The 236,543-nt window shown below is 40.0% G+C and overlaps 1 protein-coding gene across 9 annotated transcripts; it reads right to left on the reverse strand.

Annotated features, from left to right (window-relative positions):
- Positions 1-295: 295 nt before the first annotated feature.
- Positions 296-236,240, reverse strand: LOC136885071 (cGMP-dependent protein kinase, isozyme 1). Of its 9 annotated transcripts, none has more exons than XM_067157485.2 (16): positions 233,518-233,712; positions 194,099-194,153; positions 109,703-109,806; positions 104,702-104,892; positions 93,366-93,508; positions 86,958-87,095; positions 85,362-85,531; positions 83,163-83,265; positions 75,340-75,478; positions 64,918-65,015; positions 48,124-48,340; positions 43,555-43,786; positions 26,868-27,031; positions 20,420-20,605; positions 9,467-9,533; positions 296-890 (listed from the first exon to the last, which is right to left on the reverse strand). In XM_067157485.2, the coding sequence occupies exons 3-16, from the start codon at positions 109,799-109,801 to the stop codon at positions 795-797; spliced, it is 2,043 nt and encodes a 680-aa protein (XP_067013586.2). In that variant the 5' UTR covers positions 109,802-109,806; positions 194,099-194,153; positions 233,518-233,712; the 3' UTR covers positions 296-794. The 9 variants fall into 9 exon arrangements, with proteins under 9 accessions (XP_067013586.2, XP_067013579.2, XP_067013583.2 ...); XM_067157478.2 differs by lacking the exon at positions 194,099-194,153 and adding an exon at positions 232,790-232,960 and having other exon boundaries at positions 104,702-104,916; XM_067157482.2 differs by having other exon boundaries at positions 104,702-104,916; positions 233,518-233,711.
- Between the last annotated feature and the right edge of the window lie 303 nt (positions 236,241-236,543).

Raw genomic sequence — 236,543 nt, forward strand, 5'->3', positions numbered from 1 at the left:
TGGAACCAATAGAGGAAGCCATACAGTGGATCACCCAACTGGACATTCTGCTATAAAATATGTTTCTTGTCTGTGTATATTTGTAAATATTATATACTTGTATATTGTATATATGTATCTAACTTGTTGCCATATGCTGAATAATAATAATAATAATGATGATGATGATGATGATGATGATGATGATGATGATGATGATGATGGTAAAAGTGAAAACACTAATTTTCAATAATGAAATCGGCCTTAAAGGGTACCAATTAAAACAAGATGTAAAGCAAAAAATAAATAAAATATGTTAACATCATGCTTTTTATTTTCATCACATTTAGCATGGTAGTGATATTTTTGTGACTGTAATGATCACTATGGCAGAATTTGCCAGACTGAATATGTGATTACCAACACTGTTCTGAAAAATATAACTTTTGATAACAACATCAGTGCCACACAAATAGCTATTTCATTGTCAATTATTCCATTTTTATTTTGAAAAAAAATGAATGCTTACTTTTCCAGTATTTACACATAAATCAGAGGAAAGTCTGTCAGGATGTGGTAGAGAAGAATACATGAAAGAGTTTCTTTAGTCTATTGTAACACATCTGTACACACAGTCCATGTGGTATTTTTACAAACAGAAATGTAAAAAAATTCATATTTACATCATTAGCTCACAGAAACACAAGACTTCTTCATGTGTTTAGAATTGAGAAAATTTCTTATTCACATAACTGTACACCTTCAATCTGATCAACAAGAGAGCCATGACAGAATGGCCACTTCTCCTGCACTTCTTAAAAATCCTTGTCCCAACCAGAAAGCTCATCTGGAGGTACGTCTTTATCTCTGGGATATTTGTCAAAGTTTCTGGTGTCCAGAGGTCCATTGACCTAAAACAATAATGTATAGAAAGAGCCATATTAGAGACAAATACACAAAGAAACCTCCAACAACAAGAATAACAACAACAATAATTATTATTGATTGGTGATTGTTTAAAGTAAATTTAACCTTTTAACTGCCATGTTTTCTTGACCAAGCGAGTCCTACTGGCCGAGTTTATTTCGAGGAATAGGCACTTTCACAACTAATTTTTAACGATACTTTTGCTGGAATATAATTTGAAAGTGGGTTGAAATACATTGAATACAGGCTTAAAATACACTCAGGAATCATTAGTATACGAGGGCTATTTTTTTTTTTAAGGTCCGATTGGTCACGAAATGAAACAGCAGTACAAATTTGACACTTTTCTATTAGTAACACTTACTGATACATCACAGCTATTTTTCAACATAGTCGCCTCGCAGATTGAGACATTTGTCGTAGCGTGGTACCAACTTGTCAATGCCCTCTTGATAGAACGTCGCCGCCTGCGCCTGTAACCATCTTTGTACGCCGGTCTGCAGCGCCTCATCGGTGTCAAAACGCTGTCCTCCTAGCCAGTGTTTCATGTGAGCAAAGAGGTAAAAATCTGATGGAGCCAGGTCCGGACTGTATGCTGGGTGATCGAAATGTCCCACTGGAAACGCTGCAGGAGGTTCATGGTGGCAGCTGCAGTGTGCGGCCGAGCATTGTCATGGAGGAGGACAATGCCTGATGACAACATCCCTCTCCGCTTATTCTGAATTGCCCATCGTAGACGTTGAATAGTCGCACAGTATGCGGCTGCAGTGATGGTGGAACCACGTTCCATGAATTCCACCAACAGAACTCCTTTCCGGTCGCAGAACACAGTAGCCATACACTTTCTGTTGGAGAATGTTCGCTTGAATTTCTTTGGCTTACTCGGGGAGTGCAAATGCATCCACTGTTTGGATTGCTCTTTTGTTTCTTCTGTTTCAAAATGAACCTATGTCTCGTCCCCTGTGACAATTTTGTTCAAAAAATCCGGTCCTTCATCATGGAAGCGCTGGAGAAACGCTAAAGCGGTGCCCATTCGCTGTGTTTTGTGACGGTCAGACAGCATCTTCGGAACCCATCTCGCACAACGTTTGCGGTACTGAAGTATCTCACTCACAATTGTGTAGAGAGTTGACCTGGAAATTTCAGGAAACAAAGCACTCAACACAGAAATTGTGAACCGACGATTTTCTCGAATTGCCTGATCCACACGCTGAACAAGATCATCGGTTGACACACGCTTCCTTCCCTGGCCGCCTGCATCATGGACGTCTGTACGCCCTGCTGTAAAGTTCCTGCACCATTGTCGCACTTTGTTGTCGCTCATGCACGTTTCACCATACACACGACTTATTCGGCGATGAATTTCGGCTGCATTGCACCCCTCAGCCTGAAGAAATCGAATTACACCGTGCACTTCACACTTGGCGGGTGAAGCGGATCGTTGTAGCCATGTTTACGAGCGCGCTGCACGTTTCACTACTGATGGGACTGAGGTGAGGCGCATAACGGTCATTTCAGAGACGTTGCGCAACACATCTGCGCAGCGGTTCATCATATATTCGTGGGCGTTTGACTGTCGCGACCGATCGGACCTTGAAAAAAAATAGCCCTCGTACATTGAATGGTCTCTAGAAGTGTCTGAGTTCATGAAAATTCTTGAAATAATTAGTCCAAAAATCGGAGTGTGAAGGAGACCATCTCCTGTAAAGTAAGCTTTTTTTGTATCCTAGTCATGAGCATTGTCAAGGCAAAAAACTCATAAATCTCTTCCACTGTAGGATCAACCCACGACTGTAGCCTTGATTTAGCTGAAACGGATTTTTTTCAATCATCTGTTTGTAGTAACTGATGGTAGATTCAGCGATAACCTGCACTATTGAGTGAGTTAGAGAGTACAAGAAAAAGTCAATCTCCGATGAATTAGCACGAAGATTTCTGTCGGTGATTCCAGAACTGGTGTCATCAAAATCGCGAACAACTGGGAAAAATGAACCTGATAACCACGAAAATGAAGATGCTTGCATTTTTAGGCCTAATATGCGATGCCTTCGTCCTCTTCACAGAGGGAGGTGACAGTTCTTAACAGGATTCATCACTAGCATTTTCACTTATATTTTCTTGGTGTTCATTATCACCCATAATATACTCACTATCTTCCTCTTCAAAAACATCCTCTCCGGAATCACTATTTAACAGGTAACGTTCAAATACGAAGTTTACAAGAGATGACCGAGTACTGCAAGACGTCATGATGGCTGCGATACAGCGGGAAAGATATTACACTTCAACGAAGAGGAAATAACATCAGATCGAAACTGACTTTCATCCTATTAGGTCGTGTTACGTACGTTTAGTACATGTTGAAGAGATGTTAACACATTCACGCCCGTATCCGAGTTATTGCCTATAGCGCGTGACCATGCTGTGGACCGTATCCGAGTTAGCCTGGATATTTAAAGATAAAAATTTCATTGTTCTGTATTGAAAAGTATCACAGTTAAATTGAAATACAGTAGAGTCTCGCTCATCCGACCTTCGCTTATCCGACATTCCGTGTTATCCGACACTGCTAGACTTAATTTGAACTTTTGGTGGAGACTAAATTCAGGCACACCCGCTGTGGAGGGTGCGACCATGGGACAATCACTGGCCTGACCGCTGGCGGTAGGACAGTTTTTTTTCTTCTCAAGAACAGGTGCAGTGAGTCTTTAGTCATTGTTCATTGTAGTATTGGATGTTCTAGTTTTCATATCCTCTGTGAGTATAGCGAGTAAATGGAAGAAAGTGATTGTTTCTATGGAAGACAAGTTGAGTGCATTAAAGAGACTGGACAAAGGGGAAATTCTTCAAAATGTGGCTTCAGATTATAGTGTTGGATGTGTTACAGTGGGAGACTGGAAAAAACAGAGGGAAGAAATTGAAAAGTGGTGCTCTACCAGAGCAGAGAAAAAATGAAAAATTTGAGTACGTAAAAGTAAGTGAAGCACTATTTCTTTGGTTATCTCAACACCCGGAAAAGGGCCTGCCAATATCTGGCCCCATTCTGCAGGAAAAGGCTGTGTATTTCCAGAAGGAGTTTAATGAAGGGGACCCTAATTTTCCTGCCAGTGCTGGGTGGCTTGATCGGTGGAAAAAACGGTACGGCATTAGGCAGCTTAATATCTGTGGAGAAAAGTTTCTTTTCGTAAGACATGTGGAATGTTTTCGTTCGGTACTGCATGTACTGTACAATTGAATTGATAATGCAATACACAGAGTACCGTAAAACATGTCATTGTTTTAGTACTAGAGTATAGCCTTCCTGTTTGTATCGGTTCATTTTCAAAGTTATTCTGTATTATCCGACATTTTCGGTGATCCGGCGTACTCCAGGTCCCGTTTAGGTCGGATAATCGAGACTCTACTGTAATAAATATATTTCAATTTAGCCCGGATAAGCGCAACCTTGAACTGGAGCCGTGCCTACGCACCTGGGATCTATTTTGGTCACATATATGTGCAAGAGATGAAAGTAATACTCTTATGAATGCTTCTACTCACCAAAAACCACATGGCCACGGCGATTTTCCCTCCCAATGCACTTTCTTTGTTTTGTTTCTGAAGATAGCCTAGCGCTCGCACAACTGGCTGTGTAGTTGGTTTGTGATTGCACAAACGCGTGTATAATCACGTTCTGAAGTGTAACCATGGCGTGTAGGGACAATATAAATGATGCAAGTGATGCGAATTTACAAAGCACAGTTTTTCAGCTGCTTGAAAATTATCTTGGCCCGGGGTATACAGTCTATATGGACAATTATTACAAATAGCGTTGGACTCGCAAAACAATTACGGGAACAGAACACTGCTATATGTGGAACAATATGGTCAAATAGGGGTGTACCAAAAGATCTAAAGGAACACCAGGTGATTCTCAAACGGGGGGAGAAAGTGAACCCGACATACAAGTACAGTCACCTCTTTCCGAAATCTCAGCTCCATCTACGTTATCAGTTCCAAGTCAACGTCCTGCGATTTTGCCGCCAAAAAGGGCACCGGCCAAGGATCCATCATTTAGGTTAGATGGGAAGAGAAAAGAACATATTCTCTTAAAGTTTCCACCATCAAATATAGTCAACTTCCCCTGAAGAAGGTGCAAAGTGTGCTTCAAAAATAAAATTATTAGTGAAACACGCTAATTTTTTGGAAATTGTAGTGTTCCCATTCACCCAGGAAAGTGTGACATTACCTATCACACCCTACACAGATACTAGAAGACTTCATTAAGGTACGTGGAAAATTTTGTTTCCATATCTTGTTCAGTTTAGAACTTACTGTGAAAAGAATTCGTTGTTGTTTGCTCTGCCACTAACAGCTGGAATAGCTGGGCCAGCCCTTTAAATAGCCGCTCAGATGATGAGCGTGAATGTGTTAAGTACAGAACAAAAATGGCCAACCGGACACCAATAGGATCCGAACCCACAACCTCCCGATTTTGCGTCGGTTGCTCTACCAATTGAGCTATGCAATTGACGCAAAATTGGGAGGTTGTGGGTTCGGATCCTATTGGTGTCCAGTTGGCCATTTTTGTTCTGTACTTAACATCTCTTCAATACGTACTAAATGTATGTAACACGACGTAATAGGTTGAAAGTCGGTTTCGATTACAATGTGGTCGTGAAAATTCAATATTCATTGACTTGGCCCTCAACGGGTGACTTAAACGCACTCTACAGTGTGATGGCAGTAGTGCCAGACCTGTAGCTTAGATCCTTCCCAACAGAACAAAGATGGCCTCGGCCACCATAGCTCAATTGGTAGAGCAACCGATGCGAAATCGGGATGTTGTGGGTTCGGATCCCACTGGTGTCCAGTTGGCCATTTTTGTTCTGTACTTAACATCTCTCCAACATGTACTAAATGTATGTAACATGACCTAATAGGTTGAAAGTCGGTTTTGATTACAATGCAGTCATGAAAATTCAATATTCATTAACATCAGATCGCTTCCAAAACACGCATAAAGGAGTGGGATATCTGCAAGAGCAAACTTCCTTGAACATTTCCTGGGAAATTGAATGCATAACACCATATCTCATACATATACGGGGCAGTGATTGAACTAAAACTTTTCATTCAATAAAAAACACTGATTTTAAGATATATGAACTATAACATGCCTATGGATGGTGGGGTATATTCCTGTGGCATTATCTGGACCACTTATAATATGTCTATGTGAAAGGTACTCTTGACTGATTTAGTTATAAATCCAACCTTGCAGATCATGTACAACTCTGGGATGAGTATCACACAGTCATAAATATCTACCAATGGTTGGAAGAGCACATACAAGGCTTCCAAGTTTTTCTATGGCCTTCAAATTTCCCAGACTTGAACTCAATTCAGTATTCATGAGACTACCTTAATTGTCAAGTTCCCTATATAGTTCCTTTAGCAGCTGTGGGATACATTGCAGGCAGCATAGCTCTAGATATCTGTGACAACTGCCAGTACTTTACGAGTTACTCCCAGCCCAATGTAGCTGCTGTCTTGCTGCACACAGTGATTATCCTTGACATTACCTAGTGGTCATAATAATATGATTGACTGTATATGATTAGTAATCATACTTCTCCTTTCCCCTCATCCAGCTCCTGCCAGGTTGGGGCATTTATGGCACTTCTCCACCTTCTTCCTTCCTTGGTACTTCTACTTCCTTATTCCAGACAAAGTTTCTTACACAATGCAATGCCCTGTTGCATGCTTTTGCTAATCTTCATGCCCAGCCGTATATTCTACATGAATTCACTCACTAGGTATTTGAAACTGTCAACAATTCCAAGTCTTTGACCACAAATTTTCACAATGCCTCTCTCTTGTTTTTCTCCTCTTGATGTCACCATGGTCTTGCTTTTCTCTGCACTGATTTTCACACCATACTTTTTAATTTTCTTGTTCAGTGTATCAAATTGCTCTTGAACTTCTTTGCTGTTTGTTTCCCAGACCACAATATCATCTGCAAAGAGTAATAACTTTATCTCCCTATTTCCATATGCTTCCTTTACTATTTCATCCATAACCATCATATTTCTCCGAATCCAAGACGACCCTGAATGCAAGACGCATCCCACTTTTTCCTTCAATTTTTTTTTTATCAGGCTTGAAAAGTGTTTTGTAAAATCATATGAATACCTTTCTTGTACAGTACATATTTTTAGACTATCCTTGTCTTCACGCCAATCCCGAACACTGGCTTTAATTATGCCGTATTATCTTGTGGCTGCACAATTATTCTTTATTTATTATACGCGAACCTTTTCTTGAACCCGATTTTTATGGGGTGAGGAGTAAGGAGGGAGCGCTGCCGGTTCCAGTTATACTGACAACTGGATGGAAATGAAATCTGAATTGAATCGATAATATGATCGATCGATATAAATTTTTCTAAACATTTATTATCTTACGCCAACAACTGTGTCACACATACATTATTTAACATTATATAATATTTCTCGATGCGAATCTTGTTCCTAGCATGAATTATATAGTTTGGCTTTGGTGTGTAAACAACAACAATACTAGTACGTAAAGTGTACGCCAGATGTCACACAGCGATTCATAGTTTGTGTTTCAAAGGTTGCCAATACGGATGTCGAAGATAACTGAGGTCTACCGATTCAGCACTAGGGAGCTCAAGGCTCAAGAAAAGGTTTGCGTATAGTACATGAGTTTCATAACCATTAAATTAAAATGGCATCATAATATCGAAGAGATACCTGTTCCATTTCTCTACAATACAATGATTCGTCAGGAAAATATTCCTGCTGTCTATAAAACTGTTACTTTTACTAAGCGTCAGGTACAACTGGCTGCCGGTAGAACCACGTCTCGCTTGCCAGCTTCGGCCAACTTCAGCGGCTAGCGATGTACATATAATGAAGACGCAGACATTGAAGGTCAACGATTTTACTACACCACGGTATGGCCATTCTGCCCTTGCATTTTTAATGCACATACCTCACAATTTCATCTTCAAATCGTCCTTGTTGCAGGCCACTGAATGCATTTTTTGTACATTACACATTTTTGAATTATCTTTGTCTTCACACTAACGTGGAACATTGGCTTTAGTTATGCCATATTTTCTTGCAGCTGCACAATTATTCTTCATTTCAGCATGTTTAATAACCATTAACTTAAAATTGGCATAATAATATCGGCAAGAACCCGTTGAAAATATGCCGGCAATACCTGGTTCACGTGTCTTTACAATATGACGATCCTGCTATCTGTAAAACTGTTCATTTTACTAAGTGTCAGGTACAGTAGACATGTTATAACTCTGCCAGTGAGAAGCCATGACCTAGAATTTGAAGGCTCGCATGTTTTGATGCCCTTCTGCAGATTTGGGAAACGTTTTTGTAGACGCTAATACAGGGACATTTTTAATCTATTCAAGGGATAGTCACTCGCCCGGTCGCCCGTGCTGCAAGCCTGTCTCCCACCAAGTAGAATGTCATTCTCTCTTCACGATTTCCCCAAAACAACTGGTTGCTGTGACTAGCAATGCAGTCGATAGGCCTAATAAAGATATAGATGTTGAAGATCGAGATTTGTGCGCACGGGGGGGGGTAAAGGGAAACAGCATGGTTCCCGTTGTAGCTGCCAGTGGTGTTCATTACTGTTAGGTCGTGAATGCAAGACGACCCTTAATTTTTGACATTAGATTCTGAGGGAAAACATCATGTTAGGATTCGTAGAAATACTGTAATACTTGGAATATTTGTTCCAAAATGAAATGTGACTTACAGTGACACTTATTAAATCTGGCAAAACATTTCAGAAAAGCTGAGGTAAATAATTTGTTACAATAGGAACATTCATTGAGCCCGCCTGGTGGCCATGATCGTTAAGGCGCTGAAGTCTAAAACGGTCTAACACCGAGGTTAGCCGGTTCGAGTCCCGTTGGTCGAAAAAATTTTCACCATCAGAATGTTGGCGGCAGGGTAGGGGAGGTGGTGGTATACAATTTCTAATCACTAGATTGCGTACCAAAAGCCTGGATTAAATTCCAAACCTCTCCGCAGTGCTCATATGGAGTGAGGGCATATGACGCTGTTGATGGTGATTCGTCCGTCGGATGGGGACGTTAAGCCTTGAGCAGACCCCTTGGTGCTATTCGACAGGAGTAGGCTATGTGCCGGCACCGGGTTTCACCCTCTCCCTACTATCATATATCACGTCATTCATTTCATCTCCCATTAACTCCTCTGATGAGGTTGACGTCAGGAAGGGCATCCGGTCATAAAAAACCGCCACGACAAATTCATCTCACCTCATACCCGACCCCGTAGGGAAACGGGACAAGGGTTGGACAAACAACAAACAAATAGGAACATTCCTTCTTATCACTAGTGATCTGTCATTGAACTGACAGCAGATCTCGTTAGCATATCTTATCAGTGCCACTAAAACTTAATGATTTATGAAGCAGAACTGGTGTGAAGCAGTGAGATTATAAATATTACTTCATATCTTTATCTGAGAGTCAACAGAGACAGATGGTGATAAGCCTCACCTGTGGAATGATAGGAGCCCTCAAGGTACCCCTACGGAGCTCATCCCAGTTGAAGTTATGGAACCACCTGGGAAAAAATAAACAACATTTATCACAAAATGTGGAGTTCAATAATAGCACATACAAGATATCACATGTTGAAAGGGCTACTGGTCTCCCCATAATACTCCTATGGATGTTCTGTCAAATCAGATATTTCATATATTCTTGGATCTGACAATACACTTATACACGCTATTGTATGACATTTATAACCTACAACTGAATGGATGCACGCAAAAATGGACTAACCATCATTTTCTTAAATTGGAGAAAAAGAGGCTTTCTTGCTGACAGAAAAAAATACATTTTGGAGGAAAAAATGAACATATATTTTGTTTTTATCCGAAAGAAGTAGCTTTGTTTTTAACCCTTTCCAGCTCAAACTATTGGGAAGAATGGAAAACATATTTTTTTTTTTACTTGAAGGTATCTACAATTTGTAACATAAAGATGAATGACTAATTTTTAACATCTATCGGACTTCTCTGTGCTGAATAATTGGCAACGTATGGCAACATTGGGCAGTGCTCTTGAAAAGTTGCTCATATCTGTGAGATAGAAATATATTCTTATACCATCATCGATGTAAATGTTCTATCTATCTGTATATCTATATAAAGCAGAATGTCTGTCTGTATGTATGTCCGTCTGTTCCTTAGACAAATTCATACCGTTCCATCAATCTGAACTAAATTTTGTATACTTACCTTTCAGGACCCCTAAAAGAAATTTTAACATCCCTCTCCATTTCCACATTGACATAGGCTAATAAAGGTGAAATATTAAATTTTTCGTATAAGGACGAGAAAAAGCTCATTGTAAGCCTCACGACGCTTAGATCAAAACTCAAAAACCGTTTTGAAGATACTGGCAACACACTACCCCGCTCTAGGTATATGGATGAAGAAACGACCAGCAGTAACCATCGCAACATCAGCTCAAGGATTCTGCAGTAGAATACAGGCCTGGTGTTCAAAATAAGCACGAGCATAAATGTAGGCTAGGACAAGGAGAGATTCTCCTACACATATGACTGTCTCGAAAAAAGCACTGTGGTGATAAGCCATCCCCAGGGGTTGTGGTTGGGAGGGAGGTGACATGAAAATAGTGTTGAAACCATGGGTTTCAAGGTTGCTGAGATGAACAGTGACAATCCGCATGTCACTTAAGTCCAAATTTGGTCCCCATCGGCATGGGGGTTGAGAAGGGATGAAAAAAATCCAAGATGGCCCAGTTTATGGATTTATGTGCGTGCACCCCTCTGAGCAGGAGTGGAAAGGGGATGAAATATAAAAGTAATATAAAAAGGACCAGTATTAAAGTATAATCCATAGTTTTCAGGGTTGCTGAGATGAATAGTGACAGTCCAGATGTTGTTTAAGTCCAAGTTCACCCACATTGGCACGGGGGTTATTAATTTCCCTCTATTCCCTTCTTAAATGCACAGAACTTGATCTGGCACAGGCCAGTATCAGTGCTGTTAACGTGGCCAAATTATGAGCCGATATTTTGTAAATAACTGTTTAATTTTATGTAATATTGTAATTTCCTATATTTTATCTAATTTGCATCTGTGATCTATATTGTGCTACTGGAGTGAGTGAGTGAGTGAGTGAGTGAGTGAGTGAGTGAGTGAGTGAGTGAGTGAGTGAGTGAGTGAGTGAGTGAGTGAGTGAGTGAGTGAGTGAGTGAGTGAGTGAGTGAGTGAGTGAGTGAGTGAGTGAGTGAGTGAGTGAGTGAGTGAGTGAGTGAGTGAGTGAGTGAGTGAGTGAGTGAGTGAGTGAGTGAGTGAGTGAGTGAGTGAGTGAGTGAGTGAGTGAGTGAGTGAGTGAGTGAGTGAGTGAGTGAGTGAGTGAGTGAGTGAGTGAGTGAGTGAGTGAGTGAGTGAGTGAGTGAGTGAGTGAGTGAGTGAGTGAGTGAGTGAGTGAGTGAGTGAGTGAGTGAGTGAGTGAGTGAGTGAGTGAGTGAGTGAGTGAGTGAGTGAGTGAGTGAGTGAGTGAGTGAGTGAGTGAGTGAGTGAGTGAGTGAGTGAGTGAGTGAGTGAGTGAGTGAGTGAGTGAGTGAGTGAGTGAGTGAGTGAGTGAGTGAGTGAGTGAGTGAGTGAGTGAGTGAGTGAGTGAGTGAGTGAGTGAGTGAGTGAGTGAGTGAGTGAGTGAGTGAGTGAGTGAGTGAGTGAGTGAGTGAGTGAGTGAGTGAGTGAGTGAGTGAGTGAGTGAGTGAGTGAGTGAGTGAGTGAGTGAGTGAGTGAGTGAGTGAGTGAGTGAGTGAGTGAGTGAGTGAGTGAGTGAGTGAGTGAGTGAGTGAGTGAGTGAGTGAGTGAGTGAGTGAGTGAGTGAGTGAGTGAGTGAGTGAGTGAGTGAGTGAGTGAGTGAGTGAGTGAGTGAGTGAGTGAGTGAGTGAGTGAGTGAGTGAGTGAGTGAGTGAGTGAGTGAGTGAGTGAGTGAGTGAGTGAGTGAGTGAGTGAGTGAGTGAGTGAGTGAGTGAGTGAGTGAGTGAGTGAGTGAGTGAGTGAGTGAGTGAGTGAGTGAGTGAGTGAGTGAGTGAGTGAGTGAGTGAGTGAGTGAGTGAGTGAGTGAGTGAGTGAGTGAGTGAGTGAGTGAGTGAGTGAGTGAGTGAGTGAGTGAGTGAGTGAGTGAGTGAGTGAGTGAGTGAGTGAGTGAGTGAGTGAGTGAGTGAGTGAGTGAGTGAGTGAGTGAGTGAGTGAGTGAGTGAGTGAGTGAGTGAGTGAGTGAGTGAGTGAGTGAGTGAGTGAGTGAGTGAGTGAGTGAGTGAGTGAGTGAGTGAGTGAGTGAGTGAGTGAGTGAGTGAGTGAGTGAGTGAGTGAGTGAGTGAGTGAGTGAGTGAGTGAGTGAGTGAGTGAGTGAGTGAGTGAGTGAGTGAGTGAGTGAGTGAGTGAGTGAGTGAGTGAGTGAGTGAGTGAGTGAGTGAGTGAGTGAGTGAGTGAGTGAGTGAGTGAGTGAGTGAGTGAGTGAGTGAGTGAGTGAGTGAGTGAGTGAGTGAGTGAGTGAGTGAGTGAGTGAGTGAGTGAGTGAGTGAGTGAGTGAGTGAGTGAGTGAGTGAGTGAGTGAGTGAGTGAGTGAGTGAGTGAGTGAGTGAGTGAGTGAGTGAGTGAGTGAGTGAGTGAGTGAGTGAGTGAGTGAGTGAGTGAGTGAGTGAGTGAGTGAGTGAGTGAGTGAGTGAGTGAGTGAGTGAGTGAGTGAGTGAGTGAGTGAGTGAGTGAGTGAGTGAGTGAGTGAGTGAGTGAGTGAGTGAGTGAGTGAGTGAGTGAGTGAGTGAGTGAGTGAGTGAGTGAGTGAGTGAGTGAGTGAGTGAGTGAGTGAGTGAGTGAGTGAGTGAGTGAGTGAGTGAGTGAGTGAGTGAGTGAGTGAGTGAGTGAGTGAGTGAGTGAGTGAGTGAGTGAGTGAGTGAGTGAGTGAGTGAGTGAGTGAGTGAGTGAGTGAGTGAGTGAGTGAGTGAGTGAGTGAGTGAGTGAGTGAGTGAGTGAGTGAGTGAGTGAGTGAGTGAGTGAGTGAGTGAGTGAGTGAGTGAGTGAGTGAGTGAGTGAGTGAGTGAGTGAGTGAGTGAGTGAGTGAGTGAGTGAGTGAGTGAGTGAGTGAGTGAGTGAGTGAGTGAGTGAGTGAGTGAGTGAGTGAGTGAGTGAGTGAGTGAGTGAGTGAGTGAGTGAGTGAGTGAGTGAGTGAGTGAGTGAGTGAGTGAGTGAGTGAGTGAGTGAGTGAGTGAGTGAGTGAGTGAGTGAGTGAGTGAGTGAGTGAGTGAGTGAGTGAGTGAGTGAGTGAGTGAGTGAGTGAGTGAGTGAGTGAGTGAGTGAGTGAGTGAGTGAGTGAGTGAGTGAGTGAGTGAGTGAGTGAGTGAGTGAGTGAGTGAGTGAGTGAGTGAGTGAGTGAGTGAGTGAGTGAGTGAGTGAGTGAGTGAGTGAGTGAGTGAGTGAGTGAGTGAGTGAGTGAGTGAGTGAGTGAGTGAGTGAGTGAGTGAGTGAGTGAGTGAGTGAGTGAGTGAGTGAGTGAGTGAGTGAGTGAGTGAGTGAGTGAGTGAGTGAGTGAGTGAGTGAGTGAGTGAGTGAGTGAGTGAGTGAGTGAGTGAGTGAGTGAGTGAGTGAGTGAGTGAGTGAGTGAGTGAGTGAGTGAGTGAGTGAGTGAGTGAGTGAGTGAGTGAGTGAGTGAGTGAGTGAGTGAGTGAGTGAGTGAGTGAGTGAGTGAGTGAGTGAGTGAGTGAGTGAGTGAGTGAGTGAGTGAGTGAGTGAGTGAGTGAGTGAGTGAGTGAGTGAGTGAGTGAGTGAGTGAGTGAGTAAATAAATAAATATGGATGAATGTAAGTTCCAGCATAGTGTTTTCAAACAAACATAGTACACATATGGCTTAATATCTGAAAAAATGAATGTGGGGGCAGGACTGCCCTAACACTGTGACACCTTGGATGCCGTTTAAGTCATAGTTCAGGCCCAGTCAGAATGGGGGTTGAAAAGGTGTGAAAAAGGAATATCCAAAATGACCAAGATTATGGATGTATGTGTTATATTCTAGCATAGCTCTCAACTAAAACTGGTGCACACATGGCATACTATAATATCTGGAAAAGAAAAAAAAAATAAGTGGGGTAAGACACCCTTAGCACCCCTGGTGGAGGGGATGATACTAAAAAATAATGGAAAATGACAAATATTACTGTCAAATCCATAGTTTTTGGGATCGCTTAGATCGGGGCCTCTCAGCGTGCATGCGCGTGGTGCATGCACTGTGCACGGTGCAAAAGACGACTTGGCTTGGTTGACCAGAGTGCAGACCCCCCACTCCTCGATTTGGAGCAATAGCGCTTACTCTCTCTTTCCCCACGCCTGTCTTGCTCGCTCCGCCTGTCTCCCTCTGCCCCACTTGCGCCATAGCGCTCCAAATCCGGGCCGATTTGAGCCGAGTATAGGCGAGTTGAGCCGAGCTTAGCCGAGTAGCAGCGATGCACAGTGCACAGAGCTCTTGCGCCTCTATCTGCACGCGTGAGATTTTGGGCGTTTGAGAGGCCCTGGCTTAGATGAATACTGACCCTCCGGATGCCTTTAAGTTGAAGGTCTTACCCCATCACAGCTCTCAACAAACCTCGCAACGGATATGAGTTACTATCTCCAAAAGATACTGTAGGGGTAAGACACTCCCTCCCTCAGGGGTGACATGTAAAATAATCGAAAAACAGCCAATATTAGTGTCGAATCCATATTTTCCAGGCTCACTGAGATGAACAGTGGCACTCCGGATGTTGTTCAAGTCCAAGTTCAGCACCTATTGGCGTGGTGATTCAGAAGGAGCGATAAAGGAAATGTCCAAATTCACTGACATTAATGTTTTTCACACAGTTTTTGGTGTTGATAAACTTAACCATAATAGGTTAAAATTGTTTTTTGATCCTGTATTGACTTGTCTGAATCTATTACAGAACTATTTAAAATAGTTTTACTTGAGTCCACCTTGTCAATACACCTTATGGAAAACTATTTATTTGACCATACATGTTATGGGAAAATCATCCATCCATGAAGGGAATGGATGATTTTGGGATGGATGATTCTCCCAAAACATATATGGTAAAATAAATAGCGTTCTATCATTATAAGGTGTATTGACAAGGTGGATTCAAGTAAAACTATTTTAAATACACTAGACTCCCGTTAATCCGAAAGTCCGGTTAATCCGAACTGAAATATTACATTTTTAAAAAGTTATACTTATTGAAATGAAAGAACATGTTATAGAATGAAGATTTACTTGCATTTTATTAGTCATAATTTACTAGAATATCTTAATGTAAACATAATTACACATCATAAACCATCAATCACTGGTGGTTTATCTTTAAAAAGTCTGTTAGTTTCTTTTGCCGTAGTGATTGGAACCTACTCGAAGATGCAGTGTTAAACCAGCGTCTCATAAACATCACATCAGTGGGCGTAGCAGCGGAGTGTTGCTCGACATAGCGTACGGAAAGTTCTAAGGCAGCCGCGGCATCTGAATATGACGCTAGTTGTTCATTGTGGTCTTCCTCGTCGTCACTCTGTTCCTCATCAACTCCAGATTCTGTCTCCACCATAGCTACAATTTCTTGGTCTGTTTTTAATTTATGACAGCTTCCATCCACTCGCTAATGTCATTTTCATAGCCGTTTTCTCCTCTACGGGTTCTTAGCTACCCTCCTGTAATTTTATACAGTATTTTATTAATGTACTGCTAAAGAATGGGCACTTCAAATTACGGTATGCACTGCACTGTACTGTACTGTATTGTAGAAACTAGATTCCTCAGACGGTTGAGGCGCTGGTCTTTTGACCCTAACTTGGCGGGTTCAATCCTGGCTCAGTCCGGTGGTATTTGAAGGTGCTCAAATACGTCAGCCTCGTGTAAGTAGATTTATTGGCACGTAAAAGAACTCCTGGGGGAGAAAATCCCGGCATCTCGGCGTCTCCTGAAACCGTAAAAGTAGTTATCGGGACGTAAAAAGAATAACATTATTATTAGAAAATATTTTCCGGTTAATCCGAAAATTTCGTAATCCGAACAGACTCCGGTCCCAATTAGTTCGGATTAACGAGACTCTACTGTAGTTCTGTAATAGATACAGTTTTCGGTGTCGCTTGGCTGATTAGTGACAGTCCCAGTTAGAGTTGGAATCATGTACATCATATCTGTGATGCGACGTGTAAATACATCAGATAAAAAATTAGATGTATGGCTTTTCAGGCGTTTGCTCTATTAACCAGCATTTCGTCTTAGGTCTGACACTAGACTCTTCAGAGTGGGATGTGTCAGACCCTACCCACTGATGCTGGGGTGTGTGCAGGTGAACTTATCAGAAGCCCATTATAAGAGGCAGTGCATATGGGAGATAAGACTCCACAATGGAATTAATGCCCGCCTAGCAATTCCAAATGGAAATTCTAAGTTCCCATGGAGGGAAAGACCTAAGACGAAATGCTGGTTAATGGAGCAAACGCCTGAAAAGCCATACATCTAATTTCTGATCTGATTTTGATATGCTCTATTGGTGGAAAAATATCTAATTCCCTCCATGGGAACTTAGAATTTCCATGTGTAAATACATTACGTTATAACTTATTTTTATTATTTGTTTGAGAGAATCAACTACTTCCCAGACAATCTGGGCTGCCACAAGGAAATACTTTAAAGCCAAACAAAATAATCTCAAGCTGAAACGTAAAATTAAACAAGTAACAATATTTCTAAATTTACAAATTTACAAAAGAGTTCATAAACAATCATTCAAAGTCACAATTAAGAAAACTTAAAAAAAAAAAAAAAAAAAAAAAAAACACACTCGAAACAGATAATACAAATCCTAAACGTAAAAGGCGTGAAAGACAAAATTACCAAAAGTGCATGAAGGTCGATCAAATATAAACAGGATTTTTGTTCCTGAACATCAACAGTTGGTAGGACTGGCCCTGCTTCTGCTATGCTTAGGCGGGACCGTTAGGAGTGAGGAGAGTGTGCTGTTAGATATTTCTCGTCATTTTGTTAATAACGCTCACGATGTCGGAGCAACAGGTGCACCCCACCACTGCGCAATGCGTAATTATAAAATTTCTTGCTTTTGATGGAGTTACAGAGGCAGAAATTTTCCATAGATTGACTGCACAGTTCCGTGATCAAACAGTGTCAAGGACGCGTGTGTGTAAAGAGTTGTGGAGGAAAGGGAAGGCAGCATCAGTGAAAGCCAAGACTTGACTGTCGGCTGGCAAGGTTTTGCAACCGTATTTTTTTCAATCGGCGAGGCGTTTCGCTGATTTTTTTTTTTTGCATGAGCTACGCATAATCAATGCTGATTACTACTGTGAGCTGTTGAACAATGCGAGGGTTGCATATTGGCGCAAAAGACGAGACCAACCGATTCGACAATGCGCACCCCATACTGCAGCTCTAACTGTCTCCAAGCTACAGGAAATGCACTGCACTACACTTGATCATCCTCTTTACAGCCCGGACTTATCACCCTCCGATTTCCATTTCTTTGGACCACTTAAAGAAGCTCTAGGAGGGCAACGATTTGAAGATAATGAGAGTGTGGTAGCCCACAGAGATGAGTTATTTATAAGGTTCAACCTATTCAATACTAAAGACTTTTACATATGTAAAGACTTTTAATGTACATATTAGAGATGGGGAATCTGATTCTTTTAGAAGAACCGATTCATTTGAACCGATTCACGAAAATGATTCGTTCATTTGATTCGTTCATTTAATTCGTTCATTCCAATACCGCGTGACGGAGAGCCGAAAGCGAAACCATGGACTCAGATGAACCATTCCGTTATGTTCTTTATAACTGCTACTGCTTTACATGTTTACAGGTTACAAGAAGTGAAATGTTCAAGGTATAATAATAATAATTGATAGCATTTTAACAAGAGTAATATCCTTTTTAGAGGTTACAGTTGAGAAATGCTACACAACTGTCTGACTAATCCTTTCCAAACTTACGTAGCTACCATTCGAAACTATACGAGAATCGAATTTGAAATTTATAGTAGATATGAACATTTTTGTGGCCATGTTTCACACGTTACTTCACAAGAACAAGAACGTGAGCGGGAACCTTGAAGTAAACTTAACCTAACATTTCGCCACGAGCTGAAAGTTGAGTGTAGCTTAAAGTTCCGAGAAGTGTGTGACTTGAAACTACGTGATAATTTCTTATTTAAAAAATATATTTTTTCCTGTAAGGTTAGGTTAGAGTATTTGACTTGTGGACAGGACTTTTAGTTCAGGTTAAATAAAAAATAACAGAGTCGTTCTTCACAAGTAGTCATTGATTCAAAAATGGTGGATACCCGATTTGGCGATATGAATCAGAACGAATGAGGAACCAAGGAATGAGTTGCGGCTGCCATCTCTCGATTCAGATTTCGATTCACAAACAAGTCGATTCATTTCGCTCACTGAATCATGATTCAATCGTTCAGTGCAATGATTCGTTCATTTTGAATCACTCGTTCAGAATCTCCCCATCTCTAGTACATATTTCAATGTGTAACTACACCAGTTTTAATTAATATGTCCTTGCTCATTTGTTTGTGATTTTTTTATGGTTGATGATGACATTTAAATGTCGAAACCGGTCCCACGTTAAATAAATGTTGTGAATAACATCCATACAACACGTAATTAGTACTGAACGGTTGAACCTTATAAATAACTCACCTCTGTGATCTCAGTTCAATACGGAAACAACAATGAAACTCATACCTTTGAGTGTGGTAGACTTCGTGCACAACTGGCTGGTGACACAACCCTGTTCTTTTTAAGATGAGGGCATCAAAAAGTTACCCATACGCTGGGACAAATGCATTTCCAAAGCAGGAAAATATGTGGAAAAATACATTGTAATTGCCTTGTGTTTTTCAATAAATGAATTTAAATAAAAAATAAAATTATATTTGATCCTCCCTTGTAGATGTATGTGTGTACAGTATCTTCCAGAATAGGTCTCAACCAAACGTCATACAAATACGAATTACTATCTTGAAAAGATACATGAGGAGTAAGACATCTTCTAGCAAACATAGGGGAGGGAATGGCGTACAAGAATAATAAAAAATTACCAATATTAGCATCAAATCCATAGTTTCCGCAGTCGCTGAGTTGTATTGTGGCACTCTGGATGCCGTTTAAGTACAAGTTCAGCTACGTAGGCATGGCAAAAAGTGGTGATGAAGAAAATGTCCAAACTTACCGAGATCAGTTTAATTAACGAGAAACAAAATATTCTATAAGACTTGAAATTAAACACATAACATTAACTTCTAAACTACAAAATAGTTCTCAATCAGTCAACGTGACAATAACGAAATCTACAAAAATTCTCTTCACACAGAATTTACAGGTAATAAAATAGCTAAAAGTAAACAGTCAATAAAATGCCCGGGCAGCTCCGGGTAATATAGCTAGTTATTTATAAAATATGACTGTGAGGATAAAAGGGGTAACACGTGAGTAATCTACATCTTATATATTTACAATAGTTCTGAAAATTTCTGCAGCAAGACAAGGGAAATCGTAAAAACCAAAACACAAATACAAATATCAAGCCTAAATGGAGCCTAAATTCAACAACTTAAACAGGACAGAAAGCCATGAAACAGTTCCTGGCATTAGTATAGCAAAAATTGTATTATTTTATACATTCATGGATTAGAAATTAATTGGCATCTTTGCATTACCTCAACAACTGAAAATTGTTATGTTATGTTTCAATTTGAAATGTTTTTAACTACAATATATATATATGTTAATTTTAGCAATCTTCTGAAGATGATTCAATTAGGATCAAAACATGTACAGATGTGACTATTGTGAAATTTAAGTTTTTTAAATCACATTGTAAGCCCCTGTGGCTCAGACGGCAGCGTGCCGGCCTCTCACTGCTAATTCCGTGGTTCAAATCCTTGTCACTCCATGTGAGATTTGTGCTGGACAAAGCAGTGGCGGGACAGGTTTTTCTCCAGGTACTCCGGTTTTCCTTGTCATAATTCATTCCAGCAACACTCTCCAATATCATTTCATTTCATCTATCATTCATTAATCATTGCCACAGCGAAGTGCGAGAGGCTTCGGCAGCCGGCACAATTCCTATCCTCGCCGCTAGATTGGGGCTTCACTAATTCCGTTACTGACCCGGTCGAATGACTGAAAACAGGCTGTAGATTTTCATTTTCAAATTAACATTAACCATAATGTATTGGATAAGGAGGATACTGTTCAATAATAAATCATTGTTATAGTGATTTAAAGAATATTAATTGTTTTATGTTGTTAAACTGCGAGTGATTACACTGTGGGTCATATGAAGTGGAGAAAACAATGCAACAATGCAGGCTCCACGTAAGTGAGAAAGGGACTGATTTTAAATACATACCTGTGATATTTAATATCTTCTATTCCTTTCTTCTGACAACCAAGCCTCTCGGTAGCCCCATTGCGACACAGCTTTTTGATGATGCTCTTGGCCGGGGCGGACACATGTTGAGGGAATGAGACAGAGTCAATACCCTTGAGGATCATGTTGTAAGTCTTCATGTGGTCAGATCCTCTGAATGGGGGCCTGAGAAATGGAGAAACACACTGTCATTCACTTTTCCATCAACAAGTACAGTAGATATTCTACTTTCTTTTTGAGTGTGTCTATCAGAGGCTAAAACAGTGTTCTCCCTAGGACCTTAATTCAATTAATTAATTTATAAGTACTGAAATATTGCATGTATTTTATAAATGCTGAAATAATGCATGTATCTGAGCTTTAGAACACATTACTGTTTGTTGTAACTGCCTTAGGCCTCTTCATATTAATATTATTATTATTATTATTATTATTATTATTATTATTATTATTATTATTATTATTATTATTATTATTCGGCAAGATGGAGCGACATGTTGGTAGCTCTTGAGGAAACCTTCAAGCTACCACAATATCTTATGCGCATAATGAGAGATTACTTCAAAGATCGCACTCTGTTGTATGATACGGAAGATGGAGAAAAGACAAAACGCCTGACGGCTGGTGCAGCACAGGGATCGATCCTTGGTCCAGATCTTTGGAACGTAATGTATGATGGCTTGTTACGTTTGGAGATGCCAGAGGACACGAAGCTTGTGTGCTACGCCAATGATGTGGCCGCCTTGATAGTAGCTCGTAATGTTGAAATGGCTCAAATCAAACTGAACCAGGTGATGCGGCGCATAAAAGAATGGATGATGAACCACAGTCTAACATTAGCCGAACACAAAACGGAGATAGTTCTTCTGACGAGGAAAAGGATCAAAACTCTTGTACCAATGACTGTTGGAGAGTTAGTGATTGAAACATCTGCGAGTACAAAATATCTAGGAGTGACACTTGACTCCAAGCTCACATTCTGGAATCATATTCAGAGAGCGACAGACAAGGCAGTAAAATACATGACTGCACTTAGCAGACTAATGGGAAATATTAAAGGTCCGAAATCCAGCAAACGACGTCTTCTCATGTCGACGGTTCAGTCAGTGCTCTTATATGGCTCTGAAATCTGGGCTGAATCCCTGAGATTCGCTTGTATCGGAGAAGGATAGCTGCCGTACAATATAATAATATAACAACGGAGAGCGGCTTTACGTATTGCATGCGCATACTGCACGGTCTCCGAACCTGCAATCCTCACGGTGGCAGCAATAGCCCCAATAGACCTACTTGCATTGGAGCGACATGAAATCTGGCAAACCCAAGGAGAGCTGGGAAAGAAATGTGCAAAGAAGCGTGCCTTCAGTCAACGGATGAGGCGATGGCAACTCAGATGGGAAAGTGACCCTCGAGGCAAATGGACCAAGCGACTGATACCACGCTTGGATATCTGGGTTGAAAGGGCCCATGGTGAAGTAAATTACTACCTCACGCAGCTTCTAACAGGGCATGGATATTTCCGGAAATTCCTGCATAAAGTGGGCAGAGCGAATGACGCAGCATGCATATACTGTGATGACATTGACGACGTATTTCACACCTTTTTTGTATGCGGCCATTGGACGATTCAGAGAAGATGTGTGGAAACTGAACTAGGAGAATTGACAGCAGATAATATTATTTCGGTGATGCTGCGAAACCAGGAATCCTGGGATCGCGTGGCAGTGTACGTGGAGAATGTCCTTCGTCAGAAGAAGAAGGATTTGGAAGCATACGAACGTTCGTAAAGGAGAAATGAAGAAAGAAGACGTCTGAAAGACAAAGCACGATATCACCCTGAAGTAATGCGAGAGCGGTTCCGGGGTGATGATACACATCGTGGGAAAAGGGTGTGTGGTTTTTAGTGGGTAAGAATCCCACACACTTGTGGAGTGCGGACCCTTCACAAGTGTCTTTTTGAAGATTTTCCACAATCCCTCGTAAAAAAAAATAAAATATCATTATTATTATTATTATTATTATTATTATTATTATTATTATTATTATTATTATTATTATTATTATTCGGCAAGATGGAGCGACATGTTGGTAGCTCTTGAGGAAACCTTCAAGCTACCACAATATCTTATGCGCATAATGAGAGATTACTTCAAAGATCGCACTCTGTCGTATGATACGGAAGATGGAGAAAAGACAAAACGCGTGACGGCTGGTGCAGCGCAGGGATCGATCCTTGGTCCAGATCTTTGGAACGTAATGTATGATGGCTTGTTACGTTTGGAGATGCCAGAGGACACGAAGCTTGTGGGCTACGCCGATGATGTGGCCGCCTTGATAGTAGCTCGTAATGTTGAAATGGCTCAAATCAAACTGAACCAGGTGATGCGGCGCATAAAAGAATGGATGATGAACCACAGTCTAACATTAGCCGAACACAAAACGGAGATAGTTCTTCTGACGAGGAAAAGGATCAAAACTCTTGTACCAATGACTGTTGGAGAGTTAGTAATTGAAACATCTGCGAGCACAAAATATCTAGGAGTGACACTTGACTCCAAGCTCACATTCTGGAATCATATTCAGAGAGCGACAGACAAGGCAGTAAAATACATGACTGCACTTAGCAGACTAATGGGAAATATTAAAGGTCCGAAATCCAGCAAACGACGTCTTCTCATGTCGACGGTTCAGTCAGTGCTCTTATATGGCTCTGAAATCTGGGCTGAATCCCTGAGATTCGCTTGGTATCGGAGAAGGATAGCTGCTGTACAACGGAGAGCGGCTTTACGTATTGCATGCGCATACTGCACGGTCTCCGAACCTGCAATCCTCACGGTGGCAGCAATAGCCCCAATAGACCTACTTGCATTGGAGCGACATGAAATCTGGCGTACCCAAGGAGAGCTGGGAAAGAAATGTGCAAAGAAGCGTGCCTTCAGTCAACGGATGAGGCGATGGCAAGTCAGATGGGAAAGTGACCCTCGGGGTAAATGGACCATGCGACTGATACCACTCTTGGATATCTGGGTTGAAAGGGTTCATGGTGACGTCTACTATTACCTCACGCAGCTTCTAACAGGACATGGATATTTTCAGAAATTCCTGCATAGAGCGGGCAGAGTCAGTAACACAGCATGCATATACTGTGATGATATCCATGATGTATTTCACATCTTCTTTGTGTGCGGCCATTGGATGATACAGAGAATACAGAGATACAGGAATCCTGGGATCACATGGCAGTGTATGTGGAGGATGTCCTTCATCAGAAGAAGAAGGATCTGAAAGCGTACGAACGTTCATAAAGGAGAAATGAAGAAAGAAGGAGTCTGAAAGACAAAGCACGATATCACCCTGAAGTAATGCGAGAGTGGTTCCGGGGTGATGATACACATCGTGGGAAAAGGGTGTGTTGTTTTTAGTGGGTAAGAATCCCACACACTTGTGGAGTGCGGACTCTTCACAAGTGTCTTTTGAAGATGTTCCACAATCCCTTGTAAAAAACAAAAACAAAAAACAAACAGTGAATTTGCCTAATATTGGAAGATGTTAAGCAGATAACTCAATCAATTCTTCTGTGAGGTTGTTCTTGTTGTTCCAATAGGCTTTCATTTTTTCTGAGAAGGCTTGTTTACATTCTTCCGACCATTTTGGTCTGTACTGTTTCTGTTGTGGTTGCTCTGATGTAGCTTCCCAATTGTTTAGTTTGAGTCTAAAGATGTCTCTTTCAGGAATGTCTGTTGAGCTTATGTTTGCATTTTTGAGGTCATTTCGAAGTTTGTTATGCCAGGGTGTTGAGTTCTTAAGTGAGATTACATAATCTATTATCATTGCCATTGATGCTTTCACGGCCCGTACTTATAGACATGATACTGTATAGGCTTTTGGGCTTATGCCGTGTCAAGAAAATAAGGTGAAATTCTTTACGTTTCTCAGAGAACTGTGTTCTGCGTCATCAGAAGAAAATCTTGACTGTCCACGAGAAAGGCTTCTTAAACAATGAACTTTTAAAATGTAGACATTATAATAGAAGTGGAAATGGTATGTTCATTCGTCACCAGATGGCTCTCCGTACGTGGCACAGCACTAGCGCTCGAAGCGGAAGCTGACCGAACCATCAGAATCAATTTAAGAGGGTCACATAACATGTGTACGTAACATATGACATTGACACAAGCCTTGAATGAAATATCTGGCAATGAGGAATGTAGGAATTTGGAAAACACCTGGAAATCGCTGTAACCATTACACTTGAACGTGACTTTCCTGCGAGAGAGTGTTACTTAACAGCAGGTGTAAACGAAACAACTCTCGGGAGACTACACTCGTAAGGAACTGGACTCAGTCAGGTGGTAATGAAAAACAACGGTGTACGGTAATGTTGTGTATTCTCACCAACGGAACCAAATTGCCTCCGCACATTATTCTCAAGCGAAAGACGCTTCCTAAAAATCTACCCGCTGGTGTTATGGTCAGATCTCAGAACTCCGGCTGGATGGACAGTTCACTTGTGGAAGACTGGGTAGAGTGTGTCTGGCAACGTCGCCCTGCTGCATTATTGGGACAAAAGAGCTTGCTTGTTCTCGACAGTTACCGCGGCCACACAACAGACGCTGTGAAGAAACATATCAAGGATGGGAAAACCGACCTAGCAGTCATTCCGGACGGGATGACGCCTATGGTACAACCGCTGGATGTCTGCGTAAACAGTCCATTTAAAGCAGCCTTGAAACAGCACTATACAGAATGGATGGCGGCTGATAATCACACACTGATGCCAACTGGTCGCATTCAGCACCCGGAAGTTCAGCTGCTGTGTTCGTGGATTTTGACAGCATGGAATCATATCCCTGAAGACCTCATACGGAAGAGCTTCAGGAAATGTAGCATTTCTAATGCTATGGATGGCAGCGATGACGACATTTTGTGGGAAGGTGATGGTGATGAAAGTTCCGAAGTTGGTACTGATGACGATGATGATGGTGATGATGATGATGAATGAACTTGATGGATATCATTCTGGAAATGTTTGTTTATGCACTTTTGTTTGTATTTTCTAATCACTGGATGTGTGTTAGTAAAGATTGTAAATAATTTTAACTTTTTTAAAAATTTTGTTCATTCAAAATAAGGGTGCGGGTCTTATTCGGTGGCGGGTGGTGTTCAAGATTATGAGGTATTTTAAGGTGAAGCACCTTTCCAAAAATATAGCTATTTTCATACAAGTAGGTCAATATGTATCTGCGGACATGAAATTAAGAGAAATAAACACTTTTTTCTTTGCACCATCTTGTGAGATTACTACATTTTGCTACCTTTCCCCTCCTATTTCATACTTCACCACCTTTTCCCCACAATTTTGCCTCTGTTTTTAAAAGATCAGACAGCATATTTTCTCTTCTTAAACATATTTTTAAAATTGTGATGAATCAGAAGTCAGTAAATAAATATTAAAATATAATGTATGGAAATCATCAGTAATTCATTTCCAAGCAACAACGGCCAACCTGTAGCTGTGAAATCAAATTAAAATTCAAACAAACAATTATCCAGCAACAGTTTATACCAAGTTCAGTTAATTCTGGCATGTATCAACTGTTGTTCGCCGCATTAGAGCTTTACCATTCCGGCCGGAACATATTTTTTGCAACACAAAATCATACCGAAGGTTAAGGAAGGAGTATGCACTTTCAGAAGACTTAAAGATGCAATTTATTGAAACTGATGGCATCATTCTTTGACATGCCGCCTGCGAAGTAAATATTGTAGTCGATGACAAACATCAAAGATACAGAATAAACCACACATCCAGTACAGCAGACATGTAAAGAACATTGAAATTACCGGGCGAGTTGGGCATGCGGTTAGGTGCGTGCAGCTGTGAGCTTGCATCGAGGAGATAGCGGGTTCGAACCCCACTGTTGGTAGCCCTGAAGATGGTTTTCCGTGGTTTCCCATTTTCACACCAGGCAAATGCTGTGGCTATACTTTAATTAAGGCCACGGCCGCTTCCTTCCCACTCCTAGCCCTTTCCTGTCCCATCGTCACCATAAAACCTATCTGTGTCGGTGCGACGTAAAGCCAATCAAAAAGAAAAAACCATGGAAATTTACAAGTCAAAACCCAAGCAAACTACTCTCATACATGCCATCACTTTTTTTTGCACCTTTTTGTATGTATTTTCAGAACCTGCCCGCCCCCCTTTCTTACCATACTTTCCACCTTAAATACTTTTCCTTAGTCATAAGAATAAGATAATTACATCTATCAATGTATTGATACTTGTTCACTTTCCACAAGTCTCTGACTTGGTGTAAGCAATAATTCATTTTAATTTTATATCAATGGGTTGCTCATCTCCAAAGGGACATCTGAAACATGTCCAAACCAATAATGAGAATAATGAGTATCAATGCAAAAATCTCACCTGCCCGTTAGCAGCTCATGGATAAGAATTCCTAGAGCCCAGCAGTCCACTGCTCTGTCATGGCCTAGGTTGAGTATAATTTCAGGTGCCACATATTCAGGCGTACCAGCAAATGTCCACGTCTTGGCACTTGGTGGCAGTTTCTTGGCAAAGCCAAAGTCAATCTGAGGAGAAACAGAGACAATGTTTACTACTTAAACCTACAAATCATTGGAAAAACGAAATCTTTTATTGCTGAATATACAGGGTGAACAAAATAAAACTAGCCTGGAAAATATTTATAAGACTCACACGGAATTGACCTTAATTAATGAACTACCCATGCAAAGAAAAGCTGGAAACCATGATTTATATGCCTCAATGTCACTATATGTGAGGTAGTGAGAGGATCAGAGGTGTTTAGTGACCAGCTGAATGCAACACAGAATGGTACTCACAATAAAACAGTGTGTGTTCATTCTCGAGTGTTATGCAAAGCAATTCCAAAATAGATGGTCCGTTATTGGGCATTATAAATTTTCCAGTTAACTCATTCCTGGTTGCCAGCATTTCACCCTTTCACTGTTTTAAATCATCATGTTACGCGAAGCACGATTTGTGGAAAACCTTTGCAGAACTGTTTGTACAAGAGTTTAAGGCTGGAAGTGTTTTGGCAAAACCTCCAGCAAAGTCTGCAATGTAAAACTTAGTGGCAAAATGGTGTGAAATGGGCTCTGTAGCAAATAAAAACCATAACTATCTGAAAAGAATTTGAACACCAGAAAACATCACAATCATTTTTCACTGAAGATGGCACAAATGAGTTGATTACACATTTTTCAGCATCAATTATGTAAAAAACACTTTAACCCATTTTTTCACTGGAGATGGCTCAAACGAGTTCAAACATGTTTGACTGTTATTACTCTATCTAATGATGGAGATGTGTATGTACTGAATAGGAGGACACATTAAATTTCCTTTGTTAACCAGAAAACATTGCTCGAGTGAAGGAAAGCCTGGAACGAAGTCCAATGAAATCATCACCATCATCATCATCATTTTCATTTCCCATTTCCAGCTTCCCGGGTCGGGTTGTGAATGAAGGACCTCCATCGCTGCCTGTCTCTCCACCACTCTTCTCCTTTTTTAAGTACATCTTGTGGTTTTCCTCCCCTCTTCTCTATGCACTCCCACACTGAATCTGCCCATCTCTTTTGGAGTCTTTCTCGTTGTCTCTTTCCTGTTAACTTCTCTAAAACAGCTTTTTTTGGCACCCTTTCTTCTCCCATTCTCATCATACGCCCATACAACTTTAGCTTTGTTGTTTCTATCCTGTCTTGAAGTTTCAAGATTCCTGTCCTTTTCCTTATCTCTTCATTTCTAATTCTATCCTTTCTTGTCTTGCCCTCGACACCTCTTAGGAATTTCATCTCCACTGCCTGTATTCTACTCTTCTCTCGTTTTGTTGTAGTGCACGATCCAGCTGCATAGGTTAGCATGGGTTCATAACAGGTTGAATATAATACTTTCTTACATTTCTTCAGGAGATCTTGGTTCCACAAAATACTTCTTACACTCTGGTAGAAGCTTTTTGCTTGTTGTATTCTTTTCCCAATTTCCTTGGTTATCTTTCCATCTTCTGTGATCACACTTCCCAAGTACTTGAAAATTTAAACCACTTCCGGAATTTTACCATTCAGTTTTCTCTTTCCTCTTCCTTCCCCTTGTCATCACTATTCTTTTACTTTTCTTTGTGTTTACTTTCATCCCTTGATTCCATACATCTACTTGTTTTTGCACTTCCGTTTCAACCTCACTCCATATCACTTTATCATCTGCAAACAACATGGCTTTTGTTGCCTGCCTTCCAAATCTTTGTTCAATGTTCTTATGAATTTCATCCATGACTATGATGAATGGTATGGGGGATAGTACACTTCCCTGTCGGAGACCAGTTTCAATAATAATAATAATAATAATAATAATAATAATAATAATAATAATAATAATAATAATAATAATAATAATAATAATAATAATAATAATAATAATAATAATAATAATAATAATAATAATAATAATAATAATAATAATAATAATAATAATAACAATAATAATAATAATAATAATAATAATAATAATAATAGTACCGGGCGGTACACCTCCGCGCCGCTAATTCAAACATTGCGCCAGTTGAAACTCCTCTACTGGAGGAAGCTTGAACTTTAACTTCCACATTAACTTAATGCTAAGATTTCTCAGAAGATGTCATTACTATAAATTTTGAAGAGTTCTGAACTGTGTCTTTTTCGATTTATTTTTGTTTTCTCTGTAGTAAGAAGTGTGAACATTCTCTTCTAGATGGCACTACTTAAGAACTACAATTGTGCACCCTAGTGCGAAGTGAAGGAACTTTTTTTTGAAGAAATTTAGTATGTATAAGTTTGCTCTTTGTTGAATTTCTTTCAGTCATTGTTTGAGTTGGCAATGTTAATCCTTTCGTTCCGCCAGTTTTGAATTTAGCCAATCCCGAATTTCTTTAATTAATTTTTTACCAATCAGGTGTATCTTCTCCAACATGGATATGTTGCTTGACCCTAGCCAATAAAGTGAGGGGGGTGTGGGTTCTCATTCTTGAAAGGTCTCGAATCTTCCACGAGGGTATATAAACTGCTGGTTTGCTGGTCTCCGGGCCACTTCAGTAACATCTTTCCTAGTGTGACTATATAGCAGGGGGCGGGAAGCGCCCTTTTCTTCAGGCGGCAGTTCATCCATCAGGTAATGGCCTTTTAATAACTTCTTTGCTTGCTGGCTCAGCAGTTTAACCCTCGGGGCGGGTTCGAAACTTTCCTCATGTAACCTATATTTAAAATGTAAAAGACACTTGGTATAAATTCTATCTCTTTAACTACAAATTGGGATAGAGAGTGCCTAACCCTCTCGAGCTCCCATTCATTTTGTTTTGAGGTGACTACGTTTTTATAACAGTTTCCCTTCTACTCGTAATGTCATAACATTTTTCAATTGTGTCACCTCCGTAGTATGGGATTAGCCCTTGCATAAGCGGCCTAGTGCCAAGTAGGTTTTAAAGAAGTGTATTAGGAGTGCAGTTACGCCTCCTCTCAAGTTGGTATTTTGGGGGCCATGTAATTGCTCTGTTTCTTTATGGAATAGGCCTCAGTAGGCTGGGTATCATTACCCTTGTTCTTGTGTGCCCGTAGGGCAGCTTGAAAGTGGAGTTTGGAGTGGCCTTTGAATTGGCTTGAACTTTGAGAGCGGGTTGCTCTTTCTTAAATGGTATTTTCTGTGTGCCTCAAGTAGGCTTAACTGGGTAATTGGGAGTAAATGCTCCTTGGTATGATTGGGGTTTTCTGCCCCTTTGTTGAACCTGGTGTATAAGTAAAGTGGGGCTAATTGCTCAAGAATTGTGAATCTGGGGCTCGAAGCCCAAAATCCATTAATAAACTGTAATTGTACTTTCTTAACTTGTTGATATACAAATGAGTTCCTGTTATACTTGTTATTTCTTGATCTTGAAAAGAAAATATAACCTTTGTAAAATTTTAAATTAACTTTAATTTCGTAAGTCGAGACCTGTTCATCCCAGCACCTTCTTTCACCTCTGCACATCCACAATACACCGTAATAATAATAATAATAATAATAATAATAATAATAATAATAATAATAATAATAATAATAATAATAATAATAATAATAATAATAATAATAATAATAATAATAATAATAATATTTTATTGCAGCCAATGGCCAAAAGATATTTACATTAATACACAACATTAGTCATCTCTGCAGAAGGCTATCATCGATTCGCGCCGACAAGGACAAATCATGGCATGATATCGTTCACAGCTTTTACCACAACGTTCACATACACAGTCCGTGTCTGGTTGATGGAATTTCTTTGTTTTCAACTTTAAACCATTTTGTTTTTCCTTCACACTACTAACACAATTTTTGTACATAGCTTTTATCATGTGCACTTCCACTCTGTTAACTTGTTTTTTCCTTAATGTGTCCCAAACCAACTCTCTGGGCACACTGTCATGAGCTTTCTCAATATCAATAAATGTCATCACTATGTCTTTTCCAAACTCTGAAATCTCAACGCCATTTATCTGTGCAAGTGGAGAATTAAGAGACTGTAGCATCGAAACATTATTAAAAAGGACCTGCATCTGTATCCTTACAAATGCATTAAAGCGTCCAGACGAAACCTTCGCATGTTGAGTTCTGCTGGTGTTTTCTGACTGAAGTGGAGTCACAACTTTTGGATCTTCAGTTTTTAATTTCTCCAGATGAGGCCATTTCCAGCATTTTCTGTGATGTTCTTTAACAAGGGTCAATCCCATATCAGTCCTATTGTAAATATTTTCCAGGCCAGCTTTACTTTGCCCACCTGGTATAATGAATATACAGTGTTTTAAATATGATTATTACATAGGTCTACTACCTAACTACATGCTGAATCCCTCTTTTCTGTGCTTTAAAATCAGGAGCAGTTTATGGGGTAGTGCTGTTGTGTCACTGGATGACCAATGAAGGAAAAAGAAAGAGAAATAATTAAGAATAGTGTATCCTTAATCCTGTTTACAATAGCAATAGTAATGGATGACATCATGAGAACAGCAAAAGCAGCATATGGAGGAAGAGAAATGAACGTGATGTTATTTGCAGATGATATTGTGATTTGGGGAGAAGACGACAGGAAGGTTCAAGAACAGTTGAATGTGGTGAATGGGAAGATCAAAGAATGTGGATTGAAAATAAGTGTAGAAAAGAGTAAAACTCTTGTTATGACTAGAGGGGAGAAAGAAGGGAAAGGTCAGATTAGACTTGCAGACAAGCCCCTGGAAGTAGTGGAAACGTTTAAATACCTGGGGAGTGAATTAATGGAGAATGCTCGACTGGATGCTGAGATTAGTAAAAGGATTCAAGCTGGAAGCTGTTTCTATCATAGTGTAAGAAACATGTTATGGGACAAAGATGTGTCAACGGAAGCAAAGGATAGTATGTACAAGATGTATTACGTACCCATAACGACTTACAGAGCAGAAACTTGGACAATGACAAAGAAGGATGAGAGTCGAATACAGGCAGCCGAAATGAAGTTCTTGAGGAGTATGATACAGAAGAGTAGAAGAGACAAAATAAGGAATGAGAAAATCTGGGAAGAAATTGGAGCGGAAAGAATGAATAATAGATTAGAGAAGAGCCGACTAAGATGGTTTGGGCACATAAAGCGAATGAGTGACGAAAGAATGCCAAAAAAAGTGACGGAAATGCAAATCCAAGGAAGGAGAGGCCGTGGACGACCACTATTGAGATGGAAGGATACCATCCTAGGCAGCATTATAGAAAGAAACCTGGACTGGGACACAGTGTTGGAGGAGGAGTGGTGGAAAGACCGAAGAAAGTGGAGAGGAACCATATTTGCCCCTACCCGGCTACAGCTGGATAAAGGGAATGATGATGATGATGATGATGATGATGATGATGATGATGATGATGATGATGATGAGTGTATAAGAGGTTATTTCGTCATGTCCAGTCTTGATCCTTCATCTCAACAGCTGCACTAATCAGCACATGCTCTACTAGTACTTTCCTGAAGCGCTGAGCCAATTCAGGTTCACACTGCCTCCGCTCATCTGACAGAGTACATAAGACTATAGTGCAAGGCTGTAGAAATTTCCTCTGAATTGGGGAGCCAGTGCAAAAGTTTAGGAGCCAGCAAGAATCCCACCAAACTGACACCCATAAATAATTGAGTTGCCTACTTTTCATTGAGCTAGGTATTGTTGTTGTAACCTATGGCTTTATTGGGAAGTAACTCCAATACAAAATTGATATCTCTAGACAACAGTCATCGTTGTCATCCACTACTCATTTCTGAGAATACGTTTTTCTCCTGAGACTCTTCTTAAAATCTGTTGGCTCTGTGAAGATATCGCTGATGACTGATCAAGCCAATCTTCGCATGAAACATGCGGCCACACAGGTCACGGTCGGTGGAGGACGTGGTTGGATCTGACGTAGTTTCCACTTTTCATAGGTTTCAATTTCTTGTCTGTGATGTGCCTGCTCAAACAGTGAGACACTTTCTGCAGTAGCTTTGTGCCAAAGAATACAGTTTTGTGCAGTTGTTGCCTAGGTGTTAGCATTTATGTTGGTGCTATTCATAGTCTTCTTAATCTGGTCTTTATAATGTTTCAATAATAAGAATAATAATGTTATTGGCTTTATGTCCCACTAACTCCTTTTCTGCGGTTTTCTGATATGCCAAGTTGCCTGAATTTAATCCCACAGGAGTTCTTTTACGTGCCAACGTGAGGCTGACGTATTTGAGCACCTTCAAATACCACCAGACCGAGCCAGGATTGAACCTGCCAAGTTGAGGTCAGAAGGCCAGCGCCTCAACCATCTGAACCACTCACCCTGGCTATAACGTTTCAAAGGAGCACCTTGAGGCATTTTTCCATGACCAGTCTCACCGTAGAGAAGTTGTTTAGGCAGTCTGCTATCATTCATACGCTGGATGTAACCAACCCATCTAAGCTGATGTGTGATGATGAAAGTTTCTATATTGTTCATATGTGCCTTGTCAGAATTGCCACACTGCATGTAGACAACAGTAATAAAATAGACCTAGGTACAGTAGAACCCTGCTTAACCGAACTTCGCTTAACCGAAACCCAACTTAACCGAAATGCTCTGGCAAAATTGTATTTTAATATTGTGTTTTTATCCTCTCATTCTTAGCCATCAATATTAGTAATTCTCTTGCTCTATGTGCTGAAAGCTACTAGGCAAACCCTATTTTTATATCATGACTTATGCCAGAATGCACGTGCAGTAAAACAACAGTTTCTTACCCTCTAGTTCGTTCCATGATACATTTTTTCTTGAACGAACAGGATTTATTATTATTATTATTATTATTATTATTATTATTATTATTATTTATTTATTTATTTATTTATTTATTTATTTATTTATTTATTTATTTATTTATTTATTTCTTCATCATCATCATCATCATCATCATCAGTTTTCCACTCCAGTTGCCCGGGTGTGGTTTACGAGCACTCTCCACTTCTGTCTGTCCATGTACAACTCTTCTCTCAAGACGACATCCCAGCTGATTCCTCTTGTTCCTATGTCCTCTTTCACTTGGTCCAGCCACCTCTTCCTAGGTCTTCCTACCGGTCGTTTTCCGGCCACGACTGTGTGTAGCCATTGTTTTGCTGTCCTTCCATCGTCCATTCGTTTGACATGGCCAAACCATTTCAAACGGGCCCTTGTCACTTTTTCATTCAGGGATGGGTACACACCAGCTTGCTCCCTTATTCTTTCATTCCTTACCCTGTCCCTTTTTGTCTTCTGTACCATAGTTCGTAGGAACTTCATTTCTGCGGCTTGTAGTTTGCTGTCCACTTGTTGGGTTGTTGTGCAGGTTTCTAGGCCATATGTTATTATGGGGGTGAAGTATGATTGGAATAGAATCTGCTTTGATCTTAAGGGAACTTGTTCGTTCCAGAGGAGGTTCTGAACTTGATGGTAAAACTGAGCTGATTTTTGAATGCGGTTGTTAATCTCATGCTGTATTCTGTTATCACTTGAAATGATGCACCCAAGATATTTATATTGGTCTACTGTTTCCAGTTGTGTACCTTCCAGCATTATTTTTCCTTTCTTCTTCTGCCTGTTGACAGACATAGTAACAGTTTTTGATTTATTTATTGTTAACCCGTGTGCTTTCAAATGTTCATTCCAGGTGTTCAGCCTCTCTTGGACTTCCTTCTCTGTATTTCCCCAAATTACTACATCATCTGCAAATGCAAATGCATTGATGTCCATATTGTTCTTCTGCTTAATTTCTTTCATGACTTCATTTATTTATTTATTTATTTATTTATTTACAGAGTTTATGCCCACATTGGAGCACTTAAATCAGACTACAACAAATTTGTCTTCCTTTTCTTCTCCCAAAAAGTCTTGAGTCTGGTTGACCTGGCTGCCCTCTCCGCATCCATTATAACATATTGTTTCCTCTGTACAGTGGTCAGAGGAAGCCTGATGCATTTATTATTATTATTATTATTATTATTATTATTATTATTATTATTATTATTATTATTATTATTATTATTATTATTATTCATGAATATTATGCAGACAACTCCAACTTTGAGAATAGCAGTTCTGAGAATCGAGTTGCAGCAGATGATGGATTTAATGCGTTGGAGGTAAGATTGATTTCGAATTTTTATTAAAATACAGTACCACATGCTTTAATTACACTACTGTAATAAAATTACTGTATACAATATTCAGTTCAGAAGTAACAAAAAGATATTTCATTATTTCAGATTGCTTTGTGCTTTGTTGAACAAAGCAATGAATCTACACCAGCTGATGTATTGTTGATTAAACGGTGGTGTGATGTAGCTGCACGACAGTGCTCCACCAAGAAAATTCAGAAGAAAATCACTGATTTTATACGAGTGACATAATGTAAACATTTTAATGTTAATATACAGCATGCACCTTTGCTTAACAGTGTTTATGCATTTTTATTTCGACATTTAATTTTCGAAAATATAGGCTGTGTGTCATCCGAAAAAACGTGTCAACCGAAGTGGCTCTGCCCCCTTTATTTCAGTTAAACGGGGTTGTAGTATTACTTTTTCTTATCTTAACATTTAAATCATTCCGAAATATGTAAGTTAAAAGTTGATCTTAGTCAATACCAGTACACATAATATGTTATTGCAAGTTATACATTTCATATTGGCATTCGTACTGAACTATGTATAAGTTCATGGAAGAATTGTCTCTTATGACTATAGCAACAGAGTAGTAAGCGACAGAGTGAGAAAACGTCAAGCGGACTATTCCCACCATAACATGACTCTCTTTTTTAAAACTTATCTAGCCAGAGAAAGAACCTTCTCTCGAAGTCCCCACTTCTAGTCTGTCCACATAGAGCTGCTCTGTCTTCACAATGTATGTAAATGTACATATTTCAATGTGTAACTACATCAGTTTTAACCCTCGACTGGCGTTGTGAAAACTTTGGTACGTAAATGGCGTTGTGGGGTCGAAAAGGATACCATAGAATGGATGACCTCAAACACCCTTTATTTAAGTTTCAAAAATAAATACATGTCAATTATATTTCCTTATATCTTTTGCATTACCTACAATGAGAAATTAATATCTTTACTGATTATAGATTATGAGATAATGCACAATTGTTTTACCGTCACTGATTTTAAAAGAAAATCGCACTCCCATTATTTAAACTTCAATGAAAACAAGTTTTAAATGTTCATTGCTCCAAAGCAAATTCAAAGGTAAATTCAAATGTTATAGTATACAAAACTCATTAAACTTTTGAATTTCACGGTCATTTACGTCAGTTTCACAACCACTTAAAGGTTGGAAGTTTGACAATAATGTTCTGACTTTGACGTCTCACTTGTCTGTTGGGTTCGGTAGCTCACCACTTCTATCTGTTCCTACCAGAGAAACATTACGGCTGATTATGAACGTCTAGGTTGTCCGTGAAACTTCCCTCTTCATCTTCCTCACCTTCTTCTTGTTTCGAATCTGTGTCGTGCTCGGAACTGTAATCTGGATCATTTTCATCTGAGAGTTCGCTGTCGTCACTTCCTTGGGCATCTTCCTCTAAAACACTGTGACCATAGGATCACATACTGACATGCCAGGGTGAGATGTGGAAGCCATAGTAAGATTTACATGAAGAAAAAGTAACAAAGACGCACTTCGAATGAAATATGAACACTTACAAAATTTTAAGTCGCAACAAACTTCGTAACACAATATTTAAATAAAGTTTCAGAGAAATCCAATATTTACTAAATGCTACAACTCTACAGAGCAGTTGATCTTGCACTAAGTAACAGCTACAGTGAACAGCGATAGCCAGAACGGAATACGGACGGAGCGCCAGGGTTGTACAAAGTCACTGCTATCTTTAAAGACCCCCACAACGCCAGTCGAGGGTTAACTATTATGTCCTTGCTCATTTGTCTGTGATTTGTTTTATGGCTGATGATGACATTTAAATGTCGAACCCAGTCCCATGTTAAATAAATGTTGTGAATAACAACTATACAGCGCGTAATTGGTATTGAATAGGTTGAACCTTATAAATAACTCATCTCTGTCAGCTACGATGATATCACAGTTTCACAATTTAAATTGCTACAATTACAAACTTGATCAACAGTAGCATTTTTTATTTGAAATATTTAAAAAAAAATATATATTTACAAGTTTATCTGAGTGTTTATAAATATTAACTGTCAAAGATGATCAACAAAAGTGTTATTTTATCCTAATGTAGTTTTAAGACAGTAACACAAATGTCAAGTGCACCTAAGTGTTCATTTTATGTAAATGTTATGTATTTTTGTGATAGTTATTTCAATGTTGCAAAACCATGGTATACAAGCATAGCCTAAGGACTAGATAACCATTTTAATTTTAGTAGATATTAACCCTTCAAGCCGGTAATAAAAGCTGGCCAAGTTTTACCCTATAGCGGTAATAAATTTTAGAAAAATATCACTATTTCACATGCTGTCACAAACATTGCTATAACTTCTAAACGAGTGGACACGCAGTTCATATCATGCCTATGTATCTACATACAAAAAGATGGTATTCAAATTTAAAAAAATTATGACTAATTAGCTTCTTGTTCAAATAAAATTTTAATCAACAGGTTTCCATGACAGAAGCTGTATTCAAGTAGGATGTGGTTTGTCAGACTGGTTTGAAACAAAGAGAGGAGTGCAGCAGGGCAGCTCATTGTCACCACTTCTATTTATTATTGTAATGGATGTAGTAATGAAATCTATTAAAAGGAAAGAACATGGAGATATCAAAGCCTTCACATTTGCAGATGATGTTGCGATCTGGAGTGACTCAGAAGAGGAATTGGGAGAGAGAATACAAAGCTGGAATGAGGAGTTTAAGAAATATGGTTTAAACATCAGCAAGACCAAGACGGTGGTGATGAAAGTGTATGGGGAAGGAGCAGAACCAATAGTCATGTTAAATGAAGCTCAACTGGACAGCGTGCCAGTTTTCAAATACTTGGGTAGCGTTATATCAAATGAAAACCTAGCAAAACATGAAGTGAACAATCGAATCAATAAGGCAACACAATTTTACCACCAGGTAAGACACCTGCTCTGGGATGAGCAAACCCATGAAAACAAAAATGACATTGTGCAAGTCCTATTATACACCAATTCTTACATACAGACTCGAAACCACAACACTGACCAATAGAGATAATTCCAAACTTCAGGCAGCTGAAATGAAATTCCTACGCACTATGATCCAGAAAACCAGGAAAGACAAGATTAGGAATGAGAAAATTAGAGAAGAAGTAGGAATAGATGATTCTCTCCTCAATAAGATTCAGATATCAAGACTGAAGTGGTTTGGTCACATGAAGAGGATGCCAGTTAACAGAACTGCAAGGAAGGAATTTGACAGAAAGGTAAAAGGAAGACGACCCGTGGGAAGGCCACGAAGGAAATGGATAGATTTAGTTAAGAGCGATGTACTACTGAGAGGTCATGATTGGGACAAGTTGGTGGAGAAAGAATGGTACAAAGACAGGATGAGATGGAGGAGGCTCATATACCACACCCGGGAAAACTGGAGATGGTTTAGGATGATGATGAGATTTCCATGACCACTTGGGTGAGCACTTTATTACAATATTACTATCATTATGTACATCACAAGTAACTTCCTGTCATCATCATCATCATCATCATCATCATCATCATCATCATCATCATCATCATCATCACTAACACTATCGCTCGGATTATTCTCTTCACTACTTTCACCTAATATGCATTCGAGAGCTGCATTAGATACATACAGACCATGCGAGGACGCCACCACGTTGTTTACAACGATCGACGTTGAAGAGACCAGTAAAAATATGGAGCCACCAATCACATGGCTGGAGACAGAGAAGAGCCTTAAAAGTATGAAGAAAGGGAAAGCTGCAGGAATAGATGAGTTAAGTGTGCACATGTTGAGAGCAGGTGGAACCTCAGCTATCCAAGGGCTATATAGACTCCTAAATGTAGTATAGCAGCAAAATACCATCCCAGAAGACTGGAAGAAAGGTATAATTGTACCTATATTCAAGAAAGGCAGCAGACAGAAATGTACCAACTACCGTTACATCACTCTACTCTCTGATGGACTAAAAATTCTGGAAAAATTATAGAGGATAGATTACGAGAAATTACAGAACCACTTTTAGAAGAGGGACAATATGGCTTTAGGACTGGAAGATCAACAACAGGTCTTATATTTGCTGTCAGGATGCTAATGGAAAAAAAAAATTGGGAAAAAGAGGAGCCTTTATATCTACTGTTCCTTGACATCGAAAAGGCTTATGACAGCATACCAAGGGAGCTTATTTGGGAGTGCCTGAGAAAGCTCAAAGTTCGAGACAGTCTAATTTCAAAAGTTAAGGTGCTTTACGAGAAAACCAGAAGCTGTGTGCAAGTCGGTTCTGGGCTGTCAGACTGGTTTGAGACAAAAAGGGGAGTACAACAAGGTAGTGCTTTGTCGCCCCTATTATTTATCATTGTAATGGATAACATATTAAAGGCGCTAAAAGAAAAGGGGCAACAAGACTGAACAGCATTTGCATTTGATGTAGTAATTTGGGGTAACTCAGAGAAAGATGTGGAAGAGAGACTTCAGGGGTGGAGTCAGGAGTTTGAGAGATATGGATTAAACATCATCAAGGCTAAAACGGTGGTGTTGAAGGTACAGAAGGGTGACAACCAGCCAGAAATCATGCTAAATGGCACTAAGCTGGACAGTGTCACAGAATTTAAGTACTTGGGTAGTATAATGTCCAAGGATAACTTAGCTAAATGTGAAGTAAACAGTCGAATCAGCAAAGCAATACATTTTTACCTCCAAGTAAGACAGCTACTATGGGATAAGCAAGTACCACTCGAAACCAGGATGACACTGTATAAATCATACTACACCCCTATCCTCACATACAGCCTGGAAACCGCTACACTAACAAGAAAGGACAACTCGAAACTCCAAGCAGCAGAAATGAAATGTCGTATGGCTTTGAGTGCCGGGAGATCCCAGGAAGGGTTTGGCTCGCCAGGTGCAGGTCTTTTGATTTGACGCCCGTTAAGTGATCTGCGTGTTGTGATGAGGATGAAATGATGATGAAGACAACACATACATCCAGCCCACGTGCCAGGGAAATTAACCAATGATGGTTAAAATTCCCGACCCTGCCGGGAATTGAACCTAGGACCCCTGTAACCAAAGGCCATCACGCTAGCAGTAGAAATGAAGTTCCTACGCACAATGATCCAGAAGACCAGGAGGGATAAAATCAGGAATGAAAAAGTCAGAGAAGACGTAGGACTAGAAGACTCCTTACTCCAGAAGATCCAAAAGGCAAGACTGAAGTGGTTTGGTCATGTGAAAAGAATGAGTGCCAACAGGTCTGCAAGAAAGGAGTATAAAAGAGAAATAAGGGGAAAGAGACCAGTGGGCAGACCTAGAGAAAAATGGACAGACTTAGTGAAGAAGGATGTAGAGGAGAGAGGTCAGGATTGGGAGCGGATTGTGAACGAAGAATGGTTCATGAACCAAACAAAATGGAAGGGGCTCGTATACCACACCTGGGAAATTGGAGTTGGTCGATGATGATGATGATGATGATGATAATGATGATGAATGATTTCAATGCTCAGATAGGTAAAGAAAGAAGGCACAGGAAAATTGTGGGGGACTACCCAGTACATAACACAACGAACAGAAATGGCGAAAGATTAACCAGTTTCTGCAAACAACTTGAAACTCATGTCTACACACTTCAAGGCACTCCCGAGCAAGAAGAAAACATGGGCATCTCCTAACACATTGCTGGAGGGGGAGTTTCAGATTGACCATGTTGCTATTACGACCAGAAACCGAAGGGAAATCTTGAACGTCAAGGTAAGAAAAAGCTTAAACATAGATTCGGACCACTACCTCTCAGAGATTAAAGTATGATTCCAACCCAAACAAAGAACCAAGAGAAATTGATACAGATACTCTGAAACAAAACAAAGAGACATATTGTGAAACATTGTCGAAGCTGAATATGAACAGCTGGGAAGAGATCAAAAAGTCAATGTTTAAAGCAGCTGAAGGTGTGGGGAATCCAGCGAAGAAACCAAAACACAGGTGGTGGAATGAAAAGTGTGATGAAGCTTTGGACAGAAGACTACAAGCATTGAAGAGGTGGCATTCCAACAAAACCGAGAAGAGATGCGAAACTTTCAGGGAAGAGGGGAAGAAAACAGTTAAGATCATACGATCAGAGAAAAGAAATTATGATAGAAGTAGGTTGGATAAGATAGAAGATGATTTTCGAAAGAACAACACTCGAGCATATTACAAAAACTTCAGAGAGGAACTACAGGGATACCAGCCATCAAGTTTGTGTTTCAAGCGGGAGGATGGTAGTATAGTAACAAACAACAAAGAAAATTGTCAGTTTCTTGCAGATTTCTTCAAAATGTTGCTGAACTGTGCAGAACCTGGGGAAAGATTGGATATGAAAAATCTATCTCAGGATAACCAAGATTCCAGAGTCTAGAAGAGATCAAGGAAATAATAAATGAGCTTAAAAACAACAAAGCACCAGGTGAAGATGGAATTATTGCAGAAATATGGAAGTTCAGAGGAGAAATTGCAGCAAAAGCAATCCATGCCATCATAGGAGAAATCTGGAGAGATGAAAAGATCCCCAGTGATTGGAAGTGCGCTCTTATACACCCACTTCACAAGAAAGGTCTCTGGATGAACATCAATAACTACAGAGGCATCTCTTTACTCCCAATAACATATAAAATACTCTCTAAAGTACTACTGAGAAGAGTTGAAGAACAAGCAGACCATCTCATTGGTGAGTATCAAGCTGGTTTTCGAAAAGGAAGATCATGCGCAGAACAAATATTTAACCTGAAGAGCATTCTCAGAATTAGAGCTTTGAGAAGTCAGAACATCATGGTAATATTTGTTGATTTTAAGAAAGCGTATAATTCAGTTGACAGGCAGACTCTATTTAACGTCCTACAGGAATTCGGAATTGACAGGAAAACAAGAATGTTAATAAAACAAACCCTGACAGAAACTTTCTCAAAAGTCAAATTCTTCGGTAAAATTTCTGAACCATTTGAAATAAAAATGGGAGTCAGACAAGGGGACTGCCTATCACCAATTCTCTTTAACATTGTTCTAGAAAAAATCATTAGAACCTGGGAAAAAGACTTGAAAGTGAAAAGAATACATTTAGGGAGGAAGGGACAGAACCTAGAAATTAAGTGTTTGGCTTTCGCAGATAATCTTGCCCTCTTGGCTCACAACCGAGAAAATGCCCAAATTATGCCGAATACTCCACATGAGATCACTGAGAAAACAGGTCTCAAAGTCTCATATGAGAAGACAGAATACACGGAATATGTACATCAAGGGGAGAGAAATTTAGAAGTGAAGCGTGGGACTGTAAAATGAACTAAGAAATTTAAATATCTAGGGGAATGGATAGAACCTAACAGATTGGATAAAGAGGTGAATAGGGCAAGAATTAGAAAACTAGAATTAGCTTACAGGTTAACTCAGAACAGATACAACAAAGGAGCAATATCTTACCAGGCGAAACTTATACACTACAGCACACTGGTAAAGCCAGAGGGTCTCTACACTTCAGTGAGCCTGACAATGAATAAAAAGGGTGAGCTTCAAGATCTCAAAAAAAGGAGAGGAGAATCTTAAGGAAAATTTTAGGACCACAGAAAAATGCTAATAGGAAGTGGAGGAATAGAAAAAAATGATGATCTCTACAAATACATCGAAAAAATCACTGTCACCATGCAAAAGCAAAGGCTAAAATTCAGTGGGCATCTAGAAAGAATGGATGAGAAATGGCTAACTAAGAAAATATTCAAATACATCACTGGACTGAAAGCTTCGATGAAGTAGGTAGAAGAGGTAAAAAGAGATGCAATTGAAAGTGGACTTACAATGGATATGATTCACAACAGAAAAGAATTTAGAAGCCGAGTGGACAGCATCAAAACATTCCAGGAGAAACCACCAGAATGTAGACCCAAAAAGGTCATATCTGAGAAAGAAAGGAAGAAGAAGAAGAAGAAGAAGAAGAAGAAGAAGAAGAAGAAGAAGAAGAAGAAGAAGAAGAAGAAGAAGCAGCATTAGGTTTAATGCGGTCCATAGGCAGCCATATTCGGAAACAAGAAGAAGAAGAAGATGAAGGAGGAGAAGAAGAAGAAGAAAAAAATATCAGAGCTTTGTAATAAATTAAATTTAAACATTGTATTTTAAAATATATTGGATGGTTCATGAAAAATGGGGCAATATGCGTCCTGTAAATTTTTTGTCAGGACACCGGAACACTTTAGAGAAGTAAGGGATAATCCCGTAAAATAAGGGTCGTCTGGTCACCCTAGACTAACTCCTTGTGCTCATTATCTCCCGAATGCAAGCCAACAGCTACGCGATCCAAATCATGTAGCTAACTTGCTCGGAGACTTGTATGTTTCCTTTATCTTTATACATATATATTTACCATCTTGATGTATCCCCTCCTGTCTAGGAGCAAGTTCTCTGGTTTGAGGTCGCGGTAGATGAATCCTCGTTTGTGAAGGAACTCCAGAGCTTCGACCACACAGGCTGCCATGAACCGAGACGTTGCCTCGTCAAAGAGGCGATACTTCTGAAGCATCGTGAACACATCTCCTCCTAGGCAAGCCTCCATCAGGAAATAGATGTACTTGCTATCTCGATACGTCCGATACAGCCTGTGGAACATGTGAGGATGAAGATTATTCTGTAGGCAAAGTATAAGCATAGAAAATGAACGTTATCAACTTGCTTTATATTGCACCGACATAGACAAGTCTTATGATGACGTTGGGATGGAAAGGACTAGGAATGGGAAGGAAGCGGCCATGGTCTTAATTGAGGTACAGCCCCTGATTTGAAAATGGGAAACTACTGAAAACCATCTTCAGGGCTGCCGACAGTGGGATTTTTTTTTTTTTTTTTTTTTTCACTTACAATGCTCATGACAAACTGAAAAAATGTTATATGTGTTAATCATATGATGCAAAGTTGTGTGTTATACCTTGCTTTGAACAATGCCACAGTAATGTCCACTTTTAGACTTTGATCATCATCATCATCATCATCATCATCATCATCATCATCATCATCATCATCATCATCATCATCATCATCATCGTAAATTTTTGCTTAATCTCAATTTATTGACTTAAAATGTCAATTAAATAATTAGTAGAGATATTTTTTCAGTAATTGCATATTATTGGAGGAAAAAAGCAGCAGAGAGGGAGTATGTATATCTAAAAAAACTATCATTGAAAGAGTTAAAGGGAAAGTAGCTAGCAGTCATGGGTATGGAAGACCTCGGATGACACTTGATGGATATTTGACAAAGTTAAATTAATGATGTACGAGGGGGAATCGAATATAAACGGGATTTTATTTTTTATTTAAATTTACTTATTGAAAAACACAAGGCAATTACAGTTTATTTTTCCACATAGTTTCCTGCTTTGGAAATGCATTTGTCCCAGCGTATGGGCAGCTTTTTGATGTCCTCATCATAAAAAGAACAGGGTCATGTCACCAGCCAGTTGTGCATGAAGTCTTCCACACTCTCGTCATCTTCCAATCGTTGCCCTCCTAGATCTTCTTTAAGTGGTCCGAACAAATGTAAATCACGGGGCAATAAGTCCGGGCTGTAAGGTGGATGATCAAGTGTAGTCCAGTGCATTTCCTGTAGCTTGGAGACAGACAGAGCTGCAGCATGGGGCCGTGCATTGTCGAATCAGTTGGTCTCGTCTTTTGCGGCGATATGCAACCCTCGGCTTGTTCAACAGCTCGCAGTAGTAAGCAGCATTGATTGTGCATCGCTTATGCTAAAAATCAATCAGCAATAATGTCTTTAATCACACAAATGTTTTCATCTGTAATGCTGGTCCGAGGATGGTGATTTTCCACATGTTCTCGTCCTTCCTTGAATTTTTTATCCCAAGCAAACGCACGCGCCCTTGACACTGTTTGATCACCGAACTGTGCAGTCAATCTCTGGCAAATTTCCACCGCTGTAACTCCTTCACGAGCAAGAAATGCTATAATTATGCGTTGCGCAGTGGAGGGGTACACCTGTTGTTCTGACATCGTGAGCGTTACTGACGAAATGGCGGGATATGAAATATCTAACAGCATGCTCTCCCCACTCCTAACGGTCCTGCCTAAGCATTGCAGAAGCGTGGGGCCAGTCCTACCAACTGTTGATGTTCACGAGCAAAAATCCTGTTTGTATTTGATCGACCTTCGTATTTTACAAAATAATTTCTTTTCTACTTACATTTGATTAATTTAGACAGTAGTAGATGTGATTATTAAATGTTAATATATGTAAATAATAGATTAAGTCAGTTTCTAGCAGAATTTGTAATGTTAATATAGATAGATAGAATTAATTATGCATGATAATTATGGAATTAACAAATCGCCATAGAGTAATAATGATAATTATATAAGTTTATCGTATTGACGTGTAAACTAATTAATATACTTATTCAAAGACAGTAGTTGGTATCTGAATGTAGGAGCAGGGCGACCCTCTCAGAATTCAACTGCATAAGGCAGGGTATGAGCATAAATATTGTGAATGTAAATAGAAGAGAAACGTGAGGTTTGATCTGGTGGATGATGGCAATTTATAAAAATAAGGGATTTATCAGGGGGAAGGATAAAGTAATGTGCCTTCTCTGTAGTGAACATAGAGAAGAATACACATGCTGAAATTCTGTAAAGAAACCCTAGCGGTTAGAAGGAAATTTTTGAATAGCAATGAACAACATATGATAAGTGAGGATGAGAATGGCTATAGAATTATTAGGATGATAAGCAAAGAATGATACAATCCTAGTAATCTCAGTAAGTTATTAATTGTAATTAGAAATGTATATAGAAGAAAGTTATAACACCCTGTAATGCGGGTAGAGCAGACCACAGATGGATAGATATTTGAATTATGAATCAGTTAGTCAAGAATCTGTCAGTAGTGGTAATTAGTATAGTGAGTATTAGTATCATTGTATTGTCTTTGTTTTTAGAACTCCATTATGTAATTAATTGTTAAATTGCAGGTAATGGGTCAGAGTCCAACAGATGGAATATTTCTTCCTCAGCTGCTGGTGTTCTGTCTCTGTACTAGATGTATGCATAAGTTTTTGCCAGTTTTTGTGGTAGAGTAAACACGTAATTTTCAAGGGAAATTCAGTTTTTTTGTTTATACAAAATATTGGCCATCAGCTTCTACACTTCACCCATCTTTCAGGTAAGTTATAAATGCCATGCCAAAAAAACTGCTTGTCTTTTGCAGCAAATCATTCGTCGAGGCATTTTCCAACTTCCTTGAAATTGCTGAAGTGCTGCTCTGCGAGCGCGTGCCCCATTGATGCGAAGAGATGATAAGTCAGATGGCGCCAGGTCGAGGAAGTACGGCGGGTTTTGGTTTTGCTGTGCGAGATGGGGCGTTGTCGTGTAACAAAATCACTTTGCCATGTCTTCTGGCCCATTCCGGTCGTCGTCTTTCGATCAATGCATGATTTATATTAATCTTTTGTTGGCGATAGCGTTGTGCATTAACGGTTTCACCTGTAATCGCTTGTCTTCGTACTTTTGTGGTCTACCAGAGCGCACACTGTCTTTCACATTGAAATCACCACGTTTAAATTGTAGAAACCATGTCTCACATGTTCTAATCGACGGAGCGTGTTCATCGTATGTCTCCACCAGCAAACGATGACTTTCCACAGCCTTATGCTTTTGATTAAATACAAACTGCAGATGTTCTTTTTCAAGCACAAATGTCGACATGATCACTGAACGATACAACACAGATGCTAGTGTTTGGCAGACTGAACTTGTGTGTGTTGATAGGTTAATGTCAGATGAACAAACTGACGGATGTGTCAAATTCATATGCTGCGTACCATTCATTGGTGCAGAGTTTCACCTTGTTTTCTTTGACACGGCATAAGACCAAAAGCCCATATATCATGTCTACAAATATGAGCCAACATGACATTCTTTGTTTTATAGTGGTTTTTTTTTTTTTACTCTAAAGGTAAATGGGGAAGAGATAGAGAGTGTGGGGAATTTCATCTTCTCATCATCATCATCATCATCATCATCATCATCATCATCATCATCATCATCATCATCATCATCATCATCATCATCATCATTTCCCTTTATTCAGCTGTAGCCGGGTAGGGGCAAATATGGTTCCTCTCCACTTTCTTCGGTCTTTCCACCACTCCTTCTCGAACACTGTGTCCCAGTCCAGGTTTCTTTCTATAATGCCAAAATCAGTCAAAGTGGAGAGTGCTGTCCAAATATCAAAAGACGGATTTTGCTTGGATGTATTGCTATGATGACTACGTCCCCTATCTGGAAGAGTGCAGATATCGGTTTGGCTACCAAGTACAAATTAGTCAATGCGATTATATTTCCACTGTTCAGGTATGGATGTGAGAGCTGGATGCTGAAACAGGCAGACGAAAGGAAGATCGATGCTTTTGAGCTCTGGTGTTGGTGAAGAATCTTACAAATACCATGGACTGCAAAAATCACCAATAAGGCAATTTTAGAGGGCATCAAGCCCCGTATGTCATTCGTTGATAAGATTATGAAGCTGACACTAGCTTACTTTGGCCACGTTATGCGATCAGATGCATTGAAAAAAGTAATCATGCTAGAAATGATCAGCGGTACAAGAAGACCAGGTCGCCAGAGGACTCGTTGGATAGACATCATTAAAACAGACACAATCCTCATCCTGAAACAACTAAAGGAGGCAGTGTGGAACAGGACAACTTGGAGAGTGCTAATTCATAGAATCGCTGAAGGTCGGATCTGATTGAACCGATGACATCATAATTTTTTTTACAGGTATGTTATATGTGTTATATTTAGTGCTTTCGACAGACTAAAAGGCTTTAAATTTATGTTAACTAACCCGACACTGGAAAAAAATGGCTTCCTTCTTAATAAATCATCATTATTATTACTAAGGTTTTTGGACATGTCATCTGACCTGGAAATGAATGGACAGTCCTTGCACTCCAGCATTGCAGCTTTCTCGCTGTAAGCATGTTGCTGTTGCTGTTGTTCAACGACATGGACCTTCTTCAGGCTCTTGAGAGCAAATGTGAGTTTACCAGAGCGGTAATGGACCAGCTCCACTCGGCCAAATCCTCCCACTCCCAGAGTAGCTATCACATCCAGGTCCTTCATGGCTATGTAGTCATACTCTGCAACAGGCACAAAATGGATGTGACACTGAACAATATATAGTACAAGTCATTAAATTTCCATCTGGCTTCATGGCAAAATGGTTAGCATGTTGGCTCTGGGTCCAAGGGGTCCCGGGTTTGATTCCCGACCAGGTCGGGGATATCTAACAAAGGGTAGAGAAGGGTCCACCTACAGTACCATTAACTTGTATAGTGTCTTATATAATTGGTACTAGTTTCAACCCCATATACACTGTGTCATCTTCAGCCACGATGCAATTGGAAAAATACAAGGTGTCCGGGTTAAAGGTATGATAATATAAAATTTAATAACTTGAGAAGTAGTGGAGATATTTACTTGTGGTTTGTTTCTACAAGTAGGGTAACTAAAAATGTTTGTTTACATACCTAATAAACCTCGATATGTGCACCATTAGTAGTGAAACAGACATCTAATCAGTATTCCACTTCTCTCCAAGTGTTCTGCAGTATTGTAGGCGTAACATTTGTGATAGCTGCACGAATACGATGACACAGGTCTGGTACACATGATTCTTGACAAACCCCCACAGGAAAAAAATCAAGTGGCGTAATGTCGGGGCTTCTAGGAGGCCAAGCAATTGATGGACTACCTCTCCCAATCCAGCGATCTGAGAACTCACGATTCAAGAAATCCTTCACAACTTCCGCATAATGGCATGGTGCACCACCTTGCTGAAAGATCATGTCACAAGGAAGTTGTGGTACAACATACTGCTCCAACATGTCTAGGTAACGTGTTCCATTAAATGTAGGCTCTGAGAAAAAGAATGGGCCAATAATCCTGTCCTTCAACAATCCACACCACACATTCACTTTTGGAGAGTCCCGTTCCAACTCTATCACTACGTGGTGGGGTTCAGATCCCCATATGCGGCAATTGTGCTTGTTTACTGTGCCGGAAATATGGAATGTAGCCTCGTCCAAGAAACAGACCGAATCGAGGAATGCCTCGTTTATCAATTTTTGCCAGAATTGTCTCCGCGAATGCCTTCCTTAGCGGCCTGTCCTGAGGTTTGATTTTCTGATGAAGCTGCAGTTTGTACGCCCTTAGGCGCAACCTTTTGTGGACGACATCGTTTACTGTCAAATGAGGTAACTGTAACTGCCTACTTGCTTGTCGAATTGACTTACGAGGGCTCCGCTCGAAGGACTCACGGATTAAATCAACAGTAGCCTCTGAAACTGCATGCTGGCGTGGTGGCCCGACATCAACAGCTAGGTCCCAGATTCTCGAAGGCGCCTGTCCCATTTCATGATTGTTACATAAGTGGGAATATCATCAGTTGATAACAGTCCATACTCATGCCATAATCTACGTTGTACTAATGTAACGGATTTTATCTCCGCGAGCAAAAGCACACACCTTCTGATGTGGAGTCCACATGGTTACTGGCACGCTTCTTGTGAACAATGCAGTTACACAGATGCGCATGTGGTACCACGGCCACTGCAAGCGAACACAGAAAACATTTTGAGTTACCCTAGTTGTAGAAACAAACCGCCAATAAATATCTCCATTATTTCTCAAGTTATTAAATTTTATATTATTATACCTTTAACCCAGACCTTGTATATGCTCACATACAACACTTAATAAATTAAACAATCTGGTATGTCTCAATTTACAATCCAAATTTTAAAACAATGATGAAGTCTGAACAACACATTCAAAATTGAAATCAAATGACACCTCAAAACTCCTGCTGTTGGTGCCGAACTATGTTGTCGCTCCTACAGCAACCAAAGGTTCCTGAGTTGATCCGGGAGTTGGCATCCCCCATCTGCATAGATGAGCCACTTGGTTTATAAATGATGTTTTGTACAATAGTAATATTGATAAACTTGGGAATCTACTGCAAGTACTCTACGACGTTCTGCCCTTGGTCTGGTTTATTCCAGTGCAGAATATTGTTCTCCTGTGCGGCCTTAGTACTCCAAAAACCCAATATGTTGATATACAGCTGAACAACAGCACGAGCCTTATTTTGGGCACAATCAGATCTACGGCAATCTATTGGCTTCCGCTGCTCATGGGAATAATGCCAGCTGATCTTCACAAATCAAACGCCCTCTTAAGAGAGTACCATAAAATCTGCAAAAACCCCCAACTAATGGTAATGTTGAAGGGGAACATTCATAACTTGAATAGGTATTCCGTTTTGTCAGATGTAGTGATCTATTGTTTAATTTTGTTTTGAAATGAATGTCTGAAAAAAATATACTTGAAATCAATTATTGAGAAAAGAAGGGGAGTTAGAGGATCGAGATTAATATACAGCTGTATGAGATTCACCTCTATGATCTTCATAAATTATGTGCATTTGGTATGGACACCAACACCAGATTGACAGAGTTCGGACGGGTCATGGAACATGCAGGGACTCGCTCTACATGTGGAACTACTTAACGTCACCGGAATGCGACTGTGGTACCCTACGGCAAACCATCACTCACATCGTCGGCAGCTGCAAGCTACGTGCCTATTCGGATAGCTGGGTTGATTTCTTGATTCCATCAAAGGCAGTTTCAGAGTGGATGGAAGGACTGGACATTCTGATTAGAAATTATGTTTTCTTATTATTGTATTATATTCAATTGTATATTTACATATATTTTATGGCCATACGGTAAATAATAAATAAGTTGGCTGTGAGCTTTCATTCAGGAGATGATGGGTTTGAATGCCATATTAGCAGCCTAGAAGTTGGTATTCTATGAGCTCCCATTTTTACACCAGGCAAATAGCTGCCTCTGTGGATCCGTGGTAGAGTGTCGGCCTCCGGATCCCAAGATAGAAGGTTCCAACCCGGAAGAGGTAGTCGGATTTTTGAAGGGCGGAAAAAAGTCCATTCGACACTCCATGTCGTACGATGTCGGCATGTAAAAGATCTCTGGTGATACATTTGGTATTTACCCGACAAAATTAATTAAATCTCAGCCATAGACGCCCAAGAGAGATCCGGTTTACCTGTCTGCCATCTAACGAACCTAGAGTAAAACGGACCGTCGAAATTGACGAGCAGACAGCCAGATGGCGTCTAATCGAAATGTCTGCACACGGTAGCTGAGGCCATACTATTATTATTATTATTACCAGGCAAATGTTGGGGCTGTATCTTATAGTAATTAAGGCCATGGTCACTTCCATTCCAACATCCTTATATTGCTGAAAACTCCCATGTATTATTACGATGTTAAACCACTAGCAAAATGCACTGCCTGATAAGAAAAGTTAGGCACCCAGAAGGAGTGGTTGAAAGTGAATGAAAGAACATATGCTGAACAACCATGTCCCTTTATTGAACTGATTACAATATGGGATGAAAGATACAAGGCCGTTGGCAGTTACAGGTGGAATGTTAGCGCCAGGTCAGTAGGATGTTGTACCCCCCCGGCCACAAATGCATGCCCTTATGCGGTTCGGAATGGTGTCAGACAGCCTTTGGTTCCTCTCCTGAGGTACATCCATAGTTGTCGCAGCTGTCCCTCAAAATCCCACAGGTTGGTGCTGGAATAGAGGCCCCTTCCAACGACATCCCACATTTGCTTTAAAAAGGTGAAAAAATGAGTGTATCCTCCTAATTCAATACATCATTTATTCCATCATTAGACAGAGTAAACAAATTCAAACATGTTTCGGCTCGTTTGAGCCATCTTCAGTGAAATAATTTACATAATACAAGTTTTAAAATGCCTAAAAATAATAATGAAGGAACAAATAAAAAAAACAAGAGAGAGCCTAGACGGCAACAAAATTAGCACAATATACAACATTTACATCATTATGTGGAGCAAAAAACAACTCACTGAGACAAAATTCAGCGACACAAGGCTTAATAAAAAACAATAATCAATATTAAAAACTGTGTTAACCTAAGAAGAAAAGAAATGAATACAAATTATACAGATGGAAATGAACAATAAGTGCACAAAGTGACGTTGCGGACCTCATTGTTTACAAAATATTGGTTTTGTAACAATAACAAAACGGGATGAAATCACTGTTGAAAATTCAGGCAGAAAATCTATCTTTGTAGAAATCCATCACATCAAATTGGCTAGGAGGAGAGCGGGAATGAAAAAGCTTGAGAAACCAAGCCTGATATAACGTGCAGGCGAAAAGCCTGTGACAAGGAAAAACACTGATGAAATTTAAAGCTTTAGAACAGCAGCATTCTCAATATCTTCTCAATCTAGCGGTCCCTTTCTTGATTATTGCTTCATAATGTTGGATGGTTGGTTTGCCTCATTATAAACGGTCGGAACGGCCGCAACATAAAATTGAGAAGCTGTGTTAGGGAGATGACAGATGCATGGTAAACTGTAAGTGACCTAGTGGAAACCGTCAATGAAGTTCCAATCTGTAATGGAAAAAAAAAAAAGAGTTTGTGTGAGAAACTTGGGCTGATAAGTAAAAAGTGTGGAATGGGTGTGTAGGAAGTTTAAACTTACGGTGTTTAGCAGGTGGATGTCCTCTCAAACGGCCTGGCTTTTTCAAAGTAACGGTCTCGTCCATGCGATCAAGTCTATTGTTGGTTCAGTTGTGTTTGTGAGGATGGAAGGAGCGGAGGGGGAACGGGTGGTGCAGGGATGGTGTGGGGAGAGGGGAGTGGTGGTGAGTTGGAGAGATGGAGGCTGGATTTGTTTATATTATGGAAGTTCTGACAAATATATGGAATGAATGCTCAAGTAGAATGTTCTTTTTCTCGTTGACTTCATTTAAATTGTGAGACGTGTTCATAAACTGATCTAAATCGATGTGGATGCTCTTGAGAATGTTGAGCAAGGTGCCTTTTGCTCATAATGCAAGATCTTAAGATCTTTATCTATTGAAGTGTACTCGTGGCTAGATGCTTTATGATGTTCACTCATAGCTGAAAGAGATTATATTTTAGAGCGTTGCGATGTTCGGCGTATCTTATGATAAAATTACGGCCTGTTTAACCAATATAGCTGGAATTACAGGATTGGCATTCTAATTTGTAAACTCCGGAGTTCAAATATATGTTATTAATGTTGTTGTTGTTATTGTTATAGTTGACAGTGTGTGGATTTAAAATGAGTTTGGAGTTGGTGTAGGAGGTTCTATATGCTATTTTAATGTTGTGTTTTTTAAAAATATTAGAGATTGGGTAAATACTACTATTATTGAAAGTGAACGTGGAAAACTTTTTTTTTTAGGAGTGGAATCTTTTTCTAGGGTAGTCTTGGGCCTGCACTTATATCTATTGATGATTCTGCTAACAAAGTTTCTACTGAAACCATTGTGTTCTGCAATACTGTAAATAGTATTATTTTCTTTTTGTAATTCTTGTGAGATAAAGGAACAGTTAATGCTCTGACGACCATGATATTTTAAGCTGCTTTTTTATGTATGTCTGGGTGCACAGAGGTCTGATGGATGGTATTGATGGTTGTGGGTGGGTTTCCTGTATATATTGAAGGATAAAGTGTTGTTACTGTTGCGCATAATGGTTAAATCCAGATAACTAAGGGCATTATTGTTTTCTGACTCTATGGTGAATTTTATCTGTGAGTCAGTGGAGTTGAGAAATTCAAGTACTGTGTTGCTGTTAGTAACGTGGGAGTCTAAAATAACAAATGTGTCATCTACAAAGCGTGTCCAGTGTTGAATGCTATTAATCTTACCAATGATGTGAGAATGCTCTAAATGATCGATGTAGATATCTGCAAGAATTCCTGAAGCTGGTGACCCCATGGGAAGACTTGTCTGTTGGTAAATGACATTATTGAAAGTGAAAAAATTGTTGTTCAAAGTAAACTCCAGAATCCAAATAAATTCATCTATTTCGCCTATACTTAAATTAGTGAATTTGGAAAGATTGTTCTTGATCAATTGTATGGTGCTGTTAACGGGAACATTAGCATACATGTTAGTAATATCAAAAGAATGAAGAGTGTGGTGTTTGGATAAATTAAAGTGTTTAATCTTGTTGCAGAATTCTATGGAGTTCTTTACTGATGTATTGGCTTGAAAACGATAGTGTGACTTGAGGAATTTGTGAATGAACCGAGATACCTCATAGGTCGGACTGTTTCTGAAATTGATAATGGGTCTTATGGGGATGTCTGCTTTATGGATCTTGGGTAGCGCTTTGGCTGTGGGAAGCTTTGGATTCATGATAATCATTTTGGATTTATCAAGGTCATTAAACAGAAATGAAATGTTCTTAATGATGGTTTTTAGGTCTCTTTGTATTTTATTAGTTGGATCTTTTTTAGAGGTTATGAAGTTGTTGCCTGCAAAAAACGTGTGTGCTTTATTAACATAGTCACTTTTGTCCATGATTACGGTAGCGTTCCCTTTATTAGCTTTTGTTATTTAAGTCGTCGTGTTTGATTTTTTTCTTTAGTTTGTTTACTTTAGCTATGTGCTCTGTGTTGGATGGAAGATAGCTTGCGTTTGACTTCATATCGGACCTCTTCTTGTATGATTATTGGTAATTTATTAATGGCCAATTCAGTTTCAGCTACGGTGGAAATTAAATTATCGCGATTAGGATACTCCAATTATGTTTGGGATCCATGCTCAGCACATCGAGATCATCGGCATCAAGATTGATTTTACTTAAGTTTACTACAGGTTGGTGAAAATCATTTGGCTTTATGTTATTTGGGGTGTTATGTTTGCTAAGTGTTGTTTTTGTTTTTGAAAGAGCATTTCATTTTTTGTCAAGTGTGTTTTGTTTCTTTAACAAAGTGAGGTTAAGTTTGTTAGAGACGTGTAATTGAAAGGACGTCCATTCGAGGGGCAAAGGAGAGTGGAAACTTCTAAATGAATTTCATATAGTTTGTGGTTCAGAAGAGATTTCTTTTTGTGGAGAAATTTGATTTCGTCTTTAATCCAGATTTTATCAGTTTTAAAGGTGAGTCGCGCGAGTATTCGCTATGTTCCTGTGAGTTTTCTTGGTAAATGTTAGAAAATTGGGGGTTACGTTATTAATCAAGCATTTTTTCAAAAAACGTAAGTCTTGCCCTAATTTGGCAACCTTTATTTTGAGATTGCAATAAAGGTTAGCTCTCTTGCCTATAAATCTCTTCTGAACCACAAACTATATGAAACTCATTTAGAAGTTTCCACTCTCCTTTGCCCCTCGAATGGACGTCCTTTCAATTACACGTCTCTAACAAACTTCACCTCACTTTGTTAAAGAAACAAAAAACACTTAACAAAAAATGAAATGCTCTTTCAAAAACAAAAACAATACTTAGCAAACATAACACCCCAAATAACATAAAGCCAAATGATTTTCACCAACCTGTAGTAAACTTAAGTAAAATAAATCTTGATGCCGATGATCTCGATGTGCTGAGCATGGATCCCAAACATAATTGGGGTATCCTAATCGCGATAATTTAATTTCCACCGTAGCTGAAACTGAATTGGCCATTAATAAATTACCAATAATCATACAAGAAGAGGTCCGATATGAAGTCAAACGCAAGCTATCTTCCATCCAACACAGAGCACATAGCTAAAGTAAACAAACTAAAGAAAAAAGTCAAACACGACGACTTAAATAACAAAAGCTAATAAAGGGAACGCTACCGTAATCATGGACAAAAGTGACTATGTTAATAAAGCACACACGTTTTTTGCAGGCAACAACTTCATAACCTCTAAAAAAGATCCAACTAATAAAATACAAAGAGACCTAAAAACCATCATTAAGAACATTTCATTTCTGTTTAATGACCTTGATAAATCCAAAATGATTATCATGAATCCAAAGCTTCCCACAGCCAAAGCGCTACCCAAGATCCATAAAGCAGACATCCCCATAAGGCCCATTATCAATTTCAGAAACAGTCCGACCTATGAGGTATCTCGGTTCATTCACAAATTCCTCAAGTCACACTATCGTTTTCAAGCCAATACATCAGTAAAGAACTCCATAGAATTCTGCAACAAGATTAAACACTTTAATTTATCCAAACACCACACTCTTCATTCTTTTGATATTACTAACATGTCGTCCCTGCTCTGGCAAACTAACGAATCTGAAAATTGTCAAAAGGTTAGGAGAGCTGAAAGAAGTTGTGATTACTCATGTCAAATCAATTTTTATATTTAATTATTGGTTTTATGTGTTAGGCATACAGAATGAGCTGCAGATGTGATACTTTATCAGAGGGTAGATAATATATAAATAACAAAATCTAGACCAGAACTTCAGAACTACAGATTCCTTAGTTTGTCAGTTTCGCTAGTTTGCCAGAGCAGGGACGATGTGTGCTAATGTTCCCGTTAACAGCACCGTACAATTGATCAAGAACAATCTTCCCAAATTCAGTAATTTAAGTATAGGCAAAATAGATGAATTCATTTGGATTCTGGAGTTTACTTTGAACAACAATTTTTTTACTTTCAATAATGTCATTTACCAACAGACAGATCTTCCCATGGGGTCACCAGCTTCAGGAATTCTTGCAGATATCTACATCGATCATTTAGAGCATTCTCACATCATAGGTAAGATTAACAGCATTCAACACTGGACACGATTTGTAGTTGACATATTTGTTATTTTAGACTCCCACGTTACTAACAGCAACACAGTACTTGAATTTCTCAACTCCACTGACCCACATTTGAAATTCACCATAGAGTCAGAAAACAATAATGGATTTAACCATTATGCGCAACAGTAACAACACTTTATCCTTCAATATATACAGGAAACCCACCCACACCATCAATACCATCCATCAGACCTCTGTGCACCCAGACATACATAAAAAAGCAGCTTAAAATATCATGGTCGTCAGAGCATTAACTGTTCCTTTATCTCACAAGAATTACAAAAAGAAATTAATACTATTTACAGTATTGCAGAATACAATGGTTTCAGTAGAACCTTCATCAGCAGAATCATCAATAGACATAAGAGCAGGCCCAAGACTACTCTAGAAAAAGATTCCGCTCCTAAAGAAAAGTTTTCCACGTTCAATTTCAATAATAGTAGCATTTACCAAATTTCTAATATTTTTAAAAAACACAACATCAAAATAGCATATAGAACCTCCTACACCAACTCCAAACTCATTTTAAATCCACACACTGTCAACTATAACAATAACAACAACAACATTAATAACATATATTTGAACTCCGGAGTTTACAATTTAGAATGCCAATCCTGTAATTCCAGCTATATTGGTCAAACAGGCCGTAATTTTGTCATAAGATACGCCGAACATCGCAACGCTCTAAAATATAATCTCTTTCAGCTATGAGTGAACATCATAAAGTATCTAGCCATGAATACACTTCAATAGATAAAGATCTTAAGATCTTGCATTATGAGCAAAAAGGCACCTTGCTCAACATTCTCAAGAGCATCCACATCGATTTAGATCAGTTTATGAACACGTCTCACAATTTAAATGAAGTCAACAAGAAAAAGAACATTCTACTTGAGCATTCATTCCATATATTTGTCAGAACTTCCATAATATAAACAAACCCAGCCTCCATCTCTCCAACTCACCACCACCCCCCCTCCCCACACCAGCCATGCACCACCCCTTCCCCCTCCGCTCCTTCCATCCTCGCAAACACAGCTGAACCAACAATAGACTTGATCGCGTGGACGAGACTGTTACTTTGAAAAAGCCAGGCTGTTTGAGAGGACATCCACCTGCTAAACACCGTAAGTTTAAACTTTCTACACACCCATTCCACACTTTTTACTTATCAGCCCAAGTTTCTCACACAAACTCTTTTTTTTTTCCATTACAGATTGGAACTTCATTGACGGTTTCCACTAGGTCACTTACAGTTTACCATGCATCTGTCATCTCCCTAACACAGCTTCTCAATTAAATGTTGCGGCCGTTCCGACCCTTTATAATGAGGCAAACCAACCATCCAACATTATGAAGCAATAATCAAGAAAGGGACCGCTAGTTTGAGAAGATATTGAGAATGCTGCTGTTCTAAAGCTTTAAATTTCATCAGTGTTTTTCCTTGTCACAGGCTTTTTGCCTGCACGTTATATCAGGCTTGGTTTCTCAAACTTTTTTGTTCCCGCTCTCATCCTAGCCAATTTGATGTGATGGATTTCTAGAAAAAAATAGATTTTCTGCCTGAATTTTCAACAGTGATTTCATCCCATTTTGTTATTGTTACAAAACCAATATTTTGTAAACTATGAGGTCCGCAACGTCACTCTGTGCACTTATTGTTTATTTCCATCTGTATAATTTGTATTAATTTCTTTTCTTCTTAGGTTAACACAGTTTTTAATATTGATTATTGTTTTTTATTAAGCCCTGTGTCACTGAATTTTGTCTCAGTGAGTTGTTTTTTGCTCCACATAATGATGTAAATGTTGTATATTGTGCTAATTTTGTTGCCGTCTAGGCTCTCTGTTGTTTTTTTGATTTGTTCCTTCATTATTATTTTTAGGCATTTTAAAACTTGTATTATGTAAATTATTCCACTGAAGATGGCTCGAACGAGCCGAAACATGTTTGAATTTGTTTACTCTGTCTAATAATGGAATAAATAATGTATTAAATTAGGAGGATACACCCATTTTTTCAACTTTGTAAAGTGAAAACCCTCAATACGGAATGATTCTAATATCTTGTAATACCACAGTTGTTCAAAGATGGAGAGGTCCGGGGATCTTGCTGGCCAGGGGAAGACCTTGACATGCTCTAGGCAGTCCATAGACACACGTGCTGTGTGTGGTCATGCAGTATCTTGATGGAACATTGTTCCACGGTGCTGTGCCATAAGGAGTAGGATGTACGGACGCAGAATATCTGACACGTATCGCTGTGCTGTCAAAGTCTGCCGAAACACTATTAGAGGTGACTTGAATGCATATCCTATGGCTCCCCTGGCAGGATCTGCCCTCTGCCCTCAACGCCGCCAAACCCACACGCGATGGTCATCAGAGGTTATGCAGAAGCGGGGACTCGTCACTGAACATGTTGCGACGCCAGTTGTTCGCTGTCTATGCCTCCCGGGCTAGGCACCACTACAAACGCACGCGTTGGTGTTCTGGTGTCAGTGGCAACCGACGCATGGGGCAGTAGGACCCCAATCTGGCGGATGCGAGTAGTCGAGACACTGTGCGGGAACTCATGGATGTTGTGGAATCTCCAGTACATGTTTGCGGAAGGCGAGTGCCGAAGTTACAGGATCCCACAATGCTTGGCGCACCATACGACGATCCTCCCTCGTGGGTGGGGGGTGTTCCTTGGATGACCCGAACCTGAATGATGTGATTGGGTGCCCTCATGTACCCACTGAGTCCAACATCGGGCCACTGTGAGATCTGAATGGCCCACATGCCTGGTAATTCCAAGATACGACCAACCAGCCTCATGCAGTCCCACAATGCGGCCTCTGTCAAATGCTGTCAATTGGTGTACAGGCCGTCTAACGCGTCTGCGAGGCATTGCAGGTGCTTCATACTGTAGGTAGTCCTCTATGCACGTCTTGCTTAACTGTCTGAATCACAGCAGTAACCACTTAACAACAGGACGGTGCCACCAGGAATGCACTCTGGTGGGTGTTCTACATATTACAGATCCTTGTAAATATAATAATTTACTCACATATCAATGGTATACATGTAAACCAAAATGGGATACTATTGGACCACTTCTTCTGGGTGCTGAACTTTTTTTTGTCAGGCAGTGTAATTTAAAAATAAATGATAACGTGCATCTTCACTCCACTCTTTCAGGTTATGCAGGACACTGAAGTGTTTTCTAGCCCAGTTTCTTCAACGAATGTTAAGTGTTAACACTGCTGTTAAGGAGACTTAATACAAAATTTAACAAAATGTCTGTCTCATCAAGAATTGTTAACACTAACAAATTGTTAATACTTGTGTTAAATTAACATGACACCAGCCCTGTGTTAAATCTCTTACTGGCTGTTCAAATTTCAAAATGGTAGCATGTAGAAGACATGAGTCTGAAGCTTGACTGCTTTATAAAGAAAAGCTATAAACTTAAGAAGGCAAAGGACAATCCATACTTAGAAAAAAGGACATTTTAGGTTAGAGTTGTTAAAGGAAGTTTTCTACAAAGATACCTAATTACCAAAGCTATAAGCCTAACAAACAAGATATTAGAAGAAATTGAAAATAGGTTAGAGTTTTCCACGGACTGAAACTTATCAGTGTCTCAAGTGCAGTAGTTGCTCATAGTTCTTAGATACATATTATGCTTCAGACTATTTTCATCTGGAAAGAGAACAGGATACCAGAGGACTGTATGAAAGGTACGTAGGTCGAGTCATAAGTCATGGCAACTATTTCCTTTCTCGCGAACAGGAGACAACACGGAAAATCTAAGATATGCAATTGGAAACATACGGTACGTACTTGCGAATGATGCCACTAGATGGTGTATGTAAAGAACAGTGTGGGTCTAAGCATGCCCCCAATTTCAGTGTGTCAGAGAGAGCGTCACAAAATGGAAGTCAACAAGCAGGAGCAATGATCGTATATTAAAATAATAGTTCTCCGCTGCAGAAATGCACGCCAATGCCATGCAGAGCTGCGGAAAGCATTAGGTGTGCATGCCATGCCCTATAGAACAGTGGCGAGGTGGGTGGAGACATTTTGGTAATCCTGGCATACGATGTTCAAGGTGTTCTTGCATGTCATCCAGTGCGTGAGGGGCACACTGTCAATGCAGTTTATTACAATTCCTTTTTGTTGTACCAGTTGCGCCGAGCAGTGCGAACCAAACGTCCAGATCTTTTGGACAATAGCATAATCCTACACGATAACGCGACAGCTCACACAGCAGCCATCGTTCAGTGTCACTTACAACGGTGGGAATGGGAGGTTCTTCCACACCCACCTTATTCGCCTGATCTGAGCCCATGTGACTATGATCTAATCCCCAAAGTCAAGAAGCCATTACGTGGACAACGGTTTGCTAACAAAGAGGACATCGTAACAGCATTTCGGGGAGAGGTGTCACACATTAGCGATACACATGCAGCGAATGGTATTCAGCGCCTGCCCCACCGCTGGCACCGCACAGTGGAAACTGTGGGTGATTATTTCGAAGGTCTGTAACCAGTGGAGACCTGTCCTTTGTACGTAGTCTTGTGTATTTGCTGCTGTCTATACCATAATAAAACAATGTTTACCAATGGCCTGTGTTCTGTCACTTTCCTACGAGAATCTCTTGAAGTCAGAATTTGTCTTCAGGCACTATGCCCTATATTTCCAAATGCATATCTTAGATTTTCCGTGTTGTCTCCTGTTTCTATTACAGAACTATTTAAATAGATTCAGACAAGTCAATATGGATCAAACAACCATATTAACCTATCATGGTTAAGTTTATCAACTGTCTCCTGTTCGTGAGAAAAGAATAGTAAGTAAAATTCTTTCAAGAATAGAATTACTGTGTCCACCTATTCAATACAATTATATTTTGTAGTGATTAAATCCTACATGAATTATAAACATGTTCCTAACTAGTGTTTTTAATTCATGTAGGATTTAATCACTACGAAATATAATTGTATTGAATAGGTGGACACAGTAATTTTATTCTTGAAAGAATTTTACTTATTGTATTTTCAATACGGAACAAAATGAGATTAGTTACTTGTAAAAAAAAAAAATAGTTGCGATGACTTATGACTCGACCTTCGTAACATTATCCCCCTGTATAAAAAGGGGAACAGGAAGAAACATGGAAATTATAGAGGTATCACTCTACTTTCTCACACACTTAAACTTCTGGAGAAGAATCAGGAATATAGTAGAACCGTTGTTGGAGGAGGAGCAACAACGGTTCATGAAGAACCGAAACACGACAGCTGATATTTGCCATCAGAGTGCTAACAGAGAAGCAATGAGAATATGATAAGAACTTAGTGAAAATTTTTATGGACATCGAGAAGGCCTATGACAGTGTGCCTAGAGAGACAATCTAGGAATGCCTAGGAGGTGCAGGTGTGCAAAACTTCCTGATTGTTAAAGTAAAGAGGCTCTATCAAAAATGCTTTAGCTGTGTCCAAGTAGGGGACGGAAGATCAGATTGGTCTGAAACGAAAAGAGAAGTCCAACAGGGAAGTGCCTGGTCATTATTGTCATGGATCAGATCATAAAGTCTATTAAAGAACACTGCAAAGAGATGATGTTCTAATCTGAGAGAAAATGAAGCGGAAGTACAGGAGAAACTAAATCTTTGGAATGGCAAGTTTAAAGAATATGGAGTAAACATCAGTAAAACACAAACTGTTGAAATGACTATCAACAGGAAAGGCTCAGTTTCAAACATTTTCCTGGACGGAACTCTGTTCAAATTTGTTTCTAACTTCAAATACCTTGAAAGTATCATTTCAAAAGATGTCCGGCTCCATGGCTAAATGGTTAGCGTGCTGGCCTTTGGCCACAGGGGTCCCGGGTTCGATTCCCGGCAGGGTCAGGAATTTTAACCTTAATTGGTTAATTTCTCTGGCACGGGGGCTGGGTGTACGTGTCGTCTTCATCATCATTTCATCCTCATCATGACGCGCAGGTCACATACGGGAGTCAAATCGAAAGACCTGCATCTGGCGAGCCGAACTTGTCCTCGGACACTCCCGGCACTAAAAGCCATACGCCATTTCATTTTATTTCATTTTTTTCATTTCAAAAGGTAACACAATAAACCGAGAAATAATAGGACTTTGAAAGCTTCTCAATTTTACTTTCAAGTGAGAAATCTACTGTGAGATTATAAAATACCCCAGAAAGCAAAATTGACCATGTTTCATACCTACTTCATTCCAATTCTCACATACGGACTCGAGACATGTACCCTACATAACAAGGCTAATAGTAAAATCATCCAATTAACAGAAATATAATTCATCAGAACTGTGAACCAAAAGACTAGGAAAGACAAGATTAGAAAGAAGCAAACATGAAGGAGGCTGGCATCAAAATACCTGTTACCGAGCTTTTATGAACACGCAAGCTACAAAGGTTTGGACATGTTATGAGAATGGATAGAACAAAAACAGCAAAGAATTACTTTGACTGAGAAGTTAACGGGGAGAGGCCGGTAGGGAGGCCAAGAAATCAATGGATAGACACAGTGAAATCGGAGGTCAGCAAGAGGAATGTCAAGTGGGAGGTCATATATTATGCATATTTCCACCTTTTTATACCTAAGCTTACGTGAATGTAGCTGATGATGACTGTGAAGCAGTCGAAACATGTTCTACTAATGATTTTGCGAAATTGCCAAAGGCAAGTAAAGGTATCGATTAGGTGACTAAATAATTCTTTGATTCGTAGATTGTCATATCAATACGAACATGAAGTGGGGAGTTTGTAATATGCTCATGAGTGCAAAACAAGAGTGTTTAGAAATGTGCAAAGAGTTTCCACTGCTACTGCAACATTGGAAAGGCAGTAGGTACATTACTTTCCCCGCAATAAAAGAATGCCCAAAAAATAATTCAAGATGTATATCAATTATCGCATTTTCCCGGTGTAATAGGAACCTTAGATTGCACTCATATAAGAATATCGTCGTTGCCGGGACAAAACCTCCTATGTGTTAATATTTTTGAAGATATACTGACCCGCAGCACTGACATTATGAAGAGCGAGAATGCCTTGGCAATAAGCATACAATATTGCACCTTACGTGACAGGACCTTACCGGCCAAAGTTCTAAGCTAATTTTTTTCACATAGGAGGTTTTGTCCCAGCAGCGACGATATACTGAATCTTGTGACATAACCATCTGTTCTTTTATTTTTCAAGCACACCCACATACTTTCAAATTAAATATATAATAACGTTTGTCTGTTGTTCATTATAACAACAGTTCTGTTGCCTCTTGCTGCACATGTTAATAGAGCAAACACCTGAAAAGCCTTAAATCTGATATGTTTTTGACATGCTCTATTGGTGAAAAATATCTAATTCCCTCCATGGGAATTTAGAATTTTCCATTCGGAATTGCTATGCGGGCAATAATTCCATTGTGGAGATTTATCTCCTGTATGCAGTTGTCAGACTGTGCCTCATATATAGGCTTCTGATAAGCTCACCTGCATACACCCAGCGTCAGTGGGTAGGGTCTGACACATCTCACTCTGACAAGTCTAGTGTCAGACCTAAGACGAAACGCTGGTTAATAGAGCAAACGCCTGAAAAGCCTTACATCTGATATGTTCATGTTTACACCTTCGAAGGCTCTGCTAACCATAACCTATAATAATGTCGACCATGTGAGACATTGACAAAATACACAGCCAAACGCATTCAGAACTTCATGGAAATGTGTCAATTCGTCTTTAACAGTTGTTTCGTAACAAATGTTGGAAATTGTTTGTAAAACAGGGAACTTTTAACTGGTGTTAAATTAATAAGAATTGTTAGTTAACATTTGTTAAGTGAAATTTTTACACAGAGTTGAAGAAACTGGGCATCAGTGTATTATGAGAGTAAGAATGGCAAGCTATTCCTTCTTATATTCCTCAGTGGCATGCAAGAAAACATTAGGTCCTTTACCAAGTAATTTTGTCAACTTGAACATACCTATAGTTGGCACCGCGGCGGAAGTAGGTCGACGAAACGTTGCTTCCCAGTCCTTCACCCGAATCTCTTCCAAATCTCCCAAGTACTCTATGAAGTGCCTAAAGAAAAGATTTTTTTAAAAATGCAGAATGTGAGGATTGAGGATTACACATGATGTGGGAAGACAATGACTTACACCGGGCGTCTCACCTAAAATTTGTCAGGTGCCTTTTCTCTGATGTTTTGGAAGATATTTGCAATTTTGTTTTTGCAGTGTATATGTAGAGCCATCATATAATAATCTTGAAAGGGAATAATTCTGGTTCCACCTTATTCAGTAGGCCCTACTAATCAAAAGAAGAAGAAGTAGTTTCTGAACCATTTTTTATTAAAACAGGTTTAAAACAAGGAGACTGTTTAACACCTTTACTATTTAATTCTGCATTAAAATATATAATGATGGATGGTACAATGTCAACCCAGAGAAGATCAAAATTTGAAGTTCCAAACAAAATTTAAGTTCAAACTTTTTAGGACGGATGTCCTCTAATTTAAGGGATTGCTCCTTATTTCTATAAAGAGTCCCATTGTCCCAGCAAAAAATATACGGGGCGCATATTATCCCATTTTTTTCATTAAACATCCCATGCATTTTAAAATACCGCTTTTAGGCTTTATGTATCACAAATCTCTGTATAAAGTAATTACAGTTTGTTTGGTTGGCACTCAATGTAACAAATCAGTGAGACAGACATATGTAAAACATAAAAAAATGCCAACTTATAACCCTGCATAGTTAACATTGTTTTTTGCAACACTACTTACTAGAACTGGGCCACTTCTATTTTTGATGATGATGATGATGATGATGATGATAATAATAAACATAAGGAGTTCCAGGACAGACTACCAACGAAGAAGACTGGCGCCCTTTTGACAAAGGAGAGGAAGGAGCAACACAGCCTGAGGATGCACAACTACTGGGCAAACATCAAAGCCCACTCCAAAATGTAATAGTTGAATAATAATAATAATAATAATAATAATAATAATAATAATAATAATAATAATAATAATAATAATAATAATAATAATAATAATAATAATAATAATAATAATAATAATAATAATAATAATAATCCCGTTAGAAAAAGAAAAGGCCATGCTTGGTGGAATGAAGAGTATGATACAGCAATACTACGCCAGCATAAAGTCTGGTTGAATGATCAACAACAAAAAAACAGAAAGCTCTAGAGAAGAACTAATCAACGCTAGACGATTAATGGCTAAAGAAATCAGGAGTGTTAAAAGAAATTATCAGAAGGAAACATTCAAATCTATTGATGAAGCTTTCAATCAAAATAAAACAAGAGACTATTATAGGGCATTTAAACAATGCAAAAAAAAATTATACTCCCTCTACTCTCCTGGTGAAAGATAAGAATGGAAAGGTGGCCCATAATGATTATGACAATGCAATAATTTTGGCTGAATACTTAAAAATATTACTTAATAATGATAAACCTGAAAATTATTTTGAATTTGATCTATTTACCAGAAATAAAACACCTTTGGAGAAGGTCATACCACTAGTTTACAATGAAGTAAGTGCAGCTATTGATTCACTGAAAAATTTTAAAGCAACAGGAGAAAATCAACTAGTAGTGGAACTCTGGAAGAATGCGAATATATAGACTATTCAGAATCTACATAAACATCTCATTGACATGTGAAGTACATAAAAATTGCCTAAAGAATGCAATGTTGCAATTATACACCCAATCCATAAAAAAGGTGATATATCAGATCCTAGTAACTATTGGGGAATTTCTTTGCTAGATATCGCCTATAAAATTTTCTCTAAGATCCTCTATTCCAGAATCCTTGACCAGCTTGATAGTGAATTGGGTGAATATCAGGGTGGTTTTCGTCCAGGACAAAGTTGACCAGATCAAATTATCAGTCTCAAATGGATCATAAAACATCAACGCATTAGGAGCAACAATTTAGTGATCACTTTTGTAGATTTTCAAAAGGCTTATGATACTATCCATTGTGAATCGTTACTACATATTCTTACTGAATTTGGTCTACATCGGAAACTTGTTATCCTTACTGCGCTCACTCTGAGAAACGCAAAGTCTAAAGTTATGTTCAGAAATGAATCTCTGAACCATTTCAAATTCATTCTGGTCTTCGACAGGGAGATGGATTATCCCCATTGATGTTTAATTGTGTGCTGGAAAAAATTATGTGTGAATGGAGTAAGGTATGTCCTCCGACTGTTAAGATTAAATTGTCTTGCATTTGCTGATGATCTGGTGCTCTTAAGGGGCCCATAGACGTGCAATATTATTGCGCAATATCGGGGTTTGTGCAATAAAATTGATAGTGTGTATTTAATATTGAAGGGTTGTGCAATATATTGTACGAAATCAAGAAAGTTTGAAATATATTGCGCAAATCGCAAAATACTGTGCTGTGTGTTGGCAATATTGTGCAATATCCTGTCCTCCCGCCAGTTGGTATCAACAAGCGTTGGAGAAGGTATCGTGATGGCAGGCAAAAAGGAGGAGAAAAAGTTTATTTTGGAGTTTATCGAAGTGTACCATGGCCTTCCGGCTCTGTGGAACGTTAAAAGCAAAGCGAGGAGTTCCTCATACATTTCACTATTCATGCGCAGAAAGTTTCGAAAATCATTTGGTTCCCATTTTCACAGTTCATTGAGTAAATTTTCATTAGTGTACTTTTCTCTGTCTAGAAACCACTGTTTGGCCCTTGTGCTTCTTTTCCGTTTCTGCTTCTTTTTGGCACTTACGCCCACGGCGATCAAAACGCAGCAAAGATCGGTGTCACTCAATATAATCACCAAATAAAATACCGGCATGGACTGACTATATATTGCAATGCATGTTGTACGTCTTATGACCGCTTTGCACAATATATTGCACAACTATCAATATTATCCCCACACGATTCTACTTATTGCACAAACTCGATTTTTGTGCAATAATATTGTATGTCTATAGGCAGCTAACAATATATTGTGCAATAATATTGCACGTCTATGGGGCCCTTTAGAAAATAATACAGAAGAAGCAAAATTTCAAGTAGAGAAACTAGGAATATTAGCAGTGAAGGTTGGGTTGAAAACAGCTTTTGAGAAAACGGAAATGATGCCATCCTTTAAAGTTGTCACTCCACATATTATATTGAATAATACTCAGAAAATGGAAGTTGTAAATAAATTTAAATATCTTGGTGAAATTGTCACTTGGAATGCTAATGAAAAAACATCCACAGATAACAGAATTCTAAAATAGAGATGAGCACAACAAATGACATGGCCAAGTTACAAAAAACAGTCTCTTTCAATTCCAGAAGCAACGTATGCAAGTGAAACAGACAAACTGCAGAAAGTGGATAGAAGAATTCTCCACACAGTTATTAATAAAAAACATCAGGTTGATGGCCAGTGGAGACTTTTATCCAATTCAGTAATTTACAAGGAAAGTGAATCAATTATTGACATGGTGAGAAAATGGAGGATTGCATTTTTTGGTCACATATACCATTTGAAGATGAAGATGGCAACCTCATTACTGATAAGAACAAAGCAATAGAGAGGTGGAAACAATACTGTGAAATGCTGTATTGCAAAGGAAATAATTCTGCCGAACAGGAAAATTCTTTGAGGTATGAAGAAGAACCTGATATTTTATTAACTGAAATTGTGAACGCTGTCAATCATTTGAAGAACAACAAAGCCCCAGGTATGGATGGTATTTCGGGAGAAATGCTGAAAGTGATGGGGGAGGAGGGCATGCGTGTTTTACATTTGGTATGTAATATGGTGTGGAAAACTGGTGAATGGCCCAAGGACTGGACAACATCAATACTAATCCCTCTTCACAAAAAGGGGTCTATAAGGGATTGTTCCAATTATCGTACTATCGCATTAATATCCCATGCAAGCAAAGTTCTGCTCTACATAATAAATCTATGCCTAAAACCATTCCTGCAACCTCAGATATCCGCAGAACAAGCAGGCTTTGTTGCAGGTAAAGGAACACGAGAGTCTATCTTGAACATGAGACAGATAATTGAGAAATGTCGCGAGTTTTGTGTCCCTGCCTTTATTTGCTTCCTGGACTACAAAAAGGCCTTTGATTGTGTTATGTGGGACAAGTTGTGGCAGGTGCTAAAGGAATTTGGGGTTCCACTGCACTTAATATCGTTACTGAAAAGCCTGTATAAAAACCACGCAGCAACCGTAAAGGTAGATGGTGATCTCTCAGGCATTTTCAATGTGACGAATGGAGTAAGGCAAGGTTGTATATTATCACCTCAACTCTACAACATCTATGCAGAGTGTGTCATCAAAAGAGCTCTCAATGGCTGGAATGGTGGAATTTCGATTGGTGGCAGAAAAATTAATAACCTACGCTTTGCAGATGACACTACCCTCATCGCTGGTAGTGAAGAGGAACTTCATGACTTGCTTGTAAGGGTGAAGAACACTAGTCTTCAGTATGGTCTAGAGATAAACATAAAAAAGACCAAACTAATGGTAGTTGATCGGCAAGGTGAAATCCAACTTACGGGATACCTAAAAGACCTGGATATAGTTAAGGAATTTGTATACTTGGGGTCTGTCATCAACGACACAGGAAACTGTGATAAAGAGGTAAAAAGACGTATTGTCTTAGGTCGTGCTGCAATGGTTAAACTTACTAAGATCTGGCAGAACCGGGCAATATCAAAAGCCACGAAGATGCGCTTGGTAGAATCACTAGTGTTCTCCGTCTTTTTGTACGGCTGTGAGACCTGGACCGTGAATGCTAAAGACAGAAAGCGCATTGATGCCTTTGAGATGTGGTGTTGGCGGAGAATGCTACGTGTATCCTGGACAGAAAAAAGAACTAATGTTTCCATTCTGGAAGAACTCTGCATCAAGAAACGTCTATCTTCCCGTGTGAGTGAACGTTACCTCCAGTTCCTTGGCCACATTTTGAGACGAGACGGAGAGAACTTGGAAAAGGTAATTTTACAAGGCAAAATTGAAGGCAGTAGACCACGAGGAAGAACAGCAAGCAGATGGATAGATCAGGCGAAGAAGATCACTGGGCTACCACTTCAGGTCATACTAACGAAATGTGAAAACCGCTCTGGATGGAGACATCTTGTCAAGGTTGCAACAAGGAAATGATGGAGTTATGAGGTCACGACGCTCAGTAATGAGCACAACGACTAATGATGATGATGATACCATTTGCCAAATTTTAGACTCCTAAAACAGCTCTTTGATTTCTTTTGGAATAGTAAAACAAAACACACTTGGTTTAAAGAAATACAAATGGATTTGGATGAATTGAAAATTACTACAGAGCAAATTGAAAACAGAAAAGAGAAGAAGATATTAAACAACAAATATACAAAACTATCACTTAAAACATCAAAACGTAAGCAGTATGTTATATCAGCAGAAGAACAGGCTGCAAGATAGTCTAGAATGAAGAAGTTTTGGGAAAAGAAGAAATTATCAAGTTTAAAAAAAATGAACTTATTTTTGATGTACTTATTTTTTGAAGATTTTATTTTATAAGGTTGATTTTGGTGCTCCAATATGGATGTAAAATAAATAAATAATTACTTACAAACTGCACAGTGTAGTTCTTCAGCCAATATACTGTACAATGACAAAATAATTGATACATGATTAAAAGAAATGTTTCAAACATTGGACATTACACTTAAACATCAATCAATGAATATTCAAGATAAACTTAAATATTATAATTAAGTGGTCCGCCTATTCAATACAATATATAATTTATTATATCTAGTACGTGTTTCATCCCCTAAGGGACATCATCAGCTAATAATAAATTAACATTAATATACCAGAAATAAATATTATTAAAATTGGAGACACATTAACATTTTTTTGACAATTTAAAATAAGATCTTCAAAATTTTGTTAAAATTGCAATTGATATATTAATGTTAATTTATTATTAGCTGATGATGTCCCTTAGGGGACGAAACATATACTAGATATAATAAATTATATATTGTATTGAATAGGCGGACCACTTAATTATAATATTTAAGTTTATCTTGAATATTCATTGATTGATTATAGTCAATACGGGATTAGCACTTAAACATCATTCGTTACATTAACAATCATCTACAGAAAATAGTCTTCTAAGACTAACTTGCCCCAATAAATTATTGATTAGATGAATAAACACATAAACAGTGTACATTAATTGCAGTTTCCACTAAAATCTGTTGTGAATTTTTGGATGGACGTCATCTATTATGATCCCATGTTAAGGCTTGCATGCAGCTTTGTTACAGTACACATTAATAGTAAACAGATCTGCATGATAACATAGATTTTGTTTTATGAGTATTGCTAATTTTATCTACATAATGTTTACATTGTTCCATGTTGGCGGTTATCTCTATATTTTAAATTTGGATCAGGAGTTTTACAAGTTATTTTGTTTATTATTATTAGGGCTCGGATGTTTAGGAAAAGTCATATTTTTTCTTTGTCTCTATTTTCTTGCCTGACTGGATTTTGGTGCGAGTCAGGTGATTATCGTCACAATTAAGTGATTTTTATTTGTCATATAAATGCATATTTTGGCTATTTTTTGTCACAAGGTCATATTTTGACCTATTTTTGTAGAAACAGCATATTTCTGTCATATCTCGGCGGTCTGACGACAGCTGTAGCTGTGCAAAATCATCTTCAACTAGTCAAATGTGAACTAGTGTTCACAAAACTGCTTCTCGGTATCACATCTGCAGTTAAAACAAGTGGAATACCGTTTGTATAGAATGAAGGCCATAGACTTCACTGCACCTTTTACATGATTTAAATATGCAACAATAACCTTGTGACATAGAAAGGAGTTCCTGTTCTTACAAGAATGTGTTAAGTGGTAGTCTGAGGTCTTTTGCGCCTGATGATTTAAAGATGAATCCTGTCATACACTTCAATTCCACCCGCAGAGAAGAATGGAAAAGGTATGGCAGTTTGCACTATAGGCCGTGTCGTCCTACCATAATGTATTGAAAGACATCTACTTAATTCATTTCGTGGTGCTCGATTTAACTTTGACGCATTTAATAATACGTATTAATGAAATCTGGGTTTGAACGTTCCAAAATATTTAAAAAATAGATCGATTTCTTGTTTTCTCGTATTTCAAACCACCACTACAGGGTGCAAACATGTTTTGACTTTTAAAATGTTGTGTAATCTGATTAGCTTAGTACCGGTAATTTATAGCTATGTATTCACATATGTCCGATAAGTGAATCAAGGACAATAGACTGTGAATAACTGCTAAACATGTATATTCAGAAAATGTATATGAAAGCAAGAATAAAGAATTAAGTTAAATTAAGTTAAATTTGGCTGAAAGCAGCTTTGCAGAAATTGGATTACATATCCATCCTCTTAAAAGCAAATCTATAATCCTGAAGAAAGGAAAATTAACTGAAGGAAACGTCACTACAGTCGAAGGATCAATAATCCCATCGATAAAAACAAACAATGAACGAATCAAGTTTTTAGGAATTGACTTCAACAATGAAATCTCTCTTGACAGACATAAACTAATAAGCACAATAACCTCTGACTTAAATAATCTGGTAAAAACAAAACTTCTAAAACCTGAGCAAAAAATCAAAATTATTAACAAGTTTGTTTGTCCGGGTTTGATCTATCCTCTACAATGTGCCCCTCTGACATAACTATCAAATGATAAGAAGTTCTGTAAAAGAAATAATGATGCTGCCTGATGATACTCCAAATTCGATGCTGTATAGTGCCAGAAAGATCAGAGGGATGGGAATAATTTGCGCAGAATGGGAAGCAAATATACAGCATTACAATATTTGTAATCGCTTACTCCATGTTCAGGACGTTCACCTACCATACGTAAGGAAGTTACCCGAAGAACAAGATATGGCACTCCACAGACTTGACATAAAAAAGAAAGTCTCCCCTCAAAGACTGACGGAAGGAAACTACGCGAAATTATGAGAAATCGATCCTTTCAGTCGTGGTGTCAGCTACCACATAAAGGAAAAGGAGTAGTGTTATATTCAGACTGCCTGAAAGCAAACTCCTGGATGACTCATAAATCACCTCTGTCCTCCTCTGAATACATGAATGCAGTGAAGATGACATGCAACCTCACTGCAGTCAGGTCGGTTCCCGGTAGGTCATTCAACACAACCCGTTGCCGCCAAAATGGGTGCAACGAGACAGAAACCCTTGGACATGTGCTGGGATTCTGCCGGAGCACTGAACTAATGCGCAACCACCGCCACCACCGTGTAAGATCGTCGATTGCTCAAGGCTTGAGACAGTATGGATGGGAGGTGCACGAGGAGGTTCACTGCGTCTCTACCGATGACTCTAATCGGAGGGCGGACATCGTAGCCATCAACAGAGAGGACATGAAAGCGATGGTCTTAGATCCCACCATTCACTTTGAAAGGGACCTGGATCAGGCTCGGGATGTGGACCTAGAAAAGCAAGCTATTTATATTCCATGCTTGCCTTACCTTTCATCTAAGTATAAAATACCTATCGATCGGTGGATTGTCAAAGGTCTGCTATTTGGAGCAAGAGGCGCCCTCCCTAGTCAGACATCGAACTTCCTACAAAACTTGAAAGTTCCATTCTGCGAGCTAGAAAAATTAGTAATACAGATACTGAGGGACTCTCTGCAAATCATTCACTTCCATCTGTACCTGAGAACGTGATTGACATTTCTCCCCCACTAACCCCGGGAAAAAAGAAGATAAGAGCTTCAACGATTAAATCTTCATTTCTTGTTATTCTTAAAGTCCATTGAAATTGAAACTGTATTCCGGATCCAAATGGTCACCCTCATTGGAGGACAGACAAATTATTTCTTTAATAAATCTCTCTCTCATGTCGATTTATAATTTCCACGTCCATATTTAGATTAATAATTTTCCGGTCATATTTCATCACTTTTGAGGTCATATTTGCTTGCTTATTTGGGCTATTTTTAGGTCTTAAACATCCGAGCCCTAATCATTATTATTATTATTTATTAATTGTTGTATGTTGGGTATTCAGCCCGAAGGCTGGTTTGGTCCTCCACAGCTATGCCAACACCTGTCATAGATGGCCTAGGCATCACTGAAGAGGCGTACTAGGGAGATGAGGTGTTAGGTAGTTTCCTGTTGCTTTCTCCACCGAGCCAGAAGTTGCACACATATCAGTCTGCCAAGCCCACTGAAATGCACACACCAACCGACCCTATGAGTGATATTTTCGTACCATTCATAACAAGGACTGGCTGCATAAGGAATGGCATTACTAGCATCGCTCACACCTCAGTAATTAATTAATTTATTTATTATTTGCTAATTGGTCAACTGGGGACCACGATAAAGTTTCATTGTACATTCTGGTGTTTATTCAGTTTTAGTTTGACCCAGTAGGTTTTCATTAGCTCACTGTTGATTATTTTCACCATGTTGGTCCGTATTAACTTATATTCAAATTTCTGTAAAAATATTTTCACCGCCTTGTCAACACGGTGGATCTCGAAACATGTACATGTACGGTAATTAAATAAAATAAAATGTATAAAGTACTGATAAGGCGGTGAAAATATTTTTACAGAAATTAGCTCACTGTGTCGAACACGCCATTCATCTGACAACTTTGCACCATTCGTCAAATTCTCATCTCGGGAAAGTCCCGAAAGTCACGATGCTTGTCCTGAAAAGGTCTCGTTTGTGTAGGTCATCTGGTCATAGGCCCATTTCTTCGAGGTCCTTCTTGACGTTAACAAATCAGGGAACTTTTAGTTTTTGGCTTTGAGTCAAAATTCTTAAAAATGTATTTTGTCCATTGAGAGCCGTCCATCCATCGTAAGTGACCATAGAAACGAGCCCTGCATTTGTGCATTGTGTCCGTGATATTCTTGTCTGAATTTTTGCTTATGTAGATCCTGTTTTTGTAGCTAGGACCAAGTATGTTGTGGAGAATCTTTCTCTTTTTATGCTCTAATTTAGCAGGTGCAGTTTTTTTTTTCTTTTACAGTTTGCTTTACGTCGCACTGACACAGATAGGTCTTATGGCGACGATAGGATAGGAAAGGCCTAGGAGTGGGAAGGAAGCGGCTGTGGCCTTAATTAAGGTACAGCCCCAGCATTTGACTGGTGTGTAAATTGGGAAACCACGGCACACACATTTCTGAGAGAGGGTAAGGCATTCTGACTCATAGAGGCGACAGTGTTGTAATAATTAATTTATATATCATCATCATCATCATCATCATTATTATTATTATTATTATTATTATTATTATTATTACTATTATTTACGAACCCAGACATACAAATAACTGAATGAGAGGAGAAATAACTTACTCGCGATCCAATACCAGACACTCCACACCGGGTGCCAGAGCTGTGACTGTCGCCTGGCGTCTGTCTGCTTTTATGAGGGCAAGATCACCAAAGTACTCTCCACGACCAAGTACTCCGATCTTCTCTTCTTGGTCTGAACCTGGAGGATAAATTTACTTGATCAAATTGATTGTAGGCTACTGTACCTATCACAATATACTAGCTAAAGAAAGTCTCTTACAAGGCAATCACATGGAAAGAAAAAGTTCACTGGTTCAAATGTTTGAAGTTCTTTCTGTGTCGGTGCCACTGAGAGAATGGAAGAAGGAGCAAACAATGGAATTAAACCAGATATCTGATGTTATGGCTGTTGTCCAGCTATGGAATCCCACAGCAAGATAAGGGTAAATATTTTAGGAAATATAAGTAATGCAAAGAAACTAACAAATGATGAAAGTGTAGAAAGATAGGAATCAGGAGGGAAAAAAAAAAAAAATTACAACCAGGCGAGTTGGGCATGCGCGTAGAGGCGCGCGGCTGTGAGCTTGCGTCCGGGAGATAGTAGGTTCGAATCCCACTATCGGCAGCCCTGAAAATGTTTTTCTGTGGTTTCCCATTTTCACACCAGGCAAATGCTGGGGCTGTACCTTAATTAAGGCCATGGCCGCTTCCTTCCAACTCCTAGGCCTTTCCTGTCCCATCGTTGCCATAAGACCTATCTGTGTCGGCGCGACGTTAAGCCCCTAGCAAAAAAAAAAAAAACACCTTCCTGTTGTTGGTTGTGTCATCAGTCCATAGACTGGTGTGATGCAGTTCTCCATCCTACCCTATCCTCTGCTAAACTTTTCATTTCTACATAACTACTACATCTGCACTAATCTGTTTGTCACATTCGTATCTTGGTCTACCCCTACCATTCTTACCGTCTACACTTCCCTCAAAAACTAACTGTCAAATTTTGCCAAATCGTTCTTCTCTCACCAATTCATTTCAGTATCTCTTCCTTCAAGATTCAATCTACCCATCTCACCTTCAACATTCTTCTGTAACACCACATTTCAAAAGCTTCTATTCTCTTTCTTTCTGTGCTAGTTATCGTCTATGTTTCACTTCCATACAATGCCACGCTCCACACGAAAGTCTTTAAAAACATCTTTCTAATTCCTAATATCAATGTTCAAAATGACCAAATTTATTTTCTTAATAAATGCCTACCTTACCTGTGCTAGTCTGCTTTTTGTGTCCTCCTTACTTCTGTCATCGTTTGTTATTCTACTACCCAAGTAACAATATTCATCTAATCCCTTTAAGACTTCATTTCCTAATCTAATATTTCCTGCATCACCTGAATTATTTATTTATTTATTTATTTATTTATTTATTTATTTATTTATTTATTTATTTATTTATTTATTTATTTATTTATTTATTTATTTATTTATTTATTCATTCATTCATTCAAACTTGTACACCTTCCCCAAGATTGTGTCCATACCATTCTGCAATTTCTCCAGATCATCTGCAGTCTCAGATAAAATAACAATATCATTGGCAAATATCAGAGTATTGATTTCTTCTCCTTGAATTGTGATTCCTTTTCCAAATTCATCTTTGATTTCCTGCTTTGCCTGTTTTATGTAAACACTGAGAAAGAGAGTGGACAAATTACAGCCTTGTCTCACTCCTTTTTGGATTGCTGTTTCTCTTTCATAGCCATTGTTCCTTATCCCTGCAGACTGATTTTTGTACAGATTGCAGATAATTCTTCTTTCTCTGTATCTGATCCCGATCACCTTCAGAATCTCAAATAGCTTCCTATCTTTCTACATATTTGCTACCTGTTTGTTTCTTTCCATTACTTATAGTAGCTCCTTTTCTTCTGCATGCTTTTTCCACTCATCATCATCATCATCATCATCATCATCATCATCATCATCATCATCAACATCATCATCATCATCTCCATTTTCCTGGGTGTGGTGTACAAGTGCTCATCACTTCTTCCTGTCAGAGTATAGTTTCTGTTCCTCTATGTCCTCACACTTGACATTCCTCTTGCTGACTTCTGATTTCAATGTGAATATCCATCAATTCCTTGACCTTTTCCCTCTCACTTCTCTGCTGTTCTCCTTCTGTCCATCCTCATAACATATCCAAAACTCTGTAGCCTGAGTCTTCCTAAAAGCTTGGTAACAGATATTTTGATGCCAGCCTTCTTCCTATTTGCTTCATTTTAAATCTTATTTTCCTTGGTCTTTTGGTTAATTGTTCTAATGAATTTCATTTCTATTATTACAACTGGCTATATATCGCACCAACACAGATAGGTCTTACGGCGATGATGGGGTGGAAAAGCCCTAGAAGTGGGAAGGAAGCGGCTGTGGCCTTAATTAAGGCACAGTCCCAGCATTTGCCTGGTGTGAAAATGGGAAACCACGGGACACCATCTTCAAGGCTGCTGACAGTGGGGATCGAACCAACTATCTCCCGGATTCAAGCTAACAGCTGCGTGCCCCTAACCGCACAGGATTTGATTTCTGTTGACTGGATTTTACTATTAGCCTAGTTAGATAGGGTACATGTTTTGAGTCCATAGGTGAGAACTAGAATGTCTGACTCCTTGGCTGAATTTAAAGATAAAAATTTCATTGTTCCGTATTGAAATTATTGATGTTAAAAATTAAATAACTGGAAATGAGGTTCAACCTATTCAATACTCAAAAGAAAGAAACGTAGCAATCACATTTCTATTTAAATGGGACCGGTTTCGACCTTAGTCTAGGTCATCATCAGCCATAAAAACATGTAAAATGTTTATGAATGTTGGAGGTCAGTTTCACACTCTGTTAGGTACAAAGACACGACACCACATTCTGTCCTGCACAAAGTCACGACACTACCAATCAACATACGAAGATCAAAAAGGCTTGAATTCGCAGACGAACAGATCTGGAGTACGGGTGCTCATTCAGTTGTACTAATTGGCGTCGTATATTTTTATATACGTACTTGGCTTCCCGCAGCCGTGACAGGTTCTGGACCTTCGAAACGTTCTCCACTCTACTTTGGTGTTTGGCCGCAGCGCGTGACCTTGAGTGTGCCGCGCTGGTCACCGGGAGCTAGCGGCTTTCTACTTCAGATCTGTTCGTCTGCGAATTCAAGCCTTTTTGATCTTCGTATGTTGATTGGTAGTGTCGTGACTTTGTGCAGGACAGAATGTGGTGTCGTGTCTTTGTACCTAACAGAGTGTGAAACTGACCTCCAACATTCATAAACATTTTACATGTTTTTATGGCTGATGATGACCTAGACTAAGGTCGAAACCGGTCCCATTTAAATAGAAATGTGATTGCTACGTTTCTTTCTTTTGAGTATTGAATAGGTTGAACCTCATTTCCAGTTATTTAATTTTTAACATCCTTGGCTGAATGGGCAGCGGTGAGGCCTTCGATTCAGAGGGTGCCGGGTTCGATTCCCAGCCGGGTCGTAGATTTTAATTGTGTCTGATTAGTTCTTCTGCTTCGACGAATGGGTGTTTGTGTTTGTCCCAACACTTTCCTCTTCATATTCGAACAACGCACTTCACTACCAACCTTCACAGAAACACGCAATCCCTCTATATAAGGGCGATCAAAAAGTTTCTGTTCAACGACCGTACAGTCCTGAATCGGGATGCCAATCACGCAAAATCACTGTGAGCAATGAATGTGTTCATCCCACCAACATACCAGGTTGAAGATCCCAGTTTGGTAAAACACTGTGTTTGGTGGGCTGAGTGGCTCAGACGGTTGAGGCGCCGTCCTTCCTACCCCAACTCAGCAAGTTTGATCCTGGCTCAGTCCGGTGGTATTTGAAGGTTCTCAAATAAGTCAGCCTAGTGTTGGTAGATTTACTGGCATGTAAAAGAACTCCTGTGGGACAAAATTCCAGCACTCGTCATCTCCAAACCGTAGAAGTACAGTAGAGTCTTGAAGAACAGAGGATTAGATGGCACTACACATGAACTCATAATGGAAATTCTATCAGACACAAAGCCAAGGGTGAGATTCAGAGGAGTACTCTCTGAAGAATTTGATATCAACACTGGTGTCAAACAAGGAGATGGATTATCACCAATGTTGTTCAACATAGCTCTGGATGAAGTCATCAGACAGTGGAGAACAATGAATGAGACAATGGGAATACCAAAGACGCATGTTGGGGACAAAAAGGACAATAGGGCCCAAGTAGATTGTCTAGCCTTTGCGGACGACATAGTTATAGTAAGTGAGACAGAAGAAGATGCAAAGACACAACTCAACAACTTAAGCAATATAGCCGGAAGGGTAGGACTGAGGATCGCCTACAACAAGACAAAGACATTGAATACCACTGAGGATTGGACAACACCGGAAGGCACCGTGCAAAAGGTGGACAAATTCAAGTACCTAGGAGAATTTATAACAGGAAGGAACAGGAGCAATGAAGGAATAACAGAGAGGATAAAGAAGATGCGATCAGCCTTCTGTATGACCAGAGATATATACAATAAAAAGAATATATCTACAGACGCAAAGATCAGACATTACAAGGCAACGGTGAGGAATGCTGTATTATATGCTGCTGAGACAATAGCACTAGGAAGAAATGGTGCGGAACAACTAGAGAAAGAAGAGAGAAAAATATTGAGGAAAATACTAGGCCCTAAGAGAGGAGGTGAGAGATGGATGAGGAGACCCAGGGAAGAACTATACTGGAACATGAGGACAATCTCAGAAGAAATCAGACTGAAAAGAGCACGGTTTGCGGGACATGTAATCAGGATGAATATGGATAGAATGATGAAAAGAGTATGGGAAACAACAGCGAGGACACGAGGAAAGACAGGAACCAAGTGGGTAGTTGAACTCCAGAAAGATTGGTCAGAATTGGGGATCAAGGTGGAAGAAAAGGAAAATTGGAAAAGCAAGTACATACCGACTAATATGCCAGAGATGAACGATAGGGATGGATACAGGAAAAGGATTGAGAGTCACCAGTGGAGTAGACAAGAGAAGAGGATACTGAATATCTCGGAAGAAGAGCGGGAGAGAAGAAGAGAAAGGATGAAGAGGTTCTGGGAGGAGAAGAAGAAAATGCAATCCATGAAGGAGCTGTCCGTGGTCCTACAGAGGCCGTAACGCAAGAAGAAGAAGAAGAAGAAGAAGAAGAAGAGTCTTGATTATCCGACTTAAACGGGACCTGGAGTACGTCGGATCACCGAAAATGTCGGATAATACGGAATAACTTTGAAAATGAACTAAAACAAACAGGAAGGCTGTACTGTATTACGTACTATGTTTACGGGACTCTATTTATTGACTTATTAATTCAATTGTACAGTAGATGCAGTACTCTTTTCTTACTACGCCTGTAGCCAGGTGCAGACGTCTTGGCTTGGGCTGCAAGAGTTTTGATGTTAGCATCTTGAAATTTAGCCCAGTCTCATCACAATTAAAAATCTGATCACCGGATAATCCTTCAGCAAGAATTATTTCTTGAAATTGTCTTTTAAATTTCACAACCTCATCGGATTTAGCTGACAGTTTTTCTCCAGAGATATTAAGCTGCCCAATGCCGTACCGTTTTTTCCACCGATAAAGCCACCCAGCACTGGCAGTAAAATTAGGGTCCCTTTATTAAACTCCTTCTGGATATACACCGCCATTTCTTGCAGAATGGGGCCAGATATTGACAAGCCCTTTTCCTGGTTTTTAGTGAACCAAAGAAATAGTGCTTCACTTACTTTTTCGTACTCACATTTTTCATTGTTTTTTTCTAATTTTCAGTGCACCACTTGTTGCTCTGGTAGAGCACCACTTTTCAATTTATTCCCTCGTATGTTTTCAGCCTCCCACTGTAACACGTCCAACACCATAATCTGAAGCCATTTTTTTGGAGTGTTTCCCCTTTGTCCAGTCTCTTTAACCCACTCTATTTGTCTTCCACAGAAACAATCACTTTCTTACGTTTACTCGCCATACTCACAGAGGATATGAAAACTATATCATCCGCAACCAACCAATACTACATTGAACAATCCTACCGCATGACTGCCAGTGCTTGTCCCACAGTCGCACCCTCCACACCCCGTGTCGCAGAATTGCAACCACCTAAAGATCAAATTAAGACTACCAGTGTCGGATAACACGGAGTGTCGGATAAGCGAAGGTCGGTTGAGTGAGACTCTACTGTAGTTAGTGGGATGTAAAGCAAATAACATTATTAAAACACCATATCCTGCTGTGTGAAGAAATCCTTAACCGCCTGCTGCGCATCCTTGTCTGACACGAAGCGTCAACCCTCAAGGTCTTTCTGAGGCGTGATCATCGCATTGGGAGAGATCAGGACTGTAGAATATGTGCCGGTCCACCCCAATTGCCTCATCCACCGCCCGCTTGTTGTCCATAATGGATGAGGCTGGCCTCCCAGATCGATCGATGTCTTGTGTCAAACTTGGTGCACCATTCCACAACAGTGGTTTTCAACAGACATGCTGCCTCATGCATAGTCTTCATTCTCCAACGGATGTCCATTGATGTTTGTGCTTCGGCAGCCAAGAAGAGAATAACAGCATGTTAGTCCTGCTTGGACACATTTCATAATAAAGTTGCTGTAGTTCATGTGGCCACATTTCACGCACGCACATCAGCACAACAAAACTGCCACATTAATCCCTTTGCCTACATGTCTGTGCTCATATACCCGCATCGGAGTCACGATACGTTGCATGTCCACCCAAACGGAACCTTTCGATTACGTCTTATAGTGTTGGCGTCGGGAAGAGCATCCGGCTGTAAAATAAGGCCAAATCCACATGCGCAACACAGTTTGCACCTGCAACCTCACAGATGTGGGAAAAGCAGCAATAGAAGAAGAAGATATGTTTTCTTTTTGAGGTAGTTTACAACCCTTTCAGACCGTGTATGCACAATTGTGCGGGTTTGTATTTTATTTATGTCTGAGTTTATTTGACGTTTTCTTGGTGCTAGACCAGACTGCAGTGCTTGTGCAGGACACGTAGCATGTACTTCAGTTGTTTTTATTTAGCGTTTGTCCACCAGGGGGCAGGAAGAAGAGTTTAAAAATACAGTTGCTCGGCAAGATGGTGGGAAGCAGTACTGCCTAAATTAAATATTTATATATTTATTTATTGCATTCATATTAATCTAGAAGCTTTACTGAATATCAGAATGTAATCAATGAAGTGTGTAAATTGGTTAGTGAACATAAATTGTGAAAGTACAACTTTGTACGTAATACCATGAGGTTTTGAATGTTGATATGCACAATTGTGTGCGTTAGGTTTCTCTACAGGCAATGCATATGGGAGAGCTGGGTGCTGCCATGAATAAGGACTGTAAAAATAAGAACTTGTACTCTATGTATGAAATGTAATGTATATGATTTTAATTGTTTTAAATCATTCCACAAGGTAAAATAGAACATTTCATCATGTACATTTGTATATTCATATGTACTGAGCTGATTTTTGTTGTTATAAGGAGTGAATTAAGTCCTAACATGCACAATTGTGTGGGTGCTGTTTTTCAGATGATAGTTTTTATTTTGTAAAATAAACTATAAACATATGTATTTAAAACATTTTAGCAAGTTTTTGACGTACAAACCAAAATTCACCCCACCAGTTTTCTTTTAGGTCTGAAAGGGATAAATGTATTTATTCAAAATCAGTTTCAGCGGACTGAAGAGCTGAACAGTTACTGGATATTAGATCCATAAATCATGAGAATCCAGCCCTTCTGGACAGTTGAACAGACAGGACCTGTTTTTTAAGGTGAGAAGAAATTAGTAATTAGACTCACCTGGCTGTTTCTTGGTAATCTCCACAGTTCCACCACTTATAATGTAGAAAGTATTCCCTTCATCTCCTTGCCTTATAATCACTCTGTCTGCATCAAAATACTCCTGCGAAGACATACAATATCAGTATAAATACCAGACTCACTCATTTCAAAACCTGAGGGAAGATTTGGATGCATCCAACACACTACAATTTTCAATTTTTTGAAAAATTTATCACAGTATAAAATACACATTTCTTTCAACATTACATCATTAAGCCTGAAGCAACTTATGCTAGTGATCAAAAATTAGATGTAAGGCTTTTCAGGCGTTTGCTCTATCAATCAGCGTTTCGTCTTAGGTCTGACACTAGACTCATCAGAGTGGGATGTGTCAGACCCTACCCACTGACGCTGCGCTGGGGTGTATGCAGGTGAACTAACTACAAATGCTTTCATTCCCCACCCTGAAGGGGTGGGGCGAACCACCTAGAGAGTAACGCCCTCTCTCTGGCCAGGAGAGGTGACGGGGGTTGGGGAGAAGTGTGAGAATAAGGAGATGGGGAAAGGAAGATAGTCTTTATTAGGGCTTGGCAACGGAGATGGAAATTACGGGGGATGTGTGGAAGGAGTGGAAGGTTATAATAAGGTGCTCTTGTTGGAAGGAAGAGTGAGGAGGTGGAGGGTTGCGCTGATGTTGCATAAGGAAGTCGTGAGGAGTCTGATAATATGAAGTGTTGGAAGTGGTGAACAGACGGGTTGACGATGTTCCACGATTGGAAAGTCAGCTCCCCATCATGTCAATGTAACATTCTGCCCTTACCACCACCACCACCACATCAGCACATACCCATCCTTTCATTCCTTTCACTACTATATCTCTGTCTCATCCTTCCCCAATTATGTCATTGTCCCTCCCCATCTCTGACACCCCTGACAGACCCAGTCTTCTGTACATACCCCCCCCACTACCTTACACCTCAGCGACCTTCCCCTACTTTCCCTTCATACCAGCTCCCATCACACACGACCTCCATAGTTCGCCCCCAGTCAGCCACAATCATCCACAGTGAACTAGTCGCTTTCGAACAGGCGAGAACGGCCCTTTACTGCACATTCCACACACGTTATCACGTTCAAATATTCCACCTAACTTCCCAGCAAGAAATGTCAACATCATGCCAATAAGACGACCTTAACATCCGCTCACCGGATTCCTTATACATAGTTTTTATGCTACTGGATTTAACATTGTGCATCACATTATCAAACTTTCACCGACACAGCACCTTCAAAAAGAAGAATTTTAACACCAAGTTTTACTGAATCATCTCATATGGACGATTTTAATTTTAATGCCAACAATATATTTTAAGTGTTGTTTTCTGAACAATCCTGAACACTCTTCACCATTTTAATTGACGTATTCGGCTACCTGAATTATTTTAATGTGTTGCTTTGTCCTTGTCCTTGTTGCTTTCTCTTAAAGACTCTTGCGGCTGATGATGTCTACAAGTTAGACGAAACATGTCCCATCATATTTTTAAAAATGATTTGTTACTAATTAGATAATAAAGAATCTTGATATTGTAAAGGTGGAACATTTGACTCAACCTTCAAAGTATACTTACGACAATACGGGCTTTACTATGAAGTTCATTTTATGTAATGCACATGCAATTCGTAAAGCTGTTCTCCGTTGTTCAGACGCAATTCTTGTCCGATATTTCGAAGTTTTTAACGATTCAGGCCAAATTTCCGAACCGTATAGAAGTATCGATTTGACAGTCGACATGATAATGATAATAATGATAATGATGATAATAATAATAATAATAATAATAATAATAATAATAATAATAATAATAATAATAATAACAACAACAATGAGCTGGTGCAGGTCTTTTGATTTGACACTGTATCAGCGACCTGTGCACATTTGGGGATGGAGCCCTATCTATGATGGGCTCTAATGCTGAAGATGGTGCATACACACCCAGCCTTGGAGCCATTGGAATTAACCTATGAAGATTAAAATCCTTAAAATCCCTGACCCAGCCAGGAATCAAATCTGGGACCAACTGGACCAATGGCCAGCATGCTAACCATTTAGCCATGGAGCCAGACTGGTACTATTACAACTTTACACCAATCATCAGGTATTTGCTTTTTCCTTTTATTATTATTAAACTTAAAAACCATAGTGTAGGAAGATCTTACCACTCGCAGGAGGTCAGCTATCTTCTTGAGTACTATGTCTTTAAGGTTTTGAAGGAGAGGCACACTCCGCAGGAAGTGGACATTATCTTCGATCTTCTGCAGTCCTGTGCTCATCATGATCCGCTGGAACACCTTCCGGTCCAGCACCCATACTTTGGAGTCAACCAGCACTGGAAACAACAATCATTATAATATGGTCATCACCTCACTGTACAGGGTGTATCATAATTAATAGCACAAATTGAAACAGCTGTAAGTACACGATACTAGAAGCAAAAAAAGTCTTAGTAAACATAGGTTCATAAATGAGCCATTTACGAGATAATTTAGAGTTTGTAGTTACCAGTCAGCACTGACTTGATTGTGTGTAAACGTCATCCTAGTTAGAAAAAGGAACCAAGGCAACATCAAGAAAAGAAATTACCAGAATAATAATAATAATAATAATAATAATAATAATAATAATAATAATAATAATAATACTTTATTAACGGTACTACCATTTAGACACTTTGGTAGATGTGCTATTGTTTTTATGTAAAAACAAATAAATAAATAAATAAATAAATAAATAAATAAATAAATAAATAAATAAATAAATAAATAAATAAATAAATAAATAAATAAATAAATAAATAAATAAATAAATAAATAAATAAATAAATAAATAAATAAAATAAATAATAAATAAATAAAAATAAAAAATAAATAATAAATAAATAAATAAATAAATAAATAAATAAATAAATAAATAAATAAATAATAAATTATCGGAAGCACTGGTAACAACAGGATAGCCAACAAAACCCATGCTGAAAGATTATGTAAAGCCTACACAGTCACCTGGAATATCTACAATAAGAAATCCCTTTCCATCCAAGCCAAGCTGCGTCACTACCATACAGTAGTTCTTCCTGAAGCACTCTACACGATTGAAACATCAACACTGACCATCAATATCAATGGCATCGAGAAAATGGAACGGCAAATACTTAGGAAAATATTTGGACCAAAGTTCCAAGATGGAATATGGATGCGAAAAAGCTCGGAAGAACTCTACTCGCTGACCGAAAGATTCACTTCAATCGCCCGGAAAAGACGTATGCAATTCTACGGACATCTAGCACGAATGGACGACTCGCGACTGACCAAGAAAATCTTCCTCATTATCAGCGGAACCCGACAAAATAAAGTACGGTGGCTTGCTGACACCCAAAAAGATCTCGCAGAAGTCGGCGTTGACCCACTGACAACTACACGGGCTACATTAAGACACAAAATTAACTTGCACAGCTTTGCAGCCAGACAATGTACAAGAAACTTGAAACTCCAGGAGGCATGGACTCAAGAAAGACGACAGACTCACAGTGCGAGGATGAAGAAGTTTTGGGAGGATAAGAGAAACAAGAAGAAGAATGCTAACTAATGGTTCTACTACGTGCTCCTTAGAGGGCCTAACGCATGTATATATATAATAAATAAATAAATAAATAAATAAATAAATAAATAAATAAATAAATAAATAAATAAATAAATAAATGTAGTTTATATGTATCTTCTAAATTTACAAGCCTATGCAAGAGGAGACATACATACCTCGGATGGAAGCTTTTCTCTTGCAGTTGTAGAGGATTGCAAGTTCTCCAAAAGTAACACCAGGACCAAACTGGCCCAGAACAACTCCTCCTTTGATGATTTCAAATTTACCCTCTGCAGAGACATAGAGGTGTGTTCCTGAAATATTTCAATGAACTGTTAGGTACTTGAATGGTTATAGAATCACAAAACATTTTACAGAATGAAAGTAGAAACGAAAAACATTTTTGTGAGCTTATCCCAGTTGTTTTTGGATTCACTGAAGAGACTCAGGTTAATTTTGGTTTTGGCCACATGTTTAAGACTGGGATTCGAACCTCAGCCTTCCAAGGGCCTTGTATTTAGGGACCTGTATTTGTCTTTGTCTTACATTTTTTTCCCTTTTTGTGTATTTATCCATCTTTCTTCTTATCCCAGTCAAGACTGAAGACCTGACAAGATAGTCTCTCAATGAGTGTTGATGTCAGCCCCCCTGATGGAGCTGGGAAGGAGAAACGAGCTCAGAGCGGGTTGATGACAATGTTGAGAAAGCATACAGATCATTACATGTCATAATGAGACTACATAAAGGATGAAACAAAGAATTAAAAGAGTAAAGTTACTTAAGTATGGTTCATCCACTACTGGAATATGCAAACAGTGTTTCAGATCCTCACCAGGAATACCTAATAAAAGAAATACTGTAGATGGTGTGCAGAGGAAAGCAGCAAGATTTGTAACAGGGGATATCAGGAGAAAAAGTAGTGTATCAGAAATGTTAGAGAAATTTGGGTGGGAAGCTTTAAGTAAGAGAAGGGAGAAAACTAGACTTAAGTTATACACTTATGATCGCTCATGGGTTATGTTCTTCTGGTTTATTTGCTTTAGCAAATATTACATATGAGCGCCTAGGAAGACGAAGATATTTAGTATGTGTGAATTTACATGAAGGAACTAGGCAAAATATAATGTTCGCCTGTTTATCAAAAACATGTCCTTTTGGGATGAATTTTAAATAATGAATTATCTCCCTCATCAATAAATAGAAATATACAAAAATAATCATACTACATCAACAAAATGTCAGTACCATGCAGCCATGTACCATGTAAATTTGAGGACGTCAGCGGCAGTGACTAGAACTCGAACAGGGGTATTTATAGGGAGTACAGTTCGGTTATCTACATCTAATAACCGAAAACCATTTGTAGGCATTTCGTTGTAAGGAAGTATGTATGAGTCAAATTCATAGGGAGTAGTAAAGTCTGTATATTCATAACTTCAATATCATTGATGACCTACAGTTTTTAACATTAAATCCTGAAACCAATTCAGACTTCCCTTCTGCAAAATCAAAAGGAGTTCGATTAGTAGGATCTCCTAGTATATAAGGTTCGAGAAGAGTTAATAATAGGAGAATGGCAACTATAATGATGAATCCAAAGATGTCCTTAAAGGTGTTGAGTTTGTTTGGGTTACTTTATTTATATTTGAATTTTTTTGATTATGAATTGTATTGTAAGAGTATTAGGAGGTTGATTTGGATACGAGGTATCTAAGTTTTCTTTATCTTATAATTCTTTATTTCCTTCTTCTGAGCTTTTTTCCATAGAAGTCTCTCTCCGAGTAGAGCCTATACAGGAGAGGAAGCATGGGAGGAAATCCGTGAGAGGCTTCAGTTGGAAAATAATTATACATCGGCAGGGATGACCACAAGTATAAAATTAGATGGAATTTTAGTAGAAGCAATTGGGGTAAATTTTCATTCACTCGGAAGGGCGTGAAGGAGTGGAACAGGTTACCATGGGAAGTGTTTGATCCTTTTCCAAAATCTGTACAGATATTCAAGAAAAGAATAAACAACAACAGAGAAAAGAAATGTTAGATGGCATTCGACCTGTGCAGGTTATTGTAAATAAAGAATTTTTGTGAATAAATGAATTCCATCCCCTTGTCTATGGAAAATGGACAGCCAAAGTAGGGGACTGCCTGTACAGGTGTAGTACAATGGGGACTTTGAGGACCCTGGGACTGCTACGGTATGGTAGGACCTTCAGGAACTCTGAAAACCGGTAGCAAAAGGGGCTCTGATTAAGACACAGCAGGTTGTTATGCATGTTAGGTGGGCTGATGACCTTCGATGTTAGGCCCCTTAAAACAACAAGCATCACATGTTAGGTACAAAAAAAAAAAAAACAATGTAAATTTAAATCTTATAGCAGTTGTATAGATGCATAGATGAACACCTAGAGGACTTCTTAGAGGAAGTGGAGAGACAGATAGAAGATAAGGAAGTACTATTGATGGGAGATCTAAATGCACAAGTTGGAATGGAAAGACAAGGAAAGGAAGATGTTGTAGGGCCCTTTGGATATGGAAATGTAAATCCAGAAGGCGAGTTGTTGGTGGATTTTTGCATGAGGAATCAAATGATTGTTGGAAACACCTGGTTTAGGAAGAAGAACAGTTAGAAGATTACAAGGTATGGCTGGGGAGACAGACGAACAAAGACCATGATTGATTATATAATCATAGAGAAAGAACACCGGAAGAACCTTGTAGATGTAACAGCCATGCCTGAAGAAGCCTTTGGTGGAGATCATAGAGTTGTGATAGGAAAATTGAAAGTTGGAAAGATTGAGAAACCCCAATTAAGAAGAGAGAAAAGAATTAAAGTATGGAAGTTGAAGGAGAAAAGCATACAAGAAGAATTTCAAAGGGAAATAATACCTTTGGTACCCAGGAGAGAGGTGGGGAATGTTGAAGAGGAATGGAAAAGATTTAAGGAAGCACTGGTTGGATGTGCAGAAAAGGTATGTGGTAGAACATCAGGAAATGTGAAGGACAAAGAAACACACTGGTGGAATGATAGGGTAAAGATTAAGGTGAAGAAAAAGAAAATGGCATGGAAAGCATGGAAAACATCTAAGACTGAAGAAAGTAGAAGAAAATATGTGGAGGCAAAGAATTTGGCCAAGAAAGTAGTGGAGGAAGAAAAGAGGAAAAGCTGGGCCTTATTCACACAGAAATTGAGAGATGATATGCAGGGCAGCAAGAAATTACTGTATGGTATCTTAAGAAACAAAAAGAGAGATCAAGTAAACACCAGATTTGTGAAGGATGAAGGTGGCATAATTTTAACAAAGCCAGAAGAAATAAGAAATAGATGGAGAGAGTATTTTCAGAAGCTGCTGAACACAAGAACGGATGACAGTCATTCAATGGACGACCAGGAAAGGCAATTAGTTGACGAAGAAATGGATAAAGAAATTACAATGAATGAAATTGAAATGGCAGTAAGAAAGATGAAGAATGGAAAAACTGCTGGAATAGATGAAATTTCAGTGGAGATGATAAAGGCAGCTGGAGCTGTAGGTCTGCAGTGGACATATCAGGTTCTCAGGAATGTCTGGGAGAATAAGGAGGTCCCTGAGGATTGGCAAAAAGGAATAATCATCCCAATTTTCAAGAAAGGTGATAAGAAAGTTTTGAAGAACTACAGGGGAATTACTCTAATATCCCATGTTGCTAAGATAATGGAAAGGATACTGGAAAGTAGAATAAGGTTGAGGGTTGAGAAGCAGATACAGGAAAATCAGTTTGGTTTCAGAAGTGGAAGATCAACAATAGAGCCCATTTTCATTATGAGACAACTAATGGAAAAGCATTGGGAGTACGGGAATGATATGGTGATGACATTCATTGATATTGAAAAGGCATATGACAGTGTCCCTAGGACGAAAGTTTGGGACAGTCTGGTGCAAAAAGGAATTGGACAGGGATTAATAAAAATGATCATGGCATTGTATAAGGAATGTTGTAGTTGCGTGCAAACACAAGTTGGCAGGACAAGTTAGTTCAAAATAACTAGTGGGCTGAGACAGGGAAGTGTTCTATCACCAATCCTGTTTACAATAGTAATGGATGACATCATGAGAACAGCAAAAGCAGCATATGGAGGAAGAGAAATGAACATGATGTTATTTGCAGATGATATTGTGATTTGGGGAGAAGACGATAGGAAGGTTCAAGAACAGTTGAATGTGGTGACTGGGAAGATTGAAGAATGTGGATTGAAAATAAGTGTAGAAAAGAGTAAAACTCTTGTTATGACTAGAGGGGAGAAAGAAGGGAAAGGTCAGATTAGACTTGCAAACAAGCCCCTGGAAGTAGTGGAAACATTTAAATACTGGGGAGTGAATTAATGGAGAATGCTCGACTGGATGCTGAGATTAGTAAAAGGATTCAAGCTGGATCAGTAGAAGAGGCAATCACTAAGAGAATTGCGCACTGTTTTTCTTTTGAATGACTTGTATTTTACTTCTTCTAAGTTTTACAGTGTCTACCCCCATTCATTTCCTTTTCATATTGCCTCTTCTATTGATCCAATGCATTGTTTTCCATTTCTTAATCGGCTGATGATGACCTGGACTAGGGTCGAAACTGGTACCATTTCTAATTATTATTAAATGAGAATGTAATTCACTACATTTCTTATTCTTTGGTATTGAATAGGTGGAATCTCCTTATCAATTATTTCAATTTTAATTAAGAGATGAATGTGGAAGAACTGGGATTGATGTGGAGAAAGTCTGGCTATTTCAAGATGTGGACATTGTCCTTATCCATTTGTGTTTTCATCTTTTTTTCCTAGTGTCTTCTTTCTGTCCCTCCCTCTTTCCATATGACCTGCCAATTTTTTTTAACCTATTATGTGTTCTTAAAGCTGGAAAAGATTATTGGAAAATGCTTGGATGGAAGGAGAGGAGTAGGTATTGGTGGAAAGAGAATTGAACGCATAAGATTTGTTTATCAGTGGGGAAGTCATCCTCATACCATCCAAAATTCTGCAATGGAGCCATGATATTCTGTAGCAGAGTATGTTCTCCTGTTTGGTATAGTTCCATGCATGCCAAACAGGTAGATGTAGCTCTTAACCCATTCGTGGCATATGACGAGTAAGTGGAAGCGATGCCAGGAATCAGCTAAGGGTCCCGTGGGCGTTATTCTACTGTCCCCATCCACAGAGGGAGGTTATATGTTAACCAAGATGAAAATGAAAAGAACAACTACAATAAAATAAAATTTGGTTTATGTTCTACCAACAGAGATGGGTCTTATGGCGACGAAGGGGTAGGAAAGGGCTAGGAGTGGGAAGGAAGCGACCATGGCCTTAATTGACGGAGATTGAAGGACAGATTAATGATCAAGTATTTGCTTAGTTCACGAAAATGTGCACTATTGTTTTTTCACGTCAACTGTTCTAAAAATCTTCAAGATCATAATTACATATTCAATTACATTGAATCGTATTATAAGTATAAATATGGGCACATTTTCGTGAACTAAGCAAATACTTGATCATTAATCTATCCTTCAATCTCCGTCAGCGTATGAAACTACAGCACTTGACGTTGTAAACACCGCGCCGATCTTCTGGAGCTTGCAAGTTACTTCGGTTGAGCTGCTCGTCTTCGGCTTCTTCATGACTTTAGATCTTCATATTTGGATTCTGTTGTGACTTTGTGCCTGACGGTGTAAGCAGTCTGGCTCATTTAACTGTTCTCTGCTTTTCGTGAACACTGTGAGACAGTGCCAAACATTGCGTGTGCCGTGCTGATTCTCGGAAGATTATGCATTACTTCTTTTAAGTGACTTACATTCCACTTCATCTGAATTTAAACAGTGCCTACCCCCGTCATTTTTATATCGCCTCTTCAACTGATATTGTGTGGACTTAACCGTTAACTTCTTTCTTACTTATGCATTGTTTTTCGAGTTATAATCGGCTGATGATGACCCTGACTGGGGTTGAAACTGGTACAATTTCCACTTTTAATTAAATAAGAATGTAATCTCTACATCTCTTATTTACTTGTATTGAATAGGTTGAACTACCATATTTATTATTTCAATTTAACTGTGATACTTTTCAATACAGAACAATGAAATTTTTATCTTTAAACTAATATTGATCATTTTTTAAATTATTTTTACATGTCTCTCCCTCCCCACTTCACCTCTATGGCTGCTAGGTGTGTGTGTTGCTCCCACAGTATTTCTCTCCAGATAGTATTAAGTCATATGTGTACCGAGTTTGAATGAAATTACAGGCTTGCCTATAGTCGCTGTCATTTTGTATAATTTAGATTTGCTGATATCTGTATGTAAAAATATTGCTCCTTAACTGTATGCAACCCAGCATGTATTGTGAGCTAGGCAAAGAAAGGATGGATGGATTTGCCAAAGCTGTTTATAATAAACTCTTTTAATATATAGATTATGTTAAAGAAATATTCCCAACTCAGGGCTAGAGTAGCGATTGTTGTCGATTTATTGGCGGTTGCTCCTGTAATGATTAGATCAGCCTGTGATAGGTTTCCTATTGGTCTTTAGAGTGTACTTGAAAGTTAACAAGTTGTTATTTACCGATTTCTCCTTCTTGGATCAAGAAGCTGTCTCCATGGAGTTCCTTTATATACATGGCATCCACTACAGCCTGTATCTGGATGTTATCAAGGTTCTTCAGGAAGTCATTGGTCTGTATAGCATTCTGGATCAGTTTACGAGACCTGAAAATGGACATTAATAATATCAGCTGAAAACATTACAAAAAAAAAAAAGCAACTCATCACACTATAATTGTAATATGTGGTGATTTGGAGAACTACAACTATGGGAAATATAATTTTAAAGTTTTTTTATTTAACGTGTCTGAAGGATTTCATTTTATGTAACTCTGGACTCTACTGGAATTATTTTATGTAACGGCAAGAAATATTAATTTAAATATGTGTGTAATAATTTTTCTTTCAGGCAATAGGCAAGATATATTGAACAGTATGAACATTGCAAGATGCAAACAGTGATTTTTTTTGTATGTAAATTTTATGTAATTGATCATTAAAATTAATGTCAGCAAGCATGAGGAAAAGACACTTGGGACGTTTTAACTTGAAAAATTTCTTGAAGAATTATTTGAAAATTAATTTTTGTAATTCTGTATGTCAAAATTGTAAGCTGATGAAAATGTAAAGGTGCTTTAGTTTTGAAACATTCTATACCACATGTGCGGTTATGGGTGTCGCAATAGGAAATCTTGAGAAGTTGCTAACTATCTTAATATGACCATATATGGACATGCAATTTCATTCGCTAGAATAACGAGATTTTCTATTGGTGAAAAGATAGGGAATCTAGTGGAATTTGTTTCCCATTGATGGATTGTGATTTGTCAATTTCCGGCCTTAGGCCACTTCGCGTGTGGGAGGCAATTAGGCGGCATCTATTCCATCTGACCCTCCTCGAGTGCGGTTGTGCTCGAGGGTTTCCCCTCCGGACAACCTACCTCCTTATTGGTAAGTGCCATTTCTATTGCCATTTCAATGTTTTCTGATTTTGTTTGATTTAATTTAATTACTTTGGTATTTTGGTATTTCCTTGCTTAATGTCATTTTTAAAGTTTTAAATTTAACGTGTCCAAGTTTGCCCTAGATTTCCGTTGCCGTAATTTCAGTTCTATCACTTTCTTTCCTTTAAAACTAGACATTGTAATGTAGCATCACCTTCCTATTGTTAAATAAAATTTTCTCTAAGTTACTTAACTATGTCTTGATTCCGTGTCATGGAACTGTATTTTGTTAAAGTCTTTAAAAACCCTTCATTGTGCATAAGTATCAGTTGCTATGTTATGATCTTTTTTCTTGTAATTTTGGTTTTGATTATGTTAATATGATGAGTTTCGAGGTGATGATTGTAAGTCTTTTCTCCCCCATAACACCATACTTTCCCATGGACCTCATAGGGTTCCAGCACTTTCCACTCTCCTCTCTTAGTTGTCACTTTTAGGCCTGTAAGTGTTCCCTTGTATTTGATTTAATTTAGATGTTTTCCATCAAGTTTCCACGTTCTGATGTGTATTCACTGCCACTGCGTCATTTTACTATTTCCTTGTATGTATGTTTAGTCCTCAGCCCGAAGGCTGGTTGGATCCTCAACAGTTCCGCCATCAGCTGTCATAGATGGCCTAGGCATCACTGAAGAGGCGTACTAGGGAAATGAGGAGTGAGGTAGTTTCCCGTTGCTTTCCTCACCGAGCCACAAGTTGCTATTACACATCAGTCTGCCAAGCCCACTGAAATGCATGCACCAACTGACCCTATGAGCAATATTTTCACACCATTCATAGCAGGGACTGGCTGCAGAAGGAATGGCATTACTAGCATTACTCATACCTCAGTCACTTTCATTTTGTCAAAGCTAAGGATAAAGCTGAGACAGGTCAATGAAAGTAACAAAATTGCTCTAGCCCATACCAGAAGACATAGTGCACTGTAAACACTAGGTCCTGCCAGCAAAGGCACACTATTTCCTTATTCATAGTATTAAGTGTCTATATTATTTACGATTTCTTTATTCACATTTTATGTCAATATTATTTTTTGTGTTCAGTATTATTTTTAATGTCAATATAAATATTCATTATTTTCATTATTATAATTTTTATTATTATTTATTCGTGTTTCTGTACTTTCAAACCAATGTCACAATAATAAAATTAATAATAGTAATCAATCAGCAATTTTATAAATAGACTAGCTGCAGAACCTGTCGTAGATGGACAATCGTGTAGCATGTGCAAAGCCCAGTTCCTTTCCGCCAATATTCAAGCAATAAGGAGTTGATACATTAATAAAAACCACCTTTCCAATACATAGCAATCCTTTATATTTAGGATAAAACCATTAACAGATATTAAAATTAGGACATGTTTCGCTCATACTTTGTGAGCATCTTCAGCCAGAATAACCTAATTCAAGGTAGGTCAGGGCTCTGATCCCAGTACATATAATGTAAAAAACATCTAATAATACAACGATAAAACTAATTACAACAAGTTTAGTGACCATCAGACCTCCGTAAACAACTAAGGGACCATTTACTCCTCAACCAACACAAGGGTAAGTGCCTTTATCCAGTATTTCCCCACAGCAGGGCATATTTTAAATCCGAACAACTGACACGTACATATTCTCGTTTCTTCTTACGGGGCTCACCCGTTTCATGTTTTTCAACCATGAGATTTTTTAGTCTCCTGTTCAAAGATCAATGACAGTATATATTGAATAACACTATGATGAAATATAACACGAGGGACCAGCGACATCTGAGACGGATTGTCAATAGTGACAGACGGGCAACCGTGCAACAAATCACGGCTCAATTCAACACAGGCCGTGCCATGGATCCTGCACCCACGAACAGACCAGCATTGGCGGCCGCTCTGCAAATGATTTGGTGTCAGTGCGTCCAGAGGACTACCAGGGACTTGTCGACTCACTTCCACGGCGTCTCACTGCAGTTCGCAGGGCCAGAGGAGGCCCCACACGCTATTAGGTGACTATCCCATGACATTTGCTAAGTTAGTGTATTATACTGTATTGAAAAGGTGGAATCTCTTGTCCATTTATTTTTTATTATTGCACTTCAATACGGAAAAAAAGAAATTTATAGCTTATAACTTAGCTCTTGTTAGTAAGATAAGAGCTAAATTATTTTGGAACTAATTTCGACCTCATGTTGTCACCTTCTGCCAAAAATCTGATAAAAACAGACGAGTCACACATGAAAACATACAACGGATGAGTGTTAAAGTGAAGGTCTGTTATACAACAAAAAGATTAAATTCACAGTCTTGCTTGCTAAACATCACTGAATTACATGTGTTTGCTACCTCTTCCCTAACTTATTATTTTATATTTTGCTGACTTATTTTTAGCCGACCCTATGTTGTAGGGGCTCCGGGTTCGATTCCCAGCCAGGTCAGGGACTTTTACCTACATCTGAGGGGTGGTTCGAGGTCCACCCAGCCTACGTGATTACAATTGAGGAGCTATCTGACGGTGAGATGGTGGCCCCGGTCTAGAAATCCAAGAATAACGGCCGAGAGGATCCTTCGTGCTGACCACGTGATACCCCTTTCAGACCGAGTACACACAATTGTGCGGGTTCGTATTTTAGTTATCCCTGACCGTATTTGATGTTTTTTCGGCGCTACACCAGACTGCAGTGATTGTGCAGGACACGTGGCGTGTATTTCAATTGATTTTAGTATGCGCTTGACCGCCAGGGCGAAGGAAGAAGAGTTTAAAAAGCACAGTTGATCGGCGAGATGGCAGGAAGCAGTAGTGCCGAAAGTAAGTATTTATTTACTGCGTTTATATTAATCTAGAAGCTTTACTGAATACCGGAATATATTCAATGAAGTGTGTACATTGGTTAGTGAACGTAAATTTTGAAGCTACACCATCGTACGTGATACAACGAGGTTTTGAATTTTGATACGCACAATTGTGTGGTCCTGTTTTTCGGATGTTAGTTTTTATTTTGTAAAATAAACTATTAATATGTGTATTGAGGAGCATTTTAGTCAGTTCTTGACGTACAAACAAAAATTCACACCTCCAGTTTTCTTTCAGGTCTGAAAGGGATACCTCGTAATCTGCTGGCCTTTGGGCTGAGCAGCGGTCGCTTGATAGGCCATGGCCCTTTAGGGCTGTTGCACCATGAGGTTTGGTTTGGTTTGACTTATTATTGCTGTACATATTGTGAAACCTGGACACTTTACCGTCGTGACATACAGATACTGGAGAGCATCCGTCAGCAGAAACTTATGAGGGAACAAGTACACGTGTTACACTCGGATTCGGTTGAAATTTGGTAGGAATATTCATGGGAGGCAGTAGGATGCTGAGGTGAAAACTGTATGTGCCCAGCGCAAGTTTAAACGCTAAAATTGAACAAATAAATAGTCGTAAAATTAGAAGTGCCGCGGGAGTATCGGGGCATGGCGGAGAGGTAGGGAGGAGCGAAACAGTGGACTTGAGCCAAACGGGCTGTGTCGAGCTGCGCCAGCTCACGTCTGTTGCTTCGCTCCTTCCTACCTCTCCGCCGGACCCCAATACTCCCGCGGCACTTCTAATTTTACGACTATTTATTTGTTCAATTTTGGCGTTTAAACTTGCGCTGGGCACATACAGTTTTTACCTTAGCATTCTACTGCCTCCCACGAATATTCCTACCAAATTTCAACCAAATCCGAGTGTAACACATGTATGTGTTCCCTCGTTAGATCCATCATGAACATCAAATGGGATGACTACATAAGCAATGTGGCAGTTGTTGACAATCACAGGATATAAACTTCATGGTTTTGATCCATATTGAATTGTGATCACAATAATAATTAAACTTATGTCGTAATGGTCTTCCTTTTCAATACTATATTATACAATGTTTACATTACATTTTTAATCTAGGAACTAGTTTCGACGCCGGCTGGCCATCATCACCCTTACTTAATACAAAACTGTACAAACACATCTAATAACATAAACAAATGTATGAACATACACAAATGACATTAAAAGATATTAAAAGCATCTGAAATGAACTATGTGGGCAACATGTAAAATATAAGATGAAACGTATTTTGAAGATATTGTAACAGAAGCACTAATGAAACATTTTAACATGATGCAAAGCATCTAAGGATTTTAGAGCCTCTGAAAAAAAGATGGTACAACTTCAATAACAAGCAAAGCAAAGCAAAGTCACCTCCGTACAGGCAATGAAGGGCCTTGGAGGAGTGGAAGGTAAAGGCTTCCACCATTGTTAACCTCGGCACGTGGTGGGGTAGAGTGGTTAGTTGTCCGCCCAGCCACCTTTGCCCCCAGGAATTAACCTGGTACTCATTTTTGGTGTAGGCTGTGTGAACCTCAGGGCCATGTGCACCTCCAGAAGTGGAAATCTTGTTTCTTAAATTTTACGATTTCCTGATGGGGATTCGAACCCACGTCCTTCCGGGCGAACCGAGCACGCCTTTACCGCCTAGGCCAGGCAGCCCCTACTTCAATAACAACTTACATAATATCAGCCTATGACTGAACATAATAATTAAGTCAACAGTGTACAGATACATACGAACTGTATCAGAGGAAAATGAGAATATTACAACAGAAAGACCTCCAGCTCAAAAACTGTTTTAACGACCACCACCTCATGTTTTAACTTTTTAATTTGCATCATGTTTTTTAACAAGCACTTTGTATTGTGTGCATTAAGTGGGAGGACTATTTGACCAACTCAGCAGTTCTCGACAAAGCACAGCTAAATAGCACTGAGGCAACAATCATCTCTCATCAACTGAGATGGTTAGGCCAAGTTCACCACATGAGTGATATGAGGCTTCCCCGCCAAATTCTTTATGGTGAACTTTACGACGGCAGTAGACCTCATGGAGCCCCTCTTAAGCGTTTTAAGGACCAGCAGAAACACATAATGAAGACAACTGGTATAAATATACAGACAAGGGAAGAATGTGCTGAGGACCGATCACTGTGGCGGAACACTACATCCACCGCAGTCAACTCGTTCTAAAGAGAACGCCGCAGATGTCAACAGGTCACGCGACAAGCAAGAAAGCTCCGTCAATTACAATCCCGCCCTCCTGCATCCATTCAGTGTGATTTATGTGGGCGTATGTTTTATAACAAGATTGGTCTGTTTAGTCATCGCAAACACATCCAGAAACTGAGTTGATCTGCTCACCTCATGCAGGAAAAAGTTATATATACTCGGATCGGGTTACAGCCTACGAGGATATTGTGTGTCTAATGTTTTTACTTGATTATATATATACATATTTTACTGAGGATGACCCTATGTTGGGTCGAAACATGTCTATATGAAATTTTATCTTAATTGGATGTAATATTAAGTGTTGACTAGGAGGATAATTAACACAATTTTGTACAATTTGTAAGAAATGTGTGAATGTTGCGATGCGAGATCTGAAATTTTTAACATTTTTCACCGATCACTCATGGGTGTGTCAAAGTGCAATTTTTTGCTCCATGAAATGAAGCTGTCAGCATCACCAGCAAGCAACTCTTACAGTTTATAAATATCTAACACGGCTGAATTAATAAGCGCGGGCGAAACCGTGGGCACATGCTAGTAGTTAATATGTTGAAAACAAAAAAATGCAAAAATTACAGTGATCTAGTCCCAGACATGTTCTACCACACGAAGAATAATTTCTAGATATTTTTTTCAATCCCACCTTGACTACATGCCGGCCCGCGGTGTAGAGGTATCATGCCTGACTCTTACCCGGATTCGATTTCCAGCCAGGTCAGGGATGTTTACCCAGTTCTGAGGGCTTGTTTGAGGTCCACTCAGCCTACGTGATTACAATTGAAGAGCTATCAGATGAGATGGCGGTCCCAGTCTAGAAAGCCAAGAATAATGGCCGAGAGGATACGTCGTGCTAGCGCATGACACCTCATAATCTGCAGGCCTTCGGGCTGAGCAGAGGTCGCTTGGTAGGCCATGGCCCTTCGGGGTTGTTGCACCATGGATTTTAGTTTATTTGGTTCATTAACTACATACAAGTTAACATCAATATTACAACAAGATCATATTTTTGAAACAAAAAGGTTTCAGTGGATGCAGCTAACTATTTTTATGAGATTTTAATGTCATTTCACCATATTTTGCCTGTACTGTGAACCAACCAACCCACCCACCCACCCACCCTCACTAATCTGCAGGCGCCCAGGTGGCAGATTCCCTATATGATTTTTACCTAGTCTTTTCTTAAATAATTGCAAAGAATTTGCAAATTAATTGATCATCTCCCTTGGTAAGTTATTCCAACTCCTAACTCCCCTTCCTATAAACAAATATTTGCACCAATTTTCCTTTTTGAATTCCAACTTTGTTTTCATATAGTAATCTTTCCTACTTTTAAAAACACCACTCAAACTTATTCGTCTACTAATGTCATTCCATGCTATCTCTCCACCGACAGGTCAGAACATACCTCTTAGTCAAGCAGCTCGTCTCCTTTCTACCAAGTCTTCCCAGCACAAACTTTGCAACATTTTCGTAATGTTCATTACTTGTAATGCTCCTCTTTTGTCACAAATCACCCAGAACAAATCAAGCTGCTTTTCTTTGGATTTTTTTTCAGTTCTCGAATTAAGTAATCCTGGTGAGGTGGTGGTGGTGGTGATTATTGTTTTAAGAGGAAGTATAACTAGGCAACCATCCTCTATATAACACTAATCAGAAAGAAAAAATGGAAGGGGTCCGACACTTAGAAAATATGAAGTTATCGGCCAAAGAAGGTCAAGGGCCACGAAGGGCGTGAAAATGATAGACTCCCTAGCCCTCGCAAACCTAATAGCGTCGGGGTCGGAAAAGAACAAGAGTTGACCAAGGGAGATCGGATAGGACAGATGAAAGTGAGGAGCCTGGCACAAGTAAGTGGAAGCAATGCCAGGACTCAGCTAGGGGCCCCGCGGTCGCCAAACCACGCTCCCAAGTTCACAGCCCCTGGGGTGTCCTGGTGAGGGTCCCATACACTGGAACCATACTCTAGTTGATGTCTTACCAACTACTTATATGCTCTCTCTTTTACATCCTTACTACAACCCCTAAATACCCTCATAATCAAGTGCAGTTATCTGTACCCTTAATTTACAAATCTGTTTATGTCATTACCCTAATGAAGATCTTTCCTTATATTAAGACCTAGATACTTACAGTGATCCCCATAAGGAAATTTCACCCCATCAACACAGTAATTAAACCTGAGAAGACTTGCCCTATTAGTGAAACTCACAACCTGACTTTTACCCCCATTTATCATCATACCATTGCCTGCTGTCCATCTTGCAACATTATCAAGGTCTTTTTGCAGTTGCTCACAATCTTGTAACTTATTTATTACTCTGTACAGAATAAAATCATCCACAAAAAACCTTACCCCTGATTCCAGTTCTTTACACATTTAATTTTATATAAGAAAACATAAAGGTTCAATAATATTGCCTTGAGGAATTCCCCTCTTAATGGTTACAGGATCAGATAATGCTTCACTTACTCTAATTCTTTGAGTTCTATTATATAGAAATACTAGCTGATGTACCCGTGCTTCGCTATGGGATTCTCAGAATGACTGACTTTGTGGTTTTTCTAACTGAAATCAACATAGGTCATTACAAAAATGTAAGTATGAATGCAGTGATTAAAAGCAATGCTATAATATAAAATACTCGATCAAATGGAAAGCCGCACGTTTTATCACTTTTAACGAACAGTACTGCGGTTAGATTGCGGTGCCAATCTAATAGTCCAAAGTTCCAGAGCTGGGATGACCAGGCCACAGATTGCCATGAACACTCATGCACACGGTTGATTCCAATCAGTGCCTCAGAGTAGGGATTGAATAGCCCGAATGCTATGATGATCCAGTGTGTTACGTACCAGTAGTATCAGAAAATTTATAAACCAGGGGAATGGCATGCTAAAGAAGAAAGTTATCTAACTCCCTAGCTACTTCCCATCAATATTCAGGCAGGCTGTTACACTCTGTACGACTGGGCGAGTTGACTGTATGGTTAGCGGTGTGTAGCTGTGAGCTTGCATCCGAGAGTAGTGGATTCGAACCCCATTGTCGGCAGCGCTGAAGATGGTATTCCGTGGTTTCCCACTTTCACAGCAGTAAAATGCTGGGCCTGTACCTTAATTAAGGGCTAAGGCACTCCTAGCCCTTTCCTATCCCATCGTCGCCATAAAACCTATCTATGTCGGTGCGACGTAAATCAAATAAAAATTACTCTGTACGCAGCAGTAATCCTATCTACCGAAGATGAGGGGCAACAGAAGACACAAAGCACATCACGACAAACAATGGTCAATGTAATGTTATTGTTGATCAATGATATGAGCTATCTATATTGTAGGCCTACATATTTAGTTTTCTTTCGACTCTGTGATTTGTAAAATATTTTATACCATAAACTGTAGTTTCTTATTCCCCGACTTTATATACCGATTTTTATAAAATACTGTTTACCCATTTTCTCGTTACTCGGCGCTGATATGGACTTAGTAACAAAAATCCAAATTCATGAATATCTTTGTGATCATAGCCAGTACGGTAACAATGTATAAGACATGAATAATAGGAAATTTAATACTATATAACCTTAGTTATGTAGCATTCATCGATTACACCTCTAATAAGAAATATTTGAGAATTAAATTTTAGGCCTTCCCCTAAACTACCATTTTTCTCAGCGTGAATACAATTATTGACAGACTAGATTGTAGCAATTTATTCCCCAACTTTGCATACCCATTTTCTTTAAAATACGACCGCTAATAACATAAATAGTTGAGAATTCAATTTTAGGCCTTCCCCTAAACTACCATTTCACTCAGCGTGAGTAAAATGATGTATAGCCTAGATTGTAGAGGCTCATCCCCCGACTTCAAATACCAATTTTCATTAAATTCTCTTCAACAGTTTTCTCGTGATGCGTGTACATACATACATACATACAGACAGACAGACAGACAGAAATTACGGAAAAGTAAAAAGTGCATTTTCTTGATTCTGTGGACATGACCGATACAGAAATACCATTATTTTCAAATTCTGAGCAATGTACAGACAAAACTCTTATTTTATATATATAGATAACTACCCATTCAGTCAGTCTTTTGTCAAATGCCTTGGATAGGTCAATCACGACAGCCCATTTGAACTCCTAAATCTAGAATATTTGCTATAAAATGCCTTGGATAGGTCAATCACAACAGTCCATTTGAACTCCTAAATCCAGAATTTCTGCTATAACTTGCTGGAATCCTACAAGTTGAGCTTCAGTGGAATGACCTTCCTCAACCCAAACTGCCTTCTACTGAACCAGTTATTAATTTTGCAAACATGTCTAATATAATCACAAATAATAATTTCTCAAAGCTTACATGTAACACATGTCAAACTGACTGGCCTTTAATTTTCAGCTTTGTGTTTATCACTCTCTCCTTTATACACAACAGAAGACACTATAACAACTATAACAACTCCTCCATAGTTCCTCCATGCAAACAGTAATCAAATAAGTACTTTAGATATGGTACTATATCTCAACCCATTGTCTTTTAGTATATCCCCAGAAATCTTATCAATTCCAGTTGCTGTTCTAGTTTTCAACTTTTGTATCTTACTATAAATGTTTTTTTTATCATAGGTAAATTTCAATAATTCATTAGCTTTAGCCACCTCTTCTATCTGGACATTTTCCTTGTGAATCAACAATCTTTACATACTGCTGACTGAATACTTCTGCCTTCTGTAGATTCTCGCATACACACTCCCCTTGTTCATTAATGACTCATGGAATCTCCTTCTTGGAACCTGTTTATACCTTAAAGTACCTATATATACTCTTCCATTTTTCACTAAAATTTGTATGACTGCCAATTATGCTTGCCATCATGTTATCCTTAGCTGACTTCTTCGCTAGATTGAATTTCCTAGTAAGTTTCTTCAATTTCTCCTTACTTCCATAAACATTTTTATATCTCTATTTTTTCCAGCCTGCACTTCCTTCTTAGTCTCTTTAATTCTCTGTTAGAATATAGCTGGTCCTTATCACCTTTAAAGGTATTCCTACTTCTGCTCTAATTTTCTAATACCTGTTCTTGTCTTTCTTGGTTTTCTGAATCATATATGGAGAAACTTCATTTCAGCTGCCTAGAGTTTAGAATTATCTCTATTGGTCAGTGTCGTGGTTTCGAGACTATACGTGCTTCTACAATGTCATCTTTGGTTTTGTGGGTATTTGCTGTACAATGCTGTAGTGTTCTGATATAAACAAATTTCATACTGAATTGGTCAAACTTACGTGCTATCCTTGCTGTATCGGGGTGCCTTCATCTGACTGGGACTCTGGTCAGCCAGGGAACTCCTCCCACCAAATACTGCTTGTCTGGCGCCAGCATGAGATTCCCGCGGTGTTGATGGCACCGTTGGAATTCTTCTGGTTGTAGAGACGCCATTGGATGACGAGGAGGTGGAGGAAGCAGCAGATGAGCTCTGTGCAAGGGAAACGATTGGATTCTAGAAAATAAACATATACACTATTGAAAATAAATAAACACTATCTCAGCAATTATTTCAAGGATTTCCTTGAGATTTGTCCCATATATACAATATTATTGAGAATTATGTATGATGTGAAAAACAACTTCGTGAGTTGTGACTGGTCATAAAAGGCATTTATAAATTCTCTTCCCATATTTTTAAACAAGCAAGTAAAGAAAAAACAAGTCATTTTGTTCACTTCTTTTGAAAGCAGAGATTTTCATCTAGAGGATAAACCATGATGAGAACAGATACACTTATGTAGATTTAAGGAAAGTTTAAATTTAAAGAACATACCACATGTTTTAGTGGATTTCTGTATGTAAGTCATTCAGTTTCTTATTCAATCTAATAATGATGATGATGATGTATCAAAGAACAAAAGGACCGAGCTCGATAGCTGCAGTCGCTTAAGTGCGGCCATTATCCAGTATTTGGGAGATAGTAGGTTCAAACCCTAATGTTGGAAGCCCTGAAGATGGTTTTCTGTGGTTTCCCATTTTTACACCAGGCAAATGCTGGGTCTGTACTTTAATTAAGGCCATGGCCTTTTCCTTCCCACTCATAGCCCTTTCCTATCCCATCGTCGCCATAAGACCTATCTGTGTAGGTGAGACGTAAAGCAAATTCTAAAGAATAAAATAGAGAATAGTCTATGAACAATGATTATGAGCTTAAAACAATAGTATGTACTGATCAAGGGGCTGCTTCCAAAGCACAATCCTGAATCGATGATGCTTGTTGTCTAATGGGGTCCAAAATCCAGGTCAACGGCCCCTCAGAATTGTACTTGTCGCTAGGAAAGTAAGAACCATGGTATTTCTGATGTAGCAGTACTAATCATGAGTAACATAGACTTAAAGTTGGTGGTGGTGATTATTGTTTTAAGAGGAAGTACAACTAAGCAACCATCCTCTATATAACACTAATCAGAGGGAAAAAATGGAAGGGATCCGACACCTTGAAAAAGAAGGTATCGGCCGAAGGAAGACAAGGGCCACGAAGGGCGTGAAAATGAAAGAATCCCTAGCCCTCGCAAACCTAATAGCGTCGGGGTCAGAAAAGAACAAGAGTTGACCAAGGGAGGTCGGACAGGGTAGTTGAAAGTGAGGAGCTTGACACAAGTAAGTGGAAGCAATGCCAGGACTCAGCTAAGGGCCCTGTGGTCGCCAACTCACGCACCAAATTCAGAGCCCCTGGGGCCCCTTTTAGTTGCCTCTTATGACAGGCAGGGGCTACCGTGGGTGTTATTCTATCGCCCCCAACCACAGGGGGCATAGACTTAAAGTGTTCCACATATAGTGCTACTACTCACAGGTTATGTAATATGCACAGGTAATGCAGACCCTATGGTGTTCCTCACATAGTGGGTACTAATCACAGGTAACACAGACCCATGGTGTCGCTCATATAGTGGTACTAATCACGGGTACTGCAAGACCGATACTGAATCACCCTCTTTTGCTACTACGGAGGGTTGGCCCAGTTAATACAGGATGCAAATTAGAGCACATGCGACACCCCTGGAATCCGCTATATGTTCTGTCTGGTCAGTGTGATTTAGAAAAGTACCGTGTATAGTCATATCATACCATTGTTGCCTCATGGTCTGCTGAATTGCAGGCCTCTCCAATGCTAATTTCTTATTATCAACACATCTGAAGGTTCAGTCTACCCTATTATTGAAGAAGATCTAAACCTGGTAAAGCAGCATAAGGCACATGGACATGCTTTGAAAGCAAGGCACATTAAAGAACCGTTCACTAATTCCAGAAAATTATATGAAAACTACCTAGCCTGGGATAAATGGCAGCTGGATGTTACCTGGATGAAGTACTGGTTTATCTGAATGACACCAACAAGCTCCGGGCAATTCACTATTGCCCAAAAGGTCAAAAGCGGCACTAAAATTTTGTCAACGAAAACAAACAAAAGTTTGCAAGGGGATTCATGGTAACAGCAGGATATTGTGTCCCAGGTAGCTTAGAATCCTCAGAGTGCCAAAATTTGAAGATCAATGATACCTATTTGCAGAAGAATGACATGGACCCCTATTTCTACCAAGATATCTCTTGGATGTACGGTGAAATACGGTGTAAATACTCTGTAATCTGTTCTTGTACCTCTGCAACTCTGTGTTATGTATATATACTATAAATACTCTGTAATCAATTCCTGTACGTCTGCAACTTTTGTGTTATGTAATTGTAAATAATCTGAAATCTATCCTTGAACTTCAGCAACTCTTATGTAAATGAAAATATTCCATAATCCATTCTTGTACTTTTGCAACTTTCATGTTACGTAAATGTAAATACAGTCAGAAATAATTCTCTGTAATCCTCATATTGATGATGTACATATTTTATATATTGTATGTGTTTATATGTTCAACCATTTACTAATTATCTTATATGCACAAACTATATTTTGATGTGTAAGTGCCCGCCAGTATGTAATGTCCTGTACAATTCCTATGTATGAGCCTGCAGGCTCGTTGGAATTAATTGAAATAAATGAATGAATGAATGAATGAATGATGTTTCAAATGTCTGGATCCACATCAATAAATCATCTAGTCATATTGCCTGATCATCAGTCACCTACTACAAGAGAAAAGAAGCAGAGATGTCATACCATTTAGTGGCATCCCTGTCAAATCCCGGAATGCCTCACCAATGGATTTCTTTGCCATTGATCTCCTGAAAAGAGGGCTTTCTTCTAGATGTCCCACCACTATTGAGGGTCTTTGGAAATTTATGCAAGGAGGTATGGGACAATATTCCTCTTCCTGTACTCCGTCGAAATCTTCTGCAGCGGAAATTGAGATGTAGGGCAATAGTCCATGCCTGTGGCTATCACAATGAGCATGACCAGGTCTGGAGAAAAGGAATCGCCTAGGACAAAAGTACGTCAAAATTGTCCAAACTTAGCTGGAGCAACCGTCCGTAATCACAAATCTATTGTGTACCTAACATAGTGGTACTACTCGCAAGTAAAGGCGACCCACGGTTAGTGATGGGATGGTCGAATACTTTTAATATTCAAATAACATCCATCCAATTATTTAAATATTCAAATGAGTTTCAAATATTATTCAGTGGTATCGCATAGAATATTCGGATGCTTTATGAATCAATTTTTTGGTTTAAGTGCGTCGGTTGGATAATAGATTGGAAAGAGCAAGTAGATGAACTCTTATGAAAAATAGAAATGAGCTTTTTTCCAAATGTATCTCCAAATATTGGAACTAAACGAGTGAATGAACTGTCTTAATAACATCACTTTTCATTGGAATTATTTTGAAAGCATTCTATATTCAATTGCCTCATTCATTCGAATGCAGTTCCGTATGAATAATCGAAAAAATATTGAATGGAAAATTTGTTATTCAATTGCCTCATTGATTCTAATGGAGTTTCAGATAAATAATCAAATGGAAAACATATTCACTATGTGATTGCCCTATTCAATCAAATGGAGTTTTGAATGAATAATCAAAAAAATAATTGGATGGAAAAAATATTCACTATCCGACTGCCTCATTACTTTGAATGAATAGTTGAAAAATAATTGAACGGGAGATATAATCGAATAATAAAATATGAAATAATCAAATAAGCGATTATTTTGTATTAGATTATCCCAAATAGTGAATATTTAAGATGAACTTAAATATTATATTTAAGTGGTCTGCCTATTCAATACATATATAATTTATTACATTTAGTACATGTTTCGTCCCCTAAGGGGCATCATCAGCTATAATAAACTATAATAATATATCATGTACCACACTTACTTCGTACCAATCCTCACGTACGGTTTAGAGACATACAACCTACTAAACAAAGACTTCAGTAGAATCCAAGCAACTGAAATGAGATTCATTAGAACCATGAACCGAACAACCAGAAAGGACAAGATCAGAAATGAAGTGAATAGGAAAGTAGCTGGTATTGAGGTTCCTATTATCAGTGGCATAAAGAAACGCAGACTTGAGTGGTATGGGCACATAATGAGAATGAACAGGGAAAGACCTGCCAGAAAATATTTCGACCTTAATCTCGTAGGAAGAAGACCACAGGGAAGATGAAGAAAACGTTGGATAGAGACTGTAAGATCAGATGTGGAGGAGAGAGGATACAAATGGGAGGATGTACTGGATCAGAAGATGTATGAAGACAGAAGGAGATGGCAAGCGCTTGTACACCACACCCGGGAAACTGGAGTTGGGAAATGATGATGATGATGATGATGATGATAATGATGAATATGTCTTAATACCAAAATTACATTATTAAATTGGAAAGACACATTAAAAACATTATTGTATTTTAGGACATTTAAAATAAAATATTGGCAAATTTTTTAAAAGTTGCAAGTCATATAATCAATAAAACTGGTTGAACTGGGATAGGAAAGGGGTGGGGTTCAAACCCACTATCTCCCAAATTCAAGCTCACAGCTGCGCTCCTCTAACTGCATGGCAAACTTGCTTGGTGCTGCCTTTATCATATATGCTGACAATCTATCTGTTCTTGGTGCCTTTTCTACTTTCATCATTTGTCAGATAATTTCCCTAAATATTACAATGTTATCAACAAACAGTAAAACACCTCTAACACAGGCAGCATTGCCACCTTAGGCTGCAATATTCTACACAGTAAAACTACACAGAACCAAGAAAATGAAGAATTTAAGGAGTGATTTAAACAGTGAATGACTGATTGATTCACTGATTGAGGATTTTTCCGCTTACCGTTCTTAATATGTAGGATCCTTTATGTTCCTCAAAGTGAACGTGAGCAAGGGTATACGACTTCTTTGATGATCTCAAAGGAAAACAAGTAAGCGTCATGATTCCTGTAACAAAATGACACATCACATGTAAGTGAAAGAAACCAAGAAAGTCATGAAAATAATTTTGCTTGAAATATGCTAAGAAAACACAAAGCTAAACATTGAAAAATAAGTTAAAATGTCTAGTGTACACAAAATAAGATTATGATTATTCTTTAGCAATGACCATTACATAATCATCATCATCATCATCATCATCATCATTGTCAACCATCTCCAGTTGTCCGGGTGTGGTGTACTATCCTCTTCCATCTTTGTATGTCCATGAACCACTGCTCTTTCGTAACCTTCTCCCAATCTTGTCCTCTCTCCTTGACATCTTTCTCTACTAGATTGGTCCATTTTTCTCTGGGTCTCCCCATTGGTCTTTTTCTTTTTACTTCTCTTTCATATTCTTGTCTCATGGTCCTGCTGCATTCATCCTTTTTACATGGCCAAACCACTTCACTGTTGCTTTCTAGGTGATTTGTAGTAGGAAGTCTCCTATTGCCCATCTCCTCTCGGACTTTTTTGTTCCTCACCTTGTCCTTCCTGGTCTTCTGTACCATAGTGCACAAGAACTTCATTTCGGCACGTCAGAATTTTGAGTTCTCTTGTCTCCTTAACATGATACTTTCCAGGCTATAAGTGAGGATGGATTTATAATAGGATTGATATAATATCAGCTTTCAATGCTACTTGCTTATCCACAGCAGTTGTCTTACTTGATGGTAAAATTGAGTTGCCTTGCTAATTCGACTATCAACTTCATATTTTGCAAGGTCGTCTTTTGATACTATACTACCCAAATACTTAAACATTGGAACACTGTCCAGTCTGGTGTCATTTAGTCTGATTTTTGGTTTGTCATCTCCCAACATTACATAATGGTGAAACCAATTCAGAGAATTAGGCTAATTTTCACCCAGGTTGCAAGTTCACTAACTATTGTTTACCTAGCTTTTTCTTAAATGTTTTCAAAGGACTTTGAAATTTATCGAACATTTCCCTCATTCCTTGTCTCATAAATGAATATTTACCCCATTTTGAATTCTTGAATTCCAACTTTATCTTCATATTATGATCTTTCTTACTTTTCAAAGCTCCGCTCAAGCTTATTTGTCTACTAATGGCACATTCCACGCCATCTCTCCAGTGACAGCTCGAAACATACTACATATTACAAGTTGAAAATCTCACATCAAGGTCCGTATTGAAATGTATTAAAGTCAAAGAATAATACTACATTATAAATTCCACCTATTCAATACATAAGAGTTTTTTATTTAAATTTAAGATAGATCTTAACATATTAGATACAGGGACATGTTTTGCTGATGATGCCCTCATTATGGGTGAAACATGTCCCTGTATCTAATATGTTAAGATCTATTTTTTAAATTTACATAAAAGACTCTTATGTACTGAATACGTGGAATGTATAATCTAGCACGAGAACCTCGTTTACACGGATTAAGTGGGACCAGAACTTATCTGGATTATCGAAAAATCTGAATAATCCAGAAAAACTAAAAAACAAATACATACATGTTATATAATATACTATTAACATAAGTTGTACAGTAATACCCTTTTTCAATTTACAAAAAAAAAAAAAAAAAAAAAAAGAATGCTTTTCTTACGTTTATGACTCTGTTTTATGCACTAAAATAATGTGTAAGTTTTTTCTGTTTTACATTTGTATAGTGTTTGCGCGCAGAACGATCACAAAGACATTTTACTAACATCAGTTCTGCCAGTGTGGTTTCAGTCTAGGATTCTAAATAGGCCGTAGTTTGTCCAGCTGCATTGTTGCCTCTCAATGAGTCATTGTTTCTTCTGATGGAGCACCGGTTTTATTTTTGAATTCACCATCAGTAAATTAGTAGTGCGTTGCATTCTGAAGAGCGTGGGTTTGAATACCACCTCGGCCGTCCTGGGAAAGGTTTTCCATGGTTTCCCATTCTCAATTCCAGGAAAATGCCGGGATGGTACCTTTAATAGACCATGGCCGAATTACTTTCAATTCCTGTCCTTAAGTATCCTTGGCGGAAAAGACGTTCAAGAAGAGTCGACCCAGTAAAAGAAATACCGTACAAGTAAGAATACATTTTTATTGTTTTCGATCCGGATTAATGAGGGCCGGATAAATGAGGTTCTTGTGTATTATTCTTTGACTTTACGTACCACATAGTCGAGCATCTAGTCTCCTTACTCTCCAAGTCTTCTCAGCCCAAATTTGCAGCATTTTTTTGTAACACAGCTCCTTTGTTGGAAATCACCCAGAACAAATCGTGCTGCTTTCCTTTTGATCTTTTCCAGTTCTTGTATCAGGTAGTGCTGGTGTGGGTCCCATACTCGAATTGGGGTCTTGCCAGATATTTATATGCTCTTTACATCCTTACTTCAACCGCTAAATATCCTCATAACCATCTGAAGAGATCTGCAAACTTTCTTAACAACCTCGTTACCGTAATGAAGATCACCTAGGTACTGATAGTGTTCTCCATGAGCTACTATCACCTCACACAGTAATTAAAATTGAGAGGACTTTCCTCTTGGTGAAATTTACAACCTGACTTTTCATCCCATTTATCACCATACCATTGTCCACTGTACATCTCACTACACTGTTTAGGTCTCCCTGCAGTCGCTCACAATCCTGCAACTCATTTACTACACTATACAGAATAACATCATCCGCAAATAGCCATATACGTGAATCCAGTTCTTTACTTATATCATTTATATATATAAGAAAACATAAAGGTCCAATAATACTGCCCTGTAGGACCTCCCTCTTGGGTTGTCACCCAGGTGGCACATTCCTTACCAAATGTTTATCAAGTCCCTTCTTAAAAAATTTCATAGAGCTTGGAAATTTATTGAATATTTTCATTTGTAAAATATTCCAATCTCTAATTCCTCTTCCTATAAATTATCACTTGCCCCAGTTTGTCCTCTTGCATTGCAACTTCATCATCATAGTACACTCCATCAATCACTACTGATCTGTATTTAGGCCAGTACCCATGTGGCAGATTCCCTATCTGTTGTTTTCCTAGCCTTTTCTTAAACGATTACAAAGAAATTAGAACATCTTCCTTGGTAAGTTATTCCAATCCCTAACTCCCCTTCCTATAAATGAATATTTGCCCCAATTTGTCCTCTTGAATTCCAACTTTATCTACTTTTAAAGGCACCACTCAAACTTATTCGTCTACTAGTGCCATTCTACGCCATCTCTCCACTGACAGCTCGGAACACACCACTTAAATACAAAGTATGTTACAAGTGTTATTATTTTTTTAATAACCACCTATTCAATACAAAGAGATCTTTTTAGAAATTAAATAATATTATAAAATGTTAAGGGACATGTTTTGCCCATATTAAGGGCATCATCAGCCTCAAACCCAAACCTGTATGGTGAAAAATCAGGATCCTGATTGCTCTTACAAGTTATAAAAAAAGGATATCAATGTAGGTGTCTGTCCAAACATAAAAATTATTAGAACGTCCTTGGCTAAAATTGCAGTATCAAGTTGCATCTCAAAAGTTCACACGATTATACTTTCTGGAGAGTTGAGAAAAAGAAGAAAAAACAAAACAAAAAAAAACCTTGTTGGGGGTAGAGCAATAAACAGCTCAATCTTTATAATGAAACAGAAATGTGCCTCCTTGAATACTCCTGTTAGAGGATTGAGCTGTTTAATGCTCTACCCCCAACAAGTTTTTTTTTTTTTTTTGGGGTGCATTGACTCAACGCTCCAGAAACTATAATCCTGTGAACTTTTGACATGAAGCTTGATACTGCATTTTTAGCCAAGGACATTCTAATAATTTTTATGTTTGGACAGACACCTACATTGATATCCTCTTTTTATTTGTAAGAGCAATCACGATCCTGATTTTTCACCATACAGGTTTGAGTTTGAGGCTGATGATGCCCTTAATATGGGCGAAACATGTCCCTTAACATTTTATAATAATATGTAATTTCTAGAAAAGATCTCTTTGTATTGAACAGGTGGAAATTAAAAAAATAATAACACTTCTAACATACTTTGTATTTACGTACATTTTAATACGGACCTAACATGAGAATTATAACGTGTAACACACCACTTAGTCAAGCAGCTCATCTCCTCTCTCCCAAGTATTCCCAGTCCAAACTTTGCAACAATTTTTTAATGCTAATCTTTTGTCGGAAATCACCCAGAACAAATCGAGCTGCTTTTCTTTGGATTTTTTCCAGTTCTTGAATCAAGTACTCCTGGTGAAGGTCCCATACACTGGAACCATACTTTAGTTTGCTATTTGCTTTACGTCACACCGACACAGATAGGTCTTATGGCGACGATGGGATAGGAAAGGCCTAGGAATTGGAAGGAAGTGGCCGTGGCCTTAATTAAAGTACAGCCCCGGCATTTGCCTGGTGTGAAAATGGGAAACCACGGAAAACCATCTTAAGGGCTGCCGACAGTGGGGCTTAAACCCACTATCTCCCGATTAATGGATACTGGCCGCACTTAACTGACTGCAGCTATCGAGCTCAGTGAACCATACTTTAGTTGGGGTCTTATCAGAGACTTATATGCCTTCTCCTTTACATCTTTACTACAACCTCTAAATACCCTCATAACCACGTGCAGAGATCTGTATCCTTTATTTACAATCCCATTTATGTGATTATACAGTACATACTTACAATGATCCCGAAAGGAGCTTTCACTCCATCAATGCAGTAATTAAAACTGAGAGGACTTTTTCTATTTGTGAAACTCACAACTTGACTTTTAACCCCGTTTATCATTATAGCATTGCCTACTGTCCATCTCACAACATTATCAAGGTTCTTTTGCAGTTGTTCACAATCTTGTAACTTGTGCATTACTCTATACAGAATAACATAATCCACTTCTTTACTCATATCATTTATATATATAAGAAAACATAAATGTCCAATAATATTGCCTTGAGGAATTCCACTCTTAATTATTACAGGATCAGATAAAGCTTCGCCTACTCTAATTCTCTGAGTTCTATTTCCTAGAAATATAGCCACCCATTCAGTCACACTTTTGTCTAGTCCAATTGCACTCATTTTTGCCAGTAGTCTCCCATGATCTATCCTATCAAATGCCTTAGATAGGTCAATCGCAGTACAGTCCATTTGATAATTCCTACCTTTAAAAACATTCACTCAAGCTTATTTGTCTACTAATGTTGCTCCACACCATCTCGCTACAGATAGCTCAAACACCCGCTTAATCAAAAACTTGTCTCCTTACTCCCAAGTCTTACCAGCCAAAAGTTTGCAAGATTTTCGTAAGAATGACAGATGGAGTAATTTGTCCCCTCAAACAATCTGTGGAGGAACTATATTATTATTTACTGAGTACAGTGGTTCTGCATGTCTGACTCATTGGCTGAATGGTCAGCGTTGAGGCCTTTGTTTTAGAGGGTCTCAGATTCGATTCGCGGCTGGGTCAGGGATTTTACTCACATCCGATTAATTCTTCTGGCTCGGGGACTAGGTATTTGTGTTTGTCCCAACACTTTCCTCTTCATATTCAGACAACACACTACACTACCAACCCCCACAGAAACATATACTAGTAATTACATCCCTCCATATAGGGTTGGCGTCAGGAAGGGCATCTGGCTGTAAAACAAGGTCAAATCAATGTCTGTCTTAAACAGTTCACACCCATGGCCCACAAATGTGGAAAAAGCGGTGGAAGAAGAATAAGAATAAGAGTGGTTGCGCATGTTAACAAGCTATGGTTATGAAGTCAAGCTCCGCGTTCGGGAGATGCGTGGGTTCAAACCCCACCATCAGCTGTTCTGAGAATGTTTTACTGTGATTCCCCATTTTCACTTCCATGATCGGCAGATGCAGAGTGGGTCTCGGCCCACAAGTAGCCACGGCTGGTCCATGGAGCGACAACTCCTCACTCTGACCGGCCAACCCAGCAGAGGAGGGATGGACACGACTCTACCATGGCTCTACGCCCCTGTATTCAGGAGACGAGACAGGGCTGGACCTCACGGCTAGTCCGTGGTTCGACAACTCTGCACTCCAACTGGCCAACCCAGCAGAGGAGGGGAGGGCACGACTCTACCATGGCTCTACGCCTCTGTATTCGGGAGAGGGAGAGGGCCTGATCCCCACCGTCGGCTGTCCTGAGAATGGTCGTCCATGGTTTTCCATTCTTCTGCACTAAGGCGAATGCGAACAGTCCCTAGTAAAGGCCACAGACACCAACCCCCTCACTTCCTCCGCACATCTTCTTCTCCGGTAAAATTCTCCTGGCTTGAGAGACGGCGTCACCGTCTAGGAGGCCCGCCTCCCCCTTCAGAGGAAGAATGAAAACATTTAGTAGTTGTAGTAGCTCCATTTTATTTATCCTCATTCATTTCATCTTCATTAGCTTTCCAACCGAGGATGGCGTCGGGAAAGGCATCCAGCCGTAAAAATTGCCATATAAATTCATCTCACCTCAAATCCAACGCCTATCAAGAAGGAGGTGCAGGTTGGAAAGAAATTGAGTTAGAAATGACTGTAGAAGTAAGGAGAAATTGAAGGAACTTACCAGGAAATCGAATCTAGCAAAGAAGTCAGCTAAGGATAATATGATTGCAAGCATAATTGGTGGCCATACTAATTTTAGTGAAAAATGGAAGAGTATGTATAGGTACTTTAAGGCAGAAACAAGCTCCAAGAAAGACATTCCAGGTATCATTAATGAACAAGGAGAATGTGTATGCGAGGATCTTCAAAAGGCAGAAGTATTCAGCCAGCAGTATATAAAGATTGTTGGTTACAAGGATAATGTCCAGATAGAGGAGGTGACTAATACTAAAGAAGTATTAAAATTTATCTATGCCAGCAATGACATTTACAGTAAGATACGAAAGTTGAAAACTAGAAAAGCAGCTGGAATTCATAAGGTTTCAGGGGATATACTAAAGACAATGGGTTGGGATATAGTACCATATCTGAAGTACTTGTTTGATTATTGTTTGCATGAAGGAACTTTACCAAATGAATGGAGAGTTGCTATAGTAGACCTTGTATATAAAGGAAAGGATGATGGACATAAAGCTGAAAATTACAGGCCAGTCAGTTTGACATGCATTGTATGTAAGCTTTGGGTTCTGATTATATTAGACGTGTTTGCAAAATTAATAACTGGTTTGATACAAGGCAGTTTGGGTTTAAGAAAGGTTATTCCACTGAAGCCCAACTTGTAGGATTCCAGCAAGATATAGCAGATATCCTGGATTCAGGAGGTCAATTGGACTGTATCGCGATTGACCTGTGTAAGGTATTTGAAGGGTGGATCATGGGAGACTACTGGCAAAAATTAGTGCAATTGGACTTGACAAAAGAGTGACTGAATGGGTTGCTCTGTTTCTAGAAAATGGAACTCAGAGAATTGGAGTAAGTGAAGCTTTATCTGTCCCTGTAAAAATTAAGAGGGGAATTCCTCAAGGCAGTATTATTGGACCTTTATGTTTTCTTATATATATCAGTGACTAGCTGATGTACCCGTGCTTTGCTACGGGATTCTCAGAAAGACTGACTTAGTGGTTTTCCTAACTGAATTCAACATAGGTAATTACAAAACGTCAGTAGGAATGTAGTGATTGAAAGCAATGTTATCATAAAAAATACTCGATCAAATGAAAAACCGCACACTTTCTCACTTTCAACGAACAGTACTACGGTGCCGATCTAACAGTCCAAAGTCCCAGAGCTGGAATGACCGGGCCACAGACTGCCGTGAACACTCCTCTGCCATTATTCCATTAAATATGCATACTGCTCATTCCAATCAGTGCCTCAGAGTAGGGACTGAATAGCTCGAATGGTATGATGAACCAGTGTGTTACGTACCAGTAGTATCAGAAAATTTATGAACCAGAAGAATGGCATGCTAAAGAAGAAAGTTATCTAACTCCCCAGCTACTTCCCGCCAATATTCAGGCAGGCTGTTACACTCGGTACGACCGGGCGAGTTGGCCGTGTGGTTAGAGCCACGCAGCTGTGAGCTTGCATCCGGGAGAAGGTGGATTCGGACACCACTGCCGCCAGGTCTGAAGTTGGTATTCGGTGGTTTCCCATTTTCACACAAGGTAAGTACTGGGGCTGTACATTAATTAAGACAAAGGCCCCTTCCTACACACCCCTAGACCTTTCCTATCCCATCGTCACCATAAGACCTACCTGTGTCGGTGCGACGTACAGCAAATTTTTAAAAACATACTCGGTACGCAGCAGTAATCCTATCTATCGAAGATGAGTGGAAACAGAAGACACAAAGCACATCACAACAACAATGGTCAATGTAATGTTACTGTTGATTAATTTTATGAGCTTTCTATACTGTAGGTCTTCACATTAGTTTTCTTTCGGCTTTGAAATATTAGGGCGTCTTATAAAATTATTTGTATGGTAGACTGTACTTCCTTATTCTCAGACTTTACACACCGATTTTCATTAAATTCTGTTTACCCATTTTCCCGTGACTTAACTTAGTAACAAAAATCCAAATTCATGAATATCTCTGTGATTATAGGCGGTGCGGTAACAATGTATAAGACATAATTGATCAGAAATTTAATAACTTACTACGTTACTACTACTAACTTACTACGTAACTAAAGTTATGTTAGTTACGTAGTATTTATCGATACGGCCACTGATACCAAATATTTGAGAATTACATTTTAAGCCTTCTCCTAAACTACCATTTCACTCAGCGTGAATCAAATTATTGATGGCCTAGATTATAGCGACTTATTCCCCGGCTTTGCATACCAATGTTCATTAAGATACGACCACTAATAACATAAACATTTGAGAATTAAATTTTAGGCCTTCCCTAAACTACCATTTTTCTCCTCGTGAATACAATTATTTATAGCCTAGATTGTAGTGACTTATTCCCCGTCTTTGTATACCGATTTCCATTAAGATACGACCTCTAATAACATAAATATCTGGGAATTAAATTTTAGGCATTCCCCTAAACTACCATTTTACTCTACGTGAATACAGTTATTGATGGCCTAGATTATATCGACTTATTACCGCGACTTCGCATACTGATTTTCGTTAAGACATGACCACTATTAACATAAATATTTGATAATTAAATTTCAGGCCTTCCCCTAAACTACCATTTCACCCAGCGTGAATAAAATAATTTATAGCCTAGATTGTAGCGGTTCATCACCCGACTTTACATACCGATTTTCATTAAATTCGCTTCAGCCATTTTCCCATGATGCTTGTACAGACAGACAGACAGACAGACAGACAGACAGACAGACAGACAGACAGACAGACAGACAGACAGACAGACAGACAGACAGACAGACAGACAGACAGACAGAAATTACGGAAAAGTAAAAAGTGCATTTCCTTGTTACTGTGGACATGACCGATACAGAAATACTATTATTTTCAAATTCTGAGCAATGTACAGACAAACAGACAGACAAAAATCTGAAAAGTGGTGGCAAAAGGGGCTCTGGTTAAGACGCAGCAGGTCGTTATGCTACTTAGGATCTTGAACGGGTAAAAAAAAAAGTAAATAAATAAATACAATGTAAATATTAATGTTATACCAGTTTTATAGTATCATTTGAAGCAATTCCACATACTGTATATCAGTTGACTATATTTGTAAGTAGTACAGGAGATATTATAATTAGAATTTTGTAAACAATATAAATTTATTAAGGATGAGCTGTGTGTTTAATAGAAAACATTGTTAGCGTAAATTGTATAATATTGTATTATAGGAAAAATTTTCTTCTCTTGTTAATTTAATATTTAGTGCTTGACAATAATGTATTTTAGTGTACCATTTGCCACCGAGGTAGACACCTCATTTGCAAATAAAGAGATTTTGATTTTGACATCACATACCTAGCTACGATCAATATTAACTCGCTGATCAAGACCGGGAAACTTAAACATACCCTTGAAATCCTGAAAAACAAGAACATCAGCATTGCAGCCTTACAAGAGACACGGTTCCCAGATGAAGATGCCATGGAGTCTCAAGAATATAGAATATATAAGGGAAAGCCTGGTAAGAGAGTCATGATGAATGTACCCTTCCTGGGGACAGGGTTCGCAGTACACCACAAACTAGTTGCTAACATACTTGGCTTCTCTTCGCCCAATGATAGAACTTCAGTAATATCCTTCAGGTCTAGCAATAGGGGATACTCTTTGGTTAACTTCCATGCTCCTACCAATGACTCTAACAAGAAAAACCCAGAGACTACAGATAAGTATTGGGACACCCTTGAGGAAACCCTAGACCACATCCCACATCATCATACGACAATACTGCTGGGAGATTTCAACGCTCAGATTGGGAGAGAACAGAAATACCGGAAGATTGTAGGAAGATACCCCGCCCATAAGAGAACCAACAAGAATGGGGAACGGCTAATCAGTCTGTGCACCAAGTATGGATTACTCTTGAAGTCGACGGCTTTTAAACGCCTACCTAGGAAGGCCATGACGTGGCGCAGCCCAAACAGCATGATGGGCGAGTTCCAAATTGACCACGTAGCAATAGATAAGAAGCACCACTGCGACATTATGAACGTGAAGGTTTTACGAGGAGCTAACATAGACTCCGATCATTACCTGTCCATGGTTAAGATGAATCTGAAACCACTGTATAAGACCAAGGCTATGCTTATGAAGAAAAAGAAGATTCCTAGGTTTGATATCACCAAACTTAAAGAAGACAATGCAAGTTACCAAGAGAGTCTGAACCAACACATCAATAGGATTAACACCACTACAAATTGGGACCCACTTCGGGATGCTATAACAGACGCGGCTCAGAAGACGATCCCCAACAGACCTAAAGGAAACAAGCACCCATGGTGGTCAAACGAATGCGATGAGGCTATAGAATCCAGGCGACTAGCATGGCTCAAATGGAACCATCATAAAAACGAAACCAACCTACAAGCCTTTATTACACAAAGAAAGAACACCTCCAGCATCATAAGAGGGGCGAAAAGAAAATACAACAAAGAACTGATTAAGCAAGCCGAGGAGGATTTTGAAAAAAACAACTCCAGAGACTTATACAAAGGTCTAAAACAACAGACGACCCAGTTCACACCCCAAACTTTACACTTCCAGAGAACAGACGGATCATTGTGCCTCAATGATGATGACTGCATCAAGACCCTAGCTGATTATTTCCAAGGACTTTTGAATGCTGAAAAGAACCTAACATCCCTTACATCAGCTAGCCACAAAGGAGCCGGGAATTGGTCAGAGGAGCGCAAGAAAAAATTCAGCGAGAAAATGAAGGAATACTGGGCCAACAGGAAGGCTCAAGAGGCCACTAAGAACACAATCCAGTATGCTAAAAGGGGCAGACGAAGACAAAAACACAGCTAGAACACAAGCACCGGGGTCCACAGATGGCCTAAACGCAAAGAGAGAGAGAGATATATAGATATGTGTAAAGAAGTTGAATCAGAGATAAGGCTTTTCGCAGATGATGTTATTCTCTACAGAGTAATAAATAAGTTACAAGATTGTGAGCAACTGCAACATGACCTCGATAATGTTGTGAGATGGACAGCAGGCAATGGTATGATGATAAACGGGGATAAAAGTCAGGTTGTGCGTTTCACAAATAGGAAAAGTCCTCTCAGTTTTAATTACTGCGTTGATGGGGTGAAAGTTCCCTTTGAGGAACATTGTAAATACCTAGGTATTAATATAAGGAAAGATCTTCATTGGGGTAATCACATAAATGGAATTGTAAATAAAGGGTACAGATCTCTGCACATGGTTGTGAGAGTATTTAAGGGTTGTAGTAAGGAGGTAAAGGAGAGGGCATATTTGTCTTTGGTGAGACCCCAACTAGAGTATGGTTCCAGTGTATGGGACCCTCACCAGGATTACTTGATTCAAGAACTGGAAAAAATCCAAAGAAAAGCAGCTTGATTTGTTCTGGGCGATTTCCGAAAAAAGAGTAGCGTTTCAAAAATGTTGCAAAATTTGGGCTGGGAATACTTGGGAGAAAAGGAGACAAGCTGCTCGACTAAGTGGTATGTACAAATATGAAGATTTGAAGCTTCCACCTAATCAATACATATATTTATATATTATTGTTCTACAGTATCGTCGCCATAAGACCTATCTGTGTCATTGCGACGTAAAGCTGCTAGCAAAAAAAAAAAAAAAAAAAAAAAAAAGAAAAAAAAGCCCGTACTGTAGAACAATAATATATAAATATATGTACTGATTAGGTGGAAGCTTCAAATCTTCATATTTGTGAATATAATCAATACGGAAATGAAACTTATAGGTTATGATAAGTGGTATGTTCCGACCTGTCAGTGGAGAGATGGCGTGGGAGGACATCAGTAGACGAATAAGTTTGGATGGTGTCTTTAAAAGTAGGAAAGATCACAATATGAAGATAAAGTTGGAATTCAAGAAGACAAATTTGGCCCAAATATTTGTTTATAGGAAGGGGATTTAGGGATTGGAATAACTTACCAAGGGAGATGTTCAATAAATTTCCAATTTCTTTCCAATCATTTAAGAAAAGGCTAGGAAAACAACAGATAGGGAATCTGCCACCTGGGCGACTGGCCTGAATGCAGATCAGTAGTGATTGATTGATTGGTTGGTTGATTGGTTGGTTGATTGATTGATCGATAAACAGGTCTAAGGGGTAGACAAAACATTATTATTATTATTATTATTATTATTATTATTATTATTATTATTATTATTATTATTATTATTATTATTATTATTATTATTATTTCCAACCCTTGTCACGTTTGTCAACGGCGTCGAGTATGATGAGAGATTAATCTTCGTACCGTACTTAGTTTTTTACGACCGGATGCCCTTCCTGACATAAACCTCATCAGAGGAGTTAATGAGATATATTTCCGGCTCCATTGCTAAATGGTCAGCGTGCTGGTCACAGGAGTCCCGGGTTCGATTCCTGGCAGGGTCGGGAAAATTAACCATAATTGGTTGATTTCGCTGGCACGCGGGCTGGGTGTATGTGTCGTTTTCGTCATCATTAATTTCATTCTCATCACGACGCGCAAGACGCCTACGGGCGTCAAATCAAAAGACCTGCATCTGGCGAGCCGAACTTGTTTTCGGACACTCCCGGCACTAAAAGCCATACGCTATTTCAAGAAATGTATGACGTACTATGTGGGAAGGGAGAGCGTGGAAACTGTGCCGACACGTGGCCTACTGTACTTCTGTCAGCTCGAGCCTTAACGTCCCCATCCGACGGACGGACGATCAACAACGTCATTCGATATGAAAACTGTGAAGAGGTATGGAATTGAATCCAGGCTTTTGGCACGTAACAGATTCTTATGGCGACGATGAGATAGGAAAGGGCTAAGAGTGGGAATAAGCGGCCCTGACCTTACGTAAGGTACAGCCTCAACATTTGCCTGGTGTAAAAATGGGAAATGATGGCGGTAGTGGCTGTGATTATTGTTTTAAGAGGAAGTACAAGCAGGAGACCATCCACTATATAACCAAAATAAAAAAAACTGAAGGGATCCGACACTTCGAAAATTGAAGGTAACGGGCAGAGAAAGACAAGGGCCATGAAAGGCGTGAAATTGAAATTAGGCCTCGATACCTAATTCCTTCCGGGTCGGAAGAATTCAAGAGTTGACCGAGGGAGGTCGGATAGGATAGATGAAACTGAAGAACCTGGCACAAGTAAGCGGAAACAATGCCAGGACTCCACTAAAGGCTCCGTGGTCGCCAACCCGCGCTCCAAAACAAGAGTCTCTGAGGTGAGTAAAGTGGGAAACCGCGATAAACCATCTTCAGGGCTGCCAACAGTGGGGTTTGAACCCACTATCTTCCGAATGCAAGCTCACAGCTGCGCGACCCTAACCGCACGTCCAGTTCGCTCGATACTTAGCGAGGTGATGGACATATTAGGAAAATGGGAAAGGAAAGCAATCCTAAACAGGTCTTAGAAAATAAGACAGAAGCTACCGAAGACAGTGGTAGAAATGAAGAGATTGCGCGAGAGTAGATCCGAGTGGCGGAAATGGATAGAAAGAGATTAGCTCGGCGCTTGAAGACATAAGGGAATTCAAGAAGAATAGCATCGAGTTTCAACTCCACAAACCCGCGGATATCTCCAATGAAGTTGAGGATAATTTTTTTAATGTTAATAGCTCCAAGGAAGAAGGTGTTGGTGATATTTCAGGTGACAAAACAAGGAAATCATTTGACCCTCTTACCATTAATTGAAGCAGGAAGAACTCCAGTCTCTAAAATAATGAAGGTACTACGAAAACGAGCTTGTTGATATCGATATAATAGCCACAGGACATCCAGCTTTACGTGGAGTCCGAACGACAAGACATGACTTTTGATTTCCAAACTCCACACACTTTGGTCGCAATTCGAACGATGGCCACCTTAGTAAGAAGCTTGTGACTACGTCTCTTGCATATCACGTACATAAGAATGAATGCGTGAAAAGTCAATAATAATAATAATAATAATAATAATAATAATAATAATAATAATAATAATAATAATAATAATAATAATAATAAACTTCAAAAAAGCCTTCGATTCGGTGGACAGAGAGACTTTGGATAATATCATTAGGGAATTTGGAGTCAAAACCAAACTGGCAAATATAATCAAAGAAACCCTAATAGGCACAACCTCCAAGGTAAAATTCTTCGGGCATCTCTCACAATCATTTGAAATCAAGACAGGCGTGAGGCAAGGGGATGGACTATCCCCACTCCTATTCAACTGTGCCCTAGAAAAGATAGTGAGAATATGGAACTCAGAACTTGAACATCAAGGGATAATCCCAATCTGTCTGAGAAAATCAGGAGGGATTAAAGTCAACTGCTTGGCTTTTGCTGACGACTTTGCTATACTATACTATCAGAAAGTCCAGAGGTCGCAACCATCCATATTCACCTCTTGGAAAGAATCGCCAGCCAAACAGGACTGAGGATCTCAGCAGAAAAGGCCAAATTCATGACGAACATCAAAGATGGGCCAAAATTCATGGAAAAAGAGATAGGACGGATAGAAAGGATCAAGAAGTTCAAGTACCTTGGTGAGACGATTCAGAAGAATGGACTAGAAAAAGCTGCAGTGGAAGATCGGATCTCAAAAATGGAGAGAGCACACGGCTTGACAAGAAACATCTACAATAAGAAGTGCTTATCCCGGAATTCTAAATTGAAACATTACAACACCGTGGTCAAAACAGAATGCCTGTATGCCAGTGAATGCTTGTCCATGAACTACAAGCTGGAGAAGTTACGAGGTCCTGGAAAGAAGAATCCTCAGAAAAATCATGGGAGCTGTCCAAACTGAAAGCGGATGGAAACTTCGGAGCAACAAAGAAGTTTACCAGAAGGTGGATAGAATCTCAGAGACCATGATGAAAAGGAGGCTGGCGTTTCTTGGACATCTATACAGAATGAACGCAAACAGACTTACCATACAGATATTTGATTACTTCTGGAGAAAAAAGACCACTACAACAAGGGTTAAGGAAACAAAGAAGGATATGGAAAGGTTAAGCATCTTGGAAGACCAGCTGTTAGAAAGGAATGCGTTTAGGAACACACTGAAGAATTTGGAAGGTGTTCAAGCCGTAGGAAGAACTAGGAAGACCGGAAGAGCCTGGCAGATGAACAACGTAATCAGGCCAGCGAACGCATGAAAGAGTATTGGACACAGAGAAAACTCCGCACGAAGAGAAAATAATGAAGTTCGTGATCCTTAGTGGTCCATTCGCTTGTAAATAATAATAATAATAATAATAATAATAATAATAATAATAATAATAATAATAATAATAATAATAATAATAATAATAATAATAATAATAATAAATTAATAATAATAATAAATTAATAATAATAATAATAATAATAATAATAATAATAATAATAACGTCTAGTTTTGAACTATAAACTGAAATTGCTATAAATAATTATGAAGAAATCTTAGGACCATTAAGAACAACAGAACAAGGGAAAGTAAGAAGTAATAGGGAAATATACCACGATACAGAAAATATAACAGAAACAATTAGAAAAAGGAGACTGTTTTTGGACATATCTATAGAATAAATGATAACAGATTGACAAAACGGATATTCAAGTACCTTTGGGAGAAAAAGTCAACAAGGAGCTGGATACAAGAGGTTAAGAAAGATTTAGGAAGAAATAGAATATTAAGAGAAGAGGAGACTATAGAAAGAGAGATTTAAAAAAAAAGAAAGTTTTAAGAATGGAAGGATTCCAAAGAAGAATGAACAGGAAACCCGGGCCAAAATGGTCCGAGGAGAAAAGAATAAAGCGTGGCCTAGTGCAATGATGAAGGAATACTGAAAAGAACGGAAGAGGAAACAAGGATGAACTGGCCTAGGACCTAAGGAAGGTTTTCATTCCCCTCCTCGAAGGGGAGGGGCGGGCCAATTAGGAGGTGACGCCTTCTCTCTGGCCATGAGATGCGGCGGGTTTTTGTGGTTTGACGGAGCTGGGAGAGAGGGGATGGAGGTTTGATTCAGTGAAGGAGGTGGTGGGGGATCTCGACCTCTTGGCTAAGTGCTTTATTGAGGCTTCGAATTTGTACATTTGGATTTTACATGTTAGTTTAAATTACATTCTTGTACAATTTGTTTGGTTGTGCTGTACATTTGTTTCTTGAGAGTTTTATTAGCAATTATTAGTATAGTGATAATAGACAATTGGTCCCTAGCAGGTCTGATCGCAAAGCATAAGAATAAGAAATAATAATTAGGCTATGATAAAATAGGAAGAATAGGAAAGTGGAAATCAATCAAGCCAATGAACAAGGTCCAATGTGCTCCATGAATGGGTATAAAGAAATAATAATAATAATAATAATAATAATAATAATAATAATAATAATAATAAAATAGGAAGGTAAAAGTCATCAAGCCAATGAACAAGTTCCAATACGCTCTATGAATGGGAACAAGCAAATAAGGCAGGCTTATAGATCTCCTTCGAGAAGACACAGTACATGACCAACAGCAACCAGAGGGATGAGAGTGGAGGGAGGCAGGATTCGGAAAGTAGAGAAATTTAAATATCTGGGAGAGTGGATAGATAACAACCTGTCGGAGAAAGAGGCACTGATATCGAGAATCAACAAAATGAACTTGGCATACAAGCTAAGTATGAACATCTATAACAAGAAGAAGATCTCAATCAATGCAAAACTCAGACATTACCAGAAGCCTTATATGCAGCTCAGTGTTTGAACCTGCTAAAGGTAGGATTGGTCTAGAAGTTAGAACTGGTGGAGCGAAAAATTCTAAGGAAGATATTGGGAGCCCAAAGAACAGAGGATGGATCCTACAGAAAGAAAGAAAACTAAGAACTGTACCGCAAAATAGAAAAGATCTCAGACACCATCCGGAAGAAGAGAGCCATGTTCTTTGGACACATCTACAGAATGGACTCGGGAAGACTGACCAACTAGATAGTAAGGATTTTTGAGACCAGGAAAACTGTGGTACGCTGGCGTAAGGAAGAGAAGAAGGACCTGACCGAAATGGGAATACAAAGATCGGAAATAAGCAACAGGGCAACTTACAAGTCGAAAATAAAGAACACAAAGCGTTTCCAAGAAAGTGTTAGTTTGCGGATCCAAACACCATGGACGGAACAGAGAAGAAGGTTGCAGAGTGAAAGAAAGAAGGATTACTGGGCGCAGATCAAAGCCCAGAAGCAGCTGAAATCGAATTAACGTGGTCCACAGTTGGCCAAAACGAAATAAGAAGAAGAAGAAAATAAAACGGGCAGAGAATTCAAATAGCTAGGTGAGCTTAAACCTAATATTTCTGAGAAAGAGGCATTAAATCCAATAATCAACAAGATGGAAATGGCCTACCACCTGTCTATAACACACGGTCAATATCTTAAAATCCAAGCTTAGACATTACTGCACAGTAACTCTGTATGCAGCAGAATGCCTCTCAATGAATAAGAAAGAACAACTAGAAGCCAAAGCAAGGGAAATTCTAAGGAAGATCTTGTGCCCAGTAAAGGAAAATGTAGAATATAGGAGAAGACACAATCATGAACGATATCTGCATATGGAGAAAATAACAGACACTGTCAGGAAAAGAATGATTTCTTTCTATGGTTAACACGAATGAAACAGTCCACTCGAATCTTTACCTACTTTCTGAATAAGAAAATGAAGGGGCCTGGTTACTGAGGTGGAAAAGGATTTACACGAACTGGGGATCTTATGTGATGACATCTTGCAACGTGAGCCTTTAAAGAAGAAACTTGAAGGTCTACAGAGTCTTCGAAAAAAACCTAAAATGAAGACAGGAAAGACGTGGACCGATCCCAATTAGAGTATGCTTTCAGTGTATGCGACCTCTTACCAGGATTAATTGATACGAGAACTGGAAAAAATACAAAGAACAGCAGCACGATTTGTTCTTGGTGATAACAGGGGCGATGACCTAGATGTTAGGCCCGTTTAAATAATAATAATAATAATAATAATAATAATAATAATAATAATAACAGACTAACTAAACGAATCTTCAAGTACCTTTGGGAAAAGGAATCAACTATCACCTGGATTCAAGAAGTCAAGAAAGACCTGAAAAGGAACAACATACGAGAAGAATTATTGGAAAGAAAGATTTTTAGGAAGAAAGTCTTACAAATGGAAGGACTCCAAGGGAGGAAGGAAAAGAAAACAGGCACAAAGTGGATTGAAGACAGGAAAAAAAGCACAGTGAGACAATGAAAGAATACTGGAAGAAAAGGAAAGAACTAAGGAGGAAGAACTGACATTGTAACGTGGTCCTTAGAAGGCCGGAACACAATAATAATAATAATAATAATAATAATAATAATAATAATAATAATAATAATAATAATAATCCATTAATTTTTAATGATCGACATTTATTACAAAAGCGACCTGTCTCCATTCAAACATCCATAACTACTTTTTGCCATATATGAACTTCAAGGAAGTATCTCGGATTATAGAACTGATTTCAGTAGTCTGGAGTTAAGCCTGTGACATTAACCTATAGGCCTCTGCAAATTATTTTTCAATTGCGTGTCGCTCCCAGTATGATACTGGTATTTTGAAACAAGGTACCCTACCTTGAACTGTACAACATCGACTAAATAGAATTCTTTTCTCCTACCGTCGATCTCCAAATATAATCACGGGAGAATCGCCCGTAGAATAATTCCGCCAACGTAACATAAGATCACGATTCGACATCTTGACACCAAATCCCAAAAAAGATGTCGACAAAATACGATGAAATAACATAGGGTTCTATTTTCTGACTGATCATCAATGAAAAGCAAAAGCCATCCGTTCAGAACTACCATGCAGTTCTCAGAAGAAGAAATGGGTCTTTGGAACAGTTGTAAATACCTACAGTGTAGGCCTACGGACGTCCTACACTACAACATGAGGCATGATTAGAACAAATATCCATAACGCATACATGCAATGATAACGGAAGAAGATAAACAATTCACAACAAACCATGTGTAAAGTCGAATCAAAGGAAGTAAATAGCTACTAAACTTCTTCATAATAATGAGATGACAGAAATCCGAGACGCAGATTATAGAGACACGATGGTTTTTCGAGCCACTTACAGTCCAGTTGAGTTCATCTTCTAGGTTAAGTTTGTGAACATAATGAAACCACTATTCGTCACTCACGTATCTGGCACAGCTGTTCACACATTTCAACATTCTCGGAATGTAAGTTCCTTGTATATTTCTTGTTATTTACGTTGGTTTTAAGGGGGAAATGTGATATAAGTCAATCGATTTAATCGACGGAGTTTCTATTCGATACCGCATATATTTTCGATGGAGCAACGAGGTTATGGATGTTAATATTGTTTTTATCTAACAATAATCTTGCTAACGATTTCGTTGCCTACACCCGAAGCTGTATCACAGTTTTCTTTGTAGATTGCTGGTGGTGATTATTGATTTAAGAGGAAGTACAGCTAGGCAACCATCGTCTATTAACATTAATCGGAGGGAAAAGATAAAGATGATGATGATGATGATGATGATCATAATGACGATGATGATCATAATGACGATGATGATTAATGTTTAAAGGGGCCTAACAGCTAGGTCATCGACCCCTAATGATATGAGGAACAACGAAATGAAACGATAATTAAAACTTCAAAATGCATCCTTTGACTAAAATCTAAAACGAATGATGATGAAAGAATAACCGTGAATCCAAAACAATTAATGGATCCAATTCACAATGACTCATATTCTGAGATGATGCGTGTTGTCCAAAGGGGTGCAAAATCCAACCCCCATGACTGTACTAATCACAGATAATGTAGACCCATAGTATGTATCACATAATGGTACCACTCACAGGTAACACAGACCCATGGTGTTCCTCATATAAGGGTACTATTCACAAGCAACACAGGCCCATGGTGTTCCTCATATAAGGGTACTATTCACAAGCAACACAGGCCCATGGTGTTCCTCATATAAGGGTACTACTCACAAGCAACACAGGCCCATGGTGTTCCTCATATAAGGGTACTACTCACAAGCAACACAGGCCCATGGTGTTCCTCATATAAGGGTACTATTCACAAGCAACACAGACCCATGGTGTTCCTCATATAAGGGTACTACTCACAAGCAACACAGACCGTGGTGTTCCTCACGTAGTGGAACTAATCACAGGCCACGTATACTCATGGTGTTGCTCACATTGTGGTATTAATCATACGCAATGTAGACCCACGATGTATCACACATTATGGTACGGTACCGGTACCAATCACAGGAAACACAGACCCATTGTGTTCCTCACACAGAGATACCAATCACAGGAAACACAGACCCATGACGTTCCTCACACAGTGATACCAATCACAGGAAACACAGACCCATGGTGTTACACAAAGGCACTACTCACAGGCAACAGAGACCCACGGTGGTCTACACATATTGGTATAAATCACGGGCAATGCACAATCCCGCGGTGTTCCTCACATAGTGGTATTTTTACAAGCAGTGCACAATCCCGTGGTGTTCCTCACATAATGGTACTGATGATGATGCTTGTTGTTTTAAGGGGCCTAGCATCGAAGGTCATCGGCCCCATAATGGTACTAACTGCAAGTAACGTCGACCCATGGTGTTCCTCTATTAATGGTACTTATCACAAGTAATCTCACAGTTCCAATTCCATCATCCCTCATCCCTTGCTCGCCCCTTTTAGTCGCCTCTTACGATACCGTGGGCATATCCTTCGTCTGCGTCTCCCAGCTACAGGGGGTGGAGGAAAAAAGGGAAGCGATCCAACACTTCGAAAAATGAAGGTATCGTCCAAAGGAAGACAAGAGTCACGAAGGGAGTAAAAAAGAGACTCCCTAGGCCTCCAAATGTTTGGGTCAGAAAAGAACAAGAGTTGGCCGAGTAAGGTCGGATAAAGCACATGAAAGTGAGAAACCTGATACAAGTGGGAAACAATGTCAAAACTCAGCTAAGACTCCCGTGGTCGCCAACCCACACTGCCTGTCGTAAGGGGAAACTACAGCAGAGTAGTAAAACCAGAGGGTCTGTATGGCTTGGCGTGCCTAACACTGAATAATAAAGGGGATCTGCAGGAAATTGAAAAGAAAAGGGGAAAAAAGGAAAATCTTGAGAAAAATTCTAGGACCACTGAGAGATACTGATGGGATATGGAAGAAATGAAAGAACGAGAATCTTTACAGACACACTGAAAATATCACTGTCTCAACGCGGAAACGAAGATTGAAATTCTACGGACATCTGGTGAGAATGGACGAGAACCGACTGACGAAGATCTTCAAGTACGTCGTAGCATTGACGGCTACAATGAAGTGGGAGGAAGAGGGCAAGACCAGATGTGATCAACTGGTCAACAATTGAAAGGAGTTCAGAAGCTGAATTTACACTATCAAGATATTCGAAGGGAAACCAACAAAATATAGCCTCAAATTGATAATATCCGAGGAGTAGAGCAAGAATGGCCGGCCCCGTGGTGTAGGGGTAGCGCGCCTGCCTCTCATCCGGAGACCCCGGGTTCGATTCCCGGCCAGGTCAGGGATTTTTCTCTCGACCTGAGGGCTGGTTCGAGGTCCACTCAGCCTACGTGATTAGAATTTAGGAGCTATCTGACGGTGAGATGGCGGCCCCGGTCTCGAAAGCCCAGAATAACGGCCGAGAGGATGCGTCGTGCTGACCACACGGCCCCTCTTAATCTGCAGACCTTCGGGCTGAGCAGTGGTCGCTGGGCATTAAGTGCCGTGGGGTTTGGATTTTCGTATTTTAGAATGAAGGGGTTCTGATAAGAAAAGAAGAACGGGTACAGATCTCTGCACATAGTTCTGGCAGTGTTTAGGGGTTGCAGTAAGGATGTAAAGGAGAGGGCATGTAAGTCTCGGGTAAGACTCCAACTAAAGTATGGTTCCAGTGGGTGGGACCCTCACTAGTATTACATGTTTTGAGAACCGGAAAACATCTAAAGAAAACCAGCTCGCTTTGTTCTGGATGATTTCCGACGAAAGAGTAGCGTTACGAAAAATGTTGCAAAATTTGGCTGGGAAGACTTGGGATTAAAGAGACGAGCTGCTCGACTAAGTGGTATGTTCCGAGCTGTGAGTGGAGAGATGGCGTGGAAAAGTAGGAAAGATCACAATATGAAGATCAAGTTGGAATTCAAGAGAACAAAATGAGGCAAATATTCCTCTAACGTAGGGATCGTAATGATATACCAAGGGAGATGTTCAGTAAATTTCCAAATTCTTTGCAATTACTAAGAAAAGACTAGTAAACAACTGACAGGGATTGATAAGATTTCTGGGAATATATTAAAGGCTATGGGTTGGGATATAGTGCCATATCTGAAATACTTATGTTTGCATGAAGGAGCGATACCAAATGAATGGAGAGTTGTAATAGTAGCGTCAGTGTGACAGGGAAAGAGTGACAAACTTATAGCGGAAAATTACAGGCCAGTCAGCATTGACAGGTGTTGTTTGTAAGCTCTGCTGTGGGAAAGTATTCTTTCTGATTATATTAGACACGTTTGCGAAATTACTAACTGGTTTCATAGAAGGCAGTTCGGGTTTAGGAAAGGTTATTCCAGTGAAGCTCAACTTGTAGGATTCCAGCAAGATATACAAGATATCTTGGATTCAGGACGTCAAATGCACGGTATCGCTATTGACATATCCAAGGCTTTTGATAGGGTGGATCATGGGAGATTACTGACGAAAATGAGGCCTATTGGACTAGACAAAAGAGTGACTGAATGGGTGGCTACATTTTCAGAAAATAGTACTCAAGAGTATAGGTGAAGCACAAGGCTATCTAGCCCACGTATTATTATTATCCATTAATTCAATCAATCAATCAATCAATCAATCAGTGATCAGCATAGGGATGTCGCCCAGGTGGAAGATTCCCTATCAATTGTTGACTAGCGTTTTCTTAAATATTTTTTTTAAAAAGTCGAAAATTTATCGAACATTTCCCTTGATAATTTATTCCTATCCCTCACTCCTCATCCTATACATGAATATTTGCCCCAATCTGTCCTCTTGAATTCCAACTTTATCTTCATATTATGACCTTTTCTACCTTTAAAAGCTCGAATCCCCGTCAGGAAGTCGTAAAATTTAAGAAACGAGATTTCCACTTCCGGAGGTGCATATCGCCCTGAGGTTCACTCAGCCTACACCAAAAATGAGTACCAGGTTAATTCCTGGGGGCAAAGGCGGCCGGGGGTAGAGCTAACCACTGTACCCCATTATGTGCCGAGGTTAACAAGGGTGGAAGCCTTTACCTTCCACTCCTCCAAGGGCCTTCATGGCCTGTACTGAGGTGACTTTGCTTTGCTTTGCTACCTTTAAAAGCTCCACTCACGCTTATTTTTCTACTAATGACATTCCACGCCAACTCTCCACTGACACCTCGAAACATACCACATAGTCGAGAATCTCGTCTCCTTTCTCCCGAGAGGTACAGTACGTATAAGGATAAAGATGAACTCCGAGTCTTAGGGCCATGAGGATTAAGCATTAGTGTGTTTAAATTTCCTCTGCCCGACCGGGAAACGATCCCAGGATTCACTCCACTACCATTGGAAAGTTGAAAATCATACTTCATTTTGAAATCACTCGAGAAAGCAGATACAAGAATGCACGGCAATAATAACACTATACCTACTACCGTACACAAAATATCTAATCCAACACTAATTATATAGAAATACAAATGGATAAATGAAGATACGTACAATAAAGTACAACATACCGAAACTGCTGTTGTCTGGACGCATTCACCATGGATGGACACGCTGCGATAACAATATTATAAACCCAGTCACACTGGGATGCAATGGGTATTCACAAGTGTGATTTGTACATTCGGCAATTTTCGGAAAAGTTCGTGGTTTGACGTCACGGAAGGGTGAGACTATGGTATCGTGGGCAGCTGAGTTTCCTTTGTGGTACTGTGGACGTCATATACCATTGTTATTAGTTAATCTTGAAAATATTTTTGTTACGATTCATTAGCTCATAACTGCCGGATTCAGCGTCATGGAAAGGTGTATGAGGTAAAATGTAGGCGTTCAAGGAAAGTGGATTTCAAATTCGTTGATTTCTAAGCGTAACTGAATTGTTAAAACTTGTTTCAAACTTACCCACAAAAGGATCAGTGATGGGAAAAGTGCCCACCTCTGTGGTGTAGTGGTTAGTGTGATTAACTGCCACACCCGGAGACCCGGGTTCGACTCCCGGTTCTGCAACGAAATTTGAGAAGTGGTACGAGGGCTGGAACGAAGTCCACTCAGCCTCGGGAGGTCAACTGAGTAGAGGGTGGGGGTTGGATTCCCACCTCAACCATCCTCGAAGTGGCTTTCCGTGGTTTCCCACTTCTCCAGGCAAATGCTGGGATGATACCTAACTTAAAGCCACGACCGCTTCTTCCCTTTTTCCTTGTCTATCCCTTCCAAATCCCCTGTGGGTGGGGGGCGGTAGAATGACACCCATGGTACCCCCTGCATGTCGTAAGAGGCAACTAAAAGGGGCCCTAGAGCTTCTTAAACTTCGGAGCGTGGGTTGGCGACCACGGAGTCCTTAGCTGAGTCCTGGCACTGCTTCCATTTACTTGTGCCAAGCTCCTCACTTTCATCTATCCTTGGTCAACTATTGTTCTTTTCCGACCCTGAAGGTAAGGTTGCGAGGCCTAGGGCGTCTTTCATGTTCACGCCCTTCGTGGCCCTTGCCTTCCTTTGACCGATACCTTCATATTTTGAAGTGTCGGATTCCTTCCATTATTTCTTTCTGAATAGAGGATGGTTGCATAATTGTACTTCCTCTTAAAACAATAGTCACCACCACTACCACCACCACCACCACCACCATCACCAGCTTGGCAAAAAAGGAAGAGCCCGGCATTTCAAAGATTGAAGGTATCGGTAAAACAATGGGAAGGGCCACGAATGATGTTTAAATAAATGACTCCTAGGCCTCGGAAACTTAATACTGTACCGTAGGGGTCAAAAAGGAAAACCATGAATTTACCAAGCGAAGTCCTTAAAAGTGAGTGGTGATGGTGGTGATTACTGTTTTAAGAGGAAATACAACTACGCAACCATCCTCTATATAACACTAATCAGAGAGAAAAAATCTAAGGGATCCGACACTTCGAAAAATGAAGGTATCTGCCAAAGGAAGACAAGGGCTACGAAGGGCGTGAAAATGAAAGACTCCTTAGGCCACGAGTGCTCTAATATCGTCGGGGTCGGAAAAGAACAAGAGTTGACCAAGGTAGGTCTGACAGGATAGATGAAAGTGAGGAGCCTGGCACTAGTAAGTGGAAGCAATGCCAGGACTCAGCTAAGGGCCCTGTTGTCTTATCAGCTAATTCTCCAATTTATTTTCTTTAATTACCGTTACTAATACAATTCTTTCTTTCTTTCTTTCTTTCTTTCTTTCTTTCTTTCTTTCTTTCCAGCAAGATATACAAGATATCTTGGATTCAGGAGGTCAAATGCCCGGTATCGCTATTGACATATCCAAGACTTTTGATAGGGTGGATCATGGGAGATTACTGGCGAAAATGAGGCCTATTGGACTCGACAAAAGTGTGGCTGAATGGGTGGCTACATTTTCAGAAAATAGTACTCAAGAGTATTAGAGTAGGTGAAGCACAAAGCTATCTGGTCCACTTATTATTATTATTATTATTATTATTATTATTATTATTATTATTATTATTATTATTATTATTATTATCCGTTAACCCTCCAGGGTTTGTTTTTCCCTCGGACTCAGCGAGGGATCCCACCTATACCGCCTAAAGAGCAGTGCCCTGGAGAGTGAGATGTTGGGTCGGGGGATAGAATTGGGGAGGAGGACGAGTACATCGCCCATGGAGGACCCCACCTGCTATGCTGAACAGGTACCTTGTGGGGCGGAGAGGAAGATTGGAAGGGATAGACAAGGATGAGGGAAGGAAGCGGTCGTGGCCTTAAGTTAGGTACCATTCCGGCATTTGCCAGGAGAAGAAGAAAAATTGGGAAACCACGGAAAACCACGTCGAAGATGGCTGAGGAGGCAGTCGAACCCCTCCCCTCTACTCAGTTGACCTCCCGAAACTGAGTACTGTAGACCCCGTTCCAGCCCTCGTAACACTTCTTAAATTTCGTGGCTGGGAATCGAACTCGGGGCCTCCGGGTAAGAGGCACGCACGCTACCCCTACACCACGGGACCGGCTTACCCCTTATCTGGGTTTTCAAAATATTATTTCTGATTTCTTCATCTTTATATCAGCATCACTGTTTGAAACAATTTAATTTGTCATTTATTATCCTTTTATACCCAGGGGAATGCGACAGTCCTCGCCAGGGCTCACAATTTCCTTTCCTTGGCAGTAGCTATGGTTCATTCTTGAGCCCTATCACTTCATAAGGGGTGCATGTCAGGGGAAACGTAGGGTGAGACAGTTTTTTTTTTCTGTTTTCACTGGCCATTCTTTATTCAACAAATTCGCTATCATTTCATTTGCCATCCACTAATCTTTGCTCGGAAAACCACGCCAGACCTCGAATTCGGAAGCATTTTCTTCCTTTCTTTCTTCCTTCCTTCATTCATTCTATTCCTGACCCTGTCAGTTAGCTACAAACAGACTGTGGATATTCTTCATAACAATGAAAAGCTGATTCCATGTTTCCACACTTGGTTTGTAAATAAAGTCAAACTACGTAGTTATACACATTTCACCCACTGATATAAATACGATGCAGGTCTTTTAAATGTGCAAGAAACCAACATTGATAGAGTAAATAACATTTTATATATATTAACTAGCAATTACCCGCGGTTCCTCTCGCGTGGATTTTGTAATTTGAACAAAGTAATCGGTCCTCGACATTGTACTAAGACATTACCGGTATCTAAAAATTCATAAAGTATAAAATCACACTCAAAAATTGAGTTTCATTTACCCCAGAAATTATTTGTAAACCATGTTTGTGGTATTACCTTTTGGGGCTAATACGACCGTGCGACATAGAACTGTACATGCGAGAAATAGTCTTCTCTTAATTCGAAAAAATTAATACATGTTTCTTTATGTTTAAAGGAGATTCCAAATACAGTACCTATTCCCACATCTGTAACATCTTCAGTTTTTGAGATATACAAAAGTATCCCCATAGAAATAATTCAACCCCTCGATCAGTCTCCCCCTGTGGGAAGGGGCGGTAGAATAACACCCACGGTAACCCCAGCCTGTCGTAAGAGGCGACTAAAAGGAGCCCCAGGGGCTCTGAACTTTGGAGCGTGGGTTGGCGACACGGGGCCCTTAGCTGAGTCCTGGCATTGCTTCCACTTACTTGTGCCAGGCTCCTCACTTTCATCTATCCTATCCGACCTCTCTTGGTCAACTCTTGTTATTTTCTGACTCCGACGCTATTAGGTTTGCGAGGGCTAGGGAGTCTTTCATTTTCACGCCCTTCGTGGCCCTTGTCTTCCTTTGGCCGATACCTTCATTTTTCGAAGTGTCGGATCCCTTCCATTTTTCCCCTCTGATTAGTGTTATATAGAGGATGGTTGCCTAGTTGTACTTCCTCTTAAAACAATAATCACCACCACCACCTCGATCAGTCCTTCCCGCACTCCCACCCCCATCTAAGTGTATTTTCCGAAAATTAAATTCGTGTTTCTTTATTTTTAAAGGAGGTTCAAAATACCAATTTTCACGTCTGTAACATCTTCAGTTTTTAAGATATAAGTATCCTCATAAAAAATAATTCAACTATTTTTCACTTCTTTTCACCCGCCGTTAAGTGGCTGCTCCGAAAACAAAAAGTTACATGTTCCTGTATTTTTAAAGTACCCTCAAAATACCAAGTTTCTTTTCTCTAACATGTTAATTGTTTTATAACGTAAATATACCGGTACCCATTTTAAAAATGTACCCGCTTTTCCAATTTTTTTCAGCCCCTTAACTGGATTTTCCGAAAACCAAAAAATACGTGTTTCATCGTTTTTAAGGAGATTCCAAATACCAGTTTTCATGTCTGTACGTCTGTAACACCTTCAGTTTTTGAGATAAATCTATACTCATAAAAATAATTCAATTTATTCTTTTTCACTTCTTTCCACCCCTCTCCGCCTTAAGTGGATTCTCCGAAAACAAAAAAATCGTGATTATTTTGAAAGGAAATTTAAAATACCAACTTTCACGACTGTAACAGCTTCAGTTTTTAAGATAAAGCATCCTCATAAATATATTTCAACTCCTTATTTACTTATTTTCAAATCCACACCCCTTACGTCGATTTTCCGAAAAAACAAACCACATGCGTGTTTCTTTATTTTTAAAGGCGATTCCAAATACTAATACATCTTCAGTTTTGAGATATAAGAATCCTCATAAAAGTAACTTCTTTTTCAACCCCCACTTCCTACCCGTTAAGTTGATTTCCCCCTCCTACTAAGTGCGTGTTTATTTTTAAAGGAGATTTCAAATACCAATGTTCACGTATTTAGCATCTTTAGTTTTTAAGATGTAAGTATCCTCATACAAATAATTAAACTGAATTTTCAATTCATTCACCCCCCTTAAGTGGATTTTCCGAAGACACAAGAGCACGTGTTTCTTTACTTTGTAAGAAGATTCCAAATACAGTATAAATGTTCATGCCTCTAACATCTTCAGTTTTTGAGATATAAGTATCCTTATAAAAAGTACTGAACTCTTTTTTTTCACCCTACCCCTTCAAAAAATGCGTGTTTCTTTATTTTTGAAGGAGATTCCAAATACAAATTTTCAAGTGTGTAACCTTAAGTTTTTGAGATAGAAATTTCTCCACAAAAAAGAATTTTTCAATTTCTTTCATCCTCCTCCCCCTCCCCCTTAAGTCAGCTTTCCGTAAACCAAAAATACCCGTTTCTTTATTTATAAAGGAGCTTCCAAATGCGATTATCACGACTGTAACATCTTCAGTTTTGAGAGTTGATTTCCCAACAAAAAATGCGTGTTTCTTTATTTTTAAGAGAGATTCCAAACACTAATTTTCACGTCTGTAACAACTTTAGTTTCTGAGATGTAAGTATCCTCATGAAAGGAATTCAACTCCTTTTTCACTCCACCCCCGCCCGTTAAGTTGGTTTCCCCCCACTCAAAAAATGCGTGTTTCTTTATTTTTAAAGGAGATTCCAAATACCAGTTTTCACGTTTGTAACATCTTTAGACTTCTTGGTATATACTTTATATATTTTTTTTCTCATACAAATAATTCAACTAATTGTTTAATTCTTCCACAACCCCCCCCCCCGTCAAGTGTTTTTTCCGAAAACCAAAGAATACGTGTTTCCTTATTTTTAAAGGAGATTCCAAATACCAATGTTCAGGTCTGCAACATCTTAAATTTCTCAGATATACTGTAGATACGCTAATTTTAAAAATTCACTCCCGTTTTTCACTTCCTCTTAAGTGGATTTTCCGAAAAAAAACCGTTTCTTTACTTTTACAGGGAATTCCAATTACCAGTTTTCAAATCTGTAATATGTTACGTATCTGAGATAATTTGCAGATATTGTCTTTCTAAAAATTCACCCCGTTTGTCACTCCTGTTCACCCCCAATTCGTCGGATTACCCAAGAACACAAAATACGTGTTTCTTTATTTTCAAAGGAGATTCCAAATACCAGTTTTCAAGTCTGTAACATCTTAAATTTTTGAAGATATAAGTCTCCTCATAGAAGGTGATCAATCCCTTTTTTCACCCCCCTTAATGGGATTTTCTTAAAACAAAAAAATACGTGTTTCATTACTTTTAAAGGAGATTCCAAATACCAATTTTTACGTCTGTAAACTTTCAAGGTTTTGAGATATAGATATCCTCATTTTAAAAATCCACCCCCTTTTCGCCCCCTCAGCGACGGAATATCCAAAAATCCTCCCTTAGTGAGCACATGCACCCTAATATAAATGTATTCCGAAAATTTTATTTCTTTATGTCCAGAAGTTTTGGCTCGGCGATGATGAATCAGTCAGTCAGGACATGTTATTTTATATCAAAATCTCAGCCCCTGCGGTGCAGCGCAGGTAACAGTTGCTCAAAGGCCTCTACACACGACCCAATCTGCTGGGCCCGATCTGCAGGCAATTGGCGTGGTAAAAATCGGGTGCTGCTCTCCACACGGCACAATCTGCAGGGCCCGATCTGCAGTAGGCTGGCTCGCTCTAGCCTGGAAACGCGTGATCATGGCTCCTTCATTTTCTAAATTTCAAAAAATAGGAATTGCATTGACTTTGTTATCATTGAAGTCGATACGAAAGAGAAAATATTGGGCTAAAAGGTGGTTATTACAGAGGAAGAAATTGTCATACAAATATCATGAAAGAACTAGAATCATTCGATTTTTGAATTTTTTTGCGAATGGATATCGACACTTTCAATGATCTGCTCTACCTGGTGGCGCCTTTAATAAAGAAACAAGATACTATAATGGGGGAAAGTGTGAGTGTTCAAGAGCGATTAATCGTGACTCTAAGATTTTTAGCTACTTGAGCGAGTTACAGAGATTTGCAATTTAGTGCAGCCGTGTCACCACAGCTTTTGCCCGACTCCATGGCTAAATGGTTAGCGTGCTGGCCTTTCGTCACAGGGGTTCGATTCGCGGCAGGGACTGGAATTTTAACCATCATTGGTTAATTTCCCTGGCACGGGGGCTGGGTGTATGTGTTGTGTTCATCATCATTTTATCCTCATCACGACGCGCAGGTCGCCCACGGAAGTCAAATCAAAAGACCTGCACCTGGCGAGCCGAAACCTTCCTGGGATCTACCGGCACTAAAAGCCATACGCCATTACATTTGATTTTACCATAGTTTTTGTCTAAAATCATTCCATAAACATTTTGCGCTATTTTCAATAGCCTGAAGGGATACATAAAAGTAAGTGATTAAAATATATATTTCTTTAATGTAAGAGTATTTATTTCTGAAATTACGTATGAGTAGAAAATACGAGAAGAAACTAACCTAAAATTATAAAATTAATCTAAACTATATTATTGTCTATTGTGAACTACTAATCTAACTGAATCTGCTCACTGCACTCTAAAATACGTAACACGTGCTAGGTGGCGACGAGACAACTGATAGCTTATCGGCCGACTTCCGGAGTGTAAGTTGGGAGGTTGTGTGGTCGGTCCGACCAACCACCCGACATGAGTTTTGTCGGCCAATCTGGTCCCAACAAACCTACACACCACCCAATCTGCAGGGACGGTGCAGATCGGGCCCAGCAGATTGGGTCGTGTGTAGCGGCCTTAAGACAGCTGTCAAACCACTTCTACTCCCGGCGGGGAATCTCCACGGCGCGACAGTTCCCCCAGCCATAAGAGATATTTATGTCAGTAATGCAACATTAATCGTCACACTCACTTCATCGAGAAAATAAATCAGTCAGAATATGAATGACAAAAGTGACTGAGAGCAAGCCAACCCACGTGGTGATAGCGTCCTAAAATGTTGCAACTCTCTTATCGTTGCCATAGCAACAGGCCATTTTCGAACAGCGTTAGTCAACTTTTTTCTCGCTGGTGGCGCTAAACGTCAGACTTCAACCAGTGCTTCAACTCTCGTGGGCCCTACTGTAGTATAGTGACGTCCCTCAACAGGAAGAGAAGTAGGATTTAGGAGGCAGTTGCATCAATATCGTTACGAAATCTTGAATCAATATACCAACATACATAGCACCATTACCATTCATTGACGTAATACATTACAGGAAAGTCTGATTTCGAAGATAAAATCACCATTTACTCAGAGTATGTGCAGAGATGAAGCCTCCGCGGCTCAGGCGGCAGCGCGCCGGCCTTTCACCTCTGGATTCCGTGATTCAAATCCCGGTCACTCCATGTGAGAATTGTGCTGGACAAAGCCGAGGTGGGACAGGTTTTTCTTCGGATACTCCTGTCATCTTTCATTCCAGCAACACTCTCCATTATCATTTTTCATTTCGTCTGTCAGTCATTAGTCATTGCCCCAGAGGAGTGCGACAAGCTTCGGCAGGCGGCACAATTCCTATCCTCGCCGCTAGATGAGGGGCTTCATTCATACCATTCCTGACCTGGTCAAATGTCTGGAAACAGGCTGTGGATTTTCATTCTTTTTCAGATGTGTATGAATGACTGGCAGCCCCAGCCCGTTCATATCAACATTTACACAACAAAACCAAGGACCATGGAGGAAGTAGATCAGTCACTCCTGTATTTTAGCGATGACCAAGAAAATAGCTCACCGAGGTTGTTTCGGCATTAGAGTATTGCCATCACTAGGTTACTACGTCGGTAGTGGTCCGTGGTCCAACAGCTCTGCACTCTGACCGGCCAACCGAGCATTGGGGAGACGGAACAGGGATGAACCTCATAGCTGGCCCTAACCGTCGGCTATCCTGAGAATGGTTTTGCATTCTCCTGCACTAAGGCGAATGCCGGGACAGTTCTTAGTACGTAGTTTTGGGAAGAAGCAGTTCACCTCTGGGAACTAGTTCATTCACTCTCGCTCCCAAGAAAGAACTACTTCACGAACTACTTCGCGAACTACTTCAAAATGTGTAACTTTGCCGCTAGAGTACTCTGCAATCGCTGAAGTAGTTCGTCCGCGAACAACTTCCTTCTCATTCCCTTCATACAAGGCTTCATCGCTTCGCGAGCTTTCCCGAACGAGGAAGTACACAAAGTGGACAACAGGTAGCACGCAGGTGCACTTCTCTGTAACATTCGTACAGATTTAGAGAGATGAACGTGCCTATTACCGGTAATGTCAGTTCACACTCTCTTCCCCCGCCCCCAAACCCTCTGGAATGTAAGTGTAGGAAAAATCTATTTCTTTTCAAAGATAATAAAAATTTCTGTGAAATATTGTCGACTTGAAAATGAGATGTTTTAAACGCTGATCTGTTATCGCAAGAGAACCCTTTTCTTGGTGGTGATTCCATCCCCTGACTGAAACATAAATTTATAACATCTGAGCCTTGGTCAACTTTTTCTCGTCGGTGGCGCTAAACGTCAGACTCCAACACTCTCGCTCCCAAGAAAGAACTACTTTACGAACTACTTCGCGAACTACTTCAAAATGTGTAATTTTCCCGCCAGAGCACTTTGCACCGCTGAAGTAGTTCGTCCGCCAACAAGTTCCTTCCCATTCCCTTCACACTCGTGAAGTTCTACAGTTCGCGATGTAGTTCTCGAGAGACGAGCGAACACTTCACAGTTCATTTGTTATGTTCTTTGGTATGTGTATATATAGTTCGCGAAGTAGTTCTCGAGAGACGAGTAAACACTTCACAGTTCGTGGGAGTGAAGTAGTTCCCAGGAACTAGTTCGTTCGCGAACTACCCATCACTACTAGTACGGGACACGGCCGCCAACCCCCTCACCTTCTCCGAGGCACCACCTTCACCGTAACACATCTCCCGGTCTGAGAAACGACATCACCGTCTGAGGCCCGCCTACCCTTTCAGAGGAGGAGTGGAATAGCGTATGGCTTTTAGTGGCGGGAGTGTCCGAGATGCAGGTGACCTGCGCGTCGTGATGAGGATGAAATGATCCCCCGAGGCACCGGAATTAACCAATTATGGTTAAAATTCCCGACCCTGCCGGGAATCGAACCCGGGACCCCTGTGACCAAAGGCCAGCACGCTAACCATTTAGCCATGGAGCCGGATAGGCTACTAAACCTGACAATGGCAGCTGTCACTTTCTTAAGTTAATAATAATTTAATAGTAAAATATAGTAGATTTAATTAGTAAAGCAGGAGCATAGCATTATACTTCGAGTCATTAACATCAAAATAATATTCCAGTCATTTACAGTATAATGTTGGTAGTGCTTCACCTTCTATGCCTGGGCGCAGTAAAATACACCCACCGTATCACCTGCCTATCGTACTTCCCTCTGTGGGTGGGGCGGTAGAATAACACCTACGATATCCCCTGCCTGTCGTAAGAGGCGACTAAACGGGGCTCCAGGGGCTCTTAACTTAGGAGCGTTGGTTAGCGACTACAGGGCCCTTAGCTGAGTCCTGGCACTGCTTCCACTTACTTTTGAAAGGCTCTTCACTTTGATCTATCCTATCCGATCTCATTTGGTCAACTTTTGTTCTTTCCCGACCTGACGGTATTAGAGCATTCGAGGCCTAGGGAGTCTTTCATTTTCACGCTTCTTCGTAGCCCTTGTCTTCCTTTGGTCGATACCTTCATTTTTCGAAGTGTCTTTCCATACCGAGCGAGTGGCCGCGTGGTTTGGGGCACGTAGCTGTCAGCTTGCATTCGGGAGATAGTGGGTTCGAACACCACTGAGGGCCGCTTCCTTCCCACTACTAGCCCTATGCGATCCCACGTTGCTATAAGATCTATCTGTGTCGGTGCGACTTAAGAAAAAACAGGAGTTGACCAAGGGAGGTGGGATAGGAATGAGGAACCTGGCACAAGAAAGTGTAAGCAATGACAGATTCAGCTAGGGGACCGGTGGTCGCTACTCATGCTGCCATGATGGGAGACTCTGGCGCTTGTCCTTTCAGTCACCTCTTAAGACGGACAGGTGGTGGTGGTGGTGGTGGTGGAGGTTATTGTTTTAAGAGGAAAGTAAGAAGTAATAGGGAAATATACCACGATACAGAAAATATAACAGACCCAATGTCTCACGCTCCAGGACGCTGCCCTTTGAGGTGGTAGGGGTGGGATCCCTCGCTGAGTCCGAGGGAAAAACGAACCCTGGGGGGTAAGCAGATTAAGAAAGAAGAAAGAAAGAAATTATTGTACAATAAATTTGAAGGCATAACACTAATCAGAAAGAAAAATATGGAAGGGATCCGACACTTCGAAAAATGAAGGTATCGGCCAAAGAAAGACAAGGATCACGAAGGGCGTAAAAATGTAAGGCCTCGAGTGCCCTAATACCGTCTGAGTCGGAAAAGAAACAGAGTTGACCAAGGCAGGTCGGATAGGATAGATGAAAGTGAGGAGCCTGGCACAAGTAAGCAATGGCAGATTCAGATAGGGAATCGGAAGCCTCTGGCGCTTCATCTTTTAGGCACCTCTTGCGACAGACAAATAATAATCTTATTTGCTTTTACGATTTTCGGATACGCCGAGGTGCCGGAATTTAGTCCTGCAGGAGTTCGTTTACGTGCCAGTAAATCTACCGACACAAGGCTGGCGTATCTGAGCATCTTCAAATATCACCGGACTGAGCCAGGATCGAACCTGGCAAGTTGGGGTCAGAAGGCCAGCGCCTCAACAGTCTGAGCCACTCAGCCCGGCTTACTATCTATCTATCTATCTATCTATCTATCTATCTATCTATCTATCTATCTAAGTTTTTATTCCCCACCCTGAAGGGGTGGGGCGGGCCACATAGAAGGTTACGCCCTCTCTCTGGCCAAGTTCTCTGCTTACGACAGACAGGGGGCACAGTGTGTGATATTCTAACGCTCCACCACATACAGATGACCAAGTGAGGTCGAACAAAAAGATGAAACTGAGAAGGCTGGCATAAATAAGTGAAAGAAATATCCGACTCAGCTCCCCTGTGGTCGCTCTCTCAAGTTGACGGCTCCAGATCAATTAGGCTGCTCAAAAGCAGGAGATATGCATTAAAAGACCGCAAGATACAATCATTAACAAACACCTATCCATCATAAAGTCTAACAAACTTTCTAATCCATAATAGGATTATGCCAGTGATAAAACTGCTGTCTGAAACAAGTCAATATTTACGTCAAGGAGGAGTTGTGGAGCTGTCAGTTGACAGTTATCATGATTTATACTCAATGATTCAGTTCACAAGACAGGGAACACCCATTCTATACTCATAATGTGAATGAATACTGTTCTAAGGGAATATACGTGAGAATTATTTCTGCTCGGGCGTGAAAAGAGAAAAGTAGCGGTGATGATGACGATTGTGGTTTTAAGAGGAAGTAGAAATGGACAGCCATCCTCAATTAACACTAATCAGTGAGAGAAAAGTGCGCCTCTGTGGTGTAGTGGTTAGTGTGATTAGCTGCCACCCCTGGAGGCCCAAATTCGTTTCTCGGCTCTGCCACGAAATTTGAAAAGTGGTACGAAGGCTGGAATGGGGTCCACTCAGCCTCAGGAAGTCAAATGAGTAGAGATGAGTTCGATTCCCACCTCAGCCATCCTGGAAGTGGTTTTTCGTGGTTTCCCCACTTCTCCTCCAGGCAAATGCTGGAATGGTACCTAACTTAAGGCCACGGCCGCTTCCTTCCCTCTTCCTTGTCTATCCCTTCCAATCTTCCCATCCCCCGGCAAGGTCCCTGTTCAGCTTAACATGTGAGGCCGCCTGGGCGAGGTACTGGTCATCCTTCCCAGTTGTATCCCCCGACCCAGAGTCTGAAGCTCCAGGACACTGCCGTTGAGGCGGTTAGAGGTGCGAACCCTCGCCGAATCCGAGGGAAAAACCAACCCTGGAGGGTAAACGGAAGAAGAAGAAGTGAGAGAAAAATGGAATGGACCCAACACTTCGGAAAATAAAGGTATCGGCCAAAGAAAGACAAGAGCCACGCAGGGTGTGAAAATGAAAGATTCCCTATTGCTTGGTGTGAACATGGAAAACCATCTTCAGGGTTTTAACGGTAGGATTCTAATACACCTCTCCTGAATGCAAACTTACAGCTGCGCTACCCTAACCGCACGGTCTTGTAATTGGAGTTGTAAATATTTCACATATTTGCAGGATATGAAAGTAGTTGTTACATATAAAATAAACAATAATGGATGCCATTTAGGGAAACTAACGGAAAGTAGGGTGCCAGCTTAAACATTTACCAGGGGTCTGCTAGCCTGTAGATACGCCATTGGCTGTAATAGTACTTTTACTTTCTGAGGAAAGCTATGGTAAATTACGGTATTTCACTCCTCATCTTGTCTAGTACGCCTCATTACAGTGCCACCATTGTTTAATTATGCTTTTACGATAATCACATCACCTACGGTACTAGCTGTAGTGTCCCTCGTTGACGGGACAATCACATGTTTTATTCTTCAAGGGATCGTTCCTTTACGTCCGACTCGTTGGCTTTCGGTTCAGAAGGTCCCGGGTTCGATTCCCGGCCGGGTCGGGGATTTTAATCGGTGTTGATTAGTTCTTCTGGCTCGGGAACTGGGTATATGTGTCCCTACCAACACTCTCCTCATCATATTCAGATAACATACCACACTACCAACCACGACAGAAACACGCAATAGTTATTACTACGGCACGGATTCATATGCACTAAAAATTAAACAAAATACAATTACCAAACTCATTACTTCATATTTACTCAGTGTTAAATTAATAAATACGTTTTCTTTTTTTTTTTTTTTTTTTTTTTTTTGCAAAATGTTTTCAGAAGTCAATGACTTTCTGTTGTCGGACATAATTAATTTATACGCTGAAAATAATCATTCTACGTCGATTGACGTAAATGGGCAATACTTGTACACCGGCACTGACTGCTCGGTTCTTCTGGCAAATCAGGCATTTTTACAGTTTAATCTGGTAAAACACTGCAATAGACGAAGAGCAAGTTAAGAGATGAACGCACTCGTTTAAGCAAACCATGCGAGGCTACTCTAAGGAAAAGGAGAAAGGAATGTCAGAAATAAGGAAATTACTTTTGTGAAAAACGTCATTATCAATCTACCTACTCGTATTGGGACACTGAAAGCACTTTCCTTGATTAGGGAAGTCTTCTCAAGTGATGTGCAACATACAGAGGTCATTACATTTTTCATTTCGTTCAAAAATCTTAGATAACCGATCACACATAAGAGAAAAATATGTCTGTATATGCACTAACGTTAAAAATATGCATTAACGTTCAAAATATGCATTTGCATATGCGCATATGCATTTTTTTTAAAAAGTCCCGGCACTAGTGATTACACACCTCCCGATAGGGTTAGCGTCAGGAAGGGCATACGGCCATAAAACAGAGCCAAATCCACATGTGCGACGCAGTTCGCACCCGCGACCCCGTAGGCGTGGGAAAAGCGATAGCAAAAGAAGACGAAGAAGAAGATCGTTCCTTTACCATTTTACTCTAATTTTTGTAATCATATTCACAATTTTCCATGTCGATATGGATCAATGACCACGCAGTTTCACACCTTCACAAACACCATCGTCAGTTAACATGATTGAACAGTATTTCCATGGTAGCAATGCTCGGACTAAGCAACGACAGTATAAATTCATGAATTCTGTTATCATAGTCGGTACGGTAAAATTGTTTGAGACATACATGATCGGAAATTGAATTCTCTATAACTTCTGTTATGTAGTACTTTTTCGATGGGACCAATAACTTACTGTAGGTATTTCAAAATTATATTTTAGGCGCCTCCCCCTAAACTGCCATTTCATCAAGCATGAATTAAATTATTTATAGCCTAGAATGTAGCTCCTTAATCCCCGACTTTACATACCGATTTTCATTAAATTCTGTTCACCCGTTTTTTCGTCCCTCGTCGTTGATGTTGGACTTCGCAAAAAAATCATGAATATCTCTATTATTATAGTCGGTACGGTAAAAATGCATAAGACATAAATGATCGGACATGTGATTCTTTTTAACTTTAGTTATGTAGTATTTATCGATAGGACCACAAATAACATAGATTTTTCAGAATTGCATTTTAGGCCTTCCCCTAAACTGCCATTTCACTCAGCGTGAATAAAATTATTCATAACCTAAATTGTAGAGGTTCATTCGCCAACTTTACATACCGATTCTCATTAAATTCTGTTTAACCATTTTCTCGTGTACGCGTACATACATACATACATACATACATACATACATACATACATACATACATACATACATACATACATACATACATACATACATACATACATACATACATACATACATACATACATACATACATACACTAGTGTCCGAAAGTTAAGCATAAGTTACGAGTAAGCAGGGCAACAGGAAATAGACCGCAAATCGCACGACATATGCACCTACCAACCTTACGTGTTCGCTCTGTATAGGAAAGGAGTGTTCCCTGCTTTGATTAGCGGCGTAACCGCAAGGTAAACACAGCCAGTGCCTGCGCCCCATATTCCCTCAGTCGTGTTTGTCCTGTTTTAGTGTGCGGAGTGTAGCCTCGTGGTGAACGTGACAACATAATGGCAGAACGACGCCATTTGGACCCCGTTTTGCAGGGTAGAATACTCGGCCGCCTGGAAGCAGGCCAGGCACAGACTGAAGTCGCCGTATCCTTGAATGTGCCACAAAATGTCACTTCCAGGCTCTGGAGACGATTCTGAAACACAGGAGATGTTAGTCGTAGGCCAGTACCAGGTCGACCAAGGATAACCACCCCACAGCAGGACCAATATCTGGCCTTAACCCCCCGACGAAATCGGAGTGCACCTGTAAGACAATTGTCAGCGGAGCTTGCAGCCGTTTCAGGGGTTGCCGTTTCCCGGCAAACTGTACCGGAGGCTCAGAACAGCAGGGCTGTTTGCCCGACGACCAGCGGTGTGCGTTCCGCTCACCCCAGCACAGAGACGGGCCCGTTTACTGTGGAGCCGTCAACATCGAAAGTGGACCATGAATGAATGGAGGCATGTGCTCTTCATAGATGAATCCTACTTCAGTTTACAGAACGATTCTGGTCGCACATTAATCTGGAGAGAACCGGTTAGCCGATACAACCACAGGAACATCGTGGAACGGGACCAGTATGGTAGTGGTGGCGACATAGTGTGAGGCGGCATCATGTTGAATGGCCGTACGGATCTGCTTATCTTCGTGGGTGGTCCGAGGAACACTGTTAACGCTCGGAGATACAGGGATGAGGTACTTAGACCACACGTTCGACTCTTCAGAGATGCGGTTGTTCCAGACTTCCTTTTAATGGACGATAATGCCAGACCGCCCTGCGCTGCTCTGGTAGATGAATTTCTGGCTGGGGAAGACATTCATCGCATGGACTGGCCAGCGAGGTCTGCGGATCTGAATCCTATAGAACATGCCTGGGATGCATTGGGGAGGCGAATTGCATCCCATCAGCCTCCACCAAGGACCCTCCAAGACCAACGCATTGCCCTTTCGGAGGAATGAGATCGACCGCCGTAAGAGCTCTTGGGCCATTTGATAGAGATCATGCCACATCGCTGCGAAGCATGTGTGGCCGTTAGGGGTAACCACACACCCTATTAACAGCATATTTAGTTGTGGAAGACATTGCCAAGTTTTGTTAGTTGTTGTCAAAGGTGTACCTTAGCTATCAGAAACTTTCTGACACTGTTTTTTGGACAAGTTGTGCGACATATTGTAACTGTTCCCTCTCGTCCAAAACACTTGGGGAGATGAAAGTTATTATCTTTGGACACATGAATATTAAATAAACTATTTGTGGCTTGCCCGCAAATTGCCACGCAAATAGAAACAATTAACATTCCATGGTTCCCCATTTCTCTATGTAATGTTTGGGCGCCATGGTTACAGTTTTAAATAAAACTGTAAACCAAAATTTATATTTACTAGCATAGAGACTTATACTTAAATCACAGGGGTAGGATTTTAAATAATTAACCATTAAGTATCGCTTAAGAAAGAAAATTAACGCAATATAAAATACAAATGAATTTATTATACAAAACAATGAGATGAATCGGAAAAGTTCCTTAAAGCGTGGAGGGATTTATAATTTACTGAATTTACCATTGCTTGCTTTATCTAACTGAAGCTCACCAATTGCAGCTTTCGTTGACGTCATCTGGTTTCCGTGGTTACTCGTTCTCTTCTTCTCGATGTAGACTTTGCTCCATGGACCTCCTTCCTTCCTTCCTTCTCTGATATGGTACGGGCTATCTGGACTAACACTCCCTACTTGCCTAGTCTTTAAATTAGACATTGGCCCTATACTTGTAATAACTGATCAGCGTTGATCGTATGAGGAGAAAATTCAGAGATATGAATTTTTCCATATTAGTAGAAATCTCAAACCAACTGAGCTATACTATTTATACGGTACAGACTTGTACCAAAATTCCGTAGACTTGAACTAAACATAGTTCTTCGTCCAGAATATTTACTGAAAATAACACAAGCCGTAAGCTTGATTTGTTTCACGCAGATCCGATAACATTACCGCAGCTGAGTACTGTATCGAAGCGATAACACATTGTACAAAAATAACTATGTCGCGGAGCGACCACACACTGTATCAAAAATCAAATCACGTCGTACAAAGTAGATGTTCACAGTAGAAGTAGTAGTGATGGAGTTCACGTAGTTAGGGTGTAAGGTTGTAAGGTCGTAAGGTTCCGTTCTCGTGTTGAGAATCAGTATATATCCGGGCTCACCCCCACTCTTGGTAACAGTTCAATCTCAAAACTCATATACAACGAAGTATCTGATTCGATAGATCGAAGCATCAACTCCCCTTCTCTTCCTCCTCGACAAGTCCAGAAGGCGTGGCGATGATATAGCTGACCAGCTTGCAAGCCTCGCGCACGGGTCGCTGTTTACTAGCCTTGGTCATAAAATAAACCCATGACTCACGCAAAATCCCAAGCTTCAAGAATAACCCTCCGTATACACAAATATGAGATGAAATGAAAACAACTATGTCTCAACATATTGACCGTATTTACAACATAATGAATTCTTATCCTACATAATATAATAATTTAAATAATAAAACGATGTTATCATATATACAATATGATTCCAAAATGCCTTGATTACAAATGATTGACGTTGAATAAATATGTTATTACAAATAATTGCCGATGGCGGATAACTTGACATCAAATGATATCGTGTAAAATGATATTCTATTAAATTAGTAGGGCTGGAGAAGCCTGGACGGTTACAATATGGTGTGTGATTCAGCTTCCGTTTGTTCAGCAATCCGTCTGACATTCCTATCAGGCGGTATGGTCTCGTTTAGTGATTATGCTTAACTTTTGGACACTAGTCTACAGACAGACAGACAGACAGACAGACAGACAGACAGACAGACAGACAGACAGACAGACAGACAGACAGACAGACAGACAGACAGACAGACAGACAGACAGACAGACAGACAGGACGGAAAATTACAAAGTGCATTTCCTTCTTACTGTCGACAGGACCTATACAGTAATGCCATTTTTTAAAATTCTGAGCAATGTACAGACAAATCTCTTATTTCATAATCTACATAGAGATTAAACGATCCTCTTGGCGGACGACTCGACAGATGTACCCTAGTTTCGTCTCTGTTTTTGTTATATGCAGCAGTAAAGCGGTCCATGAAGTTTACAAAATACTGTGTAACATAGAGATGGCTAAAAAATAACGTAGCAGTTACTTTGTCACAGTTACATGCCTGTCACTGTTGCAAATGTAACGAGGACAAAAAAAAACAGGTTACCGAGTAACTACAACAGAATAACGTACTAGTGAAAACAGTAACTGGGAAGTGGGAACTGTCACTAGTAGCAGCTTACAGAAACAGAATATGACCTTCGGAGTTCAGATGGTACGCATGTCTTCTAAGTGAGAGCACTTTCGTAGGAGATTGCTTTAAGTGAAATACACTATTGTGTACCGGTATAATGTACTCTACTGTGTATTTGTTTAAGTTGCTGCGTAACTAAAGTGTAAACTGTTATGACATATTCAACTGCTCAGGGGTAATCGTTGACTCAGACATCGCGCAGGGATATCTACGTTATTATATTATTATAAGTTATTATAAGAAGACAAAGCAGAAAGATGGCAGGAGCATATCCAACAGTTGTATCAAGGTAACGATGTAGATAATTTGGTTCTGGAACATGAAGAGGCTGTTGATGCTGATGAAATGGGAGACCCAATTTTGAGGTCAGAGTTTGACAGAGCTGTGAGTGACCTAAATAGGAACAAGGCACCTGGAATTGATGATATTCCCTCTGAATTACTGACTGCCTTAGGAGAAACCAGCATGGTAAGGTTATTTCATTTAGTGTGCAAGATGTATGAGACAGGAGAAGTCCCATCCGATTTTCGGCAGAATGTTGTTATACCTATTCCCAAGAAAGCCGGTGCTGACAGGTGTGAAAACTACCGCACCATTAGTTTAGTATCTCATGCCTGCAAAATGTTAACACGTATTATTTACAGAAGAATGGAAAAACAAGTTGAAGCTGAGTTGGGCGAAGATCAATTTGGCTTCAGAAGAAATGTAGGAACACGTGAAGCAATCCTGACTTTACGTCTGATCTTAGAGGATCGAATCAAGAAGGACAAGCCCACGTACATGGCATTCGTAGATCTAGAAAAGGCATTCGATAATGTTGATTGGACCAGGCTATTTCTGATTCTGAAGATGATAGGGATCAGATACCGAGAACGAAGAATTATCTACAACCTGTATAAAAATCAGTCTGCAGTGATAAGAATCGAGGGCTTTGAAAAAGAAGCAGCAATCCAGAAAGGAGTGAGGCAAGGCTGCAGTTTGTCCCCTCTCCTTTTCAATGTTTACATAGAACAGGCAGTAAAGGAAATCAAAGAGAAATTTGGAAAGGGAATCACAGTCCAAGGAGAGGAAATCAAAACCTTGAGATTTGCCGATGATATTGTTATTTTATCTGAGACTGCAGAAGATCTCGAGAAGTTGCTGAATGGTATGGATGAAGTCTTAGGTAAGGAGTACAAGATGAAAATAAATAAGTCCAAAACAAAAGTAATGGAGTGCAGTCGAACGAAGGCAGGTGATGTAGGAAATATTAGATTAGGAAACGAAGTCTTAAAGGAAGTAGATGAATATTGTTACTTGGGTAGTAAAATAACTAACGATGGCAGAAGTAAGGAGGACATAAAATGCAGACTAGCACAAGCAAGGAAGAGCTTTCTTAAGAAAAGAAATTTGCTCACTTCAAACATTGATATCGGAATTAGAAAGATGTTTTTGAAGACTTTTGTGTGGAGCGTAGCATTGTATGGAAGTGAAACATGGACGATAACTAGCTCAGAAAGAAAGAGAATAGAAGCTTTTGAAATGTGGTGTTACAGAAGAATGCTGAAGGTGAGATGGATAGATCGAATCACGAATGAAGAGATACTGAATCGAATTGGTGAGAGGAGATCGATTTGGCTAAATTTGACGAGAAGAAGAGATAGAATGATAGGACACATCTTAAGACACCCAGGACTTGTTCAGTTGGTTTTTGAAGGAAGTGTAGGTGGCAAGAACGGTAGGGGTAGACCAAGGTATGAATATGACAAACAGATTAGAGCAGATGTAGGATGCAATAGTTACGTAGAAATGAAAAGGTTAGCACAGGATAGGGTGGCATGGAGGGCTGCATCAAACCAGTCTATGGACTGATGACTCAAACAACAACAAGTTTCACCCGTATAATTTTTCTTGTACCATAAATAAATTAGTATATTAACTTTCAATATTGATATTATAGATAACATAACATTATACTAGACTTAACTAAAGTTGGTGTCTGACAGGTAAGGTTGGAGGGAGGAGCATTGCACGTGCCATTTCACGATGTTGCCACATTCCAGCATTCCTTTCTACATGCTCTTACCCCTCGCTTCCGGCTCACTTGTTTCCTCCTTCAATCTGACCACTGTGATCTCTTGTAGACTACCTGGCCAGGCGGTGTAGTCCCATTTGCGATCACTCTTATACAAACAATCAGGTTCTTATCAGCGACAGGTTTGGCAACTCCCAGCAAGACGAGCTGCCCTGAAGTTTTATCTCCACGGCAACCGCAGTCGCCCCACCCTCGTTTCCATGGCAACCACACAGCCACTCCCTTTATCCCGCCTCGGCAGGCAGTAAACGGACCTCCCTCTACGAAATGTCACAAGCCATCTCTTATTATTAGCAGTATAGTTCATGTTACTTAATCGATCCTCTTGTACCGGTTTGTGTCAAGGTTTGGCAGACAGATCATCATGTTTTCTTGTCTTCTATCCTTGATCGGGGCATTGTCAAACTCACTCCTCTAGATTTCAGAAAAGACTGTGTTGTCTTCTCATTTCATTCGTTGTCTGCCTCTCGTTAACTTTATAGCAAATAGGAATGTGTGTTTTGCTGTAGTGATGGGTGCGCGCATGTGCGAGTGAATGAATGGGACTTCGCACGCAACACAGCTGTAAGGAGGTAAGCTTGAAACTGTGACCAATAAAAGGTGAGTAACGTTGGACGTTATTTTAAACTGTTACTTTTCACAGTTACTTTATTGTCGCAGTGACAGATGTAGCAGTTACAAAAAAATAACCGTTTGTCACACCACTAGGTAACAGAAGACCACCGTTCCTTGTCAGCCGAAACACTCCCCGAACTAGATTATCTTATCCTACTATCAGTACCTTCTTTGTTCTCAGCCTCTTTGTTCACAGATAACACAGTTCTGTGCTAGAGATAAGTTTCTCAGCAGATCACAACCAGTTTACACAACCTCCTCGCTCTGCAGAAAGTAAGAAACAGGACGACGAAGTTATAATTGAATTGTTTCCTGAGCAGTGTTTCTAACTTCATATGTTTCATGATATACGAAACAGTTAATAAACTGGCTTGTCGATTGTTTCATGTTGGTTCTTAAGTCGCAGAATAACTAGTGCGTGTTTACTACAGGGCAGAGACCTAGAAAGAAGACTAGTCTTATTTCTTATCTTGTCTTAATTCTAGCTCGTTGTTACAGTGTGATCAGACATGCTTTACTCCGACGCGTGATGTTCTTTACTATGGGCGGGCGCTCGCTCTTCTACTGCATGCGTGCAGAGGTCAATAGTGGGGAGATGAATCGTACAACAAAAGACTTAGTACAAATAGCCTATATGTTGCAAGTTGCTTTACGTTGCACCGACACAGATAGGTCTTATGGGGACGATGGGACAGGAAGGGGTTAGGAGTGGGAAGGAACCTGCCGTGGCCTCAATTAAGGTACAGCATTTACCTAGTGTGAAAATGGGAAATCACGGAAAACCATCTTCAGGGCTGCCGACAGTGGGGTTCGAACCCACTACCTCCCGAATACTGGACACTGGCCGCACTTAAGCGACTGCAGCTATCGAGCTCGGTGCAAACAATCTTGGGCCGATGACCTAGCTGGTACCGGTAAGCCCCTTTAAACAACAAACATAATAATAATAATAATAATAATAATAATAATAATAATAATAATAATAATAATAATAATAATAATAATAATAATAATAATAATAATAATAATAATAATAATAATAATGTTATTTGCCTTACATCGCACTAACTACTTTTACGGTTTTCGGAGACGCCAAGGTGCCGGAATTTAGTCCCACAGGAGTTCTTTTACGTGGCAGTAAATCTACCGACACGAGGCTGACGTATTTGAGCACTTTCAAATACCACCGGACTGAGCCAGGATCGAACCTGCCAAGTTGCGGTAAGAAGGCCAGCGCTTCAACCGTCTGAGCCACTTAGCCCGGCAAACATCATCATCATCATCATCATCATCACAAACAACTTTTTAAGAATGCCTTTACTTGCCAAATAATGATAGGAGGTGTTGAAGCTACCATGTTCAGAAACCCCAGCAATTTCCTGACCAATATTATGTTCCATTTCTAGTGTAGTGGGAGGATTCGTCTTGTACAGGGCATGTTTTAAATTATCTCAGAAATAATAATTGGAGGTGGATCAATCGGGAGGATTTATCCACCTGCAAGGGAGAACGCCTTTGCCGGCGAGACCTAGTGTTTACAGCGCACTATGTCTTCTGGTATGGGCCAGTGCAAATTTGTGACTTGCATAGATCTATCTGTCTGAGTCTATTCTTGCTTTTCACAAAATGAAAGTGACTGAGGTATGAGCGGTACTAGTAATGCTAGTGGTGCATGCATTTCGGTTGGCTTGACAGACTGATATGTAAAGTAACTTCCGGCTAAGTTAGGAAAGCAACGGGAAACTACATCATTCCTCATTTCCCTAGTACGCCTCTTCAGAGATGCCTAGGCCATCTCTGACAGCTAAACGTGGAGCTGTTGAGGATACAACCAGTCTTCGGGCTGAGGATTGTACACGCATGCACAGAAATGGTGTACCGCCATAAACAATCAACACTGCCACTGAAAAGGACGAGAAGGGAGTGAACGGGTAGTGCTGAAGGCACAGCGAGTATATTGCTATACATCCACCCATAGAGTTAGAAAATAATACACTAGGGCCCGGTTTCTTCAACTCTATGTTAAATTTTGCTTAACAAATGTTAACTAACAATTGTTATTAATTTAACACTTCGTTTAAAAGTACCCTGTTTCACGAACATATTTCCAACATTTGTTACGAAACAATTGTTAAAGACAATTTAACACATTTCCGTAAGATTTCTGAACGCGTTTGGCAGTGAGCGTCTTTTGTTTCTTTACATATAGCGCTCCTATTGGCGTGCTGAAATAGTATTTTGTCACACAGACACATGGTTGACAATATTATAGGTTATGGTTAGCGGAGACCGCTAAGAAGTAAACATGTCAAGTAAGAGGCAACAACAGCGTTATTATGATGAATGCGAGACAAATGTTGTTATAGTTTTAATTTAAAATTATGCGAGTGTGCTTAAAAAATGAAATAAAGGACTGTTATATCACAACATTCTATATAGCCTATTCTTGTAGGAGTGCAATCTAAGGTTCCTACATCACCGGGAAAATGTGATAATTGATATGTTTTGAATGATTTTCGGGCATTCTTTTATTGCGGGGAAAATAATGTAGTGCCTTGTTAATGCTGCAATGGCAGCAAGAATTCTTTATAGAATTCTACACACTCTTTTCTTGCCCTCGTGAACATAGTCGCCTACAATTAGGCCTTTTTTCTTAAAAAAAATACTATTTGTTCGGGACGTCGACCTATGAAGATCTTTTACCCCTACAATTAGGCCTACATGGAAAGTGTCTCGAGGTCAGATGTCATTACAAACCTCCGCTTCGGACGAAGTGGAGGTGATATAACACTAAAGGCGAACAAATTTTACTTAAACATGTCAGGTCCGCAACCTAATAACTTCTGAAAAATTGATGAAACCCCGATTCCAATGCAAGGCGTATATATTTAGGAGTTGTGGCATAGTGGTCATCGTACTTGTCTGCGAGCGTCGTAGGCGTGAGTTCGAGTCTCGTTTCAGGGAAAGTTATTTAAAAATTGGAACAAAAATATTACGCAAATTGCAGTACCGGTACACTTTGTGTTCTACCTCAAATTAATATAGGTCTAAACGTTCTCACAGTTACTGCTGGATCTCTTCTTAATCTGTTTATCCTCCAGGGTCGGTTTTTCCCTTGGACTCAGCGAGGGATCCCACCTCTACCGCCTCAAGGGCAGTGTCCTGGAGCTTCAGACTTTGGGTCGAGGGATACAATTGGGGAGAATGATCAGTACCCCCCAGGCGGCCTCACCTGCTATGCTGAACAGGGGCCTTGTGGAGGGATGGAAAGAAGATTGGATGGGACAGGGTAGGAAGCGGCCGTGGCCTTAAGTTAGGTACCATCCCGGCATTTGCCTGGAGGAGAAGTGGGAACCCACGGAGAACCACTTCGAGGATGGCTGAGGTGGGAATCGAACAGTCCTCTACCCAGTTGACCTCCCGAGGCTAAGTGGACCCCGTTCCAGCCCTCATACCACTTTTCAAATTTCGTGGCAGAGCCAGGAATCGAACCAGGACCTCCGGGGGTGGCAGCTAATCACGCTAACCACTACGCCACAGAGGCGGACTATATTAATTTGAGGTAGGAAATAAAGTTCCACTGCAATTTGATCATTACTTTTATTCGCATTTTTACCTTCACATTCCCTGAAATAATTAAATTTGTATTTTAAAAAAAGTAATCTAACGCGGGACTCGAACTACCATCGTTGTGGTTTGTAGACAAGTACGATGACCACTCGGCCACTGCTATACTTCGGTAGTGTGTAACTTTTCAAGTATATACGCGGTGCTTTACAATCGGGAATTCGTATTTTTTTTCGGAAATTATTAGGTTGCGGACCTAATAAGTTCAAGTTAAATGTGTTCGCATTTTAGTGTTCTATCCCCTCCACGTGGTCCGAAGCGGATCCTGCCTCATGACATTCGTCCTCATTTATTTCGAAAACGAAACTGTACGGTATTGACCCAAACCCTTCTACACGAGTTACTGTTGAGTATCCCCCAGCAGGTACATTAAGCTAGTTGAAATCGATTGGACGCAGGGTCTGAACCATCCTTGTAAAATCTATAAGCAACTGCTGCACTGGAGAGATTGTTAAGTCGCAATCTGTTGGAAACTCTAACCTATATCGTCTAGTAGGTACCTTGTTCATTATGGCTTCGGTAATTAGAAATCTTTCTTCTGACAACTCTAAGAGGTCGTTATTTGTTAGTATGGGTCGTCCTTTGCCTTCTTCAGTTTATAAATAGTCCTCATATAGCAGTAAAGCTTCAAACTTACGTCTTCTACATGTCTCCATTTTGAAATTTTAGCATTTGTTAAGAGGTTTAACACAGGGGTGCTGCCAGGTTAATTTAACACAAGATTTAACAATTGTTAGAGTTAACAATTCTTGGGCCCGGTTTCATCAACACATGTTAAATATATACTAACAAGTAGTTAGTTAATACGGAGTTAGAAATTTAACATGTTGTTAGGTTTCTTGCGTTTCATCAAACTTTTCTTGTGAAATGTTAACTAATCGACTGTTAACTCTCCCAATATTGCGAACTGGTGCGAATCAAGGAGGCAGTGGTACGAACATGCTGTTTTACAGCGCGCTCCGATGCGCTTTTGTTTGAGCACAGCTGTAAAATATGGCGCGTGAAGTGAAACGGAATCGTAGTTCTAATTTTTCCTCCTTCGAAAAAGAGTTGTTAATTGAATTAGTTAGTAAATATATGTAAGTTATTGAGTGCAAGCGCACAGATGGCTTGACGATAAAGGAAAAGGACGAGGCGCGGAAAAAGTCCGCGAGGGTTTCAATGGGGTAAACAGATACTTTTTTTAGCGGGTATCCGCTGTCACCTAACAAAATCACTTCGTTAATTGTCCCACTTCAAACTGTGCTCCGATATGGGAGTTATTAAATATTGTATTGTTTGTGCAGAACAAGACCACCTAGCAAGTATATCCCTGATTTGGAGGTTAGGCTCACTAATCACCTGAACATGAACATTAACAGAGAAATATCCCTTTCGATTACGATATATTTCGGCCCAATTGCCTCCAGGTGATTGGATTCTTACATATGTGCAATCTATTGCACGTAGAACGAACACCAGGAAAACGGCTTATTTCATAGAAGTCGCAGATAATTTGCTGACGCTCTTCTACTGAAAGGAATGTTATATACCTCCTTCTCATGGATGCTATTGCTGCAGACACTCGACAAACAACTCTATTAACAGTGGCTTTAGAAATTCCAGCACTGTCTCCGGCCATTATGTGAAAATAACCAGTAGCAAAAACTCGTATTATTATCAGTACCTGCAACATTGGAGAAAGAGGTAAGATTCTCTTCGTAGGATATTCTAACCTCACTTGAATTTCGTCAATAACCTTAGCAACGACTGTTTTCGATAACCTGTATCTATGAAGAAATTTCGGATCCGTCAAATTTTCAAAGTCATTACGTCGCTGAACTCTTCTTCGATCAGGATTGTTTTGTAAAAGATCTAAATAGAGCAATTCCGCCTCGAAAGCGAGATTCACAGCAGCCATTTTGGAACAGGTTGCTAAATGCTAATGTTAGCCATTTAACATTGGAAATGGCTGATGTTAACTTTAATACGCAGTTTAACATTTGTTAATGTTAACATTTGTCAATGAAACGCAAATTTTCTTAAATCGTATGTTAAAATGATTTAACACCTTGTTAAGTACTAACATGTGTTGATGAAACCGGGCCTTGATGAGACGACCATTTTGTTAAATTGTGTGTTAAGTCTCCTTAACAGCAGTGTTAACACTTAACATTCGTTGAAGAAACCGGGCCTAGAGGAAGCAGCAGTGCCACCGTCTGCGAGAGAATCATTGTAACCAGCCGAGCATGTTGAAATCTCTGCTGTTTGGCAAGCAGATCGCTCTGCTGTGCTCATCATTGTAAATAGGGGACTTTTAAAACTGTGTGTATATCGATATTGTTTAAAATTCATACATGTAAACATTCTCAGCGACTACAATATACTTGCGACGTTTCTGTCCAGTAGACAGAAAGGCCAGAAAGAAGAAATACAGAACAAGTGCTTGATTAGAGAGGACGGTGTTCAGTTGCAAAATCAATCTACTGTTCATGTTAAGTCGTCTAATAACATACCTTTAGAATGGGGATACGTATATTTCGTAATCTCTTGTGTAAAAGTAATAAATGGGCAGGAGTACAGCATAATTTTGCTCAACGACCGAAAACATTCTCTTTCGTACGAAGCGAATCAGAGTGTTTTGGGGCCTAAAAGCGTTGGTGAGATTTTGGAGCAAAGTAGACAAAATATTGTCACTGCCGATTAAGGCGCTGGCTTTTTGAGCCCGAGTTTGGCAGGTTCGATCCTAGCTCAGTCCAGTGGCATTTGTTGCTCAAATATGTCAGCCTCGCATCGGAAATTCACCGACACGTAAAGGAACTCCCATGGGACAAACTTTCGGGACCCCGGCGTCTCCGAAAACGGTAAAAGTAATTAGTGGGGCGTAAAGCCAATAATATTATTACTATTGTCATCACTATATTCTGAACGTGATTACAAATGGAAGTATGACACTCAGTTGTGGTTTCAGTTTATTGTGGAGATTTTTATTTAGCTTCTCGTGAAATGTTTGATTTGCTTTAAGATTTTAAGTTGTTTCCTTTAATGGAAAGTGAGAGTGTAAATGATATGATTGAAGAGAACTGAAAAAATCTTTACAATAATAGTTTGTTTATAATTTACCTTACTTCACACCGATATAGATAGATATTATGGAGACGATGTGATAGGAAAGGGCTTTTTTAAAATGCTATTTGTTCGGGGCGTCAACCCATGTGGATCTTTTGCCCCTTCCGGCACCATAATTTATGAACCTGCGTTTAATTGGAATGGCGGTAGTGTGGAATGTTGTGTGTGAGGAAAGGAAGATTAAGGACGTCACAAACACCCAGTCCCCAAGCCAGGGATATTAATTATTATAATTAAAAAACCCTGACCCGGCCGGGAATCGAACCTGGGGCCGCCGCGGCCGTGGCCTTAATTAAGGTACAGCCCCAGGTGTAACAATGGGAAATTACGCAAAAGCATTCTCAAGGTTACCGGCAGTGGAGTTCGAACCCACCATCTCCCGAATACAAGTTCACACCTACGCGACCCAAAACCCGCAACCACTCGCTCAGTATCATGCACATCAGTGGCATTACAAGAGGTACGGGTTATTCTGCCCGAAGGCAGGTCCGAACCTCCGCAGAGGTGTTCCTGAGCCGGAGTTTACGTGCGGTAGGGTGGCCACTTCCTTTCCGCTCCTCCATTCCCTTACCCCCCACCAACAGCGCGTGGCAACCCATCCAACTCCTGACCACGCCCAATGTTGCTTAACTTCGGAGATCTCACGGGATCCGGTGTTTCAACACGGCTACGGCCGTTGGCGCATTACAAGAAAAGAAAAGAAATACACCAGGTTAACCTCTAAACACTGAGTAATCATGGCCATGAGGAGGCAATTATACCCATCAATACAATCAGCGCTGTAAGAAATATGTTGAGAAATCAATATTACGTTCTGATTATAATGAAGAGTAACAGTGTATAAACCTACTGGTTACGAAACAAAATTGTCTTTGTTAACCTACATCTAACATTGGGATCATGATGTATGATCTGCCAACACGATGTAGCCTATACATAGGCCTATATTTGTAGACTTCTTCATTGGATTTTCTGGATATTCGCTCTCAAAGACATGGCCATTCAGTGAAAGAAAAATGTCTTCCCTTATATTTTCTAAAACATTTCTTTCAGTCTTCATGGTAAAGTCCATTGAACCTCATTCACGCCGACAGCGAAAGAAACCGCGAAGTCAGCGCAAGTAGGGCAATCGACATGGCGATACGTGTCACACAAATTATTATTTTAATCGCACGAAAATGAATTTCAAATAAACATACCTGTTTAAATAATACGCCTTTGCTTTTTATGAACCTCCCTGTGCAGCCATAAGCTGCCCAGGAGACTAACATTTTCCTTAAGAGAAGTATAAGACTGCATTTTATCGAGAAACTCCAGTAGTGACAGTGCCGAACAATCCAGCTTTTGCCAAACAGCGCGCTCGTTCAACTTCGCACGCGACTGCAGCGCCAGTGCTACCTCTAGTGGATTATTTGCTAATTTTATGCATCCATCCACGGCCGAGTTGATGCGTCGCTCTAGCTAGCTCCTTACAGGAGCGCAGCGAGGGATCCAGTCGGCCGTGATCCATCATTGTGCCCATTTCAATCACAACAGGCTTGTAGCGTGCTGTCTACCTGCAGCATGCGTTAAGCGAGGAGGGAGGGGGCACGCCATACCCATATTGGCAAGACCGAGGGGGCTACAAGTCCCTACTAATAACTGTGTTCTGTGGATAGCGATTTTCTCTCATGTAGTTATTCGCAGTGTAAGCAGTGACAGAGTCATGTTAACAAAGTGCAAAATCACGCTGCCTGTCGATTAATTCCAAGAGACTTGCAGAATGAACGCTGAAAGACGTAACAGTTAACAATGAAGTATACATGTATAATTTTACGTTAGGAACTAAAGATCATTGTGTTCTACAAACAGCTTTCAAATTGTTACAACTCTGGAAGTTTTTTAATTGGTTTAACGTCGCACCGTCTTATGGCGACGATGGGATAGGAAAGGCCTAGGAGTGGGAAGGAAGCGGCCGTGGCCTTAATTAAGGTACAGCCCCAGCATTTGCCTGGTGCGAAAGTGGGAAACCACGGAAAACCATTTTCAGGGCTGCTGACAGTGGGGCTCGAACCCACTATCTCCCGGATGCAAGCTCATAGCTGCGCGCCCCTAACCGCACGGCCAACTCGCCCGGTCTCTGGAAGTATTGAGCTAGTGCACAGGTTCATTTGATATACAGAGTCTTTCATAAAGAATGAACCGATTTCGAAGGCTTATTGCGCCGTACTCAAGCCACGCAGCGGAACAAGTCGCATATCGTTACAAAGGGCGCGGCCTCGCATTTCTATTAGTAGTCAGTAGAGTGCTCCGCGCCTTCCTCCCCTCCCCTCCCCGACTCCATTCAACACTGCTACGGATCGTGCTCTACTCGCATGGCCTCCCAGATCCCTAGACCTCACTCCTTGCGACTTCTTCCTGTGGGGATACGTCAAGGACACGTTTTATGTTCCGCCACTACCCATTACACTGGATGGCCTTCAAGAGCGGATAACACGTGTGATCATCTCAGTGGATCGTGATATGCTGCAACGCGTTTGGGAAGAATTGTCTTATCGCCTTGATGTGGTCCGTGCTGCTGGTGGTGGTCATATTGAACACTTGTAGTACTAAACTTGAACATCAGTCAAACACATGTGTCTTAGGTTTAATCTTGTACTACTGACTGTTGGGAAACTATAGCTTGATGAAATCGGTTCATTCTTTATGAAAGACCCTGTATTTTAGCAGAAAATACAGGGAGTATCAGAACTATACCTACAAGAAAAAATCAGGACTGCTCTTCGTGTTATGTTAAGAACGACTGTGCAATGGGATTGGTGGACAACATTTTTCTTTTCCAGAAAGTGACGTTACTTTGTTACTTCCTGGCGCGCGATTCAAATTGACGAACTCGCCGTACTTGTTATGCCAGAGCACAAGCCGCTGCCGTGCTTCACGGAAGAGAAGGGGAGGGATGGGAAGTGGGGTGCATGATGGAAACAGAGATAATGCTCCGCGCGTACGGACAAGTTTGCTCGTTCGAATCGCATAGAATTGTCCTTACAGGTAATATCCACAGTTCTTTTATTAAACGGCCGTAATTGCACACACAATACAAGAATACGCTGTAATTAAGGCACACTTGTCACGAGATCGTTTCTCCTCTCGTCTGTCGGTCGCAGTAACGTTCTTTATTATTTAACACGGTCGAAGATACAACGCTGCTGCCCCACGATTGTGTATTCCTTCACTCACAACATTGTAGATGGAATGAAATACTGAACGAAGGAAACAGTACACCCAATGATTTGATTACAGTATATGTTCAATATCCTCCCCTCCTACTTCGATGTACAGTTCACAACGGTGTAGTAACTGACATCTGGACTCTGTTCAGGATGTGTGGTGTGTCGCGAATGACTTGGAATGCTGCCTGTATTCTTGGTACAAGTTCATCTTCTCTTTCCACGGAGTTCACATAGTAGTCAGTGTGTGTAGAATAAACTGTGCACTGCCTACTGGGGCTGGGAAGTAGAGATGGGAAGATTCTGAACGAGTGATTCATAATGAACGAGTCATTGCAGTGAACGATTGAATCATGATTCAGGGAACGAAATGAATCGATTCGCTTGTGAATCGAAAGGTGAATCGAGAGATGGCAGCCGCAACTCGTTCCTTGGTTCCTCCTTCGTTCTGATTCATACCACCAAATCGGGTATCCACCATTTTTGATTCAATGACAACTTGTGAAGAACGACTCTGTTATTACTTATTTAACCTTAACTAAAAGTTCGGGTCACAAGTCAAATGCTCCTAAACTAACCTTACAAGGAAAAATATTTGTTTTTTAAAAATTAAGAAGTTATCATGTCGTTTCAAAACACTTCCAGCTCGTTGCGAAATGTTAGGTTAAGTTTATTTCAAGGTTCCCGTTCCCGTTCTCGTGAACTACTCTGAACTAACATGTGGAACATGGCCACAAAAATGTTATTATTATTATTATTAAAGCGTCTTTATTGTGGCGAAGTTAGGGCTCCCGGCCCTTTCTTACACTTAACCACTTCATGTATATACAATGTCTATTTTACATAAAATTTAAACATATGAAATCTTTACAACCTAAAGTATAACTAAAGCAACTAAAGTATCACTAACTAAACTAAGGTGAGTAAAGTATAACTAAATTATATACAGGAACACATTGCAATAAACAACCATATTCACTCTCATTCATGCATCCCATTCACACTCAAGAAAGATTGGAAGTGCTTAAAAGATGACGCTGGCAAAGGATTTTAAATTTTGTCTTAGATTTAGCTTCCCTGATGTCATTGGGGAGTTCATTCCACCAGCTCGTGGCGGTGATAGTGAACGATCTGTTGTAGGTTGCGGTTCGATGCACAGGAATTTCTAGCGTACAGCCTGACCGGGTATTGAACAGGTGCAGGGAACTAAGGTAGCGAAATCTGGTGGATAGGTAAGGAGGAGTGTTTTCAGAAAGCACTTGATACACCAAAGTAGTTGCGTGGAGTCTACGTCTGCCATTCAGTCGTAACCAAGATAATTGTGTATAGAATGGGGATACATGGGCGTATGGTTGTATGTCGAATGCATACCTGATGCATGCATTTTGGGCACGTTGCAGTCTCATGCTTTGCTCGTTATTGATATCAGTAAAAACTGTATCACAGTATTCGAGAATTGGAAACAAGAGTGATTGAATGAGCTTTATTTTCAAGGACCGAGGAAATATATTTTTAAACCGCTTCAGAGGATGCAGGCTTTGATATACCTTTTGGCACACTTTCATCACATGTTGCGACCAGTTCAATGTTTCGCTTACAGCCACACCAAGATTCATAATTGTTTCACAAAATGGAATAATGGTATTGTTTAGTGCTACAGGAGGAATTTCGTATTGTTTTAAGACGTGTAAGTTTTTTGAAGTACCAATGATTATTGCTTGCGTTTTAAGAGGATTAATTTTGAGATTGTTACTCAATGCAAAATTACTTATGAGACTTAAATCAGCATTAACGTTTTCTACAGCACTCTGAATTTTATCAGTTCTTGAGTGGTAGCAGATCTGCAGATCATCAGCATAAAGATGATACTTGCAATGTGTAATCGATTTGGCAACATCGTGTAAGTAAATTGCAAACAGCAATGGTCCAAGTACAGACCCTTGGGGGACACCGACGGGTTTGTTAAGCCACTCAGATCTGCTATTATTTACTTTGACACACTGACGGCGATTTTTGAGGTACGAACTGAAAAAGTTTATTGCCGTCTTGCTGAAATTTAATGAATCCAATTTTGAAAGTAGCAGTTGAGGAACAACAGTATCAAAAGCACTAGAAAAATCAAGTAGAATCAGTACAGTCACTTGTCGAGTGTCCATTGCCTGTCGGATATCATCAGTTACTTTCAGTAGGGCAGTCGTTGTGCTGTGTCCTTTCTTGAAACCAGATTGGTAAGGGTCAAGCAGTGAGAAGTTAGTCAAGTAAGTGAGGACTTGTTCGTGTACCAAGCGTTCTAGTACTTTGGAAAGGGGTGGGAGAATGGATATAGGGCGATAATCTGATGGTAAACTAGGAGAATTCTTCTTAGGAATAGGAATGACGATACCGTGCTTCCACAGAGTTGGGAATACTCCCTGCACGAGGCAATGATTAAATATATGCGTCAGAATAGGTAATATGGCACCAATAATATTTTTTATGAAAGATAATGGTATGTCGTCATTACCCGGAGCATCAGACTTGAGGGAGTAAATTACACGCTTCACATCGTTCGCCCCAACTTTTTTGAAAGTGAATTTTACTTGATTTACTCGGGAATGAGCATTTATGGCGTTAATATCATCATCAGTTAGGTCATCAACTGGTTGATGATGATGATTATTATTATTATCATTATCATTATTAGGATAGTTAGCATCATAGTCATTATTGTCAGTAATATCATTATTAGTGTATGCTGCTTTCGTAAAATGAGAATTTAGATCATCAAGTGGTATACTGGGTGTCTGCATGGTCAGGCTGCGACCTATACCCATCTGATGCAAATGTTTCCATATTAGTGCTGAGTTTCGTCTGTTTGTTATCTCTTGAATATATTTATACTTGCTGTTACGAATTAATTTCTTAACTTGATTTCGAAGAATACGGTAATTTTCGAAATCACTAGTGCTTTCAGTTCGCCTAAATCGCCTATACCATGCATCACGATTTGCCATGACCGACTTAATTTCATTTGTTAGCCAAGGAGACGAAGGGTGAGAAACTCGAATTTGCTTCTTCGGAGCGTGTTTGTCATACAGTCCTAATATTAAAGAGTTCAGTCTGTCAACCTTATCATCAATGTCATTAGTCAGTAGAATGTCATTCCACGGCAATTGATATGCTTCATTTCGTATTATCTCAGTATTAAAATGCTTAAAGTCTCTTCGCATTATGTACCTGGTTTTGTACTTTGGTGCCTTGAGAGAGTAACATAAGTATATGAGATCGTGGGTCGAAATACCTGGTACAGCAAGCTGTCCATGTTTTACCACTTTCTGCGGATTGTTTGTTATAATAAGGTCAATCAGTGTGTGAGACGTGTGGTTTATTCTGTGAACATGGTTAGTCGCGTCTAGTGTCAGTATATTGTAATCCATGCCATGGAATGTTCATATCTACTATAAATTTCAAATTCGATTTTCGTATAGTTTCGAATGGTAGCTACTGAAGTTTAGAAAGTATTAGTCGGACAGTTGTGCAGCATTTTTCGACTATAACCTCTAAAAAAGAATGGTTCATCTGAGTCTACGGTTTCACTTTCGGCTCTCCGTCACGTGGTAATCGAATGAACGAATCAAATGAAAGAATCATTTTAGTGAATCGTTTCAAATGAATCGGTTCTTCTAAATGAATCAGATTCCCCATCTATACTGGGAAGTGACTATGCGAAACGAACGAGGAACTTGTGCATTTGCACCGAGCATTACCTCTGTCTGCCACTTTCCCTTCTCTCCTCTGACGCACAGCAATAGGTTGCGGCTGGCGCTCTGGCATAGCAAAAATACGGCAAGTTCATCCATTTGAATCGCGCGTCCGGAAATAACAAAGTAAACTCATTTTCTAGAAAAGAAACATTTCCTCCGTGTTTGACTCGTTGGCTGAATGGTCAGTGTAGTGGCCTTCGGTTCAGAGGGTCCCGTGTTCGATTCCCGGCCGGGTCGAGGATTTTAACCTTAATTGGTTAATTCCAATGGCTCGGGGGCTGGGTGTGTGTGGCATATTCACTATTAGAAATCATCCTAGGTAGGGCCCTCATCTTTACAGACATGCAGGTTGCCTAATAGGCCGTCTACGAGAAAAAGACCTGCACCAGGCCTCTCTGGAGGCCATACGCCATTATATTATTATTTCCTCCGTCAATCCGATTGCACCATTTTTCTTAACGTGACACGAAGAGCATCTCTGATTCTTTTTTTTCTTGTCAGTGTAGTTCTGATACACCTTGATTATTTATTAATCAGCACCATAAGTGGCGGTAACTCTTGATGAATGACCCTACACAGAGGCAGTAGCGGCGATTGGGGGGGGGGGGGGGGAGCGAGGAGGGGGCAACCGACCCCCACTTTTTGGAGCAAACATTACATAGGTATTCCATTTTAGTCGGCTGAAACTAGGAATTATTCAAAAAGGTCGTCTGTACAAGTCCTGTTATATTATAAGCTAATTCGTTCCTTTCTTTTCTTTAATTAATAACTAAATTACTAACGGAAATACGCACAAAAATTCGTTCGTCTTGGCTAACCGATCTGTACAGCGCCACAGCAGTAGTGGAGACTTAGCATGTGGTGTGAAGAAGGGTAGCAGGGGTATATACATTGCCAAGGTATGTTTCACCCGCTTGCCACACGCATTCGTCAGTCTGGCAGTCTCTTTCGTGTATTAGTTTCTTGGTGTGTAGTCAAACAGAAAATATTCTTAAATTGTATAAACACGTCGTACTTCTATTTAATTGTAATACATGTGTAATTATTGTTCCTTTGGTGAAAGTTTTATTGTATAGTACTGAATCAAAATCTCAAAAAAAAAAAAAAAAAAAAAAAAAGAATTATTACTGCACTATTGGTAAACTCTCAACCTTAACCTCTCAGTCGAAATTCGCTCAGAGAGCTTTAAAAAACTTACCATTTTGTAGCCTTTATTTCTTCCCAGTTTTGATGTGTATCCTCCCCCCCACCTCCCGTGACCGCTATATCCCACAATCCTGGGTAAATTTGCTGTCTGTACAATCTTTTACCCCCGCACTGCACAGAGACTTTGATCTCTGCTTTGTTGCCTTACTACTCATCACCCATCTAATTTCTCTTGTTCCTTCTGGACAGTAAATATTGAATGAAATTATTTTAAACACTTTTACATACCGGGCATTTCACAGCACACGTAGAGAATCTCGCCGCACGTCCGTTGAGAAACACTGTAGGTACTGTGTAGAGATGAGAAGAATGCAAGAATGAGGAATGTGGCCTGCAAGCACGAACTTCCTGTTCTGCTCAGGCAGATCGGCTCTTATCTGCTACACGAAACCATTGACTCACACTTTGCAGTTTGCTAGATTACAACTGACAAGAGCGAAGAGCTGCCAGTAGAAGTCGCCTGGGTAGTAGCGGAGTTGCTATGGTAACCATTGCGTCACTGGCTCTGCTGGTGAAAACCCCTCGCCCCGTGCCTCACCGGGCATGTGCATTCTTCTCATCTCCCAACCATAGATGATACAAAGCAGTTCGGGTCTGCCGTACGTTTTGCGTAGCCTGTTACTGGGTTGCCTCACGTCATTCGTGTCGGATACTGCACACGAACGGTTGTACTGAGCATATTGCTGGTGTAGTCAATCCTCTCATTCTTTGAGAGAAATGTCAGTATCCAGTATTGTGTGTATCATTCCCGAGATAAGCACAACCTTGATATAGAAGAACATCTTATCAGAAAAAGATTATCTATCCGATATTATTATATTTTCTTTGTTCGTAAATAGAATCCGTATCAGTGCTTACCTGAGTACTTAACGTCTTAGGTGGTTGTGAAAGGTAACAGTAAAAGTATTCAGTTGTTGACTCTCGCGCAGTGGCGGTGCTTGGATAGAACATCTGGGGAGCTCACTGCTTTGAAAATTCAAATTTATTGATACATAGATTTAAACTAGTGTCGTTATTTGATTAGCAACGCGACTTTCCTTTGAAGGCTGCAACTCGAAGAAGTTAATAAAAAAATAATTTCCCTTTGCGAAAAGCTAATGATCATGAATACGTCTTTTAATAAATGAAATTCAAATATTGATAACGAGCGATCTAATTTGTATCATTTCACAGAGCATCTTTGGCGACCAAGACCTATGATAACGAGTAATGTGACGTCATTTCCTTCACACATTTTGTCGCGTTACACAAATTTTCAAATGACGTCCAGTTATAAGAGATATTTATGTCAAAAAGAAACCACGTTCCCATTGGTGAAAATCAAATAATCATAAGTATATCTCTCGGTCATGGCCATCCATCAACGGCTGAAAATGTCAGATGCTCATCAGCTATAAGACATATGTAACCTCGCTACACGGTTGCTAGGTAACACTGTCTGGCCACCCATCCACACCTTACATCATAGCCTGTACGGTTGCTAGGTAACATTATCTGGCTACCCATCCATACCTTAAATCACAGCCTACAGGGTTGCTACGTAACGTTGTCTGGCCATCTATCCATACCTTACATCACAGCCTGCACGGTTGCTAGGTAACATTATCTGACTACCCATCCATACCTTACATCACAGCCTGTACGGTTGCTAGGTAACACTGTCTGGCTACCCATCCGCACCTTACATCACAGCCTGTACGGTTGCTAGGTAACATTGTCTGGCTACCCATCCATACCTTAAATCACAGCCTACAGGGTTGCTACGTAACGTTGTCTGGCTATCTATCCATACTTTACATCACAGGCTGCACGGTTGCTAGGTAACGTTGTCTGGCTACCCATCCACACCTTACATCACAAGCTGCACGGTTGCTAGGTAACATTGTCTGGCTACCCATCCATACCTTACATCACAGACTGCACGGTTGCTAGGTAACATTGTCTGGCTACCCATCCATACCTTACATCACAGGCTGCATGGTTGCTAGGTAACATTATCTGGCTACCCATCCATACCTTACATCACAGGCTGCACGGTTGCTAGGTAACATTATCTGGCTACCCATCCACACCTTACATCACAAGCTGCACGGTTGCTAGGTAACATTATCTGGCTACCCATCCATACCTTAGGCTACATCACAAGCTGCACGGCTGCTAGGTAACATTATCTGGCTACCCATCCATACCTTAGGCTACATCACAAGCTGCACGGTTGCTACGTAACATTGTCTGGCCATCTATTCATACCATACATCACAGCCTGTACAGTTGCTAGGTAACTTTGTCTGGCTACCCATTCATACCGGTACCTTAAATAACAGCCTACAGGGTTGCCAGGTGACATTGTCTGACCATCTATTTTTTTTTTTTTTGCTAGGGGCTTTACGTCGCACCGACACAGATAGGTCTTATGGCGACGATGGGATAGGAAAGGCCTAGGAGTTGGAAGGAAGCGGCCGTGGCCTTAATTAAGGTACAGCCCCAGCATTTGCCTGGTGTGAAAATGGGAAACCACGGAAAACCATTTTCAGGGCTGCCGATAGTGGGATTCGAACCTACTATCTCCCGGATGCAAGCTCACAGCCGCGCGCCTCTACACGCACGGCCAACTCGCCCGGTGACCATCTATTCATACCTTACATCACAGCCTGTACGGTTGCTAGGTAACATTGTCTGGCTACCCACCCATACCTTACATCACAGGCTGCACGGTTGCTAGGTAACATTGTCTGGCTACCCATCCATACCTTAAATCACAGCCTACAGGGTTGCTACGTAACGTTGTCTGGCCATCTATCCATACCTTACATCACAGCCTGCTAGGTAACATTATCTGGCTACCCACCCATACCTTACATCACAGGCTGCACGGTTGCTAGGTAACATTGTCTGGCCACCCATCCATACCTTACATCACAGCCTGTACGGTTGCTAGGTAACATTATCTGGCTACCCATCCATACCTTACATCACAGGCTGCACGGTTGCTAGGTAACATTGTCTGGCCACCCATCCATACCTTACATCACAAGCTGCACGGTTGCTAGTAACATTGTCTGGCTACCCATCCATACCTTAAATCACAGCCTACAGGGTTGCCAGGTAACGTTGTCTGGCCATCTATTCATACCTTACATCACAGCCTGTACGGTTGCTAGGTAACATTGTCTGGCTACCCATCCATACCTTAAATCACAGCCTACAGGGTTGCTACGTAACATTGTCTGGCTATCTATCCATACCTTACATCACAATCTGTACGGTTGCTAGGTAACATTATCTGGCTACCCATCCATACCTTACATCACAGGCTGCACGGTTGCTAGGTAATATTGTCTGGCCATCTATCCATACCTTACATCACAGCCTCCACGGTTGCTAGGGTTACACTTCCATCACGCTAACTTCCGTGACACAAATTTTCAGATGATCTACAGCCATAAGATTTTATGTTGACAGTGAGAAAGAAAGAGAGAGAACATGAGCTGATCCAGTACCGTCTGATGTTGCTGGCGTTGGAAAAACTGCTTCAAGAATATTTTAGGCAGACTACTGTTATTTATGCTCTTGTTTTGACGTTTCTTGCTATTTACTTTTCACAAAACACTAAAAGTTTCCATTATTTAAAGAAACTTAGCTACGTACTGATTCTATACAAATCTCAGTTACCAAAATAATCTGGTTAATTATATCATAAACGGAAAATCGTGAAATTAAAATCCCTTCAAAACAGCACATATAGCAAATTTTAACTGTACGCCTTGAGACGGTGCTTCGGCTATTTTAGGGGTTGGCCGATGTAACTCATGTCTATCGCTCGTCAACTCAACAACGATACTTAAATCGCTTAATACTGAAAGAGGACTTATGACAATTTCTAAAATTTTACAGGAGGAGAAAAAATCAGTCTAAGTGATGGAAAATGTCGATCTAAGCTCACCAGACAAAAGTCACCCTGGCGCGCATGCACAGATGGATCGTTAAGCCTGTACAGATGGCACAGAGAACGATTCCCGTGATCAACCGCACGCACACTATAGTTGGGCCCACGAGAACTGAAGTCGGACATCTGAGTGACGAAAGCAGTAAATATGAAGTCATAGTTACCTCAATCTTCGGCATATCATCCTTTCAAACAGGCTGAATATTTCATCAACTATGTTGGCCTAATGCAATTCAATAAACCCTGAGCCGTTCCTAAGCTCGTGCTAATAATTCTGGCATTTAAGACAGAACACGTCATTGCCGATAAATATTAGATTTCATATTCACTAAACTGACAATAACCTCAACAAATGTACATGTTAGGCCTAAATAGAAAATAGAACTGTACAACTAGCCACTGAATAACTTACAAAAAATAAACTAACAACGAAAATAATATTCAGGAAACAAACATTTAAATTATAACATAAACCAGCAACAGCTAACACAGCAAACACAGTACTACTCCGAATAATATCCAAAAAAGCGACTGAGAGCAAGCCAACCCACGTGGCGATAGCTAAATGTGGTATCTCTGTTATTCCCCCGTCACCGAGAGAACCGAACCTGATGTAAACAAAGAAAAATATGTATCCGTATGTATCCATCCGCGGTCTAAACGCTGATTGGAGAATCACTGTGTTACTCTCGGACACATGGCAGGAACCACGTGGGCAGTCTTGAAACTGTCGTTACTTCGCTTGAATGCGGCGATTACATCAGGATTAGCTGTACATAGACTGTTGCCGGATACCACTGACGTCAACATGTACAGTAGTTGACAGGCAATTGTGATGCGGATTACAGCACAAATTATACTCACTGTCCGCGAAAAATAAACAACAATGAATGATAAATGGCATCTCGATATTTAACCTATCAGAAAAGAAAGGTAGATTTGAATTTATGGCCGAAACATAAATACGTAATAAATCAATCATAACAGCGCATATACGGTAAGTAAAACTTCACACATTTAATATTTTAATCAAGTAAAATTCTAGCGAGGAACTTAGAAGAGGCAATATTAAAAGAATAAAAAGTACAGTACCGGTACTTTACCTAATCAGACTATGACGAACGTCTTCCAAGTAAGCACTTCTTCGATTTCCCAGGTGTTCTTACCAATCCTTGGTGCAGTCGTTCGCTGCGCGCGGTATTAATGCTCCACTCCGAAAGACAAGTGAACTCGGATGTCAGCTTCGCAAATCCTTTAAAGTCGGGTATTTCTTACAAAATTTATGAAACACATTCAATGCAATTGCCTTCCCGCCACTTTTCAAAGGTTTCCCTTTGCGATGCTTAACGAACTCAACTCGGTGATCCACATCGCACAAGAAAAATAATGTGTCACTCACTCACGCCCGTACTGCTTGCTTCCTACGTTCACAGCTTAACAAAATGGCGGGTCAAGCATGAGCGAATGGGTCCCTTGTGCTCTTCAATTCGAAATGCTTGTTTATATTAAATAACATTGAATACAAGTAGTTTTTTGTATATTTCTATGACTTAAATTATTTGAGGAATTATGTTTCGGACATTTTGCATCTAGGATCGCATTAGCCATGATGTGGCTAACGAACTAGTTTCATGTCTCCGCGTAGGTGTCTCGCGGCAGCATTAACCAATAAACATTAATCCAAGCACGTGCTTATGTTTACATCACGACTGGTTCTCTGGGTGAAATCTGTGTATCATTGCCATAGCAACAGACCCTTTCCGAGAAGCATTAGTCAACTTTCTCTTGTCGGTGGCTTCAAACGTCAGACTTCAACTCTCGTGGGCCGAACTATAGGCTATCTCTACGTGAGTATGAAGGGGCCCATAGACGTGGCAATAACAGTCAGTCCATGCCGGCATTTTGTTTGTTAATAATAATCTCGTATGGCTATTTCTAGCCGAGTGCAGCCCTTGTAAGGCAGACCCTCCGATGAGGGTGGGCGGCATCTGCCATGTGTAGGTAACTGCGTGTTATTGTGGTGGAGGATAGTGTTGTGTGTGGTGTGTGAGTTGCAGGGATGTTGGGGACAGCACAAACACCCAGCCCCCGGGCCACTGGAGTCAACCAATTAAGGTTAAAATCCCGATCCGATCGGGAATCGAACCCGGGACCCTCTGGACCGAAGGCCAGTACGCTGACCATTCAGCCAACGAGTCGGACATTTTGTTTGGTGAACACTCTTTTCTGTATCACGAAGCCGCTTCACTTCCTTCCGCAAGTTTGTACGCAGAGAAGCGATTTTTAAAAAGAACTTCTTGCTTGTCGGCGTTCGGGTATTTTTCCCGATATTTCTCAATAAGCACCTCGTTCTGTTCACACTTTTTTTTAAAAACGCGATTACGGTAATCTTTGCTCGTAACGTTCCATAGAGCCAGAAGGCTTCGATAAACTCCAAAATAAACTTTTTCACCACCTGTTTATCTGCCATCACGATACGTTCTCCCCCACTTGTTGATACCAACTGGTGGGAGGACGCGATATCGCAACAATATTACCAACACACGGCACAGTATTTTGCGATTTGCGCAATATATTTTAAACTTTTTTTATTTCGTACCGCCAGTTGGTGTCAACAAGTGGGGGAGAACATATCGTGATGGCAGACAAACAGGTGGTGAAAAAGTTTATTTTGGAGATTATCGAAGCCTTCCGGCTCTATGGGACGTTAAGAGCAAAGATTGTATATTGTACAATCTATTTTGCGCAATAATATCGCACGTCTATGGGCCTCTTAAGGGAGAGGGAGGCAATGAACTTGAAGAAATTGGTGGGGGAAATGAAGACGGAAAATGTAGAATTATCATGTGTTGAGGGCGGGGCAATGCATTATTGGATGCAAATCTACAAAGAATCGAGTTTAAAAAAAGGTGAAAAGAATGAGGTGCTTCTCGAGAAATATCGTGAAAAATACCGGAACGCCGACAAGCAAGAAATTATTTTAAAAATCAGTTCTCTACGTACAAACTTCCGGAAGGAAGTGAAGCGGCTTTGTGATACAGAAAGGAGTGTTCACCAAACAAAATACCGGCATGGAATGACTATATATTGCCACACATACTGTACGTCTATGAGCGCTTTTGCACAATATATTGCACAACCAGCAATATTATCTCCACACGATTCTATTTATTGCACAAACCTGATTGTTATGCAATAATATTGTATGTCTGTGGGCAGCTAGCAATATATTGTACAGGCACGCACATTAATGGTGTCCCGACATAAACAATCAACACTGCCCCACTCCAGTACTGAAAAGGAGGTGAGAGAGTAAAGGGATAGTGTTGAAGGCCACTCCAGCACTGAAAAGGAGGGGAAGGGAGTGAACAGGTAGTGCTGAATACATAGTGTGTGTATTCCGGCGTTATACTGTAACATTGTAATAAGATGGCTCCTATCCTATCGCAGGTGAATCGAGGCCGTATTATTGGCATGTGGGAGGCTCACATGGTCCCCCAAACAATAGCACAAGCAATACCATGTAGTCTTAAGACAGTTTGGAGATGGATAGAAATATGACAAGAACGAGGTGAAGAAGGATTGGTAGACCCGATATAACGCGGCTACAAAATATTCCTAACTACTGTAGTATAAAATACTTTTCGGTTAAAAACCTCCTTTACCTCTTAATACTGTAATTATCAGAGTAGGTTACTTTTTTAATTGTTTATGTTTAAATGATATTTGTTCGGGGCGTCGACCTATAGAGTTCTGTTGCCCCTACGTGCACAATATATGAACCTGCATGTAATTGGAATTGCGGAAGTGTTGAGTGTTGAATGTGAGGAACGTTAAGGACGACACAAACACGCAGTCCCCAGGCCAGGGATATTAATCATTTACAATTAAAACCCCTGACCCGGCCGGGAATCGAACCCGGGCGGACGCGTTGTCCCGTACACCGCGGGGCCGGACGAGTAGGTAACTTAATGCTCTACTTCAATACATCCGCCACTGTGCCCATTTCGATCACAACGAAGTCTTGTAGCGGGCTGTCAGCATGCAGTCCATGCAGCAATGCGTTAAGCGAGAAGGTGAGTCATTGTGCCTTCGACACTATCCCTTCACTCCCTTCCCCCATGCTTTTTACTGGATTGGCCTTCAACACTACCCCTTCACTCTCTCCTCTTCTTTTCAGTACTGGAGTGGGGCAGTGTTGATTGTTTATGTCGGGACACCATTAATGTGCACGTCTGTACAATCTATTTTGCGCAATAATATTGCACGTCTATGGGCCCCTTAAGGCAGCAGTGATCAGTGAGAGATTGATGTTTCAAGCGGACTGTGCAACGTGTCTACAAGCAATGGCCTCGAAACACGACTTCAGAATTGTGGTCGGAAACAGATCCTGACTGAGGCAGTCCGGGACATGTTTCGCGGCTTGTGAATCAAAATCGCTTCCAAACCCGACAGGAATTGCTGCTCTTAGTGAATGAAAGTCTATCCCAACCTATTAGAGACGGGAACTGCATAACTGCACTTAATGAACATTTGGAGGCGGTCATCTCGCAAGAGGCCATTGCTCACTCAGGCACATAAAGCTGCCGTCTTCAATGAGCTAGAAATCATCGAACGTGTGCAATAGCTCACTGACTCATTCTCAGTAAAATATATACATAAAAACCTACACATTGGAAACACTATGGTTTGTAACAGAAGGAGGCCCTTTTCAGATAATCCATCATAGAAACTAGATCGTTAAACTATTTATTTTTGGATTCAATAATGTTTCAAATTCAGATATTTTTGTCAGTTACCTTCCTAGGCCATTCCAGACATTTTTAAACCAACAAACACACCTGTTTGAAATCTCTTAATTACGTTCAAATAATTTAAAATGTTCGGGCGAAATGAATGGAAGTGTTGAGCAAATTTGGAGTGAAATGTTTGATGATGATGATGATGATGATGATGATGCTTGTTGTTTAAAGGGGCCTAACATCGAGGTCATCGGCCCCTAATGGTACGAAATGAGACGAAATGGAATGACAAATTAAAAGTCCAAAATCCTTCACTGACCAGAATTCAAGACGAAGAATGAATGGATGGATATGAATTTAAAACAATCAGTGGATCCGACCAGTAATGTCTCCCATTCACAGAAACTGACGTGAAACAGTAGTATTACTGACCAAGGGAATGCGTCTATAGCATAATACTGAATTGATTATGCTTGTAGTCGAAACGGGTCCAAAATCCAAGTCATCGGCCCTTCACAATGGTATTTATCGCTAGGAAAGTAGAACCAGGGTATTTGTTATGTCGCGGTACTAATCAAAAGTAGCATAGACTCGCGGTATTCCACGCATTAGGGTATTACTCACAGGTAATGAAATTCGCACATGGAATACAGTCCTACGGTGTTTCGCACATTGCGGCGCTATTTACAGGCAACGCAAACCTACGACGCTGCTCACAAAAGTGGACCAACCATAGGGACCCGCACTATCGCGGGGTGTTCCTCACATAGTGGGTACTAAGCATTGGCAAGGCAGAATCATGGTGTTGCTCATCCCCTGGTGTTGCTCATATAGTGGTACGAATCACTGGTACTGTAAAAGCGGCACCGTACTCTATTGCTGCTACACTAATCACAAACTTGTTTGGTACCTAACATAGTGGTACTTGGCGCAAATAAAAGCGACCCGTGGTGTTCTCCGCGTGGTGGTACTAATCGCAAGTAATCTCATGGTTCTAATTTGATCATCCCTGTTAGTCGTATCTTACGACAGGCAGGGGATACTGTGGGTGTATTCTTCGTCTGCGTCCCCCACCCTACAAGGGGGTAGTGAAATGTTTTACATGGCGTCGGTCGTCCTCTCTGATGACATGTCGTCTGAAGCCCATAGATGCGGAATGAAGAGAGAGTCTTGTGCTACGTAGGTGTCTACGAAGTAGTCGGCAAATATTTGAACCATGGCAGGAATTACAGACATTAAATATTATATATAACACAACAGTCTTCTACTGTACTTCCTCTGCCCCAAGAAGCGAAAGTCCAAATATCAAGCGCAGCCAGCGTTGCCAATCCAAATTCTTGTCCCTATACACTCCAGACAGAATGAGGAAGGCGAAAATGGCAGCCTAAAAATACAGGGTGATCGGAAATAACGTGAACAGAGTATATGAGCGTTAGAAACGTTAGTCCTACTTATAAGTAATTTGAAAAAAAAAGTTATATGTATTGCGCCTTTGTCATTTTATCAGATGCTGAAGTTAGCCAATCAGATCGTTTCACAGGTGAATTCAAATGGGCTTTACCGAGGTAGTGTAGCTAAATCTGCACGTGGCTTACGACCTGCTTGAGAGCGCCAATAGAAGAAATAAATTTCTCCAGGGGAGGGACTTGAACAGGATTTCAGGAGAAAGAGTAGTGTATCAAAAATGTTAAAGGAACTTGGGTGGGAAACTTTAAGTAAGAGAAGGGAGAAAACTAGACTTATAGGAATATATAGAGCCTATACAGGAGAAGAAGAAGCATGGGGATATATCCGTGCGAGGCTTCAGTTGGAAAATAATTATACCGGCAGGACTGACCACAGATATAAAATTAGAAGGAATTTTAGCAGAAGCGATTGGGGTAAATTTTCATTCATTGGGAAGGGTGTGAAGGAGTGGAACAGTTTACCAGGGGTAGCGTTTGATCCTTTTCCAAAATCTGTACAGATATTCAAGAAGATAATAAACAGCAACAGAGAAAATAAATGAAATGTTAGAGGGCATTCGACCAGTGCAGGTTAATGTAAATAAAAAATGCGTGTGAATAAATTAAATCCATCCGCTGGTCTAAGGAGTTTGGACAGCCAAAGTAGGGGACTGCCTGTAGGGGTGAAGTACAGTGGGGACTTCGAGGGCCCTGGGACCGCTACGGTAGCTGTGAAGGCCCTTCAGGAACTCTGAAAAGTGGTGGCAAAAGGGGCTCTGGTTAAGACGCAGCAGGTCGTTATGCTACTTAAGTTCCAGAATAGGTAAAATTAAAAAAAAAAAATGCAATGCAAATTTTAATCTTATTCCAGTTGTATAGTATCATTTGAAGTAATTCCACATCAGTTGACTATATTTGTAACTAGTACAGGAGATATTATAAGTAGAATTTTGTAAACAATATAAATTTATTAAGGATGAGCTGTGTGTTTAATAGAAAAAATTGTTAGCGTAAATTGTATAATATTGTATTTTGGGAAAATTTTATTCTCTTGTTAATTTAATATTTAGTGCTTGACAATAATGTATTTTAGTGTACCATTTGCCACCGAGGTAGACACCTCATTTGCAAATGAAGAGATTTTGATTTTGATTTGAAGAACCTCCCTGCTGATAGGCTCGCATTGACTGAAACCCACACTGTGTTAGTGTTTGATGCTCATTTCTGGGCACGAATCTCAAGCCCGACCAAGCCAACTCGGCAACTCCTAGTGGAAGGCTTCTGTTGTGCTGAATTAGTCGATTTAGCACAGGTATATAGCCTAACCGCAGACAGTATTTGCAAAAGACTTGTGATAAGTCGCCAGCCACGTTAGTAAGTCATCCCTCATAATTTTGGTCGGCTTCCCATTCTTTTTGGAAACCATAAAACAACTCTGAATACCAACACACTCAAGAAACTACAAATCACAAATGCTACTGGGCAATGACTGGCTGCAGCCTGCAGTTTAAATGTACCGCACGCGCACTTTTTTGCGATACATGGACACCCTAATGCCGAATAGGTCGACCTCGGGTATCTTCGAGATTCGTATTGGCAACCTTTGAAACACAAAACTATGAATCGCTTATGCATCGCTGTGCGACATCTGGCGTACACTTTACGTACTAGTACTGTTGTTGTTTACACAGCAAAGCCAAAATATAGAATCCATGCTGGGAATACGATTCGCATCGAGAAATGTCATATAATGTTATATGATGTGTATATGATACAGTTGTTGGCTTAAGATAATAAAGGTTTAGAAAATTCGTATCGATCGATAATATTATCGATTCAATTCAGATTTCGTTTCCATTCAGTTGGCAGTATTACCGGAACCGCGAGAGCTCCCTCCTTACTCCTCCTCCCCGTACAAAGAAATTTCGCAAAAAGGTCCGCGGACTATAATATATACAGTATACAAGAAGATATACGGTACTATTGGCCAAGGTCTGCTCTTCTCCACATACACACAGCCCATTTGTTGCAATGTATAGTTCGTATCCCTTCAGTTGCACAACAGAAGACCTGGTTAAAGCGAAGCCAATTACACTTGATGTCGCAAGGTTTTGGGCTCACATGGTTTAATGTGGCTCTTCGTCACTGAAGAATTTATATTATGTTTTATCTTCTTTCCTCATATTTAATTTAAAACTTATGTAAGCTTCTGACACGATATAAATGAATTGGCCAATGACAGTATTCGTTACAACCTAATTTCGGCCGGAACGCGCCGGAACGACGTTGGTTGAAAAGGGGGCAAAATGTGGGCATTTGCGTTCCGCCACCTAACATTTTAGATTTTAAGTACTGGTTACAACCCACAACTTATTATTCTTAGTTTTGTAACAGGGGAAGTGCCTTTGGTCCTGTGTCGAAGGCCGTACTGGCTACTGAAGGTGAATAAAAAAAAAAAATTGGTCATTCAGATAGACAGAATATTTGATAAAATGGTTTCCTGAAACTCTTTCAAGATTACATTAATTGATTGGGTAGAAGTCGCTAGTTTTGTCGCTAGTCGCTAAAACTTAAAATTCAGTCGTTTTCAATGTTTACAAGTCGCTAAATTTAGAGACGAAATCGCCAAATTGACAACACTGGGTGTGATGATGCTTGTTGTTTAAAAGGGCCATCGGTCCCTAATGGTACGAAATGTAATAACAATTTAATTGCTAAGTCAGTAGCTGAATACGGCGATTAGGTAACAAGAATGAAGGCACATGCGCTGCGGTTAACAGATTAACATCAAATATGCGGAGCTGGAAAGCAGTGTTATGCTGAGGATGAAATGTTGATTTTAAGAGGTCTGAATAATATAGCGCAGGTCTGATGGTCATGAGTAAAGAAGTGTATGTAAGAAGTAAGATAGAGGATTTTAGAATAAGTTAGTCATAGGGGGGTGCTCACGTGAGGATTGGTTCCCACCCGTGTGAGCGTCCACATAGTAGACTTTGTATATCATTTTATTTATTTGTTTATTTATTTATTTATTTATTTATTTATTTATTTATTTATTTATTTATTTTTAATTCGTTAGGGCCATCTATGGACCACGGTGCTTGTGTTTTAGCTGTTTCTTGAAGTCATCGTCGTTGTTTGCCACAATTGGTGTTCTTAGCGGCTGGTTTGGCAGCTGTTTTCTTGTTGGTACCTCGAGCTTTCCTGATGGCCCAGTAGTCCTTCATTTTCCGGCTAAATTCAATCTTACGTTCCTCAGACCATTTCCTGGTCTCGTCTTTTGGTCTGTGGGTAACTTCTGTGAGGGATGTTACAAAGGATTTAGTTTTAAGAGTTGAATGATAGTTACTCCGATCAGCTATGTCGTTTTGATTTATGTGGAGTTCCGAAAGGTCCTTCTCCACTTGCTTCATCCACACGAACCCAGTAGCTTTGCCCTTGTTAGCAGCCTTGAAGATCCTATGAGATAATCTATTTGAGTCCATTCTGGATAGGTGTCCGTAAAAAGCCAGTCGCCTTCTTCTGATGGCATCTATGAGATTTTCTTGGTGTTTATATAGCTCACGATTTGGTTGATACCATCGGCTTCCATCTGGTAAAATTCTTGGTCCCACTATCCGTCTCAGGAACTTTCTTTCTTGTACCTCGAGGGCTCTTAGTGGGGTCTTCTTAGTTAAATATAGACACTCTGCTGCATAGAGGACTGACGGTCTGATTACTGCATTGTAGTGTCTTAGTTTGACATTCATCGACAGATTTTTTGAAGCATACAGCTTTCTACAGGCATGGTAAGCCTTATCTAGTTTGAGTCTCCTGTGTTCAAGAGCCATTGTTTCGCTGAGGTCCTCTGAGAACCATTCCCCAAGGTACTTTACACTTTTGACTCTCTTGATGTAGATATTATCACTGACTCTCATCTTTCCAGGGGCATCTTTGATGTTAGTAACAAACTCGGTCTTTCCTATGTTGATCAAAAGACCCGTTTTAGCCGCTATTGAGTGCAGTGTTTGGAGCTGAGTAGTAGCCTCCTGTATGTCATTTATTTATTTATTTATTTATTTATTTATTTATTTATTTATTTATTTATTTATTTATTTATTCCAAAGGTTGTTGACAAAGGTGAATAGACTGAGGTCGAGAGGGAGAGAGAGAGCGCCTGGGGTGCTGGATTCCAGCGCGCGGGTGGCCTGTAATCAAACGGAATGATGAGGATATAGCTTTGTCTACTGTGTAGAGGGTCGGACGTGCCGTTCCAGGGACGGCGGCTCCTTTTTATTCTTCACCAGGGGGGGGGGGCGGCACGACCGGTCAGTGAGGTAGTTATAAGGGTGGCGCTCACATGTGGATTGGTTTCCCGCCTATGTGAGGGTTCACATAGTAGATTTAGTTTATTTTTATGTTTTTAGGGTGGCGCTTGCTTGTGGCCCGGTTATCCGCGTGAGCGTCCACATTGTAGACTTAGTTTATTTTTATTTTGCGTCCACATGGTAGATTTAGTTCATTTGTTTACCTTTTTCTCTTTGTAACGTGAACATGTATTTGGGCCGAAAGCCTGTAATGTTCTTCAATGAATACTGTACTATAATCATGACGAATATAATAACAAGTGTGATGACTCAACCGTTATAGCGTGGTAGTTTGTGGACCCGCCACTGGGAGCACTGCGAACGACAGTGTCCAACACGTGCTTCAGTAGACCGGCAATGCCATGTGTAGGAAAGTGCTGGAGATGTTATTGTGCGAGATATTTCAAGTCAATAAGTTGAATTTTCTTTGCTTTCAGTTCCTAAACTCAGTTCATTGTGTGTTGTGCACTTAAAGCACATATGTTATGTGGCTTGATTAAATTAATAGTTCAACATGTCGTACTGTTTTGTGCCTGGCTGTAAGTCAGGCTATGCTAGAGTAGTTAATGGTATTAAGATTCTTTTCACCACCGAAGGATATAAATAAATTTGAAAAATGGGCCAGAGCTGTTCCACGAAAGGATACTGTGTTAATGAGTAATAGTAGAATTTGTCAAGTTCATTTCTCTGATGATTTCATAGTAAAATCAGATAATTTTATAATGAATGGTGAAAAAGTGGTTATGTCTCCTGTGAGATGGAAATTACGTCCAGGAGCGGTGTCTCACATTTTCCCTAATTTTCCGAAATACCTTTCAAGTGTGAAACTTCCAACAGGAAAAAGAATCTAGACACCACTAGGAAAAGAAGAAACAAGATTGAAGATGGGAGTGCATCAGCTAATGGAAAATTAAAAGGTCAATCTAATGTTGAACAAAATTTGAGTTATCCTATTGTGCTTTCTGATGCCCAAAAGACCTTTTCATCACCGTTCGTTTTAGATTCTAGTCGATACATTTTGAAGTTTTAATTTTAATTTACATTTTGCTGCACCTCGTACCATTAGGGGCCGATGACCTAGCGGTTATGCCCCTTTAAACAACAATCATCATCTTTCTAATACCTATTTCAGTGTTCGAAGTGAGTACATTTCTTTTCGTAAGAAAGGTCTTCCTTGCTCGTTCTAGTCTGCATGTTATTTTGTCCTTCTGCCATCGTTAGTTATTATTTTACTACCCAAGTAACAATATTCATATACTTCCTTCTAAGTTTATTAAGTGTTCGCCCTGTGCCCCTTCTCTACGTGACAATAATCAAAGTACATTTTCAGTTCTCTCCGAAGTAACAGACTACGGTTCAAGCAATAATGAAGTGTTTTTAACACGCCCTTCGAAAACTATATGCGACATTCTTTTCCAAGCCGAGAAAATAATTCGTGAAAAACTGAACTCAAAATCGATGTGGGGAGAAATATTTTTTGATTGTATCGATTCTATAGACAAAATTTCAGTTGATCCTTCAGCAGTTCGCTGTTGTCTTCAACATGTTATGGATATAATCCCCACTTGTTTATCATTATCTGAAGTGCCGATTTTTCTTCAGTATGAAAGAAATCCGGTGATATTTACAATCTCGAACATCCGCCAAATATTCACGCAAGCTTTCGAAAGTCCATTAACCGAAAAACTGAGTTGGTGTTTGTTTTAATATGCTGGGAGTTGTGTGTTATTATTGTATATGTACACTCGAGTAACTTGTGCTTTTCGCAACATGTGATGAAGGTCGTAGATCTTTATTTCCGTGTATGATATTTTTGCATTCTTCTCTGCCGTGGTATTTTAATTGCAATCTCTCAATTTTTTTTAATAAAATACAGTGTATATACTTATCAGTTACGGGGTAATACGTTTCCTGTGTCACCATTCCTAAGACCAGCTGATCGGTTATGTGGAGCTACCACACTCTAGCGCTGCCTGGCGGGGCGCGCTTGAACTCGTTGAGTCATCACACTTGGTTCTTATATTCGTCATGCTATAATGACAATTTAAAGGTCCGAAACTCGTCCACTGACCAGAATTCAAAACGTAATGATGAAGAATGAATGGATGAATATGAATTTAAAGTAATCAGCGGATCCAACACACAACATTGGAAGATAAAAATAATTCCAAAATTACCGGTAATCCATTGACTATAATTTAAAAAAAGAGACGATGAACAATGATTATGAACTTGAAACAATTAGTGGATTCGACCCAAATTGCCCCACCTTCCCACAAACTTCAAAACAATGGTATTGTGTATACTGACTTCCAAAGAACAAACCCGAATCGATGATGCTTGTTTTCTGAAGGGAACCAAAATGCAAGTCAACGGCCCCTCATAATGGTACTTATCGCTAGGAAAAGAACCATGGTATTTCTCATGTAGCGGTACTAATCATAAGTAACATAGACTTACGGTGTTCCAAACATTCTGGTACTGCGCACAGGTAACGCAGACCTATGGTGTTTTTTTCACATTACGGCGCCACTCATAGGCAACACAAACTCATGGTGTTCCTCACATAGCTGTACTAATCACAGGGACTCGTACTATCCCGTGGTGTTCCTCTCTCAGTGGATACTAAGCACAGGCAACGTATCAATCAATCAATCAATCAATCAATCAATCAATCAATCAATCAATCAATCAATCAATCAATCAATCAATCAATCAATCAATCAATCAATCAATCAACCAATCAATCAATCAATCAATCAATCAATCAATCAATCAATCAATCAATCAATCAATCAATCAATCAATCAATCAATCAATCAATCACTACTGATCTGCATTTAGGGCAGTCGCCAAGGTGTCAGATTCCCTATCTGTTGTTTTCCTAGCCTTTTAATATGATCGCAAAGAAATTGGAAAATTATTGAACATCTCCCTTGGAAGTTATTCCAATCCCTAACTCCCCTTCCTATAAACGAATATTTGCCCCAATTTGTCCTCTTGAATTCCAACTTTATCTTCATATTGTGATCTTTCCTACTTTTAAAGACACCACTCAAACTTATTCGTCTACTGATGTCCTCCCACGCCATCTCTCCTCTGACAGGTCGGAACATACCATTTAATCGAGCAGCTCGTCTCCTTTCTCCCAAATCTTCCCAGCCCAAATTTTACAACATTTTTGTAACGCTACTCTTTTGTCGGAAATCACCCAGAACAAATCGAGCTGTTTTTCTTTGGATTTTTTCCAGTTCTTGAATCAAGTAATCCTGGTGAGGGTCCCATACACTGGAACCATACTCTAGTTGGGGTCTTACTAGAGACTTATATGCCCTCTCCTTTATATCTTTACTACAACCCCTAAATACCCTCATAACCATGTGCAGAGATCTGTACCCTTTATTAACTATCATATTTGTGTGATTGTCCCAATTAAGGTCTTTTCTTATATTAACACCTAGGTACTTACAATGATCCCCAAAAGGAACTTTCACCCCATCAACGCAGTAATTAAAACTGAAAGGACTTTTCCTATTTGTGAAACTCACAACCTGACTTTTAACCCCGTTTATCATCATACAATTGTCCACCGTTCATCTCACAACACTATCGAGGTCACCCTGCAACTGCTCACAATCTTGTAACTTATTTATTACTCTGTACAGAATAACATAATCTGCAAACAGCCTTATCTCTGATTCCACTTCTTTACACATATCATTTATATATATAAGAAAACATAAAGGTCCAATAATACTGCCTTGAGGAATTCCCCTCTTAATTATTACAGGGTCAGATAAAGCTTCGCCTACTCTAATTCTCTGAGTTCTATATTCTAGAAATATAGCCACCCATTCAGTCACTCTTTTCTCTAGTCCAATTGCACTCATTTTTGCCAGTAGTCTTCCATGATCTACCCTATCAAATGCCTTAGATAGGTCAATCGCAATACAGTCCATTTGGCTTCCTGAATCCAGGATATCTGCTATATCTTGCTGAAATCCTACAAGTTGAGCTTCAGTCGAATAACCTTTCCTAAACCCAAACTGCCTTCTGTCAAACCAGTTATTAATTTCGCAAACATGCCTACTATAATCAGAAAGAATTCTTTCCCAAAGCTTACATACAATGCATGTCAAACTGACTGGCCTGTAATTTTCAGCTTTATGTCTATCACCCTTTCCTTTATACACAGGGGCTACTATAGCAACTCTCCATTCATTTGGTATAGCTCCTTCAAACAAACAATAATCAATTAAGTATTTCAGATATGGTACTATATCCCAACGCATTGCCTTTAGTATATCCCCAGAAATCTTATCAATTCCAGCTGCTTTTCTAGTTTTCAACTTTTGTATCTTACTGTAAATGTCATTGTTATCATATGTAAATGTTAATACTTCTTTAGTGTAATCACATCCCTTATCTCGACATTATCCTTTTAACCAACAATCTTTACATACTGCTGACTGAATACTTCTGCCTTTTGAAGATCCTCGCATACACACTCCCCTTGTTCATTAATGATTCCTGTAATGTCCTCCTTTGAACCTGTTTCTGCCTTAAAGTACCTATACATGCTCTTCCATTTTTCACTAAAATTTGTATGACCACCAATTATGCTTGCCATCATGCCACGTAAGCCCGTGGTGTTCCGTATATAGTGGTTCTAATCACGGGTACTGTGAAACCCATACTGATTCACCCTCTGCTACTACTAATAATAATCTAGCATACTGTAGTGGTACTACTCGCAAGTAAAGGCGACCCACGGTGCTGCTCGCGTGATGGTACTAATTACAAGTAGTCTTATGGTTCTAATACAATCATCCCTTGGTCGCCCCTTTTAGTCGCCTCTTACGACAAGCAGGGGATACCGTGTGTATATTCTTCGCCTGTATCCCCCACCCACAGGGGCTGTGTGTTTGGTCCGCGAGAGCTATTTTATTTCGCTCAAGTCCGCCGGCAAGCCGGTTAGAACCCCCCTATCGTTCACCTGGGATGCGCCAAGTGGGAGTATCACATCTCCCACTACTACGCCAGCGCAGCAGGTTCGTCGGATTATAGAACTGACAAATTATAACAATTAATTGGAAGTCGCTGCGATTTAAGGCAAATTCTATTATATAGGCCTACTATTTACGTTACTATTACAAGGACTAAAGTCTACTACTTTTTCTGCTTTGAGGGAAACTTCAAATTTAGGATTACCAATTAGCCGAGTCTCAGATGAGCGTACATCTAAACGTTTTTTTCAAGAAAAAGGACCCTGTTCACATGGTCCATCATGACTGTGATTCCCATTTGCGGCAGTCCTACATCGTAGGCTAACACATCAAGTGATATCAGCTATTATCAAGCAATGAAACAGCAGTGTCATGATCATAATCAGATCTTTGACATGCATGTTTCAACACAGGCCTGAGACGTCGAGCAGAACATTGGCAATAGACTGAAACTGGGCTTGTCTTTTCATGATGCAACCGTTTGAGGTGAACGACATTTAGGATGGAGTCTTTCATTGGTGGGAGTATTTAGTAATATAGAACGAATGAAACAAAGAGAATTCTCAATGTAGACCTTGAAACTCTGAATTAGTATTTCAGAAGTGAAAAGGATGCTCGACAGAATAAGAAGCTACTGAGGTAAAGAGATTCAGTATAAAGATAAGGAATTCAGTAACAAAAAATGGTTAGAGTGAAGGATATTGCGAATTAGACGATTATGGCAGAATGTGGAAAATAAAAGGACACAGTTGGAATTTTTTTAAATGATACAGAATATGACAATAAGGAGAGAAAGACTTTCTGACAGGGAAGTGAGAGCAATGATGTGCTGGCTGATGGGAATTTATAAAAATAAGGGTCAGAGAGAGAGAGAGAGAGAGAGAGAGAGAGAGAGAGAGAGAGAACACAAATCAGTGTCTACTCTGTGGAGAAGAAATGGAAGAAGTGCTAAGAGTTTCTAGAGCAACCGCAGCAATGGGAGTAAAATATCTGAAAAGTGAATATAAAATAAAAATACTACGCGCAAGTAAAAGCGATCCAGGGTGTTCCCTGCGTTATGGTACTAATTACAAGTAGTCTCATGGTTCTAATTTGATCATCCCTTGGTCGCCCCTTTTAGTCGCCTCTTACGACAGGCAGGGGATACCGTGGGTGTATTCTTCGCCTGGTCCCCCCCCCACAGGGGGTTGAAGAAAGGAAATGTCGAAAATGACAGAGATTACGGGTGAATGTGTGTGTGTGTGGGTGTGTGTCTTCAGCATAGCTCTCAACCAAATTAGATACTCATATAACTTACTATCTGGAAAAATTACTGTAGCGACAAGAAACCCCTAGCACCCCCAAAGGAAGGGGGTGAAATGTATAAATCCGAAAAATGACCGATATACACGCAGGTGAAGCCGCGGGCACTTGCTAGTCAATTATATTTAGTGTAGTAATGGTCAAATAATTATAAGAGGAAAAGATAATGTATGTATCAAACTTTAATGAATTGCAATAAAACAGTGCTCTCTCTCTCTCTCTCTCTCTCTCTCTCTCTCTCTCTAGTTTCAGGCAATTCAGGAACTGGGGAATGGGAGTACTCTATTCTATTCTATTCTAGTATTTCAGAACGCGGCCTTTGATTTCCACCACCAGTAATCACCCTGTAGATGGAGGCGGTAGAATCAATCAATCCATCCATTAATCTGCGTATAGGGCAGTCGCCCAGGTGGGAAATTCCCTATCCATTGTTTACTTAGATTTTTCCTTAAACATTTTCAAAGAAATTGGAAATTTATCGTCGGAATGAATAACACGGACGGTAGAGCGCTGGCCTTCTGAGACCAACTTCGCAGGTTCGATCCTGGTTCAATCCGGTGGTATTTGAATGTGCTCAAACACGTCAGCCTTCTGTCACTAGATTTACTGGCACATAAGATAACTCCTGCGGGTCAAAATTTCGACACCTTGGCGTCTCCGAAAACAGTAAAAGTAGTTAGTAGAACGTAAAATCTTTTTATTTATTTATTTATTTATTTATTTATTTATTTATTTATTTAGTTAGTTAGTTAGTTAGTTAGTTAGTTAGTTAGTTTGTTTCGACCCATAAAGGATCACATAAAGCAAATTACGATATGTTGTTATTTTTCTTGTTTATCCAGAATTATTTCATCAAACCATTATTATTATTATTATTATTATTATTATTATTATTATTATTATTATTATTATTATTATTATTATGCGTGTTTGTTTGTTTGTTTGTTTGTCTGTCCAACTCTGTCCCGTTTCACTTACGAGGTCGGGTATGAGGTGAGATGAATCTATCGTGGTGGACTTTTATGACCGAATGCCCTTCCTGACGTCAACCTCATCAGAGGAGTTAATGATATGAAATGAATGACGTGATAGATGATAGTAGGAAGGGAGAGGGTAAAACCCGGTGCCGGCACATAGCCTACTCCTGTCGAATAGCATCAAGGCGTCTGCTCAAGGCTTAATGTCTCCATCCGACGGACGAATCACCATCAACAACGTCATATGCCCTCACTCTATATGAGCACTGCGGGGAGGTTTGGAATTTAATGCAGGATTTTGGCACGCATTCTGGTGATTAGAACTTGTATGCCACCAATTCCCCTACCCTGCCGGCCAACATTCGGAAGGTGAAAATGTTTCCGGCCAACGGGATTCGAACCAGCTAACCTCGGTGTCAGACCGTTTAGACTTCAACGCCTTAACGATCATAGCCACCAGGTGGACTTCTTCTTCTTCTTCTTCTTCTTCTTCTTCTTCTTCTTCTTCTTCTTCTTCTTCTTCTTCTATGAAATTTGTCCAATATATCATTTGATAATGTATTCCAATCCCTTCCTCCTCGTCCTATAGATTAATATTTGCGCCAATTTGTCTTCTTGAATTCCAACTTTATCTTCATACTAGCATTTGTATCCGTTCTTTGCGTGGGAATCTGCAATGGAATACATGTTTCCTTCATGAATTTAGGCGAAGTAACATGGCTCTTTTCATGGCTTCGGCAGCCGGCACAATTCCTATCCTCGCCGCTAGATGGGGCTTCATTCACTCCATTCCTGACCCGGTCGAATGACCGGAAACAGGCTGTGGATTTTCATTATTATTATTATTATTATTATTATTATTATTATTATTATTATTATTATTATTATTATTATTATTATTATTATTATTATTATTATTAGTTGCTTTACGTCGCACCGATACAGATAGGTCTTATGGCGACGATGAGGCAGGAAATTGTTAGGAGTGGGGAAGGAAGCGGCCATGGCCTTAATTAAGGTAGACTACAGCCCCAGCATTTGTTTGATGTGAAAATGGGAAACCACGGAAAACAATCTTCAGGGCTGCCGACAGTGGGGTTCGAACTCACTGTCTCCCGAATACTGAAGCGTAAGATACGTAGGTGCTATAATACGAAAGTGATAACACGGAAACTATAATACTGTGGCGACAGAGAACTGCTAATTGGTTGAAATTTCTGATATTCTTATACAGGATTAGTTATTTGAACCATGAGATAAACAATCATAGGAAATCAATATTGAAAAGTTGGTCGCTGTGGCTATTTCTAGCCCGGTGCAGCCCTTGTAAGGCAGACCCTCCGATGAAGGTGGGCGGCATCTGCCATGTGTAGGTAACTGCGTGTTATTGTGGTGGACGATAGTTGTTACCTTAATAAGATGTAGGATATTGGTTTTAAGAATTTTTCCTTTTATTGTATCTAATATACTTCATCTTAATTTAATCTCATCACTCATCATTCTTGTATTATTATTAATTTAATTTGTATTAAATCTAATTAGTGTAAAGTAATAAAATGTAATATACGCACGTATATTTTAGTGCCTGGTTATATGGAAGAGAAGGCCTGAAGGCCTTAATCTTACCACGTAAAATAAAACATAACATACTAAATTAAACTAAACTAAACCCTCACGCCGTATGATATTCAGTTTTTTTCTCGACATACCGTTTAATTTCTATAACTTGCATTTCGTACTATTAAAAAAACAATTTTCTTACTTAAGAAAGTTAACGTGAAGGCTGACATTACTCACTTCAGGTCAGGTGGTCGTTAGATGTGACTCCACTGTCTTTACTCCAACAAGTGAACTGTAGAAAAGACGAGAAATTGTTAGTTATAGACGCTAGTGTAAAAACATTTAATAACCCCAGAGAAGCCTAAAGCAGTCCTGATGTAAACAGTATATTAAATCTGAAGGACAAGTGGAATAATCAATGCCTTCATGAAGGAGGCCTCAGTTTAAACAACTGTTAATCATAGAGATCCATCGTGGGGTGAGGTAAGTTTTTATGGAAGAGAGACACACATCTTCAAAAGAAATGTAGGAACACGTGAAGCAATCCTGATTTGACGTCTGAGTTTAGGAAATCGAATGAAAAGACACGCACGTGGCATTTGTACTACTACTCCCCTGAAGCGGGAGGCGGGCCTCTTAGACGTCATCTCTCAGACCGGGAGGTTTGTTACGGAGGTGAGACGGTTGGCGGCCGTGGCCTATACTAGGAACTGTCCCGGCAGGAGAATGCAAAACCACTCTCAGGACAGCCGATGGCAGGGATCCATTCTGGTGAACTCTGGGGCCCATACTATGGACATTTCGATTAATTATTTTATTTCAATTACTTTATTAAGTTATTTGAGTTAATTTTTTTATTCATATATCATATATAGATTTGAAATGTCGCCCAAGCCTGAGGCGATTAAGAATTTTACTTTATTAATATTTTATTATTGTAATCATACTTCAGTTTCGATACATCAAAGGAAAAACAAAACCTATCGACACACGTCAGTCAGATAAGACGTCATTCGACCGGGTCAGGAATGGAATGAATGATGTCCCTATCTATCAGCGGGGGTAGGGATTGTGCCGGGGGACACTCCTCTGGGGCAATAATTAATAACTGACAGATGAAATGAAATGATGTTGGAGAGTGTTGTTGGAATGAAAGATGACAGAGAAAACCGGAGTACCCGGAGAAAAACCTGTCCCGCCTCTGCTTTGTCCAGCACAACTCTCGCATGGAGTGACCGTAATTTGAACGAGCCGCCTGAGCCACGGAGTCTCTACGTCATTAGACAATCATCGACATCAAAGTACAAAAGCAATTAAAACGTATTTCAGTGAATAATTAAATAATTTTAAATAAACACATTACCTTAAGGTGGACACGGTATTGGAGAGGTAGTACAAAATGCAAATAAATAAATAAATAAATAAATAAATAAATAAATAAATAAATAAATAAATAAATAAATAAATAAATAAATAAATAAATAAATAAATAAATAAATAAATAAATAAATAAATAAATAAATAAATAAATCGAAAACGAAAATAATGGAGTGGAGTTGAACGAAGTCAGGTGATGGAGGAAATATTAGATTATCAATCAATCAATCAATCAATCAATCAATCAATCAATCAATCAATCAATCAATCAATCAATCAATCAATCAATCAATCAATCAATCAATCAATCAATCAATCAATCAATCAATCAATCAATCAATCAATCAATCAATCAATCAATCAATCAATCAATCAATCAATCACTACTGATTTGCATTTAGGGCAGTCGCCCAGGTGGCAGATTCCCTATCTGTTGTTTCCCTAGCCTTTTCTTAAATGATTGCAAAGAAATTGGAAATTTATAGAACATCTCCCTTGGTAAGTTATTCCAATCCCTAACTCCCCTTCCTATAAACGAATATTTGCCCCAATTTGTCCTCCTGAATTCTAGCTTTATCTTCATGTTGTAACTGTACGAGTGTATAACTTGCAATTTTAGGTTAGGAAATTTTCATAAAATAATTTTTAATATAAAGTAGTAAATATGTTGTGAGTTTTGAATTGAGATGTAAGAACATTATATTATAAGAAGGATTTGGTAGTAGGGAATTATGTATCTATGTTTCTATATATTGGTGTAACCATAATTTGTGTATGAATCTGCACATGGCATAGCAGTGAAGTTTATGCAACCGGAAAAACAGCTACTATGTCGGTAAAGACAGTTGAAGGTGGTTTAAAGTGTTGCAACATGTGGATTTTGGCGGACGCTGTACTGCATGGAGCGAGTCTCTATACTGCATATGTGAGTTTATTGGTATTATTGTGCATGACTAGAGGCATGATTTTTTCGCATTAACGATAAACGCGACAAAAAATATTTTGAAGCGACTTTGTGATATCTTTACGAATCATATGTTTCTGGTTAAGAAAATATGGATATTATGTTCGCGAATTAAAGCGATAAGGCCATTTTAAAGCGAATTTCAATTATTTCGCGATAAGCGCGATATTACAGCGAAATCTGTAGTGAATAACGAACTTGACATTTTGTTTCAAGATTATGTATGAAAAGAAAAGGAAGAGCGAACAAAGATTCATCAACAGGAAAGATGTTATCATGGCTTCAAAGAAAACGGGTTGGGTCCAGGTTTCTTGCCAAACGAAATGTTTGGAATGTTGTTCGTGTGGGGGCTGGTAATCCCACCCCAGCCTGACTCCGCACGGCATTGTGCAATCCTGTAATCCCTAATGACGTTTACAAGCAGCACAATTGACTGGTATAATTCGACTTCGTGGTCAGGTAAAATTAAGAAAGTGATCACAGCAGTGGCGTATCCTGGAATCTCCACTGAGGCATGCAACTAGTAACCATGCAGTTAACACAATGTATTAAGTAAATTTCAATTCTACTCACCCTAATTACATGTAGGTGAACTCGAGCCAAACAGTTTTACTGTGTTTCTGGGTTGAACGTGCGTACACAATTCTTGTTTTCTGTTTTTAAATTTACGAGCGTCCGCCTCTGTGGTGTAGTGGTTAGTGTGATTAGCCACCCCCGGAGGCCCGGGTTCGATTCCCGGCTCTGCCACGAAATTTGAAAAGTGGTACGAGGGCTGGAACGGGGTCCACTCAGCCTCGGGTGGTCAACTGAATAGAGGTGGGTTCGATTCCCACCTCAGCCATCCTCGAAGTGGTTTCCGTGGTTTCCCACTACTCCTCCACTACTACTACTTTCAGGCCACGGCCGCTTCCTTCCCTCTTCCTTGTCTATCCCTTCCAATCTTCCCATCCCCCGCAAGGCCCCTGTTCAGCATAGCAGGTGAGGCAGCCTGGGTGAGGTACTGGTCATCCTCCCCAGTTGTATCCCCCGACCCAGAGTCTGAAGCTCCAGTACACTGCCCTTGAGGCGGTAGAGGAGGGATCACTCGCTGAGTCCGAGGGAAAAGCCAACCCTGGAGGGTAAGCAGATTAAAAAGAAGAAGAAATTTACGAGGGAAAGTAGAGGTCTCCCGGCTTTAACTATTTGAATCTTTTCATCAAACGAACGGCCAGTAAATGGCTTTTCAAACTGACTTACAATTATATCCGTTTTAGACTCATCCATCGTTAATACCACATGTGCGCAAAATATAATAAAACACCGAAAACACAATGAATTAACTCATTAGTTAGCCACAACTCAAGCACTGGAGGTAAGTCACCCCAGTGGCATTGGTCAGTTTCGTCACGTTGGGTTCTCGCTGGGGGGTAATCTGCGGGTCCCGTTCGCTGTAAAGATGCCGACTTTCTCCAAGTTGCTAACAGATGGCAGAGGGTAGCACGGGTATGGGGTGACAAATTCTGACCAAGTTTCAATTGCAGCGACATCGTTCGGAGGGTTTCAGAACTACGTCTGCCACCGAATGCAATTTTAAGAGTGAATGCCTTACATCCTTAACTCCTCCATTTGCTGTCTCCTTCTTCCTAGAGTGGAGTAGACGGCGAGACTACACCAGCACCACACGTAGTCAAGCAACGGAACTAGTACAGTTGCGCGGACCTTTTGAACTTCTGAGAGATGAAATCGTTAATATTTGACTTGAAACAACCTAAAATCGTACATCAGACAGTTCTTTGTGTGATCATAACGCATGCAATGAATGCCTTGCATTCAAGGAGAATACGCCCCTGGATCACAGACAGTAGCGAAGAGGGTCGCTCGACAAGTGTTACGGTGCACAGCAGAGCTAAACAGTTTGCGAGTGAAGGTTTATACGTTTCGGAAAGCAATATTTTAATGCGTAGATTTTGTAATGTTCGTATCGAGTGGGAGAAAAGAGATACTGTCTCAAAACATTGTTTTAAAAATAAGGAACATTCAGAACGTAAATTTAGCACTCCAACAGTGAAACGGCAGGCAACAATAGAACTCCCATTAGATATGCAAAAGAAAGCTAAGAGTGAAAAAATAGAATTTATTCACGAAACAACAGCGATGCTACTCAAAGCCAACAGCCCGCTGGAGAAGGTAGATGACCCTGCAGTCCGGAAATGGCTTCAAAAGTATGTACCAGGTATATACAGTCCATCACTTAAACCTCCACAATCAACGCTCAGTGATAGTAAGACTAGGTTTTCTCTTTCTGATGAAGATTTTTCTTTTTTCTATTGATTAGTATTTGGAGACCTTCCCACAGCCAACCAACTAAGGAAACAATAATTAAATTTAGAATTTCATTAAAGCGAAATTAAAGCGATACGGCAATGTCTATTTCGCGAAATAACACGAAAATAAGTATCCTTCTCGCGAAATCGTTCAAAAATTAATGCGAAAAAATCATGCCTCTATGCATGACTGTTAAGCCGGCTTTATATTTACGAGTAACTCTTATACGAGTAGGCTACTCGGACTGACTCGGATAAGAAATCGTAAATGTAAACGATGACTCGTACGTACTCGTAGTTCGTATACGAATAGCAATCAAAGTAGAGAGGCTTCCGACTTGCATCCGAGTTAGACTGTTTTAAAAATGGCGGAGACTAAATACTGCACGATGTCTTGTGAAAATCTGGAGGAGTTCATTAAGAGCGGAGTGCCTGTGGAATGTTAAGTGCTCTCAATATCGGGACATCAATGCGAGAAATAAGGCCTATGAAGTTAAACATAACTACGGATCTAGTTAAAAAGAAAATCAACAACTTTTGGAATGAACAAGGAAATAGTTGAGGCTGATACACGCGTCAAGAATTCTAATGATTTGAAGCTATCTCCAGTAGCTAAAAATCTGAGTCACTGCCAGTTGCAGCTGAGAATTGATACAACTTCTCATCTGAGTGTTTTCTTTGGGGATATGAGGGGCAACCTAGAAAAAATTAATTACTAATAATATGCCAGTATTTAGCATATCGGTACCGGTATTATAAAAGTCATTTCGTCCACTTACCAAAAGGTACAACATTTCAAATGTACTAAAATCCATCCTTAAGAAGTCTCTATAACCATCTCCTCCCTCGTTTAATAAATCAACTAGTAAATGTTCCTGTATTCCAAAAACGGGTCTTTTCTTCAAGGATTCTTTAACCCAAAAGCTCCTGACTTTTTTCGCTTCATTCTGTTGTCTTGTTTTAAAACACAACAGCAAGATACCAGCCATAGCAAGACATTTTCGTCTGCTTGGAGCCATATTGAAAACTGTACTCTTATACGAGTAAGCACCATAAATGTAAACGCGTTTCCTACTCGTATACGAGTTACTCGTAAATGTAAAGCCGGCTACAGTTGCTGATTATTGCTATTGAGGTTACTGTTGACGACAATTGATACCGCGAAGTGGGTGTTGCACGAGCATTTTACGGGAGCTTTATTACTGTACAATTACGGAGTCAAGAGTGCACTGCTCGTTAATGGACATTCCCAGTGAGCGATTGGTGGAAGATGCTGCACAGTGATGTTTTATAAGACTATGGATTTTTCCTTGCCAAGGAAATGCACATTGTGGGCAGCCTTTATATGTGCAGTGTGGAGGTAATATGTGGTTCACAGAACTAATTACAACTTGGTGAAATATAGCCTAATTGTTCATTACCTGCTTATTCTTGGAAGAATACCACATGCTTGTTGTTATTTATCGTGCAGAGAGGCTTTATAAACTTACGCGAGAATGGAACTGGGGTCATTATTCTTTTTACAATGTCCGATGTGCATTCAGATTCAGTAACCAGTATGGACTCAGTGTGTGAACAGTTTTCATTTATACTTATTTCGCTGCAGTTCTCTTCGCTTCACGTAATTTGATAGTTTCTTCGCAAACACCTGACTTGACATTGTACGTAGCTAAGATTTGATTTGATTTCACCCAGCATGCTGATGTGTCTATGTTAATACCTCATACAGTGACATTACTTGGTATTCTCGAACAGTGATGGTACTTCTTATTCAATGTATATACGAGGTCAAAATGGGACGAAGATCTCGCACTTCCGAACTGTCAGTAATAGGCTAAGCAGTCTGTAATCTGGATAAAGATGAGGGGAATTGGTGCAGTGTTTCCTGGGTGGTGATGTTTTGGAGCAACCAACCAACCTATAAATGGTTGTGGCAATTGGAAAGGCTCAGAGGTCAAGATTTAAGAAGTGAGCGTTGTGTTACGTCAGGGATGCACTTAGCAAATAACTAGTTTCAAATCATAACGCTAGTTGAAGCACCTTGTCCTCACTAATTAATATGTTGAGTGAAAATAATATGTGTTTGAATCTATTATAAAGGATACCAGATGAGGTACGTATGTACAGTGTAAATTTTAAAGTGAGTGGTACAGAATTATATATTATGTTGTTTGTGAAATGGGCAAGATGGAAATGTAACTGTATATTGCGAGTAATGTTAGAATTTTTGATAAACTTTAATTCTCAGTAAATTTCATAGTTGAACGTATGATAACTTTTACTCATGGAGTGAAAACCTGGCATGTTATCTAAATTTAATTTCAGGGGTAAACAGTAACATGTATGGTTATATAGCAAGTTTGGAGCATCGTCAGTCTGATGACCGTCGCCTTGGGAGGGGGAGTTCTGTCATGCTCTATGAGTCAATTATTCCTGTAAATTGTTTGCAGGTGGCGCACAATTTCGTTATTTATGCTTTATCCTAGTGACTATTTATTTATGTAGTATTTTCTGTTTCGCCAAGCTGTTACAATATTGTGATCTTTCCTACTTTTAAAGACCCACTCAAAATTATTCGTGTAGTGATGTCATTCCACGCCATCACTCCACTGACAGCCCGGAACATATCACTTAGTCGAGCAGCTCGTCTCCTTTCTCCCAAGTCTTCCCAGCCTAAAATTTGCAACATTTTTGTAACGCTACTCTTTTGTCGGAAATCACCCAGAACAAATCGAGCTGCTTTTCTTTGGATTTTTTTTCCAGTTCTTGAATCAAGTAATCCTAGTGAGGGTCCCATACACTGTAACCATACTCTAGTTGGGGTCTTACCAGAGACTTATGTGCCCTCTCTTTTACATCCTAACTACAACCCCTAAACACCCTCATAACCATGTGCAGAGATCTGTAGCCTTTATTTACAACCCCATTTATGTGATTACCCCAATGAAGATATTTCCTTATATTAACACCTAGATACTTACAATGATCCCCAAAAAGAATTTTCACCCCAGCAATGCAGTAATTAAATCTGAGAGGACTTTTCCTTTTGTGAAACAAATAGGATTAGGAAATGAAGTCTTTAAAAGAAGTAGATCGGTATTGTTACTTCGCTAGTGGAATAACTAATGTTGGCAGAAATAATGAGGACATAACATGCTGACTAGAACAAGCAAGGAAGGACGTGACCTTGCTAACTCATGCATTTTGGAAAAGAAAAGTGTCAAACGCCTCCAGATGATATGCGCAGGCGCGCAACAGAACCAATATGAATAAGAAACTCCAACTTAGTTTTTAAACACTGCCAAGCCAAGAAAAAGCTCGTACGTTATATAATGATGAACACAAATGAGAAGCAGCAGCCGGTAAAAATAACTGGATGTTTTTAGTTTATTCAGTTAATCACTGAACTGCTGAACTGATAGTAATGGGTTGGTCTGTGAGTCGTGACTTTTCTAAGTGAAAATTTTGCGTGAAAAACAAAATGATTTGGCAATGTGTTTTATGTTATTCGATAGAGAATTATGTACTCTACAAAATAGCGTGTTTTTTATACCGGTATAAGTTTTGTTCGTTTTGTTGTTACCACAAAGACGCAGACACGAAATGTTGTCAGTTGTGTTCACTACTATATTTACAAATTATATATACATGTTGTACACACACGCAGTAATAAACTGCCATCTTGAACAAAACACCACTACTACTACTCCATTAGCATGTCAACAGAATCACAATATGAGTTCACGACTTTCACTAGCAACTCTCGTGAACAACTCCACTCAATTCTCAAGACTGCCTCTTTATATACATTGCCAGGCCAGGCTTCTAGAAAAATATGACACAGCATGTTTTCTCGTAATTTCGAGAGTCTTCAATAACCTATTTATAAATGGATCGAATGTTCGATTAACGTCTAGCGACAAAGTGCGTTGGTCTGGACTATTACAGTGGTGTTGCACAACAATACACTGGGTTTATACGTCATATATACAGGCAATAATAAATTATATACTATTAATTACGTGTTCTTACATCAAATAAACTCTTATTAATATACACACAAGCAAACGTGTCGTAATATAACCTCACGTATAATACACAAATAATAAGACCACGATTTATACCAAATAAAGTCCGGACAAAACTACATAAATAATAATACTAATAGATGTAAAAACTTGATAGCCACACCTCACAAGTCATAATAATAATAATCAACATCGAACTCGATGTTTCCATTAATTACCCATGGTTTAGAGAATTGTTTCCAAGTTATACTAGTCCATTACACTTGCATCAGTTTCAGGTTCTTAAAATGGAGTGTCGACCTGAACTCTTGGATCATAAGGGAAAAAACCGAACCGTTCAAGTCAACTGAATGAAAATGTCGAAAACATAATGACTTTCCTCTCCACGGACATGACAGAAATAATTGGAAAAACTGTTGAAAAACTCCTCAGTCAACAACACAGGTCAACAGTAATAAACGAAGGTCCCAAAAGGCCAGCACCAGCAATCCCACAACAGCTACAAATAGCTGACGCCACACAAAACCTCGAAACTCAACACAACAAGAAGAAACCTCAACAACTTCTCAACAATATGAGAACAACGAAACAACGGGAGACGAAGAAAGAAAATATGCAGAGGCAGTGAAAAGAAAGGACGAGAATCCGCGTCACCCCAAGGCAACAATAGGCACGATGCAACCAGCCGAAGCAGAATTACAGGCGGAAACCAAACATACAAGGTTCTACAATGTCGGCAAGGTACATAAATATACCACCAAAGAGAAAACAGAAAGACATCTACACAATCACCAGTGTAACTGAATGTGAAGAATTACAAACGAAGGGCTACCCCAAGGCATTTCGCATAGGCATACTATTTACAGATCTCGCGAAGGTGGAAAAAGCTGATTTCTGGCCCGTTATCGATTTCGACGATCCAAAGGGGCACGCTTCGATTTATAATATACTCCTCTGGAATGTCGAAGGTTTAAGAAATGCCCTCAACATGATAACTTAATAACCAGACAAGATAATTATATTAATTTTAACAGAAACTTTCTTGACAGACAACATGGACCTTCAAGAATTCTATGCAACCCATACACTAACTGTATAAAAAGATTCAGGCAGACCATCGGGAGGGGTTTCCTGCTTTTACAAACCACGCCTAGGAAAAATCAAGAAAGTATTCAATGAAGAAAATATCGTAACAGTACCGGTACACACGGAACAGATCACAATAGCAGGACTGTAGCTGTCAACCGATACTTCCCTAGAGGATGTGATAGAAACTATAATGGAAATAACAAAGCAGCTAATACATCAAGAAATATAATAATATCGGGCGATTTCAACTCCAGAATACATCTTCAAAATCAGCGGAAAGAGATTCTAATGCCGACAGTGTAAGAAGAAGGTTTCAACTAATCAACAGGGCAAAATATAAAACTTACCTCGCACCAAATGGAAGCAGTACTATATATATCTCATCTTTTACAGCGGCCAACAGATGAAAATCATAGATTACAATCTAGACAACCTTAAAACAATAGTCCCGTTAAGAGCACGCTGTCCAGCATCGGTAAAAATGAAAATCTTAACTACCACACAAGTCAATACACAAACATACTACAATGGAACAAGAAAACTAGACGAAGTGAAGCTCTCTACAGCCTTGGAACAAATACCGACTATCCAACAATATTTGAGAAATAATCAACAAGACACTGGAAAACATCATTCTAGACGCAGATATACCATGCAAAAATAGAAAACCCCAAATATGGTTCGATACTCAATGTTTTCAAGTAACATACCGAACTATACAACGTATATGGAACGCAAGACAGACTAATATACAAGAAGATCTAAAAAAATACTCTTCGGCGAGAAGAAAGTACAAAGACCTCCTTCAGGAGAAGAAGACAAATCACATTGAAACAAAAGCTAAAAAGCTTGCAGAAGAAGCTGCTCGAGACCCTTTTGTCACACTAAGCAAAAGGAAATATCAACAATATAGATATGCAGACTTGGGCCACCCATTTTTCCCAAACATTGAACACCACTGGTAGCCAAATGGCATGTGTTATACAAATTTATGACAATGAAAATATTAATTCTCAAGTATTTACTAAGGAAAACGTGGCAGAAGTTTTTAATCAACCAAAAACAAAAAAATCTGCAGGCACTGTTCACATATTTAACGAACACATAAAGCAAACTGCAGATCTATTCCTGGACATTTGGGCGAACTTATTAAATAAGTGCGTAAAAGTTGGAAACATCCCTGATAGTTGGAGAAAATCGACGATCAAAGTCCTGTACAAAGACAAAGGTGATTCATAAGATCCAAATTCATACAGAGGTGTCGCACTTGAAAGCAATATAATGAAAATACTCACCAAGTTATTAGCAAACAAACTAACTGAAAAACTGGACAGCAAAATGCCAGAGGAACAATTCTGTTTTCGCAAAGGTAGAAGCACACTCCACGCAGTAACAAACTTGCTTGACGACACAGAAGAATCTTGAAGACGTCCAAAAGGAAAGCTCTACTGGGTATTTATTGACTATACAAAAGCCTTTGATCTCCTAGACAGGGAAAGGTTATTGCAGAAGCTTGAACAAGCTCTTGGAAACGCACACCCCCTGGTTAAATTATTAAGAAATATTCTAGCATATAACAATGTAGTTCTTAATGACTCCACATCAAGTTCGTCTGAGATCATCCAAACAAACGGAGTCTTACAGGGAGACCCCATCAGCCCGTTGATGTTTAACATCGCAACCTCCGGCATTATGAAAGCAATCGAGGGAACGACATACGTATCACTCTACGTATACGCAGACGACGTGGTTCTGGTTTCAAAAAACAAAGAAGACCTTCAGACGGGACTGGACAACATATCCCACCCGTGCAGATACTAACAGCTTAAGAATTAACGATAAGAAAACTGTATAATTGATCTTCAGAAAGAGGAAAATAGCAGGAAAGGATGGAATAACTCACAAAAATCAACCATTAGGAATAGTGAACACATTTAAATACCTAAGCATTACTCTCGTTGTAACTTCAAAGACGCACTCACGAAATGCTGTCAATTGTGTACAGTTTTATTTACAAATTATATACACACACACTAATAACTGCCCTCTTAAACAAAACCCTGCTACGAAGAATAAGAATAAGAAGTCTGCAATACTTGCATGTCAACCAAATACCAACCCAACAAAGTTCACATACTTGACTTCAAGCACTCTGCTAACGACTTCCACTACAAGTCTCGTTACAAACTCAACTACCAAGACTGCCTCTTTATATACATTACCTGGCCAGGCTTCTAGAAGAATATGACACAACATGTTTCTCGTAATTTCGAGAGTCTCCAAGAGCCTATTTACAATGAAAGGAATTTTCTACACAATTCCAATGGCAATATGCGTTGTTCTGGACTATTACATTGCGTTGCACAATATTACGCTGGATTTATACATCATATTTACAGGTAATAATGCATATATACTATTAATTACGTGTTCTTACATTAAATAAACTCATATTCATATACATACAGAAGATGTTTCATGACATAACCTCACAAATAATACGATCACGATTTATACCAAATTAAGTCCGTACATAACTACGTAAATAATAATACTAATAGATGTAAACAACTTCATAGCCACACCTCACACCTCACAAATAATAATAATAATAATAATAATAATAATAATAATAATAATAATAATAATAATAATAATAATAGAGCTCGATATTTCCATTATTTATCCATGAGTTAGAGAATTGTTTCCAAGTTATACTAGTCCATTACATTTGCACTACTCTTCAAACAACAAACACTTCCTTCAGAGCCCATATAAAAGACAGATATACAGCAGAAATAAAGGGTATACATGATATAAAGAACATACAACTATCGCGAAAAAGTGCCATTAAGCTTTTCTACGCCAAAATTATACCCAGCCTAACATATGGCGTTCAAATCATGTGGTCCAAACTATCCCTCCATGATCTAGTGAAAGCCAGGTTCTTGAAAGCTGTTCTAGGCCTATCAAGACTCTCCTATGAACTTACTGGAGAAACATTTTTCCTGGAAAACTTAAGAATAAATCACGGCCTGCCATCTACCATGATTTCTGAGAAAATACTCAAAGACAGACAACGAAAAAGCGAATTTTACTCTACGGATGCCATGACAACCAATGACTGGAAACAAGCTAACTTCAGCCTCCGACACATCATGACACGATTCGCAACCCTTGGGTTCCATCACAAGATATGTGCACATAAACGATTCCATGAACCAAGACAGGAATGTGTATGTGAAAGATGCAAACTTCATTGTGACAGATATCACGCTATGTACTGCGAACTCAGAACAGAATCTCTGACAACATTTTGTTCCTCTAGTCTATGTAAACTTTTGCACACTGTGCGCATTACCTAATTAATAATAATAAAACGGAGTGTCAAGTCGACAAAAAGAGCATTTTCGACACCTTCTGCTTTTTGTGTTTAATCGAGGTGCCATAGCCACAGAAGCTGCTCGAGCGATTTGTGGTGTATGGCGAAGAAGCGATGCCTCTTATGAAGGTTCAAAATTGTTTTATGAGATTCAAAGACGACAATTTTAACACATACGAGGCGTGTTTTGGAAGAAAAGTAATGCAATTCCTTAAACAATTCTTGTAAGCCTGTACCTTAAACTACGTCTCAACGTAAATTCCAGGCATATTAAGGCACTTATCATATCGTAAAGACAGCTTCTAAATTCCGTACGCATAGTAATCTGCCGCCTGATGTGTCAGAGACTGCCATAGGTCATAATCGTCGTCGTTGCGTTGACTTCACAAATGCTTTTTCAGGCGCAGGAACAAGTGGTAGTCAACAGACACTAGGTCGCGACTATACGGAGGATGATCAAATTGTCCCCAGTCGAATAAAGTGATGGGGTCTCGGGTTCGATTAGCAGTGTTAGATCGCACATTGTCATGAAGCAAAAGAATCCCCGTTGTGAGCATGACAAGTCGTTTGTTTCGGACTGCGTGAGCACAACTTCAGATAATCTAAGCATCCTGAAACAATTTCATAAACAGACCTTGAAATTTACGGAAACTCATAACTTAATGACGAAATCTTAAAGCATCTGTTTGCATCAACTTTTTGCTCCAAGTCTTCAGTATTGACAGACGGTCACCCACTACGCTTCTTGTCGTGGACCATTAGTACAGCCTTATTTAAATGCTCTAACCCATTTTTTACCATTCATTTGCTCATAGTGTGTTCTAATACACTTCACTAATCTGCCGATGAATTTCAACAGCTTTCACGTTTTTTCCACTTAAAAATCGAATCACAGCGCGTACTTCACACTCGGTGGGACCGTTTATTGTCAGAGGCATTTTTATTACGCACAAACAAACGTAAATACGGGCGAATGCTTCCATAATGGCGTTTGAGGCTAGCCTACAGATGTGCGTACTGAGCGCGCATGCTCTGAACGACGATCTAAGCGCTGCAGCGGCCATATTTAAAAAAGGTCCTTACTTTAAAAACATACTTCGTATTTCCGTTCCTTGTTCAGTATCTACTGAGGTTATTTCTTAACTTATAATTTAATTCGATTTAACCTCTCCCCATTGCAGTACAGCCCTGACGGGCCTTGACATGATAAAGCACAGTGCCCTTAACGTTGACGACCGAAGTTGCAGCTTAACACGTTTATAGATGTCTGTATCCAATGTAGCCACTGTTTGTTGCAGATGTTGAAGTGGAATCCACATCTAAACGTTCTGGGCTTAAATGTTTATCCACCCTATGCAAATTAAGTTGTTATAAACCTAACTTTATTACGTAGGTTTTAATGTACATAAACCGCAGCATGCAATTTATACGGCAATTAAAATCTTGTTCACATCGGCCATTGTCACTGCCTTATCATGGAGCTCCTACAACCAACGAATACCACAACGCGATTGTCCCTTTCTTCGAAACCCTGTGCCCTTACCCTGAAAATATTTGTCGGAAAAATTTACTGACCTTTTGAACGTAGACTTAAGTTCCTCGACAAGAGGAACATGGGAAGAAAAATGTTAAGACGCTTTTAGTGTTTGGGTTGAACGCATATATCGCTGAGAGTAATAACTTACGATTACGTTTCATGTCTCAGTTGAGAGATAAAAGAACAGGCTACCTGTTGCAAAAACAAAATTGAAAATCTGTAACGCGGTTTTCATTAAATACCGCTTTAAAGTAAGGCGAAGGTTACTTGAACGAATCGTATCCATAAAATTTAATTCTAATTTTTGTCCTAAATGGAAGATAATAATTTGTTTTACGCAAATCAAGAGTAAAATTAGCGGTAAAAGAGTATGCGTAATTTATTGAACATTACGGGCTTTTCACCACAATACATGTTCACAATACCAATTTAAAACAGTACGAACCATTACAACGACACTGGACAATTATAAACAGAATTAAAATCACACAAACTAAATCTACTAAGCAGCCTCTTACATGGGCGGAAAACCAGGCCACATGTAAGGGCCACCCCTACAATACTATAATAACCCTATAATCCTAAAATTAACTTGGTGACCCCTGCACGGGCGGAAAACCAGTCCACATGCAAAGCGCCACCCACTATAACTACTGTCCAGCCGTGCTCCCCCTTCCTGGTGGTAAATTAGTAAATGTCATTACTAGTAGAGAAATTTATACATACATACTTTATTACATTACGACTATGAAACCTCCTACGCCACAGCGCTTCAGTGTGTCTTTTATTCATGTAACACTTTTGTGTGTGAAGTCTTTGCTCACTTAAATTCTTGAAATTCTTTGCTTTGCTCTGCTTTGCATAGCTGGCTTAGGGTTACTTGGTGGGGCGAGTTGTTGACTTGTGCCCATAACTCATTAATTAATATAGTTATTGGTCCAGGGATCATACTATTTTTCTTTTAACAAAAATAATTTTTGTGTTACGATATACTTTTCACCTCCATTTTCCCGTTTGAACTGCGCGCGCCAGTCATGATGGACAAAGATATTGAGAATTCACCGAAATAGTACTTTTGTTCGTCGGTGCTACCCCTGGACCTCAGGAAAGAAATAAAAGGCGGCACGATTACGCGGAATGTCACAGAAGAGAGTCGTGTCGACAGCGAAATAGTCGCTGTAGGTACGTATGTAAATTTCTCTAGTAAGCACGGTATTTATTAAATTACCGCTAATTTTACAGTTGATTTGCGTGAAAGCAATTATTATGCTCCATTTGGGACAAAAATGCAATGAAATTTCATGGATACTATTTGTTCACGTAACCTAAGGATAAATTTGGGCAAAATATATTATGTCACACGCATACTTTCTTATAAGATGGCGCTGTATTGACTCACGTGCTCAGTTCGAGGTTAGCAAATGATCAGTTGTATAAAATAACACATTTAATAATGGAAAAGAAAGGTTTGATTAGGATTCGGAAAGAAAGAAAGGAAAGAAACGTGCAAAAGGAAGAGTTTAAATGGAGAAAATTGAATGATAAAGGAGTAAAAGAAATGAGCGTAATAGGAGTTACTCTGAGAAATTGAAACAGGAAAAATTTTTACTTATTTCTAATAAGGCGACACTCCGGAGATAAAAATAGATAGTTAGTTTTACCCAATGCATGGATTTTCAAGAAACTTTGTGGGAATGTCACCTACATAAAAGTAGAGATATCACAAACATTTCTGTCATTTACAATTAATAGTCTTCCCAAAATAATTATTTGTTTCTAAAATTTTTAATTCCATGTTTCATGTAATTTAATTAACATGTTAAAGTAAATTCGTAATTAGGTAGATAATAGGCCTACTTATTTTAAAAGCACTGCGTATCAATTTTTCTGTACGTAATTTATATAAGGAGATGATATATCGTATTCAAATTTGTGTAATTTTTACGTTCCAAAATTTTGGACTTCAAAATCCCTACTACTTGAAAAATTCTGGAATCAAAAATTCCATAAACAGGTTTATTAATATAGCTGTGATACATGATGTACCATACAAGAATATTGTGGAAGAAAAATGGGATTTAAATGTAAAATTAGAATTGGCAAACAAAGCATTATTACAGTGATAAATTGTTTGAATTCAGCAAAATAACTTGGCGACAAGAAAAAAAGAAACTCAATCCTTTATTTTCAGTCATTAAACATGAAATGACCAAAATATCTCCGGAGTGTCGCCTTAAGCAAGTCTAGGAAACCCTCAAAACCCTGCGGCCGTTAAAACCGTGACAATCTACCGCCAAATTGTTTTTACATATCGCCCACCGCGACTTTAAAATACAGTCGAACCTCGATATCTCGAACCTCCATCACTCGAATTTTCAGTATTTCGAAGTAACTTAAATTTCTCGGCCGTTTGAGGCACATATCTAAGACTATAAATAGAAATATATATCTATTTAGCATGTGTCAGGCCTATCATCCTATACGGCTGTGCGGCCTGGTGCTATTCCGAAATCCCACATGCAAAGCCTTTAACGTTTTCAAAATTAAACCCTCCGCCGGATGACTAATGCTCCTGTTCTGAGATCTAATAAAAAGATACGAACTGAACTTTGTATTCCGCTTATTAGATCTCAGATAAAATAGTCAAGATGGCCAAGATTGGAATCCTCCTAAGTCACTCTAACCAGGCATCCTCCTCTTAAAACAGGTTGTTAGGTCCAAGAAGCCAAACACCCGTTTCAAATATCGCGGCCCTTGGCTAACTTACGACCTGTTTTAACTGGTCACCCCCCTTTATCGGCCTTATCTGACACATACTAATTAAACCTGCCAAAATTAAAAATTAATCCCCGCTGAAAGGGCCCGTTTGTTAAGAAGGAAGCTTTCTGCCTCTTCTAATTTCTTCTTCACTCAAAATTTTACTCCGATCCTTTTACTTGATTTTCTTTAACAGAGTAGCGAAGAGGGGGTTTCTTTCCTGACGTGGAGAAACACTTCTTTTCTCCACGACAGATCGTTTTTCCCCCGCCAGTGCACGTGATGGAGATTTTCCGACTCATCGGCTATGTCGGGGAAACAGATGAGTAGAGGGACATAGTTTTCGTCCCGGGACTCTCACGTTCTCGCTCTAAAAAAAAACCTATTCTTCGCGTATATTTATTTATCTATTACTCGAAATTCGGTTAGACGAATTTCTCGATTTCTCGAAGCAAACCTTTCTTCCCTTGAGGCAAAAAATACACTGTAACTCGAATTTTGTGCAACATGAACTGTGCAATACGGCATTTGTGGTTGGTGAGGAACAGTTAACAAGTAAAGAAAGGCTTACAGTAATGCTGGGAGCTAATATGAGGGAGAACCAAAAAACTAAAACTTCTAATGATCGGAAAATCGGCGAAGCCTGGCAGTTTCTCGGGGGTGACAAGCTCCATTTACGAATCTCGGTTGCGTGGTATTGACGAGAAGTTTCAACGTGAAGGGAGGAAAGTTTAACAGTAACTAACAGACGGATTTTTTTTTTCCAAATGTGTTAACCGAGGTGTTTCGTGTTTCACTACTGCATGTACTATATCCTGTCTTTTAAAAAGTTACTATAATGAGGGTTATAATTAAAGTGATGGCGTAATATAGAGCTTGTTCGTATATTTTTGAAGTACTGTTAAAAATAATGTAACCGGGCAAGTTGGCCGTGCGGTTATGGGCGCGCAGCTGTGAGCTTGCATCCGGGATATAGTGGGTTCGAACCCCACTGTCGGCAGCCCTGAAGACGGTTTTCCGTGGTTTCCCATTTTCACACCAGGTCCTTCCTATTCCTAGGCCTGTCCTATCCCATCGTCGCCATAAGACCTATCTGTGTAGGTGCGACGTAAAGCAAACAGCAAAAAAAAAAGTATTCCATATAAGACCGTAGATACAAGATGCATATGATTCAATTATGTGCTATACATGCTCAAAAACGGTGTTCCCTATATCTGGAAATTTCGATAACTCGAAATAAAGTTTAGCTCCCGAGGTGATTCGAGATATCGTTATTATACCTAGTATAGACACCGTTTTGAACATGATAAAACCTCCGATTACTTAAAAGACAGCGCAGGCTAGTAGGAAAGATATTGGACAACAGATGGGTTGACTGGCAGGTTCGATTAAGTTCCAACAAAGAAATAAATAGGAAAAGAGGACCAAAAAAAGTATTTTCGATCAGCAGTAAGTTATAAATGGCATAAAATGCAATTTTGACTATTAGCAAGGAGTCCTCTGTTAAAAGCAGAACAAATGTTCTTGGTTGTAAATCAGTTCATATGGTCCACTCTTATATACCCTCTGCGGAACGTTAATACCACTAAACTTCCGCAGTCCGTCTTAATTCATGTCGACAAGATCGTAAGAAGCACAATCAAAGAAATTCTTCATTTTACTCTGCAAGGAAAATGAAGGAGCCTTGGGCTATTGAAGACCGAAGGGGAAGCACCAACTTAACTTACCAAGGGAGATGTTCAATAAATTTCCAATTTCTTTGAAATCATTTAGGAAATGGCTAGGAAAGCAACAGATAGGGAATCTGCCACCTGGGCGACTGCCCTAAATGCAGATCAGTATTGATTGATTGATTGATTGAACATCTTAACATCTGTCAATCTGTCACTTACTAGAGAAGGCTGGTAATAAGTACATAGATTATTGCGCAATCTGGTAGAAGAGATAAAACTGTGTGTTCGGAGATTGACCTAAGAAATGCAGATAACACTCAACTCGAAGAACTTGGCGCAAGAAAGTTAAGGGAAATGCTAAGAGAAACGTAGCATAGCAAATGGTGTGCATTAAGAACTCACGGTAAAGACACCATCCTCTATCAGGAATACACACGGGCTAACCGGAGGACCGACACACTAAATGGACTCGTCGGATTAGTGAGGAAAGACGCGCTAAAAATATAATACAACGTGGTTCCTGTACGGGCCCTTCCTGGACGTAGCCGGAATGGAGTCCACTGCAAACACTGCACTGAGCCTGACACCCTAGCTCAGGGATGGCGAACCTATGCCACGCGTGTCACCGGTGACACGCGAACACGATTTCGGTGGCACACCACATGAACATAATAATATTTGATATATACGTCTTGCACTGCAGACAATACATATAAAGTTTCACGTGTAAGAAATAAATATCGAAAATCTAAATACTAGTTCCATTCGGACGTGCAATATGGCAACACTGCTACACTGATAGGTCCGAAAGTCAAGCGAGATAGTGTCGTTTTCTGGTGGTTTTGTATGCAGGCATCGCAAACATGTTTTCGGTGCCGAAAATAGCAGAAACTTAACAAAGGTGGTGACCGTATTTTTCAAGAACTCTGGCCAAGGAAATTCGGATTGATAAAAAGATGTGTTGCCTGTGTTCGAAAACAATTGTATCCTTCACATTTAATGTAAAGCGCGACTTCGAGACTGATCATTCGAATATTTGTTCCATTTCAAATGAAGAAAGAAGAGAGTTCGTTTAACAAAATATCGAACATTGCACAAAACAAACTAATTCTTTTGTATCATCTTTTCGGCCAAGGAATAATATCAGTGCGGCTGTTTCCATCTGTCTCACTGCATAGTACAGCATGCATGGGAAAACGATTTCTGATGGTGAGTTGTTGAAACAAAGTTTCTCATTGACGTCCGACACATTAAAGGAATGCCAGCCAGCTGAACTGCTGTCAAGGATAGAATATTAAAAATGAGTGAAGAAGTTTCGGAGCAGTTGAAAGCTAATTTGGATAACTCCCACATGTATGCAGTATGTTTTGATGAAAGCAGAATGTGACCTTACAAAAAAGGATACCTGTTTTTTAATTTTAGATTTCGTTATGGAAATGTGATGAGGGAGAAATTAGTTTAATTGTTGAGCATACAAACTACAACATGGAATGATAATGAAACTAATGGAGCAAATTAAGTCCATTCGCAATATTAGTACTTTTGAATTTTGTATCTAATAACTATTTTTTTACAATTTGTTTTACGTCGCACCGACATAGATAGGTCTTGTGGCGAAAATGGGATTGGCGTACAAGTGGGAAGGAAACCGCCGTGGCCATAATTGAGGCACAGCCCCACGGAACATGCAGTCAAATGTATTTACCAGATATATGTATAATAAATAAATAAATGAATCTGTAAATGAATAAATAAATGACATATTATGAAACATAATCGGGAATTTATAAAGAAAGTCCCGGGGGGGGGGGGAGGGTGGTTGTAGACATCCCCTAATAGAAAATAACAAGTGGCACAGTCAACAGATGATAGTAATAAACCAGACTTAAAATGGCACACTGGTTGGAAAAGGTTCGCCATCCCTGCCCTAGCTCATGTCCACCGGGGGCGGGGGGGCAGGACTCGCTTAGGAATGTTAGGCACAACAAAATAAGATCTAGAATTGCAGCAGCATTCTCCCAGAAAGGTTACGAGGTACATGAAGAGGTGCCATGTGTTGCTCACGGTGGAAGCAACCGCAGAATATATACAGTATAATCGCAACTGACCGACAAAAGGACTTAGCATATATTCTGGACTCCACCATTAGATGTGAGGCCGACTCAATTCAGCACCTAACAGAATCCCACCCTGTCACTCTATACTTTTCAGCAGATGATCCATAGATTACAGCCTTGTTTAACCCCTGTAAGTGCCGTGAACCAAGAACTCATTCTACCATCAATTCTCACTGCAGCTCAATTGTCAACATAAATTCCTTTGAATGGTTTTAATAAGCTAGTCTCTCAGTACGGCGAACACCTTTTCCCTCGGTATTCTGTCACATGCTTTCTCTAGATCCACAAATGATAAACATAGCTGTCCATTCTTCTCGTAGCATTTTGCAATTACTTGGCGCATACCGAAAATCGGATCTTGACAACCCCTAAACTACGACGAAAAAATTCAGATCCCCTTTTCCTTTCTTTTTCTTCTGTTATTATCTATAGTTTTCTTTCTCCTCCCTGCTTTTTGGGCGGAGGTTGCTTGAGGATCGGTGCACCCCGGAGTCGGCACCGCCGATTCTATATCTACATTGACTAGATGTTTTATTTAGCCCGTATCTATCACACGGTCCATATTCTACGTCCGTAACCTCGGCAGAATCCTCTTCGATTTTTTATTTCGTTAGTGTTTTAACGTAACACTAACTTAGGGTGCGATTATAGGGGAGTAGCGAGGAGCGAGGTCTAGGGCAGAGAAATCAAAATACTGTAACAGCGTGTGTAGATTTATAATGGAACGGAGAGAAGAGCAGCAACAAGCGACGTGTTGTGTATAATAGCGACGCCGAATAACACAAAATTATTTACAATTACGTAGGTGGATCAAAAGGTTAGTTGCACTAACGCGCCGCAGCAGCGCGCTGTGTGTCGCAAACATGGGTACAGCGGAGAAAGGGACAGACACTGCCCACATGTCTGTTAGGCAGCTCGCTGTGGTGTCTCGTCTAGTATTGTGTGAATAGCGGCAAAATGCACTGGCGCGTCAACTGGACGTTCACTCCAAATATGAGGTGCGTGCGACAATCCGAATCCTATGGGCCAAAAGGAAGAATTGCACGGACATTCATCGTGAATATAGTGCTGTGTATGGGGAGCGAGCCATTTCCCGGCAAGGTATCGTAAAGTGGTGTCAGCAATTCGAAGCCGGACGCTCGGATATTACGGACAACCATCGCGAAGGCAGGCCCGCAACGTCCAGGACCCGTGCAAAGGTCAACAGTGTGAATGCGATCATTAGACAGAAACGGCGCATTAAACTGAGAGAAATCGCGACGCAGCTGAACATGTCGTATGGCAGTGTGTTCGCCATTGTTCACGAGGACCTTGGATATTGTAAGCTGTGTCAAAGATGGGTCCCACGTCTTCTCACCGATGAGCACAAGGGACAACGTTTCCAATCCTCCCTGTCATTTTTGTAACGCTATGCCGCAGACGGCAACGGGTTTCTGCGCCGAATCGTCACAGGCGACGAAACGTGGGTCCACCACTTCACCTCCGAAATGAAGCGAACATCAATGGAATGGGTGCATCCCTCATCACCACATCGAAAGAAGGCCAAGGTTCAACCTTCAGCCGGTAAGGTTATGGCGACAGTGTTCTTTGACATGTTGGGTTTGCTGCACGTGGAATTCGTGCCGAAAGGAACGACGATCAACCGGCGTCGTATTGTCAAACGTTGCACCGGTTGCGTAAAGCGATTAAAGAGAAGCGCCGGGGGAAACTGAGCTCCGGTGTGATTTTGTTGCACGATAACGCAACACCTCACAAGGCCCGCCAAACGAGAGAACAGTTGCAGCGTTTGAAGTGGGAGGTCTGGCAACATCCACCCTACAACGCTATGTGACTTTCATACGTTCGGTAAGCTCAAAACGGAGGTCGGTGGTTGACGTTTCCCGACCGATGAGGAGGTAAAGGCCGCTGTCTCCGAGTGGTTGCAGAACGCTGGAGGAAATTTCTATGCATCCGGCATCGACAAGTTGGTTGTGTGTTCGCAGAAATGTTTGGAGTCTCTTGGAAACTATGTGGAAAAGTGACGTTACAGTGTATGTCGTTATAGTCGTGTTGCTGTTGTATAGGTGGTGTAATAAATGGCCATAACTGGGAAGTGCAACTTATTTTCCGATCTACCATCGTTGAATGAAAAAGAAATTCCCCCTAATCAATACACTTTATTGATGTAAGCTAGGTCATCTTCAGCTACATAAAGGTTTCAGGTTGAAACTAGCTCCACTAAGTGTGTTTACGTAGTTACATCAATAAAGTGTACTGATTAGACGGAATTTCTTCTTCATTCCATAAGCTTCATTCCATGTAAAGAAAACAGTACTGCTCTTATGGACCTACAAGGAGTGAGCACCCCCCCCCCCCGCCTCTGAGACTCTCATAATTTCTCGTGATTAAGGAATATTATAATGCACTATATATTATCTCATGAAAGAAAGAAAATGGATGAGACATGTTTATTTTCCCCTGACTTATTAAAAAAACTACTTAATATTCTCTGTTAATAAATACATTTGCAGGGAGGAAGCACAATGGAGGGAACAGCCATCACTTTGTTGCCTTCCTTTATTTTCCTTCTGAGTTGCTCTGGTACATGCAACGCGTGATCCATTACACTGTGAATCGCCGGCAGGTTATCACTGTTGAAGAGAAGTCATCTATTTATTTATTCGTGTGTTCTAATATTATCGTACTGTACAGGAGTTGTTACTGAAGATTTCGATGCTGTGTGAACAGTAATACATCACGGCATGACTTGTACTGATACAGAAATTCGCTGTGATGTTTATCTGTGCTTGGTTTTGTTATTTAGCCTTTGTTTCTTAAGCGCATTTTATTTTTGCCACATTTTTACTACATTTTCACAAGCGCATTTCATTCTTGCCATTCTTTTTTGTGGAACGATATGACGGCATAACAGTACCGGCGTTGCCTGGAAAAATTTATTAAATGCAATTCACTGCATCCCCCACCCCGAGCCTATAAAAAATTTCTGTTGTGTATGTTCTCCCAGGTTGTCTTGAACTTCAATACTGAGGTTTTGTATGTGCAGTACTTTACCCACGTTGCTGAGAAAACCTAAAAATCCCCTTCCCCTCTTCCACCCTACAACGCCTGTATTACTAGCGAAACTTTTAGTGATACCTGGACTCTCTCGTACTGAATCGGTAGACCTCGGCAATCTTCGAGATTCGTATTGGCAACCTTTGAACACAAAAAATATGAATCGTCGTGAGACATCTGGCGTACACTTTACTACTAGTACTGTTGTTGTTTAGCCGACCCCGTGGTGTAGGGGTAGCGTACCTGCCTCTCGCCCGGAGGCCCCGGGTTCGATTCCCGGCCAGGTCAGGGATTTTTCTCTCGATCTGAGAGGTCCACTCAGCCTACGTGATTAGATTTGAGGAGCTATCTAACAGTGAGATGGCGGCCCCGGTCTCGAAAGCTCAGAATAACGGCCGAGAGGATGCGTCGTGCTGACCACATGGACATGGCCCCTCATAATCTGCAGGCCTTCGGGCTGAGTAGCGGTCGCTGGGCAGGCCAAGCCCCTTTCTAGGGCGCTAAGTGCCGTGGGGTTTGGTTTTACTGTTGTTGTTTACACAGCAAAGGCAAAATAAAGAATTCATACTAGGAACAAGATTCGCATCAAGAAATGTTATATAATGTGTGTGTGACACAGTTGTTGGCTTAAGATAATAAAGGTTTAGAAAATTCCTATCGATAGATCATACTATCGATTCAATTCAGATTTTTTTTTTAGTTGCTTTTTGTTGCACCGACGAAGATAGGTCTTATGGCGACGATGGGATAGGAAAGGTCTAGGATTTGGAAGGAAGCGGCCGTGGCCTTAATTAAGGTACAGACTCAACATTTGCCTGGTGTGAACATGGAAAACTACGGAAAACCATCTTCATGGCTGCCGACAGTGAGATTCGAACCCAGTATCTCCCGGATGCAAGCTCACAGACGCGCGTCCCTAACCGCATGACCAACTTGCCCGGTCAGATTTAATTTCCATTCAGTTAGTAGTATTACCGGAACCGGGCTAGCTCCCTCCTTATTCCTCACCCCTGTACAAAGAAGTACCACTAGAATTCGCGAGTAATACCTAGATTTCAAAAAAAATAATAATAAATAATAATAATAATAATAATAATAATAATAATAATAATAATAATAATAATAATAATAATAATTTGCAGCTTACTTTCTTACCACTTTTATTTTGAACTTAAGTACTGAGTTTCACCAATATATATGGCACGGTTTTCCCGTGATAGTGTTGAGCAGAGCCATTCGATATGACAATCTTATTGTCATAAGAGCAATACTGTTTTCTTAACATGGAATTGTAATTGTTCATCAATATGGATTAATATGAAGATTATTTCTTACGACTAAATTATTTGTTTGAGAAAGCGGTGACCAGGCCGTTTGGTGGCCATGATCGTTAACTCGTTAACTCCTATACGATCGGACACCATGGTTCGCAGGTTTAAATCCCGTTAGTCGAAAAAATTCACCTTCATAATGTTGGCTGGCAGGTAGGTGGTATACAATTTCTAATCACTAGACGGCATGCCAAAAACCCTGAATTTAATACCAAATCTCTCTACAGCGTTCGTATGGCGTGAGAGCATACGACGGTCGCTGTTGATGGTGATTCGCCCTTCGGATGGGGACCAGGGGCGACCGTACATTATGTGCTGAAGTGCTGCAGCACATTGTCCATTTGAAAAATAAATTGTGCAGATCACAGCTCAGCGAGAATTTCTAAGGTTTTTGCCAGAAAGCAGGAACTCTGCCTTTTGCCCAACTTTCCGATGTGCTGTGGAAACAAACAGCCAAGACATCACTTCACAGCGAGTCTTCGTTCAACCACAGAGAAGTAGCACTGGTCACACTTGCATTTCGACCGAAATGACAACGTGGCATTGACTCAGCGGCAGTATTTAAGAGGGGATCGCTCAAAGCAAACGAAAAAACAAAATACTCTAGAGGAAACCATCAGCTGTTCCCAACGTCTTTTAATACTCCCAACTTGCCTATTCCATAGCCACATTTGTAAATCGACGAACTATAAAAATTTTACTTTTTGTGTTGTCAAAATAAGGGCATGATATTCTGATTTTCTTTAATTACAAAATGTCTAGTTTATAAATTTCACTATAACAACAGAATACGTAATTTCGCATTAGGACATTGCTGGTTTTATTTCAATGATTTTGGTAACATTGAGAAGTTATGTTTTTGCGCTCTCACACCAAGTGTTTCTGAGTTCGTGAATGTTTTGTCATTGCAGGTGTTATTGTGTGTTTAATTATTATTGTTTCAGGAATGTGTATGTGTGTTGGGGTTGTTTGTGCGTGATTTTCAGTATGGAAAACTCAGTGGAGAGCTTCCTGAAAAACCGCATATGTTTCTAAATATTGTTATTTTTGGAGGGGGATGGGTTACAGCACACAACTGATTTTATGCACCAGCCGCCACTGATAGGGGACCTATAGTAAACCCTTGAGCACACCCCTTAGTGCTATTCTTTTTATTTTCATTTGGCATTCGGCAAGTAGCCATGCAGCCAGAAAAACATAATTTACAAATACACTAGTGATCAAAAGTTAAGCATAAATTACGAGTAAGCAGGGCAACAGGAAATAGACCGCAAATCGCACGACATATGCACCTACCAACCTTAGGTGTTCGCTCTGTATAGGAAAGGAGTGTTCCCTGCTTTGACTAGCGGCGTAACCGCAAGGTAAACACAGCCAGTGCCTGCGCCCCATATTCCCTCAGTCGTGTTTTCCCTGTTATAGTGTGCGGAGTGTAGCCTCGTGGTAAACGTGACAACATAATGGCACAACGACGCCATTTGGACCCCGTTTTGTAGGGTAGAATACTCGGCCGCCTGGAAGCAGGCTAGACACAGACCGAAGTCTCCGTATTCCTGAATGTGCCATAAAGTGCCATTTCCGGGCTCTGGAGACGATTTCGCGACACAGGAGATGTTAGTCGTAGGCCAGTACCAGGTCAACCAAGGGTAACCACCCCACAGCAGGACCGATATCTGGCCTTAACCGCCCGATGAAATCGGAGTGCACCTGCAAGACAATTGTCGATTGAGCTTGCAGCCGTCTCAGGGGTTGCCGTTTCCAGGCAAACTGTGTACCGGGGGCTCAGAACAGCAGGGCTGTTTGCCCGACGTCCAGCGGTGTGCGTCTCGCTCACTCCAGCACAGAGACGGGCCCGATTACTGTGGAGCCATCAACATCGAAACTGGACCATGAATGAATGGAGCCATGTGCTCTTCATAGATGAATCTCGCTTCAGTTTGCAGAACGATTCCCGTCGCACATTAATCTGGAGAGAACCGGTTAGCCGATACAATCACAGGAACATCGTGGAACGGGACCAGTATGGTGGTGGTGGCGTCATGGTTTGGGGCGGAATCATGCTCAATGGGCGTACGGACCTGCAAATCTTCGTGGGTGGTCCGAGAAACACTGTTAACGCTCAGCGATACAGGGATGAGATCCTGAGACCACATGTTCGACTCTATTATATTTTGTTCCACGCGAGTAACGACCGTTTACAAGCTATAAACAAATCCCTTTATTATTGTTAGTACAAACTCTCTTGTTTTACAGATAGACAACTCTCTGCTAGTCTCTGTCATAGAATGATACACCGATAGAGGACATGGAGGGCGTCTCAATCCCTGACATCCTCCCCACAATGGTCTATCTCTAGGGGGATGACCAGCTGCACTGGACGAGTTATCACAGTCCCCTTTGAATCCTTAAGAATTACGGTTCTGATCACTCCGTCTCTTCCAGCTCGGATCTCCGGTATGTGGGCCTTCTTCCACATGTGTCGGGGTTGGTCGTTTTCTTGAAGGAGTGCTACATCTCCAACTCTCAATTGTGGTCTGTTACCTCGAGGACGTCGACCTTCGTGAAAGTTCCTCAGCTCCATGAGGTACTCCTTAGTCCAGCGCTTCCAGAAATCGTGTGAGATCTTTTGTCGAACTGCTAACTCCTTTGTCAGGTTCGTCCTTAATGCTGGTTCTGGTCCAGTTGGTATGGCCGTTAATCTTTGTCCGGTCAAGAAATGGGCGGGAGTCAGAGCTTCTGTTTCATCTTCATTCTGAGAGATAGGTCGTGAGTTGATGGCGGCTTCAATATTTACTAGAATGGTGTTAAGCCTTTCCTCGGTAATCAACGCCTTGCCTAACACCTTCTTCAGGCATCGTTTTGAAGTGCCAACCATCCTCTCCCACCATCCGGCACCAGTATTATACACTGAAGAAAATGGAAATTGCAACACCCAGACGGAGTGGTGCTACATTGCCGCAATTGAACACGCAGGGCGAGTGTTCGGTTGTGATTCGATGATTACACTTCCAAGTCCCTCTGATCACAAGTTTGGACAACAATCAATACAGGATGTGCCCACCACGAGCTGCAATACATTGATGAGTTCGTCGAGGCATGGCGTCAATAAGGACCTGGATTGCTTCCTGAGGAATTGTGGCCCATGCTTGCTGTACTGCACGGGTCAGTTGCTCCAGAGTTGTGGGTGACTGAGGACGGTTGGCCAGTTGTTGACCCATCATGTCCTACACATGCTCAATAGGACTGAGGTCCGAGGATCTGGCGGGCCATTCTAAGATTGTGATGTCGTGGAAAGCTTCTATGGAGATGCGTGCAGTGTGAACCCGGGCATTGTCCTGCTGTAACATCCCATTAGCAATGTTCGCCATCATTGGGACAACCACTGGATTGAGTACCCTATCAACGTACTGTCGAGCAGTCATAGTGCCCTCAACAAGCACTAATTGTGATTTCACATTAAAGCCAATAGCTCCCCCAGACCATAATGCTTGGTGTTGGCCCTGTGTGCCTCTCGACAACAAGATCGGGGCGGCCCTTCTCCCCGGTACATCGGCGCACACTATTCCGGCGATCACTGCGGGCAAGACAGAAGCGCGATTCATCACTAAAAACGACCCTATGCCATTCATCGACCCACGTCGATATTTCTCGACACCAGACCAGCCTTACACGTCGCTATTGTGAGGTCAATGGAACACCTTCTGCAGGGACACGGGCTCGTAAGCCAGCTGCACGCAGGCGATTACCAACTGTTTGTTGTGTAACGTGGGGTGCTACAGCTGCTCGAATTTGCGCTGCTGTTGCATGGGGTTCCATACGGGCCATCCGAATGATGCGGCGATTCTCTCTCACAGTTGTCCGTCGCGCTGGGACTGTGCCATGTCTACTAGTGTGGGTACCTTCATCTGACCACTGCTGCCATACACGTTGTACCGTAGATGCCTATCGGCCAACACGTGCAGCGACAGTCCTTAGCGATAATCCAGCCTCACACAGCCCAATTATCCGAGCCCTGTCAAACGGCGACACAGCCCAATTATCCGAGCCCTCTCAAACGGCGACAGTTGTTGATAGCGTGCTCTTCTCTGTCGTCGAGGCATGTTGGATGGGGAACACTTCACTGCACAGACTGGAAGTCAACTATGCTACATCAGAGTCCGTATATTGGAGTTGATTCCTCTGCGACCAATCACGTGGGGAGACCTGTAGCAACAATCCAATGGGTCTAAAACTTTGATCGTTTACATACCTACATGGTATCGTTCCATATCTTGAAAATCAACACAAACGACCAAAGCCTTCATGGTGTTGTAATTTCCATTTTCTTAAGTGTGTTTTGTTCCTCGCGAGTAAGGGCCGTTTAAAAACTATAAACAAATCCCTTTACTATTGTTAGTACAAACTCTCTGGTTTTACAGGTAGACAACTCTCTGCTAGTCTCTGTCATAGAATGATACGCCGATAGAGGACATAGAGGGTGTCTCAATCCCTGACAGACTCTTCAGAGGTGCGGTTGGTCCAGACTTCCTCTTAATGGACGATAATGCCCGACCGCACTGCGCTGTTCTGGTGGATGAATTTTTGGCTGGGGAAGACATTCATCGCATGGACTGACCAGCGAGATCTGCGGATCTGAATCCCATAGAACATGCCTGGGATGCAATGAGGAGGCGAACTGCATCCCGTCAGCCTCCACCAAGGACCCTCCAAGACCTTCGCATTGCCCTTTCGGAGGAATGGGATCGACTGCCACAAGAGCTCTTGGACCATCTGATAGAGGGCATGCCACGTCGCTGCGAAGCATGTGTGGCCGTTAGGGGCAACCATACACCCTATTATCAGCATATTTTGCTGTGAAAGACATTGCCAAGTTCTGTTAGTTGTTGTCAATGGTGTACCGTAGCTATCAGAACCTTTCTGACACTGGTTTTTTTTTTGGACAAATTTTGTGACATATGGTGTATGATTCAGCATCCGTTTGTTCAGCAATCCGTCTGACATTCCTATCAGGCGGTATGGCCTCGTTTAGTGATTATGCTTAACTTTTGCACACTATTATACGTAACTTACAATATATACCATGCATAAAATAACACTATATCTAAAATACATGCAAGGATAGAAATTCAGTATGTAAACATAAGTTTTATAGCATCATAAGGGATTTAAAATGTTACAAATCTTATGTGGAATACCTTGTAAAGGAGAGATGTGTTCACTGCTACAGCCATGGACCCACCCATCGTCCCCGAAAAGTACATTTACTTTTATAACCTAATGTAATTTATCACACGCCATTATTCATTGTTCAAGCGTGCTGTAGCATTTACATTGCAAGTTATGAAATATCTCAATACAAAAGAAAAAACAACTCATTGTACTCACTTCACACCACACTCAAAAAGAATGTCCAGATAGAGGAGGTGACTAATGCTAATGAGGTATTAACATGTACCTATGATAAGGATATTTACAGTAATATACAAAAGTTGAACACTAGAAAAGCAGCTGGAATTCATAAGGTTTCGGGAGATATACTAAAAACAATGGGTTGGGATATAGTCTAGTATCTGAAATACCTATTGTTTGCATGAAGGAGCTATACCAAATGAATGGAGAGTTGCTACAGTAGCCCCTGTGTATAAAGCAAACGCCTGAAAAGCCTTACATCTGATCTGTTTTGACAGTTTTGACATACCACTTAGTCGAGCAGCTCTTCTCCTTTCTCCCAAGTCTTCGCAGCCCAAACGTTGCAACATTTTTGTAACGCTCTCTTTTGTCGGAAATCACCCAGAACAAATCGAGCTGCTTTTCTTTGGATTTTTTCCAGTTCTTGAATCAAGTAATCCTGGTGAGGGTCCCATACACTGGAACCATACTCTAGTTGGGGTCTTACCAGAGACTTATGTGCCCTCTCCTTTACATCCTTACTACAACCCCTAAACACCCTCATAACCATGTGTAGAGATCTGTACCCTTTATTTACAATCCCATTTATGTGATTACCCCAATGAAGATCCTTCCCTATATGAACACCTAGATACTAACAATGATCACCAAAAGGAACTTTCACCCCATCAACGCAGTAATTAAAACTGAGTAAAACTGAGAGGACTTTTCCTATTTTTGAAACTCGCAACCTGACTTTTAACCCCGTTTATCATCATACCATTGCCTACTGTCCATCTCACAACATTATCGAGGTCATTTTGCAGTTGCTCACAATTTTGTAACTTATTTATTACTCTGTAGAGAATAATATCATCTTCAAACAGCCTTATCTCTGATTCTACTTCTTTACTCATATCATTGATATATATAAGAAAACATAAAGGTCCAATAATACTGCCTTGAGGAATTCCCCTCTTTATTACTACAGTGTCAGATAAAACTTCGCCTACTCTAATTCTCTGAGTTCTATTTTCTAGAAATATAGCCACCCATTCAGTCACTTTTTTTTCTAGTCCAATAGCACTCATTTTTGCCAGTAGTCTCCCATGATCCACCCTATCAAATGCCTTAGATAGGTCAATCGCAATACAGTTCATTTGACCTCCTGAAAGGAAAGGGTGATAGACATAAAGCTGAAAATTACAGGCCAGTCAGTTTGACATGCATTGCATGTAAGCTTTGGGAAAGCATTCTTTCTGATTATATTAGACATGTTTGTGAAATGAATAACTGGTTTGATAGAAGGCAGTTCGGGTTTAGGAAAGGTTGTACGACTGAGACTCAACTTGTAGGATTCCAGCAAGATATAGCAGATATCCTGTATTCCGAAGGTCAATTAGACTGTATCGCGAATGATCTGTCTAAGGCTTTTGATAGGGTAGATAATGGGAGACTACTGGAAAATATGAGTGCAATTGGACTTGACAAAAGAGTGACTGAATGGGTGGCTATGAAATGAAATGAAATGGCGTATGGCTTTTAGTACGGGGAGTGTCCGAGGACAAGTTCGCCTCGCCAGATGCAGATCTTAGGATTTGACACCCGTAGGCGACCTGCGTGTCGTGATGAGGATGAAATGATTCTGAAGACGACACACCCAGGCCCCGTGCCAGCGAAATGAACCAATCATGGTTAAAATTCCCGACCCTGCCGGGAATTGATCCCGGGACCCCTGTGACGAAAGGCCAGCACGCTAACCATTTACCCATGGAGCCGGACAAGGGTGTCTATATTTATAGAAAATAGAACTCAGAGAATTAGAGCAGGCGAATCTTTATCTGACCCTGTGATAATTAAGACGGGAATTCTTCAATGCAGTATTATTGGACCTTTATGTTTTCTTATATATATCAATGATATGTGTAAAGAATTAGAATCAGCGATAAGGCTTTATCCTGATGATGTTATTCTGTACAGAGTAATAAATAAGTTACAAGATTGTAAACAAATGCAAAATGACCTCGATAATATTGTGAGATGGACAGAACGCGATGGTATGATGATAAACGCGGGTAAAAGTCACGTTGTGAGTTTCACAGATATGAAGAGTCCTCTCAGTTTTAATTGCTGCATTGATGAGGGTAAAAGTTCCTTTCGGGGATCATTGTAAGTATGTACGTATGCTCATTCCGTCAGCGATTCCGCTGGTGGGATCCTCAACAGCTCTGCCATCAGATGTCATAGATGGCCTAGGCATCACTGAAGAGGCGTACTAGGGAAATGAGGAGTGAGGTAGTTTCCCGCTGCTTTCCTCACCGAACCAGAGTTGCTATTACATATCAGTCTGCCAAGTCCACTGAAATGCACACAACAACCGACCCTATGAGCAACATTTTCACACCATTCATAGCAGGGACTGGCTGCATAAGGATTGGCATTACTAGCATCGCTCATACCTCAGTCACTTTCATATTGTCAAAGCCAAGGATAAGACAGAGACAGATCTATGAAAGTAACAAAATTGCTCTAGCCTATACCAGAAGACATAGTGCACTGTAAACACTAGGTCCTGCCAGCAAAGGCATATCATTGTACGTACCTAGGTGTTAATATAAGGAAATATCTTCATTGGGGTAATCACATAAATATGATTGCAAATAAAGGGTACAGAACTCTGCACAGGGTTATGAGGGTACTTAAGGATTGTAGTAAGAATGTAAAGGAGAGGGCATATAAGTCTCTGGTAAGACCCCAACTAGAGTAATAATAATAATAATAATAATAATAATAATAATAATAATAATAATAATAATAATAATAATAATAATAATGTTATTTGTTTTACGTCCCACTAACTACTTATTAAGGTCTTCGGAGACGCCGAGGTGCCGGAATTTAGTCCCGCAGCATTTCTTTTACGTGCCAGTAAATCTACCGACACGGGGCTGTCGTATTTGAGCACCTTCAAATACCACCGGACTGAGCCAGGATCGAACCTGCCAAGTTGGGGTTAGAAGGCCAGCGCCTTAACCGTCTGAGCCACTCAGCTTGGCCCCAACTAGAGTATGGTTCCAGTGTATGGGTCCCTCACCAGGATTACTTGATTCAAGAACCGGAAAACATCCAAAGAAAAGCAGCTCTATTTGTTCTGGGTGATTTCCGACAAAAGAGTAGCGTTACAAAAATATCGCAAAGTTTGGGCTGGGAAGACTTGGAAGAAAGGAGATGATCTGTTCGACTAAGTGGTATGTTCCGAGCTGTCAGTGGAGAGATGGCGTGGAATGACATCAGTAGACGATTAATTTTGAGTGGTTTCTTTAAAAGTAGGAAAGATCACAATATGAAGATAAAGCTGGAATTTAAGAGGAAGCATTGGGGCCAAATATTCGTTTATAGGAAGGGGAGTTAGGGACTGGTATAAGTTACCAAGTGAGATGTTGAATAAATTTCCAATTTCTTTGCAATCATTTAAGAAACAGCTAGGAAAACAACAGATAGGGAATCTGCCACCTGGGCGACTGCCCTAAATTCAGATCAGTAGTGATTGATTGATTGATTGATTGATTGATTGACTGATTGATTGATTGATTGATTGATTGATTGATTGATTGATTGATTGATTGATTGATTGATTGATTGATTGATTGATTGACCTTCGGATGTAAACGTCTTCTTAAGATCTTCAGATATGTCATATGTAAAAAATGGGCAAGTCCGAGGTACCTTATATGTTATTATCAGGACACCTAAATAAACATATTAAACTGGTAGGAGAAAGGACATGAACAAGGGCCAGTTCTTCATATAACGCACATTACGCACGTCGATATTTACCGTACTGCAACCGAGAATGATGTTATTAAGATAGGTAATTACCTGTTGATCCTTATCCCACATAGGAGAATCCACTACTCTAATATTTGATGAAGAGGATTTGAATAGTAGCCATGATCGAGACCAATATGTCTTAATGATTTTCGACAGGTCTTGGTTATGTACCGGCACTGGGTTTCGCTCTCTCCCTATTATGATGAGATTGACGTCAGGAAGGACATCCTGTCAATCAATCAATCAATCAATACTGATCTGCATTTAGGGCAGTCGACCAGGTGGCAGATTCCCTATCTGTTGCTTTCCTAGCCTTTTCCGAAATGATTTCAAAGAAATTGGAAATTTATTGAACATCTCCCTTGGTAAGTTATTCCAATCCCTAACTCTCCTTCCTATAAATGAATATTTGCCCCAGTTTGTCCTCTTGAATTCCAACTTTATCTTCATATTGTAATCTTTCCTACTTTTATAGACGCCATTCAAACCTATTCGTCTACTAATGTCAATCCACGCCATCTCTCCGCTGACAGCTCGGAACATACCACTTAGTCGAGAAGCTCTTCTTCTTTCTCTCAATTCTTCCCAACCCAAACACTGCAACATTTTTGTAACGCTACTCTTTTGTCGGAAATCACCCAGAACAAATCGAGCTGCTTTTCTTTGGATTTTTTCCAGTTCTTGAATCAGGTAATCCTGGTGAGGGTCCCATACACTGGAACCATACTCTAGTTGGGGTCTTACCAGAGACTTATATGCACTCTCCTTTACATCCTTACTACAACCCCTGAACACCCTCATAACCATGTGCAGAGATCGGTACCCTTTATTTACAATCCCATTTATGTGATTACCCCAGTGAAGATCTTTCCTTATATTAACACCTAGATACTTACAATGATCCGCAAAAGGAACTTTCACCCCATCAACGCAGTAATTAAAACTGAGAGGACTTTTCCTATTTGTGAAACTCACAACCTGACTTTTAGCCCCGTTTATCAACATACCATTGCCTGCTGTCCATCTCACAATATTTTCGAGGTCACGTTGCAGTTGCTCACAATCTTGTAACTTATTTATTACTCTATAGAGAATAACATCATCCGCAAAAAGCCTTACCTCCGATTCCACTCCTTTACTCATATCATTTATATATATATGAGAAAACATAAAGGTCCGATAACACTGCCCTGAGGAACTCCCCTCTCAACTATTACAGGGTCAGACAAAGCTTCACCTACTCTGACTCTCTGAGATCTATTTTCTAGAAATATAGCAACCCATTCAGTCACTCTTTTGTCTAGTCCAATTGCACTCATTTTTGCCAGTAGTCTCCCATGATCCACCCTATCAAATGCTTTAGACATGTCAATCGCGATACAGTCCATTTGACCTCCAGAATCCAAGATATCTGCTATATCTTGCTGGAATCCTACAAGTTGAGCTTCAGTGGAATAACCTTTCCTAAAACCGAATTGCCTTCTATCGAACCAGTTATTAATTTCACAAACATGTCTAATATAATCAGAAAGAATGCCTTCCCAAAGCTTACATACAATGCATGTCAAACTTACTGGCCTGTAATTTTCAGCTTTATGTCTATCACCCTTTCCTTTATACACAGGGGCTACTATAGCAACTCTCCATTCATCTGGTATAGCACCTCCGACCAAACAATAATCAAATAAGTACTTCAGATATGGTACTGTATCCCAACCCATTGTCTTTAGTATATCCCCAGAAATCTGATCAATTCCAGCCGCTTTTCTAGTTTTCAACTTTTGTATCCTATTGTAAATGGCATTGTTATCATATGTACATTTTATTACTTCTTTGGCCTTAGTCTCTTCCTCTATCTCGACATTATCCTTGTAACCAACAATCTTTACATACTGCTGACTGAATACTTCTGCCTTTTGAAGATCCTCACATACACACTCCCCTTGTTCATTAATTATTCCTGGAATGTCCTTCTTGGAACCTGTTTCTGCCTTAAAATACCTATACATACCCTTCCATTTTTCACTAAAATTTGTATGACTGCCAATAATGCTTGCCATCATGTTATCCCTAGCTGCCTTCTTTGCTAGATTCAATTTTCTAGTAAGTTCCTTCAATTTCTCCTTACTTCCACAGCCATTTCTAACTCTATTTCTTTCCAGTCTGCACCTCCTTCTTAGTCTCTTTATTTCTCTGTTATAATAAGGTGGGTCTTTACCATTCCTTACCACCCTTAAAGGTACAAACCTATTTTCGCATTCCTCAACAATTTCTTTAAACCCATCCCAGAGTCTGTTTACATTTTTATTTACCGTTTTCCACCGATCATAGTTACTTTTTAGAAACTGCCTCATACCTGCTTTATCAGCCATATGGTACTGCCTAACAGTCCTATTTTTAAGACCTTCCTTTCTATCACATTTATTTTTAACTACCACAAAAACAGCTTCATGATCACTAATACCATCTATTACTTCAGTTTCCCTATAGAGCTCATCTGGTTTTATCAGCACCACATCCAAAATATTTTTCCCTCTGGTTGGTTCCATCACTTTCTGAATCAGCAGTCCTTCCCATATTAACTTATTTGCCATTTGTTGGTCATGCTTCCTGTCGTTCGCATTTCCTTCCCAATTGACATCTGGCAAATTCAGATCTCCCGCTACAATCACATTTCTTTCCATGTCATTTCCCACATAGCTGACTATCCTACTAAATAATTCCGAATCCGCATCAGTGCTACCCTTTCCCGATCTGTACACTCCAAAAAGTCGCTACGAGTCTTCATCTCACTTCATACGGCCCCCTAGGAAAATTGAACTACTACTACTACTACTACTACTACTACTACAAAGTTTTCATTCCATCCCTGAAGCGGACGGCGGCCCTCCTAGACGGTAACCCAGTCTCTCAGGCCAGGGAGAAAATGATGTATGGAGATGTAGGATTTGTCCCGGCATTCACCTTAGTACAGGAGAATGGAAAACCACGGACAACCATTCTCAGAACAGCCGACGGTGGGAGACCAGCCTCTCTCTGTCTCCTGAATGCAAAGTCCAGGTGGTATGTAAGGTGCATAGTACAAGTGCATAGGATGTAATCGAATGTTGGAATATACATCCTAAAATACTTCTTCTAATTTTTCTTTTACCGCTTTTCCCACATCTGTGCCGTCACTTCTGAGAACCGTGCACACATATGTGGATTTGGCCCTCTTTTACGGTCGGATGCCCTTCCTGACACCGACGCTATATGGAGGGATGTAATCACTGTTTTGCTTTTTTTTTTTAAAAAAGCTGATTTACGTCGCACCGACACAGATGTGTCTTATGGCGACGATGGGATAGGCCTATGGCTGGGAAGGAAGCGGCCCTGGCCTTAATTAAGGTACAGCCCCAGCATTTGCCTGGTGTGAAAATAGGAAACCACAGAAAACCATCTTCAGGGCCGCCGACAGTGGGGTTCGAACCCACTATCTCCTGGATGTTTCGCTTGTCTGTGGTTTAAGTGTAGTGTACTGTCTGAAAATGAAGAGGAAAGTTTTGTGACTAAGACAAACACACCGTCCCCGAGCCAGAAGAATTAATCAAGCGCAATTAAAATCCCCGATCCGGCCAGGAATCAAACCCAGGACCCTCTGTAACGAAGGCCTCAACCAGGCTCCTTACTTTCTTTTACTCTCTTGGTTAAACCTTGTTCATTTCCGAGCATGAGGTTGTGAGGCCTACGTCCCCCTGTGGGTGGGGGTGGTAGAATAACCCCTGCCTGTCGTAAGAGGCGACTAAAAGGGGCCCCGGGGGATCTGAACTTGGGCGACCACGGGGACCTTAGCTGAGTTCTGGCATTGCTTCCACTTACTTGTGCCAGGCTCCTTACTTTCATGTATCCTATCTGACCTCTCTTGGTCAACTATTGTTCTTTTCCGACCCCGACGCTATTAGGTTTGCGAGGGCTAGGGAGTCTTTCATTTTCACGCCCTTCGTGGCCCTTGTCTTCCTATGGCCGATAGCTTCATTTTTCGATGTGTCGGACCCCTTCAGTTTTATTCTCTCTGATTAGTGTTGATAGACGAAGGTTTCCCATTATTTTGTACTTACTCTTAAAACAATAATCTGATGACGTTGACGTCAGGATGGGCATCCGATCGTAAAAGCTCGCTACGAAGATTCATCTCACTTCATACCCCACCACGTTAGCAATGGGACAAGGGTTGGACGTACAACACCACCACCACCAACAACAACAACAACTTCAAATATCCCAAGATGCTGTAACAAAAGCGATGTCACAATAATTATTTTACGTAATATTACTATTAACTTGTGAAACTCACTACAACTTCATATGTTCTACAGAGCGGGTCTGAATGTCTGCAATAGCACCTCGAATCACAAAGAACGAATTGTAAAATGCAGCAATACGTTGGTTGAATCAACCTGGCCGTGATTCACAGGTATTGAATAGCAAGATATCCATCGGTTACCAGTACGGAAAACAAAAGAAGAGAGATGATTTTGGCGCACAACAGTGTTTCAAATCATTCTGAATAACTGTTACACCTCGTTTAACAAGGCTGTGTATGAACAGTTGGAGGAAATAAGCAACCTCTAGCGAACACCTGAAGGTCAGATGTTCTATGCTAACAGGTTTCTTTAATTCACCGCTGCTGTTTGATGCGACAAGAATAACCTGAGAGTCTTTTTTTTTAAATTTGTTATTGATATCTGGTGATCAGAAAAGCATATCTTACTATGACCTTGTACGCTACCCTCAATTGTGACGTCATTACAACATTCGCTCCCCTTATCAGTAAAAATACTCTTACCTTAGAAGTACAAATCTTGACATTCCAAATTGAAACACCACTTATTTCAATCTTTTCCGCACACGAATTAAACGTAGACTTACAAATATTTACTCCCGTTCCACATTTCACATTCGAAACTGGGGAAGTAGACGACAATACTAAAACCCACTCTCTCACTCACTCACTCACCCAGGTAAGTCGGCATTATCTACTCTGTTTTATCACCTGAACTATAGGCACCAAGCCTTATCGCAAAGATGTTAAACTGCAAAGATAGGACAACAAGCTCCGTGAAAGGAGATATAAGAAGATAAGCGACTACGATAATGAAAGCCACACAGAACGACGGAAAACAGGTAAAGAAAGCACTTGGATTAAAGGTTTAAGATAAAATTAAATTACACGTTCGTAATACTCGTATAACATCATATCCAGATAATAAATATCTTGCGAAACATTTATGTTGGCAAGACTACAGGGCATTCTTAGGCAAAGCAAATATGAGTGCGGTAGTGGACGGGGTTATCTTTATCAAACGATCTTTAGTAAAGAATGACGCACTGGCGGAAGATAACAGATTTATTCATAAGAATGTAATTTCCGGTGTATGTAGGTGTCGCACACGTTTGTTCCATGGCACAAGCGTCTTAAAAGGCACTACGGACTTACTTTATTCTAATGAAAGCCTTGTCATAACGTTAATAATAGACTAATGGCTTCTGGCTCGCTATCGGAGTTATTGCCGCATAACTTCACAGTAAACTTTTCCCACTTCAAAAAATGTAAGGAAATTGGAGGATGGAATTAACAGACAAAAATTGAACTAGCCACGTACCTGTTTCGCTCATGGCAGCTACGGGCGGTGTCTAGGTTTGTCAGGGATTTCAGTGAACAGTCGGCCAACCTTGAAAATGGTTTTCCGAGGTTTCCTCTACCCTCTGGAAAGTTTGACCCACAAATTCTCATCAGGACAGACTGCCGTAGGATGTAACAAGGCTTACCGTCGAATTCAAAAGTACGGATAAGTTACTCGTGTTTAGACCTCGATTAAAAAAGAAGAAAAGTAAATAAAGAAGAAAAAACGACTGGAGTAATCTCAGATATAATTATATTCCGTTAAGAGTCTCATGCTCTACCGACTGAGCTAGCCGGGCGAATAAATAAATAAATAAATAATTAAATAAAGGGAATATGGAAGAAAATATCATCGCAGGAAATATATTGTCATTATGAAAAAAATATCCCACACTTTTCGGAAAAGACGATTGAAATGTTATAGACACAATTATCAGAATGAACAGTAACAGACTAACTAAAAGAATTCTCAACCTGGCCCTTTTATCTAAAACCAAGAACAGCTGGCTTCGTGAAATTGAAACAGATCTCCAGGAAATCAACATCTCGGAAGACATTGTACAGGACAGATATTCAGAACCAAAAATCGACAATCACCAGTTCGAAGACAAACCCAACACCAGAGCCACTATTACTTGGACAGAAGAACGAAGGAAGAAGCTCCGCGAGAGGATGAAGAAATTTTGGGAGGAGAAGAAGGCCAACAAATCAGCTAAGCTGGTTCAATCGAGCTCCTAAGTAGGGGCTAATGATGTAAAATAATAATAATAATAATAATAATAATAATAATAATAATAATAATAATAATAATAATAATAACCATCATCATAAAGTGAAGATTTTGGTATCTCAATCGAACCGATCAAGATCACTCTTCGAAAGACTGCTCTACAATGATAGAATCAGTGGCATCGCGTGTGCAATATCTTTGGGTGTGCACACAGAATAGATGGTAGATTTTAAAATATGTGTATAAGTTGCCCCTCAGTCGGTTAACACGTTAACGGGAGCTCAATTAGTCTATATTTTATAATTCGCTTTACGCCGCACCGTCACAAGGAAATTTCACAATATGAAGATAAAGTTGGAATTCAAGAGGACAAATTGGGGCAAATATTCATTTGTAGGAAGGGGAATTAGTGACTGGAATAACTTACCAAGGGAGATGTTCAATAAATTTCCAATTTCTTTGCAATCATTTAAGAAAAGGTTAGGAAATCAACAGATAGGGAATCTGCCACCTGGAGCGACTGCCCAAAATGCAGACCAGTATTGATTGATTGATTGATTGATTGATTGATTGATTGATTGTCACAGATAGGTCTTATGGCGACAATGGGATAGGAAAAGCCTATGAGTGGGAAGGAAGTGGCCATAGTCTTAATTAAGGTACAGCCCCTGGTGTGAAAATGGGAAATCACGGAAACTGGCTTCAGGGCTGCCGACAGTGGGGTTCGAACTCACTATCTCCCGGATGCAAGCTCACAGTTGTGCATCCCTAACCGCACGGCCAACTCGCCCCGTAATTAATCTATATTGTGTTGTCAATAATATTATAGAATAAACGGATATGAATATAAATATAAAGTTAACACCAGTAATTTAAAAAATAACTTACATACCGGTAATATTGGTGTGATACAAACCCTGCCCTCCACTTCACTTCAAGGAATATATACTCCTAACCTACTGTAGGGTTGCTGACATAGTTGTAGGAATTGTACTTAATTAATATTTTCAACTACGCAACCTGAAAGTACTCACCTATTATTGTTAGCAAGCAGTTAGCTAAAAGCCTCTTTGGTTCATTAGTAATCATTATGCTCCATCTGCAACTGACAACCACTCGACGGACTACCGGTACGCGATTTATGCTGCCATCTTTGGGATTTGAGAAGAACTTTATGAGAAGGCATTGGAAGGAAACGCACTAGCGGATCGTGTGTGATCACACAGGAAACTGTGCTCATATTCGCTATACCCACAGCATTGCCCCTTCAAGGTCTAGCTATGCAATACGCTCAACTTCGTAGTTCTAAACGGGATTGAGATCAGCTGGGACGGCGTGTGATTCAAATGAAAACGGAAAGTGAATCAGCACTTACAACTTCGTAAATACGTTCTAACGTACCAAAATCTTCTTCTCATCACACAATATCGTGTAAATTGCACTTGTTTGGGATTACCAG

The sequence above is a fragment of the Anabrus simplex genome, chromosome 13 (genome assembly GCF_040414725.1).
Source record: "Anabrus simplex isolate iqAnaSimp1 chromosome 13, ASM4041472v1, whole genome shotgun sequence".
NCBI classification, from domain to species: domain Eukaryota; kingdom Metazoa; phylum Arthropoda; class Insecta; order Orthoptera; family Tettigoniidae; genus Anabrus; species Anabrus simplex.

Bases quoted from the DNA above. Each gene is read 5' to 3' on its own strand.
- LOC136885071 (XM_067157476.2), bottom strand. From the start codon at position 236,173: ATGATTACTAATGAACCAAAGAGGCTTTTAGCTAACTGCTTGCTAACA. The intron at 104,917-109,702 runs GTAAGCGGAAAA...TTTATTTTCTAG, and splicing joins GATCCTACATATTAAGAACG to AATCCAATCGTTTCCCTTGC. The intron at 20,606-26,867 runs GTGAGATTTTTG...TCCATTTCTCAG, and splicing joins CATGAGCTGCTAACGGGCAG to GCCCCCATTCAGAGGATCTG.